Source organism: Sorex araneus, chromosome 2, assembly GCF_027595985.1.
Source record: "Sorex araneus isolate mSorAra2 chromosome 2, mSorAra2.pri, whole genome shotgun sequence".
In the NCBI taxonomy this organism is placed as follows: Eukaryota; Metazoa; Chordata; class Mammalia; order Eulipotyphla; family Soricidae; genus Sorex; species Sorex araneus.
The window spans coordinates 243,321,839-243,565,691 of record NC_073303.1 but is presented as its reverse complement, the minus strand read 5'-3'; the positions used below and the strand labels follow the sequence as shown (position 1 = coordinate 243,565,691).

Sequence of the window (243,853 nt, the reverse complement as noted above, 5' to 3'; positions counted from 1 at the left end):
TAGGAGTACTACTGTCACCGCGGTGCCCCCACATGGGGCTATGGTGTGTGTGTGTGGAGCGCCTGTGAGATAGTGCAGCAGCGAGAACGCTGGTCTTGCAGGCGAACTTACCTGGGCTCCATCCCTGGTATCCCATAGGTTACCCCGAGCCCTGCCAGGAGAGATTTCCGAGTGCAGAGTCAGAAGCTAGTCCTGAGCACCACAAAATCAAACAAAATTTGGCGCCCAAAATCAAACAAAATGAAAAAAAGAAAAGGAAAAGAAAGTACCATCGCGGCGGCCCCCTGTGGCAGATTCCTCAGGGTACCGATGGACCAATAAATAAAACCACCAATAGAATAAACGAGTTCATAACTCACTATTTATTCACCCAAGGCTCTAGCCTGGAACTCTGGGACCGCCCCCTCTTAACTACGCCGGTTCCCAGGAGGTCTTGGTCCTGCTTGGCCCATCCCTGGAATGACACACCCCGCCTTGTCCAAATGAACAAATCCAGGAGAGAGAAGAATGTAGTTCTGGAAGAGAGAAAGGGACTCCGATGAAGGGATTAAAAAAAAAAAGTTGTAGCTAAATGGGACATGGAAAATGGGGTTTTGATGTATGGGTAGGAGTTTGGCAACTTTTTTTTTTGGTTTTTGGGTCATACCCGGCGATGCACAAGGGTTATTCCTGGCTCTGCACTCAGGAATTACCCCTGGCGGTGCTCAGGGGACTATGCCCTACCCGCTGTGCTATCACTCCAGCCCCAGGAGTGTGGCAACTTTGCCAGTTACCAAAACTAAGTTCCCCGAGCCCTGGCAAGAGTGCTCCCTGAGCTGAGAGAGTCAGCAGTAAGTCCTGGAGCACCTCGAGGTGTGTGGCCCAAAGACCAAAGCGAAACTAAAGCGCCTCTTTCAGGCTGGAGAGAAAGCACAGAGGTTGAGGCGGCTGCCTTGCACGTGGCACACCCGGGTTTCATCCCCGGCACCCCGGAGGGTCACCCCCAGCACCACCGGGACTGATTGCTGAGTGCAGAGACAAGAGTGCAGTGCGCACCCGCTGCGTGTGGTCCAAAAGCAAACAAACAAAAGAAAAGATGGAGTGAGCTTGAGATGCTCGCCTGTCGGGGGCTTCCTCCAGCCAGGCTGCGAAACTGACCAGGAGGCAGTTTGCAAAGGCACCAACTATCCCAGCCAGCTGTCCCCGCAGCCTTCCTCTCCCCGCTCCCAGCCCGTGGCCCCAAGAAGGCCTTGGGGGCCAGCGCCACGGTAGAATAGTTCAGCCGGGAGGGCACTGGCGTGGCACGCAGCCTAGCGGGGGTTGGGTCCCCGGCACTCCAAAGGGTCCCCTGAGTCCCCCTCCCCATCCCCCACCCCTTACCCCAGTGACCCCTGAGCACCACTGGGTGTGGCCCAAAGAACAAAAAGAACAAAATAAAGCCCTCCATGGGGTCTTGTCCTGAGCGTGGCATGGTTGGTTCTGGGAGGGGGGGTCAGAGGGGGAGTCGGAAGGAAGGGGGAGGGGTCACAGCCCCTGTTCTGAGGCGTTTGAACGGAATCACCAGGAGCTAAAAAAAGGACGTTGCTGAAGAGGAACAATTTTGAGTGGTGAAAAGAATCAAAAGCAAACCGAGGTCCGTGACATCTGGAAAGCATTGCATGTTTAAACTCAGCGCCCAGACCCGTCTTGAGCGGCAGGCGGCCCCTCGGGGTGGGGGGGTGGGGGTGAGGCCCTCTCCTCAGATTGGGGGGTGAGGCGGTGCCAGCCGCAGAGCTCAAAGTATTCCTGCTTTTGCTTTTTTTTCCCAGACCCTCTCCAGAACCCAAGGGATGCAGAGGTGGACACCCCCAGATTCAGTTTATATTTTTTGGGGAATGTGGGGGTCTCACCCTGTGGTGCTCAGGGCTGACTCCTTGGCCCTGCACTCAGGGATCACTCCTGGCGGTGCTTGGGGGACCCTATGGGATGCTGGGGATGGAACCTGGGTTGGCTGCTTGCCAAACAAGCCCCCTCCCCGCTGTGCTATTGCCCTGGCCCCACTGGGGATTCTAAAGATTGTGGGACTAGGGAGATCGCTCCCGTGAGCTGAGGGCATGCGATGTATGCAATCAGTGCAGCTCAGGGTTTGATCCCCAGCACCAAGGGTATCCTGAGCATTGCGAGCTGTGTCCATACACAGAAAAAAAGAGAGAGAAAGAAAAATAAAGAATGTAAGAGAGAGGGGCTGGAGCGATAGCACAGCGGGTAGGGCATTTGCCTTACACGCGGCCGACCTGGGTTCGGTTCCCAGCATCCCATATGGTCCCCTGAGCACCTCCAGGGGTAATTCCTGAGTGCAGAGCCAGGAGTGACCCCTGTGCATCGCCAGGTGTGACCCCCAAAAAAAAAGAATGTAAGAGAGAGGAAGGAAGGAAGGAAGGAAGGAAGGAAGGAAGGAAGGAAGGAAGGAAGGAAGGAAGGAAGGAAGGAAGGGAGGAAGGGAGGGAGGGAGGGAGGGAAAGAGAAAGGAAGAAAGGGAGGAAGGAAAGAAGAGAGGAAGGAAAGAGGGAGGAGGGGGAGGAAGGAAGGAAGGAAGGAAGGAAGGAAGGAAGGAAGGAAGGAAGGAAGGAAGGAAGGAAGGAAGGGAGGGAGGGAGGGAGGGAGGGAGGGAGGGAGGGAAGGAGGGAGGGAAGGAGGGAGGGAGAGAGAGGGGCTGGAGTGATAGCCCAGCAGGTAGGGTGTTTGCCTTGCATGGGGCCAACCTGGGTTGGATTCCCAGCATCCCATATGGTCCCCCGAGCACTGCTAGGAGTAATTCCTGAGTGCAGAGCCAGGAGTAACCCCTGAGCACTGCTGGGTGTGACCCCAAAAGCGGAAAAAAAAAGAAAGGGAGAGAGAGGACAGAAAGAGAGTAAGAAAGGAAGGAAGGAAGGAAATTGTGGTTGTAGCCAATGAGGTTGTAATTGCTGCTGGATCAAGTGGAAAGTGTTTCAACTCATATAATATATAAGGTATTGTGTGTGTGTGTGTGTGTGTGTGTGTGTGTGTGTGTGTGTGTGTGTGTGTGTGTGTGTGTGGTGAGGGGAGCTGGCCTGCACCCAGTGATGCTCAGGGCTTACTCCTGGCTCTGCACTCAGGAGTCTCTCCTGGAAGTACTCAGGGGACCATACGGAGTATGGGGGATCGAACCTGGGTCAACACGTGCAAGACAAGCGCCCTCCCCACTGAGCTATCGCTCCAGCCCCATATACATTGAAAAACCCTATATATAAGATATATATCCTATGTTATATAAAATATTGATATGTATTAATGTTTAATATATTTAAATATAATATACAGAACTTTTTCCCCCTTTTTGACCATTCAACGGTCTTCTGGCTCCGTGTGGTGCCAGGATTGAACCCAGGGCTCCCACACTTGTGCTCCAAGCTTTTGAGGGTATTCTGGACTCGCCTAAGATGCACCCCGCCCACCCCAGACTGGCTCCCCGTAACTCCCCTGGCTTTGCACCCCATTTCCCTGAGCCCTCTGGCCCGAACACCCCTCCTTGAGATGGCCACCAGCGAAGCAGGGGCTGGGACACAGGCATCTCTCTGGATCGGGAGGTCCTCGGGGGGGCCAGGCCTTGTTGGAGACAGACACTGGGCCTCCCTCGTGCAGCAAAACCTTGGAGGTTTTGTTTCTTTGTTCCTTTCTTTTTGGGTCACACCCAGTGATGCTCAGGGATTACTCCTGGCAGTGCTCAGGGAGCCATTGGGATGCCAAGATTCGAACCCGGTCTGCCGTATGCAAAACAAACACCCTCCCCACTGTGCTATGCTCCAGCCCCCTGACCCTTGGTTTTATTGTTTTTTTTTATTTTTGCTTTTGCTTTTTGGGTCACACCCAGCGATGCTCAGGGGTCACTCCTGGCTCATGCACTCAGGAATTACTCCTGGCGGTGCTCAGGGGCCCCTATGGGATGCTGGGAATCAAACCTGGGTTGGCTGTGTGCAGGGCAAACGCCCTACCCGCTGTGCTATTGCTCCAGCCCCCTGACCCTTGGTTTTAAGAGCTGAATTCTTCAGGATGGGGGTTGGGGAGGGGGGAGGACATAGGGGCATGTTAGCTGAGATGCATCAACATTTTAGGAATTTGGGCCCTGCCCAGGATCTGGGGCTTCGCTGGTGGCCCTCTGCCCTTGACCCCTGACCTTGTGAGGCTTGGTCTGAGACAGCCCCAGGAGACAGCAGGGGCTGGGACACAGGCATCTCTCTGGAGCGGGAGGTCCTCGATGAGGCCTGTGGGATTAGAGCGGGGGTCACTGCCAGGGGTGGGTGGGGGCGGCGGGTTCTCCCCCTCAGCCCTGGCCTTGGGTGCAGAGTCTCTGTGAGGGGACACTGAGGCCCCCGAGAGGCTGCTGTGTCGCCTCCCCCGGGACTTTCCCAGCCCCGTGTGGATGCCCAGGACATCAGGACTGACTTTTTTTTTTTTTTTTGCTTTTTTGGGTCACACTCGGCAATGCACAGGGGTCATTCCTGGCTCATGCACTCAGGAATTACCCCTGGCAGTGCTCAGGGGACCATATGGGATGCTGGGATTCGAACCCGGGTCGGCCGCGTGCAAGGCAAACGCCCTACCCCGCTGTGCTATCACTCCAGCCCCAGGACTGACTCTTGAGGGGGCCCCCAAGGGCGGCTTGGGGGGATCTTGTGAGGGGTGACCTTCCAGGGAGCCTCTTCAGACCCCCTGAGCACCCTCGATGCAAGGCGGCCTGGTACCTGGCTGTGTCTTTATTGGCACCCCTCTTTTGCTGGGGGGGCACCCCTGGGGGGTGCTTGGAAGGGGGGTCCAGGCCTTGTTGGAGACGGACACTGGGCCGCCCTCGTGCAGATTCTCTGCTCCAGGGGCCGGAGCCATAGCACAGTGGGGGAGGGCGTTGGTCTTGCTATGGTGCCCTGCCCCCGGATTCCATCCCCCAACACCCCACTGGGTCCCCCAGCACTGCCGGAAGTGATTCCTGAGTCCAGAGTCAGGAGAAACCCCTGAGCATTGCTGGATGTGTCCAAAAATTTAAACAAAAAAAAATCTGTGCTTTGGCCCTTGATTTGTTTGTTTGGTTTTGGGGTCAGACCCACTGTGCTCAGGGCTGACCCTTGGCCCTGTGCTCAGGCATCGCTCCTGACGGGACTCGGGGGACCGTATGAGGTGCCAGAGATCAAACCCAGGCCGGCTGCATGCAAGGGGAAGTGCCTTACCTTCTGTCCTATGGCTCCAGCCCTGTTCTAGCCCTTTGAGCCACCTCACTGGCTCCCTCCCCTCTCTCTCCTCTCTCTCTTTTCTCCTCTCTCTCTCCTCTCTCACGCACGCACACATGTGCTCTTTTTCCCTAGCTCTCACTTCTCTCTCTCTCTCCCTTAAAGGGTTGTGGGGCTGGAGCAATAGCACAGCAGGTAGGGCATTTGCCTTGCATGCGGCCAACCCAGGTTCGAATCCCAGCATCCCATAGGGTCCCCTGAGCACCACCAGGAGTCATTCCTGAGTGTAGAGCCAGGAGTAACCCTGTGCATCGCCGGGTGTGACCCCCCCAAAAAAAAAGTAAAAAAAAAAAAGGTTTTTTTCAAGGGCCAGAGCAGTAGTGCACAGCAGGGAAAGCTCGAGAATTCGGCTTCACGTGACTACACCTGGTTTGATCCCCGGCTCCCATAGGATCCCTGAGCCCTGCCCGGAGTGATCTCTGAGCACAGAGCCAGGAGTCAGCGCTGAGCACCGCTAGGTCTGGCCCAGAAACAAAACAAAGTGCTTAGCTGGGCGTGTGGGGACGCGCTGGTGAGCCGTAGGTGAACTGCCAGCTGCAGTGACATCCAGACTGGCCAGCCGGGCCACTTTATTGGGGTCGGGGCTTGGGTCACACCCGGTGCTGCTCGGGGTCCCTCCAGACTTTGTGATCAACAGCAGCTCTTGGTAGCACTCTTGGTGGTGGCGCTTGGGGGACCATTTGGGGTGTTGGATTTTTTTTTTTTTTTTTGCTTTTTTTGGGTCACACCCAGCAATCCAGCAATGCACAGGGGTTACTCCTGGCTCATGCACTCAGGAATCACTCCTGGCGGTACTCAGGGGACCCTATGGGATGCTGGGAATCGAACCTGACAGGCCCGCGTGCAAGGCAAACGCCCTACCCGCTGTGCTATCGCTCCAGCAACGACTGTTGGATATTGAACTGGGAGGCAACTATTCATTCGTCCAAGCCCTGTTTATCTTGGGGTCACTCCTGGCAGTGCTCAGGGAACCCCCATGTGGTACTGTGGACTGAATCCAGGTCGGCACATGTAGTCACATGCAGGACTAATTCCCGGGCCTTCTATTTTATTTCTTTTGGGGACTTTCACCCTGGTGATGCTCTGGAATTACTCCTGGCTCTGTGCTCAGGAGTCATTCCTGGCAGGGGCTCAGGGGACCCTGTGGGATGTCAGGGATCGAACCCGGGTCAGTCACATGCGAGCAGATGCCATCCTCCCTGAACCAGCTCTCCAGCCCTTTGCTTTGTTTTGTTTTAGGGGCACACCCAGCAGTGCTCTGAGCTGACTCCTGCTCAGTGCTCAGGGATCCCTCCTAACAGGTTCAGGGGACCCTAGGGGGTGCTGGGGATTGGATCGGTCAGCTCTGTGCAAGGCCAGCGATCTCTCCATTGTACCATCTCTCCAGGCCTCATTTTTTGTTCGCTTTTGAGGCCCCCTCTGACTGCCCTGAGGGCTCACTCCTGGCAGTGCTCTGGGGATCCTGTGCAGACGCCGTGATCAGTCACATGCACCTCAAGTGCCTACTTCCCTTTTTTTTTTTTTTTTTTTTTGCTTTTTGGGTCACACCCAGCGATGCACATGGGTTACTCCTGGCTCATGCACTTAGGAACTACTCCTGGCGGTGCTCGGGGGACCCTATGGGATGCTGGGAATTGAACCCGTGTCGGCCGCGTGCAAGGCAAACGCCCTCCCCACTGTGCTATCGCTCCAGCCCCCTTCTTTGTATGCACTTGAGGACGCAGTCAGGCACAGGCAAAAGCAGGCCCTGTACGGAGGCACTAGTTCTTCTGGTGATTTCTGTCCCCTCCACCTCTGCTTCGTTGTTTTGCTTCGTGTTTTTGAGCCACACCCAGCTGTACTCAGGAATCATGTTTGCCCTGCACTCAGGGATCACTCCTGGCAGGCTAGAGGAGCCCTACAGGGTGTCAGGAATCAAAACCAGGTCGGCCCTGTGGACCTGCAAGGGCCCTCCCCACGCCGCTATTGCCCCAGCTCCTCCCCCTCCCCCAATTCTCCTTTTTTCTTTTTTTTCTCGTCCTGCACCTAGCAGTGCTCAGGGCTGAGTCCTGCTCTGTGCTCAGGGATCCCTCCTGGCTGGGGTCTGAGAACCACGGGGGATGCCAGGGACCACGTTCAGGGCAAATGCCCTCCACTGTATTATTGCTCTGCCCTCCCGCCCCGTCCCCTCTTCTCTCTTTCCACTGACAAGAGATCTGCAGGTGACACACAGTCATGGCAACAGCCCGCACTCAGGGCCCAGAGAGGGAGGCCAGAGAGCCGTGCACGCGGCTAACCTGCCCAGGCCCGCCAGGAGTGATCGTAGCAGAGCCAGGAGTCAGCCCAGAGCACGAACAGTGTGCACTTATTGAGCACCTACTGTGTACCCAGTCCCTGTGCTGTACCCTGTGTGCATCTGGGTTTTGGGAAAAACACGGTTGTGAAGTGGGTCTGTCTGCAGCCAGGAGATAAAGCCCCTGGGATTCGTAGGGAAGTCTGGAAGTTTCTCTCAACCTCAGGCCACAGTGGATATCCTGCATGCTGGGAACACGGTCTCCCGGGGCTGGAGCAATAGCACAGCGGATAGGGTGTTTGCCCTATATGCGGCCAACCTGGGTTCGATTCCCAGCATCCCATATGCTCCTCTGAGCACTGCCAGGGGTAATTCCTAAGTGCAGAGTCAGGAGTAACCCCTGTACATTGGCAGATGTGACCCAAAAAGCAAAAAAACAAACAAACAAACAAAAAAAACTCCACCACGGTCTCCCTTCTCTCTTCCCTAGGGGGACCCCTCTTTCCTAGTGTAGAAGTGGAGATAATTCCCCCCGCCCCCAGGTGGACAGGAAATGACACAGGCTCCAGCACTCTGCAAGTTCACTGCCACCAACACATCTGCAGCAGGGTGGGGGGGCGTGTCTCAGACAACGGCTGCACCTGGATCTTCAGACCTTTCAAATTTGAGGGAGGCAGGCCCGAGAGATAGGACAGGCCCTGCAAGACTGCCTTGCACGCAGCCGACCAGTTTTGATCCCTGGGACCATCAGGGGTGTATACCTCGGGCTCTGCGGGATGTGGTCCCCCAGCCCCAAAGATGACGGAGGGAACCTAGGGGCTGGCTCAGAAGGCTAGAGTGCATGCTTTGCAGGCAGGGGGCTGGGGTTCCACCTCTGGCAAGGCATGGTCCCCTGGCACTGCCAAAAAGGACCGCTCCCACCTTGGAGTCGCCCCTGAGCACCACTGGGTGTGGTTGGAAAACAACAAAAACCGTGGGGGTGGGAGGGAAGGAACTTGGGGTGTGGCGGTAAAGGTGAGGCATGCAAGGCCAGCATCTGGGCGGTCAGCTGAGGGGCATACCTGCAGCTCTGGGCACTCGTGGCTACTTAAGAGCCCGTGACTCAGCGGGCGTGGCTCTGCTGTCCGCTTCCTGGCCCCCTAGCGGCCCCAGTTGGACCGGACTGAATCTGCATCCAGGTCCAGACGGCAACCGCAAGCACCGCCCCGGCAGACTGCCCGGTTGGGGGCGGGGCTCCCCGCAGGGGGCGGGGCCCCACGAACGCAGTGCTAAGGCCAGTTCTAGGTGAGGAGTTTGCGGGAGGGGGGCATGGGGGAGGGCGCTGCGAGGTCCTGGGACCTCCGGGTCCCTGTGACGTCAAGAGCATCGCAATGGACCAGCCAAACTTTAGAGATGGTTCAAAGGGCTGGAGCGCAAACTTTGCAAGCGGGAGGCTGGGCTCCATCCCGGGCAACGCATGTTCCTCCATCCCCTCCGGAGAGACCCCCCCCTCCGCCAGCACAGAGTAGAAATAAATAGCTCCACCATGGGCCTCGTTCACCGGCACCTAGGGGAATGCGCTGCAGCAGTGAGGGCAGGACTGCGGTCGCCCGGGGTGCTCGACCCCCCTAAAGGTCACAAATAAGATTACAAGTTGGCCAATTTCAGGAACCCACGCCCCGCCCTCCCCTTACATTCGGGCTGGTTATTCAAGCGTCTGATGGGCTAGGAGCACATCTTGGACCGCTCGGATTACGTAGAGGGTCTTTGGATCACGCAGAAAATCCAGGAGGTTGGGGCCGGAGCGATAGTACGGGGTGTGTAAAGCGCTCGCCAGGGTCGACCCTCGGCAGCCCATGTGGTCCGCCAAGCCCCGCCAGGTGTGATCCCTGAGCGCAGAGCCAGGAATAATAAACTGCTTGGTGTGCCCTCCACACCCACACCGCAAAAAAAAAAAAATATCAAAGAATAAAAAGAAAATAAAAAACAAAACAGCACGCCGCCTACCATCCAGGAGCGACCTGGCCGCCTCGTGGGCGGGGCTCGCACGCAAATGAGATGTCGGGGCGGGGCGGGCGGGCGCGGTATCCCAGCGTTCCCCGCGGCCGGCGCGCGCAGGGGCCGCTCTGTCCGGCCGCGACTCGCTGGCGTCGGAGGCCGCGGCGGACGCGGAGGCGGAAGATGGCGGCGGCTCCGGCCGCGCGTCCGTAGGCGCTGCGGCGGCGGGGGCCGGGACGGCCCATGGCAGCGGGGCGGCGCCCTCGTGGACCCTCGGGCCGTTGAGGGGCGACGCCGGGCGGCATGTCGGAGCACGCGGCGCCCGGGGCCCCGGGGCCCGGGCCCAACGGCGGCGGCGGCGGCGGCGGGGCGGCCCCCGCGCGCGGGCCGCGCACCCCGAACCTGAACCCGAACCCGCTCATCAACGTGCGCGACCGGCTCTTCCACGCGCTCTTCTTCAAGATGGCTGTCACCTACTCGCGCCTCTTCCCGCCCGCCTTCCGCCGGCTCTTCGAGTTCTTCGTGTTGCTCAAGGTGACCCGACCCCCGACCCCTGATCCCTGACCCCGGCGCCGGGCCTCGCCCTGCTGCTCCCCCTCCCCTCGGACCTGACGCCCCCGTCGTCGCCGCCGCCCGGGGCGGCGAGCCCCTCCCATCCGCGGGGCAGCCCCAGCCAATGGGGAGCATCCGCCTTCTAGACCTGCGCCCCCCGCGCCCGGGCCCCGAGACCCCCCCGATGCCCCCGTGAAGACCCGAGGCTCGCAGCGCCCGTGGCCCCCGACACCCACTTGCCTGCGCTCGCCTGGCCCCGGGGTCCCCCCACTCCCTGGGATCTGGGTCCCTGGCTTTGCTCGGCTCCAAACTTAAGCTTGAGGGGTTCCCAGTCCGGGCAGACCACCCCTCTCCCTGCCCCGACTCCCCCGGACCCCAACCCCGAACTGCCCTGGCATCGAAGGCGGATTCCAGCCCCGGACACGCCCCTCCCCGGCCACCCACCGCGACCGGAAGCTCGGCGGCTCCCCCAGTTGGTGTCTCACTCCCGCCCCGCGCCCCCTCCCCGTGCCCCGGGGAACCTCGCTCTTGGCCGCCCCTGCCCCCGTCCCGGGCTCTCCTCCTAGGAGCCTTCCCCGGGCAGGTGACCTCGCCGAGGTCACTCCTCCGCGCAGCAGCTGCGAAGTCGGCTGCTGTGTCCAGTTTCACGGGGGGCCCTTCAGGGCTCGGTCTCTCCTGGCCCGGGGCCCAGGTTGGGGTGCTGAAGGGCTTCAGGGTAGCGGCGTAGCTCATGGCCTGGGGCCCGGGGAGCAGGTGTCTCTCCCTCCTGCCTGGGGAGCTGGGGGCAGGGCGGGGGTCACTGGTCACCCCGCTAAGTCAGGATGCAGGAGCCGGGAGGGGCAGAGTGGAAACAGAGCAGGGAGGGCGCCTTCCCTGCACGCCCCTTAACCGGGGTTCAACCCCCGGCACCCCGGAGGGTCCCCCGAGCACTGCCAGGGGTGATCCCTGAGTGCAGAGTCAGCCCTGACGGAGCACCGCCAGGTGTGGCTGAGAAACAAACAAAAGCCAGAGGTACTTGCCAGCCGTGGGGGCCGGAGCTTTGGGCGCTGGGCAGTGTGAGCTGGGCGGGAGTCCCTTGCCTCAGGTCTGCGTCTGGAGATTGTCGGGCCCCCCACCCCCACCAAGGTGCGCCGAGGGTGCATCAGGGCTGGGGTCTGGCGCTGTGGGGTGTCGGTCTCTGGGTGCTCAGAGCTGTCCTGCCGCTGGAGGGGTGTGCCCGGGCCAGGTGGCTCCCCACAGCCCATCCTCCCTGGAGAGCTGGTCTGACCACTTGGCTGGGCCACTCTCCTCTGTGGGCCTCCCTCCCAGGGGAGGCCCGAGTTTGCCTGCTGAGGGAGGCTGGCTGGGGTCAGAGGCTGCTTCGGGTTCCAGAAAACTCTGCTCTTAGCTTCCTGCCCGCCCCACTTCCGCTCCCGGCCGTGGACACTGAGCCCGCTGGCTTCCGCAGTTGCCTCTTCCTGCCACTCCCCCACCCGTGTGCCCTCTTCGGACCCTCTTGGACCCGGGGCCTGAGGCCACTGACCCCGGAGCCTCCTGTGACCTCTGGACCCTGGGGAGGGAGGCTTGTCTCCAGACTGGGGGCCCATGGGTGCCCTTGGGGTGAGCGGTGAGGGAGCACAGGGGTCTCCCAGGGTCTCCTTTGGGAGAGGCTCGCGGGGCAGATGGCAGGGCTGGGGCGTGGGGGGCTGGGTGGGCCCTGTGAGGTCCCCAGCCTGTCACCAGCCTCTGATGGTTGGGGGGGGCAGGGAGCGGCACCTCAGTGTGTTCCTGACAGGGAAGCAGGCCCACACACAGGGCTGTAGATGCGGGGAGAGCGTGCCCGCCTCGGGCCTGAGCTCTGTGCCCCGGTGCCCCTCCCTCACTTCCCTGCCCGCCCCGCCAGGCAGTGCCCTCTCACCTGGGCTGGGCGCCTGGCTAGCCTGGGCCTCCATGTCCTGTGTCTGTGTGCATGTGTGTGTGTATGTATGTGTATGCGTGTGTGTGCATGCGTGTGAGTATGAGTACATGCGTGTGAGTGTATATGTGTGTGAGTGTATGTGATGCACACCCTATGTGCATATGAGCATGAGTGCCTATTTGTGTGAGTGTGCATGTGTGTGTGCGGCGTGCCGGCAGATGCCTGCGTGCAGGGGGCATGCTGAGCCACCTGGCGTCAGGCCCCTCCCGCGTCAGCACTCTGGTGGCACACTGGGCAACTGACAGGGCGGCTGGTCCTGGGCCTGGCTCCCACTGGGCAGCGGGCCTTGTCATGACCCTCCCGGGCACTGATAGCCTCTGGGGGCTACAGTTCTGTCTGCTGAGGTCTCAACCCCACCCTCGTATCTCCCTCCCTGCCTACTTTGGGCTACAGACAGAGGAAATAGAGTTTCTGGAACCCAAGAGAAGATTGTGGAGTGCGTTTGCTTGCGTGCGTGCGTGCGTGCGTGTGTGTGTGTGTGTGTGTGTTGGGGGGGGGACACACCTGACTAGCTTCAGGCAAGGCTGGATCTAGGACTTCGGGACCCACTCTTTTTTTTTGTTTGTTTGTTTGGGTCACACCCGGCAATGCACAGGGGTTACTCCTGGCTCTGCACTCAGTAATTACCCCTGGCGGTGCTCAGGGGGACCATATGGGATGCTGGGAATCGAACATGGGTCGGCCACGTGCAAGGCAAATGCCCTCCCCACTGTGCTATCACTCCAGCCCCCGGGACCCACTCTTGACCTGAGACATTCGTCTGTTTCCTGCCCTGCATGTGTGCACTGCGCCCCTCCAAGATCCCACCTGTGGTTGGGACAAGATGCGAGTAGGCAGCTCGCTGTCCAGCCTTCGTTGGGCCCCCAGGAGCACCGTGTAGTCTTTAGCTTGTGTGGGTGGGCATCGCCCTACAGGAGGTGGTTGCGTTGGTGCGTGTAGCCTCAGGCTGCAGTGCAGGGTAGGGGGCTGTGGACTGGGGTTTGAGGCCCCCTGGCCAGCCCAAGCTGCCCGGTGCCCACCTTTCCCCCAGGTTGGGGCGAGATGACCCGTGGGCTGGCGGGGCTTGTGAGAAAGCTGGTGAGGAGGGGGCACAGTCACACTTGGTTTGGGGGGTGCCCACCGACACCCCTGTGAGCCCTTGCTCCGGACAGCCCTGTAGGAGTCTCAGCCACCCCCACTTCCTGGGGGCTCGGGGAGCTTTCGCTGGGGCCCAGGCACCGCCCTCCAGGCGCGGAGCTGTTTTTAGCTGCTGAGGTCAGGGTGCCCTGGCAGCCGAGCCTGGGGCCGGGGCCGGCCCTGACCGTTGGCTCCCTGCAGGCCCTGTTCGTGCTCTTCGTGCTGGCCTACATCCACATCGTCTTCTCGCGCTCGCCCGTCAACTGCCTGGAGCACGTGCGGGAGCAGTGGCCGCGGGAGGGCGTCCTGCGGGTGGAGGTGCGCCCCAACTCCAGCCGCGCGCCCGTCTTCCTGCAGTTCTGTGACGGCGCCACCCGCGCCAGCTTCCCCGGCCTGGCCGTGGAGCCGGGCCTGGAGCTGGAGGGCGACGAGGAGGAGCTCACGGTCGAGATGTTCGCCAACAGCTCCCTCAAGGTGTGCCCTGCTGCGGGCTGCGCTGGGGGCACCCCGGGCCGGGCGGGAGGGCGGGCGGGCGGTCAGCTGCTGACCCTGCCTCTGCTCCCCCTCAGCTGGAGCTGGACATCGAGCCCAAGGTGTTTCCGCCGCCCGGTGCGACGGAGGCCAATGACAGCCAGGACTTCTCTTTCACTGAGACGCCCAGCAAAGGTGTGTGCCCGCCCGGGGGGCACCTTGGCCGGGGAGGGCCCCCATCCCCACCCCGCTGACCCTGTGTGTGTGTGTGTCGTTCCCCCCCACCCCCGCAGTGTGGCCGCAGGACGAGTACATCGTGGAGTACTCCCTGGAGTACGGCTTCCTCCGCCTCTCACAGGCCACCCGGCAGCGCCTCAGCATCCCCGTCATGGTGGTCACACTGGGTGAGTCGGCAGCGCGCGGCGGGGGCTCCTGGTGGCGCATCACCAATGCGGGGTGCCCCCCCAGCCGCCCCCACCCCACCACTAGCCTCCTTGCAGACCCTACCCGGGACCAGTGCTTCGGGGATCGCTTCAGCCGCCTGCTGCTGGCCGAATTCCTGGGCTATGACGACATCCTCATGTCCAGCGTGAAGGGCCTGGCCGAGAATGAGGAGAGCAAGGGTGCGGGTTGGGCCCCGGGCCCCCGGGGCGGCCGGGCTGCGGGGCTGGGCACGCGGGCATTCATTCATTTATTCATCGCCTCCCTTCCCGCCCCCCAGGCTTCCTGCGCAATGTGGTGTCCGGCGAGCACTACCGCTTCGTGAGCATGTGGATGGCACGCACGTCCTACCTGGCCGCCTTTGTCATCATGGTCATCTTTGTGAGTGGGCGGGGCAGGGAGGAGGGGCTTGCGCACCCTGCGCCCTACCCCACCACTGCCCTGCCTTGCCCACCCGGAGCCCTGCACTGATGGGGGGATGGGGGGCCCGCCCCGCCCACTCACCCTGCTCTGCCTGGTCCCGCCCCCACAGTACCCTCTGGCCCCGCCCACCCGGGTCCCTGCCCCGCCCACTCGGTACCATCTGCCTGACGCCTCACCCCCAGTCCCCTCCTGCCCCGCCCCTCGGGAGCCCCGCCCCTGCCCCGCCCCCAGCGCCTTGCTTCCCGCCCCGCCCCCAGCGCCCCGCCTCACCCGGCTCCTTGCAGACCCTGAGCGTATCCATGCTGCTTCGCTACTCCCACCACCAGATCTTCGTCTTCATTGGTGAGTTTCTTCTCCGGCCCCCAAGGCGGGAGGGCAAAGGTCCGTTTTCCCCGGGGGGGGCCCCCCCAGATTTCCCTCCCCCCGTCCGCCCCACCCGGCCGCTTGGCATCGCCATCGGTCTGCCCGCCCGTCTGCTGCCCTCTGCCCGCAGTGGACCTGCTGCAGATGCTGGAGATGAACATGGCCATCGCCTTCCCCGCAGCGCCCCTGCTGACCGTCATCCTGGCCCTCGTTGGTGAGGACCCAGCCCGTCCGTCCCTCCTGCCCGGCTGGCCCCAGCCCGTCGCGCCCCCCAACCCCTGCCACTGTCCCCCACAGGGATGGAGGCCATCATGTCCGAGTTCTTCAATGACACCACCACAGCCTTCTACATCATCCTCATCGTGTGGCTGGCCGACCAGTATGATGCCATCTGCTGTCACACCAACACCAGCAAAAGACACTGGCTGCGGTGCGTGGGGGGTAACACATTGGCGCTCGGTGGGTTTCCGGGGGGCTGGGAGATGGCTCGTTGCTGGCCGGGTGGGCAGAGACCACACGAGGTCAGGGTGGAGGCCGGGCTCCATGCAGGACCGGCGCCCCAGTAGTGCTTGGGGCCCCGGGCTGCTGACCGCCACCTCCCGTGGCCCTGCAGCTTCTTCTACCTGTACCACTTCGCCTTCTACGCCTACCACTACCGCTTCAATGGCCAGTACAGCAGCCTCGCCCTGGTCACCTCCTGGCTCTTCATCCAGGTGAGGGGGCCCAGGGGTGGGGGCAGGGCGGTGGGGTCTGCCGGCCGCCGGGCTGATCCGGTGTTCCCCTGCCCGCAGCATTCCATGATCTACTTCTTCCACCACTACGAGCTGCCCGCCATCCTGCAGCAGCTGCGCATCCAGGAGATGCTGCTGCAGGCCCCGCCGCTGGGCCCCGGCCCGGCCACCGCCCTGCCCGACGACCTGAACAACAACAGCGGCGCCCCCGCCTCCGCCCCCGACCTCGGCCCGCCCCCTGCCCTGGGCTCCGGCTTGCAGGGTGCCGGTGGGGGGCCCGGGCCCGTGGCCGAGGCCCCGAGCTCCCTGGTGGCCGCGGCCGCCTCGGTGGCGGCAGCGGCCAGCGGTGATCTGGGCTGGATGGCAGAGACGGCCGCCATCATCACGGACGCCTCCTTCCTATCGGGCCTGAGCGCCTCCCTCCTGGACCGGCGGGGGACCAGCCCCCTGAGCGCTGGCGGAGGGTTCCCCCAGGCTCCACAGGACAGTGCTCCCCCGAGTGACTCCCCAGCACTTGACACACCTACCCCCACTGCTGGGGTGAGTGGACCCAGCCCAGCGGCCCTGGCCCCGGCAGACACCCCCTCGGAGATGGGGTCCTGAGACAGCCGACAGGGGCCCCGCCTCTGCCCCTGGCCCTTCAGCCGCCCTAGCCGGCTGCGTGTGTCCTGCGGGAGCCCGTAGATTTGGCAAATTACCTCTGGTTGGTTCTGGGGCCGTCAGGGAAACCAGGTGGGCTGGGGAAGGCGGCTTCTCCCCCACAAGGGGGGGTCCACCCACACCTGTTCCTGCTGCACTAGCAGTGGGCAAACCCCCTCTCCCCCAAGCTGGTGCAGAGAAAACCGGGTAAGCCTGGCAGGAGAGCCGGGTGTGGGGGGGGTCTCTGTGGAAGGTTCTGGAAGGGGCTGGTGGAAGTCGAGCGGGCTGCTTTAGTTGCAGAGTTGGCCAAGCCAGAGCACGTTGAACTGGGTCCAGGCCCCCTGAGCCGCCCGGCCAGCTCGGCTGGTGCTCCCTTCGCCGGCGCAGTGCCTTCTCCCCGCCCCGCCCCCCGAGTGTGTGTGCGCCAGGGCTGGGGTCCCCGGGCACAGGGACAGGGCCGGCGGCGGCGGCGGCGCAGGTCCCCCCAATCACTGGGTGAGGAGTCTGGAGGAGGAGCCCATTCCATTCTATTGAATTGCAGTGTACGATTGTGTTTGTATAGAGAATAAACTGTCCGTGGACAGCGCCCACCGCACCTCTGCTGCTTCCGCCCGGGGGTGGGGGTCACAGCGCAGCCTCGGGGGCGGCGCCACCCGCGCAGGCTCGCAGCAGCCGCGGGGGCCGGTCCCGGAGCTGAGCCAGGAGTTCCCCGCGCCGCACCAGGGCCTGGCGGAGCCGCTCGCGCGCGCCCTCAATGCGCTGCTGCAACTCCTGCAGCTCCCCGGGCCGGGGGGCACCGGCAGGGCGCTCGGAGCGGGGTCGCCCGTTGGAGCAGAGCCGCGCAGAGGAGCCCTCTGGCCGCCCCGCCTCTTGCTCCTCGGCCTCGGCCTCTGCGTCCTTGTCCTCCCCGGCACGGGCATCCGCTGTCTGCTCCAGCAGGAAGCGGACGCGCCGCTCCCGGACCACGGTCCTTCGCACCCTTGTCCAGCCCCGCGGGCCTGTGTTGACCGCTGCGGTGGTCCGGTGCTGTCCTTCGGAGTCCCTGTGGGCAGGCATGGGCGGGGTGATGTGCCCGGAGCATGGTCAGCCACACCCCAGTCCTTTGCATTCGACCCGCAGGGGACGATGGGGGTCAGAGGTGGGTCATGGGGTGACCGCTGGGGGGCAGGCCCAGACCCTTACCTGGATTCAGGCTCTTCCTGTATCTCGGATGGTTCTGGATTAAGAGCCCGGTGGATCCTCTAGAACCCAGACCTGCCGTTCAGGGCACCCCCAGCTCAGGCCAGAGGGTGGCCCTCCGACCTCCCGCGGCCGCGCACCCTCACCTGGCTGGTGTGAAGCCAGTACTGCGCCTTGTTGCCCCTGCGCATGCGTGGCAGCACCAGGCGGAAGAACACGTGTTCCCCCAACATGCTGAGCAGCGCGCTGCCCATTCCCAGGCACAGCAGCACGAAGAGCCCCGAGAAGTGGTAGATGCCCATCTGCAGGGTCTGCGGGGGGGACACGCGCGTCAGCCCTCCAGTTCTGCGACCGTGGGAAGGGTTTGGGGGGCGAGGGCTCTATGAGCGGACTGCCACAGTGCCTGCAGGGCGGGGTGGGTATGGGGACTGGGGCTTCAGAGGATGAAGAGGAGTGCACGGAAACACACTGGAAACCCCTGTGGGGATGGTTCAGGGCTCCACGTCCCCCCATGCGATACCCCGCGGCGTCCCCCCCCCCCCGCCCCACAGCTGTGTCCACCTCTGTCACGGCGATGGCCCTCTTGCCGCATGGCACCATCTTGTACCACTTGTCATGCAGCAGGTCAATGAAACCCGAGGACTTGTAGCGGCTGATGAACTTGGACAGGTTGGAGGTGAGGGGCGAATTCTGGGGGAGCCCGATGCCATAGCCTGGGTGGGGAAGCCAGGGCTCAGACTAGGGCGCCACACCAGGTCCACGGAGCCCCGGGTAAGTGGTTCCCCGAGGTCCCTACCCTCGATGGCAAACGGCTTGCCCACAGTCAGCAGTTTGCAGTCGGGATCGATGGACACCTCATAATCCAGCAGCGACTTGTCCATGATAAAGGCATTGAGTTTCGGGGGGTCACTCCTGCAAGTCGGAGATGGGGGTGGGGCCAGCGCCCCCTCCTCCAGTAAACCCTACCTGCTTGTCCCACACATGTTTATGACCTGTAGGCTGCGTTCCTGTTAATCACCAGCCTGTGCCTGCCGGTCCGCCCTAGTCCAGGCACAGGTCCTGCTTCCTTAGGTCCACCCTCCAGGTGGCCACACCCTTCAAAGAGGCCCTGCCCCATACGAGGCCCCGCCCACCTAAAAGCTCCGCCCATGATGCCCCACCCTCCAGTTAGACTGCCCACCGATAGCCAGCCGCCTACCAGCGGCCCCGCCCCCCAAGGCTCCACCCCCAGGAGGTCCGCCCACCAGGGCCTCGCCTTGCAAGTGGGCAGTGCCCATCTAAAGGCTCCGCCCCTCGCCGGTCCCGCCCCTCACGTGAGCATGGCCACGCCGTCGGGCGTGGTGGGCGCGCTGTGGCGCCGCATGTGGGCGTGCATGTCCGGGAAGCTCTTCTTGATGTAGGCCTCAGCGCTGCTCTCCCACACCGTGCCGAAGCGGAAGCCCTGAGACGGGTGGTGCAGCTGTGGGCAGACCTGACTCGGCATTAGTCCACCTCGTCTCATCCCCTCTTACCCCCCACTCCCGTCGATCACGGTCACGTGGACACCATCCAGCCTCGCCACCATCCCCCCGCCCCCCGGGAGCCCAGCGAACCCCCGCACCTCCCAGCGTACACATCTAGATCAGCTCCTCTGGGAGTGTCTCGGTCACTGAGTGCTGCCTTTCCCCTACCCCTACAGGGTCACAGATGTCCCCAAGTGTCCTCTGCCTGGTGGAAAGCCGTGTCACCCCACAGCCCGCATCACATGCACCACCCACCTCACCCTTCCGGGTTCCCTCCTGCTAGTGGCCAGTATGTGCCAGCTGAGGCCAGTCTGACTGAGCCCTACTCACAGGGCTGTACACCAGCCCACCGCAGCCTTACAACTCTGGCTCCCAACTCAGCCACCCAGAACGTTCCAGCATGGAGACCTTCTCAGCCTGTAAACTTGGAACCGCTCCCCAAATCTAGAATGTGGTGGGCGAGCAGGGTTCAGCCTGTACCTTTGGGAACAGCCCCTGAACAGCTCTGGGCATGGCTCCTGAACAAAAATTAGGGGCTGGAGCAGGGAGGGCATCTGCCTTGCACACAGCCAGCCAGGATTGCATCTCTGGGATCACTAGGGGTGATCCCTGAGTGCAGAACCAGGAGTAACTCTTGGGCATCGTTGGGTGTGGTACAAAACCAAAAATAATATTTTAATTTTTTAATGTAGGGGCTGGGGCAATAGTGCAGCAGGTAGGGTGTTTGCCTTGCACGCAGCCAACCGGGGTTCATTCCCTACGATCCCATAGGGTCCCCCGAGCACTGCCAGGAGTAATTCCTGAGTGCAGAACCAGGAGTAACCCCTGAGCATCGCTGGGTATGATCCAAAAAGAAAAAAAAAATTTTTTTAAATGTAGAGGTCAGAGACATAAGCCCTGAGCACTTGTGGCATTGGGTCTAAAAATTACCCTGAGAGGCCGGAGCGATAGCACAGCGGATAGAGCGTTTGCCTTGCACGCGGCCGACCCGGGTTCGATCCCCGGCATCCCATATGGTCCCCCAAGCATCGCCAGGAGTAATTCCTGAGTGCAAAGCCAGGAGTAACCCCTGAGCATCGCTGGGTGTGACCCAAAAAGCAAAAAAATATAAATAAAAATAATAAAAATTACCCTGAGGCTGGAGCGATAGCACAGCGGGTAGGGCGTTTGCCTTGCACATGGCTGACCTGGGTTCAATTCCCAGCACCCCTTATAGTCCTCCGAGCACCACCAGGAATAATTCATGAGTGCTTGAGCCAGGAGTAACCCCTGTGCATTGCTAGGTGTGACCCAAAAAGCAATAAATAAATATTACCTTGGGGTACATCTCTGCTCAGCCAACACCCTTTCAGGGCCCTCCTGGGAAAATTCTCTCTTAAAGGGGATGATTGGGACCTGCCCTGCCCCAGAGCTCTGTCCCCTATGCTCCTCTCCAGACACATTAGCAGCTTGTTCCGGGTCCCACCTGCACACAGGTCCTGCCCCAGGGCCTTTGCAAAGACTGTGCCACTCCCTTCCCAACTGCAGACACTCCTGCTCCCTCTGTGAATATCTCTGCCCTCTCCACCCTGCCTCCCTGAGCCTGCGCTCTTCTCACTGGCACTCATCTGCACCTGGACACCACGGGAACCCCTCCCCCTCCAGCGCTTCCCCCCCCAACCCCCCACCTTGGGGTCGTGGATCCCCGACAGCTCCTCGAAGGTCTTGTCCCCGACCATGACTGCGGCCAGGTTGGCCGTGTAGCTGGACAGCACCAGCAGGCAGAAGATGGCCCAGAGGTTCATGAGCAGGCGGCCAGTGGGGCACTTGGGCGTCTTGCTGGAGCCGGTGCGGCCGAAGAGGATGGAATAGCAGAGGTTGAGCGCGGACGAGTAGGAGAACACGGTGCCCCGGTTGCGGCCGCGCGGCGTCAGGCCATAGGGGCTGCGCCACTCGTAGAAGGTGAGGAAGAGCGCGGTGAGGTGCAGCGCGGCGAAGACCCCCAGCCACATGGACCAGTGCAGCGGCCACATGAAGGCGCCGATGGGCGAGGCGGTGTCGCGCGCGCGCACCAGGATGCCCAGGCTGGTGGAGAAGAAGGGGCTGGTGAAGTCCACCACCTGCGAGCGCGCTGAGTTGATGCTGAAGCTGGTGACGGCCATGTGCGCGCGGCCGGCTAGCAGCTCGCCCACCAGGCCGGTCCAGCGGCCGTCCAGCAGCGCGCCGTACTTGCCGTCGCCCACGATGTACAGCTCAAAGTCGAAGGGCGTGTCCTCGGCCAGGCGCTGCAGCAGGTCCATGCAGTAGCCGTAGCAGCAGCGGTGCAGCGCGCGCTCCCCGGAGCCGTTGGCCAGCGCGGCGAAGAGCGCGTCCAGCATCGCCCCGTCCGTGGGGCCCGGGTCCAGGCACAGCAGCCCCGCCGGGCACTCGCCGTCCTCGTCCGCCTCGCGCGTGAACACGAACGGATGCTCCACCAGCGTCACCACCCGCAGCTTGCGGCGCGCCCCGGCGCCGGGCGGCGGGACCGGGGGCCGCAGGGCCCCCCCTGGCTCCGCCTCCAGCCGCCCGTCGTGCCAGCGGCCCACCGTGACCCAGGCGGGGGCGCCCCGTGGATCCTGGCGCAGGCTCCACACCTGGAAACGCCGGGCCACGTGCACCTGGGAGGTGGCGGTCACCCACACGCCCCCGGTGCGGCCCTCGAAGGACGTGTTGGCCAGGAATCTGGAGTCAGCGGGAAGGACGCGTCAGGCTCTCAGACCCCACCTTCCCCTCACCTCTTTGGGTGTCACGCCCCCCCAAACCAGCCAGGAGGGTCCTTCTCTCCCTCCCTTCCTCCCTTCCTTCCTTCCTTCCTTCCTTCCTTCCTTCCTTCCTTCCTTCCTTCCTTCCTTCCTTCCTTCCTTCCTTCCTTCCTTCCTTCCTTCCTTCCTTCCTTCCTTCCTTCCTTCCTTCCTTCCTCCGTACCTCCCTCTCCTTCCTTCCTCTCTCCCTCCCTCCCCCGCCTCTGCTACTCTCTGCAGTGTCCAGGGCTTGCTCCTGGCCCTGCACTCAGCAGTCACTCCTCGCAGTGCTCCGGGGACCCTATGGGAAACTGCAGTTAGAACCCTGGTCAGTCGCATGCAAGGCAAGCCCTGCTGTACTAGCTCTCCAGCCACCAAGTTCTTAGTTCCTGGAGGTGGAAATTGGACCTCAGGCCAGAAGGGTAGGGTTGATGTTCCAGATTCACATGCCCAGCAGTGAGGGGGGGACCCCTGTATAGCCCCCCACTGAGACACCCAAGGCAGCAGGTGGGCTGGCTCCACTGCTTTCCCGCTGCAGATCCTGCCCTCAGCCCTGCTTCCTCATGTCGCCCCTGCAAAGCATCACAAAAGTCTAGAATTTGTTTTGTTTTGTTTTTGGCTTGGGGGCCACACCTGGAAGTCGTCAGGGATCACTCCTGCTGGGCTCGAGGGACCAAATGGGATGCCAGGATCTGACCTGGGTTGGCAGCATGCAAGGCAAAAGCCCAACTCCTCTGCATGATCTCTCTGGCCTCAAAGCTCTAAAGCTCTAGAATTCTTTTTTTTGTTTGTTTGTTTTTTGGGTCACACCCGGCCATGCTCAGGGGTTATTCCTGGCTCTGCACTCAGGAGTCACTCCTGGCGGTGCTCAGGGGACCCTGTGGGATGCCGAGGATCAAACCCAGATCAGCTGCATGCAAGGCAAACGCCGTCCCCGCTGTGCTATCGCTCTGGCGCCCCCCCCCACCTTAACTCCCGCAGCTCACCGTGCCAGCAAACGACCTGAGGACTCAGGCCCGGTGGGCGGCGGGTCGGTGCAGCCCATGGTGCCCGGGAGGAGGGCACGTTCTGGTTGGGTCTGTGCGGCGCGGCCCAGAGCCCTGGCCACCAGCTCCACCGCGTCGTAAATAGCCGCCTCCAGCAGGGGGCGCTCCACCTCTCCCAGAGCCAGCAGCCCGGCGGGCAGGCCCTCGGTGGGCAGCGCGTCCGCCGGCAGCGGCGTGCCCAGCAGCCAGTGGGAGCCGGGGGGCACGGCCCGCAGCACCTGCTGAGCTCGGAGGGCGTCGCAGCCCAGGAGCACGGCCGAGGGCACCTGTCCCAGCGGGGCCAGGCGTGCCTGCAGCTCCTCATCGTCCCCCACCTCCGGCCGGCTCAGGTCCACCACGAGCTTCGGTGCCCGGCCAGCCCTGCTCTTCCAGAGGGCCACCAGGCCCGCGGGGTCCCGCACACGGCAGAGCGCCAGGCCCACGTCCTCCCAGGTGTGTGCCCGGAGCACTGAAACCAGCACATCCAGCAATGTCTCCAAGGGGCTAGCCCAGTCCAGCTGCAGGTGAAATGGATTCTGGGGGGCAGAGAGCATGAACAGAGTGGGTCACCTCTTCCCATCTCACCAACATCAGCTTATCCCAGGCCTCCTTGCTGGCCTCACTCAATGGCCTTCCCCCAGCTGGACTTTCTCCTCAGAAGCCGCCAACTCCTACACATCCTTCCAAACCCCATTCATTTTGCCCCCTCCCCCCCCGAGCAGACAGCCCCACTCCTCCTAGGCAGGACACAGGCTTCTTCCCTGTACTCTCTTAGCCTCCTCCCTTCATCCCAGTCCTACTCTCTGCAGCCCACCTGTTGAGGAACCCCCCACCCCACCAAGAGAGACGTGGATCAAGGCTTCACAGCCTCCAGCTGGGTGGGGCACTTGTGCTAAATCAAGCTGGAGTGCTCCCTTTCTTTTTGAGGGGAGCCACAGCCGGCGGTGCTCAGGGTTTGCTCCTCCCTCTGCACTCAGGGATCACTCCCTGCGGGCTCAGCAGACCCTCTGGGGTTCCCCGTGCCAGTCACGTGCAAAGTAAACACCCTGTCTACTGTCCTGTCTCTCCAGTCCCAGCTGCGTCGTCGTTCTAAGCGTGCCAAGAACGCCTGGTGCGCTGGGTTGAATTTTGGGGTTCAGGCTGCAATCCCCAGCTGCGGCGGCAGAGGGCGCCGTAAGCTCGAATTTGGGTCTGGCATCTCTCCAATCCCCCCAAAGCAGGGCGCATGGGAAGGCGGCATGAGAAGAATCTGGGGTCCCTAAGACCCCAGAGTCTTTCCTCGCTGAGGAAGGTGGGAGGGACAGGGCTGGCGCTTGGACCACGACCCCCCAGCAGCTCCCTTGGAGGGGGCTGGACCCTGTCTGCTGCCCTGGAGTTGAGGAGCAGGACGGCTCCCCTGGTACTCTCGGGTCCCCCCACCCCCCAACCCCGAACCCTGTGTATCACCCTTGATTATTTTCCATTTTCATCCAGTATTCCAACTCCCGGGGTGAAATGAGAAATTCCCAAGGTGGGGGCGGGGCCGAGAAGGGCGCTGGGGACCGAGAGGGCTCCCCGTTTCGACGCGGGGATGGGCGGACGAGCCTTGGTGTCGGGAGGGAGTGGAAGTGGCGGGGGTCCCTCACGGAGACGCCCACGGGAGGGCGGGCCAGAGAGCGAGCAGGGAGGCTGGCCTCTGCCGGGGAGCCAGGAGGAGCGCGGGGAGCAAAAGCGGCCATGCAACAAGGTGGATGGATCTTGGAGCTCAAGCGACCGGGGACCCGGTGGAGGGGCCAGGGAAGGGGTCTGCACGGAAGCTCTGCGCCTCTGGGGGGGCTCCGGCTTCTGGAGTCTTGGAGGCGTCCCGCGGGGGTCCGGGACTCCAGTCCCTGCGCCCCTGGGGAGGGGTGACGGGAAAGCTCTCGCCTTAGCGTTCCGGGTCCCCCGCGGTACTCCGGGTGCCGGTGCTCTCCAGAAGTCCGGCTCCCGCGCGCCCCCGCAGCCCGGTCGGCCTCCGCGCCCTAGCCGGCGGCGGCGCCCCTCATCCGCAGCCCGGGTCCCCCGGCGTCCGCGCGTACCGGGGCGCCGAGGGGCGCGCGCGCCTCCCGCCGCAGCACGCTGAGCACGGGGGTCTCGGTGGCGGCCGCCAGGAAATGCAGCTGCAGCAGCTCGGGCCGCGCGTCGGGGAAGGCGAGCAGCGCCGCCACGCCCGGCTCGGCCAGCGCCCCGCACACGCCGCGGGCCAGCGACGCGGGGTCGCGGGCGGACGGCGAGGCGGCCACCAGCTCCAGGCTCAGGTTGTGCGGCAGCCGCGGCGGCGCCACGACGGCCCCGGCTAGGGCGGCACGGACGCGGGCGCGGGCGGCGGGCGCGCGGGGCAGCAGGGCGCCCAGGCGCACGGAGCCCCCCAGGCGCGCCAAGACGCCGCACGGCTGCGGGTGGCCCCCCGCGGGCCCCGGCGCCAGCGCCAGCGCCAGGCCGAGCCACAGCGTCCCCACAAACTCCATCTCCAAGTTGCGCGCTCGCGGCGCGGGGCGGAGTCGCGGGGAGGGGGTGGGGACCACGCCGAGGGGCGGGATCCCGAGAGGCCCGCCCCCTCCCGGTGCCCCACGGGGCCAGCACCCCCTTCCCTCCCTGGGGGTGGGGGAACGGGACTCACTCCCGAGGTCACCTCATCACTGTTGAGTCAGGAATCCAAGCTTTGTCGCAGGAAAGGGCAGAACCTCAGTCATCCCTGGACACTCCCTGTCCCCCCCTTGTCATGCCCCCAAGTCCTACATCCGGGAAAATGAAGCCAAGCAGGGTCGTAATTTTCTCCCTGTTCTCACAGAGGTGAGTCCCACTTCCAGGATCAGGCCCGGGTGGGGAAATCTTGCAGCAGAGAACTCCTATTCACTCTGCAGGACCCAGTACTACATGCCCTGGTTCCTCAACTTTCCAGAGTGAGGCAGAACCCTCACCCCAGGCGTCGGGCACCTTCTAAGCACACCCCAGATCCACATCACCACAAATGCACACACCTGCCGGCACGCGCATCCTCTACCTCCCTCCCTTGAACCCCACGGCTTCTTTGCTGCTGTTTATCCCTTCTCAGGGATGTCTCTGTGCTCCACTCTGGGAATCCCGCGCCCGGGCAGAGCAGACACCCTCGGGCTTGCTTGTAGCCTCAATAGCTGCGGAGTGGGAGTGAAATCTCTGGCTGTAGCTCCAGAACCTGCACAGCCCCACCGGGTCCTGGGCGCCTCCCCACGCTCGCGGTCCAGAGGGAACCCAGGAAACCAAGGCAGCCACCAACAGCGGCGAGGCGTGGGTGCGGGAGTCTGGGGAAGGAGTCTGTGCCCTCTGCAGAAACCAGGGCTGGGAGCGGGCCGGGCGCTGAGCCAGCCCTGGGAGGGGAGGGCGGACCACCGGGACTGGGAGACTCAGAGTGACAAGGGGGGGGTCATCCTAGGACAGGGGGTGGCCCTGATCATCCCAGGGTTCCCCACTCCGGTAAGGCACCAGCCCCAGAGTGCTTGGCCTCTTCCCACACCAGTCCCCCCCTCCCCCACGCTGAAAGTGGGTCCGTAAATACGGGCCAGTCCGGGGCAGGGACACTTGCCGCCCACACGCATCAGAGGCCCCCCCTGCCCAGCCTGCTTCATGCTGGTTCACTGGGGTGGTGGTGGTGGAAGACGGATGGGTAGAAGCTGCTGAACCCACATAATCCTGGATCAAATGAGGGTACCACGTGGGGCTGCCACCTGAAAAATTGCGGAGAGGCCGGGGAGGTCATGAGAACAGCCTGTGACTCAGTTTCCCCATCTGTCCAAGGGCGACCACCTCCAGACCAAACAAGTGCAAGAACCGTGTCATGTTCAATGGAAATAGTTCCAAGGACATGGCTCTGTGGTGTGACACCCCCCCCCAGCCCCGGGCACTGGACGCCCCCCCTCCAGCCCCTGCCCCCTGCAGGAGTCTCCTCCTGGGGACTCAGGTTGGGGCCAGCCAGAACGCCCATCCATCCGGGAGTGCGCTGTCACCCGCCTTGTCCGTGTCCTTTGAGGAGCTGCCAGCTCAGCCAGAGCCCAGACAGGTCTGCGTGGCGGTGACGCGGGTGCCCTTGATGGGAGGGAGGGGGACTCTGGGCGCCACCCCCATTTCTCAGCGTTCGGAGGTGCCTGGGGCTGGGTGGCACCTGCCCAGGGACAGACAGGGCAGGCGGGGGTCCCAAGGACATGCACTTAGGGGCGCAGCTCACCCTGGCCAGCCTGGGCACGCACGCTGCCCACCTGGGGGAGCACTGGATGGGCTGCGCAGACCCTGGTCTCGGGGCCTCGGGCTTTGTCTGCAGTCCCAGGCCAGGGTTGGACCTCCCCCAGTCACCAGAGGCCACTGGGACCCTGGAAGTCTGGGTGAGGGGTAACTGCCCCCCCACCCTACCCACCCCCTGCAGGGAGGCAGCCGCTAGACCAGTCTGGGCAGCCTCAGGGCCACCAGCCAGGCTGGCAGGACGTGACCAGGCACTGGCCAGTTGCCTCCCAGACTTCCGTCCCCCCCACCCCCCCCGCCCTCCAGTGAAGGGTGGGTGAAGGGAGAGCTATGCAGTTGCTGATGCAGACTCAGCGAGGGTGCCCTGAGGAGAGGAACCCTCCACCCCCACTCCGGCCAGCTGGCTCCCGCCACCCAGGGCTGCAGTCCTGGCCTCAGGACAGCTGGAGGGACTGGGGGGGGGTGTATGGGGGAGGTGTCTGCGGACTTATGGAGGCTGCAGGATCAAGGGGCCCCGGGAGCACCCCAACCCACACTGGGCAGTCTGCACCCTGCGGCCCCCACAGGAAGGGGGTGGCGAGCACCGGCAGGAAAGCATGAACTCAGTGCTGGCTCGGACTCTGGCTCAGGCCAGCCCCGCACCCACTAAATCACAGAGATTTTCTGGATCATTAAGCAGGACTGGCAGTCGGGGGCATAGTTCTGGAAGGTTCCGCCGACAGCCTTGGGCCCACGCGTCTGGGCTGGGTTCCAGGCACTGGCCAGCGGCCGCTTGTGTCCCCAGGGCAGGGTGAGCTCAGCGCGATGTGACCAGACCTAGGGAGCTGTCTTCCGGCACCTTCCCCAGCGCAACCCCCACCTCCTGCCCCTGGGGACCCTCGGCCGGCAGCTGAGGCTGCCTCCAGCGCCCACCGACCCCCCAAAGCGGCCTGGATTCCCGCAACAAAATGTAAAGACCCCGACATCCACCGCCCCACTCCCCTGTTGCCGCCCCCCGCCCATTGGGGGTCCGAGAAAGCCCCTCACACACAGGCCTCAGAGAGGGTTTTGAGTCTTTTGTTAGAAAAAAAAACAGCACCGACAGCAACCGGCAGCTACAAGGGCCGGGGTCGGGCAGGACGCCAGCACCGCTCGGTCCCCCAGGACGCCGCCGGCCGTGGCCCCCACGGGAGAAGAATACAAGTCCATCAGCACGGGGGCCGGCCGCGCCGCCAGAGGGCGCTCACTTGGCCGGCCGCGTGATCATGCGCGTGGAGAAGTCGAACAGGTCCCGGTTGATTTTGCGCAGATTCCGCACCTCGCCCTCCAGCTCCGTCATACGAATCCGCAGCTGGCCCTGGCCGCCCAGGATGCTCTGCGGAGAGGGTTGGGGGGGGGCGCTGGATGGGGGCTCTGCAGTAGGAAGGGGCCCCTAGCATACAGAAGCAGAGGTGCGAAAGGAACCCTCTGCCACGCCCCATCCTGGCCCTCCAACCAGGACGCAGGCCAGCTGCTGGCCCCGCCCACCACAGGAAGCCCCACCCACAAAGCAACAGTCCAATTAGGATGCTGCTCTACCTTCTGACCCTGCCCACCAGGAGGCAGGCCCACCCCTGAACCAACCCCCAACCAGGATGCCGCCTGACCACGCCCACCAAGGCAGGCCCCGCCCCCAGCCGCGCCCACCTGCTCCATGGTGCTGCACATGGTCGCCTGCAGCTTATCAGTGCGCTCCAGGTAGCTGGGTTCGGAGCCCTGAAACACAAGACGCTGTGGGTGACCTGGGAGGCCCACCTGCCCCTGCTCTTTGGTGAGTGCCAAGGGCAACACTGTCAGGGATATGCGTCCTGACGGGGAAGCTGGGGCTCATCATGAGGAGGTGGGGTGGGGGCTCCCCTCTGCCTGGGAGCCGAGGGCAGCTGGGGGGGGGTGGGGCAGGAGGAGACAGATCGGGCTGTACAGTGTAGCAAGCTGGTCCTGGAAGGGCCCTGGGCAGGTTCTGGAGAACAGGCTCGCGTTGTTTGGGGGTGGGGTGGGGGGGGGGTACCTGCTGGTGCAGGCCCAGACGCAGCGTGAGGCCGCCCTGCTGCTGCTCGTCCCCGTGCTCGGCGCCCAGTAGGTGCTTGTTGAAGTGAGGCAGCGGCAGGCTGGGCCGGAAGTCGGAGCTGAGCATGCTGGCGGGGGCCAGCACGATGCAGGCGTTGGTCACGGGCCCTGGGAGGTAGGAGCAGGGGTATGGGGGTCAGACTCCACCTGGAATCACCACGCCCCCCTCCCCCCAACCCTGGCACCTTTCAGGGTCATTGTGCGGGTGCACTGCTTGCTCTGCACGTCCCAGAGCCGCACCGTCTCATCGTGTGAGCCCGACAGGAGCACTGAGCCGTCTGCGGACACCGACAGGCACGTCACCTGATTCCTGGGGACAGCCGGCAGGTGAGCCCAACCTGGGTAGGGGGACCCGTCCCTGAGCCCACTAGCACCCCCCTCACACACCTGTGCCCTTTGAAGACTTTGCCGTCCTGGTCCGGGTGGAAGCTCTTCTCTCGCAAGCCGGGCTGCAGGCCGAGGGGCGAGGAGTGGGAAGGTGGTCTCAGTGAGGAGGGGGGCTGGAGGGGGGCAGGGAGGGTGAGGGGGCCAGTTGCTCACCCATGTGCACAGATCCACCTGGAAGATGGAGCTGTCGCTGCCGCCGCAGAACATGTGGTGCTCAGCCAGGTCCAAGGTCACGGCCATGATGGCCACATCGAAGAAGACCGAGAGGAGAAGGTCCCCCGAGGAAATCTCCCACAGCTGGGGGCACAGGGGTGCTGAGGACCGTGAGAGCCCGGGGTGGGGGGGATGAGGACACTGGGGGGGAGCTGAGGGCACAGGGTATGGGGTACCCTGAGACATGGCGGGGGGGGGGGCATTGAGGGACCTGGAAAGCTATTTCTTTTTCTTTTTTTCTTTCTGGGTCACACCCGGCGATGCACAGAGGTTACTCCTGGTTCATGCACTCGGCAATTACTCCTGGCGGTGCTCAGGACCACATGGGAAGCTGGGAATCGAACTCGAACTCGGATTGGCTGCATACAAGGCAAACGCCCTACCTGCTGTGCTATCACTCCAGCCCCAGTTTTCTTTTTTTTTTTTTTTAAATGATGGGGCGGGGCTCAAGGATGACTCCTGGCAGGGGTTCAGGGCACCCTATGGGGTGCTTGGCCACAAGCAAGGCCTCCCCCATAATCACACCAGGGAGAAGTTGTGTGGCTGGAGTGGAAGAGCGCCCCCTGCTGCCTCGCTCACCCAGCTTCAGTTTTCAGGGCTGGGCATGGAGGGGGGGGCAGGGGGAGATTTCCAGAGGATACCCCACCCTCCCTGCAGCCACCTTCAGGATGCTGGGCCTGGGGAGGGCCCGGGAGGGGACCATGAGGGGGCTCCGGCTACCTTCACCGTCTGGTCCAGCGAGGACGTTGCCACCCGTGCCAGGGGCCCCCCGCAGCCGCAGTGCAGGTCCGTGATGGGCAGGGTGTGGCGAGACCAGATGTGGCGGGGGACAGGGGTCCGGGAGGGTTCCACCTGCAGCACGCTGCAAGATGCACCCGGAACCCTCAGCCTGACGCCGCCCCCGTCCTCAGGGAACCCCGCCCCCGCCCCTCCGCCCCCGGGTCAGCCAGCGGCACCTGCACACGTCCCACACCAGGGCCAGGCAGTCCTTGCCCCCCGACACGAAGTGGCTGCTGTCCCCCGTGAACTTCAGGCAAGTCACGTCCTGGTAGTGGCGGCTCAGGATCACCAGCAGGTTCCCCGTGCAAACCTGTGGGGTGCGGGCGGGGGTGGCCGCACAGCCAGCACGGGGTTTGGGGGTTGGGGTCCTGGGGGTCCTTCCCTTTCCAGAGCTGGGGGAGAGCTCCCCCCCGTCAGTCAGCTGCTCTGGGGGCGCCACCCCAGGGGCAGGGCTGTGGCCTGGGGGAGCACTGGTGCTGTTGTGGGGTGCGCCGTGCCCCACAGGGCTCCGGTGTACCCCACCCCCCTGGGCATGGGGACGGGAGAGTCTTGACTGCTGGGCCAGGTCAGAGGGGGTCACTTGGGACCCTGGAGGCACTCAGGGTTCCAGGGCAGGGAGAGGCTGGGGAACCCCTGCTGAGCACCCCAGAGACCCCCGGGAGCACGGATTGGCTAATGCACCAGAGAGGCGACAGAGGCAGGGTGGGAAGTTCCCGGGGTGCCACCTGGATGTGCCCCCCTTCTCCCCACTCACACACCCCAGACCCGCCACTCTGTCTCGGGTTTTTTTGGTGGTTATTGTTCTTTTTTTTTTTTGGTTTGTTTTGGGGGGGGGGGGTCACATCAGGCAGCGTGCAGGGCTTCCTCCTGGCTCTGTGCTCAGGGGTCCCTCCTGGCAGGGCTGTGGGGAGGGACAACAGGGGGTGACAGGCAAGGGACCAGGGGCAGCTGCGTGCAAGGCCCGTGTCTTAACCGCACGTTCTCTCTGATCCCGTGGCCCCTTTCTTCACTTGGTGCCACACCAGTGGCCACTGAAGGTCTGCGGGAGCCCAGGCTGGACCGGAAGTCAAGGCTGTGGAGGGGGGGGTCCCTGCCCAGCCTCGAGACAGTCTGGGGCTTCAGCCTCAGAACCGCTCTGGCGCCCCCCTGTGGTGACTATTCCCAGGTTTTAGGATGTGGGGTCCTGGCTGTCCCCACCAAGGAGAGGGGACCCTGAGGCCATCCATATATCAAGGTGACCTTCACGGGGCGGGGAGAGGGGCGCAGGTGCTCCTTCTTAAGGCTGCTTCCTCCCCTCTGATCCCGAGACTGAACAGGAGGCAGCTTAAGGGCCTGAGAGCAGACTTTTTTAGTTTGGTTTTTAGGGGGCCCACACCTGGAGGTGCACTAGGGCTGACCCTTGGCTCTGTGCTCAGGGGTCACTCCGGGCAGAGCTTGGGGGACCAGTATGGGCTGCTGAGGGGCCGGAGTGATAGCACAGCGGGTAGGGCATTTGCCTTGCACGCGGCCGACCCGGGTTCGATCCCCAGCATCCCATATGGTCCCCCAAGCACTGCCAGGAGTAATTCCTGAGTGCAAAGCCAGGAGTAACCCCTGAGCATTGCTGAGTGTGACCCAAAAAGTAAAAAAAACAAAAAACAAAAACAAAACAGTATGGGCTGCTGAGGGTCGAACCCGGGTCGGCTGCGTGTAAGGCTACACCCTTCCTGCTGTCTCTGGGAGTCCAGCCTTGGATTTAAGCTTCAACATCACACAGCCCCCAGACAGCTACCGCAGCAACCCTCTGAGCCCCGCTGCGGGTGTAGCCCCCAAACCAGGCAGACCCCTACAGCGAGGTCCAGAAGTTAAAGGAGCCTGTGCCAGCTGACGGGGTGGTGGGAGGGCAAGGGGTGGGGGGAATGGGGCCGCCAGCCGCATTCCGTCCTGCCCTCTGGCCCCAGATCCCGCACTCAGCAAAAGGAGAGGTGAGTCCCGCATGTCCTAGCCCGTGGGGGCGCCAGGCTGCCTTCTCTTACCTCCCACAGGTAGATGCTCTCAGCTATGCCCGCCAAGACATACTGGCCGTTGGGGGATGTGGTCAGACTGGTGACAGGCCCCGGGCACATAATCTTCTGCTGGAGCTGGTCCTGGAGGGACAGGCACCCTGAGCTCCCAGCAGAACCAAGAGGCTGGGGTGCTGCAGGAAGAAGGTGGGGGAACTCCCAGGAGAGACGGGGGCTCTGGAACCACCCACGGCGCAAGCCTCGATTCTCAGGGCGTCAAGGGGGTCCAACAAAGGTACAGAGGGCCCAGGGGATGGCTGGGGCTGGTGCAGCCAGACAGCTGTGTTCTCCAATGCTCCCTCCCCTGCTCTCTAGCCTAAGCGGGGCTTCCAAATCTCCAAGTTAGGAAAACTTTCTGGATTCCTGCTGTGGATAACAAAATCGCGCCAAGCGATGCCAGGGGCACCAAGGGGGCTGCATGCCCGAAGGGGCTGGGGTAGAAATGCACGCGCCTCCCGAGCTTCCCTCCAAGACCACTTGGAACCCAAGCGCAACATTCTCGCTTCCTTTCAATCTGGCGCCCTATTACTGGTAACCCCCCCCACCCCCACGTTTCCCGCTCAACCTCCCCTGGCCTCGCTTTTCCAGCCTTTCCTACGCGCCCCGGGAGACACGCCCCCCTCGCCCCAGACCCCCCCCCCCCTCAACGCCTGCGCGCCGCATCCTAACGGCTTCCACCCGCCCAGGGCGCGCGCCCCCTTCTGGCGGCGAGCCCCTAGACCCACGCATGCGCAGGGCACAGTACCCGAGCGTGCCCCCACCCCCAGCATGGCCCATCCCCCCCCACCCCGGTTTCGGGCGCTCGTGGCCCCCACCACCCCCGGCTTCGGCCCCTCCATCCCGGCCCGGTCTGGGCGGCGGCCCGTCCTCGCGGAGCCCAGCCCGCGGGGGCAACGCCGCACCTTGCGCTGTAACTCCCAGGCGCTGATGTAGTTCTTGCCCAGCTGCGCCGCCAGCAGGTACTCGCCGTTGAGCAGCGCCAGGCCCCGGGGCCCCGCCTGGCCTCCGCGGTACGTGAGGAGGTTAGCGCCCGAGTGTAGCTCCCACACGACGCAGCTCCAGAGCGTGGCGGTCGAGTCCGTACACACGGCCACCTCCATGGGCGCCGCCATCTTGCCACCGCCTCCCCGGGCGCCGGTCGGATGACGTCATCGGAAGCGCGACACAGGCGGAGGGGGCGGGCCTCCCCTCGAGGCCACGCCCCCGTCCCGCGCGCGCACTTACCGCCGTCCCCGCGTGCTTCGCAGCAGCCGGGGCTCGCCAAGCCGCCGCCTGCATCCCTGGACCCCGCTGCTCAGTCCGGCGGAGAAGGCCGGAGCCGCAGAGGCTCGGCGTCTAAGAAGGAGACCGCCTCCCTGAAGGAGAAGGGCAGTGAGAAGTCTCGCCAGAAGACCCCGCGGTGCCTCAAGTGGCTGTCCTGTTGCTGCTGCATGCTTATCTCCGAATGCCTCGACTTCGTGGAGCCCATTTGCCTGTAGCCGAAAGACCCGATTCCGAGCGCCACCGTCCCGTCTGGAGGAAACGGATGCATGCACAGCCTCACCCCAGTACCCAGCATCCGTGTCTAGCACTGTACTAAATGCTCACTCGTGCAGCGACCGTAGCTCCCCGGATTTTTTTTATTTTTTAGGGGGGGTGAGGGGGCAGCGACATTCACCCGTTTTTATTTCAGCACTTGCTGAACAGCTACCGGGTCCCACGGTGCACGGGAGCGGCGCAGCTAGCAGAGGGTGGTGGATTCGTGGAGAGGTGTTGCCTCTAGCCGCGGCCACCCAGGGCCGCGGACCCTCCGGGGTCTCGGGCGGCTGGTTGTATTTGTTTGGGGGGCCACACCCAACGGTGCTCAGGGGGTTACTCCTGACTGTACTCGGGAATCAAGTGGGATGCTCGGGATGGAACCCGGGTCGACCGCGTGCAAGGCACCCCGCGATAGTACTGTCGCCCCAGGCTCGTTTTCGGCTGGATTCGGGGTGCATTCACTCGAGCCAGTGCACAGGAACGGACTAGGCTGCAGGCTCCAGGCTGGGGGGCGGTGGTTGAACCCGGATAGGAGGAGAAAGACGCACTCTGAGCGCCGTGCCGTACTGCCGCTAGGTGGCAGGAGTGAGCCGCACGACCGGGAAGGGGCTTCGGTCGGGCGAGAAGCAGTGGGTGGGGGGGTGACGAGGGAGGGTCTCATCCAGGACCCGCCTGGTTTGGGGATCCGGGGAGGGGCTTCCAGAGCAGGGGACTGACAGCTAGAAGATCCAGGTGAGCAGAGGTGCGTGCAAAGGTCCTGGACCAAACTGGAGGGGTGAGTCCTTGGGCAGTATCAGACCCCGGAGAGGCAGGATTTGGGAGTGATGGAGTCCTCCAGGGACCCTTACGTGGTGCTGGGGATCAATCCGGGATCAGTTGTAAGCGAGGCTTGCGCCACACCCAGGGCTTCCTCCTAGTTCGGTGTTCAGGGCTCACTCCTGGCAGGACTCTGGGAACCATATGTGGTGGTGGGAATCGAACCCGAACCCTGAGTAGCCACGTGTAGGACAAGCTCCTTACCATGTCTCAGGCCTGAGACATAGAGGGTTTGTTTTGCTTTTTTTCTATTTCTTTTTATTTTTTTTATGCTATTTGGGTCACACCCGGCGATGCACCGGGGTTACTCTTGGCTCTGCACTCAGGAATTACTCCTGGCGGTGCTCAGGGGACCCTGTGGGATGCTGGGAATCGAACCCGGGTCGGCCGCGTGCAAGGCAAACACCCTCCCCACTGTGCTATCGCTCCAGCCCCCAGTCAGTTTTATTTTGTTTTTTTTTTTAATTTTTTTTGCTTTTTGGGTCACACCCAGCGATGCTCAGGGGTTACTCCTGGCTTTGCACTCAGGAATTACTCCTGGCAGTGCTTGGGGGACCATATGGGATGCCAGGGATCGAACCCAGGTTGGCCGCGTGCAAGGCAAACGCCCTACCCGCTGTGCTATCACTCCAGCCCCCCAGTCAGTTTTATTTTATCCTAGTGGGGAGCAAAGAAGACTAAAGTGCTTTTGGTAAATAGAGTCTGAGCCTCCAGGAGAGAGCAGCTGGGGGAAACTGAGGTGGCTAGAGCCTAAGATGTCCAAAGGTGGGTTGGAACTAGAACCAGCTGTTCCTGACTTCCACCCAGAACTTGCTCAGTTCTGTTCGTTGTGGGGCCATACCCAGTGGTGCTCAGGGCCAACTCCGGGCTCTGTGCTCAGGGATGACTCCTGGTGGGCTCGGGGGAATCCTCGGGAGTGCTGGGGGTTGGACCTGGGTTGGCCACGTGCAGATCAAAGGCCCTCCCCACTTCAGCCCTTCAAGCCTCAAGAAAGTGAGTCAGGAATGTAAAGGCCCTTGAATTCTCTCACATATGGGTAGAACCTGCGCGGAGGGTCAAGGGTGGGCCTCTCCTGGGTGGCTCCGGGCTTGTATAAACTGTCTGTGGCTTGACACTCCCCCCTCCCCCTCCCCCTCCCCCCTCCCCCTTGGCCTTTGGTGCCCCGGGACTCTGGGCCTGCTCAGAATTCACCCGCAAAGCAAATACTCTGCTGTCATTGAGTCACTGAGCCACGTCCCCTCCCTCGGCCTCCCGCAGGCACTAATGACCCACCAGGCACATCAGCAGGCAGCTCTGGGCCTCAGTTTCCCCGCCTCTCCCCCTCCCCCTTCCCCCATCCCGCAGAGCTTGGACCAGGACTGTGCTTGTCAGAGGGCTGCCCTGGGTCTGTGCTGTCACAGGGAGGTCTGTTCTGGAAGTTTCCACTGTCCCCAGCTTCCAGGCCTGGCCAGGAGGGGCACACCCAGGTGGGTGCGAGTTGGGGGGGGTGGGGCCTGGGGGGCGGGCAGGGGGGCGGGGTCGGGGTTACGGGCCTCTTCCCCCCTCCTCCCTTCCCTCTGGGACTCTCGGCTGGCCTGGCAGCAGTGTGGGGTCAGAGGTCACCCCACCCCCAGCCCTTCCTGGAATGAGGACAGACCAGCTGTGTCTGTGGGGCCTGCAGGACAAAGCAACACTGCGGGGGCATCTGGGACCACCCAGTCCGCTGACCTTGCCTGTGTCCAGGGGGAAGGCCGCCGGGGGAGGCTGGGGCACAGGCCAGCACTGACCCCTGCCAAACAGACCTTTCCCTGTTAGCACCTGCCACCACCCCCCCTGGTGTGTCCCCACCCACAGTGCCACAGCCCAGTCCTGCCTGGTGCTCAGGGCTGGTTCCAGGCGCTGTGCTCAGGGCTGGCTCTGGGCGCTGTGCTCAGGGCTGGCTCCGGACTCTGTGCTCAGGGCTGGCTCCAGGCGCTGTGCTCAGAGCTGGCTCTGGACTCTGTGCTCAGGGCTGGCTCCGGGCGCTGTGCTCAGGGCTGACTCCTGGCGCTGTGCTCAGGGCTGGCTCCCGACTGTTTAGCCATCACTCCTGGCTCTGCGCTCAGGGATCACTCCTGGAGGAGTTGGGGAACCCTATCGGGTGCCAGGGATTGAACCCGGGTCAGCCACATGGCAGACAAGTCTACACATTGTACTATCTCTACACAGCCCTGTGGCCAGTGTCTTGGTGTTTTTTTTTTTTTGAAGTCACACCCCACAGTGCTCAGGGCGGACTTCTGGCTCTGTGCTCAAGGCCGGCTCCAGATTCTGTGCTCAAGGCTGACTCCTGGCTCTGTGCTCAGGGAATCACTCTTGGCAGCCTTGGGCGGGGGGGGGGGGGGGACCCTGTGGGATGCTGGGGATTGAATCCTGGTCACCTGCGTGCCAGGCCAGCACACTACCCGCCGCCCTATTGCTCCTTGGGGGGGGGGGTCTTACTGGCCTCTCCCATCCTCCAAATTTTGTCACCCCAAAACCCCCTCAGGCTTCCTGTGCCACGGAGTTGAGTGTTGGTCCACCCGACAGCAGGGCTGGCCCCCAGGGGTCAGCAGGGAGGTGGGGTCTGACTTGCCTGTGCCGGTCCACCCTGCCCCTACCTCATCTGATCTCAGGACCCAGCTCGCCCTCCCGCGGCCTCTGAAGCCCAGAAATGTCCAGACTGGCCCTGGCCACTTTGCCGGAAGGACTTTTTGGATTTTTTTTTCCCTCTTTTCAAATAATTTTTTCCCCCTTATCTGCCTGGGGGACGGGAGCACCCTGGGGGCTGACCTCTGGACCCTGCTTCCCAGTACTCCGGCGTGAGGAACAGGCTTCTTGCTGGCCTGGACACCCGGAGCTGGACAGGAGACGCCAGCCCAGGCCGGCTGCGAGGCCACGTCCAGACCTGCCCGGCCTGTGGGTCATGGGGCAGACCCGGGGCAGGGGCTGAACACGCCCTTGGGAGGGATGCAGGGCTGAGGATGCAGTTTGGAGGGGTTCGGGGCCATGCCCGACTCCTCACGGCAGGGAAGATGGGGCCTTGTGTCATGTGGGGGCCACACCCGGTGCTGCTGAGGGCCGACTCCTGGCCCTGCACTCAGGGATCACTCCTGGCAAGGTTCAGGGAAACTATGGGATGCGGGGAATCGAACCTTGGTCAGCCCCGCGCAACTCCCTGCTGTATTGTAGCTCCAGCCCTGGGGGCAAGCTTGGCACTCCTGGAGGTCTTGGTCTCAGACTGGAGACTGCCAGGTGGGCACAGGAGTCTGCTCCTAGAGCTGGCAGGGGCCAGAGAGAGATGGGTTTGAAGTGTGTCTCCTGCATGGCACCACTGAGGTCTGGAGAACGACGTGCAAAGGCCCAGGGGTCAGCCTGGGAACGAAGAATCACAGGGTGGTCCATGGGATGGAGACCCTGTCTGTATCCACCCCCTGTTCCTCAAAGGGGCTTTCCCATCAGACATGCCCACTCTTGGGGTCCCCCACCCTCCGCCATGTATAGCCAACCGGGGGCAGGCTGCCCGCTGGTCCTGATGCTGGCGTGAAAGGACCGCTCAGCCTCCCTAGTTCTGACAAATGTGTCTCCTGGTGGCGGGGGATTCTCCCCTAGCTGCAGGGACCTGGCCCCAGCAAGGTACTATACCCCCAACCGTCAGCACCCCCAGGCAAAATTGGGGGAGCAGCACCCCGAAAAGACACCGCAGAGCCAGTCTGTTAAAAGAGTGTTTTGTCTCGTTTTAATATCTCATCAGCTTTACAAGGTTACACAATTGTCTTAAATATTTCTGAAGTTTAAATACAATCTGCATAATAATGTTATTATAAAGTGTAAACTTTCAGTGTTCTTTAAATTTCAAAAAAAAAAAATCACACTTTTTTTTGTTTTTTTTTTTTTGGTCTTTTGTCCTTTTTTTGGTTGGTTGGTTTTTTTTTTTTTTCCCCTTTAATACCTGAATGTTCTGCCAAAAAAACAACAACGACAACAACAACAAAACCTGAACTGAAATCTGTGACCCGGCCCGGAGTTCCAGGCAGAGCCACCAGAGGTAGAATCTGTTTTATACCTTTATATTTAAAACAAGAAAAAAAAATGTTTTTTTTTTTTCTCCTTTGAACCTGAGAGCTGGGGGTGTGGTCCCTGTGCCCCTCTGACCAACCCCAGAGGAACTAAAATTTCACATGTCAAGAATGGAAGGCGGAGTTGAGAGAAAAATAAAACAATGACCACCAGAAAAATAGCAATAACAAAACCAGAAAAATGCAAAAATAAAAAAAAGCAAAAAGCAAGGAAATCAAGGAAAAAGTGGCCAAAAATGAAAGAGAAAAAAAAAAGCGAAAAAAAGAAGCTGCATAAACGCACTTACCCCCTACTAACCCAGACACCCCGCCCCCCCCTCCGCCCCCCGCCCCCCAATCCCCAGCAGGAAGGTCCTGCGGCCAGGTTAGAGGTCACAAGGAAAAGTGTAGAAGCACCATCACCCCCCACACACACACACACATCTCGAGTTAGGGGAGCGCCTCTCCAGAGTTGGGGGGACCCTCACCCTCACTGCACAGCTAAGCCCCCCCCCCTGCCCTTTCTGCAATGCAGGTCGGAGACCTGCCCCCTCTCCACCAGATGTGCACAAAGTGGGGTGCTGCGGGCCTGCTCCCCCGGGAGTCCCCCCTCCCTTAAATCCCCACTGACCAGCAGTGACCTGGCCATGAGGCCGGGGTGGAAAGGGACCTGGCTCTCACACGCCCACTCCCGGGGCGCCCCCACTCCTGCCCGCGACCCTCACTGTCCCCCTACAATCATCAGCGCTCAACAGCAGGCTCGCCCTGAGTTAGTCCCGGACACGCGCCCTGGACCCTGGGGGGGACAGGAGGGTGGGGGGAATGAGCACAGGACCCCGAGGGCTCCCAGGAGGCGAGGGGCCGGCCAGCCACGCGGGATTTGGCATCAAAAGTCACACCTGAGGTAGAAAGAAATTTGCAGCAGATCACCCCCCTCTCTGCGCCCCCCACAGCAGGGCAGGGTGGGGACAGTAGGGAGAAGGGGCGGGGGGGGGGGGACTGTGCCTGGGGGCAGCAAGCTCCCCCCCTGCTCACACAATGATTGTGCTGCTGCAGCGAGAAACGGGAAGGGGGGTAGTGAACCTTCTAGAAGGAAGATTAGAGACACCCCCCCCCTGGGCCCCCACCACCAGCCCTCCTAGAAGTGGGGGAGGGGCATCAAAAACCCTGAGATTATACCAAAGAAAGCGGGTTCCCTCCGCGACACAGGACTGAAGAGAAGGCAAACCTCCAGATTCCGGGGTGCAGCTCGCCCCCCTCCGGCCCCCCCCCCCCCGCGGTCTCCAAAGCAACTAGATGACGCCTGGGGTGAGGCCAGGCGGGCGCCCTTGCCCCTCTTGGCTTAGTTAGTGGGACTCCAGGGGCCCAATTAGATGCCAGGCTCCCCCCTAGGGGGCAAATGAGCTCCCCCGCACCCCCCCCACCGCGGCCGCCCCACCTCCCACCCCAGGAAAAAGGAAAACGCAGATGGTGAAAATCTAAACAAACAAAAAATCCGCCACGGGGGACAAGGGGGTAGCCCCACGTCCAGGGGGCTCCAGGATTCTGGCTGGGGCTTCAAGGAAGTCCCAGGTCCCCCGTTTCTGGCGGGAACAGCTGCCCTTACTGGGGTTCTGGTTCAGAAGGTCAGACCACCCCCAGCCTGGAGCAGGCGTGGTGGGGAAAGAGGGACAAAGGAAGGAAGAATAGAGGGGTTCAGGCGCGTGGCCCCAAAAACCTGGTCCTGAGCGGAGCCCGGCTGAACCCCATTCCCCACGCTTGATCCCGTCCCAAGCAGCCTTCTAGGGTAAGACAGAGCGGGAGGGGGGAGGGGAGGGTCAAATTCATCCCTGAGACGAAGCCTGGGGGCCACGTGGGTGTGGGATATTTTTCTAGCACTTTCTCCTTAAGACTTCCAGATTCTTGCCCCAGAAAGCCCCCCCTCGCCCCCCATGCAATGCAAGCAGGAGAATAAGTATCACAGAGGGCGGGGGGAGGGCTTCATTCACCATGCACCCCCCCACAGCCCCCCAGCACCTGAGTTTACCTCTGCTGGTGTCTCCCCAAGAATCCAGCACCCTGCCCGCCCGGCCACACGCCGCCCAGGGACCCACACGGGCCAGCAGGAGGACTCTGGGATCCCTTTTTTGTTTGTTATTTTTGTTTTCAAGTCATTTCCCTGGACGAACACAAATATATACCTGTATACTGATCTCCCTTGGTCAAGGTCTGATTTCTTCCCCCCCCAATAAAATAGAATATTTACAAAATGAGACCCCCACGCACGTTTTTTTTTTTCAAAGACAAAAACCTATGAAGTGTGCATATTAGCGCTATTTCTTTCCCACTAAAAAAACAAAAGAACAACAGTTCCCGGAAAGCCACAAAGAGGTGGGGGAGAGGGGAAAAAAAAATCACCAAGAAAAAAAAAAACAACTAAGGTGAGTGGCTCCGGGTTCCTTTTCTCAACTCAAGGAGCAGGGTGTGGTGAGTGCGAGTCATGAAGACACTATAGATCATTCCCCAAAAAAAAAATCCAAGGAAAAAAATAATGGAAAAAGCCACAAGGTTCAGGGCCAGCGTGAGGTAACCGACATGGGCGTGGCTTAGATCACGTGGTCTAACATCGCCCCGCCCCCGGAAGTGCCTGTTCCAGGCGCCGGGGGGCCTAGGGGGAATCCACCTGCCTCTCTCCCCTCTTCCTGGGCTGATCTCGCAGCCTCCCCCACTTTCTCTCTCTCTCTCTCTCTCTCTCTCTCTCTGAGTGTCCGAGGCCTGAGTAATTCAAGTGTTCCTTCGTTTCCCCCTGTTTTATTAAATTTTCTTTATATATATATTTATATATACGTATCTCTATTTTTCTTTTTTGTTTTTTTTGTTTTTTTGTTTTTGGCGTTAGCTGTGGGTCCTCTATGAATGTCGACCCTCCCCACCTGTGTCTCCTTCTTCCCGTTCTCCTGCAACCCTGCTGTCCCGTCCAGGGCGGGGGGCGAGGGGCCAGGAGGTGTAGGGTAAGGGAAGTGGCAGGTGGGGAGAGGTTCGGTTAAGGCAATGAATTGTTTGAGGTAGATGTGGGGGGCGCGCAGAGCCCCGCAGATCCCGCCTGGCTGCTGCTGCCGCCGCCGCCGCTGCTGTTGCTGCCACTGCTGCCGCCGCCGCTGCCGCCACCGCTGCCGCTGGACCCTCCCCGGCTGCTGCCTTTGCTGGGGGCTGTGGAGGGCGTGGGTGCTGACGGCTGAGCAAAAAGCACTCCTAATGCAAAGACAGGAGGTGAGATTTCTCCGGGGGGGGGGGGGGGGCGGTTTAAAACCCAGGGCGAGGACGCTGGAGCGGGCTTGCACGCGGCACACCCGGGTTCGATCCCTGAGCGCACAGACCCCGAGTGACGCCCGAGCATCACCGGGGTTGGCACAAACCCCAAAAGCAACAAACCATGTCAAGGGGCTGCTGAAGATACTGCAGGGGAGGAGGAAGGACGCTTGCTTGCCTGGCAAGTGGCTGGTCCCACTTCGAATCCCCGGCACCGCACAGGATAGACCGCTAGGGGTCACTATTGAGCACAGTGCCTGGCCTGAGCCCAGGCGGGTAAGGCTCAATCCCCACCAAAAAAAAAAAAAAAAAAAGTGATTTGGGGGCCGGGAGCTACTACATGGTAAGGTGCTAAAGAAATGCCCTGGGTGCTCGGGGCTGGAGCGACGGCAGAGCAGGGAGGGCGTCTGCCTTGCCTGGGCTCCATCCTCAGCTTCCCACAGGGTCCCCTGGGCACTGCCAGGAGTGATCACTCCGCACAGCCCAAATGGCCCCTGCCACGGTGGTGGGGGGTGCTGGCCTGGGCTCCATCCTCAGCCTCCTACAGGGTCCCCTGGGCACTGCCAGGAGTGATCACTTCGCACAGCCCAAATGGCCCCTGCCACGGTGGTGGGGGGTGGGGACGGGGCCGTGGAATCCAAGCCCAAGTCCTCTGATGGGAGGGGGGCTGGGGGAGGCATTGCTCAAAGTGCATGCGCGGTCGGGTTCTGTATTTCACCTCCAGCAGAGCACCCCGACTCTCTGAGCACCGCAGAGAATAAACTCTGGAGCGTGCAGAGTCGGGAATGGATCCTGAGCCCCCAGATGTGGGACCTCCCGAACCCCAAACAGGGAGAAACAGAACAAGTAACACAGAGACAGTGGTACTTAGGAGTCTGGGGTTTTTGTTTTGGGGGGCCACACTCAGAAGTGCTCAGGACTTTCTCCTGAATGCACGCAGGGATCCAGGGATGGGGAGAGGGAGGGGACGCGCAGGGAACCCTACAGGGCGCCAGGGATCGAATCTACATACAAGGCAAGAACCCACTGTTCTATCTCTCCTGCCCCCCCGAGTGGTTTTTTTTTTTGGGGGGGTGGAGAAACAATCCAAAAACGCGAAGCTCAGAGGCAACTCGTGGCTCTGTGCTCACAGGTTGCTCCTGGAAATTCTGGGGGCACCGTGGGGTACAGTCGGTCAAACGTGGATGGATGCACAGGCTGTGCCCACCTGTGTGAGTCCTGTCCCTGGCCCCCTAAATCTCCCAAGGGAAGTGAGGGGTCTTGCAGTGAGAGGCGGGGGTCCTACCTGTGTACATGACCCCGTTAATCTCCACTGACATGCTAATACTGTTGCTGCCATTGGGTCCGGTCACGCTCACGGCTGCATCCTGGCGGCTCTCGGAGGCTGCGGGAGAGAACCATCGTTGGCATCTGCCGGCACATGTGGGCCACCCCGAGTCCACTTCCGGCCGGGCATCCCCGCCCACTAGCGCCCACTTCCGGCCAGTCCACCCCGCCCACCCCACTTCCGGTCTGTGGGTGCCAGCCCCCAACTCCACCCCTAGAGGCCCGGATTGGAGAGGGCGACTGCTCGCAAACCGGTGATCGGTTTGGGGGATTTTTTTTTTTTTTTTTTAGCTTTTGGTTTGGGGCCCCTCGGGGCTCACGGAGGGTATCTGGCGAGCGCCCTCCCCGCTGTGCTGTCGCATGTAGGGGTTGGGGTCCGACCCCTGGCACCACATTGTCCCCCAGAGCACCACCAATAGGGAGCAAGCCCTGAGCACCGCCCGATGTGTCCCAAATGCGGGTGACGACGGATGAGTGATTACCAGCACCCCAATAATCTCACCTCACTTTTTTTCTTTAACCCCAGTGTGTTAAATTAAACCTGAGGCTCAGGCTGATGCGATTCTAGTGGAGAGGGTGACTGTCTTTTTTTTGCTTTTGCTTTTTGGGTCACACCTGGCAATGCACAGGGGTTACCTCCTGGCTTTGCACTCAGAAATTACTCCTGGTGGTGTTTAGGGTCCCCTGAACACCGCCAGGAGTAATTTTATGTTCAGGGGACCCTATGGGATGCTGGGAATCAAACCTGGGTCGGCTGCGTGCAAGGCAAACGCCCTACCTGCCGTGCTATTGCTCCAGCCCCAGAGGGCGACTGTCTTGCACACACTGGCTGAGCTTGGTTGGATCCCTGGCACTAGGAGGTAGGCCCCCCAACCCAGCCCCACCAGGAGTGTTCCTTGTGTTTTTTTTTTTTTTTTTTTGGCTTTTCGGGGTCACACGCGGTGATGCTCAGGGGTTACTTCTGCCTCTGCACTCAGTCAGGAATGACTCCTGGCGTTGCTCAGGGGATCCTCTCCGATGATGGAGATCGAACCAGGGACGGCCGTGTGCAAGGAAAACGTCCTCCCTGCTGTTCTACCTCTCCCGCTCGAGTGGACCTTGAGAAAGCATGGAGCCAGGAAGAAGGCCTGAGCATCCGGGGTCTGACCCTCAGCGCAGGACTCGAGATAAAGCGGAGTGGGTGGGAGGGCATGTAGATGAGCCCATCTAAATCACCTGCATCCCAGAGGGTCCTCCAAGCACCGCCAAAGAGTGATCCCTGAGCACAGAGACAGGTATGGTCCAAAACCTCATCTCCCTGTACAGAGAGACTAGCGGGCCAGCCTCCTAAAGAGCGCGCACAAGTCACAGAAAGGGAAGGGGGAGTGATAGGACAGCGGGGAGGGCACTTGTCTTGCGTGCAGCTGACCCGGGTTTGATCTCCGGCATCCCATAAGGTTCCCCTGAGCCCTGCCAGGAGTGACAGTCCTGAGTGCAGAGCCAGGAGGAACTCCTGAGCACTGCCGGGTGTGTGTGGCCCCCCAAAAAAAAGTGGGGAAGGGAACGCGGTGGATGCAAGCGATTTGCTAAGCTTGTAGGGAAAATAATTCATTTTCTGCTCCATCGAGTCGGGGTGAAGGAGAGACTGATTTTTTTCCCACCGCTGGGGTCTGGGAAGAGCAACTAAGTGTTGCTCGAGCTTCAGGGGAGGGCCAGAGAAATAGGACAGCAGGGAGGGCATGCAGTCATGCCGGGGTTCAACCCGGTTCGATCTCTGGCATCCCATAGAGAGCCCCCCCACCCCCCCTCATCACAAGAGAGAATATTGAGTGCGGGGCTGGAAGGAGTGTGCGGTTAAAGCATTTACTCTGGATGCAGCTGGCCCCAGTTCAAAATCCCGGCACCTGGTAGGGTCCTCCAAGCAAAGTGTGAGCCCCGAGCACAGCCAGGTGTGGCCCAAATACCCACATCCCAGAGTCAGGATCAGCAAGCCTGCCTATGTAATGAGTGTCGATTGGGCCCAGGTGTGGCCCCGAAAGTAAAAATAAAGACCTGGGATCTCACCCAAGCAAGATGAGTGGCCCACCCCCTACCGTTGGCTGAGCGACACACCTGGCCCCTCTCCTCTCCTTTATTTTGTGGGGAGGCCGTACCCTGCTATGCTCGGGGCTGACTCCTGGATCTGCACTCAGGGATGCCAGGGATCAAACCCGGGTCAGCGGCATGCAAGGCAAACACCCTCCCTACTGTGCCGTCGCCCCTGGGGTGGGGTGGGGGTGGGGCCCTCTTGTTGGTTTCTCAATGCTCTTTATATAGGGTGGCTCTAGGGTCTATCTTGCTGCTCGGCAGGGGTCCCCGCCCCACAGACGGCGCACCCCGGCTACCTTGGCTGTTGATACGGATGCTCATGGGCAGCTGGGCCGTCATGGCCAGGAAGTTCTGCTGCAGCGCCCTCTGCATAAGCCTTTGCTGCTCATCGCTCACCAGCGCCATCTTCTTCTCAGGGGGCTCCCCGGACTCCAGCTTCTCCCGAAGTTGCTCCAGGGCGGCTGCCTGCGCAGCCGCGGCCGCTTGCACGGCTGCTGCCTGGGCCGCCACCACCGGGTGGCTTGCCAGGGAGACAGGCAGACGGCCGGGGACAGTGATAGGGATGGCAGAGTCCTCCTCTGTGACGGGAGAGAGGCGGCATCAGAGAACAGCCACACAGGGAATCTGCCTCAGCTGTGGCCGACCCTGAGCCCCGCCAGGAGTCAGCCCTGGGCATTGCCGGGCGCGGCCCCCCAAACAAAAGGGTACCAGAGGCTCCACTGCTGCCCCTCACTTGGGTGGGCTGCATGCAAGGGGAGTGCCGCTCGCCTGTGCCCACCGCTGTGACTCAAAGCCCGGCTCACTGCACTGTGTGCTGTGACCCCAAATGGAGTCACATTACTATTATTACTTTTTGAGCAGGGGCATGTGGAGGGACTTCTAAGTGGTGCTCAGACAGGTCCGGGCCGGGGGGGGGAAGCATAATTCTCAGCCATATCACTGTCACTGTCGTCCCGTTGTTCATCAATTTGCTCGAGCGGGCACCAGTAACGTCTCCACTGTGAGACCTATATTGTTACTGTTTTTGGCATATCGGATATGCCACAGGGAGCTTGCCAGGCTCTGCCGTGCGGGCGGGATACTCTCAGTAGCTTGCCGGGCTCTCCAAGAGGGATGGAGGAGTCGAACCTGGGTCAGCCGCATGCAAGGCAAACGCCCAACCTGCTGTTCGCTCCCCCAACCTCAGCCATATGTGACCAATAGAACCGTGGTTTAGTACCGGGCCACATGTGCTGCACAGGCTCTTCTGGGCCCAGGGGAACCTGTAACCCCCCACACACCTTTACGATGTCTTCTTGGTGGGGGGAACCACGCCTGGAGGTGTTCAGGGCATCACCTGAACAATGGTGAGGCACGAACCTAGCTTCCTGCATGCAAAGCAACCCAGCCTGGTAAGCCCTTGACCTAGCTCCATACTTTTTTGGGGGTGGGGTGGTTGGGGTCCCACTGGGCGGCGCTCAGGGCTTACTCCTGGCTCGCGCTCTGGGATGACTCCTGGCAGTGCTCTGGGGACCCTATGGGATGCTGGGGATTGACCCCAGGTGGGCCCTGGTGCAAAGGCCAATGCCCTCCCCGCTGTTCACTCCCCCAACCTCAAGCCCCATCAATTTTTTGGGTTTTTTTTTTTGCTTTTTGGGTCACACCCGGCGATGCACAGGGGTTACTCCTGGCTCTGCACTCCGGAATTACCCCTGGCGGTGCTCAGGGGACCATGTGGGATGTTGGGAATTGAACCCGGGTCGGCCGCGTGCAAGGCAAACGCCCTACCCGCTGTGCTATCGCTCCAGCCCCTCAAGCGCCACCTTAAAAAAAAAGTCCTTTAAGGGGCTGGAGACCCATGTGAGGTCTGAGAGGCTGCCTGCCCCCCCCCCTACCCAGAGCGGCAGGCCTGGCTCTGGCAATCAATTAGTCGGGTCTGCCTCCGCGGAGGAGAGCGCGCTCGGCGCTCCACTGCTGATGTCTGCAGCTGCCAGCCTGCGGGCAGCGGGCCGGGTGAGTAACGTCTGCGTCTACCTGGCTCTGGAGCCTCGGTTTGTTCGTGCCTGGCCTTGCTGCAGAGCCAGAGGAAAAGATATTTACCGACCGACGGGGGCGATGAGCCAAAAGGAAGGTGGACGTGAAAGCCAGGCCTGCCCACGGTGGGCACCGGGGATGGGTTCGGGCTTTGGCTGCCACCTCCTGGCACAGGGCCGGGGAGGAAATTATTGGCCAGTCTGCTAGGAAAGGGGCTGGGGGCGCTGATGGGGGGTGCCGTGGACAGGGGACCCACCCGAGTGTGACTGGGGATGCCTGCTGGGGGGGGTGTAATTGAGGAGTGTGTGTGTGTGTGTGTGTGTGTGTGTGTGTGTGTCTGGGGATGCCTGCTGGGAGGGTGTAATTGAGGAGGGGTGTGTGTGTGTGTGTGTGTCTGGGGATGCCTGCTGGGGGGTGTAATTGAGGAGAGAGAGAGTGTGTGTGTGTGTGTGTGTGTCTGTCTGGGCTCAGCCTGCTGGGGGGTGTAATTGAGGAGGGGTGTGTGTGTGTGTTGTGTGTGTTTGTGTCTGGGCTCAGCCTGCTGGGGGGTGTAATTGAGGTGGTGTGTGTGTGTGTGTGTGTGTGTGTGTGCTGGGGGGTGTAATTGAGATGTGTGTGTGCATGTGTGTGTAGGGGTGTGTGTGTAGGGGTGTGTATATGTGTAAGGGTGGTGTGTGTGTGTGTGTGTGTGTGCACGTGCGTGCTCAGCTGGTGATCCATTGCTGCCCGGAATGCATGGATTGGTGATGTCTGCAGGGCGTCGCTCTGGGCATGGGGCAACTCCCTTTCCATGCCACTCTGGAGGGTCCTATCATTCTAGGTGCGGGGAGGGGCAGGCCGACCCCAGGGCCAGGCCGGGCGGGCGCCCCCTCCCTCACCTTTCTTGATCTTGGGGGCTGGGTTGATGGCGCTGCCGTTGGTGCTGGCGGTCAGGCCCAGGGCGGGCACGGGCAGCTTGGGCGAGGGCAGCACGTGTGCGCCCCCCGGCGAGTAGGCGAAGAGGGACCCCCCGAAGCTCTGGCGCCGGCCCTCGCGCCGGTTGCTGTCGATGGCCGCCTGCAGCTCGTTGGGGTTGCTCAGGCCGCGCTTCTCGCACTCGTAGGGGTACAGGTACTTCATGTACCTGCGGAGGGGACACGGGGCCAGGCCCCCAAAGCTCACGGTCACGCCCCCCCACCGGCCTGGACTCCGCCCCCGCGCGCCCTGGGACCCCCAACCCCCCAAAGCTCTGGGTGGCCACGCCCCCACCGCCACTTGGGTGAGGGCAGCACGTAGGACTTGGCTGCACCCCAGTGTTCCCCGACCCCCAAATCTGTGCCCACGCCCCCCAACACCAGCCCTGGCTCTTCCACAGCGCATTCCGGATTCCCCAAGCTCTCGTGGTCACGCCTCCCGCCCTGGCTCCTCCCGCAGTGCTCCCGGGTTTCTGAGCTCTTCTGCCCAAGTCTTGACCCCCACCCTGGCTCCTACCGCAGTGCTCCCCAGGTCCCGAGCTCTTGTGCCCACGCCCCCCACCCCCAGCTCCTCTACAGTGCTCCCGGGTTTCTGAGCTTTTGTGCCCACGCCCTCCGACTCCCGCCCTGACTCCTCTGCAGTGCTCCCTGGGCCCCAAGCTCTCGTGCCCACGCTCCCTGACCCCCGCCCTGGCTCCTCCCGCAGTGCTCCCCGGCCCCCAGCCCGCGGGACCCACACCCCCACTCACTGCGTGCGCAGGGTGAAGGCGGCGCTGGTGATGGACGTGGGCAGGTTGAGGCCCTTGGTGATCTCGCGCCACAGCTTCTTGTTGATCACCTCCACCAGGCCGCCCTTCTCCGTCACCAGCACGTACAGCATGAACAGGTCGAGCACCTGCTTGGCCATGATGGGGATCCGGTTCACGGGCGTCCCTGTGGGGAGGGCTGTGGCTGAGGGGGGCCGGTGGGCGGGTCCATACCCCAGCCCCCCACACCAGAGTGTCCTCGGGAGAGACCCCGCCCCCGCTGTCCACGAGAGGAGTGTCTGCCTCAGTTTCCCCATCAGTGTTCACTGCTCATCTCCTTTAAGGGGGGCAGCCTGGGGGCTGCAGGAGGAGGGAGGGGAGGGAGAGAACAGCGGGGAGGGCGTCTGCCTGTAGGGTCCCCCCCAACCCACCAGGAACGATTCGCTGAGCGCAGAGCAAGGGGGGCCCCAAAACAAAGAAAAATAAATTAGGGGCCAGAGTGATACTACAGCGGGGAGGGCGCTTGCCTTGCACCCAATCGACCCGGGACCGATCCCCACCCCAGCACCCTCTACAACCCCCCAAGCACCACCAGGAGTGATTCCTGAGCACAGAGCTAGGAGTAACCCTGAGCACCGCTGGGTGTGGCCCAAAAGGGAAAAAAAAAGTGAAATCCAAACCCTTAGGGTTATTTATTTTCTTTTTTGGGTCACACCCGGCGATGCTCAGGGGTTACTCCTGGCTCATGCACTCAGGAATTACTCCTGGCGGTGCTCGGGGGACCCTATGGGATGCTGGGAATCGAACCCGAGTCGGCCGCATGCAAGGCAAACGCCCTCCCCGCTGTGCTATCGCTCCAGCCCCTTTAGGGTTATTTTTTATAGGGGGGGGCTGCTCCTGGACTCTGTGCCGCCCAGAATCTGATCAGGGTCCCTGGCGGAAGCCCCCGCCCCCTCCGCAGTGGCATGCCAAGTGGACACCTGCAGCCCAGTTCTGGGGTGACCACCTGCCCCTTGGTAGGCCAGTGAGGGGAGGTCACACCAGCCCACCAGAGAGGTGCAGACGCCCCTGTCCCAGGCCCCTCGCGGCCCCTCCTGCCCCGAGAGCCCGGCCGTTGTCAGGCGGGCACAACCACCCAGAGCCCCCCCACCCCCACTGCCAGCCCCTCTCCCCACATTCCACAGGGCCCAGAGGCCCCGCCGGGCTGCCTGGCCTTGTCCGGGGTGGGGCCGGCCGGATGTTTATAGGAGCGGGGGCTGATAAGGAAGGGCAGGGAGGGCAGCTCAGAACCCGCCAGAGCGTGGGGGTACAGGTGGGACCCTTCATGCCCAGCCCCCTGAAAACTCAGACACAATCTGTTGGGGACATGTTGGCTGCCTCCCCACCCCCACCTGCAGGAGCCTGGGGGATGCAGGGGTGGCATGGGGAGGGGGGGGCGGGCAGTGCTATCCCACATTCTCAGCCCAGAAGCGTCCATCTACAAAGAGCAGGAGGTCTGAGTAAGGGCCATGCCACGGGCACCTCGGCGCTGGGTTTTGAGGGGTGTGTAGGAGTTTGCCGACTGTTGTCCACCAGGAGCTGCCAGATTTGAGGGGCCAGGCCTGGCCTACAGGGAGCAGCTCGGGAGGGGTCCTTCGGGCCCCATCTGTAAACAGGCCCCCCCCACCCCTGCCCACAGGTCAGTGGGGCCTGGCGCGGCTGGGCAGGGGTGCGGGGCCCTCAGACCTGTGTGGCCAGCGTGATAATGAGCAGAGGGTGGGAGGGTGGGAGGAGCTGCTGACCACAAGGGGCAGCGGCCCCAGGAGGCTGATAAGGCCAGGGGCCCCGAAGCCCGGGCCAGGGTCAGCACCTGCCAGCCCGGGGGCGGCAGGGCAGGGGTTAACGCGGCTGCCCTGCTCTCTGCAGACCCGTGTTTACAGAGCCTTCTGGCAGGGCGGGGCGACTCTGGACAAAGCCACTGGCCTCCCGGCTGGGCAGGACCTGAGCCCCCCCTCCCTGCTCCCCCCTTCCTGCCTTGGGGGCGGGGGGAGGCACAGCTCTGCCCCAGTCTCACTCTCCTTCCCCGAGTGGGGTCCCCCCGCCCAGCACAGCCCCCCAGGAGAGACCCGCGTGGGGCCTGAGCCCCCTCCCCACAACCGAGTGTCATCCAGGCTTGACACCCACCGCCTGCACCCTGGGCCTGCTGCCTCAGTTTCCCCACTCAGCCAGACCCGTCCCAACTCCTTGTGCCCAGTCTGTGTCTGGGGTTCCCGGATTCCCTGGACACCAAGTGTGGGTGGGTCAACGTGGACACGATCTGGGGTCCATCCCCCAGAGGGGGCAGCTGGGCCGGGAGGCCAACCCTGCCTGACCACCCCCTCCCTCCGAAAACCAGGTGGGACCCCCTCCCCGGGCCACCTCCAGTGGAGCCCTGCCCTCCTGGGACCCCCGTGGAAGGGAGGGGGAGGCACCTCTGAAGGCTTCTGATGGCTCCGGGCTGTCCCCCCCCTGCTCGGCGGACAGTGCTCACCTCTCTTCTGCATGAAGCTAAATAGGTCGTCCAGGAACTCCTTCCGCTTGGGGTCCCCGTCCAACTCGTAGAGCTGCGAGCAGGACAGGAGGTGAGTGGGGTACACGGGACCCCTCCTGACCCCCTGGAGGGTCTGGCTGGGGGACAGGCATGGGCGGAGGGCCCCCGGCCGGTGGCATGGGGGTGGTTGTACAACAAAGGGGGTGCTGACAACCCAGATTCTCGGCCCCCGCCCCAGAGAGTAGGAGTGGGAGGGCAGGGGGCCCCTCAGGGCTGCCTCACCCCCTCTCTTGCCTCCCTCTCCTCACCCACCCCCCGATTGTCCACATGGCGTACTTAGACCCCCCACTGCACCACGACCCCCATCTGCTCCCTAGGGTTTTTTTCTTTTTGGGGTCACACCCGGCGATGCACAGGGGTTACTCCTGGCTCTGCACTCAAGAATCACCCCTGGCGGTGCTCAGGGGACCATATGGGATGCTGGGAATCGAACCCAGGTCAGCCGTGTGCAAGGCAAATGCCCTACCTGCTGTGGTATTGCTCCAGCCCCTTCCTAGGGTTTTTAATTAAGAAAAAAAAAATTAAAAACGTGAGTTGTGGTTTCTGGCTTTTGTGTGTGTGTGTGTGTTTTGTGTCACACCTGGCGATGTACAGGGGTTACCCCTGGTGGTGCTCGGGGGACCATATGGGATGCTGGGAATTGAACCCTGGTCAGCCGCGTGCAAGGCAAGTGCCCTACCCGCTGTGCTATCGCTCCAGCCCCGTGGTTTTGGTTTTTAAAGCCGCAATGGGCAATGCTCAGGGGTCAGTTATGCCAGGCTGCAGTGAGGGATCATTCCTGGCGGGGCTCTGGGGACCCTTCAGGGGGCCGGGGACCGAGCAGGGGCCGGCCGTGTGCAAGGCAAGGGCCCTCCCCACTGTGTTGTCGCTCCAGTCCCCTTCCATTTGATTTCCGGTTTGGGGCCATGCCCCGCCCAGTTTGAGGGCCACTCCGGCTCCTGGCAGTGCCGAGGGACCGTGTGGCACTGGGGAAGGACCCGGGGCTCCCACACGCCATTCTGTGCCCTCAGCCCGCTGAGCGTAACCCCAGGCCCCACCCTCTGTCTGGTTTGGGCACCACATCTGGCAGTGCTCAGGGCTGACTCCTGGCAGTGCTGGGGGACCCTGTGGGATGCTGGGGGTGGAACCTGGGTCAGCTGCGTGCAAGGCCAGCGTCCTCCCCACTGTGCTGTTGCCCCGGCCCCAACCCTTGGGATCTTTCAAGTCTGTCACTTTGGGGACACACAACTCACCCTACATTCAGAGCCCCCCCACCATGGATCAGGACCCCCAGCAGGCATCCTGGGTTGCGGGTGTGTGGGGGTGGGGCATGTGCTCTGTCAGGGGTGAATGGGGCCAAGGGTCCCCTGTGCATGGTGACCATCTCCCCAGAACCAGAAGCGAGCTGGGCAGGATAATTAGAGAGCGTGTGTGTGTGCGTGTGTGTGTGTGTATGTGCACATGTGTTTGGGGGGGAGTGTGTGTGTTTTGGCCGGGTGCCGTCTGTGTGTGTTTTGGGGGGGCGCTGTGTGTGTGCGAGTGTGTTTGGGGGAGCTGTGTGTGTCTGTGTGGTGTGTGTCTGTGTCTATGTGTGTGTGTTTGGGGGGGCACCGTGTGTGTCTGTGTGGTGTGTGTCTGTGTGTCTGTGTGTGTGTTTTGGGGGGTTGCCGTGTGTGTCTGTGTGTGTTTTGGGGGCGCTGTGTGTGTCTCTGTGTGTGTTTTGGGGGGACACTGTGTCTGTGTATGTTTTGGGGGGCGCCGTGTGTGTCTGTGTGTGTGTCTATGTGGTGAGTGTGTCTGTGTGTATGTGTGTTTTGGGGACACTGTGTGTCTGTGTCTGTGTGGTGTGTGTGTGTCTCTGTGTGTTTGGGGCGGCGCCGTGTGTGTGTGTGTGTGTGTGTGTGTGTGTGTCTATGTGGTGTGTGTGTCTGTGTCTGTGTGTGTGTGTTTTGGGGGGGCGCCGTGGCAAACAGCAGACCTCAAAATTACCCCCTGAGAGAGAATGCAGCTCCCTTCTCTCAGGAACCCAGCAGCCGGAGGGAGGGGGTGTGGGGGGCCTTGAAACCACCAATTAGCTCTGCCTGGGCGGCCCAGATAGTGGGGGGGTCTGGGGGGGGCAGGGGGCAGGCAGCTACTCTGAGCAAGCCTGGCAGGGATCCCCTCAGCAGCTCCCTCCTGCGCCTCAGTTTCCCCACCTGTCCGCAGGAGAAGGCAGGGCGGGAGCCTGGGTGGTCGGGCTGCTCGGCCTCCCCCACCCGGCCTGGCGACAGAGCGGCCACATTCCTGCGCTGATTTATGGGGCTGGAGGCCAGGGCAGGCCCCGAGGGGCTGTGAGGCCCTCAGGTGGACAGGCCGGGGCAGATGGACCTTCCCAGGCCGCCTCTCCGCTCCCCCCACCCCCCGCATCTGCGTGCACCCTCCCCCCTCCTCAAGCCTTTGTGGCACCAGGTGTCTGCCTGCCACCACCTCCGGGGGGCCCGCCAGGGTTTCACATCAGGGTGCCCTCGTGAACCCCAATCTTCTCATACGGGGACAGGGTGTCTGTCTCCGGGGAGAGCAGACACGGGATGAAGGGCAGCCCCGGCCCCAACTCAAACAAGCCTCCTCTGGAAACAGCCTTTGGGCAGGAGGATGAGTTAACGTCACCAGCAATGCAGTGAGATTCCGGGAAGGAGGGAGAGACACAGGAAATTAGGGTGTGGGCAGAGCCCAGGTTCGGGGAAGTGGGACCCTGCCCCAGCCTCGATCCTGGGGTCCCCCCAAATAACCCCCCAGAGTGAACCCCACTGCAGCCCCCCATCTGCAGAGCTTTGTTACTGCCGCCCCTGGAATTTCAACAGAGGTCGGGGCCCCGCAGGCCCCTCGTGAGACCCCCGACATGGCTGGCAGGGGGCTTCTCCAGGCCGGGTCTCCCCCAAACAGGCACCCCCCCCCCAGATCTTCAGGTCAGATGTGACAGCTTCCCCTGGACCCGAGGTTTGGGGGGCCTGGACTGTGTCCACGCAGTGAAAGTAGCTGACGACCCCCCGGCCAAATGGTGAGGGGGGCATCACTTGGACAGGGTGCGAGAGGCGGCCATAAAGGGTGAATGGCCCCAGGGCCTCGGGGGGTGGCTTTCATGGCCGCGGCCGAGCACGCGGCTGGCAGTAAAGGCTGCCCCCGCTTTATGGGGCTCAGGCCTGAAGTTCCGGCCCCACCCCCCACCCCGTGGACTGGGCCCCCAGGACTGGAGACAAGGACGGGGTCCAGCCCTGCCCCCATGTGTCCCCCTCAGAGGGGCACCCCCTCCACCCCCCAGCACCCGGACCCCACGCGAGGGGCCCAGACCTCAGAACTGCCCTGCAGCTGAGGGTCCCACTCAGGTGCCCCCCAACCCCCGCCCCGACTCCCAGAGCCCAATTTCACGGCGCACAACCCCTGATGCCATAAGAACCCAAGACCCTCTTTTTTTCTTTTTTTTTTTTTTTGCTTTTTGGGTCACACCCGGCGATGCACAGGGGTTACTCCTGGCTCTGCACTCAAGAATTACCCCTGGCGGTGCTCAGGGAACCATATGGGATGCTGGGATTTGAACCCGGGTCGGGCGCGTGCAAGGCAAACGCCCTACCCGCTGTGCTATCTCTCCAGCCCCCCAAGACCCTCTTAAAGCCCCCCGCTGGCGCTGCTCCAGGCCTCAAGGGCTCTGCACCCCACTCCCCTGCCTGGCCCCCCACATCTCTCACAAGGGCCACACCCAGAGGTGCTGCCCCCCCACCCCATTCCCCGTCTCTGGCTGGTCAGGCCTGTGCTCGGCCCCTTGAGGCTATTTCACCCCCCCACCCCCACCCCCCGCCTCATTCCTCCTGGCTTTGCCCCCCAGGAATCTGCCTCGCCCCCACCCCAACACTGGCCAGCCAACTCTGATCCAAGTCTCCCAGACCTGTGCATTCAAGCAGGAGCTTAAACAATGCTCAGCTGGTGGCCCTGCGTCTGGAAAGACCCCAGAACCCCTGGTGGCCGGACCCCCCAGTCTGCAGTGACCAGGGCTCTGGTCTGGGCATCTGTCCGGGCCCAGGGAATAGAGAGAGGCGGACACCAGCAGCGCTGGGCGGTGAGGGGGGGGGGCCTCGATCTGCCTGGGCTGGGGGGGAGGGGCGGGGGGGCTGGCACCCCTCCCACTCACCCCCGAGACTGGGCTGGCACAGAGTCCAGCTCCAGCTCCCCAGAAGGGGGGGAAATGAGGCACCGTGGCTTCTAGACGCCACCCCCATAGGAGCCTGCTTGCAACTGACCTTCCTCCTCGGACCCAGGCCCTGGGTCCATCCTGCCAGACCTTGCTTTTTTTTTTTTTTTTTTTAAGTTTTGGTTTTCTGGTCACACCTAGTGGGACTCCTGGGGGTATCCGGGGAGATCCCTACAGGATGCCGGGGATCAAACCCAGGGCAGCCGTGTGCAAGGCAAACGCCCTCCCCGCTGTCCTGTCTCTCTGGCCTCAGGACTTACATTCTTAGGGGAGACCCCGTGCGCTCCATGGCCCCTTCTAGTCCCCTTCGCCCCCACTCTCTGTCACCTCTGGGGCAGGCAAGACCGGTCTGGGGAGGGGGGTTGTGCCCCCCCCCCCCGCCCCGGCTCTGGGATCATTCCCAGTGGAGCTTGGGGTTGCCGGAGATGGAAGTGGCTTGCAAGGCGGCCATCCTGCCACTCCCGGGAGAGGCCTGGGGACCCCCCCAACTCTGGGCTCAGCCTCGGTGGGGACAGGGAAGGACCTCCAGGCCCTGCAGAGTGAGCAGGAAGCAGATAAGGGCTCAGGTGTGGGGGAGGGGCGGAGGCCAGGGCAGATAAGCGTGCCCCCCCCCTTCTCCCCAGTGCTCGGTGGGCAAACAGGAAATTCTTGTTTGTGGCGAAATCACATTTTTACCCCCATCCCCGCCCACAGCTGCCCAGACAGCCCCCAGCTGTGTGGGTCAAGGGGAGGCCTCAGCTTGGGGGGGTGGGGGCTGGGGGGGTGGGACCCCACCAGGCTGGAACGACTGTCCGCAGTGGGAAAGCCCCACCGCCTGCCTGCCTCCCCCTCGGCCAGGGGCAAGGGGGCAGCCCGGGGCGGGCGGGAAGGCCACCCCACCCCTGCAGCCTCGCAGCTTCCCAGCACGCACCCCCCCCTTCCCTGAGGGCCGAGGGGCCCCTCGGTAAAGAAACCACCTCAGGGCCTCAGGGACCTTTGTCCCCCCAGCCCCACCAGCCCCCTCCACCACCCAGGCGGCTCCAAAGTCCACAGGGGCCCCTCCAGGGGACAGGTCACCAGTGGGGGGACCCCAGAGTGGGGGGGGTGCGTGCCCCCAGGACTGAGTGCCTAGGGTCAGAGGTCATGCTGGATCCCCACCACTGAGGGGGGGCTGTTTTCACGCTCCTGTGGTGTCCCCCACTTTACCTAGAAGGAAGCCTATGGGGACCCCCCCCCGATTTCCAACCCGCACCAAGGGGGCCCCCAGCACGGCCAGGAGCAGGGAGAACCGAGCTGAAGTCCCACCTGCCTGCAGCCAGAGACCCCCGAAACCAAACCCAGAAGCCCTGCCCCCTCCGTGTCCAGCAGCTCACAGCACAGCACCAGCGGCCCCTCCGTCTCATTCCAGAACATTCCATGGGGCCCTCCGGGCAGCAGGTTCCGATCAGCAGGCGCCCAGCCCCTCGAGCCAGGCCGTGACCCGGATAATCCTATCCCCGAACCCTAGACCGGGGGTGGGGGGGGTCTGACTCCTGCCCTGAGCATCCTGGGACATGGGACGGTAGGGGGGGGACCCACCACTAAAGGGTCTAACCTCCCCTCCCCCCAGCCCCTGGTTTTTGGACGGAAACGGGGTCACTCTGGGCAGAGAGGAGCCACAGCGCGCAAAGGGAAGGCGGTTTAGCTGCCCCAGGTGTGGGACAGACAGATGGACCCCCTGTGGGGCAGGCAGGCAGCAGCGTCTCCATGGAGATCAGCCCTCGGGGGCATGTCCCCCCCTCTCCTTTCCTGTGGGCGGACTGGGGGGGGGGAGCAGCTGCCTATCCCCCCAAAGCCCTCTCATCCTGGGCGAGTTTCTCCCTGTCTCACACAAACCCCCTCCCCACCCCGAGAGCAGCCAGGACGGCCAGGACCCCCGAGTCCACCAGGTGTGGGTGAAAGCGGGCACCCGCAGAGGCTGGGGCAGCCCCGGGCTGCCCCCCCAACCCCAGAGATGACTCAGCACTGCAAGCCGTTTGCAGGGCCCCAGGTGGGCCCCAAGCCTAGGCCCCCATTCACAGAAACGCCCACGGCTACTGGCTGCTCGGCCACAGCTGCCGAGCGGGCTGCCCGAGGCCCCTCCGGTCACGAGGAAACTGAGGCAGGCAGGCCTGCCCATGCGTTTCCTTATGTCCTCCCACAAGGCCACCTGAGCAGCGGGGAGACGGGCCTGGCCGCCCACACACAGCCTGTCTTCCAGGGTCACACCCGGCACAGCCGATGCGTGTCTGGGCCTAGAGTGACCCCTCACCACCACAAAATACGGAGTCAGGGGCCGGAGCGATTGCACAGCGTGTAGGGCATTTGCCTTGCACTCGGCCGACCCGGGTTCTAATCCCAGCATCCCATATGGTCCCCTGAGCACCGCCAGGAGTAATCCCTGAGTGAAGAGCCAGGAGTGACCCCTGTGCATAGCCAGGTGTGACCCAAAAAGCAAAAAAAAAAAAAAAAAAACCAAAATCCCATAGGGTCCCCCGAGCACCGCCAAGGGTAACTCCTGAGTGCAGAGCTAGGGGTAACCCCTGAGCATTGCTGAGTGTGATCCAGAAAGGAAAAACAAAAAAAACCTCAAAAAACCACGTGCTCAGGGACTGGAAAGACTGGACAGGGGCGGGGGGAGGGGGCGGGGGGATCTGACCTAGCCTCTCCCCTCACCCTGGTTTCTGGACAGAAACAGGGTCACTTTGGATGCAGTGGTGCCACAGCAGGGCAAAGTGAAGGCAGTTTGGCTGCCTCAGGACCCGTGGGACAGACAGAGGGACCCATACTGCAGGTGGCTGACCTGGGTTCGATCCCCGGCACCCCTGAGGGTCTCCCGAGCACTGCCAGGAGTGAGCCCCGAGCACTGCCGGGTGTGGCCCAGGAGGAAGAAATCCTTTGCATCTCTGAGCTGATGTCTCGGAACTCTGGGGGCACCCCCTTCGGTCTGGGGGGGCCCCCAGAGGCCTGCGTTTCCCATCAGAGCTCCAGAAGGGGCCGTGAGCCCGCAGCCGCTGCTAGGCGGCCACACCGGGCCCAGAAAATTGGGGAAGTGATTCTGGGCCCGGCAGAAACATCTGTCGAGGGCCCTGGCTGCTGTGTGGGGGCCCCCCCAGACACAGCACCCCACCACTACCCCACAGATATTAATAGAAAGCCCCAGAAACGCGTCACGGAGCTGACACGTGATGCTGGTGGGTCAAGGTGCGTCTCTCTCATTTTCCTTTGGTCCCAGCTGGGGAAACTGAGGCAGCCCTCAGGGAGGGCCTGGTGTAGAGCTATGTCCGGGGCAGGAGCAGCAGCCGAGAGGCCCTTCGAGGAAGCCAAGCTGACATGGAAGGGGGGTACCCAGGGCCACATGCAAACCCCACAACGGACGCAGACTCAGCCCCGCGCACATCCATTTCACAGAGGGCGCAACGGAGGCCAAGATCTCAACCCCCCACCCCAGCCGCAGGTGTTGGGGCATATCCAGGAGCACCTGGGCCTAGCGGGGGGTGCGGTCCAAAGCTCCGAGGCCCGGAAACTAAAACTCTAGAATCTGGGGCCGGAGTGATGCCCCAGCAGGGAGGGCGCGGGCCTTGCAGACGGCCATCCGGGATTCGAACCCCGGCATCCCATAGGGTCCCCCCCGAGCACAGCCAGGAGTCATTCCTGAGCACGGAGTCCAGAGTAACCCCTGAGCATCGCAGGATGGGATCCAAAAAAGCAAAACAGGGGCGCTGGAGTGATAACACAGCGGGGAGGGTGTTTTTGCCTTGCACGCGGCCGACCCGGGTTCGATTCCCAGCATCCCATAGGGTCCCAAGAGCACCGCCAGGAGTAATTCCTGAGTGCAGAGCCAGGAGTCAGCCTAGAGCACCAGCGGGTATGGCCCATAAAGTAAAACAAAAACAAACAGAAAATAAGTCTCCCCGACCACCCCCCCGCCCGGCCCCAGGCCCTGCTACTCAGATCCCCACTGTCCCCACTCTCTTAGGGGACTGGCAGATAGGCAGGAAGTGGGGGCTGCTCTTCTCTCCTACCCAGAGAAGAGGAGGAGGGGTTGGAGTCCGGAGATCCCCCAGCCAGGCACAGAAGCGGGAGCCCCCAACACCCCCCCAAGTACACACAGGAAGTTCCTGGTGGTCGTGGTCAGCTCCTCAGGGGGCCTCGGGGGGCCTCAGGGGTTCCACTCCCACATACACACCTCCCTGGTCTCAACAAACCCGGCAGTGCTCAGGGCCGTCTCCTGGCTCTGGGCTCAGGGATGACACCAGGAGGGACTGGGGGGGGGGACGACTCTGTGGGGTGTCGGGAATCGAACCCGGGTCGACCACGTGCTAGGCCAGCGCCCTCCCCGCTGGGCTATGGTTGGGGCCACCGCCAACCTCACAGGGAAACGGCGAAGGGCACTGAGACCGGGCAGGCAGGGGACACCGCCGGGGCGGGCACAGGACCCGACCGTCCCCACGGGGACACACGGGCCCACCGCACGGAGGCCACAGCACACGGCGGTGTCCCTGCGGGGGGCCGGCAGAGGCCAGGGAAGGCGCGGCGCTGTGGAGTCGGGACTCACTTTCCAGGAATTGTTGGCATGTGCCCCCGCCAAGGGGACCGGGCCGGGGCTGGCGGCCAGGCAGGGTGCCAGGCAGGCAGGGTGCCCGCGGGAGAGGCTGGGCACGCACGGGGTCAAGGTTCCCGGAGAACCGTGGCGGAGGCACTCAGGCACAGGAAGGGACAGGCCCCGGGCGCGAGTCAGACCCTGCTGGGGTTGGAGGGGGGGCCGCCCCCCCTCGAGGCAGAACCCCAGCCTGAGTCCCAGGGAAAGACTTCAAGGGCTTCGCCAAAGGGGGTTATTACTTTCATATTATTATTGTTATTATTATTATTAGCTTTTCGGGCCACACCCAGTGGGGCTCAGGGCTGACTCCGGGTTCTGAGCTCAGGGATCACCCCTGCCAGGGCTTGGGGGACTCTCCAGGGGGTGCCGGGGGTTTGAACCCGAGTCGGCCACATGCAAACGCTGTCCCCTCGGTATTATTACCTGTCCGGACCCCCGCGTTGTTTTTCTCCCCCTTTTGGATTTTGGTCCACACCTGGCGGTGCTCAAGGAGGGCTCCAAGCTGGGTGCTCTCTGTGGGGGCCTGCGTTTCCGGGAGGCCCGGAAACGAGCTTAACCCTCAAGTTACCCCTGCAGGCTTCTAGATTCGCCTCTATAACGAGGGGTGCAGGAACCTCAGCATCCCCATCTCTCCCCGGTGGGGGGGGGGGCTCAGGACGGATCTGAGCAGGGTGGAGACTTGGCGGGGGCAGGGTCCTCAAACACCCCCCCCCCCCCGCAGAGGGCACAAAGACAGAGCTCTGTTCCCTCCCCACCGCCCCAGCTGGAGACCTCCCAGCCGGAACCCCGGGGACCCCCCACACCCCAGCCTGCCCAGGGCCCAGCAGTCTGCCACCCCCCCACCCGGCCACACCCGCCCAGCCAGACGCAAACAGACACACCCGCTCCCAGCTCCCAGATAATGGCCAGACAGCCCTGCCGCCCGCCTCGGGCCCCACGCCACACCCAAGGGGGGCCGCCACTCCGCCCGCCAATGACAGATGTGGGCCCCGCAGTACCCAGACGGGGCCGGACGCTAGGTGCGCCTTCCCGCCCCGCCGGGCGCTGGGCCGGGCATGCGCATGCGCACGCGCGCAGGCAGGCACGTATGCACCGGAGTCGGCCGGGCGCGGCCGCGCGCTCACACACACACGCGCCGGCCCGCACACAATCAGACACACGTACGTGCACACATACACGTACACTGTACAAACGCACGTACACACAAATACACACACAAGCACACACACACATGCACAATTACACACTCAAATACATACAAGGAAACATACATGCACACATACAACCATACACACATATAACACACATGTACAAATATATACATTTACATTCACGCACACATTCATATTCATGCACATAAACACATACACACGTACCCTTATACACTGAAACATACTTTTTTTTTTTTTTTGCTTTTTGGGTCACACCCAGCAATGCTCAGGGGTTACTCCTGGCTTTGCACTCAGGAATTGCTCCTGGCAGTGCTTAGGGGACCATATGGGATGCCGGGGATCGAACCCAGTTCGGCCGCGTGCAAGGCAAACGCCCTACCCGCTGTGCTATCGCTCCGGCCCCTGAAACATACACATTTGTACATGCACAAGTATGTACATCAATACATACTTTCATTACATGCATGAGTCCATACATGCTCATGCAAACACACGCCTGCATCTACATGTATATTCACACGTGTGTATACACTCATTATGCACTTGAACACCCAAACACAAGTGCATGCACACACACACGTACATGCATATACCCCAAACCCAGCTCAGTCCCCCATTAGTGACACAGATGGCCCCAGAGTGACATCTGTGCCTCTATGGCACACCGTCCGGCCCTGGGTCAGGCACCCAGTGGAGTGCACAGAATACTTCCTCCCTCGAGACAGGCCCGAGTCTGTTGTCCAGGGTCGTGGGGCCCCTTCCACTGAGGCCCCTGGCCAGGAGCATTCCCTGTTTCTGCAGCTCGGGCTGCAGTCCTGTCTCTCACCCCGCCGACTCCATCTCCCCTCGGGAGCCCCTCATCTGCTCAGGGGCGGCCAGTCCCCGGGGCACAGCGTCCCCCTCTCCACAGCCACACCCCTTCCCCCACGCCGGGGGGTGAGTAGCCCACGGGCGGGGGCGGGGGTCCCCTCCTCTGAACCCGCTCGCTGGACAGGGGAACTTTTCCTTCTCCTCCTCTACTGCCTGTCTGACTCAGGGGTTACACCCAGGGCTGACTCCTGGCTCTGTGCTCAGGCGAGGCTCGGGAGACCCTCTGGGGTGCCGAGACTGAACCCGGGGCAGCTGCCTGCACGGCCGCGCCCTCCCCGCTGTGCTCTCTCCAGCCCCTACTGTTGTTTGTACTCAGCTTGGGGGCTACACCCCGGTGTTCAGGCTGTGGGCCTGGGGGTCGCTCTCGGCAGTGGCCAGGGGACCGGGCAGGGCTGACCCCAGGCTCGGCTGCGTGCTGTGCTCAGTCCCCACTCGTGCCCCGCCCAGACTGAGGGATCTTCGCCCTCATCTGGGTCCTCGTGTCTGAGGCCCCCCCCCCGCCTCCTCACTCCCCCCGCCCCTCTCCAGGGCCCGAGAGCCCCCCGCCCAGCCCTGACCCCGAGATGCCACGAGCCAGCCTCCTGTGCCTTCAATGGGCCCGTCACTCACCATTTAACCCCGTGACCCCCGATTGTCCTGCAGTCGCCGGGAGCAGGGTGAGCGCAGAAGGGGCGGTCTGCACCCCGCCCCCGCGCGTGCCCACCCCCCACCAGCACCCCAGCGCACGGGCCCGGCGGGGCAGCTGTGGTGGAAATAGGGGTCCAGGGGGTCACGAGGGGGGCCCAGAGGTAGGAGGCTTAGAGGCCCAGCGGGGAAACCGAGGTACAGAGTGAGCCCTGCCCTGTTGGGGTCCCCCACCCCACTCTAGCTCACGGGGTCACAGGAGAAGGGAAGGAACCCCAAGGGGGACCACGTGGCCCCAAGGCTCAGACAGCAACACAGTGCCTGACCCACGATCCGGAAGCAGAGGACGATGGTGATGGGGTCTGGATGGCCTCGGAGGGCAGGGGACATGGGGGGCACACACTGAACGGTCACATGCACACCAGAGCCCAGGAGCCCTCTCACATGCACACATACACACATAAACACACTAACACACATTAACACATACACACTAAAACTCATATATACACACTCATACGCATACACACTAACACATGAACTCATACACTGACACACACTGACACACCAACACATATACACATATGTACATACGCATATAAACACACTAACACGCATTAACACATACACACTAAAACCCATACATACACACACTCATATGCATACACACTAACACACATGAACTCATACACTGACACACTAACAAACACACATACACTAATGCACCAACACATATACGCATACGCCCTATCACACAGCCATACACACACCATACACACACACGCATGTGCCCTATTAACACACTCACAGCTGCACACATCACACACCACCAACACACAAGCAAACCCTCACCTACACCACGGCCACCTGTCACACGCACCCTCACCCACTCAGGCTCACCCACAGGGCGACACCCTGAGCCCAGGGCAGGATACTGGGGTGCAGCCCCCACGACAGCCGCCACCTGGAAACCCCCAAGGACGGGCGGGGGGTGGGGGGAGGCGGGGCAGCTTGCCACAGCGCCCAGGGCAGGCGGGGGACACACACGCAGGCACACGTGGGGCCCAGGACTGCCGCCTGCCCGCCCCCGCCGCCCACATCAGCAGCGGCCCGCCCGGCCCGCCGGCACCGCGCCCAGCAGCGGCCGCGCGTGTGTTATTAGAAAGCGTGGGGTGGGCCCGGCCGCTTGGCAGCGGCCACCGGGCTGGGGCGTGGGGCCAGGCCACGGCGGCGGTGACCCCACGGCGGTGACCGGGCGAGAGCTAGATAAGGTGCTTCCGCCTGAGTCAACGCGGTTCCCAGGGCTGGCACGGGTGGGGGCACGATGCCAGGGGCTGGCGGGCCGGCGGGCGCCCTCCCCGGGTAGGCTGGCCGCGTGCCAGCAGCCACAGAGACTTTGATGAGGCAGGAACAGCCCCGGCGGGGAGGAGGCCCCCGGGGGCTCCCCAGCACCCTGCCCCCAGACACACCGCCCAGGGCTCCCGGCCACCCCTCCCCCACCCGCCCCACAGCCCTGGCACCCCTCCCGCTGGACAAACATTCCGTCTCGGGCACACTGGACGCAGACCCAGAGCCTGACCTCCAGGCCTGTGGCGGGCTGGGCCCAGGGCCCGGGACACCCCACTGGCCTCCAGCCCTGCTTGGAACGCAGGCCTCAGTTCCAAACCCGACCCAGCTCCTCCAAGCTGACCGCTGAACCCGGCCCTCAGGGGGGCAGCTGGAGAACTCCTCCACACCCCACAAAACCTCAGCTCCCATGCCCCTCCCACTGCCCACCCAGCCTCTGTCAGCCTTTGGGGGAGGAAGGGTCTTTGTCTCTGGCTCTAGCTCACAGGAGTGGGGGGGTGGGGGGCTCCTCGGCATGACACAGGGCCCGTCCCCGCAGGGCCCCTGTGATCCTGGTACGCCAGGGGAAGCAGAGGCAGGCTCAGGGGTCAGCGCCATAGGACCATGAACACGGTCACGGCAAGACACAGTGACAAGCAGAGCCAAGTGCCCTGGGCTTCGGGGAAACGGACGGCTGAGGTCTCGTCCCTGAGTTCTCTCTCTCAGGAGCACCCGAGTGACACGATGACCAAACCTGGGCTCCGAGGGGCGCCGAGAGGTTCACAGGGCAGATTCAGGTTCGCTCCCCGGCGCCCGAGCCCTGCCGGAAGTGACCCCTAAGTGCAGAGATAGGAGTCAGCCTTGAGCACCGCCTGGTGTGGCTCCCCCAAAGCCCCCAGAAAGGCCGGACGCCCAAGCTGGACCCCCCAGCCACCTCACACAGCCCTGTCCGCTAGCCGGCAGCAATGTCCGGTGCGGACCTGGTGAACCCCAGAACCTCCAGGCCCCCATAACTGGACAGCGTGCCATCAGGAGTGCTCCCAGACCCCCTGAAACCACGTGTGAGGCCCCTCCCCCAATAAAACACCTCTGTGTCCTTAAGGATCTAAATGAGGGGGCCAGAGCGACAGTCCGCAGCGAGTAAGGTGTTTGCCCTGCGGGGAGCAGACCCGGGTTCGATCCCTGGCATCCCATAGGGTCCCCCAAAGCACCGCCAGGAATGATCCCTGAGCACAGAGCCAGGATCAACCCTGAGCATCGCCAGGTGGCATCCAAAAAGAAAAAGAAAAAAAAAAAGACTCTAAATGAGGAGACTGAGCAATAGGACAGTGGGGAACAGCGCTGGCCTCGCACACGGCCGCACAGGCTCGACCCTCGGTCCCCCACGGGGTGCCCCGCGCCCTACCAGGAGTCAGCCCTGAGCACTTCCGGGTGTGGCACCATAAAAGAAAACTTAGGGGGGCCGGAGCGATAGCACAGCGGGTAGGGCGTTTGCCTTGCACGCGGCTGACCCGGGTTCGATCCCCGGCATCCCATATGGTCCCACAAGCATCGCCAGGAGTAATTCCTGAGTGCAAAGCCAGGAGTAACCCCTGAGCATCGCTGGGTGTGACCAAAAAAAAAAAAAAAAAAAACAACTTAGGGGCCAGAGTGACAGCACAGCGGGGAGGGCGTTTGGCTTGCACGAGGCTGACCCGGGTTCGATCCCCAGCATCCCATGGTTTCCCAGCACCGCCAGGAGTGATTCCTGAGTGCAGGGCCAGGAGGAACACCGAGTGTGACCCAAAAAGCCAAAAAAAAAAAAAGGGAAAGAAAACCTAAAAAAACAGAAAAGCAAAAACTGTACCGGAGACGGGGGAGCGTGTGGTTTAGGGTCCGACAGGCACGTACGATAAGGCCCGAGGCCTCGGGAGGCGCCAGAGGCGGCCCCGCTGGGTGCTGGCCAGGCCCCATCTCGCAGGGACCCTGCAGCCCGGGGGACGAGGTGCCACCATCGCAGATCAGGGATCCAAGAACAGGGGTGTACCTCCCCAAATCCCAGACAGCAGCCCTCCGTGGGGACCAGGACTCCCCCAGGCCCTGGGCCCACTTCCTTTTTGGTTATCTGGGGCCACACCTGACGGTGCCCAGAACTATTCCTGTTATGTTCGGGGGAGCCACAAGAGTTCAAACCCGGGTCAGCCGCGTGCTAGGTGGGCCTGCAATCACAGCTGCAGGTACCACCCGGGATGGATCTCAACAAGGACGCTTGCCCTTCCCCATGCCTCAGTTTCCCCTCTGTGCTCAGGGGGGTCACTCCTGGTGGGGCTCAGGGGACCCTATGGAATGCCAGGGATCGAACATTCGTGTGGGTGACCCCCAGATGCTCAGGAAGAGAGTTCAGACCCCTCCCCACCCCCTGCCTCTGCAGGGAAGGAACCATCCAGAAGAGGCCCCTGCACGGACAGGAAGTGGGTGTCTGGGGCTGGGGGGAGGGAGCATTTGCTGCTGGTGGGGACGGATGGCGCTTCTGTGGCAGGGCCTGGAATGTTCTAGAACTAGAACAGATGTCTACTACGGTCGGCCTGCATTTGAACTCGGAAGCCCACGTGAGCACGCTAGAGGGAAAGCGATTCGGAGTCACGGAAACGTCAAGTCAGTAAGGCGACTCAGGGGCCGGTGCGACAGCCCAGCGGGAGGGGGGGCACTTGCCTTGCATGCCACTGACCTGGGTCCGATCCCCGGCACCCCCTAGGGTCCCCTGAGCTGCCACCAGGAGCAACTCCTGAGCGCTGAGCCTGGAGTAACCCCCGACCATCAGCAAGTGTGACCCCCAAAGCCAAAGATAAATACACAAAATGACGCGACTTGGCCAGGGCGACAGTCCAGGGGGAAAAGGCTTCTGGCCTGGCACACAGCCAACCTTAGTTCGACCCCCGGCCCCCCACAAGGCCCCCCGAGCACTAACAGGACTGACCCCTGAGCACAGAGCCAGGAGTGAGCCGCCCTGAGCACCAACAAAACCTTCCAACACTCCAACCCATGTCCGTCTCCAAGGAAACCCCTCGCCCCCCAGCCACCAGCTGTGTCTGAGACTTTAGAGGCGCAGGGGACCCCCGAGTCAGGTCCCCCAGGCCAAGCTTCCCCGGGTGGGCAGGCGGTGGCCACAGCTCTCCGAGCTTCTGGGGCGGAGATCACCTCCAGACCCTGCCGAGACCCAGAGGAAGAGGCGGCGCGGGTCCAAGTGGACCGCTGCCGGCCCAGCCGCCACGTGCCAGGAAGGGGTGGGGCCACCCCAAGTCAACACAGCTGGCTCCGCTCCGGCCCCCCTGCACACCAGCCCGACAGGCCAGGCCTGCCCCCGCCCCCATGTCCAGCAGCCCATCCCACCTTCACCCCGGGGGGTCAGCACAGCTGCCTGCCACAGGGCCTTTGCATGCATGCCCCCTTTTCCGGGGCCGAGCACCGTCTCCTCTGGGACGTGGCCAGCGCTCACATCACCAGCAGTCTGGCTAGATACTCCCACTGACCACCCAAGTGCTCACTGGTCCCACTTGGGGGTCCCAGCCTTCACTTCCCCCCATGGTGACCAGACCCCCAGGTGCCACCCAGACATTCCCCGTCAGACCCTGGGGGAGGCTGCAGAGTGGGGCCCTGAGGCTCCTGGGGGCTTGGGCCTCTCCCTATCCTCCTTCCGGCCTGGCGGCCCAAGGGTGACCTGAACCCCAGGAAACCCCACAGAGATGGGGGGGTACCAGGATACCTGGTCCCCGGCTGCTCCAGGCAAGATGCAGGGAAACTGAGGCAGAGCAGGCCCGTGGAACCTGCCTAGGGAGGTGGCCTCCAAGCTGGTCACCTGCCAATGCCAGCCAGGGGCCAAGCGGGAGGAGGGGAGTGGCCCCGCCCCGCCTGAGGCCTCGACTCGGCCTCCTGGCTGGCCCTGCGCGTGGCCACCCCTGGTCCCGTCCCTGGCACCCCACAGGGCCCCCTAAGCCCCACGCGGAGGGAGCCCTGAGCATGGCCAGGCGTGGCCCACCCCTCTCCCCCCTCCATCTGTGGCGGCGGGGACGGGCAGGAGTCTGGGTTCTGTGTCCCCCACAAGCCCAGACCTGGTCCTGGGCACCCCCCCCCAAGCCCGGCTGAGGGCCCCGTCCCCGCCGGCCGCTCCCGGAGGTCAGCAGGGCCCAGCTGGCCGCAGGCTGGAATGCGAGCCGGGGCCTGGGCCGGCTCTCCCCATCTGGTTCCCATCTGGCCGCCCCGCACCTCGGACTTCAAAGCCACCCCCTGCCTGGCCGTTTCCTCTGGCCCCAAAGAGCTGCTGCTTCCTCCCCGCCCCCCAGAACTCAGGAGGGCAGGGCCACCCCACCTCACACCTCCCCACACACCCCCCCACCCCCGCCGGGGCTCAGGGCTGGAGCCACCGCACAGCCAGGCGGGCAGGCGGGCACAGGCCATGCGGCAACACGGGTTGTGTCCCGAGCCCCGTCAGGGTCAGCGCAGCAGAGCTGGGAGTTACCCCCCGGGTATCCCTGGGTGCCGCCCCCCAAAAAAAACAAACAAAGAATCCGAACCAGGACCCCAGGCTGGGTCCGCCTAACCCCCCCCAACCCTCGTGAGACCCCCGCAGTACCCCCACGGGACAGCGCTCTGGCTTCCTGCGAGCCTGGGGGTCCCGAAGCGGGGTGGGGCAGCGGGGAGGGGAGGGGGTGCCCACCTGTTTGAACTGCTCCTCGTAGGTCCAGTCTCCGTGGTCGGGGGGCTGCAGCGGGGGGAACACGTGGGCGGCGCCCCCAGATGCGGCCGGCCCGGCCCCGGCCCGCTCCTGGCTGCCCAGCGCCCTCGGCCCGTCCCCGCCGCTGCGGAAGGTGGGGGGTGGCTGGGCCTTGCGGGGGAACAGGGCGGCAGGGCCTGGGGGGCCCAGCCCTTCCTCGTCGTCTTCCTCGTAGTCCTCTTCTTCATCCTCCTCCTCCTCCTCCAGCTCTTCCTCCTCCTCTTCCTCCCACTTGGGCTTTCTGTTGGGGGAGGGGGCCACCAGGGCGAGGGGTCACGGCTGCAGGAGTTCCCCCCCCCCGCTCCCCACAGCACCCCCCAGGTCATCTGCCGTCCCCCAGAGCAACAAGGGCCCCGGTTGGGTGGGGGTCCCCCGGCTGCACCCCACCCCACCGTCATCTGCCTTGGATAAAGCCAAAGGCCCCAGTGCCTAATTTTGTTTGTCTCGGGCCCACACCCTGCAGTGGCTCAGGCTGAGTCCTGGCTCTGGGCTCCGGGGTCACTACTCCTGGCGGGGCTGGGGTCCCTGTGGGGTGCCGGAGACGGAGCCCCGGTCTGCTTCCTGCAGGGCAGACGCCCTCCCCGCAGGGCGGTCGCCCGAGCTCCAGCCCCGTGGCCAGTTTTGCCCGTTCACGGGACAAACCCAAAGCTGGGGGGCGGGGGGGGGGGTAGGCTGGAGCGACAGCACAGCGGGGAAGGCGTTTGCCTTGCATGCGGCCGACCCGGGTTCCATTCCCTGCATCCCATAGGGTCCTACCGAGCACCGCCAGGAGTGATTCCTGAGTGCATGAGCCAGGAGTAACCCCTGTGCATCGCCGGGTGTGACCCAAAAAGCAAAATTAAAATAAAGTTGGGGGGAGCAGCCCGGGAGGGCGCCAGCCATGCACGGAGACCACCCGGGTTCCGTCCCTGGCACCCCAGAGGGTCCCTGCAGCCCCCTCAGCAGGGACAGAAAGTGAGGAGCCCAGAGTCGGGGTGAGCCAAGGGTCGGTCCATGGTTGGGGCACTGCCAACCACAACTAGAACATCTAGAATGTTCCAAAGGCCCCAGCGTGTGTCCAGGTTCCAGGGAAGCTGCATGTAGGGACCCCCCCCCAACACACACACCCCCGGCCGCCCCCCCAGCTGCACTCACAGCTCGTCCTCGGAGACCTCATTCTCCGAGCCCTCGTCCTGGTCCCCGTCGCCGGCACCCGGGCCCTCGCCGGCGTCCGCGCTGGGCGAAGTGGCCCCGGCCTCGCCGGCCTCCGCCTCCTCCTCCTCGGAGCTGCTGGCCCCGGCCGCGTGGCCTAGGCCGGCGGCGGCCGCCCGCATGGCGGCCAGCGCGGCCATCTGCGCGCGCTGCATCCGAGCACTGTCCGAATCCCGCTCGTCCTCCGTGGGCGCCCGGGCGCGGGGGGCCGGTGGGGGGGCCGCAGCAGCGGCGGCGGGGGGCTCGGGGGGCTGCCGGGCCTCCAGCTCCTGGCGTGCCCGCTGCTGCCGTTGCAGGAGCGTCTCCATCACCGCCTGCAGCTTCATGGCCCGGCGGGCCGGGCCGCCCCGGGCACCAGGGGCGGGCGGCCCCTGCGGGGACGGCGCCCGGCCGCACTGCAGCGTGGGGGCCGCGGGGGAGCCGGGGCAGTGCAGGGTGGCGAGGGGCGAGTGGGCAGCGGCCGCTGGGCTCAGGCGGAAGGCTGGTGGGGCATGCCAGCAGCGGGCAGCGTCTTCTTAGGCTGGACTCTGGGCATCCAGCTCGTTCACGTGTTTGCAGAAACCTGGGGTGGGGAGGGGGGGATGCCGGAGAGATGGTCAGAATGGGCTCTCTTAACCCCCTCCCCTCTAGAGACTCCTACCCACCCACCTCGGCCATCAGAGAAAAATCCCTCCACTCCAGGATGCAAACCTGGAGGCCTTCCTGGAGGCAGAGGGGCATGCTGACCCCCATCTGCCGGCCCAGGGAGCTGGGGAGCAGGGTCACCCCACCACTGACTCCCAGGGGTCTCGGGCGGGTCAGAGCCAGAGGCCCACACCCGTTCCACCAACCATCCCTCCCTGGATTATTGCTTCATAAGTGCAGGAAGTGGGATCGGAGCGGCCCGGGCCCAGGATAGGCCCACCAGCCAGCAGAACTCAGAACCTGGAGGGTTTCTGGGTTCCGCATCGGAGTTCCGGCTGCCGCTCCTTGTCTGGGTCAGGCAGTCCAGCTCGAAGCGGGGTCCCCAGGGGGCAGGTGCTACCGTCTCCCCGGGGCTCCCCCCACCCCGCCCGCAAGCTTCCCTTCTGCTCGGGGCTCCGAGTTGCCCTCTGCCGAGACAGGGCCACCACACGTGTCCCCTGTCACAGGCCAGCTAGCTGTGCTGGGACCCCTCCCGGGTGCCGGCCTTTATTATTCCCCCCTTTATTATTTTTTGGGGACCCCACCCCCACGCAGCAGTGCTCAGGGCTGAGCCAGGGATCACTCACTCCCGGCAGGGCCCAGGGACGCTATGTGGGATGCTGGGGACTGAACCCGGTCGGCTGCGTGCCAGGCAAGGGCCCTCTGGGCTGTCCTGTGGCCCGGGTCCCACTGGTCCCCCTCCTGGCAGACACCCCGAGTATCCCGGGATGGAGGGGTGCCCCCACAGCACCCCGCCCCCCACCATCAGTAGGGACACTGCTGCAGCTTCTCAGAAACGTCAGGACAAACATCCCAGCCCCGGGGGGGGGGGGCGGGGGGAGTGGGGGGAGAAGGGCTGTGGCCAGGATCACCCCAGAACTTGGCATTCCTGGCGGCCAGCCCCAGCCCCCCACCCATACAGGCCACACCCCCATCCGCCCGGCCGCCAATAAAACAGCCCGGGCAGAACCGGACAAGTCCTGTGGTGACACCCCACACATGGTCCAGCAGAGGGACACAGGGACGGGGGGCACCCCGATGCGGACAGTGGACCCTCACCAGTCAAGCTGTGGGGTGCTTCCTACAGGGGACTCAGTCCCCCAACCCCAGTGGAGGGCTGGTAGAGGTGCCTGAGGTCAGAGCCCCCTCCCCAATCACCAATCACGGGGTCCCCTATACCCAGGGCACCCCCCGCCCACAAACCTAGGGAAACCAGCAGAAGGGCCTTGGGGACAGTGGGGGGACGGTGGTGACAGCTGGGGACAAGGGGTCAAGTCCCCAAAGAGCCCCAGGAACTCCCACAAAGGACCCAAAGCACAGTCACCCCCTCCCCCCCAGTAGGGGGGCCCAGAGCTCGGAGGCAGTTCCCAACCCCCCACCCCAGGGACAGGCAGCCCCAAGAAGTGCTGAAGGGACATTTTTCACCCCTTGGTTGAAGCCCCGCGGCCCCTCCCCCACCTTTGACAACTTCAAAAGGCCCCCCCACGGAAATGCTCCGGGCAACGCCCCCCCTTTTGGGGGCAGAAGGAAGAGGCCAGAGGAAGCCACGCCCCCTGGACGTGTCTTCCCCCCCCCCATGCGCGCGCGCACCACACACACGCGCGCGCGCGCACACACACGCACAACTCCGGGGTTTAAAGACCCTTTCCCAGGCGCGTGGGGGAGGGGCTGCCGGGCTAGGCCACCAGGTCGGGGCTGCCGGAAGAGGCAGGTGGGAACCCCAGAGGTCCCCCCACCCCCATTAAACCGCACTGGCTGCTTCCACTCTCTCTAGCGCCCTCCCACCCCCAGGCCCTTTGTCCTGGCCCCTACCCCCACTTTATGACAGCGGGAAGGTGGGGGATCCAAGGGAGGGGGCAATGAAGGGGGCGCTGGGCGGTCGAGGGGAGCTGGCGGAGGGCTGGGGGGGGTTGTGTGCGGAGGGGCAGCAGCCACACCCTCTGCCCCCTCCCCGGAGGGAGCTCACCCGCTCTGCCGGGCCTTGCAAAACACAGTTATTTAAAGAGTTGTGCAAGCGCGCACGGGGCGGCGGTGGCGAAGGGGCCCCTCATTCCAGGGGGAGAGGGGAGGAGGGGCGCAGAAGGCTGGGGAGGGGGCGGCCCGGAGGAAATGAGCCAAGAAACTCTGAATAAATAAGATGAGAAAAGGAAAAGAGGAAAAAAAAAAAGAACCACCACCCCATTCCGGATTTCAAAGACTTCTTGGAAAGCGGCCGATTTGCATGGCGGGGGGGTGGTGCGGGGGGGCGGGGAACCCCTCGGGCCTGGGCGCCCGAAAACGGAAGCGCGTTGACCAACGCGCCCGGGGTCGGAGCGGAACGTTGGAATTGACAAATGGGGCCCGCGCCGCGCCGCTTCCTGGCGCTCGCTTTTGTGTCTGGGGGGCCCCTGAGAACCGGGGTGAGGCGGGGCGGGGGGCTTTCCCGGGGATCCCCGGCGGACAGCGGGAGCCCCACGCACCCCATCCCCCTCGCCCGCAGGAGGACCCCAGGGGGGCGATCCCGGGGTCCCCCCGCCCAGGGCACCCCTTTCTGCCCGAGCGCCGACGCTCGGTACGAATGAAATACAAACAGCGCCCGGGCCAGGGAGGGTCGCGGGGGACCAGCCGTCCCCACCCGGGGCTCCAACTCCTCCCGGAGCTCGGAGAAAACACCCCGATTCCGAGGGGAGCACAAACTCCAGCGAGGGGCCCGGCGCGCGCCCGGAGCCCGTTTCCTTCCGCCGGGTGAGCAGGAGGGTGGCGGGGGCGGGAGCGCGACCCCCGATCGTCCCCATGCCAGAGGCTGGCGGCCGGGAACGCAAGGGGCAAACCCGCCAACCAGAGCCCACCCTCCTTCCCGGCCCCCCAAAGTCCGGGGGTCTCCTCCTTGGCCCTGGATGCCCCCCCAACTTTGGAGACCCCCCCCAGCACTGGCTACCAGGGCGCAAGGGCCCCCCCCCCCACCAGCGGCGGTTTTTATAACGCCAGCCCCACCCCCGGGGGCCTCACCGCGCGCAGCGCGCTCGGGGGGCGCACGCCCCGCGCCGGGGTCCGGCCCTGCCCGCCGCGCGCCGCTGCCTCCCCCGGGCCGCCGCCGGGTTTGCGCGACGCGCCGACTCACCGAGCCTCCCGCCGAGGCCGCGTCTACACCCCCATCCGACCCGATTGGTAAAAGTCTCCCCGCCCCTCCCCTCCCCCGGCCCCGCGCGCTCGCCGCCCCGCAGACAAATCACCGGGTGACAAGTCGCTCTGGGATGCAAATACCTCGCCGGTGATTCAGCGCCGGGGCCCGGGACGCGGGGAGGGGTCTACGCCAGGCCCCCCCACTCCTCCTTCCCGGACGCCCCTGCGCCCCCCGCGCTCGGGGGCCCGACGCGCCACCCGGCCCGGGGGTGCTGGAGAGGTCGACGGAGCGCGCGCGGGGCGGGGGGCGGGAGGCTGGACACGGACGGCGCGGCCGGGAGCGGCCCCTTTAAAGGATAATAAATAATAAAAGAGAAGGGGGAAGAGCGCAGCGGGAAGCCACGCCCCCCCGAGCAGGGACCGTGGGCAAAGTGCGCGCCGCGGCCTCGGGCGCACAAGGGCGCGGAAGGCGGGGCGCGGAGCCGGGGGAGGGGGTTGGGCTTCCACACCCCACCCACACACCAGGTTGAAGGGGACCGAGTCGAGCCGGGGATTCAGGCCCTGGATGGCCCCCCAACTTTGGAGACCCACCCCCCTCCGTCTTACCGAGCACTGAGGCTGGGGCCCGCAGGACTGGGAGTTTCGCCCCTGCCCCTTAGGCGGGAGTCGCCGGGCCCTCCCCGGTGGAGCCTCGCTTTGCGCGTCGGTAAAGTGGGGATCGCCGAGCAGGGGCTGGACGGAGCGACCGAGACCGAGAGTGCGGGGCGGGACGGGGCGTGGCGCCGCGACCCGGACAGAGGCGGGGGTGGGTGGGGTGGGGGCGGGCGCGTGATCGCCGTGAGAGCCTGCAACCCTCGCCCCAGCCCACCCCCCACTGTCACCCCACTTATGGGGGCCAGCCCGGAGCGAGCCCCGAGGGGCGCTCGGCCACCCGGAGACCCAAGGCTGGGGAGTCCGGCGCGCCCCTGAACGGAGCCCCCACCCCCACCTCCGAGCTGGACGCTGGGGAGGTGGGCTCGGCCGGACCCCCAGACACTTACCAGATTTCAGTTAAAGTGGCACCTGGACGTCAGCAGCGATGCCCCCCCAAGCCCCCACTTCTCTAGGGGGTCCATGCGGTGGGACTCAGATCTTGGGGCGGCTGCAACCTCTTTGCGACTTTCTGCCCCGCCCTCAATTTCAGGGCGGTTCCCTCCTCTGGGGGAGTCCCAAACCCGGGGCAGGAGGGGTGCCTGTGCGGGGGGGGGGGGGAGGAGGTCCACGGCCTACCCCATTCTGAGACCTGCCCACCTCCTGGGCACCTCACCTCCAGCCGCAGGGGGTGGCGGGGGCTGCCTGTTGATGGCCCTAGGTGGCCCGGAGTCTCCACATGGGGGCAGTTCAACCTCACGGCCAGCTCCCTACCTGCCCGAGGGGGTCGCTTAGAGACCAAGTGAGGGGGCGGGTGTGGGGGAGGAACTGTAGAGGTCACTATGTATGCCTCAGTTTGGCCCTCTGTAAAACGGATCAGTGTTTATTCCTTCCCTCCTCCAGCCCTTTACTTTTTCTCTATTGTTTTGGAGGAGGGGGCTTCCAGCAATTCTCGGCAATTGGGTGGTGTTTTTTTTTTTTCTTTTTTCAGAGGGGATACTCCTGTTGGTGCCTAGAGATTAACCCTGGCATTGCTCAATGCCAGTGACCAATGGGGTTGCAGGACTGTCTATCCAGCCCGAGGCAGTGGTTCTATAAGAAAACCAGAGAAAGTGGTCCTAGGGGCCAGGGAGAAAGTGGTCCTAGGGGCTAGGGAGAAAGTGACCCTCGGGTGGGGGATGCCAGGAATTATCTGGTACCTTCAGGAGCCTTCTGGGCCGTGTGGAGGGCCAGAGTCGTGAGGGACACAGAACTGCAATAGAGCCTGTACTAGCCTCTGCCCCTAATACAGAACTTTCTTTTGTTTTGGAGTTTTTTTTGGTTTTGTTTTTTTGCTTTTATTTTGTTTTGGGGCCACAGCTAGCGATGCTCAGGGGTTACTCCTGGCTCTGCGTTCAGAGATCACTCCTGGTGATCGGGGGACCCTATGGGATGCCGGATGGGATGCTGGAGATCAAACACAGGTCGGTCACGTGCAAGGAAAGCGCCCTCCCCACAGTACTATCACTCTGGGGGGGTCTCATTTTTAGCCTGGAGGATGGAAGGCGGAGACTGTGTGACAACGGGTTAGCCTACCTCCCCGCTCTGGTCTCTGGTCTCTGCTTAGAGAAGACCCAGTTTTTTGTTTCTTTTTCTTTTCTTTTCTTTTTCTTCTTTTTCCATTTTTTCTTTTTGGGTCATACCCGGTGATGCACAGGGGTTACTCCTGACTCTGCACTCAGGAACCACTCCTGGTGGTGCTCGGGGACCCTATGGGATGCTGGGAGTCGAACCCGGGTCGGCCACGTGCAAGGCAAACGCCCTCCCCGCTGTGCTATCGCTCCAGCCCAAAGAAGACCCAGGTTTGAACTCCAGTACCACACGGTTCCCCGAGCAAAGAGCAAAAAACAGAACAAAATAAAAACCTGACAGGGGCTGGAGCGATAATACATCAGGGAGGCCCCTGGCTTCGCATGGGGCCAACCCAGGGCTCTATCCCTGGCATCCCGATGGTCATCCGAGCCCCGCCAGGAATAATTCCTGAGTGCAGAGCCAGGAGTAACCCCTGAGCATCAGCCACCTCCCCCCCCCAAAAAAAAGAGAGAGAGAGAGACTAAGAAATGTGCTAAAGGGACTCCAAGCCATCTTGGCTGGCCACTGCGAATTCAGACCTCTCCCCAGACCAACTCAATCTTTCTGCCCCTCTGGCCCAATGCTCCCTTACCCTCCAGCCTCAGGCAACCCCTCAGTCCCTCACGTCTGCAGTGATTTATCTCCCTGGAGGTGCCTCTGTTTTGAAACAGCTGTGTTTACTTACCTGCTGGGTCCCAGCCCTGAGGCAGGGCTTGGCCCCTAGTAGATTCTCAATAAAACATTCCTGTCCCCTCCCCCGTCTCCCTTTCCTGCCAGGTTTTCTGAAGCTGCGGGTGGGTGGGGAGTAAGGCTCAGGCCTTTGCTTCAGACCAAGATTTGATCCCGGGGCACCCTGAGCGTGAGCACAGAGCCCGGAGTTGCTCCAAATGTCGCAGGATGGGGTAGTATGTAGCAGGACAGGGTGCTTGTCCCTTGGGAAGCCCAAAAGCATCAACCTGTCCCTCGAGGCTCAGCGGTCAGTCATCGCTTGGCTCCAGTGAGCCACAACGGTGACAGTATCCTTAAGTTACTATCTTTCCTTTTCTTGTTGTTTGTTTTGTTTTCTTGGGCCACACCCAGGGGTACTCAGGGCTGATTCCAGGGGTACTCTGGGCTCAGGAATCACTCCTGGAGGTGAGCAGAGAACCTTCTAGGGTGCCCGGTATTGCACCTTCCTGCAGGCAAGAACCCTACCTGCTGTACTATCCCTCCGACTCCTATTATCTTTCATTTTATGAAGATGTGCAACTTATTTGGGAGGGGGTTGGTGGGAATATGGCCACACTTGGTGGTACGCAGGGACCATTCCTGGCTCTGCGCTCTGGTATCCCCCCAGGGGACTCTTATGTTGGTGCCAGGATTAAATCCAGGATATCCGAGTGCAAGACAAGTGTCTTACCAGTTGTAATATCAGGCACAGCCTCCAAATCAGAAACCTAATACCAAGTAACTCGAAGTTTTTATCTTTGATGCCCAGATTCAAACATAATTTTGAATGTTTGACATTGCAGGGGCCCGGAGAGCCGGAACGATAGTACAGCAGGTAGGATGCCTGCCCAGATTCAATCCCCAGCATCCCACATGGTCCCCCAAGCACCGCCAGGATAATTCCTGAGTGCACAGCCAGGAGTAACCCCTGAGCATTGGTGGGTGTGACCCCCAAAAAGCAAAAGAAATTTTAAAAAGAAGCGGCCCGGAGACAAAAGCGCTGAAGATCGCGCTTCTGGGTGGACCACTTAAAAGGTGAGAAACATTCCATTCCGCTAGGGATCTAGGCTGGGCTACCAAGGGGCCCGCTCTCTTGGGTGCTAGGGACCCATCTGGGTACTAAGGACCAGCCGTGGGGCGTGCGCGCCACCTGCTGTACAACTGTGGACCTGCACTAGGGGCGGAGCTGAGTAGGCCGAGGCACGTGGGGGGGGGGGCGCGGTCTCAGCGGGGCGCCACCAAAGCGGCTGTTCCAGCTGGAGGCCACTAGGTGGCGATGTCTCTCCTGAAACCTACATTTTTAGGTGTTAGTTCTGTTGCTTTTTTTTTTTTTTTTTGGGTCACACCTGGCGATGCACAGGGGTTACTCCTGGCTCATGCACTCAGGAATCACTCCTGGCGGTGCTCAGGGGACCATATGGGATGCTGGGAATCGAACCCGGGTCGACCGCGTGCAAGGCAAACGCCCTACCCGCTGTGCTATCACTCCAGTCCCCTTTCTGTTGATTTTTGTTTTTATTTTTTTTGGCTTTGGGGGCTACACCTGGCGGTGCTCCCTGGGTAAAATGCTTCCTGTTCTATTACTGTGGGTTCAATTGAACATGATTCCGGGGAGCCAGAGTGATAGTACAACAGGAAAGATCTTGCATGCTGCCGACTGGGGTTCGATCCGCAGCATCTCATATGATCCCTGAGTGCAGAACCAGAAATAACCCCCGGCATCTCTAGGTGTCTCACAAAAACAAAACCAAAATAGGAAACTATCTTTGAATATATGTACGGATATTCCTCATCTATCTGAAATTTGAAATCTTGTATTGATATTTCCCAGCTTCTTAGCAGGAATCACTTCCCGCGGGTCTCAAAGTACCCTATGGGGTGTCAGGGTTTGAATCTGGGTCGGTTGTATGCAAGTATAGTCCTACCCGCTATACTACCATACCAGTCCCTGCCTTTGGATATTTGTTATTCCCTTACACTGTTTCTTTTTTTGGGGGGAGGGAGCCACATCCCGCGGTTCTCAGGACTTACTTGAGGCTCTTTGCTCATTGGTGGCTCCTAGCGGGGGTTCAGGGGATTGAACCAGGATCTGCTGCATGCTGTGCTATTGCTCCACCCCAACAAGGGCCTTTGTGTCCTCCCTCCCCTCATCTCCACACACACATACTTAATCTCTTAACTCTTCACACACCCAGTGTGATTCCTTCCCCCCCAGTACTGTGTGTGGCCTGAGGTCACACTGGAGATAAGTCAGACAGATATTTGGCAGGTAGGTACTGCTGAAGATCAGAGCTGGGGTGCAGGTAAGCAGGAAGTGCCCAAGAGCAGGACCCAGCTGGGTCAAGCAGTGGAGTGGAGTGTGTCCAGGAGGACTTCCTGGAGAAGCAGGGCTTTCTTCCTGGTTCTGAGCTCAGGAATCACTCCTGGCAGTGCTTGGGGGGGGACCCTTGGGAACTCCAGGGATCGAATTTAGGTCAGCCATGTGTTTTTGTGTGTGTGTGCGTTTTTTTTTTTTTTGTTGTTTGTTTTTGGGTCACACCCGGCGATGCACAGGGGTTACTCCTGGCTCTTTACTCAGGAATTACCCCTGGCGGTGCTCAGGGGACCATATGGGATGCTGGGATTAGAACCCGGGTCGGTCGCGTGCAAGGCAAACGCCCTACCCGCTGTGCTATCGCTCCAGCCCTAGGTCAGCCCTGTGTAAGGCAAGTGCCCTCCCCACTGTACCATCATTCCAGTCCATCGCTATTATTATTGTTATTGTTGGGCTGGAGTGATAGCACAGTGGGTAGGGCATTTGCCTTGCACGCAGCCAACCTGGGTTCGATTCCTCCGCCCTTCTCGGAGAGCCCAGGAAGCTACCAAGAGTATCCCACCCGCACAGCAGAGCTGGCGAACTACCAATGGCATATTTGATATGCCAAAAACAGTAACAAGTCGCACAATGGAGATGTTATTGGCCCACTCGAGCAAACCAATGAGCAACCGGATGACAGTGATACAGTGATTGTTATTGTTATTTGTGTGTGAATCAAGATAGTTTTGTGTTTTGTTTTGGGACAAAACAAGATAGTTTTTATTGAACAAAACAAACTTAGGAGAGCTGAAGGGGCGAGAAAGGGGGAGAGAGGTGTTCAAGAGAACATGCGCCTCTCCAGCGTGGAAAATAAAAAAACCTAGGGTCACATTTTGATAGCTGTAAGAAAGGGTGGACCGGACCGTACAGTCCACCGCCAGGCAGCAAAAGACAACCATTTCTAGTGCCTGCTGGAATGTTCCAGAAAGCGCCAGACTCCACCACCCAATGTCAAGGGACAGGCAGGGTAAAAAAAATCCTTGAGAAGGAAAGCAAAAGACAGCACAACGGTGCAGGGGATCACATACAGTCACCCAAAGGGAGTGGGTTGAGGTGGTGGGTCTCCAATACTAGAGGGTCTCAATTTTCCTTCCCCTGGGAGCAGGCTCAGAGAGAGTCAGCAGGCTCCCTTTGCACACACAGCCCGCGGTGCCCCCTGCCCCGGGCTCCAGCGACGGGCAAACAGTGCATCTCCGCGCGAGGGGCTGCGGGGTCGGAGGAGCGAAGGCGCCGCGGGCCGCAGGGGCAGACGCGGCGCAGGGCCCGGCGGAAGTTGGCGCCCAGGAAGGCGTAGAGCAGCGGGTTGAGCGCCGAGTTGCTGTAGGACATGCAGTGCGCCCAGATCTTGAGGGCATAAGCCGCGTAGCTGCGTGGGTGCCAGGCGCCCGCGGGGCCCAGCGCCTGCATCATCAGGAACAGCTGGATCGGGCCCCAGCAGGCGGCGAAAAGCAGCACCACGGCCGCCACCAGCCGGGAGACCTTGGCGCGCACCACGCTGGCTCGCTCGGCCAGCAGCTGCCCCTGGGGGACGAAGTGGGGGGGGCTAGAAGCAGACGCTGAGAGCAGGCAGCGACCACCCCCCGCCTCCGATCCCCGTTTTGTGCAGCTGCACCCACAGCCTCCGCCCCCCCCCCACTTCCAGGCGCGCACCTGCAGGGCGCTGTCGCCGGGCGCGGGGCGCGCGGCGTCGCGGCCCAGGTGGCGCAGCATGGCCCCGTAGCAGACGCAGGACGCGGCCAGCGGCAGCAGGTAAAGCGCCAGCAGGTTGTAGACGGCAAAGGCGCGCTCCAGGGCGCGGCTGGGGAAGACCTCGCTGCAGTAGGTGGGCGGTCCGGAAGACAAACGGTGCAGGGCGAGCACCGGCGCAGACAGGGCCGCCGAGCCTGCCCCACACGCCGGGCTGAGAACCTCGGCCGGGGTCGGTCGAGGGGCGCAGGGCTGCGGGGTGCTGGGCTTTGCAGAGCCCTCCTGGGGCAGCGTGCCTTGAGCGCCCCCTAGGGGCCGTGCGCTCCAGGTCTGCGCCTTCGGTGGTCCTCAGTATCCTTTTTCTCAGATGCCGAAGCCCGAAGGTGTCCCCACGCGCCAAGGCAAGGATGACCCCTGTCCCCCACCAAAACAAACCAAAACAAACAAACAAACAAAAACCCCTGCGCAGTACTCACCCACCCAGATGCCGAGACTGACGGATAGAGCCAGGCGGGGCGTGCGGCGGTGCAGGGCACGCAGAGGAAACACGGTCACGTACCAGCGGTCCACGCTCATGGCGGTCAAGGTGGCACACGTGGCCTGCACGGAAACCTGGAAGGGGCGTGGGGCTCCCTGCGATGCCAGGGACCTGCCCTGTCCCTGCCCACCCTTCAGGGGTTCCCTCACTGCATCCACACCGGCAGGGTCTCCAGGGACCAAAATGAAGAGGCAGGTGTAGAGGACAATACCCGGAAATGGTTAAGGAGAGTGAGGAGTCCCAGGAAAAGAGAAACCATCCTCGGGTCACGGAGGGCGCAGGACAAGAGTCCCAGGATGCAGATCACTCGCCCTGTGACCATCTCCCCAAATCTCTCCCCGAACCTGATTCCCATTTATACCCCGACTTTGTTCTTGCCCTGCACCCCGCCAACACCGGGCACATTCCACTTGTCCCCAACCCGCACCCTTTCACCCAGGGTCCGCATGAAGCCTGACCTCTGCCTTTGGTGCAACTGACCCTGCCACATCAAGAGTCCACCCCCACATAGATCTTCCCGCGCAGATGCCATTCCCCTAGAGCGTGCCCACATCTAGGGCGGGCACCTGTCTGTCTGCACCCCAGCCAGGGTCCACTGCATCCTCTGCATGCCCTAACCCTGCCCTTGTCTTCGGCCCTCAGGGCTAGCTTAAGGCGTTTGGTCCCAGACCTCCCCCCTTATTGGCCCGGGACCCTCTTAGACCCGCCCATAGCCAAGACCCGCCCACAGCGCGCTAGGCCAGTCCCAGGAGCCCCAGGCTCTGCCTCTGCTCCCATACGCACTGCCCCTAAACCCTCCTCCTTGCTCAGCTGCAGACCCCGCCCATAAACATCCTCGAACCACACCCCCTTCTTTTCACCCTAAGATCCTGCCTTCTGGCGCTCAGACTTCGCCCTAGTCCAGTCCAGGCCTCCCTTTAGCTCAGTTCTCTCTAGTAATGCTGTCCCTGACACTGTCCCCAGCCCAGGCCCCTGCCCCAGCCCAGGCACCACCTTCCGAGCCCAGGCCCCGCCCCAGCCCAGGCTTCGACCCAGCCCAGCCTAGTCCCCGCCCCCTCACAGGCCCCACCTCCCCAGCTCAGTTTTCACCTTCCCAGACTAGGCCCCACCTTCCCAATCCAGGTTCTTTCCCAGCCCAGCATAGGCCCCGCCCCATCCCAGGCTCCGCCCCATCCCAGGCCCCACCTCCCCAGCCAGGCTCCTCCCTAGCCAAGCCCAGGCCTCGCCCCACCCCGCCCAGGCCCCGCCCACCCACCTGCTGGATGTAATTGACGAATTTGCACATGAAGTCGCCCAGCACCCAGGCGGGAAGCAGGTACAGCAGCGCCGTAAAGGGCACACAGCACAGTAGGAACATCACATCTGTGGCCGCCAGGTTGGCTGTGGGGGTGAGGAATGCGGGGGAGGGGGCGCTGGGCATGGGCACAGGTGCTCAGGGTTCTCAGCGGCCAAGACCCACCAGCCCCGGGGTCCTTCGCTCAGCCGAGTAGTCAGTAAGACGCACCCCGGAAACGTTGTTCCCCCTACATCACTGAGCAGGAAAGTTGGGGCTCCTGCTGGACTCTTCTTGTGCATTTCAGACATTCCTATCACGGGCATCATAGACCGTCAAAGACCTCCACCCCTTTGAGCCCCTTTTTTCTCACCTACACTTGTCCACCACCCAGAATAAAGCCCGCTGGGCCAGAGCAGTAGAACAGCGGGGAGAGCGCTTGCCTTGAACCCAGCCGACCTGGGTTCGATCCCCGGCATCCCATGAAGTCCCCAATGCACTGCCAGGAGTGATACCTGAGCACAGAGTCAGGAGTAAGCCCTAAGAACCGCCGGATGTGGCCCTCCCCCCACCAAAAAAGAAAAAAAAACAGCCCACGATGCGCTGGGTGGGACACGCTTATGCTCAAATATTGGAACTGAGCCTCTGTGGCAGAGGTCCCAGGGTCAGGGAGACTTCCTCCCCCCATTCTTCTTTCTTCATCAGACACCCTGTTGCTTTCACATCCATTGGACAGCTTCCTGGTGGGTAAGGGGGGGTCTCCATGCGTCTGCTCCCCAACTTCCCTTTGATGCTCTCCTGCCCTCGAGAAATGCTCCAATCAGAGTGAGCGAGCTCCAGCCTGAGGAAGGCCCAGGGAGAGACCCCGGCCGAGGAGGGGTCTTTGCCCCCACTCACCGATATAGAAGTTGGTGACCGTGCGCATCTGCTTCTGGCGGCAAATGACCAGAATGACCAGCGAATTCCCTGTCAATCCCACGAGCATCAGCGCTGCGAAGAACAGCGGCACCAGCCAGGCGTCCAGCGACCGCGGCGCGGGGCCCGCGCCCCCGGAGGCATTGGTAAGCGCCCCCCAGGACGCGTTCAGCCCAGACGTGGCCAGAGCACTCAAGACTTCCAGGCTCTCGTCCTCCCAGCTGCCCTCCAGGAGCCCCATGGTCCCTCTTCCTGGCGTGGTGTCCCCTCTGCTGGAGCTGTTGCACGGGCTTTGCATTTATACCCCTGGGCGCCCACCCCCGCCCCCCACCCTCCCTCCCCTGCGGCTCTGCAGCTCCGGTTCCAGCTTTATCCACTCTCCGCACCTCGGGAGCCACTTTTCAATCCTCCCTCCCCCCTGCGCGGTGGGGGGGGAGGCGGGGGTGTGTGTGGAGGGGGGGTGTTGGGGGTTGAGAGTAAGGAGGGGCTGTGGGCACAGCAGGGGGAGGGCAGGTGACCCTTAAGAAAGGCTATGGAGGGGCTGGAGCAATAGCACAGCGGGGAGGGCGTTTGTCTTGCAGGCAGCGGACCAGGTTCAATTCCCAGCATCCCATAGGGTCCCCTGAGCACTGCCAGGAGTAATTCCTGAGTGCAGAGCCAGGAGTGACCCCTGTGCATCGCTGGGTGTGACACACACCCCCCCCCAAAAAAAAGAAAGCTTAAGGAGAGGCTGGAGTGATAGCACAGCAGGTAGGGCGTTTGCCTTGCAAGCGGCCAACCTGAGTTCCCAGCATCCCATACGGTCCCCCTGAGCACTGCCAGGAGTAAAGACCTATGCATCGCTGGGTGTGACCCAAATCACTGTGTCACTGTCATCCCGTTGTTCATCGATTTACTCGAGCTGATGCCAGTAACATCTCCATTCATCTCAGCCCTGAGATTTTAGCAGCCTCTCCTTACTCATTTTTCCCAAGGATGGAGGCTCCTTTCAGGGTCAGGAGAATGAGACCTGTTATTGTTACTGTGTTTGGCATATCAAATACGTCACAGGCAGCTTTCCAGGCTCTTCCATGCAGGTGGGATACTCTCGGTAGCTTGCCGGGTTCTCTGAGAGGCATATATATATATATATATATATATATATATATATATATATATTTCCCTGACAGGTATATATATATATATATATATATATATATTTCCCTTTATGATGAGGTCCAGGAATATGTTCACTCATGCATGAGGCTTGGCCCAAGTGTGTGGAAAGTGGCCTGGTGTGTGGTGGCAGTGGGGTAGTGGAGGTCAGCTGCTAGGGCTGGGTCCCTTGGGGCAGGGAAGACTCTCACCCTCTTTTTGGCTGTGACGAAAGCAGAAGAAGAAGAGGAAGAAGAAGGAGAAGGAGAAGGAGAAGAAGAAGAAGAAGAAGAAGAAGAAGAAGAAGAAGAAGAAGAAGAAGAAGAAGAAGAAGAAGAAGAAGAAGAAGAAGAAGAAGAAGAAGAGAAAGAAGGAGGAGGAGAGGAGGAGGAGGGGGAGGAGGAGGGGAAGGAGGAGGAGAAGGAGGAGAAGGAGAAGGAGAAGGAGGAGGAGAAGGAAGAGAAGGAGAAAGGCTGTGGATGCTGCTGAAAGTCATCAGGGAATAGACAGACTATGGGATCGATAGTCCAGCCTGGAAAACGCTTGCCTTGCATGCGGTTCAGCTGGGTTTGACCCCTGGCTCCACAGCTCTGCCAGGAATAAGCCCAGAGCCCAGGGTAGGCCCTGAAAACACCGGGTGTGGCCCAAAAGAATCCAGGGGAACAACAGACACTGGGGCTAGAGCAATAGTACAAAGGGTAAGTCTCTGGGGCCAGAGCATAGCACAGCGGGAGGGCGTTTGCCTTGCACACGGCCAACCTGGGTTCAATCTTGGCATCCCAGATGGCCTGGGACCCAGGCACTCAGGAGTGATTCCTGAGTGCAGAGCCAGGAGTAATCCCCTGGCATCACTGGGTGTGACCCAAAAAGAAAAAAAAAACGAAGGGTAAGGCTCTTCTTGCCCTGCACACTGCAGATCCGGGTTCGATCCCTGACATTCCATACAGTCTCACTCATCACTGCCAGAAGTTACGCTGAGTGCAGATCCAGGAAGAATCCATGTTCCTCCCCCCTCCAAAAAAAAAGGGACAATGGGACTGGGGGAAGCAGGGTGAGAGCAGAGCAACCAGGACCAAAGGACAGAGGGAAGGGCTCCTCCGTAGAGGCAGTGACCTTGAAAGAACGGGATGGACACAGCGCTGGAGCATGAACTGTTTTGTTTTGTTTTGTTTTGTTTTTCTTTTTCTTTTTGGATCACAGCTGGTGATGCTCAGGGATTATTTATGGGTTTTTTTTTTTTTTTTTTGCTTTTTATGTCACACCCAGCGATGCAATGCACAGGGGTCACTCCTGGCTCTGTACTCAGGAATCACCCCTGGCAGTGCTCATGGGATGCTGGGACTCAACCTGGGTCAGCCGTGTGCAAGGCAAACGCCCTATCCGCTGTGCTATCAATCCAGCCCCTCAGGGATTATTTATTCATGGCTCTGAACTCAGAGTTTACTTCTGGCAGTGCTCAAGAGGACCATATAGGATGCTGGGGATACCCTTCCCGCAGTGCTCTGCCTCTGGCCCCATACATTTCCCCAAACACCAAGTGGGGCCAGAATGATAGGACAGCGGGGAGGGCACTGGCTTTGCAGGTGTCTGACTCGGGTTCGATTCCCGGCACTCCACAGTGCCTGAGCCTCGCCAGGAGTGAGCCCTGAGCGCAGAACCAGAAGTAAGTCTTGAGCACAGTTGGGTGTGGCCCCACAACTAATACATAAATAAACAAGCACCACGTAGTGCCTGTGGACCCAGACGGTACAGAGGTCAAGGGGCTTGTCTTGCATATTTATGACCCCAGTTCGAGCCGACACTGCATAAGGATTGTTAAGGCCCATCAGGAGTAACTCCTGAGCACAATTTGGACTAGCTCCTGAGCGCCTCTGGGTGTGTCCTAAGGAAAAATACATATGAAGCAGTGGGGTGGGGCTGGAGGGATAGCACAGCGGGTAGGGGATTGCCTTGCACACGGGTTTGATTCCCAGCATCCCATAGGGTCCCCTGAGCACCGCCAGGTTTAATTCCTGAGTGCATGAGCCAGGAGTAACCCCTGTGGTCATTGCTTCTTCTTCTTTTTTTTTTGTTTGGGGGCGATCCTTGGCGGTACTCAGGCTCTGTGCTCAGGGATCACTCTTAGCAGTGCTTGCAGTGCACAACCCTATCAGGTGCCACGGATCCAACCTGGGTCGGCCATGAGCACGGCAAGTGCCCTCCCGGCTGCCCTATCTCTCTGCCCCCTCATTGCTTCTTTTTTTTTTTTCTTTTTTGGGTCACACCTGGCGATGCAGGGCTGGAGTGATAACACAGTGGGTAGGGCGTTTGCCTTGCACGTGACCGACCCGGGTTCGAATCCCAGCATCCCATATGGTCCCCTGAGCACCACCAGGGGTGATTCCTGAGTGCAGAGCCAGGAGTAACCCCTGTGCATCGCCAGGTGTGACCCAAAAAGCAAAAAAAAAAAAAAAAAGAAGCAATGACCTTGACTTTTAGTGACCAGGTGGCCGGGGCTCCCAGAAAGGTGGCTGTGGCCAACAGAGGCCCGAGTGTCCCCAAACTCTGGTGACACGAAGCTTCAGAGCTGTGAGGAACTCGAGAGCTGGTGATTGGAGAATGCCAATCAGTTTTCAAATATTTCACCCTGCTGGGGCTTCGTTTGGGGTAAAGTGCTCTGGGGCACTTTCCTTGGTCTTGTTGTTTTTGAGTCACACCAAGTAGCAGCAGCAGGGCTGGGGGACCCTGTGGGATGCTGGGGACGGGACCTGGGTGGGCCACGTGCAAGGTCAGCGTCCTTCCTACTGGCCTATTACTCTGGTCTCTATTTTGAGGGGCCACAGGAAATTTTGCTTTTTTTGTGTTTTGTCCAGGGCAAAACAAAAACGCAGAGCCTGGGATCGAACCTGGCTTGGGTCAGACATGTGCGAGGCAAGAGCCTTACCCACTGCACCGTCTCTCTGGCCCTGGGAACACTCGTACGGATCCTGGCCCAGGAGTCAGGCCACGGGGTGCTGTGGTGCTGCCGCAGCCGTACTGAGGGCTGACTCCTGGCTCCGTGGTCAGGGATCACACCTCGAAGGGCTCAGGGGCCCCGAGGGAGTGAATCACGCCTGAGTCAGCCAGGTGCAAGGCCAGGCACTATACTATCTCTCTGGTCCACACCCAATTCCTTTGAGTTTTTTTTTTTTCTTTTTGGGTCACACCTGGTGATGCACAGGGGTTGCTCCTGGCTCTGCACCCAGGAATCACTCCTGGCGGTGCTCAGGGGACCATATGGGATGCTGGGAATTGAACCCGGGTCGGCCGTGTGCAAGGCAAACGCCCTACCCGCTGTGCTATTGCTCCAGCCCCTTCCTTTGAGTTTTTGTGTTTTGCTTTTTTGGGTCACACCCAGCCATGCTCAGGGGTTCCCCCTGGCTCTGCACTCAGGAATCACTCCTGGTGGCGCTTGGGGGACCCTGTGGGATGCCCGGGATCAAACCCGGATCAGCTGCCTGCAAGGCCAACGCCCTCCCTGCTGGACTATTGCCCCCGTCCTTGCTCGGGTCCTGTTTGCTTGCTTTGTGGCTGAATCATATCTCCAGGGGCCCCAGTTCCCTTTTTCTTGTAGACTGAGGGTGGTGTTTCCTCTCTCTACTGCTCGAGTTTTTTTTTTTTGTTTGTTTGTTTTGGGAACCACACCTGGCTCTGTGCTCAGGAATCACTCCTAGCAGTGCTCAGGGCACCTATGGAATGATGAGGATTGAACATCATGCATGCACGTGCCCTCCCCGCTCTGCTATGCTTGGGGCCCCACAGGGGGACAGCTGAGTGGGTCAGGCCAGCTTCTCTCCGTATGTCTCTCCACAAACCTCTCCGGCGATTCTTATGCCCCAGTCCCTTTGCAAATGCCCTCTGCTTGGAGCACTGGCTTTTTGCCAGCGCTGCCCACCCCCCCTCCCGGCCCAGATCCCTTCTCCCCACTTTCTAAGCGATAAAAGGACTTTCTAAGGACAGGAGGGCTGTCCTGTCTTGGTCACTGCTGAGATCCCTGAGAGTTCAGCATCAGGGGCCGACAGGCTGTGTCCTTCATTAAAGAAATGAAAATGAGGGGCCGGATAGCAGGGAGGACGTTGATCTTGCACGCGGCCAACCCGGGTTCGATCCCCGGCACCCCATCGGATCCCCACAAAAAAAAACCCAAAAATTAAAAAGCCAAGGAAGGGGGAGTTGACGCTGCCCTCGGCTACAGAGGGTAAACTGAGGCACGGACCTGGTTGGGGGAGCGCAGGGGCACATCCCTCCTCCTTCTGGCCAGACCCCTGTTCCCATCTCGGCTTTTCAGCCCTTCCCCAGCTACCTGTACAGAGAATGGGTTTGGGGAATCTCCCCCTAGGCAGCCTCAGTTTACCCGTGTGTCCTGCCCCTGCCCCCACGTTCACAGCGAGCCGAGCGCGGCGGAGCCCCCTTCCCGGCCCCCACCCCCACCACATATCCTCGCCTCGGTCTGTCCGAGCGTCCCGGCCCCTGAATGATGGGCACCGCGCGGTTCGCCCCCCGCAGCCTCAGTTTCCCCGCACGGCCGGCGCGCGGCGCGGGACGCGGCGGCCCCGCCCGGCCCGCAGGCCCCGCCCCGCCCCGCCCCCGGGCGCCCCGTCACTTCCTCCCCGGCCCGAGAAGGCCCTGCCGGGCGGCGGCGGCCACTCCGGCGGCGCCCGGGCCATGGTCGCGCTGGAGACGCCGGAGGGCTGCTCGCAGGAGGCGGCGCCGGCGGCGGGGGCCGCCGCGGGAGGGCGGCGGACGCTGTGAGCGCGGGCGGGGCGCGCCGGGCGGGGGGCGGGGGGTGGCCGTGCCCTGCACCCCCGCGATGCACCCCTGCCCTGCACCCCTGCGAGCGACCCCGGGCTCGCCCCGCCCCCTTGGCTAAGGGACACCCCCCCATACACACACACACTCCAGACCCCGGTAAGGTGGGCGGGGAGCTGAGGGGGGGGGCTTCTTCGTTGCCCCTTGCGGGGGGGCCGTGTTCAGCCGCCGGACCCAGGTATTTGCCGGGGCGGCAGGGGACCCCCCCTCCCTCGCTCGCTCGTTCCCGCTCGGGGACCCTGAAGTGTCGGGGTCCCGGTGTTGACCCCGGGGTGGGCAGGGGGTGTCCCTTGCCCCTTTACGCCCGCGGCCCCGCCGAGGCGGGGACCCCCAAACCGGGCTGCTGTGGTTCTTCTGACCCCAAACTGGGGGGGGGGTGTGGGTCGCCCCTGGCAGCTGCCTCGTGCGGGTGGGTGGTCGGACCCCCGCCCCCTCCCCCGGGTGTCCAGGGCCGCCTGGATTTCCCGCGGGTAAAGAGCCCGGGTGAAACGGGCGTTTCGCCACCCGGGCGAGGCGAATACCCCATATGGTAGGAACCCGAACTTACCCGGAACGGCCGGAACCACCGCCGCGCCCCCCACCCCCCACCCCGCCTGTGACCCCGCCTGGTGGTGGGTGGGTACAGCTTTGGTGCAGGCAGGACCTGGGAAGACTTTCCTCGTCCTCCTGCCTCAGTTTCCCTATCTGTGAAATGAGTAACTGCTCTTGGGGCAGGGGGCGGGGGTGGGGGGGAATGCCAGGGCTAGGATGGCCCAATCCTTCATTTTGGGCTTCTTGTCCTCTGAATAGCTGGATCGGAAGCAGTTTCGCCTGTCCCGGGTGTTGTGTTTTAGCGGCTGGAGAGATAGTTGGGGGGGGGCTTCTCTTGCTCATGCTGGTGCCTGTACCCCGCAAGGATCCAGGAGCTTGCCAAGGAGTGATGCCTGAGTGCAGAGCCAGGAGTGATCCCTGAGCACAGCCAGGTGTGCCCCCTCCCCCCCGAAAAAAAGAATACCCAAACAAACGAAAAAGGAAACCCAGAAACCAACCCTTTGCTTCCCTTTCTCGACTGGGGTAGAGACGGTCCTTGGGACTTGATCCTGGAACCCAGGAAGCGGCTTGAACCTCCCAGGGAGGGTATTTACTCGCCAGGAGGGTCCATTGGGGAAATACGGGGTGTGGGGACCCCCCCACCTCTCCTCACCTCGCCTGAGTCACTTCTGGTTTCTTTGTTTGTTTGGGGGCCGTACCTGGCGATGCTCAGGGCTGACTCCTGACACTGCACTCAGGGATCACTCCTGGGGGGCTCAGGGGGGCCCTAAGGGGTACTGGGCCTCGGACCCCAGTCGGCCGCCTAGGAGGCGAATGCCGCCGTCCCCTCTCGCCACCCGGAGCTGCTTCTGTTTTGACCCTTTTGGTTTCTGGCTGGGGAAGGGCGGGCCTCACCCCTCGCCGTGGTGGAGTGCCCCCCCTTACCTGCCCTGGCTTATTGTCCGTCCCCCCCCCCCGCCTTGGGTGCTGCTGTGAAGGACATGACCTCACGAGGCCAAGGGGGCCCCCCAGAGGACCCCCAGGCCCCATCGGGTTCTCAGTTTCCCCATATGTCAGGCAGAGCTTTTAGCCCAGGGCCACAATTGGGAACTGAATATAGGTAATAGCAGAACCTGTAGCCCAGGAGTGAGCCCCAGGTTATGGGGGTCACAGCTGCTGGGGACCCAGCACACACACACGCACACACATATACATACACATACACACGCACACACAGGTGTTTTGGGAGCCTAAACAAGAGTGGTGAGAAACAGGAAGAAAACGGGGTGATCTGGTTCCTGAGGAGGGCGGGGTGATGCCCGGCAGTGTTGGGAAGGGGAAGTGTGAGCAGAGACCCAGAGGAACAGGAAGGAGCCAGGTTGCTGGGGGGCAGATAGACTGTGCAAAGGCCCTGAGGCAGGGGTCAGAGAGACAGCCCCGTGGGTCAAGCACCCTTTGGAGTTCCCCCTGGCTCACGTCAGGGTCCCCTGAGCCCCTCCAGGAGTGACCCCTGAGTGCAGAGCCAAGAGTGAGCCACAGCACAGCTGGCGGTGGGCCTGGCAGCACCCCGCCCCACCTTACTCCCACCCCCAGTGCTTAAGGCAGCTGAATGCCTCAGGGGGGTGAGGGTCTGGCCCCTGTGTCTGCAGAGGGCAGGAAAGGTCAGCAGCAGTGTTTGGGTTCTTGTTTTTGTTTGGGGACGTCCCTCCTCTGTCCCTGCCCCGCCCCACCCTGTGTTTGGGCCTGTGCATCTCCTGTCGCCTGCTTCCCACCCGCCTTCCAGTCACGTGCCGGCCCACCTCTGTGTGTGTGTGTGTGTGGGGGAAACAGGGGGGTGGGGAGGGGGGCTGTCTGCTCTGCTGCTTTTTTTGTTTTGTTTTCTGGGTCACACCCAGCGATGCTCGAGGCTGACTCCCGGCTCTGTGCTCGGGAGAGCAGGGGTTTGGGAGGAGGGGGCCAGAGCTGGTGGCCTGGTGCCACCTGGGTCAGGTGCAAGGCCGACACCCTACCTGCTGTCCTATCTCTCTGGCCTCCAGCCTGAGATAGGACAAAAAAGATCAAGTCAAGTCACCTGCCTGCCCGAAGAATTCCTCCTCAGGAGGGTACCAGGACCCCCTGATCCAGTGCTCTGCGGTTTGGGTTTAGGGCCACCCCCTCCCGGACTCAGGACTTACTTCTGGCTCTGCATTCAGGGCTCACTCCTGGTGGGCTCGGAGAACCCTGTGGGATGCCGGGGATCAAACCCGGGTCAGCCAGACACACTCTGTCACTCTGGCCCATCAGTGCTCATTTGGCGCTGGACCCCAGCGTGGTGGCCGGCTCCCAGGGTGCCTGTGTGGCCTGCTCTGTGTTCCCACCTAGCAAAGGTCACCCGCCCCGGACCCTGGAGCGTCTTGGGGCTGTTGAGCGGGGGGGCTTGCAGACAGAGCTGGGCGGGACTGGCGGATCCTTTCCATTCAGGGGGTTTAGGCTCCCAGCCCTCCCTTACTCTCTAGGTGGAAAGGGGGAGCCCTGACTCCGGTTTTCTGGGGCGCCGTCCCCCCCTCCCCTCTGCCGTCCCCCCCTCTTCCTTGGCCGTCCCCCCCCTCCCCTCTGCCCCGGATGTGGCCTCTGTTATCAGTTGCCACCAGGCTGCCATCCTGAACTCGGTCCAACTGATGTGGATGCAGTGTCTCCGGGGTGACTCGGGAGGCTGCAGGGGTGGGGTGGGGTGGGGTGCTCACTTGATTGGCTCTTCCCTATCCCCACCTGCCCTCTTCTTGCTTGTGGGATCTGGGCCAACTGGGAAACATCTCCACGGTCAAGTGGTTTGTTTTTTTTTTTTTTCCTTTTTGGGTCACACCTGGTGATGCTCAGTGGTTACTCCTGGCTCATGCACTCAGGAATCACTCCTGGAGGTGCTCGCTCGGGGGACCCTATGGGATGCTGGGAATCCACCCGGGTCGGCCACGTGCAAGGCCAATGTCCTCCCCGCCCTGCTATTTCTCCAGCCTGTCCACGTTCAAGTGTGGGCAAAGTGAGGGCAAAGGGTTGAGCTCCCCGTCCCACGCTTGGCTGGGTGTGAACTGTGACCCCCCCCAGGCTCCACAGGGAGAGATTCACTCAGGGTGCGATGGTGGGGGACCCGGCACCAGTACCTCCCCTGTCTTGGGTCCTTTTGCCGATCACCAGGGCCCTGTGGGGGGGAGGGGGAGAGGGGGTCTGCCAGAGCTGCCTGGACTGGTCCACTGCATGGACTGGTCCACTGCATGGTTCCTGCCACTTAGGGTAATGTTGAACCCTTCTTTTTCTTTTTTTCCTTTTTGGATCACACCCAGCAATGCTCAGGGGTCATTTTTGGCTCTGCACTCAGGAATGACTCCTGGCGGTGCACGGGGGAGGGGGGGGAGATGGGACCCTATGGGATGCCTTCGGGGATTAGAACCTGGGTCAGCTGTGTGCAAGGCAAAAGCCCTAACCCCTGTCCTATCACTCTGGCCCCACCCACATTTGTTTTTGTTTTGGGGGCCACACCTGTCACCTGGCCCTGTGGCTCAAGGTTTACACTTGGCTCTGCCCTCAGGGGTCACTCCTGGCAGGGCTGGGGGACCCTGTGGGGTGCCGGGGATTGAACACTGTGCGGCTGCAAGAAAGGCTGGCGCCCTCCCTGCTGTGCTCTTGCTGTGACCCCAGAATATTTTGGGGGGGAGCCAGGGGTGCCCTCTGGCCTCTTGAAGCATCTTCCTGGCCCCTGGCCCCCACACTTGGCAGCACAGCACTCTCCTGGGGGGTGGCTGGGGGTTCCATTCCTGAACCCCGCCCCCCCTTTCTCCCTGCAGGAGACCAGCTGCCCGCCCCCCCCTGGTTCCAGCTAATCCCTTTCTACCATTATTTCCATTTGTAGGGAGGAAAGCAAATTAGCTCTGCGGGGGGCCAATTCAGCCTCTCCTGCAGAGCCTGGGAGTTGGGGGGGGACTGGCATACTATGGGGAGCTTAAGGGGACCCTCAGCAGGTGGGCTGGACATGGACTTGAGCTTCTGGTAGGGGTCAGGTGTGTGTGTGGGGGGGGGTTGGGGGACCAGGAAACTGCCGCCTAAGCGGGGTGGGAAGTGCCTGAGAAATTGAAGTCTCTTTTTTTTTTGCTTTTTGGGTCACACCTGGCGATGCACAGGGGTTACTCCTGGTTTTGCACTCAGGAATTACCCCTGGCGGTGCTCAGGGGACCCTATGGGATGCTGGGAATTGAACCCGGGTCGGCCGCGTGCAAGGCAAACGCCCTACCCGCTGTGCTATTGCTCCAGCCCCAGAGAAATTCAAGTCTCTTAACTGAGGCTCAAATGTGAGGTTCAAGGGGAGTCTTTGCACACCAGCCCACCAGGGTTCGATCCCCAGCATCCCATCTGGTCCACCAAGCACCACTAGGGGTGATTCTGAGTGCAGAGCCAGGAGTGACTCAAGAAGCCCCCCCCCCCCCCCCCCCCCCCCCCCCGCAAACAAGCAAACGAGCAAAACCACCAAAGGGGCGTCCCTTCAGCGGCTCACAGCTGCCCTTGGACAAACCTTCCCGTCCCTTCTCTGGCCTCCTGAAGCAGAGTGATGGGCTTGGGGCGGGGAGGGGGCTGGAGAGACAGAGTAGTAGAGTGGGGAAGGTGCTTACGCTACCGACCCGGATTCAATCCCTTATACCCCCATAGGGTGCCTTGAGTCCTTAAGCCCTGAACACCCCTGCCGGTTGTGGGCCCAAAACCTTGGAAAAAAAAAAAAAGAGCAATAGCACAGTGGGTAGGGCACTTACTTGCCTTGCACGCGGTGGACCCGGGTTTGATTCCCAGCATCCCATAGGGTCCCCTGAGCACCACCAGGAGTAATTCCTGAGTGCATGAACCAGAAGTAACCCCTGTGCATCGCCGGGTGTGACCCAAAATGCAAAAAAAAAAACAAAAAAAACCAGAATGAGTCCCCGGGGTACTGGGGAGCAAGCACCCCGCACAGCTGGGGCAAGCCAAGTCGCTAGTGGTTGGCTGAGGCTGGGGACCGAGTTGGCCGTGGCTCTGGGCTGCCCGGGTTCTCAGGACCGCTTACTCTCTTCTCTGCTGCCCGCAGGCCCCTTCCTGGCCGCCTGCCCTCCTTGGCCAGCCCCCAGGTGAAGAGACTCTCCGCCGCCAAGCGGAAGCAGCACTTCATCAACCAGGCGGTGCGCAACTCGGATCTGGTGCCCAAGGCCAAAGGGCGGAAGAGCCTCCAGCGGCTGGAGAACAGTGAGCGGGGAGCGGGCGCGCGCCCGGGCGCTGGGGGGCAGGTGGGCACCGGGGGCGTGTCTGTACAGGTCGTGTCCGCACTTGGCAGAAGCCTCTGCGTGGGCCCTGCACCGGGGTCGTGAGGGTTGGGGTTTTGATGGGTGGGAAGGAGTTCAATAAAAAACATGAGAGGGGGCTGGAGTGATAGCACAGCGGGTAGGGCATTTGCCTTGCACGCGGCTGACCCGGGTTCGATTCCCAGCGTCCCATAGGGTCCCCTGAGCACCGCCAGGAGTGATTCCTGAGTGCAGAGCCAGGAGTAACCCTTTTGCATCGCCGGGTGTGACCCAAAAGCAAAAAAAAAAAAAAAAAGAGAAAGTCACCAAAGTTAGGGAGACTGGAGAATTTGGGTTATTTTGTTTTTCTTTTTTTGGGGGGGGCCGTGGTGCTTTGAGCTTTCTGGGGAAGCCTAGGGGCTTGGGCGGAACTAGAGAGGCCCTGGGAGGTGGTCCCGGCGCCCCTTCGTGCTGACCTCCTCCCTGTGTCTGCCTGCCCGTCAGCTCAGTACCTCTTAACCCTGCTGGAGACAGAGGGGGGTGCCTCTGGCCCTGATGATGGGGACCTGGCCCCCACGGCCGCACCAGGCATCTTTGCGGAGGCTTGCAACAACGAGAACTACGTGGAGGTGAGTCCCCTCCCTCAGCAGCTGGGCAGTGACCGTGGGGGGGGTCCTCCACGTTCCCCCTACCCCTCGCAGGACCCTTGCCCTGCCCAGAACCTTCCAGCACCCCTGACAGGTCCCCGCCCTTCCCAGCACCCAACTTGAGTCCAACGGGCAGAGTCCAACAGTCCTGGATGGTTCCTACCAGCGCTGTTTCCAGGGACTGTTTCCATGCGCACTGGCCAAATGGGGAAACTGAGGCCAGAGGATTACCCCTCCCCCCCCTCTCCCACTCCATCCCTGTATCATCAGCCCAGGCTCCCTTTCCCCGGCTTCCTAGATCTGGAACGACTTCATGAACCGCTCCGGAGAGGAGCAGGAGCGAGTCCTGCGCTACCTGGAGGAGGAGAGCAAAAGCAAGGCGCGGAGGAGGGGACCCGGCCGAGGGGAGGATAGCCGGAGAGGTTGGTGGGGAGGATCCGGAAGTGGGGGCGGGACCTGGTGCTGCGAACTGAATGGCTATAGGGCAGAGCCAGGCATGGGGCGGGACTTTGCGTAGATGGGCGGAGCTGTGGGCGTGGTTATGCAAACGAAGGGGTCCTGATAGCCATAGCCGAGACCCATGGCCAGAGGGCAGGACTGCGTAGGTGACCCCTGCACACTCCCCTTCTCCCCGGTAGTTCACCCGGCCTTCACACCCAGCGAGTGCTTCCAGCGCATCAGCCGGCGTCTGCGAGCCATCCTGAAACGAAGCCGCATCCCCATGGTGAGTCCTTGCAGCAATTTGGCCTGTTTTGGAGTGGGTGGCCATTTTGTCCACGTCACATCTCTGTAATAGGGATTCAGGGCTGGAGGAGACCTTTTCCATGTCTAGGGTCAGGTACAAACCCAGGCTCCCCCGAGAACCCTGAGAAGTACGATGGCGGGACAGTGCGGGTGGGCACTGAGGGTTGTGTAGGAGTTTTCTGAGTGGCATGTTTAAGCAGCCGGCTAGAGAACCTCCAGTAGTGGGGCTAGAGGCTATGTTTGAGCCCCAACCTTTCAAACTGGAGATAGTGCTGGATGTGGGGGGCGAGGGGGTAGGGGATCTTGGCCTGCTTGAACAGTTTCTCCCGCCGGACAAGTCCCCTGACCCCGCGTCTCCTGCAGGACACTCTGGAGACCTGGGAGGCGCGGCTGCTGGCCTTCTTCTCCGTGTCCCCCCAGGCTGTCTACACGGCCATGCTGGACAACAGGTATCAGGGGAGGGCAGAGGCAGGGGTGGGCGGGGGCGCGGGGTGGGTGGGGCCCCAGGGGACTGGGGCACGGGCGCTCAGCACCCCTTCTCTGCAGCTTCGAGAGGCTCCTGCTCCACGCTGTGTGCCAGTACATGGATCTTATCTCAGCCAGTAAGTGACTGGTGGCCGCGGGCACCCCAGCGACTGCCCATGTGGGCCGTGCGGGCTCCAGGGAGTGTGGGTGCCGGGGAGGAGGCAGGAGGGTAGGAGGGTGTGCAGGAACACTGGGGATAGCGGGGACCTGAATGCCTGCTTCAGATGCACCCTGGATGACTCTGACGCCCCTCCATCCTCATGGCAGCGGTTGGGGGAGTCGGGGTGGGGGGTGGGGGCGGGGGGGGGCGGGGGAGAGAGCATGAAGGAACCAGGACTCTTCCCACATTGACTTGCAGCAACGCCTCCCCCCCTCAGAACCTGTGTTCCCCACTTCTGGGCTGAGGATGGCTCAGGACTCACGCCCCGCCCGCCCCCCAGATCTGGGAGTGGGAAGTGGGGGTGGGGGTGCCCTTGCCAGCTCCAGGCACCCTAGGGGTTCCCGGCTCCCTGCCTGTCTTTGCTTCCTGCAGGAGTTGCTGCTGGAACGGTTTCCATGGCAACCCGGGGTGACTCCTGCGGCGGTGCGGTGGGGTGGGGGGTTGTGGAAGATGAACCCCCCCTTCTCGCCTTTGTTTCCACAGACTCAGGAGAGAGGGATGGGTGGAGCTGTGGGCGACACCTAGAGAGGAAGGGGCTGTCAGGGAGAGACCCCAGAGGGGCATCCCACAGAGGGTTCAGGCATCGCGAATCCAGGTGTTGGGGCGAAAGGAGGTGACGCAGGGGCCAGAGAGAGCACAGCCGGGAGGGCGATCGCCTTGCGTGGGGTCGACTCCCAGCACTGCATGTGGTCCCCGGAGCCCCACCGTGAGTGACCGCCCCGAGCTCTGCTGGGCGAACCCATGACCTTACACAGGCCTGGACTGCGCGCCAGCCCCCTGCGGGCACTCTAGCCCCAAGGAAGCCGCTGGGCCAGGGTCCTCTTGCTTCTGGGTGGGGGCAGGGAAACCTGGTCCCGTCCTTTTTTTTTTTTTCTTTTTTAGCTTTTTGGGTCATACCCGGCGATGCACAGAGGTTACTCCTGGCTCTGCTCGGAGGCCCATGTGGGATGCTGGGAATTGACCCGGCCGCATGCAAGGCAAATGCCCTTCCCACTGTGCTATCACTCCAGCCTCCCCAGCCCCTTTGTGGTGACCACTTAGCCTTGGGTGGGCCTGGGCGAGGCCTGCATGGCTCTGGGGAGGAGGTGGTCTTAGGATCTGGGCAGGGCCCATGTAGACTGGGCGGGGCCTAATGGTCCTGGGGCGGGGCCATGTGGGCTGGGGCGGGACCTAATGGTCCCGGGGCCGGGCCTTGTCGTATGTGGCGGAGCTTGCTGGGACACCCATGGGGCTTGGGCCCTGGGGGCGTCCCAGTGGGCCAGATCCAGGCCTGAAAGCTCAGCCTGGCAGTGACCTCCCCCTGTCCCCTCTCTCAGGTGCGGATTTGGAGGGCAAGCGGCAGATGAAGGTGAGCAATCGGCACCTGGATTTCCTGCCGCCCGGGCTGCTCCTGTCCGCTTACCTGGAGCAGCGCAGCTGATGCCGGGCCCCACCCCGGGTCCCCCTGCCGCCCCGGCGCTGCCCCTCCTACAAGAGCTTCATGATTTTAAATTGATCCTTGGCAATCTGCTTTCCCCTTGGGGTCGGCTGCGTCTCACCCCGGCCCCTCCCGCCTGCCCAGAACCAGCCATACCCGGGACTTGTATTTGGGTGGGGAGACCCACCAGGTCCCTTCCCGGTTCCTTCCGTCCGTTCGCCCGGCCCCGTCCGAGCTGACTCCGGGAAGCAGTGAGCCTGGGATCTGATTCCTTTTAATTAATTCGGTGTGATTTGTTGTACATTTTTAAATTTTCCTTTGGGGAAGGAAAACCAAAAATTTGCCCTAGCTGATATGGGGGGGCTCAGGGAGGGGGAGAGCGCTGTGCTCCCCTCCCCCCTGCTTGACACCCCCCTCTCTCCAGCTTGGGGCTCTTCCTGGCGCCCCAGGAATGGTGTCTTGTGTGTGTGTGTGTGTGTGACCGCCTGCATTTTATCCTCTTTCACGGATTCTGTGTCCTTGGGGGGTCTCTGGGGGCTCCTCCTGCTCTATCCTTCTTCCCTTCCTTCAAACTGGGGCTCCGGGGCTTCCGACCAGAAGCCTCTGCCCTCGGACTGCATCGTTCTCCTTAGCTCTGCCCCCTTGGGTTGGGGGTGACCTCATCCAGGTCACTCTAGATGGTCACCCCACCCGTTTCACACAGGGCAGGGCAGAGCCAGTTCCCTTCCCCCACCCTCAGTGTGACGTGTGCGCCAATGCAAGAGAGTTCTAATAAATTTCTGGTGCTCTGGTCCTGGACTCTGGGCATTATCCTCGGGTTGGGGGACAGGCTGGGGTGCCCTCGGACACTTAGGGGGCGGGGCCAGCAGCAAGGGTTTATGTTGTGACTGCCCCTCGAGGTGAGACCCTCGACCTCCCCCCCTTCCCCTGGAGGTCCAAGCTTCCTGCAGTCTGCACCCACCATCTTGGTCAAATCTAGGAAGAGTCTGTCTTTTTTTTTTTTGCTTTTTGGGTCACACCTGGCGATGCACAGGGGTTACTCCTGGCTATGCACTCAGAAATTACCCCTGGCAGTGCTCAGGGGACCATATGGGATGCTGGGATTTGAACCTGGGTTGGCTGCGTGCAAGGCAAACGCCCTACTCGCTATCACTCCAGCCCCGAGTCTGTCTTTTTTTTTGCTTTTTGGGTCACACCCAATGATGCTCAGGGGATACTCCTGGCTCTGCACTCAGGAATTACTCCAGGTGATGCTTGGGGGACCATATAGGATGCCAGGGATTGCACCCGTGTCGGCTGTGTGCAAGGCAAACGCCCTGCGCGCTTTGGCCTGGTCCAAGCTTCCTGGAGGGTATGAACAAAGGATCCCACGCTGTGGTGCTCAGAGACACATGAATTTTTTTTTTTTTTTTGGTCACGCCTGGTGCGATGCTCAGGGGTTAGTACTCAGAAATTGGTACTCTTGGCAGTGCTCAGGGAATCCTATGGGAGGCCAGGGATTGGACCTGGGTTGGTCTGTCTTATCGCTCACGCCCCAAGACGCCAGGAGTTTATCGTTGTCGCCTAGTTGGATCCCAGATGTGCAAGCTCACGGCGCTGGCTCCCGCTCCTTCCTCTTGCATACTCAGTATGACTTGACTCTGTTGGTGGAGGCCCGCAATACAGCAGCCGTCAGGTCTCTGACCCTGGGTTGAGCCTGTGCAAGGCAAGTTCCTTCAGGTCGGGGGCACCCTGTAGGGTGCCAGGGATTCTACCGGAATCTGCCACGTGTGAAGGCAAGCACCTCCCCAGCTCAGGGGACCATGCTGTGCTGGATGAAAATGGGTGAAAACCAGGTTTGGACTGGAGCCATAGTGCAGGGGGGAGGGCGTTTTGCCTTGCCCGCAGCAGACCCAGGTTTGATCCCCAGCATCCCATAGGGTGCCCCAAGCCTTGTCAGGAGTGATCCCTGAGCATCACTGGGTGTGGCCCAACGGACCAAGCACTGTAGCACTGTCATCCCGTTGCTCATCAATTTGCTCCAGCGGGCACCAGTAATGTCTCCATTGTGAGACTTGTTATTTATTAATTAATTAATTTATTTATTTATTTTTGGCATGCTGAATACTCCATGGAGAGCTTTCCAGGCCCTGGCGTGCGGGCAGGATACTCTCGGTAGCTTGCCGGGCTCTCCGAGAGGCATGGAGGAATCAAACCCGGGTCAGCCACGTGCAAGGCAAACCTGCTGTGCTATCGCCCCAGTCCCCATAGACCAAGACAGAACAAAAACCAGGTTTCCTATGTGCAGATAGTGCCCCTGCCCCGGTATCTTCTCCCATCATTGGGAAACATATTGGGGCTCTTTCAGATCCGTCCCAGAGTCCCCTGCACCCCCACCACCAGCATCCCACCTGCATGTATTCCTGTGTGTCACTGGGTAGAGTGATCACACCATATGGGGAACAGCTGCTGTGAATGCCCCAGGTCCCTCAGGTCCTGGATTTCTCATGGCCCATGGGGGTTAAGCGGCCCCCCAGTACTCAGTGCTTGGCTGACCTGGGGGAATGGGGCCCCACGGGAAAGTTGTCATCTGGGTTTTCGACTGTTTGCTCATCACTTGGAAGGTGGGGGAGGGTACCAGCATCCCCAATGTCTCTGCTGTTGTACTTTCTGCTGGTTCTGACTGCCCACACGCCCACACGCCCTCCTCCCGTTTTTGTTTATTCTTTTTGGGTCACACCCGGCGATGCACAGGGGTTACTCCTGGCTCTGCGCTCAGGAATTACCCCTGGCAGTGCTCAGGGGACCATATGGGATGCTGGGAATTGAACCTGGGTCAGCCACGTACAAGGCAAAGGCCCTATCCACTGTGCTATTGCTCCAGCCCCCCGTTTTCGTTCTTTAGCCACATTCAGTGATGCCCAGGGCTTACTCCTGATTGCGCATAGGAGTAAGGATCACTTCCGGTCGGGTCAGGGGACCATATGGGATGCTAGCAATGGAACCCTAGTTGCCCGCGGCGTGCAAGGCAAGCGCCCTCCTTGCTGAATAGGGCTATCAACTCCAGCCATCCCCTTTAGCAGAGGACTGGGTGTGAGGCTCTACCACCCAGGATAGCGACCTCTGCTAATTACTGGGACTTTTCAGAGACGTATGTGTTCACACTTATTTATGCAATCATTTTTTTTCCTTTTTTTTGGGCCACACCTGGCGATGAACAGCGGTTACTCCTGGCTCTGCTCTCAGGATTGGCGGTGCTCAGGGGACCATATGGGATGCTGGGGATCAAACCCGGGTCGGCCGCGTGCAAGGCAAACGCCCTACCCGTTGTGCTATTACTCCAGCCCCTTATTTATGCAATCATTTAAGAGTTTTTTTCTGGGAGGTGGGGGTGCGTGTCGGGTGGGGTTTGGTTTTGGAGCCACACTTGTCCATGATTTGAGTTAGAATCCAGCTCAAAGAAAAGCCAAGCAGACCTGGAGAGATGGCACAGCGGAGTGGGTGCTTGCCTTGCACACTGATGACTGGATTCCATACCCTGCACCCCAGGAACCCCCTGAACATCGCCAGGAGTGATCCCCGAGGCAGAGCCAGGAATAACCTCTGAGCACCGCCAAGGATGGCCCAGAAACAAAATTGAAAGAAAACAAAGTTGCAAGTGGTGCCAGCCATTTAAAATTTGAGTTTTGGGGCCACACCGGGTGACACTCAGGGGTTATACTTCTGGCTTCGGAATGATGATTCCTGGCAGTGCTCAAAGGAACCATACAGAATACTGAGGATCAAACCGATCCGGGGTCACCGGCGTGCAAGATAAACGCCCCACCCGCTGCACTATTCGCCCGCAGCGCCGTCCCGTCTTCTAAGTGCCTGCTTCCAAGACCCGGTCATTTTATCCCAAGGGTCTGTTCCTTTTTCTTGGGGCCAAGATCTGCGGGGATGCGCTGTCCTCTATTTGCATCTACGTTTAAAAAAGATTCCAAAGGGATGCTAAATCTCGATTACCCACGCGGGTGTGCAGAGGTCCAAGAAGTTACCGAGTGTCCAGAAACGGCACCTTCAAGGCACAAGTAGGGGCCAGGAGCGGGTCCGGCTCCGCAGATAGGGTCATTACCGCGAAGGCGGGAGCGACCACGTATACATCTACGGTAGCTCCGTGCACCCTTCCTGCCAGCCTTGCGTGCGTGGAACCAGCTGTGGCAGAAACTGGGACCCGGTGCACGAGGCCGTTCAGTGTAAGAGCCACTGAGTTTTTTTTTTTTTTTTTTTTTTTTTTTTTTTTTTTTTTTTTTGCTTTTTGGGTCACACCTGGCGATGCACAGGGGTTACTCCTGGCTCTGCACTCAGGAATTACCCCTGGCCGTGCTCAGGGGACCATATGGGATGCTGGGATTTGAACCCGGGTCGGCCGCGTGCAAGGCAAACGCCCTACCCGCTGTGCTATCTCTCCAGCCCCGAGCCACTGAGTTTTTAAAAAAAAAGAAAAGAAAAGAAAAAATACCTTTCCACTGAGAGATGTAGTGTAGAACAAAATATGGAACGCTTCACGAATTTGCGTGTCATCCTTGCGCAGGGGCCATGCTAATCTTCTCTGTATCGTTCCAATTTTAGTATATGTGCTGCCGAAGCGAGCACGAACGTTGTATTGACCCCACATATATTTATAGTGTCGAAAGATAAACTTTGTACAGTGAGGGCGACTTTTCTAGTGCTTTGTGACATACGTTTTCCATGAAAAATATATATATACTAGTTAGATAAACCGCAATGACAAGTAGTTTTTGTGTTGGACTCTATAAAAAGTCATTGATCTAGTAAATATAACTGGAGAGGGCTTCTGGGAAGCCACCTTATAATCTTATGTAAATATATCCGGAAGCAGGGGCGGAGCCGGAGTCGCCAACGGCGTCTCTAGGAAGTGGTCGCGCTGCGCGCGCATCTCATTGGTTCAGGAGAAGATGGCGCCGCCGGAGCCGAGGCGCTAGCGGGAGTGCTATTGCGCATTCCGCCCAAGCTCGGTGCACGGGCCGGAGAGGTGACTGCGGGGCGGCGGGGTCCCAAGGTGTCGCGGAGGTTTCGGACGGCCCTGGGGAGCAAAGTCCGGAAAAGGCGGAGACTGAAGGGGGCGGGACTACTGGGGTCAAGGGGCGAACTAGGGAGCAAAGGGTGCTGGGTAGCGGCCCGAAGGCACTGGGCGGAGTCTGGGGGGGGTCTGGCGGAAACTGGGGGGTGAAGCAGGTCTGAGGTGGACTAGGGTCGGGGCGCTGTCGCCAGGGAAACGTGGGGCGGGCTTTGGGGCATGCTGTGGGCGGGGATCAGAGGGCATTTCCGGGTTACGTTGCGGACCGGGCTGGTAGGTAACCAAACTAGTGGGCCTTGTGGGCGGGGCGTGGTGCTTTGTGGGCGGGGTTTGGAGGGCATTTCCGGGTTGCGCTGTGGGCGGGTTGGTAGGTAACCGAGAGTGCTGTGCTTTGTGGGCGGGGGTGGAAATTACTCCTCGGCCACGTTGTGGGCGGGGCTTGAGATTTGGCGCAGGACCGGTGGGGCAGGGGCCAGGTGTGTGGGGCAGGGCCGAGGGATTGTGGGCATTCTTGAGGGGCGGCCTGAGGGTTTAGGCTCACGAAGCCAGTTGCGATCGGGGTCGTAAAGATTGCTGGGAAATGGGACTGGTGGGGTCCTGGGGGTGGGGTTTAAAGATCGCGCTAAGAGTTTGGGGATGGGGCCCCCGGGGCTCTCGACGTCTCAGACCTGTGTGGTGGGGAAACTTGGGGGTTGATGATAACCCTAATCTCATTGGGTTTTCTTGCTGGTGGAAGGAAATCCACTATAATAGGTGCGGGGCATGTGCCGTGGCGTTATTTGTTTTGGGTGCTCAAGGGACCCCATGCAATGCTAGGATGGAAAGAAACAGGCTGCGTGCTGGGCGTGCGCCTCCCTTGCCATCTCTAAGGCTTACCGTCACTGGGAGATGCTCAAACCTCCAGACCTCCACCCAGCCAGTCCTCCCTCTTCCCCTGCCAAATGCAGCCCTTGGTGCCCTGTCTTCCTGGCCTTCTTCCTATGGCTCCGGCTTCCACTCCCACCTCTTTCGTTACTCTCATCATTGCTCACCTGGCCCCCAGCTGTGCCCTTCAGCCGCGGGGGCGGGGGGGGGGGGGGCCGCTGTCGCCTGTTCTCCATTCTCTTCCCCACTTGTGGCGGAAACCCCCAACCTCTAGAACCTGGGCGTTCCCTCTTCCCTCCTCTGCCCCAACTCTCGTACACTCCCAGGCACTGGGTTCCCTCTGCCGTTTTTACTTGGGGGCTGGTGGGCCTGGGCCCCACCCAGTGGTACTGGGGGCTTACCCCTGACCCTGGGCTCAGGGATCATGCATGGCAGTGCTGCAGATGGAACCGCTCTGGGCCTTACCCCCTGTACCGCCTCAGGCTCCCAGGGTGCCTCTGAGCCTCTGCTTCTGCTTTCCCCTCCACCTTCAGTTTCCTTCCTCACTTGCATGGGCCGACCCGGGTTTGATTCTTGGCACCACATTTGATCCCCCGAGCCCTGCCAGGTGTGATCCTTGAGCGAAGAGCCAGGAGATAGCCCAGAGCCCTGCCAGGTGTGGCCCCAATACAAAGCAAAAATTCCCTTCCTCGAGGTGGAAGGGACGGGCAGGGGGGTGAGGGGCCCTTTGGTTCGTCACGGTCACCTGCCACCAGCAGGTTTTGTTTGGGTGATGCTGAGCCGCCCTCCCTGCCCTCAGGAGCCCAGACATCCTCAGGAGTCACCATGGACCTGGCTTATGTCTGCGAATGGGAGAAGTGGCCCAAGACCACCCACTGCCCATCCGTGCCCCTGGTCTGTGCCTGGTCCTGCCGGAACCTCATTGCCTTCACTACAGACCTCCGCAACGATGACCAGGGTGCGTTCACCCTTCCCCTGTGTGAGACGCCCCCCCCCCGCACCCGCAACACAACACCCACCAGGGCCTGTCCTGGTTTCTGCATCTACACTCGGGGTGCTGCTGAGGGCCCTTGTGGGCGGGGCAGGGTCTCCCTCCCTCAGCCCAGCCCGAGGCAGCCCCTATGGGCACTGACCCCTGGTACCCACAGACCTGACCCGCAGGATCCACATCCTGGACACGGAGCATCCCTGGGATGTGCACTCCATCCCCTCGGAGCACCGCGAGACCGTCACCTGTCTCGAGTGGGACCAGTCAGGTGAGGTGCCGCCTGCCAGAGGCCAGCGCTGTCCGGGACCCTGAGCCTTGGCCGTGGGGTCCCGTATGGCCCGGGGCAGTGCTCCCTTTCCTGGCACCGTTCTTGGCCGGGGCTCTATGGGTTTCCGCCTCCAGAGTCCTCTCTGGGGCAGCCTTTGCTCCGCCCTTCACGGGGCTGTCTCCCCCCAGCCCCCCAAGAGTGGCCAGTGACTCCCTCTGTCCCCGCAGGCTCCCGGCTCCTGTCAGCCGACGCTGATGGGCAGATTAAGTGCTGGAGCATGGCCGACCACCTCGCCAACAGCTGGGAGAGCTCCGCAGGCAGCCTGGTGGAGGGGGACCCCATCGTGGCCCTGTCCTGGCTGCACAATGGGGTGAAGCTGGCTCTGCACGTGGAGAAGGTGGGTGCTCTGCCCGGGGTGGGGGGGCTCAGCCACGGGGATGCGACCAACAGCCTCTGAACCCGGAACCTTGGGCCCCCTCACACCCGTGACCAGCCTGTCACCTTCTGTGTTTTTAGTGAGGACATTTAACTGATTGGACGCTGTCCCCCATCCCAGGGGTCCCCATGTAACTGATGGCCGCTGTCCCTCCGCTTAACTGCTCCCTGCTCTTCTCTAAACCAAGCGTGTCCCTGAAGTTCGCTGCTCTCCCACGGGACCCCTCTCCTCTCTGCATCCTCCCGGCTTGAGCCTGTCCAGTGACTTCCCCTCTTTTTCTTTCTTTCTTTTTTTTTTTTTTTGCTTTTTGGGTCACACGTGGCGATGCTCAAGGGTTACTCCTGGCAGTGCTCAGGGGACCGTCCCTATGGGATGCCGGGGATCGAACCTGGGTCAGCAGGGTGCAAGGCAGACGCCCTACCTGCTGTGCGATCGCTCCTGCCCCTGACTCCCCCTCTTTTCCCCTGCCCCCGCACCCCCTTCCTGCAGTCGGGCGCCTCCAGCTTCGGGGAGAAGTTCTCCCGCGTCAAGTTCTCGCCGTCGCTCACGCTGTTTGGCGGGAAGCCCATGGAGGGCTGGATTGCAGTGACGGTCAGCGGCCTGGTCACCGTGTCCCTGCTGAAGCCCAGCGGGCAGGTGCTGACGTCCACCGAGAGCCTGTGCCGGCTGCGGGGCCGCGTGGCCCTGGCCGACATCGCCTTCACGGGCGGCGGCAACATTGTGGTGGCCACAGCGGACGGCAGCAGCGCGTCACCCGTGCAGTTCTACAAGGTGTGTGTGAGCGTGGTCAGCGAGAAGTGCCGCATCGACACCGAGATCCTGCCCTCGCTCTTCATGCGCTGCACCACGGACCTCAACCGCAAGGACAAGTTCCCCGCCATCACCCACCTCAAGTTCCTGGCCCGGGACATGTCGGAGCAGGTCGGCCGCCCGGGACGCCCCCTCCCGGGTGGGGCCTTTCCTCCAGCCTCCCGGCCCCCAGCACAGCCTCTCCTCGGCTTTTTGTTTCATGGCGGGACCACACCCTGCAGTGCTCAGGGCTGACTCTTGGCTCTGTGCTCAGGGATCATTCCTGGCAGGGCTCGGGAGACCCTCTGGGATGCCAGGGGTCGAACCTGGGTCAGCCACCCCGTGCAAGGCCAGCGCCCTCCTCGCTGTGCTGTCGATCATTCCAGACCCTCTCCTCACCCCTCAGGAGGCTCTGAGGTCCCGGGATCCGGGTCAGTCCCCTCCCATGCACCCCTACTCTGTACCCCCCCACCCCGTGGCCCCAATCCTGGAGTATCGTGGGCATCAACAGAGCCCCAAATGTGTCAGGGTCTCCAGTCTCGGTATTTCTCAAATTGTCCCCCGCCCCACCCAAGCTTCTGCCGGTGATCCTCGCTGTGTCAGACAGTGAGGGGAGGGGCAGCAGGGACAGGGCTGAGTGCAGGCTTAGTGGACCAGAGCTTCTCAGAATTGTCCCAGGGGCTGGGATTATGGTACAGCAGGGAGGGCGCTTGCCTTGCATGCGGCTGACCGGTGTTCAATTGTGGTCCCCTGAACCCTGCCAGAAGCCCCAAGCCCAGAGCACTGCCAGGTGTCACCTCCCTCGCAAAAAAAGGAATTCTGTCTCTGGCACCATGTGGTCCCTGTAGCACCTCTGGGAGCGACCCTTAAAAGGCTTGGCGGGGTGCTGCGCGGGCTGAGCAGATGGGTGTCAGAGGAATAATTTGGCTGATCTTGCAGGCCCAGGGATGGAAGCAACTCCCATAGGGTGGGGCCCTGCTTCGCCCCGCCTCTCTCCCAGGATGGCCCACTTCTGTCCCGCCTTCACCGGGCGGCCCCGCCCCCGATGGCCCCACCCATAGCCACACCCCTCGGCGCCCCGCCTTCTCTGATGGCCCCGCCCCTCCCCTTTCCCGACTTTTCCCAGGTTCTCCTGTGCGCCTCCAGTCAGACCAGCAGCATCGTGGAGTGCTGGTCCCTGCGGAAGGAGGGGCTCCCGGTGAACAACATCTTCCAGCAGATCTCCCCTGTGGGTGAGTACCCCCGCCCTGGAATGCCTTCTGCCAGCAAGTATCCCCTGCTCCGGGAAGAGACTGGGGGATGCGGGGTAGGGGATCTCTGCCCTATCATCCAACCTCAAGCTTACTCGTAAGGGTCAGTGCAAAGGACCAGGGGCAGAGGGTGGAGCTAGAGCTGCTGGGGAGGGTGGGGGCAGCAGGGATGCCGGTTGTCCTCAAAGCCACAGAATCCTCTGGAAATCCTCGTGTAGGGCAAGGAGGCCAGGAGCCATGGGGCCAGGATGGTGGACTAAGACCAGAGAAGGGGGTGGAGCACGGGTTCCCCAAGGGCGGTGACGTGCTGGCGCCCCCTGCAGGCTCACCCAGGCCCTGCGTGCCTTGACTGTCCCGGCCCCCCTTTCCCGCCCCCTTCAGTTGGTGAGAAGCAGCCCATGATTCTCAAATGGCGGATCCTGTCGGCCACCAATGACCTGGAACGCGTGTCCGCCGTGGCGCTGCCCAAGCTGCCAATCTCGCTCACCAACACGGACCTGAAGGTGGCCAACGACACCCAGTTCTTCCCCGGCCTCGGTACGGCCGCCTCCTGTCCCGCCCAACACCCAGGGCTCTGCTCCTGGGGTTCCGCCAGCTCCCGGTCGCACCCTCCGAGGCCGGGACAAGTCAGGGACGTACCAGGACACCCACCCAGCAGGTGGATCAGCAGCAAAGCACCTGCCTGTGTGAGACCCCCAGCTCCATCCCCCAGCACCACGCATGGGAGAGTTGGGGGGGGAGGGTGAGGAGGGGGGAGTGGCCCACAGGCCAGAGCACAGGCTTTGCAGGCTGGAGGCCCTGGGTTTGATCCCCAGCGCTGTATGCGCCCCTGAGCACTCAGCCAGGAGTAGCCTCCAGGCAATACTGGATGTGGCCTCCAAAGACACAAAATGAGGGGCCGGGGAGATAGTACAGGGGCTAATGCCTTGCAATCCGGGTTGAATCGTGGTCCCCCCTTCCACCTCCACCCCTCCCCCACAGTGTGTGGTGTCCCCATCTCTGCCAGGAGGGATCCCCAAATCCCCAGTGGCTGAGCCAGATGGGTGTGGCCCAAACCAAAAGTTAGAGAGCAAAGCCAGCCTCACCCCCCCTCCCTTTCATTCTCTCCATACTGTGAGTCCCGCGCCAGGCCCTTCCCACCCAAACTTAGAACCCGCAGGCCTGTGGACAAGTGTGGGGATTTGGGGACCCTGCGGGAGGGACAGTGACTTCTGGAGCCCCTGACCTCGTGCACTGCTATCCTCCCCCCTGCTCTGTCTGGTTCCCGGGCGGGGCCTTTGCCCCTGCTCCCTGCTGCCCTCACCAGGGCACCCCCCCGCCGTGTCTCTGGTGGGCAGTTGTGCCTGGGACAGGGCCACCAGGGAGCTGCGAGCAGAGGGCGTGGGGGGGGGGGGACACCGCTCAGAGCTTTCAGACACCGACTGAGCTGCCCCGCGCCCCCAGGGCTGGCCCTGGCCTTCCACGACGGCAGCGTCCACATCGTGCACCGGCTCTCGCTACAGTCCATGGCCGTCTTCTACAGCTCGGCCGCCCCGCGCCCCATGGACGAGCCCGCCCTCAAGCGCCCGCGCACCACCGGGCCCGCGGTGCACTTCAAGGCCATGCAGCTCTCCTGGACCTCCCTGGCCCTCGTGGGCATTGACAATCATGGCAAGGTGGGTGGGTCCCCGTGTGCAAGCCCCGCCCTCCCGGCCGCTCCTGGCCCCGCCCTCGACACCTGGCCCTGCCCTCGGCACCTCCTGGCCCCATCCTCCCGGCTTCTCCCAACGCGGTCCTCCCGGCCCTGTCCTCCCAAGCCCTCCCTGCCCTGCCCTAAATGTACCCCGCTTGAGTCGTGAGGCTTCTTGAGTCCGTTTTCGGGAGCTCCACCACAGAGCCCACCCACAGACCGCCCCTTAGCAGGATTGAGAGTGAGTTGAAGACACCCCTACTCTCCTCGCCCCCCCGCTCCAGCTCAGTATGCTGCGGATCTCGCCTTCCATGGGCCACGCACTGGACGTGAGCCTGGCGCTGCGGCACCTGCTCTTCCTGCTGGAGTACTGCATGGTGACGGGCTATGATTGGTGGGACATCCTGTTGCACGTGCAGCCTGGTATGGTGCAGAGCCTAGTGGAGCGGCTGCACGAGGAGTACACGCGCCAGAACGCCGCACTACAGCAGGTGGGCTGGCCCTGCCCACCTTCACCCCCACACACCTTCCGCCCTACCTTTCCTGCCCACTGGGTGACACACCCGCTAATACCATAGGCAGTGCACTGCCCCTTCATCTACATAGACTTCCCCTCCCACCCTATTACTATAGGCAGTGCCCCGCCCCTTCATCTACATAGACTTCCCCGCCCACCCTATTACCATAGGCAGTGCCCCACCCCTTCACCTACATGGACTTCCCCTCCCACCCTATTATCATAGGCAGTGGCTCCGCCCCTTATCTACATCGACTTCCCGCCCACCCTATTTTATATTCCACCCACAATTTTCATAGACAAACAATTGTCCCGACCTCTCATTTGCATATACTTCCCTATCCACCCTATTACTATAGTAGTAGTAGCCTTTATCTACATAGACTTCCCCTACCCTGTTACTGCAGATAGCCACCCACCTTATCTACATAGATATACCTCACCCGCTGGCCTAGGAACCCATTCTTACCAAAAGTAACAGCCCCACCCCCTTCATCTACATATATCTGCCACGCCCACTGGGTGACACACCCACTCGACTACCATAAGTTGCAGGCCCATCCCTTTATCTACATAAGCTTGACCCGCCCACCCTTCATCCCCGGATGTGCCCCCCTCCCCTGCCTGCCCTCCCTCCTGAATGCTGGATGGACATGCCCAGCCAACAGGCTGTCCAGAAACCCCCATTCCCAGATATCCCTGCACTGCTCATTGGACCACCTGCCTTCCGTCTGAACCCTAGACATCCCACCCCCGTCACGGTGCCACCAAGACTATCCTGGGCCGTGAGACCCACTGACCCCGCTGAGGGGGCCAGGAAGAGGCTTAGGAATACAATCAGGGAGTCCCACCAACAGTGCCCCTAAGAAACCCCGGGGTGGGGGAGGGAAGGGGGGCACCCCAAGGGCTGCAGGAAGCACCAGGATGGTGCAGTCACCGTGGCACCTGCAGATGTGCGTATTAATGGGCACCACTGTGTGCAGGCACCACTATATTTACTCACCCCTTGCTACCAGATCCTACGCCCCCAGCTTTGTAGACTTAGAGGGTTCAGTTCACCCAGCTCTTCCGTGGCCTCCAACCCTCATCTCAGGGCCCCTCCCAAGTGACAGCCACAGCTATCCCCTGGCCCAGAGCAGCTGGCCCAGTACAAGGCGTATCCTCAGGGCCAGAGCCATAGTCCAGCAGGGACGGTACTTGATTTGCATGCGGCTGACCTGAGTTCGATCCCCGGCACCCCATAGAGTCCCCTGAACACCGGGCATGACCCCGGAGCACAGAGCCAGGAGTCACCCTCGCCAGGTGTGGCCCTCCCGCAAAAAGACAAAATCAAGGCACATCTTGAGCCGCGCTGTCCCCCCCTCCCCACTGTGGCCCAGGTCCTGTCCACCCGCATCCTGGCCATGAAGGCCTCCCTGTGCAAGCTGTCGCCCTGCACGGTGACGCGCGTGTGCGACTACCACGCCAAGCTCTTCCTCATCGCCATCAGCTCCACGCTCAAGTCGCTGCTGCGCCCGCATTTCCTCAACACGCCCGACAAGAGCCCCGGAGACCGCCTCACCGAGATCTGTTCCAAGATCACGGATGTCGGTGGGCCCCGCGGCGGGGGGCGGCGGGGGCAGGGTCAGGGCAAGGGAGAGGCTGAACTTCCGGGCCCCGCCACGTGCGTGCCTTGGAGGCGGTGCGGGCCGTTGGGCGGCCGGGCCACCCCCTGACCGAGGCTCTCTGCAGACATCGACAAGGTCATGATCAACCTGAAGACCGAGGAGTTCGTGCTGGACATGAACACGCTGCAGGCGCTGCAGCAGCTGCTGCAGTGGGTGGGCGACATCGTGCTCTACCTGCTGGCCAGCCTGCCCAATCAGGTGCGCACTCCGCCTTGGCCCCGCCCCCACGCGCCCCGCGGCTCACCCGCCAGCCCCAGCTCCTGGCCAGCCGCACGCGTGTCCCTGCAGGGTTCCCCACTGCGGCCCGGCCACAGCTTCCTGCGTGACGGCACCTCGCTGGGCATGTTGCGGGAGCTCATGGTTGTCATCCGCATCTGGGGGCTCCTGAAGCCCAGCTGCCTGCCTGTGTACACGGCCACCTCTGACACTCAGGACAGCATGTCCCTGCTCTTCCGCCTGCTCACCAAGCTCTGGATCTGCTGTAAGATACCCATCCATCCCCCTGCCAAAATATAAGTTCCCCCGATCCCCCCACCAGAATAGGAGCTCTGAGAACCACCAGCCAGCTCAGTCAGTCCTATTCCCTGTTCGGTGTAGGTGCTCACTGAGCACACGAGTAGGCTGGGGCTCACTCCTGGCTCCCCTTGGGAGGGACTGAGCCCGGGTTCGCCACATGCAAGGCAGGTGCCTCCTCAGCCCTCGTTTCTCTTCAGCCCGTCTCCCTCCCCGCTTCCTCTGCCGCAGGCCGTGACGAGGGCCCCAGCAGCGAGCCCGATGAAGCGCTGCTGGATGAGTGCTGCCTGCTGCCCAGCCAGCTGCTCATCCCCAGCCTGGACTGGCTGCCCGTCAGCGACGGCCTGGTCAGCCGCCTGCAGCCCAAGCAGCCCCTGCGGCTGCAGTTCGGCCGGGCGCCTGCTCTGCCCCGCGGTGCTGCCGCCCTGCACCTGGAAGGCCTGGTCAGGTGCGTGAGCTTCTGGAAGGTTCACCCTCCAGCCGAGGTCCCCCCAGTCCCTCGTCCCTCCAGGTCAGACAGGCTGTGTGGGATCACCTGAACCCTCCCCCGGCAGACAGGACACCCCAAAGTCAGGGACCCCCTCTATGCCCCCACCCCGGGCCGCCCTCCCAACCCACAATCAAGGCCGGGGCTCTGTTTGTTTCTGGGGGCCACACCTGGCAATGGTCAGGGCTGACTCCCAGCTCTGTGATCAGGGATCGCTCCTGGTGAGGCTCAGGGCACCTCCTGGGAGTGCCGGGGATCGAACCCGGGTCAGCTACGTGCAAGGCCAGTGCCCTCCCCACTTGTGCTGTCGCTCCGTGGGGCTGGGGCTTGACTGGTAGGCCGCGTGCTCGGAGCCCAGATTCCCTGTGGCCAGGCGTGGGGGACAGACCCACAGTCCCCTTCTCTCGGGCCCCAGGTGCCCCGACCAGCAAGACTCCCGCTGGTCTCAGGGGGAGGTTCCCCGTGTTTGGGGTTCCGGGAAGAGAGGGTGGCCTGGAAACTGCAGCCTGGCCTGGCTGTCGGACATTCCTTCCAAGCTCCCGGGGTGATCCTGGACTTCGGGGGGCCCACACAAGGGGGCCACACAAGGCATGGGCACAGTCCCTGCACAGACATACGGCGTGCTTATGGGCACAGCACGACACACACAGGAACAGACACGCACCCTCCTGTCGCACACTGGTGGGCAGAGCCCCCCACCCCGGGCAGACCCGCGACCCCCTCTGCTCCACAGGGCTCCGGGCCAGCCCAAGATCGACCACCTGCGGCGGCTGCACCTGGGGGCTCACCCCACAGAGGAGTGCAAGGCCTGCACCAGGTGTGTACCCCGACCTCGGCCGGGTCCCCAGGGGGCCTACGGTGGGACCACGGGTGGGGGACTCCCGGGAATGGAGGACCCCTCCCTCGGTGGGGGCACCTGGGGTCTCTGCGGGCACCGGGAGTGGCGTGCGGGGCCCCAGCCGCGTGCCCTGTCCCCGCAGGTGTGGCTGTGTGACTATGCTCCACTCGCCCAACAAGGCGACGGCGGTCAAGCAGTGGGAGCAGCGCTGGATCAAGAACTGCTTGTGTGGGGGGCTGTGGCGGCGCCTGCCCCTCAGCTGCCCCTGACCTGGGCGCTGGGCGTGGCTCCGCCCTCTGCAGCCCTGCCCACTCTTAGCCCCGCCCCACTCCTAGCCCTGGGCCCAGTGGGGTCTGGTATCCGCTCTCTATTTTATAATATTTTGATATTTTTGGTTGGAGGCCACACCTGACGCTGCCGAGAGCTGACTCCTGACTCTGTGCTCAGGGATCACTGTTGGGGCTCAGGGTTCCTTAGGGGGTGTTATGGATCGAACCCCAGTCAGCCAGGTGCGAGGCGGGCTCCCTCCCCACTGTGCTGTCTGCTCCGGCCCGTGTGAGTCCCAGCCCCACCCCAGGGCCCAATAAAGACCACGGTCCCCGTCATCCTGCGGTGTTCCTGCTGGAAGGTGGGACACGTCGGCACGGGGGAGGGGCTCCCCACATCCATCCCCCTCTCCCTTGCCGCACTGCCCCAGCCCTTCTGCCCCTGGGATCCCGCTTGGAGCCCCTCCCCACTTAGGTCCCCCACCCCTACCCCTGTGGCACCACCCACAGCGCCTGGCCATGATCCTTCTAGAAGGTTCCAGAGGGGCCATGAGGAGGGAGGCTGGAGCGAGGCCAGATCCTGCAGGATGAAACTGCTGCTAGTCAGGGAGGGGGGCAGCTGCAAGCCTGGGGGGCCGGAGGGGCCACAGCCAGCAATGCTCAGGGCTCCTGGTGGTGCTCAGGGGACCCTGTGGAGTGTCGGATATGAAACCCTGGTTGGCCCTGTGGCCTTTGGCCCAGTGTAGCGAGTCTCACTCCCCTGGCACAGGCCCTGAGTGCAGGCATGTAGGCATGAATGAGAGTCTGTGACCTCAGGGCTCACAGGCTGGTTTTCTGAGCCTCAGTTTCCCTCTCTGGTCTGCAGGACCCAAATCAACTGTGAGGAAACAGCGATGGGACAGCGGGGAGGGTGTTGGCTTTGCACGGGGTTAGACACGGGTTCATGATCTCGGGCATCCCATCAATTGGGCTCACTCAGGTTCTCTGTGGTCCTCCATCTGACCAGGCCCACGTCACCCCTGTGCTCACTTCACGATCGAGTTCTCCTGGAGAAGTGAGGACCAGCTGTGCAGGACATTAACTGGACCGGCCTGTGCCTCTCCCCGGAAGGACTAATGGCGCCACCTTGTGGCCGAGGCCTGCAACAGCCAAACCCTCAAATCAGGTTTTCACCAGCTGCCCCACTTCCCTCCCGAACACTGCCGGGGGATTGGGTTGGGGGGCTTCGCGCGCCCCGCCAGCGTTTGCTCAGCACAGTGACCCTGACGCAGGACCCAGATGCAGCTGCTAAGGGGCTTTATTGTCCGGGGCTTTATTGTCACTCCGTTGGCGTGACGGTGACGGTGGCAGTCTCGTTCAGCACGCTCTTGATCCAGTCCACGTAGGTGGACACACTCGTGAAGACACTGGGCTTCTTAGGGTTGCCGCAGACGCGCGCGCCCGAGGTGAGCACGCCCTCGGCCACGCCCCCGCACACCAGTGGACCTCCGGAGTCGCCCTGGGGAGGTGGGGCCGTGCGGATGGACCCATCAACCTCAAGGCTCCGCCCACCTCCAGTTTCCTCCGCGCATGTCCCGGCTGCCCTATTGGACACTGTCCTCCTGCTGACCTTTCCTACAGGCCCAACCCACTTTCTACCTGCCAATTTTTTTTTTCTTTTTGGGAGAGGATGCTCGGCGGAGCTCAGGGCTTACTCTTGGTTCTGTGCTCACGGGTCACTCCTTGGGTGTGGCTCAGGGACCATGTGTAGTGCTAAGGATCGAATAGGTCTGGACGCGTGCAAGACAAGCGCCTGACCTGTCTCACAGGATCCCTAGCTGCCGGTTGATTGCTTAATTGCTTGCTTTATTCTTTTGTGTTGGATTTTCAACTACACCCGGCGTGCTCAGGACTGACTCCTGGCTATGTGCTCAGGGATAACTCCTGGTGGGGCTCGGGGAACCTTACGGGGTGCCCAGGGTCGAAGTTGGGTCAGCTGCGTGCAAGGCCAGCTCCTACCTGCCATTTTCCCAGGCCCCGCCCTCCCGCCCAGCTCCGCGCACCTTGCAGCTGTCCCGGCGGCGGTCGCTCTCCACACACAGCATGTGCTCGGTGATGGTGCCGTCGTAGTAGCGGCGGTGGTTGCAGGTGTCGCGGTCCATCACCGGCAGCTTCAGGTACTGCAGGCGATCAGGAAGGCTGCCCGTGTGACGGATCACGCCCCAGCCGGCCACATCGCAAACGGTGCCGGCCTCTAAGATGCCGGCCTCCTGCTTCCAGGGCAGAGGCTGCACAGCGGGGCCCAGCTCGGCCTTTTCAGACAGCTGGTAGGGAGAGGAGGCCACCGTCAGGTCTAGGGGTGCAGGGAAGCCCGGAAAACGGGGCGGGGCTCGGAGGAGAGGGCGGAGCCAACAAGCCGCGAGAAGGACTGGGCGGGTCTGGGAGCTGGGGCGGGGTGTGCGGACCACGGTGATGAGACTCGGTGGGACGGTGGGACCGCAGACCTGCAGCAGGAGGAGGTCGTGATCGTTGGTGTCCTGATGGCTGCCCGGGTGAGGCACTGCGCGAAGAACATCGTACAGGCGCTTGGAAGGCTCCGGCTCCGACAGCGAGTGGGCGCCCAGAAGCACCTGCAACTGGGTCCTGGGAGCAGATGTGAGAGGGGCAGGATCCAGACTCGCCTAATCATGTAGGCCCCGTTTCTAACGCCCCCCCATTTCCACCCCACCCAACTTCCACCTAGCCCCTCCCCTAACATGGTCAGCCCCGCCCCAACAGTCGTCCGGCCCCGACCTAACTTAACCAGTCCCGGTCCGATTTTTTCCGGCTCCGCCTGACCCCGCCCCTAACACAGTAAGCCCCATCCCCAGCGAGTCAGCCCCACCCCTATTCCATCAGGCTCCGCCCCGATTTCCTCCAGTTCCGCCTGGCCACGCCCCAAACACCGTCAGCCCCGCCCCGATTTCTTCCGGCTCCACCTAGTCCCGCCCCTAGCACTACACCCCGCCCCAACATCATCAGCCCCGCCCCTAACCCCGCCAGCCCCGCCCCAAGCTCACTTGTTGTCCCAGCAGTGCGCCGCGCTCATCACCCACTGCTCGTTCATCAGGAAGCCGCCGCACTGGTGACTGCCATTCACCTGCACCGAGGCCATGTAGGGCCGCGCGTGCGCCTGCGCCTCGCTGCCGCCCAGGATGCGACCCCGGGGCTGCGCCGCTGGGGGAGGGAAGGGGGTGTGGTGAGGACTTGGCGCAAGGGCCAAGTCCCATCCGAACAGCCCTTCCAGAGAGGCGAACGGAGAGATGCCCACCCAGGTCGATCCCCAACACTGCATAGAGTCCCCTGAACCCGCCAGGAGTGATTTCCTGAGTGCAGAGCCAGGAGAAACCCCTGAGCACTGCCGGGTATGCCTCCCCCGTCCCGCCTCCCTAAAAATAATAATAAAGTAAATAATAATTGTTTTAAAAGCATCTCCTTTAAGAAACAAAAAGAAGGAGCTGGAGCGATAGCACACGCGGCTGACCCGGGTTCGATTCCCAGCATCCCATATGGTCCCCTGAGCACCGCCAGGGGTAATTCCTGAGCATATGAGCCAGGAGTAACCCCTGTGCATTGCTGGATGTGACCCAAAAAGCAAAAAAATAAAAATAAAAAAGAGGCAGAAAGCCTGGCTTTCAGATTCAGACTTTGAGAATTCCTGAGCTCTGGGTTTCCGTGCCCATCTATTGGGTGCAGTTCTGTTTGACAGAGAGGTCCGCCCCAAGGGGCTGTCATCTCTGGTCCAGGCCCACTCACCACATCCAAGTGCTCCTAGGAGGATCAGAGCCACCACGCCTGCCCAGCTGCGCGCCATGGTGCTACAGGCAACTAACTGACTCAGGCGGGCTGGGGGCGCTTTTATAAGGGTGGAGGGTGCCGGAGGACTTCCAGAGACTTCTGTTTGCCTCCCAGGAGACCGTCCAGCTGGAGAAAGGGGAAGAGATGCCTTAGCAGCTGCCCAGCTGGAGTAGGGAGAAGGCACGTGTCCCCGTGTTCAGCCACCCCAAAGGTGGGGGATGGGGTGATCCCAACCCTGCCCCACCTACAGATTTCGAATTAAGAGTCAGCAGACAGCAGGGGTCCAGAGCTGCCCCCACCCCACCCCCCTGCACCACAGATCCTCAGTCCCGAAGGATGCACTGTGCAAGGCTGGACGGAGCCCCTAGTCGCTAGCCACTGGTGTTTCTAGAACTTTCAGCTCCAAAGTTTCTCAACATTCCCGGAGGCCACTTTGTAAACAACCTACTTCTTCATTTTTTTTCTGTCCCTCCCTTCTGTTCCTTCCTCCTCCTACCGGGAGAAAGGGGAAAGTAGGTTGAGGGGAGGGGAGGGATGAGATCTAACACACTGGTCCTTGTGACCCCCAACTTTGGGACCTCACACCTCAGAGTTCTTAGAAATGGGCAGTGCGGAGAAGCAGCTGAAATGTTCGGTCCAAGTGATGCGAAACAAAGTCAAACTGGAGAGAGTTCAAAGGGAAGGGTTCAAGGGGAGGTTCACGGTTGGCCTTCTGGGGTGGCTTGATCCAGGTGTTCGAATAATGCTTCTCGCTTCTCCTGTTTTGGAGACTCCACCTGTGGTGCTCAGGCTTACTCCTGGCTCTGTGCTCGGGAACCATTCAGGGCAGTGCTCAGGGTGTTAGCACAAAAGCGGAGGTTCCAAGAGGAAAAAGGGGAGGGGGGAGAGGGGGAAGAGGGAGGGGCCTGGGGGCTTCCTTTCATCAGCTGCTGGTCCCACCCCCAGTCATTGCGCTAAGTATTCTGATTGGTTGCCCGTTGCATGGGCGGAGACTTAAAGTGACCTGGGTGGGGGGCTGGAGCAATAGCACAGCGGGTAGGGCTGTGCCTTGCACGAGGGGACCCGGGTTCGATTCCCAGCGTCCCATATGGTCCCCTGAGCACTGCCAGGGGTGATTCCTGAGTGCAGAGCCAGGAATAACCCCTGTGCATCGCCGGGTGTGACCCAAAAAGCAAAAAAATAAATAAATAAAGTGACCTAGCCCTGCACACTTTCGCTCTTGCTGTATCAAGGGATCTACCCACAGGGGATCAAACCAGGGTGACTCACATGCAAGACAAAGTGCCCTCAGCCCTGCACTGTCTCTGTAGTCCCTGCCTTCTCCTTGATAGCTTTTCTTATCACCGGGATCCTCTGTTTGACACCAGGGACTTCCGGGCACCATCCTGCAGGGAGGCCCTGGGTCCCCCTTATGCCTATTACTCAAAACTTCACCCTCCCTGGGGACGGAGCCATAGTCCAGCAGGTAGGGCGTTTGCCTTGCACGCAGCCAGTCAGGGTTCGATTCCCAGCATCCCATATGCTCCCCCGAGTGCATGAGCCAGGAGTAACCCTGAGCATCGCCGAGTGTGACCCAAAAAGAAAAAAAAAAAAAAAACCCACAGCCTCCCAAGGTGGGTTCTAATGAGCCTGATACAGGCAGTGGAGAGGGCGGTGGGGAGGGGATTGTGGCTGGCCACTGCAGGGCTGCTCTGTGTTTGGGGACAGTGGGGACAGGTGGGAGAACACTGCTGCCCTCATTCTCTGCCCTATTCTGCACCCATTTTCATATACACAGAGCAAAGCGCAAAGCGGGTGTGTTTTATTAGAAAACCTCAGGTTTTTTCCTGAGAGGCCGGGAGGCCAAATGATGTCATTTTTTGATGGTGGTTGTTGGAGTTTGGTCTGGCGATGCTCAGGGCTGACTCCTGGCTCTGCGCTCGGGGTTCGCTTCCGGGGGGTGCCGGGAACCAATGCCTGGGAACGGCCAGAAACCTATGCCTGGGAACCAATATGTCAGTGCAAACTGACCTGTAACTAAGGAACAGCCGCTTCTTGGGAAAGGTTGCAGAACAATGCCTAGGGAAACTGCCATGGGGGCCCACATCCATTTTCATTAAACATTTGCATTCTTGGGGCCGGAGCGATAGCACAGCGGGTAGGGCGTTTGCCTTGCACGAGGCGAACCTGGGTTCGATCCCCAGCATCCCATATGGTCCCCCAAGCACTGCCAGGAGTAACCCCTGAGCATTGCTGGGTGTGACCCAAAAAGAAAAAACAAAACAAAACGTTTGCATTCTTTGCTATTCTCCCATTCTGCCCACTTCCTCATATAATCAATTATAAAAGACTAGCTTAGGAGAAATAAAGTTGGAGCTTGCTCCCATTCTCGTGCCTGCCTGTGTCTGTCTCCTTTCACTTGCGCACCCTCTCCCGGCTACCCACGTTGACCTAGTTCCGAGGGACGGGACAGGATCTTATGCCACATCCCATAAATATATTTGTTGGAAGCACGAGCAATCGGGAGACTGTGATGATGCTCAAGAAGGCTACTGTCCTCATTGGTCTTGCCCACACGTGCATTCTGGTTCCTTGAAGACTAACCTGGAGCTGCTACTACCTGCCAGCGAAACTTGCACTCCAGGGAATTGCAACCCAGTTAAATATAAAATCCCTGACCCCAATAATCAGCTTTGGATAACCAGTGCCTTAGCGGGAATTCGAGTGGACGGATGGGGGACGGAGCCCTATGGGCTAATTAAGATACAGAAAAGATGGGTCCCAAGGCCTACCGCCTCCCCCACCAAGATTATCCTTGAGAGCTAATGTCTCTCAAACCTTCCACTCGCTTGTTCAGCAGCCAGATCCAACACATTCTTGGACCTTTACCCTTTTGCTTAAACTTTTGGAGTTCTCCTATCAGTTGCTCAATACTGCTTAGAGCGGGTTTGCTCAAGGGTGCTGGTTGTGTATGCGCCCCTCTTATGAGGTCCCCCTAGATGTTTCCATTTTGCTGATTAATGATACCTTTGATTCCTCTGAATTGAATCCAGGTGTGTGTAATCCCATCAACGGTCAACATCCAGAGACTTAAAAATAAGCTCTCAGAAGAGAGTGATGCAGAGTCTCTTGCCCGCACGCCTGGCTGTCTTCCCTGGGGCCCCTCAGAGGGGATGGGCTCCAGCTTCCCTCCCCACCCCAAGCAGAGCTCCCGGCGGCCGAAGACCACCGGAACCTAGCTGCAGCCATGCTGGAGGGCTTCTCTCTACACGTTCGGACAAGCCTCATACATGAAGGTACCGGCAGAAGAACCCAGGTGTGTGTAATCCCATCAACGGTCAACATCCAGAGACTTAAAACATCCAGACACTTAAAAGCAAGCTCCCAGAAGCAACATCCAGACACTTAAAAGCAAGCTCCCAGAAGCAACATCCAGACACTTAAAAGCAAGCTCCCGCTTGCGGCTGCGCGATATCTTTAGCCTACTTCTCCCTCTGGAGAAACTGGCAGTCTTCTGAGAGTTTCCTGCCCCCATGGGACAGCCTTGCAAGCTCCCCATGGTGTATTCATATGCAAAATCCAGTAAGGAGCTGGAGCTGGATCTCATTCCCCTGACCCTGAAGAGCCCCCAGTGCAACATCTTTAGGAGGGCCAAATCAAAATAGACCTCTAAGATCTCAGGGAAAGGACGAAATGAGATGTTACTGAGCCTGCCTGAGAAATCGGTGATTAACGGGATATTGTGTAATATTGTGTGATTGATTCCTCTGAGCTAGTTAAGCCCTGTCATGATAATAGACCTTTCTATTATTTTCCCCATTATGTGCTATCTACAGTTCCAGAGAATCTTACTTGCTTTAATAATTCTAATTCAGCCACTATTCCTACATGGAAACTTTCCCTTGATTGTCAAAGATTCCTGGAACCCCCAGTCATGGATGCTTCCCTCACGTATTGCCCCCCATTTAATGCCTCCTTTCTTTGCAATATAGGTATCCACCCCTTTTTGTATGGAAATTGGGCTGGAATTTGATTTGTGCTATTATTTTTGTTTTCCCACACCTTAGTATACTCCCAGCATCCAAATCCATCCCCATACTTCTGAAAGAACATACTCGTATCCCCCGGTCCCCTGCCTTTATCCCATTCATTGTTGGTCTGGGGGTAGCAGCTGGAGTAGCCACTGGTGCAGCAGGAATCACCACTGCTGTCTCCTTACATAATTCCTTGCAGAATCAGCTGATAGGGGACATCCAAGAGGTAACCCAAATTATTTTGACTGTTCAGGAGCAATTAAATTCTCTTGCCCAAGTTGTATTGCAGAATTGGCGAGGACTGGACCTCCTTACTGCTGAACAGGGCGGTCCCTGTGTTTTTCTGCAAGACGAATGCTGCTTCTGCGTCAACCAGAGCGGAGTGGTCCGAGATCGGATAAGACAGTTCCAAGAAGACCTTGAGAGGCGGAGAGACAACGACTCACCAACACCTCCCAGGGGTGGTGGGGGATGGGAGGAGTACTATCCTATGTGCTTCCCTTGCTTGGTTCCCTTTCTGGTTTTCTGATTGTATTATCCCTGGCTCCGTTTTTGTTTAATAGAATTATGGCCATCATAAAAAAGGCAGATTGACTCCCTGACATCAAAACCCATCCAAATTCATTATCATCGATGGGCTCTAGCTGATTGAGGGCTGGCGATGCCTGAAAGGACTCCTGCACCTGCCTTTTTACACCACCCTCGGGATTAACACCTGCTCCTTGTGCAACTACTGACATATTGGTTCTCAGGCATAGGTTTCTGGCCGTTCCCAGGCATTGGTTCCCGGCAGGGGGCTCCGGGGAACTCTCTCCCCATGAGAGGCCAGAGATGGAACTTAGATCGGCTCCATGTAAGGGCAGTGCCCTCCCTCCCTCTGGCTTATGGCTCTGGCGCCCCATGACTTTCTAATCCCCTCTCTAATCGCTCAGACCCCCCTGATTACGTAAGAGTTTCACAACATTCAGGAATGCCTGGGTGACATGTGAACAGAAGATTCCACAGAGTCCCCAGGACCAAAGGGGAGGAGTAGCTGCGGGGTTGGGGGCTTAAAACCACCGGATGGTGGGGAGGGGGTGCTTGCCTTGCATGAGCTGGACCTGGGTTCAATTCCCAGCATCCCATAGCGTCTCATGAACACTGTGAGGGGGAAGGCCTGAATGCAGAGCCAGCAGTCAGCTCTGAGCACTGTTGGGTATGGCTCCTCCTGAAAAAAAAAAAAAAAAAGGGCGATGGATCCCCTCCTGGGGGCTAGCCTCTCCCCTCCCCAGCTGAGAGTCACAGGATGTCGGAGTCTGTGCTTGTGTCTCCCGTGTGAAGGGCCCGGGGTGGGCTCACGGAAAGAAAAGGCAGAGACCAAGAAAAGAATCAGGCTGGAACAGGTTTATTTGAAGCTCTCCTGGGCAAGACTCAGTAATCTTCTAAAGAGGCCGGTGGATCTGCACCAACAAGCATACCAGGGTGGATTTCTAAGTCTGGGGTTCAGGGCGGGGCTCCAGGGCTTTGGAGCAGGTTTCAGGAATTTCAATGGAAATGAATAAGAAATCCCTGGGGCTGGAGCAACAGCACAGCCGGTAGGGTGTTTGCCTTTTCCACAGCCGACCCCGATTCCAAGACCCGGATTCAGCGACCCGGATTCGATAAGATTCCCAGCATCCCATAGCCCATAGGATCTCTCTCATATCACCAGCAGAAGTTCCTGAGTGCAGAGCCAGGAGTCACCCTGAGCACTGCCTGGTGTGACCCAAAAAGCCACACACACCTAGGGGCGTGGGGGGGGTTGGGGTGTGAGGGGGCGGGGTGGAGCTATACTGGGATTCTTGGTGGTGGAATATGAGCACTGGTGAAGGGATGGGTATTCGAGCATTGTATAACTGAGATTTAAACCTGAAAACTTTGTAACTTTCCACATGGTGACTCAATAAAAAATTTAAAAAAAAAAAGCCACACACACACACACACACACACACACACACACACAAACCTGGGCTGGTGGTTTTATGAGCCTCATTCACAGACACACCGGTGATTTCAAGGTGTCCTACTACCTGAGCCAATCCCCAGCCAGCACCCCAAGAAGGGTTCCCTCCAGGTCCTAAGGACGTGACTGAGTCACAGAGCCCCTTCCCTCAGGGGCTAGCAGTCTTCCACAAGTCTGGGCCTGGGGAAACATCAACACCTCTTACCGGAGACAGCAAAGACATTTCTTTTTTTTCTTTCCTTTTTTTTTGGGGGGGGGGAGGAGGAACACACCTGGCAGTGCTCAGGACTGATTCCTGGCTCTGCGCTTAGGAATCACTCCTGACAGTGCTCCTGAGACCCAATGCGGTGCCGGGGATCGCACTCCGGATCTGCCGTCCACAAAAGGCCAGTGCCCTCCGGGCTAGATTATCACTCTGGCCCTAAATGTGCGTTTTTTAGGCTCGTGTCCTGACTCTGCTGCCACCTGGTGGCCACAAGCGTGACTCGCAAAATGCTCCAGACTTTGAAAAACTACTAACTTTATTTTACTTTATTTTATTTTAGTTTGGCGGCCACTCCCGGCTGTGCTCAGGGATCACTCCAGGTAGTGTTTTGGGGGACCAAACCCCCGCCGGCCGCTATTGTACTCTAGCACAATAGTACCTACACTTCTCTCAGGGCTGGGCCTGGGGAAACATCTGATACCCCTTATCTGATCAGAAAACCGCAAAGACTTTTGTTTATTTTTGCTGGGGGCCAACACACCCGGCTGTGCTCAAGCTGACTCCTGGCTCTGCGTTTGGGAATCTCACCTGGCGGTGTTCAGGGGACCCCTCTAGGATGCCAGGATTCCTTCTGTACCTTCTATAGTACTACTTCGCCCCCATAGGACTTTCTAACCCCCTTCAGTTAGCCTCCCCGCAGCCCACAGGCACGCAGAAACCCTGGTCCAAAAGAGAGAAAGGTTGGGGCTGGAGCAATAGCACAGCCAGCCTTGCACGCGACCCACTTGGGTTCGATTCCCAGCATCCCATAGGATCCCCTGTGCACCGCCAGGAGTAATTCCTGAGTGCAGAGCCAGGAGTAACCCTGAGCATCGCCGGGTGTGACCCAAAAAGCAAAAAAAAAAAAAAAATAGTGGAAGGTTTTTTTTATTGGGTGAAGGCGCGGGGGAGGGGCAGGGAGGGGGCAGACTTGGAGCACGGGGGGCCGAGTCCCCCTTTCTAGGGGATCCTGCTCTCGGGGTCTCTGGGGTGGGCAGTGGGCAGGTCCCCGCGGCGGATCACGGAGTTGATCCAGTCGGCAAACTGGGCCACGGGGGCGAAGGCGTCGGGGTAGAAGCCGGAGCCGCAGCCGCCTCTGATGAAGGAGTCTATGCCCTGAACGAGCCCGTTGCACACCAGCGGCCCCCCGGAGTCCCCCTGCGGGGGGGAAGGCGCAACTCTGAGCTTGGGGGAGGGGAGCCCGGGGAAGGCCCCGCCCTCCACCCGGAACTAGAATCCTCCTGCGACAGCACAGCGGGGAGGGGGAGGGCGTTTGCCTTGCACGCGGGGGGGGGGGGGGAAGGACTGAGGTTCGATCCCCGGCACCCCATAGGGTCCCCCCCGCCCCCCCGAGCACCGCCAGGAGTGATCCCTGAGCGCAGAGCCAGGAGTGACCCCTGGGCATCGCCGGGTGTGGCCCAATCCCCCCGCCTCCCCTAAAATAAAACCCAGAATTCTCCGTGCAGGGCTGGGGGACCCGGGCTCGGGTACGTACGAAGCAGATGCCCGCCCTCCGGCGGGGCACCAGCGTGCACACGTTGCTTCGGCGGCACTGGGTCGTCACCACGGTCACATTGAGCTCCTGCAGGAGGCTGGGCGTGGGCTGGTTGGTGCCCAGGCGACCCCAGCCCATGGCCAGGCAGCGCGTCCCTTCCCGCGGGCCCTGGCCCTGGGCTGGCAGCCGGGCGACCTGCACGTTGCTGTTGAGGGTAGCCGACCCGTCGAGCTGCGGGGGGTGGGGTGGGGGGAATGGAGAGCGGAGGAGGGTCGGCCATCGGCCTCAGTTTCCCCACCAGGTTCCCTGTCACTGTGCTGCTGGGGGTCTTTTATAACAGGAAGCAACCCGCATGTACCGGTTATAAAAAGTTCCCGTGGAAGGGCTGGAGCTATAGCACAGCGGGGAGGGCGTTTGCCTTGCATGCGGCTGACCCAGGTTCGATCCCCAGCATCCCATAGGGTCCCCCGAGCACCGCCAGGAGTAATTCCTGAGTGCATGAGCCAGGAGTGATCCCTGTGCGTCGCCGGGTGTGACCCAAAAAAGCAAAAAAAAACAAAAACAGTGCAGCGGGTAGGGCTCTGGCCTTGGCATATGACCCATGGGGGTGTAATACCCGGCATCCCATAGTGTCCCCCCGAGCCCTGCTGGGAATGACCCCTGAGTGCAGAGTCACAAGTAACTCTTGAGCATCTTGAGCACCTCTGGGTCTAGCCCCCAAATAAATATTACATATAATATATGTATAATATAGACATGTATTTTATATAAATGTATTTATTTATATAATATGAACAATAACGTGTATTGTGCATATATTATATATAAATATTTATTTATATATTAAATATATGTATTTTACTTGTTTATTTATTTATTTATTTTGTTTTTTGTTTGGGTCACACCTGGCAATGCACAGGGGTTACTCCTGGCTCATGCACTCAGGAATTACTCCTGGCGGTGCTCAGGGGACCCTATGGGATGCTGGGAATCAAACCCGGGTCAGCCGCATGCAAGGCAAACGCCCTACCCGCTGTGCTATTGTTCCAGCCCCTATGTGTATATTTTATACACATATTATACATAAATATTTATTTATTTATTTATACCTTATAAACCCTCCTAAAACCTTCCCAGAGAATGGGCACCCCAGTTAGCGGCAATGGGAACAGGAAGGATTCTGGGGACTTATACCCAGTTTACACAGTTGGGGGGGGGCTGCCGTTAGGCCCCGGAGGCCTGGCCCCCACTCTGACTCCTCCCTCCTTCTCCCCAGTCACCTGGAGAATGACAATGTCGTTCTGCAAGTTGTTGGGGTCGTAGCCGTTCTCAAAGACCCTTCGCACCCGAAACGTCTGCCTCGTGGGCTCCCGCTGCGCCAGGTTGTGTGCCCCGAGCACCACCTGGACCAACTGGAAGTTCCTGGGGACGGGAGGGGAGGCGTGTGTGTGTGTGTGTGTGTTTGTGTGTGTGCATGTGTGTGTGCACGCGCGTGTGTGTGTACGTGTGTGTGTGCATGTGTGTGTGTGTGCACAGGTGATTTCCAGGACACACCAAAGCGTGACATCCCCAGACCCATGTCCGCACACCCCAGTGGGCTCAGCAGGGAAAGTGCCCCTCTTCATGGGGGCCCACAGCAGGGCACCTGTCCCCCCCCCCGTCCCCCGAGCCCCAGCTTACAAGCCATTCACACAGTGTGCGGCTGACATAACGAAGTTCGGGGCGATGAGGGTGGCGCCGCAGAAGTGGCCGCCGTTCCGCTGCAGGGACACCATGAAGGGCCATGCGTGGGGCTGAGCCGCACGACCCCCCACGATCTCCGAGGCCAGAGCAGGACCTGAGGGGGCAGAGGAGGTAGGCAGCGGGGGGGGGGGGTTGGGGGGACGCCTTGAACCAGCCAGACCTGAACTCCCTCCAGGACCCTGGGAGCTAAGGGGTCCTTGAACCGGCAGTTCCTGACCTCCCACAAGGAACCTGGGAGCTCAGGGCTCTCCACTGGGGTTGCCCAGATTTAAAAAACAAGAGAGATGCAAAGCAGCAGGAAGTATGTGTCCCCTCTCCACCGCCCCCCCACCCCTCACACTCCCCCAGAACTCCACCTCACTTTCCCGTGCCCCATTTCCCACTTTTAGACCCAGGCGTGGGGCTCCATTCAGAACCTCAGTCTCTTCTTCTAGAAATGGGACCATCAAGCCCCAGAGGATGAGGGGCCAGAGAGAGAGAGAGGAGAGGCCAGCGGAGAGGGAGGGACAGACACCCAGGACAGACAGTGAGACCAGGGTCCCACTCACCGGCCAGCACAGCCAGCAAGAGAGGCACGAGGGCTGGGCTCGGGGGTCGGCGGCTGCGGGTCATGGTCTGGTAGGGGGCTCCTGGGTCCCTGCCCCGTGCCCACCCAGCCTTCTTATAGCCCGGGACGTGGAGGCCGTTGGGGTTGCCCCACAGCAGGGATGGACTCCCCACTTCCCCTCTCCCGGAGAGGAGAGCAGGAAGGGGTGAGGGGTGAGGGGGAGAGGAGGATGCAGACAGGACATCTGGATCAGAGGGGAGCCGAGTAGCCACTTTCCCTATCCTCAGTGTCCCCCGGCCCTACCCAGCCCCTCATCCCACCTGACTAGGTGCCACACTGTTTCTTGCTAAAGAAGGAACAGGTGGACCAAGAGATAACACAGTGGGTGCGGTGTTTGCCTTGCACATGGCCAACCCCAGTTTGGTTTCCCAGTCCCCTGTGCCCTGCTAGGAGTGCGCCCTGAGCACAGAGCCAAGAATCATCTCTGAGCACTGGGCCAGGAGTCATCCCTGAGCACTGGGCCAGGGGTGAGCCCTGAGCACAGAGCCTCCGAGTCATGGCTGGGATGGGGCTCTGGTATTGCACAGGGGCAGGGTGGAAACTGAGGCCCAGAATTGCCCACCTGTAGCCTGGTGGAATGCGGGCCTGGGATGGAGCCCAGGTGACAGTAGCAGGTGGGCTGAGACCACCCCGAGCCAGAGGCTCCCCGCAGCCTTTGGTTGCTCTCATGACCAGCAGCTACCTCCCAGGCTGGCCCAGTGGGTCTCTGCTGGCCAGAAGCGTCTGGAAAACATACAATGAGCATGAACACACACACACTTAATGTACACACACATGCGTATGTACACATACCTTGCACACAGTTATCAAACATGCACTCATCCGTACAACATACAGTGTTCACACATACATACAACCACACACGTGCACACAATTACATACACAATCACACATGCACACATGTGCACACCCTTATGTACACATAGACACATGTGTTCATAATTGCACACATTTATGTACAGATACACACATGTGCACACTTCTATGCACACATACACATGCATGCACTTGCATGTGCACATGCCATCCGTATATGAACACATACACACGACATACACGTACACACGACATACACATGTTCCCACACCGCACTCACTTGCAAGCCCAAACATGCACAGACAGGCCACGTTATGCGCTTGCATAACCTTCGTGTACCCTCACCACACAAACAGGCACATGTGCGTGCACCCCCCTTTTCCCTGCCCCCTCCCTGCTCTCTGCACACACCTGAACACCCTTCGCACCAGGGGAAAGGACCCGCGCCCTCACCTCAGGCAGTTCCACTTTTGTCTGTTTGGTGTGACCCAAAAAGCAAGAAAAAAAAATTAATTGGGGCTGGAGCGATAGCACAGCAGATAGGGTGTTTGCCTTGCACACGGCCAACCAGGTTTGATTCCCATCATCCCATGCGGTCCCCTGAGCACCAGGAGTAACACCTGGCAGTGCTCAGGGGTCACTCCTGGCTCCGCACTCAGAAATCACTCCTGGCGGTGCTCAGGAGACCCTCTGGGATGATGGGGATCAAACTGATGAACCAACTGCAAAACAAACGCCCTCCCCACTGTCCTATCACTCCAGCCCTTGTTGAGTTTGTTTTTTTTTAATTAATTTTTTTTTTGTTTTTTTTTTGGGTCATACTCGGCGATGCTCAGGGGTCACTCCTGGCTCATGCACTCAGGAATCACTCCTGGTGGTGCTCGGGGGACCCTATGGGATGCTGGGAATGGAACCTGGGTCAGCCGCAGGCAAGGCAAACGCCCTCCCCGCTGTGCTATCGCTCTGGCCCCTCTTGAGGTTTTTAAAAATTGCAGCCCCATCTGGCAGTGCTCCAGGCCCACCGTGGCCACACCTGGCTGGGGGTCCCCCAGCTGCCACCCACACCCCAGGCTGGTTCCTCTTCCCGGCTCCTCCAGCACCAACGGCCACCAGGTCCAGGGTTAAGGCTGTTGCAAGAAGCAACGGACCAGGGAGGGAGGGGGAAGAGCCAACGGATCCAGGAACAGGATGGGGGGTGGAGGTGTCCCAGGGTGTCCCCCCCAGTGTGTGGCCACAGGCCAGGAAGTGCCCCCATCTCCAGCAGGACAACGGTGCAGTTCCCAGGGCTGGCTGGCCGGCAGAGGCCTTCCCAGGCCACCCCCATTCTCCTCGGAAGCACCCACAGATGGCAGTGGCCGGGGTGCACTGAGTAAGTGCCTGCTGTATGCACCCATTTCCAGGCTGGCCATAAGTAGGTTGTCAGGGTGGAGGAGGTGACACAGGGGCCCCTCAAGCCTCACGCATGCAGCACCCCTATATTCTGGGTTTCCACGGGCCCTCCAGACAAACTCACTCTGTTTTGTTTGTTTTGGGGCCACACCTGGCGGTGCTCAGGGCTGACTCCTGGCTCTGTGCTCAGGGATCACTCCTGGTGGGGGCTCAAGGGACCTTCTAGGATGCCGGGGATCCTGGTGTGCCCCATGCAAGGCGAGAGTCCTCCCCACTGTGCTATTGCTCTGGCCCCCTTTGTGCCCCCATGTCTGCTCCTGGCACGGCTCAAAGGGCACATGCCAAAAAGCAAAAAGTAAATAAAAAAAGGGACTAGAGCAATAGCACAGCGGGTAGGGCGTTTGCCCTGTACACGGACAACCTGGGTTCAAGTCCCAGCATCCCATCGGGTCCCCTGAGCACTGCCAGGAGTGCAGAGCCAGGAGTAACCCCTGTGCATCGCCAGGTGTGACCCAAAAAGAGAAAAAAAAAAGGCACACGCTCTGCTTGCAGGAGTCCCAGGGTTCGGGGACCATTGGGAGGAACGGCTGAGCATCCCTGAACAGAAACAAAAAAGAGTGACAGGCGTCCCATCCGCAGGGGGTCGGCCCAGGCGGGCTCCTTCTGCCCGGCTCCACACACTGTCGCCAGGTGGCGGCAAAGCAGATCCCTCCGGAAGACGCTGCTTCCTGCTGCCTTCTCCCAGGGCCACTCCTGGCCCCGCCCCTGTGCGCAGCCGCCCAGCTCACCTGCCGTGACGCCAGTCGGCCTCCACCTGCCCCCACCTTCTCTCCTCTGTGAGAAACACAGTCCTTGCTTTGCAAGCCAGGCACTTTTTAAAATCCTTCTATACTTTGATCGTGGGGCCACACTCTGCCGTGCTCTGGGGACGCTATGGGACGCTGGGGATTGAACCCCGGTCGTCTGCGTGCAAGGTAAATGCCTTACCCACTGGCTTCTTGCTTTTTACCCCAATATCCACTTTTTGCTTTTTGCTTTTTGGATCACACCCGGCGATGCACAGGGGTTCCTCCTGGCTTTGCAACTCAAAAATTACTCCCGGCGGTGCTGGGGGACCCTATGGGATGGTGGGAATCGAACCCGGGTCAGCCGCGGGCCAGGCAAACGCCTTACCCGCTATGCTATCGCTCCAGCGCCAAATTACCTTTATTTAATTTTTTTTATTTTTTTTATTTTTATTTTTTTTTTTTTTGCTTTTTGGGTCACACCTGGCGATGCACAGGGGTTACTCCTGGCTTTGCACTCAGGAACCACCCCTGGCGGTGCTCAGCGGACCATATGGGATGCTGGGAATCGAACCCGGGTCGGCCGCGTGCAAGGCAAACGCCCCACCCGCTGTGCTATCGCTCCAGCCCTATTTAATTTTTTTTAATTGAATCATCATGTGGAAAGTTACAAAGCTTTCAGGCTTAAGTCTCAGTTACATAATGCTCCAACACCCATCCCTTCACCAGTGCACATATTCCACCACCAAGAACCACAGTAAACCTCCCCCCCCCCGCGCCCCCCTAATTTTTTGTTTGTTTTTGGGTCACACCTGGCAGTGCTCGGGATGAATTCCTGGATCTGTTTCAGAGGCTCAGGGGGACCCTCTGGGATGCCGTGGATCGAACCTGGGTCAGCCATGCCTAAGGCAAATATCCTACTACTGGCTCTATGACTGCCCGGGCCCTGCAAAGCTCTCTATGCAGGAGGCCCCTAGTTCAGTCTCCAGTACAACATTGTCCCCAGCTGGGGCTGGAGCCATAGCACAGCGGGGAGGGCGTTTGCCTTGCATGCCACTGACCCGGGTTCAAGTCCTGGCATCCCAAATGGTCCCCCCAAGCACCGCCAGGAGTAATTCCTGAGTGCAGAGGCAGGAGCATCTATGCATAGCTGAGCGTGACTCAAAATAGCCAAACAGAACAAAACAAAAACCCCCAAACCAAAAACATTGTCTGGCACTGAGAGCAGCCCTGAGGAGAAAGCCAGAGGTTGTCCCTGGACATTGCCAGTTGTGACCCCCACCCCATTAAAGCACTGTAGCACTGTCGTCCCGTTGTTCATCCATTTGCTCAAGTGGGCACCAGTAACGTCTTCATTGTGAGACTTGTTGTTACTGGTTTTTTTTTTTTTTTTTTTGCTTTTTGGGTCACACCCGGCAATGCACAGGGGTCATTCCTGGCTCATGCACTCAGGAATTACCCCTGGCAGTGCTCGGGGGACCATATGGGATGCTGGGATTTGAACCCGGGTCGGTCGAGTGCAAGGCAAACGCCCTACCCGCTGTGCTATCACTCCAGCTTCTGTTGTTACTGTTTTTGACATATCAGATACCCCACAGGGAGCTTGCCAAGCTCTGTCATGTGGGTGGGATACTCTCAGTATCTTGCCGAGCTCTCCGAAAGGGATGGAGGAATCGAACCCGGGTTGGTGTGCAAGGCAAACGCCCTACCCACTGTGCTATCGCTCCAGTCCACCCCATTTAAAAAAAGAAAAAGAAAAAGAAACAAAATAGATAAATAGGGTTTGTGCTCATGAAAATTCCCTGAATAGGGAGATGCAAATCAAAACAACAGTGAGATACCATCTCACATCACAGAGACTGGCACACATTCGAAAGAACAAAAGCAACCAGTGCTGGCATGGATGTGGGGAAAAAGGGATGATCCTTCACTGTTGGTGGGAATGCCGACTGGTTCAGCCTTTCTGGAAAACAATATGGACAGTCCTTCAAAAACTAGAAATTGAGCTTCCATGTGACCTCACAATACCACTTATGGGAATATATCTCGAGGATGCAAAAGAGCACAGTAGAAATGACATCTGTACCTATATATTCATTGCAGCACTGTTCACAATAGCCAAAATATGGAAACAACCCGAGTGCCCTAAAACAGATGACTGGTTAAAGAAACTATGGTACATCTACACAATGGAATACTATGCGGCTGTTAGGAGAGATAAATTCATGAAATTTGCTTATAAATGGATAGAGATGGAGAGTATCATGCTAAGTGAAATGAGTCAGAAAGAGAGGGACAGACATAGAGGGACTGCACTCATTTGTGGAGTGTAGTGTAGCATCACATGAGGCTGACACCCAAGGACGGTAGATACAAGGGCCAGGAGGATTGGCCCATAGCTGGAAGCCTGCTTCATGAGCGAAGGGAAGAAGACAGATGGAATAGAGAAGGGATCGCTAAGAAAATGGTGGCTGGAGGAACCAGTTGGGATGGGAGATGCATGCCGAAAGTAGATAATGGACCAAACATGATGACCTCTCTGTGTCTGTGTTACAAGCCATAATGCTCAAAAGTAGAGAGAGAGTATGGGGAATATTGTCTGCCATGGAGGCATGGGGAGGGTGGGAAAGGGGGGGTACACCCGGGATATTGGTGGTGGGGAATGTGCACTGGTGGAGGGATGCGTGTTTGATCATTGTGTGATTGTAACCCAAACATGAAAGCTTGTAATTATCTCACGGTGATTCAATAAAATTTAAAAATAAATAAAATTAAATTAAATTAAAAAAAAAAGAAAATTCCCTGAATAGTGCTGGAGGCCCCATGACTTCTTGAGCTGTCTGTCCCTACCACCCTCTCGCCTCCCTCCATCCCAGCCTCACCTATGTCGCAGGTATTGCCACCTCCTCCTAGAAGCCTCCCCTGATAGCCTCTCTATCATAGAGTGCCCCGCTGATAAGATTACACAGCCTGGTTTCCCCGAGGCCAAAGAACCTGGATGGGGTTCTGTGGGCAGAATGCGGGAGCTCCACTTCTCAGGCAAGGAAACAGAGATATGGAAACGGGCTGCCCTGGGGTGGGTGCCTGGTGAGGACCCCACCCCTAGACAGGGTTTTGGCGGGGGACAGAGGTTGGACATCCTCTGCTTCCCCGCGTGGGAAGGACACACGGGAACCAGAAGCAGCTTCCATTTTTTTTAAAGTGTTTTATTGTTTTATTTTATACTTTTAATTTGGGGCCACCCCAGGCTGTGCTCAAGGAGGACTCCGGGCTCTGTGCTCAGGGATCCCTCCTGGCAGTGCTTGGAGACCCTTTGAAATGTGAGAGATCAAACTTGGATGGGCCGCGGGCCAGGTAAACGCCCTCCCCACTGGACTACAGTCTAGCCCAATTTTATTTTTTTAAGAGTTTCAACTTTTGGGGCTGGAGTGATAGCATAGCGGGTAGGGCGTTTTCCTTGCACGCGACCGACCCGGGTTCAAATCCCAGCATCCCATATGGTCCCCTGAGCACTGCCAGGAGTTAATTCCTGAGTGCAGAGCCAGGAGTAACCCCTGTGCAACGCCGGGTGTGATAAAAAAAAAAAATTCTTATGTTGTTGTTTTTGGAGCCACCCCTAGCAGTGCTCAGGAGTCACTCCTGGCAGTGCTCAGGGGAGCCTTTGGGGGTACCTGGGATCGAACCCGGGTCAGCTGCAAGCAAGGTCAGGGCGCGTCCCCGCTTTCCTGTCCCTCTACCCCCAGGCTTTCGAGTCGAGTCCAGCCCTTGGGTGCCCGGATGTGGAGGGCACGAACAAGGCTTTCTAGAGCGGCTTCGCTCAGCCTCGGTGCCCCCCTGTCGAGGTTTCGTGGGACCCCAGGGAGCCCGAGGTGCTGGCGGGCGAGTCGGAGCCGGCCCCTCCGCTGTCCAGCACAGAGCGGATCCAGGCCACGTAGAAGGACACGCGGGCGAAGAAGTCGGGGTACTGGTGGCTGGCGCACTGCCGGATGACGAAGGAGTCCACGGCCTGCAGGACCCCGTCGCAGATGAGGGGGCCTCCGGAGTCGCCCTGAGGAAGCAGGGGGGGGGTGGTGAGCTGAAGTCCCCTGCTGCCACCCTGGGGTGGGGGCCGGGGCTGGGGTGCGTGGGCCGCAGTAGTCTCGGGGAGGGGGGACGTGTCAGCTGTTCCGGATTTGCATTAAGATCTGCAGATGATGGGGCTGGAGCAATAGCACAGCGGGTAGGGCATTTGCCTTGCACGTGGTCGACCCGGGTTCAATTCCCAGCATCCCATGTGGTCCCCCAAGCACTGCCAGGAGTGATTCCTGAGTGCAGAGCCAGGAGTAACCCCTGAGCAATGCTGGATGTGACCCAAAAAAGCAAAAAAAAAAAAAAATCCTCAGATGATGGGGCGGGCAGGGAGCGGAGCATTAGGACCGGGAGAAGGGTCAGGGTTCGATCCCCAGCACCCCATAGGGACCCCCAAGTACCACCAGGAGTGATTCCTGAGTGCAGAGCCAGGGGGAACTCCTGAGCACCACGGGGTGTGGACCAAAAAAGACCTCCCTCCCAATTTTTTTTAATTAAAAAAGAAATTAAATGGGGGCTGGAGCAATAGTACAGTGGGCAGGGCATTTGCCCTGATTCAATCCCCGGTACCCCACGGGGTCCCCAGAGCACCGCCAGGAGGAATTGCTGAGCACAGAGCCAGGAGTCACCCCTGAGCACTGCCGGGAGTGACGAAAGACGAAAGACAAAAATTTAAGAAAGCTGGGGCTGGAGCCATAGCACAGCGGGGAGGGTGTTTGTGATCCAAAAAGAAAAAAAAATTAAGAAAGCCCTCTCCCAGCCCTTTGAGCCACCCCCCTGCCCCCTTAGCTCTGTGTCTTTTGTGGGAGGCCTGGAGGAGGGTGTGACCCACACCTGGTGGTGCTCAGGATCTATTCTAGGCTCTCTGCTCAGGAGTCATACTTTTTTTTTTTTCTTTTCCTTTTTTGGTCACACCTGGCAATGCACAGGGGTTACTCCTGGCTCTGCACTCAGGAATCACAAAAAAATCACCCCTGGGAGTGCTCAGAGGACCCTATGGGATGCTGGGAATTGAAACTGGGACGGCTGTGTGCAAGGCAAACACCCTACCCGCTGTGCTATCGCTGCAGCCCCTCAAGAATCATTCTTTTTGGGTCACACCGGCAATGCACAGGGGTTACTCCTGGCTCTGCACTCAGGAATTACTCCTGGCGGTGCTCAGGGACCATATGGGATGCCGGGGATCGAACCCGGGTCGGCCGTGTCAAGAATCATTCTTGACGATGCTTAGGGGCCGGAGATCAGAACCGGGGTTGCAGACCATGTAACCACAGGCAAGGGCCTTTCTAATTTAATTAATTATTGCTTTTTTCGGGACTACACCCTGCAGTTTTTTTTTTGGGGGGGTCACACCCAGCGATGCACAGGGGTCACTACTGGTTCATACCCTCAGGAATTACTCCTGGCGGTGCTCAGGGGACCCTATGGGATGCTGGGAATCGAACCCGGGTCAGCCACATGCAAGGCAAACACTCTCCCCGCTGTGCTATCGCTCCAGCCCCACCCCACAGTTCTGAGCCCCGGAACTGACCACGACCCGGAGTGCGCTCCGAATGCATGACTGGGTGTGCCCCCCAAAAAAATAAATAAAAGACGTGTGGAAGAGAAGAAAACAGGGCCACTCTGGAGAAGCGTTCGGTGCTCACGGACCTCTTGCCTTTGACCTGAGTCCCGGAGACCAAAGTGCCCACCAGGATGAGACCAGGCCAGCTTCCTTGGGGCCTGGGAGGGGGACTCTGGGGGAACAGACCCCACAGCCACAAAGCCGACAGGCACAATGGGAACATAAACTGGGTGGCAGGGGTGGGGGACAGAGGCACCGAGACCAACCCCCGCCTCTTAGGAGAGCCTCCACCTCCCTCCGTGCCCCGGGGTCCCCGTGCGGGAGAGGTGGGGACACTTACGAAGCAGATGCCCGCGGTGCGGCGAGGCACGAATGTGCAGACGTTGTGCTCCCGACACAGGAAGGTGACCACGGTGACGTTGAGCTCCTGCAGGACCCGGGGCTGCGGCGCCCGGGTGCCCAGACGGCCCCAGCCCATGGCCAGGCACTGGGTGCCATGGGGGACCACGTAGTTCTGCTGGGGGAGCTGGGCGACCCCTACTTGGGCACTGAGACTGGCCGGGTGGTCCAGCTGGGACAGAACACAGCCCAAGGGGAGGGCAGTGAGTGAGAGCCTGTCTGTTTCCGATCATAGATCACCTCCTCCAGGAAGCTTGCTGGGATGGACCCTCTGCTGCCCCTCCAAAGTTTATGCCCTGAGAGTCTGTTTTTGTTTTTCTTTTCTTTTTTTTTGGGTGTCATACCTGGAGCTACTCAGGGGTTACCCCTGGCTCTGCACTCAGGCATCTCTCCTGGGGGGACCCTGTGCTGTGGCAGGTCAGCTGCGTGCAAGGCAAATGCCTTCCCCATTGCACTATCTCTCTGGGCCTGCCCGGGTCAGTTGTGGGCTGTGTGATGGGCCAGGTCGACTGTCAACCAGACTGCTCTTATTAAACATATGCCATACAGCATATATTTAGTGCCGTATACAGTAGGTGCTCAATAAATACTCGCTGAAGGCCAGAACGATAGCACAGCAGGGAAGTGGTCTTGCCTTGAAGGTGGTCAGTCAGGGTTTGATCCCCGCACCCCATAGGGTTTCCCAAGCCCAGCAGGAGTGATTCCTGAGTGCAGAGCCAGACCAGGAGTAATCCCTGAGCATCGCTGAGGGCCACTCCAGCCTTTCCGCACACGAAGCTTGGGACCAGGCATCGCTTCCAGCCCCGCCCAGTCTTGACGCTAGCCTCGCCCTGCACCCTAACCCCGCCCCCAGCCCCCAGTCCCCAGGATACTAGCTCCTCCCCAGCAGCGATTTTTTTTTTCTTTTTGAGTCACATTCTGCATGCTCAGGGGTTACTCCTCCCTCTGCACTCTGGAATTACTCTGGCGGGGCTAGGAGGGACGCTATGGGATGCCTGAGATCAAACCCGGTCAGCCGCTCGCAAGGCAAACGCCCTCCCCATTGTCCTATCACTCCGGCCCCTTTTTCCTTCTTCTCTTTTTTAATATTTTTTTGTGTTTCACAATCCTGTTAATGTAGGGCTTCAGACATCCCATGTTACACACCCGCCTTCATCGTGTCCGCTTCCCTCCACTGCAATTTCGGTGTCCCCCTCCCCACGACCCCCTCTTCCCAGCCAGGGGTAAACCCAGTGTCCCCCTTGTCTATCTACCTCCCAACCTTTAGATATAGCCCAGCAGTGACCACCCGAGCAAATCAGCACCGCCCGAGCCATCCGCATCCCCGCCCTCAACTACCAACCCAACCCGTGCCCAGTCCCGCCTCCAGCATGCCCTCCAGTGATCCGGCACAGCTTTAGCACCAAATTCTCAACACCAGAACTCAATCTTCACCCCAACCGAGCTGTTTGACTCCAGGCTCCACCCAGTGCCCCGCCCACATCTCACAGATCCCGCCTCCATCATCACGTCCTCAGCCGCTATTGGCTTCAAATCCGCCCCGCCCCACCCACAGCCTCAGGCCTCGCCCCTGCTCACCATCCCAACCCAGTGCCCCGCCCACACCTCACAGATCCCGCCTCCATCATCACGTCCTCAGCCGCTATTGGCTTCAAATCCGCCCCGCCCCGCCCACAGCCTCAGGCCTCGCCCCCGCTCACCTCCCCAACCCAGTGCCCCGCCTACACCTCACAGATCCCGCCCCCGGCACGCGGCCCTCAGCCGCTGGTTGGCTCCAGCTCCCGCCCAGGCCCCGCCCTCAGCCCCAGGCTCCGCCCCCACCTGCACCAAGAGCACGTCGTTGAGATGCAACTCTGGGTCGTAGTCGTTTGCAAACGTGCGCACGATGCTGAATCTCTGCTGGGAGGCCTCGGGGCTCTGCAGGTCGTGGGCCCCGAGCACCACATTCACAGTGGTGATGTCCCTGTGAGGAGTCACGGCGCACAGCGCTGGGTCCCGGTGTCCGTGTTCCTCTCCCATGGCCTTCCTTGCATACTAGGGGACCCAGATCTGTCACCAAGGGGGGTTGGGGGTGAGGAGAGGTGGGGGATCTGGACCAGGAACCGCGACAGGAGGCTGAGTCTTGGTGCCGCGCGTCCTGAGGGCCTCCAGGGGACTCAGGTGAGGCGGGAAGGAGGTTGAGAGTTGGAGGGGCTCTCCCTGGCACCCAGCAGGGACGGACACCCCCACACACACCCCATGTTCTCTGCCCTGGCACGCGCCCTGGTAACGCACCTATTCAGCAGGCAGTGCGCGGCCGTCAGCACGAAGCGCGGGTGGATCAAGGTGCCTCCGCAGAAGTGGCTGCCCCTGGGGGAGCGAATCTGCAGGGATGCCATGTAGGGGTGCGAGTGAGGCTGCGCCTCGCGCCCGCCCACGATCTCCGCAGCCTGGACTGCACCTGCGAGCGGACACCGGGCTATGGGAGCCGTCCCAGCGCCCTCGGGGGACACCCCCTCTCCCCTAGCGCCTGTGCCCAGTCGCAGCTGCTGAGTGCGTCTCTGCCTGCCTGGAACCCCAAGGAGAAAGTGCGTTAGGAATTCCTGCAGGATTGGGGAGCTCTTGGGGAAGGTGCGTGACTCCTGATGGTGCCCAGGACCATTGGCCGGGGAAAGTCCAGGTCTGGAGGACTGTGACCCCCAGGACAGAGCGCTTGGGCGGTCACTCTCAGTACTGGTGGGGGCTCCTGGAAGGAGGTACGCAGATCTGAAGGTCAGGGCTGTTTGCAGGAAGAGGGCCCTGGAGCACCATAGAGCTTGGCGGTGGGAGGACTCACTCCTCAGCCTCGCTCCCTCTTGACTCCTCCAGGCTCAAGCCTTGAGTGCCTGCTGTATGCGGCTCCCAGCAGGCAGACACTGGCTGTCCTTAGCCCCCCCACCTTCTAGGAAGAAAGCCTGGTTTTTCACTCCTTTGTTTCTTTTGTTTGGGGGCCACCCCTGGCGGTGCTTAAGGCTGACTCCTGGCTCTGCGCTCAGGGATCCTCCTGGCAGGGCTGAGGGGACCCTACCGGTGCCGAGGATTGAACCCAGGTTGGCTACGTGGAAGGCAAGTATCCTGCCTGTGCTCTGCCTCAGTTTCCCCCTCTGTGCCATGCAGGCATTGGGTTGGCAGGGATGGATGGGTCCTGCACTCCAACCCTCTTGGCGCAGGCAGATACGTAGATGGACAGACACAGACAGACAGAGAGACAGGGAGTCCCTGCTCACCAGGTAGCACCACAGCCAGCAGGAGGGACATGAGGGCCAGGCTTGGGGGTTGACGGCTGCAGGTCATGGTCAGGTGAGGGGCTCCTAAGTCTCTAACCCCCCCATGTCCACCAGACCCTCTTATAACCCCGAGGCCCAGTGAGGCCGTTGGGGTTGCACCATAGTGAGGGACAGGCACTTCCTCCTCCCAGCCAGGGGGCTACAAAGACATTGAGGTATAGAACCCCCTTGTGGAGTCTCTGAACTTGGGGACACCCCCTCACTCACCCCATAGGCTCAGGGATTGGGCTGCCCCCAAAATAGGCTGGGGGTCTCCTTAGGAAGGGGGTCCCCTCAGAATGACACACACCAAGACAGGACCCCTCCCCTCATTGTCCCTGGGCTTCTGACCCCAGAAGGAAGCGGCTGTCCCCCTTTGTAGGAGGGGGACACAGATGTCTCAGCCCTCGGGGGGTGGGAGTTGGGAGGGGACAGGGGCTGCCAGCGTGAGGGCATTTGCCTTGAGCTTGAACGACCTGGGCTCAACCCACGGCTTCATCCACCAAAAAAAGGAGGGAGGCCCCCTCAGCATCCTGCCCCTGCGTCCCTGTGAGACAGCGAAGAATGGAAAACTCAGGGAGGCAAAACAGGAGGGGCTGGAGCAGATGGGAAAACTGAGGCCCCAGGGCCCATGGTGAGAGCTGAGATTCCCAGTTAGATCCCCTGAGAGATCCAAACCCCAAGGTTTCTGGGACAGCTGTGTCACCCTTCTTAGCATCCCCCTCAATGGCCGACCTGGCCTGAGCTTACTGGACCTTGGACTGCCTGGAGGTAGGTGGGGGACCTCCCCCCAAACTGGCATCGCGCCTTGCATCAAACATAGCAGTGGTCGGACACTCCTCAATGCCCTGCCCCCTCACCCCTCCGTGGTTCCTAATTCCTCAAAAATGTCTGAGATGGGGGTTGCTATTGCACAGCAGGTAGGGCGTTTGCCTTGCATGCGGCTAACCCGGGTTCGATTCCCAGGATCCCCTAGAGTCCCCTGAGCACCTCCAGGAGTCATTCCTGAGTGCATGAGCCAGGAGTGACCCCTGTGCATCGCCATGTGTGACCCCCAAAAAAAATGTCTGAGATGAGGGGCCGAGAGAGAGGACAGTGGGGAAGGCTGTGCCCATCCCTCTGGTGGGTTTCCAAAGGGTGTTATTGCCCGACCTTTGCCCTCAGAGTCCCTCAGGCTGGCAGAACTGGGTCCTCCTCACAGCGGGGTCCTGTGGGACGCTCACAGTCCCAACCCCCAGAGCCATTGGTCCGTTGCTCGTGGATCGATTTCATCACTCACAATTGAAGCCCGAAAGACCCCGTTTCCCCTGCACCAGCCGGGCCTGGCCAGCACCACGCCAGAGGCTCCCGGGGGCTCCCCAAACTCCCCTATCTTCTGTTACATTTTTTTTCTTTTTGAGTCACACCTGGCGATGCACAGGGGTGACTCCTGGCTCTGCACTCAGGAATTACTCCTGGCAGTGCTCAGGGGACCACATGGAATGCTGGGACTCGAACCCAGGTCGGCTCGGCCGCGTGCAAGGCAAACACCCTACCCGCTGTGCTATCGCTCTAGCCCCTTCTGTTACTTTTTTTTCTTTGGTTTTGGGGCTACGCCACCCGGCGGTGCTCAGGGCTGACTCCTGGCTCTGTGCTCAGGAATGAATTCCTGGCGGGCTTGAGGGTTCCAGTGGGATGCTGGAAATCAAACCCAGGCGGGCTGTGTGCGAAGCCAGCGCCCTCCCCGCGTGCTATGGCTCTGCCCACCCCACCCCCAGCACCCTTCCAGCCCCCACAGCGGGGGGGGGGGTGGCCCTTGGGTCCAGGACAGTTGGGGGCTTGGGGAAACCCAGGGTCCGGCAGGCAGGCTGGCTTTCGCAACCAGCCGGCTCCCAGGTTGCTGCCTACCCCCAAGTTGGGAAAGACGGGGCGCGGGGCGCGGGGGGGGGTGATGCAGATCCCGCAGATTTCCCCAGCCTGGTGTGATTTCAAAAGAGGTGGCAGGGACCACCCCCCCCACCCCCGCCAGTTTGGTGAGTGCTTCTTCTCTTCCCTCTGTTCAAACCGCTGCTGGGGGCGGGGCGGGGGCTCGCTTTGCGCATGTCCGATCTGGGGTGGATCCCTGGCACCCCGTAAGGGCCCCCCAGAGCCCTGCCAGGGGTCAACAACAACAACAACAACAAAGCAAATGCTTTACCCTCTGTCCTATGTCTCTGACCCCCCCAGAGATTACAAGATAGGGGCTGGAGTGATAGCACAGCAGGTAGGGCATTTGCCTTGCACGCAGCCGACCTGGGTTCGATCCCCAGCATCCCATAGGGTCCCCTGAGCACCGCCAGGAGTCATTCCTGAGTGCAGAGCTAGAGGTACCTCTGTGCATCGCCGGGTGTGACCCAAAAAGCAAAAAAAAAAAAAAAATACCACAGGTTTGACCGTCATGCCTTGCATGCAGTGAGCCTAGATTCAGCCCTGGCACCCCACAGGGCCCCCAGCACTGCCAGGTGCAGCTTTGGGGTCCCTGAGCTTGGCTAGGGGAACCCTGGAGCATCCCTGACACTCCAGGACCTGAGCAAGCCTCGGATTGGACCGTTGGGCCCTTTGGCTGAGAAGGGCAACAAGGGGGCACCTGGTTACCCTGAGCACTGCATGGGGGTTCCCAGTCCCCCCAAAAAAAGTTTCGAAGGATGAACCGATTCTGAATGAATCTACCACTCGTGACCACCCCTCTGTATTTGGGGGTGGGTGATGGTTGGGAGGTGCTGTCCTGGATACTACGGGGGGCCGAGAGCAGCCCCCAGCCCCAAACTGGAGGTTACTGAGACGAGGCAAGTCCCCAGGAGGCCGGACCCCAGCCCCCTCCTCACTGCGCCCCACCCGGGAAGCCCCTTTGAACACAGCCGCAGCAGGGCAAGAGGAGGGGCATCGCCGGTGCTGGGGGCTCCCTGGGCTGCCCCTACTGGCCCCGGGGTGGGGGGGCTGATTTTGTGTGTGCGAGGTTAGGACTTTGGCGGCATCTGGGGACACATTGACCAGTGCTCAGGGCTGACTCCTGGCTCTGTGCTCAGGGATCCCTCCTGGCAGGACTCAGGGGACGGGATGAGGTGCCAGGGATGGGACTATTGTCAGCTGTGTGCAAGGCAACTGCCATTACCCCTGTCCAGGGCTCTCAGCTCCCTTTTAGTTTTGGTTAGTTTGAAACTGACTGTTTCTTTGTTGTGAATTTGTCTCCAGCTTTTAAATTTTTCTTTCTTTTTCTTTCCTTTTAGTCTTTTTTTGTCACACCCAGTGATGGTCAGGAATGACTTCTGGCTCTGCGTGCAGGAACTACTCCTGGTGATGCTCAGGGGACCCCATGGGATGTCGGGGACTGAACCTGGGATTGAACCACATGCAAGGCAAACGCCCTCCCTGCTGTACTATTCTCTGGCTCCCGCTTTTAGATTTTTTTTTTCTTTTTGGGTCACACCTGGTGATGCCCAGGGGTTACTCCTGGCTCTGCACTCAGGAATTACTCCTAGCGGTGCTCTGGGGACCATATGGGATGCTGGGAATTGAACCTGGGTCAGCTGCATGCAAGGCAAACACCCTCCTTGCTGCTGTGCCCCCCTCCCTGCTTTTAGATTTTTCTAAAGATTTCTAAAAGATTATGTGGCTTTGTTTTGGAGCCACACCCAGCAGCACTCAGGGGTTCCTCCTGGCTCTGCACTCAGGGAATTACTCCTAGTCATGCTTGGAGGGTCCTAGAGAATGCCAGGGGTTGAGCCCAGATCAGTTGTGTGCAAGGCAAACGTCCTATTTGTTGCACTGTCTCTCCAGCCCAACTTCCTTACTGATCTTTGATGCTTTTTCTTTTCTTTACTTTTCTTTTTGTTTTTTTGCTGTTTGGGTCACACCCGGCAATGCACAGGGGTTACTCCTGGCTCTGCACTCAGGAATTACTCAGGGGATGCTAAGGGATGCTGGGAATTGAACCCGGGTTGGCTGCATGCAAAGCAAACGCCCTACCCGCTGTGCTATCGCTCCAGCCCCCTTTGATACTCTTTCTTTGTTCGTTTTTGGGTCACACCCAGCAATGCTTAGGGTTACTCCTTGGCACTCAGGGATCACTCCTGAAAGTGCTCAGGGCACCATATGGGATACCAGGGATCAAGCCCGGGTTGGCTGTGTGCAAGACAGCCCTCCCTGCTGTACTAACACTCTGGCCCCTGATGCTTTTTATATAGTTTTGTATTTATGTTTTATTTGTTTTATTTTTGTTTTGGGGCTACACCCAGCACTGCTCAGGAACTACTCCTGGTACAGTGCTCAGAGCTTACACTGACTGAATCTTGAGAGACCATGCGGGGCTGGGGATTGAATTCGGGCCTCCTGCGTGCAACCTGTGCTCCACGCTGTTTTATTTTATCATGCATAGATTGACATGAAACATACATCACTGTCATTTCACTGTTGTCCCGTTGTTCAGGCTTGATCCTTGAGCGCAGAGCCAGGGGGAAGCCCTGAGCACCACTCGGTATGGCCACAAACCAAAAAAACGAAACAAATCAGACACAGGGAGAGACAGAAAAATCGTATCTTTATTAATCATGGCAGCCAGCTGGAGGAAGTGTGTGGGCATAGCAGAGAAGGACACATTACAGTGGGCATGAGCTAGTGGGGTCTCGTGGGCCCTCACAGGGCTCTCTGGGGGGTGGGGTGATGAGTCCCTCTGACGGGGTGTTCAGCACAGAATCGATCCAGTTCCGGAAAAGTGCCACATTGGTGAAGAAGTCGGGGCCCCTTCCACAGGGCCCAAGGGAGAAGGAAGCGACGCCGTACGCCAGCCCATTGCAGACGAGAGGTGTGCCCCCATCACCCTGTTGGGGGCAGACTGGTCAGGACCCCCAGACTCAAACCCCCTCCCTCTCCCCACTCTGTCTAGACCCACACCTACCCCAGGCCATTTGCACCTGCTAAGTTGCCCCTTACCCTCTCCCCCACAAGCTGGCATTTCCCCCAGTCAACTTCTGCTTAAAGTTGAGGTGCCACAGTCATTTTTAGCAGCTCCCCAAGGACCACCCAGATCCATGCCCCCCTGCTAGTCTTCTAGCTATAGAGGTTGTCAAGAAAGAAACTTCTGATTTTCGCGTTAAAATCATTCAGGGGGATGGAGAGATAGAACAGCCGGGAAAGCACTTGACTTGCAAGTGGCTGATCCGGATTCAATCCCCAGCATCCCATAGGGTTCCCCCCTACACACACACACACACACACACACACACACACACACACACACACGCCCCAGCACTGCCAGGAGTGATTACTGAGCACAGAGCCAGAAGTAGCCTCTGAGCAATGCCTGGTGTGACCCCTTCCCCCAAAAAAAATACTAGAATAAAAATAAACATCTATTCAGGGGTTAGAGAGATAGTCCAGCAGGGAGGACCCCTGCCTTGCACGCAGCGGACCCAGGTCCAGGTTCCACCCCCAGCCATCCCACAGGGTCCCCTGAGCACCGTCAGGAGTGACCCCTGAGTGCAGAGTCAGGAGTCACCCCGAGCCGGAGGTGACCCCCCCCAAACAAAAATTCATCAGATTAAATAATTACTCATTCCTAAGTGCAATTCTCATTCCGCCCGGGAGGCAGTACCTGGCAGACGCCCCCCCGACGTCTGAACACTCCCGTGCACACGTTGCCCGGGCGGCACTGGTCCTCGGAGGTGACGGTGACGTTGATGGCCCTGGGGAAGCGGGAGGGGGGCCCCCCGGAGCGCTGGTTGCCCCAGCCCGCCACGCGGCAGCGGGTGCCCGCTTCCAGGGACGCGTTCTGTGCCGGCAGCGGCAGCAGCGCCACCTCGCGGCTGAGGTTGGCCTCGCGGTCCAGCTGGGGAGGGAAACGGAGTCAGAAACTGCACCCCGGTGCGTGCATCTGGGTTCCAACAGGCCGGGCTTATTCTTATCACTATCATTATTAGCTTTTAAAACTTTTGGGCCGGAGCGATAGTACAGTAGAGCCGCTAGGGCGTTTGCCTTGCGTGCGGCCGACCCCGGTTCGATCCCCGGCATCCCATAGGGTCCCCCCAGCACCGCCAGGAGTGATTTCCAGAGTGCAGAGCCAAGAGTAACCCCTGAGCATCGCCGGGTGTGACCCAAAAAGAAAAGAATAACCTTGCTATTTATTTATCATTATTATTTATTATTAGCGATGCTCAGGGGTTACCCCTGGCTCTGAACTCAGGAATTACTCCTGGCAGTGCTCGGGGGACCCTATGGGATGCTGAGAATCGAACCTGGGTCAGCTGCGCGCAAGGCAAACGCCCTCCCGGGTGAACTATTGCTCGGGCACCCACCCCCGGTTCCAGTTGGCCTGGGAATCCCACATCCCCCTCCTACTGCCATCTGTGTCCCCCCAAGGTGGGGCCCAAAGGACAGAATCTGCAGGTCGAAGGGCGAGTACAAAGGGGAGAGGAGTGCTTCCCTCACACGGGGGAGGCAGACCCCGGATTCATCCCCAGCACCACCCTCCCCCGAGTCCCGCCAGGAGTGATCCCTGAGCACTGCCAGAGGTGGCCGCCAAAATGAATTCCCCCAAAGAAAAGGAAGCTAAAATGGGGCCCCTGGTGACTGTGTAACCAGCAGAAAGACTTAATTAGACACCCCCACACCCCCAGCCCCCCCCAGGGTCCCTAAGGAGGTGGAGTAAAGGGCAGCTGGTCATTCTGCCCAGGGAGGGAGGGAGGGAGCCACCGGGAGCCCCACTCACTTCCCAGCTAGAGGGGCCCCAGCTCCCAGGGTCCCTCCTGAGCCCCATAGCCCCTCGGGACTTCCAGAGACCCCAGCCCCCATTCCTGAGCCCCCTAGCCACCCCAAGCCTTCCTGAGCACCAGGCCCCCAACACCTCCCAAGTCCCCAGACTCCATCTCTGAGCTCCCTACCTGAGCCCTCCAGCCGGGGACCGCCCAGTCCCCCAGTCCGACCTTATGACCCCCATCCTCCCTCCACCCCCGGCCCCTCAGCTCTCCCCCAGCCCGGCCCCCGCCAGTTCCTGTGTCCCCCCGTCTGCCCCCCATGCACTCCAGCCTCCTATTCCCTAGGACCACAGCCCTCCCACCTGCAGCAGCAATAGGTCGTTCAGGTTCTCCTGCGGGTCGTAGCCGTTCTCGTGGATCCTGCTGATGGAGAAGGTCTGCCGTGAGCGCTCCCGCTTCCGGAGGTCGTAGGCTCCCAGCACCACCGTGGCCACTCCCGGGTTCCTGGGGACAGGGCCAGGCGCAGAAAGACTCCTCAGTTCCCGGGGACCTCAGCTCCCCAGCCCAGGCCTGGCCCCCCTGCTCCGGGGCTCCACTTCCACTTCCCGGTGCCGCCCTGCACCTCTCAGAGTCTCCTTTGACCAGGCCCCAGCCCCCTTGCTCACCCCAACACCCTCCTCATCCCTGCACCCTGCTCACTCCTGCACCCTGTTCACCCCTGCAACCTGCTCACCCCTCCTCACCCCTGCACCCTGCTCACTCCTGCACCTTCCTCACCCCTCCTCACTCCTGCACCCTGCTCACTCCTGCACCTCCTCACCCCTGCACCCTGCTCACCCCTGTACCCTCTTCGCCCCTCCTCACCTCTGCACCTTGTTCACCCTTGCACCCTCTTCACCCTCATCCCTGCACCTTGCTCTCCCCACCTCATCCTACACCCTACTCATCCCTGTACCTTCCTTCCCCCCCTCACCCCTGCCCATCCCCAGCACTTTTCTCACCCTCCCCGCTGCTCCCCTGGAGTCCCCCTCACTTGTTGCCAAAGCAGCTGGCTGCCGTGAGCACGAACTGGGCATGCACCAGGGCCCCCCCACAGAAGTGCTGCCCCTGGTCCTGGAGGGAGACCAGGAAGGGGATCTCTCTGCGGGCCACCTTCCTGCCGCCCACGATGTTGGAGCAGGAGGCTGAACCTGGGGACCAAGCGGCGGGAGGTTATCTCCGGTCAGCTGGACAGGGAGACAGAGAAAGGGGTGTGGCCCCCCAAAGACCCACAATGATAGCAAAATAAGAACAAGCATCCATAAAGTACAATCCTCATTCCAGCCCCACACCCAACTCCAAAGGGGAAAGAAGAGAGCCCCCAACTTCCAGCTACCTGAGGGTCTCCTCACCCCAGGCCCCCTGTGCCAGACCCCCCGCCCCCGTCCTGGGCCAGGCTCTCACCCCTGCTGCAGGCGGAGAACATGGCCAAGCCGGTCAGCAGGCTCAGGAGTCTGAGGGCAGCCATGGCGGGAGGGGGATGGGCTCCCTGCACAGCGCCCTTATAGCCGCCTGCACCCCTCCAGGCGGGGGCCAGCCCCACGCCACCCGCCCCCAGATGGGAAGTTGCCCAAGGCAGCCTCCAACCACCAACTGCTCTCCCGCCGGGAGCCTCCAACTGCTGTTTTGTGCCCCAGTTACCCCCCTTGCCCCCCTCCCATGCTAAGCCCGTAAAACAGGCCTCACCTTGGAGTGTGGGCAGGGGCTGGACAGCAGTGGCAGATGTGAGGGTGACAGCGTGGCCTCAGTTTCCCTGTCCAGTATGCCCTGTGCGCCCCCAAATCCACAGAGCCTGGAAACTAAACCTCCAGACAGCGGGACAGTTTGTTTGGCTTTGGGGGCCACACCCAGCAGCATTCTGGGCTCAGAGATCACTCCTGGGGGGCTCGGGGACCATGTGGGGTGCTGAGGATCAAGCCTGAGTCAGCCACGTGCAAGGCCAAAGCACCTTCCCTGCTGTCCTATCTCTCCGGCCTCACGACAATTTTTTGTTTATGATCCACACCCGGTGATGCCCAGCAGTTACCCCTGGCTCTGCACTCGGGAATTACTCCTGGTGGTGCTTCGGGGGCCCAGTGGGATGCTGGGAATCGAACCCGGGTCAGCTGCATGCAAGAGCAAGGCAACTGGACTATCTCCCTGGCCCCCATCACAACTGTCACTGTCACTGTCATCTTGTTGCTCATCGATTTGCTTGAGCGGGCACCAGTAACGGCTCCATTGTGAGACTTGTTTGTTACTGTTTTGGGCATATCGAATACGCCACGGGGAGCTTGCCAGGCTCTGCCGTGCGGGCAAGACACCTTATTTTATTTTATTTTTGAGCCACACCCTATGATGCTCAGGAGTGGCTACTGGCTCTGTGCTCAGAAATCACCCCTGGAGCACTTGGGGGATCCTAAGGGATGCTGGGAATCGGACCCGGGTCGGCTGCGTGCAAGGCAAATGTCCTACCCGCTGTGCTATCACTCCAGCCCGGGGGCTTACTTTCAAGGTGACGTCCCTCCTTGACGTCCCTCCTCAACCTTGGAACACAGGATGGTAGGCTTGGGGATCGGGGGCGGTGGTCTCTCTCTGGGGTGCTTCTCTCCTCCAAGGTGGCTTGGGGAGGAAGGGGAACCAGGGGTTCTCTACTCACTCCCGGCCCCCCCTGGCCCCCCACTCCAATCAGCACATGTTCCCCTGTGTGCCCCCACCCCGACCTTTTGCTGCTGCTTCTGCAAACTGCTACCCCAGTTGGCTTCTTTCTGTCCCCCACCTGCCCACTCTGTCTTGTCACCCACCTCTGTTCCTAGGGACCATCCCAAGACACCCCCAAATCCACCACTCCTTCCCCTTTCCAGTTTCTAGTGGGCCGACTCTGGGCCCCCACCACCCCTGCTTCGGTTTCCCTATGAATGCCAGGGGCGGGGGTGAGTGGCAGGGTGAGAGTTGACCATGAGCACCCCCAAAACTCTCCTGCTTGTACTCATCCCTCCATGGTGGGACCTGAGCAGCCCGAGTTAGCAAGTGGGACCCCCAGACTTCCCCCTGCCCAGGGCTGTGTCTGTCCCCCCCCACCCTGCCTGAGAATCGAGTCACTTCCCCTCCGTTTCCCCGATTTCCGTGTGGATGTTACCTTTCGACACCAAAATGCTTAACGGCTGAGCATGCAGGTTTCACCCACAATGGACACCCCCCCAGGGCATCCCCTTCCACCCCACCTAACGCCACACACCGGGCCAAGTGGAGGAGACAAGAGAGAAACTGGGGTCGTAGGTCAAACTTCGCTTTGTTTTATTTTTATTTATTTATTTTTTTGGATTTCTCTCTTTCTTTTTTTTTTGCTTTTTGGGTCACACTCGGCAATGCACAGGGGTTACTCCTGGCTCTGCACTCAGGAATCACCCCTGGCGGTGCTCGGGGGACCATATGGGATGCTGGGAATCGAACCCGGGTCGGCCGCGTGCAAGGCAAACGCCCTACCCGCTGTGCTATCGCTCCAGTCCCAGCTTTGTTTTATTTTTAACTTTTGGGTCTCACTCGGCGATGCTCAGGGCTCACTCTGGCTCTGCACTCAGGGATCACTCCCAGCGGGGCTCCGGAGACCCTATGGGGCGCCAGGGGTCGAGCCCAGGTTGGCTGCATGCAAGGCCAATGCCCTCCGTGGTGTACTATTGCTCCTGCCCCTGTTCTTGTTTTGTTTTGTTTGTTTATTTGTTTGGGGTCACACACAGTGATGCTCAGGGGTTCCTCCTGGCTCTGCGTTCAGGAATTATTCCTGTTCGGGCTGAGGGCTCCATATAGGATGCCGGGGATCCAACCGGTGTTGGCTGTGTGCAAGGCAAGCCCACTTTGGCCCTAGTTTTTACTTTTTAATTTACTTTTAAAATGTTTAAATTTTTTTAAATTTTATTGGGCTGGAGCGATAGCACAGCGGGCATGGCACCGCGTTCAATTCCCAGCATCCCATATGGTCTCCAAGCACTACCAGGAGTAATTCCTGAGTACAGAGCTAGGAGTAACCCCTGAGCATCGCCGGCTGTGACCCAAAGAGAAAAATAAAATAAAATAAAATAAAAATAGCACCGCACTGTCGTCCCATTGTTCATTGATTTGCTTGATCGGGCACCATTATGAGACTTGTTACTGTTTTTGGCATATTGAATACGCCACGGGGAGCTTGCCAGGCTCTGTCATGAGGGCAGGCTACTCTTGGTAGCTTGCCAGGCTCTCCAAGAGGGATGGAGGAATCAAACCCTGGTCGGCTGCATGCAAGGCAAACACCCTACCTGCTGTGCTATCGGGCATTTGCCTTGCACGCGGCCGACCCAAGTTCGATTCCCAGCATCTCGTATGGTCCCCTGAGCACTGCCAAGAGTAATTCCTGAGTGCAGAGCCAGGAGCAACCGCTGTGCACCACCAGGTGTAACCTAAAAAGCAAAAAAAAGAAAAGAAAAAAAGATCCTTGAATGATGGAGTTTCTCATGAATGAAATAAAATAAATAAATAAAATTAATTTTTTTTTTTTTTTTTTTTTTGCTTTTTGGGTCACACCCAGCGATGCTCAGGGGTTACTCCTGGCTTTGCACTCAGGAATTACTCCTGGCGGTGCTTGGGGGACCATATGGGATGCCGGGGATCGAACCCAGGTCGGCCGCGTGCAAGGCAAACGCCCTACCCGCTGTGCTATCGCTCCGGCCCCAATAAAATTAAATTTTTAATTTTAAATTTTAAACAGAGGTGCTTACTTCGGGCTCTGTGCTCACTCCTGGTGGGCTGGGGGAGGTCACGTGAGGTGCCGGGGATGGAACCCAGGCCAGCTGCCTGCAAGGCAAGTGTCTTCCCTGCTGTACTTTCGCTCCAGCCCCTGTTTTCTTCTGCTTTTCAGCTTGGGGGCCACACGTGGCTGTGCTCAGAGCTGACTCCTGTCTCTGTGCTCAGGGGTCACTCCTGGAGGGACTGGGGGGGACCCTGTGCAGTGCTGGGGACTGAACTTGGCTCAGACACATTTAGGCAAGCATCTCCCTTACCCGTCCCAACAATCTCTCAGACCCCTCTAGAAAATCTTTGACACAGAAGGGGCCCAGCCCGGGAGCAAGGACAGAAGCCAGGCTCACGCTGGCGGGGTTCACTCAGCTCCCCCAGACCAGAACCTGGGGCTCAGGCTGGGCCCGGGTCCAGAAAGGGGCAGGGGTGGGGGCTGGAGCGATAGCACAGCGGGTAGGGCATTTGCCTTGCTCGGCCAACCCGGCCAACCCGTGTTTGACTCCCAGCATCCCATGTGGTCCCTTGAGCACCTCCAGGAGTAATTCCTGAGTGCATGAGCCAGGAGTAACCCCTGTGCATTGCCGGGTGTGACCCAAAAAGAAAAAAAATCCAGAAAGGGGCGGGGAGAAGTTCCTGGGACTCAGTTTCCCCATCTGTCCACTCAGCGCTCTGGTACTGCCTGGCAGTCAAGTCTCACGGGACTCCTCCCCCACCTCAATCCAGGGGTGCATCTCCCACCCCCCTTGGGCCCTGGAGATCGGGGAGCCGAGAGTGACCTGAGCTGGTGGAACGGAGCCAGGTGCAGATGCGGGAGGTGGGGCCGTGGCGGGGGGCCCGGGGGAGAGCAGGGAGTGGGCGTCGGAGGGCGGATGCAGAAGATCAAGAGGGCCCAGAAGAGGTGGCGCCAAGGCAGGGTGGGGAGCAGGGGCGCAAGGGGGGGCGTGCAGGGTGCCACGGTGGTGAAGTGTGGGTGCGCGGGGGGGGGGTGGGGACGGAGGTGGGGGCCGAGGGCCCCTGCAGACGGGGTGCCGGGCAGAGTCGGGGCCCGCGGGGCCGGGCGCCCCCACATCCTTTTGTCTCGCCTGGAGACGGCTCGGGGCCCCCCGGGGAACGCGCCATGGAAACGCACGCGGGAGCGCAGGGCCGGGCCGGGCCGGGGGCCACGCGGCCGCCGCGGAGACCCCCCCCGCCCGCCGGCAGAGACAAAGGAGCCCCGCGCCCCGGCGGCGCGGCGGGGTCCGGGGGGCGGCGGCCCGCGGGGAGGGGGCGTCTTTGTGCGGCGCGGCCCCGCCCCCCGCCAGCTCCGCCCTCCGCGCCGCCGCGCCAGGTGCGGGGGCCCCCGCGGCCGGACCCCACCCGCGCCGGGCCCGGGACCCCCCGCCCGCCCCGCCGCGCCCCCCGCCCGCACGCCGTGACGCGGGCGTTGGGCCGGAGCCCCCCCAAGCCAGGTCGGCCCCGCCCTCCCGGCTGAGCCCCCCGCGGCCCCGCCGCTGCCCCGGCGCTGGGTGCCCGGAAGCCGGACCGCGCCGCGGGGCCGCAGTGCGCGGGGGACACCCCGCGCCCCGCGCCCCGGGCCTCAGTTTCCCCGCGCCCGCCCGCCCCACCTCTGCAGGTCCCCCCCGGGGCGCGCTCTGCGCCCCCCTTTCTCGCGCGCCGCTTTGTCTCGGGAAACCTCGGCCGCCCGCGCCCGCGGCACCATGATCGCCGCCACCAAGGAGAAGAATAAACACCCCAAGGACAGCATGACGCTCCTGCCCTGCTTCTACTTCGTGGAGGTGAGTGGGGGGTGCCTGTCGGCCCGCCGGGGGTCCCCCGCGCGGAGGGACAGGAGCGCACGGCGCCGGGGCGCCTGGCTAGGTGTATCGGGGCGGTGCTGGAGGTGGTGGCGGCGGGTCAAAGGCGTCGGGCTTTGCAGGGCCAATAGGAGTTCCAGGGGCCGCGAAGGGTGGCCGGGTGGGTGGTCTGGGGTGCAGGCCCCTGGGTGCTGGGGTCCTGCACTGTGGGGAGGCTCTGAGGCTGTGGGTTCAAATCCCCACTGTGGTGGTGGTCAGCTCCTGCTACAGCTCTAATGCTTGGAACAGGTCCAGCCAGTGGCCCCCCCAGCTTCAGAAGGTTTTTTTTTTCTTTTTGGGGTGGGGTGAGGTGGGCTTGGTTTTTTTGAGGTTTGGGGGAGGGCCACACCCGGAGCGGTGCTCAGGGCTGACTCCTGGCTCTGCGCTCAGGAATCACTCCTGGCGGTGCTCAGGGGACCCGCTGGGGTGCCGGGAACCGGGCCGGCCGCGTGCAAGGCGGGGGCCCTCTCCTCTCCTCCCTGCTGCCTCTCCCGGCTCCCTGGAGGGTTTTTGAAATGAAAGAGAATAAAAACAGGCACCCGGAGAAGCCGACATCCCCAGCCTTGGACAGCGGGACTCGCTGTGGCCCCTGGACCCTCAGGCACACCCTCCCCTTTTTGGGGGGGTTAGCCACTGCTGGCGGTGCTCAAGGACTACCCCCTGCTCAGTGCTCAGGGGCTGGGCCTCGGTCACTCCAGGGCGGTGCTGTGACTCAAACCTGGGGCTCCTGCGGACGCACACCCCCCCAACACACACACACACACACACACACACACACACACACTCACACACACTTAACATGCTGTTCCAGCCATAGCAGTGAGGGGCCCCCAGACCCCAGCCCTCTCCATCCACGCGGGGGTCCTTCGGGGGCTGCCTGTCAAGGGCGTGCAGAAATGGTGCCACCTGCACCCACCCCCCCAGCATCCCCCACGCCCCTCCTCCACCCTGGCCCCCCTCCCTCTCCCCCCCTCCCTGTCTCCTCCTGACCCATCAGCTTTGCTCTGCGGAAAATCTGTTTCTTTCCCATATTTCCATCACAATAGGCTGGACCCGGCTCAGGGCTGGGGGGTGGGGGTGGGGGCTGCGGGGACGAGCTGTCGCCCTCCCTGGGGTCCCCCTGCCCACCCCCCTGTTCTAGAAACTTCCCCACTCTTTCCGCTCCGTCAGAGAGGGGGGTGGTGCCGGTTTCTCCCTCACCCCTTCTCTCGACCCACCCTGCCCCACCCCGCCCCCACCCACTCCTGCTCTTGGATTTTTTCCCAACCATCTTGCCTGGGTGCCCCCCCCGCAGGGATGCTCTCTTTTCTCTTTGGGGTGCTCCGCTATGCTGCGGGGGGGGGGGCCTTCCTCATGGCCTTTGTACCCAACCTCGGGCATTTTCTCTCCAGCCCCGCCCCTGCCCTGAGAGAACCCTCCTCACCCCTTCCTCTCCCGGAGGCAGGGAGGGGGTGCTTCAGGATATGAGCCCAGATGGGCAGTGCCCTCCCCGCCGCACCCTCCCCATCTCAGGGGTGCTCCCTGAGATAACCAGGAGCCCCATGGGGTGCCGGGGATCAAACCCCGGTCAGCTATGTGCAAGGCCATCGCCGTCCCCTCTGGCTCAGGCCAAAGGAGAGTTTTATTTTATTTTATTTTATTTTATTTTATTTTAGGGCTTCACCCAGCAATGTTCAGGGCGGATTCCTGGTTCTGCACTCAGGGATCACTCCTGTCAGGGCTCAGGGACGCTATGGTCCTTAGGCGGGGATTGAACCCGGGGATTGACCACATGCAAATCACGGGCCCTCTCCCCTGTCCTCAGGCTCCAGCCCCACAATGGAGCCTTGGGCCTGTGTCACTGACCCTGGGCAGGTCCACGGTCTGTGTTCCCCCGAGGGCGGGGGCGGGGGGGTCCCAGGATCAGCAATGTGAGGGCTCTGGCCAGAGACAGGCAAAACTGGACCCCCTAGTTCAGTCCTTGACTCGGAGGGTCCCACTGCATATGTGTATGTGGTTTCGGGGTGACCCCCAGCAGTGCTCGGGGCTGGCTCTGGCTCTGTGCTCAGGGCTCACTCCTGGCAGGACCCAGGGGACCCGATGGGATGTCAGGGGTCAAACCCAGGCCGGCCTCGTGCCAGGCCAGCATCCGTCCCGCTGGCCTTTCGCTCTGTGGCCCATCAGTTATTTCTTCGGTGTTGGGGGGGCCACTGCCAGCACGTGCGTGGGGCTTGTTCCTGGCGTGCTGGGGGGGACCCCGTGCTGCTGGAGATGAAACCTGGGCCTCCAGCCCTGCCCGATTATGATATTAGTCAGGGGGGTGTGAACCCCACAAGGATCTCCCAGAAAGGAGCCAGTCCTCTGTGTCTGTCCTTGAGGGGTTCCTGTTGCATCTTGGGGGGACAGGGAGTGAGGAGGAGGAGGAAGAGGAGGAGAGGGTGGCATGGAGGGCAGAGACAGAAGAAGGGGGGAAGGGGGAAGGAAGACGGGGCGGGAAGGGGGAGGGCTGAGGGCACAGGCAGAGCAGGGCTAGCCCGGGAGTCCGAGGATGGGGCTTGAGAGGGCAGAAGGACTGGGCTGGAGCGATAGCACAGCGGGGAGGGCATTTGCCTTGCACGCAACAAACCCGGGTTCGATCCCCGGCATCCCATAGGGTCCCCTGAGCACCGCCAGGAGTCATTCCTGAGTGCAGAGCCAGGAGTAACCCCTGAGCATCACCGGGTGTGACCCAAAAAGCAAAAAAAAGAAAAGAAAAGATTTCAAGCCTGGGGACTGGCTGAGGTGTGGGTGGGGGGCGTCCATGAGGCGGGATTCTGCCATTCCCACTACCCCAAGGCCCCAGGGTCTGCCCTCACCCCGTGCAGAGCCAGTTAGCTCCGAGCACCACTGGGTGTCACCCCAAAGCTACACAGGGTGGCCTTGGTGGCCACCAGCAGAGATGGTCTCCCACCAGCAAAGATCATTCCCCCCCAGCAGAGACTGTCCCTACCAGCAGAGATGGTCCCCACCAGCAGAGATTATTCCCCCCCTCACTCCCCCCCAGCAGAGACTGTCCCCACCAGCAGATGCCCCCCCCACCCCCGCAGCAAAGACCATCCCCCACCAGCAGAGACGGTCAGACTCTCTTTGTTGTGTTTTGGGGCCAGACCCAGCAGTGCTCAGGGCTGACTCCTGGCTCTGTGCTCAGGGCTGGTCAGCCACATTGCAAGGCCAGCATCCTGCCCGCTGTCCGAAGTCGCCAGCCCCCAGTGGGATGCCTTTGGACCCAACCTCAGGCATTTTCCCAGGGAGCTCCAGCCCTGCCCCTGCCCGGGGAGAGCCCCCTCACCCCTTCTGCCCCAGGAGGCCCTCTGGGAGGTGGGGAGCAGGTGCCTCAAGCCATGAGCCCACACTGGGCAGTGCCCTCCCCTGGGCAATGGAGAGGGGCGCTCCTGGTTCAAACTGGTTCAGCTGCAGGCAAGGCAAGTGGCTTCCCCTCTGTCCTGCAGCTCCGGCCCTGGGAACAAACTGCAGGAGTAAGCCCTGAGCATCGTGGGCGTGGCCCGCAAACAAACAAAAGAACATTCACTTATAATAATAATAATAATAATGATTATTATTATTATTTTGGTTTTTTGGGTCACACCCGGCCATTCTCAGCCGTTACTCCTGTCTTTGCATTCAGGAATCACTCCTGATGGTGCTCAGGGGACCATTTGGGATGCCGGGGGTAGAACCAGCGTTGACCGAGTGCAAGGCAAACACCCTCCCTGCTGGACTCTCTCACGTGGGTCCCTCATTCATTCATTTAGCACCTGCCATGGCCAGATGCCCTCCTTGGGTAATAAATTGATACAGAAACTGGGGTCCAGGGGCTGGAGCAATAGCACAGTGGGGAGGGCGTTTGCCTTGCATGCAACAAACCCGGGTTCGATTCCCAGCATCCCATATGGTCCCCTGAGCAGCACCAGGGGTAATTCCTGAGTGCAGAGCCAGGAGTAACCCCTGTGCATCGCTGGGTTGACCCAAAAAGCAAAAAAAAAAAAAAAAAAAAAGAGAAAGAAACTTGGGTCCAGAGAAAATACAAAATATGCAAAGGGCAAGAGATGGCGGCGGGGGGGGGGGCCTGGAGGGCTCTGGAGGGATCTAGGGGGCAGAGGGATGACTAGGGGGCTCTCAATCTCTGGGAGAAGAGACCAGAGGGAGGAAGGTGTGTGCTGCTGTGCTGCTTCTGCTCTTTCTGGGGGATTCAGGTTGGAAGGACGGCTGGAGGGAAAACATATGGATGAGGTGGGTCGGTGGGTCAGTGGGTGGATGGGCTTGGTGACAGCTGGATGGGGAGTGGGTGGATGGACAGTGGATGGATAGGTGCATGGATTGACGGAAAATGGATGGATGGGGTAGGTGGTGAATGGGTAGACAGGAGGGTGGGCTGGAGGATGAGAGGAGGGGGGCTGAGTGGGTAGTGGAGGGACAATACGTGGATGGCCGATGGATGGGCTAGATTGGCTGGCTGACTGGGTAGGTGGATGGATGGATGGATGGATGGATGGTGGGTGGATGCATGGGTGGGTGGGTGGTGAGTAGTGGATGGAAGGAGGGCTGAAAGTATGGGTGGATAGGTTGGTGGGTTAACGAAGGGGCAGGGAGTGGTGGCTAGCTGGCTGGAAGGGTGAATGAGTAGATGGAGTGATGGGTGGGAGGAAAGAAGGGGTGGCTGGAAGGGACTGGAGTGATAGCACAGCGGGTAGGGTGTTTGCCTTGCACGCGGCCAACCCGGGTTCCATTCCCAGCATCCCATATGGTCCCCCAAGCACCACCAGCCAGTGGTAATTCCTGAGTGCATGAGCCAGGAGTGACCCCTGTGCACTGCCGCCGGGTGTGACCCAAAATGAAAAAAAAAAAGGGGGGCTGGCTGGAAAAGACGGATAGGTAAGTCGGGATGGGTGAATCCCTGGGTATAGGAAAGGGCACGACTGGCTAGATGTAGGCGTGTTACACAAATGTGTAGTGACTCCCTGATGGACAAACTGCCTAATGGGTGACCGGCTGAATGGGGGGGAGGAGGAGGAGGAGGAGGAGGAGGAGGAGGAGGAAGAGGAGGGGGAGGAAGAGGAGGACGGAGGGAACCCGGAGAGAGGGGCTTGAACCCCTGGGGCAGACGGAGCAGGAGTCTGGGCACGGCCACGGTCTCCCCACAGCTGCCCATCGTGGCCTCCTCCATCGTGTCCCTGTATTTCCTGGAGCTGACTGACCTCTTCAAGCCGGCGAAGGTGGGTTTCCAGTGCTATGACCGCACGCTGTCCATGCCCTACGTGGAGACCAGCGAGGAGCTCATCCCTCTGCTCATGCTTCTCAGCTTGGCCTTCGCCGCACCTGCAGCCTCGGTGAGGACCCGGGTGCTGGAGGGGCCGCTGGGGAGTGGGGGGTGGGGGGGCTCCCGGGCCTGCGGGCTGGGAACCCGGCTGAGCTCCTGGTCCGTGTACCCCAGATCATGGTGGGGGAAGGCATGCTCTACTGCCTTCAGTCCCGGCTGTGGGGACGCAGCGGAGGGCCCGGTGGGACTGAGGGGACCATCAACGCAGGAGGCTGCAACTTCAACTCTTTCCTGCGACGCACCGTGCGCTTTGTGGGTGAGTGGCCCGAGATGTCCCCACGCCTCCCGACCCTGTCCCAGATAACATTCCAGATCCACTGCTTCTAAGTTGCCCGAGCCTCATGTCGCCCCGCCCTATAACTGTGACCCCGCCCCTTCAAAGTCAGTGTGGCTCCGCCCATAGCTCTGCCCCCGCCCATCCAGCTAGATGTGCCATGCCTCTCCCGGCTTGGCCACGCCCCTTCTGATCAGCCATAGCCCCGCCCATAGCAGTGGCCCAACCCCTTGTCATTTGGTGTGGCCCCGCCCCTCGTAGCAGATTATAGTGCCACCCCTCTGGCCAGCTGTGACCTCGCCTCCTAGCAGTGACCCCGCCCCCTAACTATGACCCCACCCCTTCTCAGCAGTGGGCACGCCCATAACCATAGCCCCGCCCTTGGGCTAGATGTGACCCCCCCTCCTTGGCATGTTGTGGTCCCTTCTGATAGGCTGCGGCCACGCCCCCGTGCCTGTGGCCACGCCCCCACCGTCTGCCCTCGCCCTGTCCACAGGCGTGCATGTGTTCGGTCTGTGCGCCACCGCCCTGGTGACGGATGTCATCCAGCTGGCCACGGGTTACCACGCGCCCTTCTTCCTGACTGTGTGCAAACCCAACTACACGCTCCTGGGCACGTCCTGTGAGGCCAACCCCTACATCACGCAGGACATCTGCTCTGGCCACGATACCCACGCCATCCTGTCCGCCCGGTGAGTGGCCCCTCATGGTGCTTGTCCCCCAGAGTCTCTGGGGAAACTGAGGCCCGGACAGGTGGCCGGGGCGGGTCCTGATTCAACTCCTCTTACAGGAAGACCTTCCCGTCCCAGCACGCCACGCTGTCCGCCTTCGCTGCTGTCTATGTATCGGTGAGTTCCCGCCCCTCCTCCAGCTTGGGGGTCCCCTGCTCCCCTGACCCCCACCGGCTGTCCCCCACAGATGTACTTCAACTCGGTCATCTCGGACACCACCAAACTGCTCAAGCCCATCCTGGTGTTCGCCTTTGCCATCGCCGCCGGCGTCTGTGGCCTCACGCAGATCACCCAGTACCGGAGTCACCCGGTCGACGTCTACGCCGGCTTCCTCATAGGGGCAGGCATCGCCGCCTACCTGGTGAGGGGGTGAGGGGGCGCCCCCTGGCGCAGTGTTGGAGGCTGGAGCCGGGAGGCAGACTGGCCCCAAGGAAGCCAGAGGGGGGAGGCAGGCCCCAAGGAGGCCAGAGGGGGGAGGCAGGCCCCAAGGTGGTTAGAGGGGGGAGGCATGCCCCAAAGAGGCCAGAAGAAGGAGGCATGCCCCAAGGTGGTCAGAGGGGGGAGGCATGCCCCAAAGAGGCCAGAGGGGGGAGGCATGCCTCAAGGAGGCAGAGGGGGGAGGCAGGCCCCAAGGAGGTCAGAGGGGGAGGCATGCCCCAAGGTGGTCAGAGGGGGGAGGCATGCCTCAAGGAAGCCAGAGGGGGGAGGCAGATCCCAAGGAGGCCAGAGTGGGAGGCAGGCCCCAAGGAGGCCAGAGGGGGGAGGCAGGCCCCAAGGAGTCAGAGGGGGGAGGCATGCCCCAAGGTGGTCAGAGCAGGAGGCATGCCCCAAAGAGGGCAGAGGGGCAAGGCATGCCCCAAGGTGGTCAGAGGGGGGAGGCATGCCCCAAAGAGGCCAGAGGGGGAGGCAGGCCCCAAGGAGGCCAGAGGGGGAGGAGGCATGCCCCAAGGTGGTCAGAGGGGAGAGGCATGCCCCAAAGAGGTCAGAGGGGGGAGGCAGGCCCCCAGGTGGTCAGAGGGAGGAAGCAGGCCCCAAAGAGGGCAGAGGGGCAAGGCATGCCCCAAGGAGGCCAGAGGGGGGAGGCAGGCCCCCAGGAGGTCAGAGGGGGAGGCACGCCCCAAGGGGAAGTGAGGGGCGGAAGCTGACTCTGGTGTCCTGTTTTGGACTCAGTCCGGCGAGCTTAGATCTATCTACTAAGGGCTGCTGCTGGGGCAGAACTTGCTCCACTGCAGGGGGGAGAGTGACGAACTCCCCCCCTCAACCCCCTAACCCCACCAGGCCTGGCCCTGGGGACCCCCGGCCACCTTCTCCTCCGAGGCAGGGAACCAAATCCTGAGACTAATGCCCCCACCCTCACACCCAGCCCTGTGTTCCCCCGCCCCCCACTCCCAGGCCTGCCACGCGGTGGGGAACTTCCAGGCGCCCCCCCCAGAGAAGCCCGCGGCCGCAGCGCCCAGCAAGGACGCATTGCGGGCGCTGACCCAGCGTGGCCACGACTCCGTGTACCAGCAGAACAAGTCCGTGAGCACCGACGAGCTGGGGCCCCCCGGGCGGCTGGAGGGCGTGCCCCGGCCTGTGGCCCGCGAGAAGACGTCCCTGGGCAGCCTGAAGCGGGCCAGCGTGGACGTGGACCTGCTGGCGCCCCGCAGCCCCATGGGCAAGGAGAACATGGTGACCTTCAGCCACACGCTGCCCCGCGTCAGCACGCCCTCCCTGGATGACCCCGCGCGCCGCCACATGACCATCCACGTGCCGCTGGACGCCTCCCGCTCCAAGCAGCTCATCAGCGAGTGGAAGCAGAAGTCGCTGGACGGCCGCGGGCTGGGGCTCCCGGACGAGGCCAGCCCGGGACACCTGCGGGCCCCCGCAGAGCCCATGGCAGAGGAGGAGGAGGAGGAGGAGGAGGAGGAAGAGGAGGAGGAGGAGGAGGAAGAGGAGGAGGAGGAGGAGGCGGAGGAAGGAGGGCCGGCGCCCCCCTCTCTCTATCCCACCGTGCAGGCCCGGCCAGGCCTGGGGCCCAGGGTCATCCTCCCGCCGCGCCCCGGGCCGCAGCCGCTCACGCACATCCCTGAGGAGGGGGTGCAGGCGGGGGCCGGCTTGTCCCCCAAGAGCAGCGCGGCCGTGCGGGCCAAGTGGCTGCTGATGGCCGAGAAGGGCGGCGCGGCGGCCGCCGTGTCCGCGCCCGCGCAGCCCCGGGTGGCCAACCCGCCGCGGCTACTGCAGGTCATCGCCATGTCCAAGGGGCCAGGGCCCGGCGGGCAGGGCCCCAAGGTGGCCGAGACGGCGTCGTCGTCCAGCGCCAGCTCCGACTCGTCGCAGTACCGGTCGCCGTCGGACCGCGACTCGGCCAGCATCGTGACCATCGACGCGCACGCCCCGCACCACCCCGTGGTGCACCTGTCGGCGGGCAACGGGCCCTGGGAGTGGAAGGCGGCGGGCGGCGGGGGCCCCGGGGAGCCGGAGGGCGTCTACGAGCTGGGGGACCTGGCACGGAGCTTCCGCGGGGTGCCCAAGCCGCTGGGCGTGTCCCCCGGCTCGTCCATGAGCGACGTCGACCAGGAGGAGCCACGCTTCGGGGCCGTGGCCACCGTGAACCTGGCCACGGGCGAGGGGCTGCCCCCGCTGGGTGCTGTGGACGGGGTGCTGGGGCCTGCCAGCCGCGAGTCCACGCTGCGGCGCAAAGCGGGGAGCCTGGGGGCTGGCGACTCCGCCGGGGAAACCGAGGCAGAGAGTTACTTCCGCAAAATGCAGGCGGCCCGCAGGTTCAAGGACTGAGCCCGCTGCGGGGCGGGGCGGGAGAAAGGGGGCAGCATGAGGCACAGTGGGCCGGGGGTTCCCACTGTTCAATAAAGGGTCCACAGCATCTCACTGCCCTGCCTGTTTGCTTCTTGGGGAGCCACATCCGGGGCCTATGCCCGACTCTGCGCTCATTAACCACTGCGGGGGGGGGGGGGGGGTGGCAGGGACGTTGGAGACGAAGCCCAGCTCAGCCCTAACAGCCCGCCCCACTGCCCGGTCCCTCTGTCCCCCCAGACCCCTCTTGCCCTCCACCTGGCCGGCCCGGGCCAGGAATGAATCAGACAGAGGCGGCAGTGACGACCAGCGGGGCGGTGGTGCAGGACAGAAGTTTATTCAAAGTCGAGTACAGGCCAGCGGGGCCGCGCGCTGGCTACACTGGGCAGAAGAAAGAGCCTGCAGGGAGGCAGTCGTTATAAAATCGCTTTTAATTCGGTTCTCTCCTCATTACAAGCTGTTGGAGGACGCCAAGGCCCGCGCAAGCTCCACGTACAATACTGAGCCTGTAATCGCTGGTATCAAAATATACATCTGTGTCACCGTAAAAAACCGAGTTTGCTGCCCCTTCGTCTTACAACAGGTATAAAAAATTATAAATATTTACACCCTTGTTAAGGCCCCACGATATGGAACATCGGGAGGCCCAGGCCCCGGGGGAGGGGGCCGGTCAGCATGGGAAGCGTCTCGTGGGCCCCCACAGCACAGGAAATCACATGGTTTTTGGGGGGCGGGAGACATTAAGACTTGGGCCCTTGGTCCCACCTTCCCCAGAAGGGGCCCCCCAGCACTAGAGGCAGACAAATTTTTTTTAAAAAAAAAAGAAAGAAAAAAAGGAGAAAGTAAAGAAACCCAACAAAACTTTGGTCCAAAATTTGCAGGAAAGATCCCCTGAGGCTGAAAGCGTGGCCGGGCATAGGCCCGGCGTCCTCAGAGTGGACAGTACAGAGGCCAGGAGCAGAGGCACTGCTTGGCATTGCTACAAAAGTTCCTTAAATGATTCTTTTGCATATAAATGAAGGGGGGGTCAGGCACAGGTGAGGCGCAGCCAGCAGAGATTACCGCAGCCAGCAGAGATTACCGTGAGAACCAAGCTGGAGAAAGGGGTGAGCCCCGGGGCTCCTGGGCAGGGAGGGGACAATCAGACACTTGATTAACGGATGGGGGTGTCGGCCTCCCCGCTGGCCTGGCCAGGCACATGATCCCAGGCAGGGGGCGCTGCCCCCCCCCTCGGCAGCCCCCCGCCCCGAGCTACCGCAGGAGGGACCTGCCACAGCAGCGGGTTTTAAGGCACGAGGAAGCCGAGTGGGGTTGGGGGGACGCCCACCCCCCCAGGCTCCAGAAGGCACCGGGCGAGGGGGTGGGCCGGGGGTGCGGGGGGAGCTGTCCGCTGCCAGCACCCCGCTTCCCCCGCCCCAGGTGAGCAAGGCAAATTAGATTTAATTTTTTCAAAAACAGGTAAACTGATTTCTCTTTAAAAAAATAAAATCTCTGGTCTTTTTAAGGTCACTTCAGCTGCTTTTTAAAGTGGCTTCTCTGGAATGCGGGCGGGCGCTTAGATGGTGGACTTGGAGAAGGACACCCGAAGGTGGTGGTTCTCGCCCAGGTCGTGGTTGTGCAGGTCCATCAGGGCCTGGATTGCCTCCTCCACGGAGCCCATCTGGATCAGCGCCATCTTGCGGTCCTTCCTGCAGGGGCCGAGGGGACAGGAGGGGGTGTGAGTCGGGGTGTGGGAAGGGGGCTGGGGGGCTCAGGGGCAAGCCTGTGCGGCCCGCACTCACTGGAAGAACTTGAAGCCCTTGACCATGCCACCGTTGCTGGAGAAGAGATGCTTCAGGTCCTCCTCAGACACGGAGGGCCTGGGGGAGAGGGGCGGGGTCAGTGGGGGTGGGGGTGGGGGTCCCTAGGGCACTGGAGGAGGACGGGGGGCCCCCCCTCGCACGTACGGAATGTTGGAGAGGTGCAGCGTGGCCGAGGGTGGGAAGATGTTCTGGAAGTTCTTGGAGCCGGGCTTCTTGAAGCGGTGCAGCGGCGAGTTGCCGTAGTCCTTGGTCAGGCCCTGGTCCTCCTGGCCCTCTCGGGGCAGCTGCACGTTCTGGTGCTTGGACAGGGTGATGCGCACGGGCTTCCCGTGCACCTTGTGCCCGTTGAGGTGGCTCATGGCTGTGCGGAAGAGGGTACGTCAGGGGGCTGTGGCCGGCCTGACTCGGCACTCCCCCCCACCCCGACCCCCCCAGCTCCCGGCCCGGCCTTACCCAGCTGGGCCTGGCTGCCGTCGGCCATTTGCACCAGCGCGTTCTCCTTCTTGTTGAACAGCACCTTCACCCTCTGCACGTCGCCGTAGACGCCTTGGGGAGCAGGACCCGAGCTGAGGCCACAGCCGTGTCCGTCCGCCCGCCTGCCCGCCCGGCCCCTCCCAGGCCCGCACCCGCACGCGCCTGGCTCCTCCCGCGGTGCGCTCGCTCCCTCTGCCCCTGGCACCTGCGGCTAAGTCACAGGGGCGGCCATTAAGCGGGAGCGCGGCCCCGCTGTGGGGCGTCCCTCCGTCCACAGAGCGCAGGACAGGGGGGCCACCGAAAGTGGCCCTGACATGCTACCAAACACGCGTTAACTCCGAAAGGCATGCAGTAAACCATGCGTGTCTACGGACTCCGGACACACTCGCAAACCGAAAGGCAAGTCAGGGGCCGAGGCAGGAGGCCGGAAGTGCAAAACTCAACATGGGAGCATCTTAGGGCGCCAATAACCGCAATTACATGAAAACAAGGTAAATAAAAGGGTGAATGATAACATACCGAAAAGAATAAAGAGGCTTTGGGGTGTGACTCTCTTTAGAGGACAGCAGAGCAAGGCAGCGGAGGGACAGGGAAAGGGAGAGGTCAGAGGCGAGTTGCCAATGGTCCACCAGGAGGAAGGCGGCCCCAGGCGTGCAGTGTTGCCGACGATGAAGTTGTCAGGATGTTAATATTCAAGGGCGGGTTGGTTTCCGGAGAGCAGGGTTTGAGGGGGATTGGTTTTTTTTTTTTTTTGGTTTGTTTTTATTTATTTATTTATGGTTTTGTTTCAAGCAACAACAGGAAGCGGAAGTACCGTGCAGTCAGTTGGCAAAGAAATTCCGGATCAGGGCAAGAAAAAAAAATTGGGAAAGGGGAAGGGGAGAAAAGAAAAGTAGCAAAAAACATAGGTCAGTAAATACATAAGGAAACACGCAGTGTTCCACCAACACATTACAGCCGCGGCCGCGGCCACACAGGCAGAAGCACCTCCTCAGCGAGCAGGAGACAACAGGCCCCCCGCCCGGCCCGGCCCCCATTGTCTCCTACTGACTGCAGACACCCGCACGCACAGCCCTGCTGCTCGCCGCCGGCCCCCCACTCCCGGCCCACCTGGCCACTCCGCCGCTCCAGCCACGCGCTCACTCTCCTTGGGCACAAGCGGCCACAGATGCACCACCAGCCCCGCCACAGAAGGGCCTGGGGGCGGGGGCGGGACCCCAGACCCAGCTCCTCCGGCTCCCAATTTGTCAGTGCCAAGAGCGACGGCGACGCTAAAGGTCACAGCCGGGAGGTGCGAACCCAGGACATCGAGGATAGGAGCCGAGTGTGCGGGAGGCGCGGGAGCTGCCCCTGTGCGCGAACCCCAGACGTCGGGCGGCCGCAGCCGGGAGGGCAGGGCACCTACCTCGGGGTTCAGGTTGCTGACCAGCAGGACCGAGTTCCCTGCCCCGGCCAGGCCCGGGATGGCGATCCTGCCCGCGGCCGCCGCGGCTGCCGCCGCCGAGGGGATGGCCAGCGGGGCCAGGGCCCCGTGCACGTTCGGGACGGAGAGACCTGAGGAGAGACGGGGCCGGGGTGAGCCGTGCGGGCCCGCGCTGCCCCCTCCCAGACATGCAGGGGCCCCTGTGGCCCGGCCTCAGCCTCGCCTCTCCTCAAAGCACAGCCCGGGGCGGGGGCCGCCTACATGCGCCTACATGCGCCGGGCCCGGCCGTGCGTGCATGCAGGTGCGGTCACCATGCGGCCACACGCCGGCGGGGGTGGGCGGGGGTGGGCGGGGGCCCGGCCCCAGGAGGGGAGCTGCCCGGGCCCCCGCTTACCAGGCAGGCACTCAAGCCACCTACTAGGGGCGCGTCCCTCCGGCCACTGCGCGCTGTCCTCGCCTGCCCGGGTGCTTAAAGGGAACCAGACACTGCGGGGTCAGCGGGCGTGGGCCCTGGCCTCCCTGCCCTGTCCAGGCCTCCGGGGCCGCAAGCAGAGCTGGGGGCGGAGTGGGCATGCACGTGGCCATGTGCGAGTACCTGCGGCTTGAGGGATGGCAAAGGTGGGAGGGAAACCAGCTCCTGCATACGGAGAGGCGGACATTATGCCCGGCGCACCTGGAAACAGACAGACACTCAGCGCCGGGCCCTGACCTGTCTCCCTGCGGGGCCGTGCGGGCGCGGGCGGGCAGCACTCACCGAAGGCGGCGGCCACGGTGTGGTCCAGCGAGGGCTGCGTGTCCCCGGAGGGCAGGTCGGGCCGCGTGTAGTCCCGGCTCTTGTCATTGTTGTACTTGACGTTGAGGCTGGTCAGCTTGGACACGTCGATGCGGAGCGTGCAGCAGGCGTTGTAGATGTTCTGGCCGTCCAGGGACTGCAGGGGCAGGACAGCAGCGGGTGAGGCCGGAAAGGCGGGTCGAGGCATGTGGGGACGGGGAGGGGGCGGCGGGGGACGTCGCTCACCAGCTTGGCGTGCTGGGCGCTCACGGGGTCTGCGTACTGCAGCAGCGCCTGGAACTGGTTGTTCTTGGTGAAGGTGATGATCTTCAGGACGGTGCCGAACTTGGAGAAGATCTGGGGGGCGGGAGGCAGGAGCTCAGCCCTCAGCCCTGGGGTGCTGGGGTGGGCAGGGGGGGGAGGGCAGGGCGGGGGCAGGCTCACCTGGTGAAGCACATCCAGGGTCACGGGGTAGAAGAGGTTCTCCACGATGATGCGCAGCACGGGGCTCTGGCCGGCCATGGCCATACCCGCGTCCACGGCCGCGGCCGAGGCAGCCAGGGCCAGGTTGCCCGACTGGACCGAGTTCACGGCCTGCAGGGCGGCCTGAGCCCGCTGTGGAGGGAGGGCAGGGCGGTGAGCGGTCGCCGGGCCGACCCGCGCCCCGCGCCCCTCGCCCTGAGCCCGGGCCCCCACGCACCGCCTGGTTGGGGGAGCTGTCGGTCTTGAGCTCCTTGTGGTTGGAGAACTGGATGTAGATGGGCTGGCCGCGCAGCACAGGCGTCACCGACGTGTAGTAGTTCACCATGGTGTTGGCCGCCTCCTCCGTGTTCATCTCGATGAAGGCCTGGGGGCCAAGGGGCAGCGGTCAGCCGTGGTCGCCGGTCAGGTCAGCCCCGCCCCCCCCTCCCCGGGCCACTCTGCACACCTGGTTCTTGCCCTTGAGCATCAGGAGGTTGGTGACCTTCCCGAAGGGCAGCCCCAGGGAGATGACCTCGCCCTCCGTGACGTCGCTGGGCAGCTTGCGGATGTGGATGACACGCGACGGCACCCCAGCGCTCCGGTTGTCCCCCTTGAACTTCTTGCTGTCGTTCCCATTGGCTGCAAAGCGGGGGGATGTGTGTGGCAGGGCCCCTCCTGGCAGGCTGGGCCCCGCCGCACCCCACCCGGTGCCGGTACCTGCGGAGGCCGAGCTGCCGCTCATGGTGAACGGCCCGTTACTGACGCAGGTGGAGAAGAGCTCGTCAGATCCCCGCTGCAAGAGAGGGCAAGGCCTCAGAGGGTAGCCAGGGGGTACCCTGCGGGCTGGAGGGGACACAGCGGCCACCCCAACAAGGACAAAGCCCTGGCCACACTACGAGGCCACTAGGCCCCAGGGGTCTCCTCCCAGCACCCTCGGAAACCAGACCTGCAGCAGGGCCCAGGCCGGAGGCCCTCCTGGGGCTCCCGGCTGGTCAGTGAAATGCAGCCCAGAAGTGTCTGGGGGGCATGGGAGCAGCACCCCTACTGCAAAACTAGGACGAGGGCCAGGACTGTGGTGACTATGGTGGGCAGCCGGCAAGGCTGACCCCTCAAGGGCACCTAATCTCAGTGCTCCTGGCCAGCCAACCCCCTCGGGCCACTTCCTGGTCAAGGACTGAGCACAGCCCTTGACCAAACTGCCTTTGGGAGGGAGAAGCAGAGTGGGGGGCCAAACAGGATGCCCCTCTGTGGCTTGCTTGGCCCCAGCTCTGCCATCAGGCTCGGGGCTCCCCACCTCCTGGCTCCGCACACCCCCAGCACCAGGATGCCCGGGCAGGCAGTGACCAGCGGCTCAGAGGACAGGGAGGGCAGCTCTGGAAGGGGCTGCCCCACGCCCCCGCAGGTGTCCCGGAACCTGCCTTTCCCGGGCTGTCAGGGCGCCGCCCGAGTCCCCCTCCCTCTGGCCCCACCGAACAAACAGGTTTTATCCGCCGGCAGATCTGCGGCCGTGGAGACAAGAATCCACTTGGGAAAACCGAAACCCAGCCAGGACGGCCACGCTGACCTGGCCGTCTGGGAGCAGCTGGCAGGCGGTGGGGGAAACTTGGGCCCCTCGAGGGAGGGGGTGACTCGGGGTGCCAGCGGGGCCCCAGACAGAGCCCAGGGCCGCCCCTGTCCCAGGCCGCATTCCTGGAGAGCAGAAGGCGGGTCCCACACCAACCCCCCCACCCCGCTTCCCCCCCAGAGCCTACCTTGGTCCCGACTGTTATATCTGGGACAATGCTGTAAGGAGAGAAGAGGTGGGGTCAGCCCAACATGGGCAGTGGGGGGACAAGCCGCCCCCCCATTTCCCCTTGAAAGGGGGCAGCCCGGCCCCACCCTTCCTTCCGGACTCCCCTTTGGAAGCCCTGGGGAACCCTGGAGATTGGCAGCTGGGGTTCAAGGGCTGCCCGCCTGAGACTAGGAAAGCAGGCCAGTGCGGGCTGGGGGTGGGAGGGCCGGTTCAGAGGGTGCCTCCCGGGGATGCGATCAGGCAGGGGAATGGAGCCGCCTGGGATTATTCATCAACCCAGTCCAGGGCGGCCTGGCCTTTCTTCCCCTCCTGAGCATACGAAGCAGGGGATGGGGGGGTGCACTACTGAGGACACAGCCACCTGCACCCAGGACCCGCGCCCCGCGGCGGCCCAGCACCAGTGACGCCGGGACCCGGGAAGGGAGCGGAGTTGGCAGTGCCTGCCCGGGGCGCGCCGGCGAAGAGCCCGTCTACACAGCCCGCTGCACCCGGGGCGCGCGCCCCGGAGCCGGAAGAATGAGAAGTATGCGCCGGGCTGGGGGGCAGGAAAGGGCGCGCCCTCGGAAACGGCCCCTGCACCCCCAGCGCCTGGCCGCCGGCTCGCGCGGCGCCTAGGGGGGGCTGCCAGGCCCCCGGAAAAGGGCTGCAGGGGGGAGCCGCGCGCCCGCTGCGGCCCACGCCTTCCTGCGCCAAGCGCGCCGGGGGGACACCCCCCACCCCCAGGGCCGAGGGGCGGCCCGCGTGGACGGAAACCCGGGTGGCCATCACACCGCGGCCACTTCTCTGGACTTTTAACTCGGACCGAAACCTGCAATTGAGCCCGGGCGCGGAAGCACGTGACCCCCAAGCCTGGGCTGAGCCCGAGCCCGGGGGAGCCGGGGAAGGGGGGCGAACCCTGCGGGTGTCCCTGCAGGGCCTCGGAAAAACTGGGGCTCCGCGTGCGAGCCCCCCGCCCCCCGAGCCTGATTCCCCTCTCCAAGGCGGCCAAGAGTAGATCGGCCCGCGGACACCGTTGCAAACAAAGTAAAAGAATTCCGACTCTTTCCCCCCCCTTTCAGAGAGGGGCTGAGTATTTAATCAAGTCGTGGGGGGCGGGGCGGGGACGGGCTGGCCCCGCGGCGAGCGACCAAGCGATACAAAGTAGCCGGCGCCGGCCGCAGTCCCTCGCCAGGCGGGGGAGGCCGCCCCGGCCCCCGCGGGCCCGCCCCGCGCGCGAACAAAGCAGCCTCGGGGTCCGGCCCGGCCTTTGTGGGGCGCGCGGGGGCGGCGCGGGCGCGGCCGGGCGGGCGGGGCGGCCCCGGGCAGAGTCCGCGCGGCGGGAAAGGCCGCGCACGCGCACGGGGCCCGGCGCCGGGGCGCTGCTGCGCACGCGCGCGGGGCCCCCGCGGGGCGCGTGGGGCGCCGGAAGGGCCACGCGGGACACGCCGCGAACGCGGGCGGCGGGGAGGCGGGAAAAGAGGAACGCACGGGGCGGCCGGGGCCCGCACGCGGAGAGGCCGGAAGCGGCGGGCGGCGGCCACGGTCGGGCCCGGCGGCTACCCGCGGGCCGGGGGAGGGGATCGGGGCGCGGCGGCCCAGCGCGGGGCGGGGGGCGGAGCGGCGCCCCCACCACCGGCACCACCGCCCGGAGGCCGAGACAGCGGCGCGGGGAAGCGGCGGGAGCGCCGGCAAGGCGGCGGGAAGCGCGGAAAGGCGCGACTCACCCGTCCATTGCACACAGAGGAGACCCGCGGGGGACGGAGTGGAGGCGCCGGAATAGCAGGAACCGACCCAACGGCTCCGAGTTATAGACTCACAAAATGGCGGAGACGCCCGACCACGTCCCCCGCGCGCTCTGTCCATTGGCTCCCGTCTCCGGGAGGGGCGGGGCTATCACCCCGGACCCCCTTCAGTGCCTTCCAATGGCTAGGAGGCCACTTAGGGGGCGGGGCCGAAGAGAATGGCACATGACTATTGGGGAAGGCGGCCGTCCGTCAGAACTCCAGGCGGAAACGATCCGAGGAGCCAGGGGAGGCGAGGCCGTTTGCCGCCCCGTGACAGCCCCTGAGCCAATGAGCGAGCTGCTCTCCTGCGTGGGCTTGCGGGCGGCGCCATCTTGAGAATGGGTACGTGGCGAGTCAGGCGGCAGGAAGCGTGCTTTTCTCCCCCCTCGCCGCCATCTTGCTAGTGGGCAGAGCCCGTCGTCTCGGGCGTGAGGGCAAAAGGAGGTGTGCCACCATCTTGGAGTTGGGCAAGAGACCTGCGCGGTCCCATCTTGCTTGTGGGCGCGTGGCCGTAAAGCGTGCTTCTGCCAGCAGAGCGATTTCTGCCGGGGCCACCCGCGAGTGGAGCTGAAGGCCGCCGAGCTCAGCGCACGCTCGCTTGGGTCGCCTTGTTCTGTCATCTCCGAGGTTGAGGGCGCGTCGCGATCAGGGCCAACCAGGCCCCCGAGCTGCAAAGTTTTGGAAAAACTGGAAACTTGGGTCTGCCGAACAGACGAGCAGCCCACCCTGCGTTTGGAGAAACTGAGGTTCCGGGGCTGCAGAATGGAGGCTCCCTGCCCTTTCTTTGGGGGAAACTCAGGCTCGGAAATGCAGGACGAGTGCCACCTGCCCCGGCACCCCGGGGAAACCGAGGCCCGAGCTACCCCATAGCAGGATTCCCACCCCTTCTTGGGTCCCCTTGTCCCCAGAGTGGAGCAGGGCTGTGCAGCGGTGGCCGTCCGCCGTGCAAGGGGACCACCAGGAGCGAGGCGAGCTTGCGGGGAGCCGTTGGCATCCTCCAGGAGAAATGCCCACCAGAACGGGCGAGGTCCCCACGCCGGGAGGACGCGTTTAATAAATAGAGGAAACGCGCTGACCATTGTTGGCCCTGCATCCCTGCCAGAAGTGGGTTGTAACTGAGCCCAAGCCCTACCCGGGTGGTGGTGGGGGGTGGGGTGGGAACAGCAGCTCAACGTTTCCCAGACATCAGCCATGCCCTGCATCACCTCTGCTTTTGGTTTCCGGGCCCGCTATGGTTGGCTTAGGAACCGGGCGCTGGCTCTGGGCATGGGCCCAGGGGGGAGCATTAAGGTTCCTAAAAAGTGCTCCTCCTCCCGACCCCAAACCCAGTCTGCCCTCTGGCCGGCCCTCCCTGGGGCCTCGGGCCATCAGAAGCCCCACAGTCGCTAATCAGGAATGTCCCGGTGGATTTAGCAGAATCCCCAACACACTCCCAAGGATTTCTGCCGTCCCCTGGGTACGGCCTGGGCAGCTGCTCGACTTGGCCGCTTAGGAGCAGGCCTGGCCGCCCTGCCCCCGCAAGGCAGTGGCGAGACAGACCAGAGAACTCCCTCCCACCGGCCCCACACCCTCCAACCCTGAGCCAGTGAAGGATCCTGGGTGCAAAGGTGAAGTCGGGCCCTGTGGGTGGTGTGTGAGGAGCTCAGGCGAGCCCCGGCCTCCTTCCCTCCTTATCAGGCTGGTCAAAATAACACCAGGCGGGTGGGGGGGGGCTTGCACACTAGCCGGCCTGGGTTGGATCTGCATCCCCATGGTTTGATCATCCGCCAGGAGTGATCCCTGAGCACAGAGCCAGGAGTCAACCCTGAGCGCTGAGTGCGGGACCCCAAACTAAAAGCACAAACCAGAAAAAAAAAAAAAAAAAAAAGCACAGGGGCTGGAGCGATAGCACAGCGGGGAGGGCATTTGCCTTGCATGCGGCCGACCCGGGTTCGATCCCCAGCATCCCATATGGTCCCCCGAGCACCGCCAGGAGTAGTTCCTGAGTGCATGAGCCAGGAGTAACCCCTGTGCATCGCCGGGTGTGACCCAAAAAGCAAAAAAAAAAAAAAAAGCACAAAGCCAGAGAGATAGTGTAGGCGTGAGGGGCTTGCCCTGCCTTCCCACCCTGGCTATTGGCATCCTGGTCCATCCGTCCCACCAGCCAGGCACAAGACAGGACAAGTGTGAGCTGGGAGTGCAGGTGCCGCATACTGGAGCCCTAGGATCCGGCCCTGCAACCACGCGATACTCCTCAGCACCCCCAAAGTCACCCCCCACCCAAGACAGCACAGATGCAACTTCTGAAATCCACGAGTCACTGGTCGGTGGAGCTGTCTTCTCACAGGCCCTGGGGGACCATCTTTCCCACCTCTACCCCTTCTGGGAGGGTCTAGGTGGCTGTGACTCGGAATCAAAGCCCTCTCCTCTTCCCTATAGGCCAGGCCTCACCTCCTCTGGATGCCTTTGCGTTATTTGGGGGTGGGAGGGCTGAGGGCTGGAGGTTGGGAGAACCAGGAGAGCCGGAGTGCAGTGGGGGAGGAGCTGGCCTTGCACGTGGCCGACCCGAGTTCGATCCCCAGCACCACCACATACGATCCCCTGAGCACCGCCGGGAGTGACTCCTGAGCACCACCAGTGTGGCCCAGAAACCGAAAAGAGAGAACAGGAGGAGAGGGAGGGAGGAAGGCAGGCAGGAAGGCTTGCTCGGAGCTGCAGAGTTTGAAAAGAACCGCCAGGAGCACGTGGACAGAGGCCGGGAGAAGAATGATGGTCACCCCCACCCCACCCCGACCCCGATCCAGCACTGCCAAGTGTGATCCCTGAGCACCGCCAGGGGTGGCCTGACAATCTCCCCCTCCAAAAAAAAATCAACTGAGGGGGCCGGAGCAATAGCACAGTGGGTAGGGCGTTCGCCTTGCACGCGGCCGACCTGGGTTCGATCCCCGGCATCCCATATGGTCCCCCAAGCACCGCCAGGAGTAATTCCTGAGTGCAAAGCCAGGAGTAATCCCTGAGAATCGCTGGGTGTGACCCAAAAAGAAAAAAAAAAAAAATCAACTGAACAATTTTAAAATTAAAAAAAAAGAAGGGGGAGGCTGGAGCGATAGCACAGCGGGTAGGAAGTTTGCCTTGCACGCGGCCGACCTGGATTCGATTCCCAGCACCCCATAGGGTTCCCTGAGCACCGCCAGGAGTAACCCTTGAGCATCACCAGGTGTGACCCAAAAAGCAAAAAAAAAAATTTTTTTTTCAAAATAAAAATTATTTTCAGAGGCCAGAGCAATAAGACAGCGGGAAGGGTGTTGGCTTTACACACAGCTGACCCGGGTTCAATCCTTGGAACCCCAGAGGGCCCTGAGAGCCAGCCTAAAGGGATCCTGAGCACAGAGCCAGGAGTCAGCCCTGAGCACTGCCAGGCGTGACCCAAAACACAAATTTTAAAAATGAGCTGCTCCCCTAAGGTGAATGGGGGGGCTGGGAGCACCCCAGGATACGGGATCATTGGATCATTGTACCTGCGTCCCCTCACACCAGCCATCTGAGCTGGGCCGGGAGGGTGGTATAAAGAAGGATCTGGGAGGCTGCCGGCCAGATTCCCCCCAACCCACCAGCCTTCCCAAGGTCTCAAGAACATGTCCGGGAGCCCCCCCTCGGATCATCAGGGGCTCATGTTGGCAGGGCCCAGGCCTGGCGGCAGGTAGGGAGGGGGGAGGGGGGAGGGAGTGGCCTGAGTGGCCAGGGCTCTTTGTCTTCCCCCCTGGCCCGGCTGCCAGCTGCTCCCTCATTAATGATTGAAGGTGAGCGAGAGCACAAGCCCTGGAATCAAAACCCAGAAAAGGATCCTGGGCTGTTGGCAGCGGAGCAAAGGAGGTGGAGGGGAGAGGACGGAGGCTGTGCCCGGCCCCACCCTGCCAGGAAGAAGCCGGGAGGGAGGGCACCTGCCTCCGCGGACCGGCCTCAAGCGGAAGCAGAAAAAGTAAAAAGGGCTCGAGAAATAAAAAGTACAACCTTGCACACAGGGCCGACGCGGGTTCGATCCCTGAGTGCAGAGCCAAGAGTGACACCTGAGCACGGCCAGGTCCCTGCAAGTTGGAGAGATCCCAGGTTATATCCTCGCGTGTCTTTTTTTTTTTGGGGGGGGTCACACCTGGTGATGCACAGGGGTTACTCCTGGCTCTGCACTCAAGAATCACCCCTGGTGGTGCTCAGGGGACCCTATGGGATGCTGGGAATCGAACCCAGGTCGGCCGAGTGCAAGGCAAACTTCCTACCCGCTGTGCTACGGTACGGCTCCAGCCCCTCCTGTGTCTTCTTATCTAGGTTCGCCACCACCAGCAGCTCCCTGCAGCCTTTCCCGCTCCCCCCCTTCTCTTTGCCCCTCAAGCCGGGAGCAGCATAAACCCACCCGCCCTCCCCGCCCCCAGGAGCCCCCCCAGCTCCCTGCCACACGACCCCACCCCCCTCCTCCCTTGCCAATTCCTGCTGAACTCTTTTTTTTTGTTTGTTTTGGTTTTGGGGCCACACCTCGAGATGCTCAGGGCTGACTCCCGGCTCTGCACGCAGGGATCACACCCGGCAGTGCTTGGTAGGGGGGGGCTTGGGGCTGCCGGGGATGGAGCCCGGGTCTGCCACCTGCAAGGCAAGCACCCACCCCACGGTCAAATCACTTAGGAGTCAGCCCTGAGCACATCCAAGTGTGGCTAAAGAAAAAAAAAAAAAAGAAAGAAATATTCTAGAATGGATTGCAGAGGTGCTGGTCGGAATTTGAGGACCTCTGACTGAAATGCTGGGAGTGAATATTCATAAAAACTGTTTTTGGGGGGCCGCACCTGGCAATGTTCAGGGTTTATTTACTCCTGACTCTGCACGCAGGGATCACTCCCAGCGGGGCCCAGGGGGCCCTATGAGATGCTGGAGATCAAACCCGGGTCAGTCGTGTGCAAGGTGAGTGCCCTCCCCCCATGCTATCTCTACCCATTGGGAATGTTCTTAAACATCATTCCACTGGGCTTGGAGTGAGAGTAGACTCGAGTTCTATCCCCGGCATCCCATAGGGGTCCTCCAGCATCTCCAAACGTCATTCCTAAACCCAGAGGAGTAACCCCTGAGCATCGCCCAGTGTGGCCCCAAAACCAAAATAATAATAATAATAATAACTGTCATCCAGTTGCTCATCGATTTGTTTGAGCGGGCACCAGTAATGTCTCTCATTGAGAGACTTATTGCTACTGTTTTTAGCATATCCAGTATGCACGGGTAACTTGCCAGGCTCTGCAGCGTGGGCTCGATACTCTCGTAGCTTGCCGGGCTCTCCCAGGGGGGCGGAGGAATCAAACTCAGGTCAGCCACATGAAAGGCAAAAGCCCAACTGCTCCAGCCCAATAATAATAATAATAATAAAAAGGGAATTTCAGGACTGGAGCCATAGAACAATGCAGAAGGTGTTTACCTTGTATGGTGCAGGGGTGGGGGGGTGTTGATTGTCAGCACCCCATGGGGTCCCCCGACACGCCCCACCAGGAGTGATCTGTGAGCACAGAGCCAAGAGTAATCCCTGAGGGGCTGGAGCGATAGCACAGCGGGTAGGACGTTTGCCTTGCATGCGGCTGACCTGGGTTCGATTCCCAGCATCCCATAGGGTCCCCTGAGCACCACCAGGAGTAATTCCTGAGTGCAGAGCCAGGAGTAACCCCTGTGCATCACCGGGTGTGACCCAAAAAGCAAAAAAATAAGAGTAAGTCCAAGCATCACCAAGTAAGGCTCAAAAGAAAAAAAAAAGTCATTCACTGCAACTTTTTACAGCTGCTCAGGGCAGGAGGGAGGGACCCTGGGCTGGCTGGGGTACTAGACCGACCGTGCCCCCCTGGGAACAGGCCTCTGCACGTGCCGATAAGCTCAGCACTTCCCGCAGCCCAGGGGGTGCTCCTGTGTTTACCCTGAAACAGTTCACAGAGCCCAGCCCCGATCTCTATGGCAGCTCTGCTGTGGCCACAGCCGAACGCTGGACAGAGCCCAGGGCTGGCCCCCTCCAGGGACGGGGCGGGCAGGTGGGGCCAGCTCTCACTCAGGCTGGGGGCGCTCACGGGGCCAGGGTCCAAACTCGGGATTCCCTCATGCGAAGCTGTGCTCAGCACTGGGAACCTTCTCCCTGACCTCTTGTGCGTTTCCCTTGGACCCGGACCCCCATCGGGTCCCCTACCTGGTAGGCGGGGCCCAGGGCTTCCCACATCTCTGAGGTGGCCACTCTGTCCGTTGGCCGAGGCTGTTGGCAACCGAATGTGGTGCCAAGCCACAGCACAGTGCACCCCGGGGCTGGAAGCCACACGGGGTGGTGCTCAGGGGTCACGCCTGGTCTGGAGGGATAGTCCAGCGGGGAGGACACTAGCCTTGCACCCAGCTGACCTGGGTGAGATAGCCGGCATCCCATGGGGTCCCCGGAGCACCACCAGAAGTAATTCCTGCAGAGACAGGCATGACCCAAAAAGTAAAAAAAAAAATAATAATAATAATGGCCCCATGGTGTTGGGGTGGAGGAGAGGGTGGCTGGTGCAATAGGACAGTGGGTAGAGTGTTTGCTTTGCACACGGCTGACCCGGGTTCGATTCCCAGCATCCCCTAGGGTCCCCCGAGCACCGCCAGGGGTCATTCCTGAGTGCAGATCCAGGAGTAACCCCTGTGCATTCCCGGGTGTGACCCAAAGAGCAAAAAAAAAAAAAAAATTGTTCAGGGAACACGCCTGGCTGAAGGCTGCAGGCGAATCACGGGTCCCTGCCGAAACAAGGCCCAGACACGGCCTGCAGACCGCCTCGCTGCACGGCTTCTCCCCCTCAGTGTGGACACCACCTTCTCCTCTTCCCTGTGTGCCTGTCTGGTCCCAGCTGTCCTGGCTTCGGCGGGGCAGGAGGGATTCCGGAGCACAGAGCCCGGAGGGACGAAGTCCTGAAAGTCCTGAGCGTCACCAGGTGTGACTCCAAAACAAAACAAAAAAATGTAGAGGCTGGAGCAATCGGCCAGCGGCAAGGGCGCTTACCTTGCATGCAGCCAACCTGGGTTTCACCCCCCTGGACCCCCACAGGGCCCCCCCAAGCCCCGCCAGGAGTAATTTCTGAGGCCAGGGCCAGCCCTGAGCATTGTCAGGTTGGACCCCTCCAAAAAAAAATTTTAAAAACCTCTAGCACTGGGGCTGGAGCAATAGCACAGCAATAGCACAGAGGAGAGGGTGGCTGGTGCAATAGGACAGTGGGTAGAGTGTTTGCTTTGCACACGGCTGACCCGGGTTCGATTCCCAGCATCCCCTAGGGTCCCCCGAGCACCACCAGGAGTAATTCCTGAGTGCAGAGCCAGGAGTAACCCCTGTGCATCCCCGGGTGTGACCCCAAAAAGCAAATAAATAAATAAATAAATAAATAAATAAATAAATAAATAAATAACCTCTAGCACTGCAGTATCCACTGACCCTCAGCACCACCAACTACAAGCCAGGGACCCCCACCCAGGACAGCAGGGAGGGCACTGCCTCACACTCTCTAGATCCGGGTTTAGATCCGGGTTCGATCCCCCGGATCCTGTACGATCCCTCATGCACCACCAGGAGTGATGATCCCTGAGCACAGAGCCAGGAGTCAGCCCTGAGCACCTCCGAGAGTATTTCCCGCCCCCCCGCCACAAAAAACAGAAGGGCGTGGACGGTCACCACGCAGGGCCCAGTGTGATGAAGAGGCGCCCGTGGGGGGCTTTCTGCAGACGTCCCCAAACATTGGCCTGCGAATGTCTAAGCAGCATCTCCGGGCTCTGACCCAGGGGCCGGGCCGCTGTGTTTGGGGCTGTGTCTACGTGGTGATGGCCCCCCAGGAGCCTGTCTGGGCAGGCCAGCGGGACATGCCCGGGCCCCTGGCGTTGCGTGGAGACTGCAGCGCCAGCCGGCGTCCTGGCCATGCAAAATTGATGGGCAGGAAGATGTTCCGATAGCAGGAGCAACGTGAGCTGTGTCAAGCGAGAGGGCACCATCTGTCACCCGCTGCGCGCCCGTCGCTGGGTCATGCATGCGGACAAAAGCTCCAGGGAGGATGGGATGAACAGGGCCGGGGGGTCTGAGGCAATCCCCCCCACCCCCAAACCCCCATGCCCTGAGGACGGACGGGAACTCCTGCATTCAGCCAGGCTGGCCCCCTGTCAACCTCCAAGGTGACCATGGCCAGTCTAGACTCAGAAAAGTTGTTTTGGTTGGTTGCTGTTTTCATGCGGGGGGCCTCGTCCGGCAGTGCTCAGAGCTGGCTCCTGGCTGGGCTCAGGGGACCCTGTAGGATGCTGGAGCTCGAACCCTGGTCTGTCATGTGCAAGGCCAGCACCCTCTCTGCTATCCTAATCATCTCAAAGAAAAGTCTTGGGGACTGGAGTGATAGTACAGCAGCCTTGCACCTGCGGCTGACCCAGGTTCGATCCCCAGCATCCCATATGGTCCCCTGAGCACTACCAGGGGTAATTCCTGAGTGCAGAGCCAGGAGTAACCCCTGTGCATCGCCAGGTGTGACTTAAAAAGCAAAACAAACAAACACCCCAAACAAACAAAAAGCTCTTTGCCCTACCTGATTTTCTTGTTTTGTTTTTTTTCTTTTTTGGGGGGAGGGGGTTCATGACTCGGACCATTCCTGGCAATCCTCAGGCTGACCCCTGGTTCTGAGCTCAGGGGTGGTGGGGCTGGGGGGGTGGGGAGCCCAGTGGGGTGCCAAGGCTGGAACTGGGGTCGACCATGTGCAAGGCCAGCAACTTAACACCTGCAGCATGTCTCCAAGCCCTGCCTGATTTTCTATTCTTTTCTTTTGAAAGGGTGACACCCGGTGATGCTCAGGGCTGACTCCTGGCTCAGCTCTAAGGAATCACTTCCCATGGGCCTCAGGACCCTATCGGGTGCCAGCGATCGAACCCTGGTCAGTCACATGCCCCTTGGTTTCTTGTTTTTTTTTGTTTTTTTTTTCCATTTTGGATCATAGCCTGTGATGCTCAGGGGTTCCTCCTGGCTCTGCACTCAGGAACTCAGGAATTACTCCTGGTGTTGCCCCGAGGGACCATATGGGATGCTGGGGACCGAACCCGGGTCGACCGCCTGTGCAAGGCTGTTGTACTATCACTGGTACCCCAACACGGACGAGCCAAGCAGCTGTGCTCAAGGTGACCTTGGGGGCAGGTCTGGGTTCATACTGCCTTGGGAGTTCCCCTAATGTGTGGAGGGGTCAGGGAAGCCACCCCTGGGCAGTGAGGTCCCCAGACAGTAACACCCCTGTCTCGTCAACCTCATTCAGATACTGGAAGGGTTCTCGGTCATGGGGGTCTCATTGCCCACAAGACTGAGGTCCCCGGAGCGAGGAAGGATCCAGGTAAGCACTAACAGGCCCCCTCAGGGCTCAGAACAGGTGACATGTGAGACTCGGCCGGGCCACGTCACCGCATCAATACTTGATGACTAACTGGGCACAGCAGAGGTTCAGGTGACCCCAGAGCACGGCTGGACTTGTCTCCTGAGGTTACCCCTCCCCACAAGACCCCAGGAAGAGCGGGGAGGGGGCGCTGCTGATTGCCATGGGGGAGCAAGGGGACCAGCTAACACCTTCTGTAGTTTTGGGTTTTTTTTTTTTTCCATGGGGAGACACATCTCGTGGTGCTCAGGGCTCTCTCCTGGCCCTGCACTCAGGGACCCTAAGGCTCAAAAAGAAAAAAATAAAAAGATTCTTGTTCCTTTTGTTTGGGCTGGAGCAATAGCACATGGGGGTAGGGCATTTGCTTTGCAAGCGGCCAACCCGGGTTCGATTCCTAGCATCCCATAGGGTCCCCCGGGAGTAATTCCTGAGTGCATGATCCAGGAGTAACCCCTGTGCATCGCTGGGTGTGACCCAAAAAGAAAAAAATAAAAAAGATTCAGGGACCCTAAGGCTTCCTGGGCATTGAGCCCGGTCAGCTGCGAGCAAGGCAAAAACCCTCCCTGCTGTCCTGTCTCCCCAGCCCCCACCCCCTCCCCCGCTGTTTTCTTTTATCTTTTCAGTTGTGTTATGTGGCCCCAGGGCGCTTAGGGAGGGCACTTGCCTTGCATGCGGCCCACCTGGTTCTGTCCCCTGGGAGTGACTGCTGAGCGCAGAACCCCCGGCCACTGTCGGGTGGGGCACAACCGGGCATTGCCCAGTGCTCAGGGGCCCGGCTCGGGTCTCTGTCCCTACAATGCTCAGGGGGACCCCTCAGCTTTGGCCTCCCTGGGGCTCCTTCCAAGCGGGGGCTGGGGGAAGGGTTGAAGCAGCACTTCTGGGTGGCCCCAGGGTGGGTGGGAGGGAGGATGATTCAGCTCAGGGCAAAAGGCCAAACGGCCAGCACCCTGGTCTCCCCAACCCCCCAAGGATGCCCAAGGCCAGCGGCTGCAGCTGATGCAGAGCCGTGGGCGGGGCTGGCGCATGCGCATTCCCGCGCGGCGGGCGTGAGAACCCTGGAAATTGGGGGCCTTTGCTCCAAGGGTGAACACGGAGCCAGCGGCGGGCACCTGGGAGGCCATCCAGAGATCCCACTGTCTGTCTGTCTGTCTGTGCACACCCTGCAGGAGCACACGGGCAGGGAGGGAGGGCGGGGCTGGCCTTGCACGTGGGCGGTTGAAACAGGTTCGATCCCCACAGGGTCCCCCCCACCCCCCGCAGCACCAACAGGAATGATACCCAGACGCAGAGGCAGAAGTCAGGCCTGAGCAGCGCCAGGACCCTACGGGGTGGTGCCGGGATCGAACCCGGGTCAGCTGCGTGCAAGGCAAACGCCCTGCCCCAGTGCCATCTCCCAGGTTCCCTCTTGCCATGGGTCCGCTTCTTTTTGTTGCTGTTTGGGTTTGTTTGTTTGTTTGTTTGTTTTTGCTTTTGGGTCACACCCGGCGATGCACGGGGGTCACTCCTGGCTCTGCACTCAGGAATTACCTCTGGCGGTGCTCAGGATGCTGGGATTTGAACCCGGGTTGGCCGCGTGCAAGGCAAACGCCCTACCCGCTGTGCTATCGCTCCAGCGCCCTTGTTGCTGTGTTTTGGGCCACACGTGGGGATGCTCAGGGCAGACTCCTGGCTCTGCGCTCAGGGATTACTCTGGGCTGTGCTCAGGGGGGACCCTATGGAGCGAGTAGGGGTGGGAGGGCGTGCGGGAGATCGACCCCCCCCAGTGGGCCTTATGAATGGCCAACGGCCTCCCCGCTGCCTTGTCGCTGCTGCCCCTCTGGGCCAGTCCCTGTGCAGACCGGGGCAGGAGGGGTGGGGTGGGAGGGTCCCAACTGTCTGGGAGGGTGGGGCGGGGGGTGGAGCTCCAGCCTCACCTAGGTGGGGTCTGAGTTAGGTCCCCAGCACCGCAAAAGCAAACAGGAAACCAGACCCCAACAGAGCGCTCACTGGAGACGTCCGCGCGCTAGTGGTGGAGTCTATGCCCAGGGGTCGGGACCATGAGAATATTTTCCAGATTACTAAATACCCTTGGAATGGCACACGCGGCGCAGGCGGAAGGCGGGACGGTCTCCTGCCCGGCCCAAGGCCACGCTCGGGTGACTGTGCTTGGCTTGTGGGTTTTCTTATTTTTCATTTTATGTATTTATTTTGTTGACTTGATTTTGTTGTTGTTGTTGTAGTCGTCTTTTTTTGTTTGCTTGTTTTTGTTTTTGTGCTAGGGCCACATCAGGCTGGGCTCAGGGGACCCTTGTGGGGGTGGGGGGGACGGGACCCCAGGTCGGTGGTGTGCAGGCAGTCCCAGCTGCTGTGCTGTCACTCAGGCTCCTCCCTGTTCATTGTTATTTGCTGCATTACGAAAACTCAGCTTCTATCTTGCAGGCTGCAAGGACGTTTGAAAATCAGGCTAGAGGGGCTGGAGCCGGTTGTACAGCGGGGAGGGCGTTTGCCTTGCACGCGGCCGGCCCGGGTTCGATTCCCAGCATCCCATAGGGTCCCCTGAGCACCGCCAGGAGTCATTCCTGAGTGCAGAGCCAGGAGTCAGCCCTGAGCATCTCCAGGTGTGAGCCAAAAACGAAACTGAAAACACAGCTGAGGGGCCGGGAGAGACACAGGCCTGGGAGGCACTGCAGCCTGGCCTGGTTGTGGCCCAGCCTGGTTCGTTAACAGCACTGAGGGGGTGACTCCCGAGCACTGAGCCAAGGGAGCCCTCCAGCCCCACCCCCTACTGCATCCCACCAGATGTGGTGCCCTGAGTATCCACTAAAGAAATAATCAACCAGGCTGGAGTGATAGCACAGTGGGGAGGGCGTTTGCCTTGCACGCAGCCGACCCAGGTTCGATTCCCAGCATCCCATAGGGTCCCCTGAGCACTGCCAGGGGTAATTCCTGAGTGCAGAGCCAGGAGTGACCCCTGTCATCGCCAGGTGTGACCCAAAAAGCACAAAAAAAAGAAAGAAAGAAAGAAAGAAAGAAAGAAAGAAAGAAAGAAAGAAAGAAAGAAAGAAAGAAAGAATCAACCAATTCCCCAGCTGTGGTCCTGGAGGAACATTCTAGAACACGAGTCCCAGTAACTGCCTCATTCTTGCATTCTTGGTCACTTCCTTCTTGACAGAGATAAAACAGGCCCCAACAACAGCAACCACCCCCCCCTCAAAAAAATAAAACAAAAAAAGACCACCCTCTCCAAACGTACCAAGATGCTCGCATTTATCGGCTCAGCAGGACTTCTGGAATGTTCTGGTGTCATTTCCGGATATTGTACAGGATTCCGGCGGTGGCGGAGGCGGGGTCAGCAGGGGTGGGGGGGGCGGACGGCGGCAGAGGGAACAGGGGGCCCCACACACAGCCTGGCTGGGTTTTAAACCCCAGGTTCGGGTAGTTTCTGCTGAGAAATTTCTTTCTCTAGAAGCTTCCTGGGCCGGGTGGGGAGGGGAGGGGAGGTGAAGCTGAGACTTCGCAAGAATGCAAACCACAAGGGCTTCCCAGCCGACCCCCCAGATCCCCCTTCCTGCCAAATTCCTGAGGATCCCAGCTCCAGCTCGGGAGAAGGCAGGCGGCGGGCAGGCCCGGGGTCTGGTCAGGGCCAAGATTGTTTTTCCAGGCGACTTCGTCATTCCCTTTGTTCCTGGGAGGGTGGGGAGCGTGGGGAGGGAGGGTCTCTGCGAGCCCAGACCCTGGTGGACTGGGGGGCAGGCGCACAACACGCCACATTCCTCCCCGCCCCTCCTCCCCCTCCCCCTGCTCCTGTCACCCCCCCCCCCTTCTGGTTCCCTGTTTGTTTGTTTGACCCACTCAGATGTTTAGCCAGGAATTTTCTTCCTCTGGGGCTCCGAGAGGCTGGCCAGTCTCCGAACATTCCAGCACCCTCCGGGAGAGCCCCCAGAGACGCCCCTGTGGGGATAGAATCGGAGGGGCCCGTGTGGACCCCCCCTGACCCCCCCTGACCCCCCAGACCCTTCCCCTGCGCCCCCCACCCCCGCCCCCAACAAAACCTCCCAGTGAGCCTGGAGCAAGGAGCCCCCTCACACCAGCCTGGCGGGTGGGGGAAGGAAACTGTAGCTAACCCCAAGCAGGATGCTGTCAAACCAGGCTGGGGGGAAACTGAGGCAGGATCTCCCCTTCCTCAAACTACACACCCCACTCACCCCGTCGTCCCATGTCCACGCTTCCTTTGTCAGTTTTTCCTCTTTTTTGGGGGGGAGAGGGCTCACCCGGCAGTGACTCGGAGCTCTTTGCTCAGGCATCCCTCCTGGGGGGGCTCAGGGCTGGTGGGGGGGAGCCGTGTACGAGGTTCTGCCTCTCCAGCCTCGTTGGGGTGGGTCCCATGCTTGGGACCTGGGGTCTGGCTCAGGGTCCGAGGACCCTGAGGTGGGTGGGCCTGCTTAGCACCCCCTTCCCGGCCCCCCCCATTCTGCTCCTCAGCCCAGCTAGGCTGACGGGGGCGGGGGGCACGCTGGGGTGCAGATACTCCGAGCCCGCTTCGTTGCTGAGAAATGGAGACGCAGGCTGCGACAGGGAAAATAAAGAAGTGGGGAGTCAAGTTTTCTAGAACTAAGTCCTCCGCTGAGCACAGCTGTTAGCCATGCTGTCCCGAGACAGCTTCTGCTGCCTTCCAGAACATTCCATCTCCCAAAAGGGGCTCCGAGAGGTAATACAGGGCGGGCTGCGTGCTTTGCCTTGCCTGCAGCCAGGCCTGGCTCGACGCGGCCAGGATTGACCCCAGAGCACAGAACTAGGAGCAGCCCCTGAGCACTGCCGAGCGTGGCTCCCAAACCAAAATAAGCAAGTGGAGGGGCTGGAGCAATAGCACAGCGGATAGGGCGTTTGCCTTGCACGCGGCCGACCCGGGTTTGATTCCCAGCATCCCATATGGTCCCCTGAGCACTGCCAGGAGTAATTCCTGAGTGCAGAGCCAGGAATAACCCCTGTGCATCGCCGGGTGTGATCCAAAAAGCAATAAATAAATAAATAAATAAAAATAAGCAAGTGGATAGGATAGCGGTGAAGGAAATCAAGGAAAGAGCATAACCGAAGGCGGCTGTTGCTGATTTGGTAGGACTCGGGCTTTTGGGGTGCTGGGGAAGAATGGGGGTGTTGGCTGCGTGCGAGGCAAGCGTCTTGCCTGCCACCCTGTCTCTCTAGTTCCTTGCTTGTTTGTCTTTGTTTGGGGGCTACATCTGGCGGTGCTCAGGGCTGACTCCTAGCCCTGCAGTCAGGAATGACTCCTGGCGGTGCTTGGGGGACCCTGTGGGATTCCGGGGATCAAACCCCAGTCAGCCGCATATGGGGTCAATGCCCCCGCCTGCTCCCCAAGCCCTGTACTATTGCTCTGACCTTCTGGTCCCTATTTTTAAATCTTTTCATTTTTTTTCTTTTTGGTGTCACACCCGGCGATGCACAAGGGGTCACTCCTGGATCATGCACTCAGGAATTACTCCTGGCGGTGCTCAGGGGACCCTATGGAATGCTGGGAATCAAACCCAGGTCGGCTCCATGCAAGGCAAATGTCCTCCCCGCTGTGCTATCACTCCAGCTCTGGTCCCTATTTTTAAATTTTTGAAAAATATACTTTATTTATTTCATTTGGGGCCACAGCCTATGGTGCTCAGGAGTGGCGTCTGGGGCTGAGGGGACCTTCCTTGGGTGCTCGTGACGCTGGGAGTGGAACTTGGTTCAGCTCCCTGTTGGGTGTTTTACTAGATGCTAAAACGCAGTGACTCGAATGAATGACACTCCAAAGTCTCTGGAGAGAGGCAGGAGCGATAGCACAGCAGGTAGGGCGTTTGCCTGGCCTGTGGTTGACCCAGGTTCCATTCCCAGCATCCCAGAGGGTCCCCTGAGCACCACCGGGAGTAATTCCTGAGTGCATGAGCCAGGAGTAACCCCTGTGCATCGCCGGGTGTGACCCCCCCTAAAAAAAAAGTCTCTGGAGAGCCAGAGTGGTAGGACAGCAGGGAGGGCACTTGCCTAGCCGGGGGGCCACCCGGGTTTGATCCCCAGCATCCCATAGGGTACTCCCAGCCCTGCCAGGAGTGACCCCTGAGTGCAGAGCCAGGATCAGCACCGCCCTCTGAGCCCTGAGCACCATCAGCTGACAGCCCCAAACAAACAAAAGTCTCTGGAATACCCCCCTCCCCTTCTGCCCTGCCCCTAGCCAGCTCACTTGCTTCTTGTCTGGGGTGGGTGGAGCTGGCTCTGAACACTTTTTTTTTCTTTTTTGGTTCTGGGGCCACACCCGGCAGTGCTCAGGGCCGACTCCTGGCTCTGCGCTCAGGAATCATTCCCAGTGGGACTCTGGGGACCGTATGGGGTGTCAGGGTTCGAACCCGGGTTCACCTTAGGCAAGGCCAGCGCCCTCCCCGCTGTGCTATAGCTCTGGGGGGTGGGTCCCCCTTCTGAATAGTTCTGCTCCTGGGGATCCCACCCTGGGGTGTCTGGGTGTCCGGGGAACATGTTGATGGGGGGAAGGGTGCGGGAGGGGGTCACGTCTCCAGGTTGGGGGGCCATGCCTGCTGATCCCTCCGGGAAGCCTCTGTCCCCACGTGTGACTCGGGGGTGCTGCTCACTGCTGCGGTGGTCGCCCCCAGCGGGCAGGACATCTGGGGGCGGGGGGGAGGGAGCGTCTGTGGTCAGCAGGGCGGGCACTGGCCTCAGGCCGCCGGGAGGGTGTGTGTGTGTGTGCGGGACTTGAGAAACCTGGGCGAGTCTGGGCAGTACCCGGGTGACTGTGGTGCCCGGCGCTGCAGGGGCCGGAAAAACCTGCTGGGGATGTTCAGAGCCCCACTTTCGGGCCGGGGAGCCCACCTGCGCCTGTATTTTCCCAGCTGGTGTCTGAGCGATGGAGATAAGGGGGGGGCGCGGGAGGGGGAGGGGGAGAGGCAGCTGGATTCCATCCTGGGTATCCCGTAGGGTCCCCCAAGCACCGCCAGGAGTGACCCCGGAGCACAGAGGCAGGAGTCAGCCCTGAGCATCACCGGGTGTGGCCCCCCTACCCAAAAAAGAGGGTGGGGAAAGGAGAAGGGGTGTGGGGGAGGGGAGGGGTTTGGGTAACCCGAGTTCAATCTCCAGCATCCCATAGGGTCCCCTGAACACTTCCCGGAGTGATCCCTGAGGGTAGAGCCAGGAGTCAGCCCTGAGCATTGCTGGGTGTGGCCCCACCCTCCCCCCCAAAGAAGGGAGGAGAAGGGAGGGATGTGGGGGGAAGGCCCTAGGGAAGAGGAGGGGAAGGTATTGGGAGACGTAGCCAGGGCTGACCCAGTTCAACCCCCACATCCTATAGGGTCCCCTGAGCACTGTCAGGAGTCACACCAGAGCACAGAGTCCGGAACATCCCCAAAGCACTGCTGGTGTGGACCAAAGATACCTGCCCCCCCCCAAAAAAAGGGGAGAGGGACCAGGGCAATAATAGCACAGCGGGAAGGACGCTTGCCTTGCATACCGCTGACTCGGGTTCAATCCCCGGCATCCCATAGGGTCCCCCAAGCACTGCCAGGAGTGATCCCCGAGCCCAAAACCAGGAATCTGCTGTGAGCACGGCCAGATGGGACCCCTAAATCCAAAGTGCCCCCACCACAAAGTCGGGCAAGATCATTCCCACTGAGCATCAACCTGGTCTCAGCCACGGGATGCGGGGCTCGAAGGTTTGAGGCCGTTCAGGATCCAGCTACCGGGAATGACCTGGTCATGCTGGTGGCCTCCAGGGTCACCCCCAGTGGTGCTGGGGGGACTCTGTATGGGCGGGGGGCTGCATGTGGAGTCTGAACCCCTGGACCCACCTCTCTGACCCTCGCTCTCGACCTTTGCATTTTTCTTTGGTTTTGTTTTGGGGCCCACACCTGGCGGTGGGTGCTCAGGGCTGACTCCTGTCTCTGTGCTCAGGAATCACTCCTGGTGGGGCTCAGGGGACTCTATGGGGTGCCGGGGATGGAAGTTGAGCTTCCCCGTGGCAAGGTGAGCACCTTCTCTGCTGTCCTCTTTCTGGCCCCCTCAGCAGCTATTTCTGGGAGTGCTGGGGGCCCCCCTGTGTGGTGCTGGGGGTTCAAATCAGAGTCAGCATCTGCAAGGCGAGAGCCCCAGGCCTTGGCCGTCTCTCTGGCCCTGTCGTTTGCCTTCGGACTCTCTTCCCCGGTCTATCTGGACAAGCTAAACGGTTTACAATAAAATACTAAATATTTTCCTTAGAAATACATTCTGGCGGGGCGGGGGGTTGGGGCGTGAGTCATCAGGCTGCTCACTGCGGCTTTTCCAGGCAGAGGCGGGCAGGATGATTCAGGCTTCATTCACAGAAAGGAGGGCTGGAGGGACCGGGCAGCAGCGGGGAGGGCCCTTGCCTTGCACATGGCCGACCCGGGTTCGATTCCCAGCACCTCACAGGGTCTCCTGAGCACCATCAGGAGAGATCCCTGAGTTCAGAGCCAGGAGTCAGCCCTGAGCACCGCTGGGTGTGACCCTCTTCCCCAATGCAAAAGTGATCAGAAGCCCCCCCCACGCGCCCCCTCCCCCCACCCGCCAAGAGCGATAGCACAGCAGGGAGGGCGTTTGTCTTGCACACGGCTGACCCAGATTCAATCGATTCAATCCCCGCATCGCATAGGGTCCCCCAAGCACTGACAGCAGAAGTAATTCCTAAGTGCAGACCCAGCAGTAATCCCTGAGCATCGCTGGGTGTGACCCAAAACAGAAACAAACAAACAAACAAAAAAGCCATCAGAAGGTCTTGGGGGTTGGAGCGTCTGGACATCAGGGGAGGGGGGAGGGCGCTTGCCTTGCACCTGGCCAGCCTGGGCCACTTCCGGCATCCTAGAGGGTCTCCGAGAGCACTGCCAGGAGTGACGCTGAGCGCTGCTGGGTGTGCCCGCCTTCTAAAAAAAAAAAAAAGGAGGTGTGAGGGTGTCATGGCTGAGAAGGACCCAAGGCCCATTTACTGCATTCAGGCCCCGCCCCCTCCAGGCCAGATCAGCCCTCAGGCTGCCCCCCTGAGCCCCAGAATCCTCCTGGGAACCTCGAGTGGTTTTTCTTCTTTTTTCAAAAATTTCTGACTGCGGGGCTGGAGAGATAGCACAGCGGGTAGGGCGTTTGCCTTGCACGTGGCTGACCCGGGTTCGAATCCCAGCATCCCATATGGTCCCCTGAGCACCACCAGGGGTGATTCTTGAGTGCATGAGCCAGGAGTGACCCCTGTGCATTGCCGGGTGTGACCCAAAAAGCAAAAAAAAAAAAAAAATTCTGACTGGGGGCCCGAGCGACTGCTGCCCAGGGCTTACTCCGAGCTCTGTGCTCAGTGCTCAGGAGACCCTATGGCAGGTCGGGGTTGCAGCCTGGGTCAGCCATGTGCTAGGCAAACGCCCTCCCCACCGGACTCTTCGCTCTGGCCAATCACCAGCTGTACTGAGCGTCTGGTTGGTGATGGGGGTTGAGTGAGGATTTGGGTGGGGGGGTGTGCAGGGGAGAGGCCATTTGGGTTGAGAGATCCAGGCGGTCGGGACAATCCTTGCAAAGGTCCTAGGGCAGGAGCAGGGCTGTGGTACAGCAGTGGAGGTCGTGGGGGGTCTAAGGGGGGGGTCTCGGGCTCTCTGGCCCAAGGATATTCCCCCGCACTCCCCCACCCAGCGAACGTGTACGGGGTGAGCGCAGAGCTGGAGGCTGGCTGGGGCTCGGGGGCGCCCTCTGGTGGTGGCTCTGTGAGCTGGCTTCGCGTGGGGCGCGAAGGGGGAGGGGGAGGAGGGGAAATTGGGGGAGGGCTGGGGAAGGAAGGAGGATCGGCCCAGGGCATGCAGCCAACAAATTCTGCCTCGAAAGGTACAATAGTTGGTACTGGAGCGGAAGGACAACAGGAGGGGCACTTGCTTTGCACACAGTGACCCAGGTTCAGTCCCAGGTTTGATCCTCAGCATCCCGTCGGGTCCCCGGAGCAGAGCCAGGAGTGATTCCTGAGTATCTCTGGGTGTGCCCCCCCAAAAAAAAAACAAAAGAAGTTTCAATACCACCCTGACTTAAGAAAGATTTTCCTGACACCGAACAAAGGTGAACTGCTGGGAAGTTCTGTGGATGTCACCAACTGGGCGGGAGGACAGAGGGAAGAAGGAAGACAAGGAGGAGGGAAGAAGGGAGGACGGAGGAAGGGAGGAGGGAGGGAGGGAGGAGCACTCTAGCCACTATACTATCTCTCTGCTCCCCATTTCCAGGCCTTTCCAAGCCCAGATAGTGGGGCTGGAGCTCAGCTGTGTCCCTTGAACTCAGCTGACTCGGGTTCGATCCCAAGCACCCTCATAGGGTCCCCCGAGCACCGCCAGAAGTGATCCCTGAGCACAGAGGCAGGAGTCAGCCCTGAGTACCACCAGGTGTAGCCCAAACACAAACAAACAGACAAAAAAACACTCCCTAGGTCAGTGCACCGGGTCTCCCGCATCCCTCCTTGCTGGGCCCCCCCAGCCCAGGGGCGTGGGGTGGGCTGGGGCAGCAGAACTGGGTCCTAGGGCCTCTGCAGGCTGCAGGAAGGGGATTCTGTGGGTGTGGGGGTCGGTGGAGGGGGACCAGCAGGGAGCCACCCCCTTGCCATTGTTGGTGCTTTGTCGCCCTCTGGTGGCCGCATGCAGTTGCTCCCTACAAGCTCAACCAGGAAATGATCCCCAAGTCTGGCCATGGGGGGCCGGGGGTCCCAGGATCCAACACTGTGTGTGTGTGTGTGTGTGTGTGTGACAAGTGCCCAGCAACCCCCCTAAAGCTGCCACTAGCTCCCCCAGCCCTAAGCTGTCCCCCCCACTCCTAAAAGGCATGCGCGGAGCCAGCAGCCAGAGGCACCCGCCCGAGAGACCTGGGGACTCAGTAGGATGCCAGCCTGGGGGGCTCAACAGTGACAGGGACCCTATTTAAAGGCTGGAACCAGCCACGCCTGAAGCTGAATCGACTTCAAACACTTCAGTTGGGTAAACTCATGGTCTCCGGGTTTGGTCAAAGCCATTTTTTTTTTTTTTTGCTTTTTGGGTCACACCCGGCGATGCACAGGGGTTACTCCTGGCTCTGCACTCAGGAATTACCCCTGGCGGTGCTCAGGGGACCATATGGGATGCTGGGATTTGAACCCGAGTTGGCCACGTGCAAGGCAAACGCCCTACCCGCTGTGCTATCGCTCCAGTCCCGCCAATTTGGTTTTTTGTTTGTTTGCTCTCAATGGAACGAACATCTCTGAATGCAGCAGCTATGTGTACCTGGGTTGAGAACTCAATATAAGGAACGACTTGGTGCCAGAACTGCGCAGGATGAAGAGAGCAGTGTGGAACGCCTTCAAGAGCGTCAAAGAAGTGGTTAAGAGGACGAAGAACCTCCAACTTTCGGGCACATCTTTTCGATTCCACTGTTCTTCCTGCACTAACATACGCCTCAGAGACCTGGGCCCTACGCAAATAGGATGAGAACGCTATTCGGGTATCCCAAAGAGGAATTGAGAGAGCTATGCTTGGAGTATCACGTCTCACTCAAGTGAGAGAAGGAATCCGGAGTTCCGACCTCCGTCGACGGTCAAGAATCAGGGATGCTGTCTCGTTTGCCAAGGCATCAAAAATCAGATGGGCTGGACATGTAATGTGATTCAGAGACGACCACTGGACTACCTGGATTCCACGGGATGTCAAAAGACCGCATGGCCACCTACCAACTAGATGGTCAGACTTCTTCGTCAAAACCCTGAACGAATGGTTTGAGGCTCTTCCTGTTCCTGGAGCGAGCAGGTATCATTAGGCTACACTAGCACGTGACAGGGACAAATGGAGATGTTACTGGCGCCCGCTGGAGCATATCGAAGATCAATGGGATGACAAATGACACAAGAGATACAAGTGCTTTTCTTTGGGGACTTGTGGTGCTCAGGGGTTACTCCCAGCTCTGCATTCAGGAATCACTTCCTGATGGGGCTTGGGGGACCTTGTGGGATGCTGGGGGTCGAACCTGTGCCGGCCACGTGCAAGGCAAGTGTCTTACCTGCTGTACTTCACTCCAACCCTCTTTGGTTTGGGGCTTATTTTATTTTATTTTATTTTATTTTACTTTTTTGCTTTCTGGGTCACACCCAGCAACGCACAGGGATTACTCCTGGCTCTGCACTCAGGAATTCCTCCTGGCGGTGCTCGGGGGACCATAGGGGATGCTTGGTTTATTTTATTTTAATAAACAAACGGCTCAGGGCTTGGGGCCTGGAGCGACAGCACAGCAGGTAGGGCTTTTGTCTTGCACGCGTCCAACCCAGGTTCAATTCCCAGCATCTCATAGGGTCCCCCAGCACTGCCAGGAGTAATTCCTGAGTGCAAAAGGCAGGGGTAACCCCTGAGCATTGCCGGGTGTGACCCAAAAAGCAAAGCAAAACAAACAAACAAACAAAAAAAGGCTCAGGGCTGACTCCTGACTCCTGGCCCTGCATTCAGGGATTACTCCTGGCAGGGCTCGTGGGGACCGGATGTGACCAGGGCTCTCTGGAAAGGCGACAAGCTGGCCGTGGGCAATGTGGAGAGTCAGTCCTGAACCCGGTACCGAGTGCACCCCCGGCAGAGGTCACGGGCTCCCCTGAAGAGCTGGGACATTGAGGCACCTGTGGCCCCCATCAGGGCCCTTTCCTGGACAGCTGGAGCTGCGGACTGGAGGGCCGGGGGTCTCCCGAGGAGGCAGCACCTCCAGAAGCTAGAGAGGGTCCTCGAGGCCCCCAACCCTGGTGACCCTGGGCTGCTGTGACACTGTGACAGGCATTACATGTGGAGCAATGTTCCCATGCTCCACAAAGGGGGAGTGCGCGCCCAAGGCCCCGAAACTGCCTTCCTGAGAGGGGGGACCCCCATACGCTTCCAGGGACTGAGTCCCAATTACCACTGGCAAGAGATCAAACTTGACCCTGGAGGGTGCCCTACTGCCCCCACCCCCAGCCTCCTCCCTCAGTCTGTCTCTTCAGGCCCCACCCTCAATCCCCAGCCATGCCACAACTATTTCCGGCCACCGCTTCCTGGGCCTGGCATGACCCTTTTTCCAGAAAGTTCTAAAAATAGTTGCTGTGGTCTCCCCTGCCCCCGACAGCTCTGGGGACAACGCCCAGCCATCGTCAGTGTGTGAGGGGCACAGTTGTCACCAGCTGTGCCCGGGGGGGGGGGGTGCAGGGAAAGCAGCCGGGCCCCGAGGCCAGCATGGAGGGGCTGCACAGCGACTTCACAGGCACAGCGGCCCTGGCAAACCGAGGCAGTGGGCAGAGATTGCGCCCCACCCCCCTAAGCTGTAGTTCCAGGGCATGACCCCCCCAGTGCCAGGACACAAGACAGCCAGCTACACAGCGGGCGTTTAATAAATGTAGTTGGAACGGTGGAGGTGCTTGGGGCAGGGGGCTGCTGGGGTCGGGTCCACAGGCCTGGGTGTCCTGGGGGACAGGGTCAGCATCCTGGAGCAGTGGCTGCCTCCCAGAAAGTGCCAGCCAGAGGTGGGAGGCTCAGGCTGAGCATGGGGTGAAGCAACAGAACTAGCCCCCCTTCCTCGAGCCCCACACCAACCTCTGGGCCCCCCAAAGGCTGAAGCTAGCAGGGAGCAGCACGGAGACATTGAGAAACCCCAGGTTGTGGTGGGGGGTTAGGGTGGGGGGGGACATTCCACATAGATTGGGAGGGGGGGTTGGGGGCGTCACACCCGGAGATGCTCGGGGCTGACTCCTGGCTTTGCACTCAGGACTCACTCCTGGTGGTGCTTGGGAGACCCCATGGGATGCCAGGGATCGGATCTGAGTCGGCCGCGTGCCAGGCAAACGCCCTCGCCGCTGTTCTAAGGCTCCGGCCCCGGATCGAAGCTGCTTACAGATCCAAATGGGTCCCCCAGCAGACCTGCTGTACCCCTGGTACCCCCAGCTTTCAGAGACGCCCTCTGGCAGCTGGGATGTGGAACAGGGGTGGGCAGTGACCGGGCGAGAGGGGAGCTGGTTTCTTTCCTTCTTGGGCCTTGAGTTGCATTTGGCAGTCTCAGAGGCAGAAAAAAACGTCCAGCAGATTCTGCCTCGTCGGCAACAAGAGCGTGGACCCAGAAAGCAGAATCATTTCTTGCCAGGAAAAGCCAAGAACAGAAATCGCCGGGGCGTGGCCATGGGGGCGTGACCAAAGCAGGCGTGGCAAGGCGGGGGCGGGGCCAGGCGATCACGGGGTCAGGATAGGGCGTGGTCATGGGGCGGAGAAGAGGGGCGTGGCTGTCAAGGCGGGGCCAGGGTTGGTAGGCGTGGTCATATAACAGTGGGGGCGTGGTCAGTGTGGAGCAAGGCGCGGGCTGACTCTGGTTCCGTGGCTCTGCTTTTGGTGGGCTGCAGAGCTCACATCGCGGGGCGCATTTGCTGGCAGTCGGTCCTTGGCAGTTCCCACAGGGCCTGGCGGCCTCAGTCCTCATCCTCACTGAAGTAGATGCCGGCTTCCCAGCGCTGTGCCATCAAGCTCTTGTGACGGGGGACCCGTGTGGACTCCAGAATCTGCAGGAGAGGGGCCACGGAGTCCCCATCAACATCCTGGAACCCTCCTCCCAGCACAGACGGAAGACTCAGAGCAGAGGGCGTCTGCGGTGGCGATGGAGGCCAGGCAGAAACATACCCTCCTCTCTTTCACACCGCCTGCTCCTTGTCATACAACCCAGACAGGCTGAGCTGAACTCTGCCGAAAGGAGGTGTTTGGTTCTATCTGGCCTTTTATTGTTTGGCATGCCCAGCAGTGCTCAGGGCTGACTCCTGACTCTGTGCTTAGGGTTCACTCCTGGAGGGACTCAAGGGACCCTGTAGGGCGAAGGGATTGAACCCAGGTCTGCTGTGTGCAAGGCAAGTGCTCTCCTCTCTGTACTGTGCTTCTGGCCCTGTCTGGCCTTTGGGACTCAGGTCCAGGAGGACCCCAGCTGGGCTCCTCAAATCAAATTCACAGAGGTCCCCTTGCTCGACTACCGGTTTCTGAAGCCCCCCCAAGTCACGGGGCAAAGGGGTACAGGCTCAGTCCCCCGCCCTCCGCCTTGCACACTCACCTCTGAGTTGACATAGTCCGAGGGATTGAGGCCCGCATACTGTGGGAACAGAACACGTATCAAGAAGGGGGTACAGTTCCAGACCACCAGCCCACCATGGGCTCAATGCGGGGCACACTTGGTCACTACTGGGGCGCAAAGACAACCCCATCTTGTTTTAGTTTGGCACCACATCCGGTGGTGCTGGGGATCACTCCTCGTGGGTCCGGGGGACCCTAGAGGGTGCTGAGGATGGACCCCAGGTCAGCCGCCCACTAGGCGTGTGCGCTCCCCTTTGTACTCTTTGCTGTGGTCCCGGCTGGATTCTTTCTACCTTCCTCTTCCTCAAAGCTCTTGCTGTGCTGTGCTGTTCCCTCATGCTGTTCCCCCTGTCAACAATTTCCATTTTCTTCCCCTCACAGGCCCTGCCTGCACTTAGAAATTGTTCCTGGCAGTGTTTGGAGACCCTGTGGGGTGCCAAGGATCGAGCCTGGGTCAGCTGTGTGCAGGGCAGCTGCTCTCCCTGCTATACTATGGCTCCGCCCCTCTGCTGCCAGCTCTGGGGTCGGAGGTCATGCCTGGCAGTGCTTGGGAGACCCTAAGGTGCTGGGGATGGAACCCTGGGCTGTGGCATGCAAAGCTCCAGCTCATCGTTTTTTTGTTTTGTTTTGTTTTGTTTCTGGCATTTTTTTGGGTTTTTTGGGCCACATCCAACAGTGCTCAGGGCTTATTCCTAGTTCTTCATTCAGGATGACTCCTTGCTCTGTGCTCAGGGATTACTCCTGGCAGTGCTCAAGGGACCCTACAGGATGCAGGGGATCGAACTCAGCTTGGCTGCAAGCATGGCCAGTACTCTACTCACTGTGCTATCTCTATGGCCCTTCATCTCTATTTTATTTTATTATTATTATTATTATTTTTTGCTCTTTTGGGTCACACCTGGTGATGCTCAGGGGTTCCTCCTGGCTCTGCACTCAGGAGTTACTCCCAGTGGTGCTCAGGGGACTATATATATATATATATATATATATATATATATATATATATATATAACCACTCTGGGCCCTCATCTCTATTTTATATCACTCTCCCCGTCCTCCTAATAGAATTCTTCCTTAGGGGGAGATGACCTCACCGTGGGGAGCCTGCTCACCGGACTCCGAGAAGCTCTCCCTCCATCTCCCCGAGGAGAAACTGAGGCACCGTGACTCCAGAGCAGTGGACCATATCCACCACTGGCGTTCAGGTCAGGCCAAATCTGCATCTCTTCTGTTATTTTTGTGTGTGTGTTTGTTATTTTTTGCTTTTTGGGTCACACCTGGCGATGCACAGGGGTCACTCCTGGCTCTGCACTCAGGAACCACCCCTGGCGGGGTGCTCAGGGGACCCTATGGGATGCTGGGAATCGAACCCAGGTCGGCCGCGTGCAAGGCAAGTGCCCTACCGGCTGTGCTATGGCTCCAGCCCCTCTTCTAGGGTCTCTGGACTCCACCAGGGGGCGCTAGCGGGGCTGTGGACTCACCCAGTGATCGTTGCTCCTTTGCCCCATGGACTCAGCCGCCGGGGCCTCCGCTGTCCACACCAGGCCCGAGTGGAGGCGGATGGGGGAGAAGGTCAGGGGCTCGGAGACCGAGTAACTGCCTGTGATACCTGTGAGAGTCGGGGGGGGGGAACATCATGGGGGATCGCTGGGGACTTTTATTTTGTGAGGGAATTGTGCCCGGTGGTTCTCAGGGTTTCCTCCTGGCTCTGCACTCAGGATCAGTCCCTGCGGGGCCCTATGGGGTACCGGGGATCGAACCCAGGTCGATCACATGCCGGGCAATCTGCCCTTCCCGCTGACCAATATTCCGTCGTTCTGGGGACTTATTTTTTCTTTTTGGGGGGTCACACCCAGCGATGCTCAGGTGTTCCTCCTGGCTTTGCACTCAGGAATTACCCCTGGTGGTGCTCAGGAGACTATATATGGGATGCCGGGGATCGAACCAGGGTTGGCCAGGTGCAAGGCACTGTACTATCACTCCAGCCCCCCTGTCCTGGGGACTTTTGAGAGTAGCAAGTGGGTTAGATAGTACCGAGGAAGTTTGGGCTCAGGCTGAGAGCGGGACCTTGGTCAGCTTTCATGTGGCGGCCCCAAAGCAGGACAGCCAGCTCCCAAATCCAGGTGCTGCTGCTGTTGTTACTGTTTGTGGGCCAACCTGACAGTGCTCAGGAGTTACTCCTGGCTTTGTGTTGTGTTTGGGGTGGTGGCAGGAATTGAACCAGAGTACTCTCACTCTCTCTCTCTCTCTCTCTCTCTCTCTCTCTCCCTCTCTCCCCCAGCGGTGCTCAGGGCTGACTCGAGGCTCCGCATTCAGGAATCACTCCTGGCAGAGCTAGCTCATGGAACCTTATGAGCCGGGTTGGGGTGCCGGGGATCAAACCCCGGTTGACCGCATGCCACCTAAAGCCTCCTCCCCGCTGTGCTATGCTCAGCCTCCCCACTCCTTTCATTTCTCTCTCTCTCTCTCTCTCTCTCTCTCTCTCTCTCTCTCTCTCTCTCTCTCTCTCTCTCTCTCTCTCTCTCTCTCTTTTGTCACATCTGGCGATGCACAGGGGTCACTCCTGGCTCTGCACTCAGGAATTACTCCTGGCGGTGCTCAGGGGACCATATGGGATGCTGGGAACTGAACCCAGGTCGGCTGCATGCGAGGCAAACGCCCTACCCGCTGTGCTGTTGCTCCAGACCCTCTTTTTCTCTTTTTGCTTCTCGCGCCGGCGGTGCCCAGGGCTGACTCCTGGCTCTGTGCTCGGGGAATCACTCCTGGCAGTGCTCAGAACCCACACCCCCATCCCCGACATCCCCCGGACCCTAGGTCGGCAGCGACCGGATTGGAATCTAGGCAAAGCGCCTTTGGGCTCTCCCGCCCCGTCCAGCCCGCTTCTTACCGGACGCCCGGGAGGAGCTCCTGGAGTCGGGGTCACTGTCCCCGAAGTCGGGGCTGGGCGAGAAGACCTCGGGATACAGGGCGCTGCGCCGCTCCTCCTCCAGCTCCCGCTCCCTCCGCAGCACGTTCTCCACTTCCCTCTCCAGTAGCTCGGACGACTGGGACCGCTGCAGCTTCCAGGCTGGGGCGGCGTCCCGGGGGGCGGCGTCCCGGGGGGTCTCCTTGCGAGGGGCCACCGCCGGGACCCCGAAGCGCAGGGGCCGCAGGAGGAAATACTTCTTTTTCACCACCGCCCCATCGGTGGTTCGACGGGGTCCCCGAGATCCCTGCCCGCTGCCTTCCTCCTTGGGGGGGCCCCAGGACTTCCTAGAAGATTCCAGGGCCGGCCCCCAGGAGCCCGGCGCAGGGCCCTTGGAGGCCTGGGCGGGGCCGGCTCTGCCCGCGCCCGAGAAGGAGGAGGAGGAGGAGGAGGAGGAGGCCGGGGGCCCCGGGAACCTGGGCGGGGAGCTGGGGCTCAGGAAGGGTTGGTAGGCGTCGGGGGAGATCCGCTGCACTTTCCTGGTCCCGGGGCCGCGTTCCGGGGGCGCGTCCAGGAGCGAGTCTGAGCTGCGGGCTCTCCGCAGCAGCGCGGGCGAGGGGCTCTGCGGGGGCGAGTCGGGCGTCAGGGCGCGGCCCAGCTGCTGCTCGCGGTGCTCGGCCTCGCGCTGCGTCTCCTGCGCCATGTCCCACTGCACGTAGAGGGACGCGCGGCGGCGCTCGGGGCGCGCGTCGGGGCGCACGTCGGGGAGCGCCAGCAGCGCCGGCCGCGCGGGGATCTGCACCAGCTCCTGGTGGCTCGTGGAGCGCTGCATCCCCCTCTGCTCGCGCAGGTCCGCCTCGCGCTCCAGGGCCAGCCGGATCTCCCTCTCGATGGGGGTCTCGGCGGGCGCCGGCTTCTCCTGGGGCGTCGGGGACGCCTCCCGGGCCCGGGGAGTTGCCGCCCCGTCTGACCAAGGCGCGCGCGCTCTCTTCTCTTCCGTGGGCGTGGGCGTTTTCCTGGGCGGCTGGGCGGGGGCCACCACCTTGGCTTCGGCCTCCGGAGGCCGGTTCCAGGCCTTGGGGGTCTGGCTCACGCGCGGGGCCGCCCCCTTGGACTGGGGCGCCGGTGGGATCCCCGAGTTGGCACGTTCCAGATTGAGAAATTGTTCCCGCGCCGCCCAGAAGTCGATTTGCTCCGTGTCCACCGCGCTGTCCTCCAGGGCTGTGGGTTTGGCGTTTCTGGGCTCTCCGGAGCCTGGAGCCCGGTACCCCGGGGATGTGCTCCTTCTCAGCATCCCCTGGTCCTGGGGTTTTGCCGCCCAGAGCTCCCCGTCTTCCAGGTGACGACGAGTCCCGCCAGTTGAGACACCCCAGAAATGAGCCTTCACCTCTTCCTCCTTGTCCTCTTCGTCTTCCTTCCAGGGGCGTTGCGGGGCCCACTGGCCTTCGCGGGTGACCCAACGGCGGTAGGTGGTCCCCGACCCGGCCATGTCCAGCTCAGTCCTGGCCACCCTGGGCCCCGCCTGCCATTCATTCTCCTCCCAGGGGCCGCCCTCCCGCCCGACGCCCACCAACTCGTATGTGTAGCTGGTGTCGCCGTCCAGGGCCAGGCCCGAGATGCGGGCGAGGTAGGGAGAGTTGAACAGGGGCTTGCGGGTCACGCGATCCATCTTCTGGGGTGAGGCCACGCGGGGTTTGCTATGGGAGGAGAGAGCAGAACCCGGAGTCACTGGCCAGCGAGCGTGATGGTACAGTGGGGAAGGAAGGCAGAGGGAGGGGCTGGCCTTGCACACAGCCTACCCGGTTAGATCTCGGGCACCCCATAGGTCTCTGAGCCCTGCCAGGAGTGATTCCCCTGGCAGGGAGCCAGAAGTCAGTCTGCATGTGGTATGTGCACACACGCATGCACACGCGTGCCTGCATGTACATAGCACATATGCACACACGTGTGCATGCTGAGCACCGCTGGGTGAGGTCCTAAAAACAAAATTGGGGCTGGTTGGGGCCAGAGTGACAGTACAGCAGGGAGGGCACTTGCTGTGTTTTATCTCTGGCATCCCATAGGGCCCCTCAGAGGCTGGAGAGATAGCACAGCGGGGAGGGCATTTGCCTTGCACGTGGCCGACCTGGATTCGATTCCCACCATCCCATAGGGTCCCCTGAGCACCACTAGGGGTAATTTCTGAGTGCAGAGCCAGGAGTGACCCCTGTGCATCGCCAGGTGTGACCCAAAAAGCAAAAAAAAAAAAAGCCAGGAGTGATCCCTGAGTATAGGGCCAGGAGTAACCCCTGAGCACTGGTGGGTGTGGCTCAAAAATTTAAAAAAATGGGGCTGGAGCAATAACACAGTGGGTAGTGGGTAGGGTGTTTGCCTTGCACGTGGCTGACCCAGGTTCTATTCCCAGCATCCCATAGGGTCCCCCAAGCACCGCCAGGAGTAGTTCCTGAGTGCAGAGCCAGGAGTAACCCCTGTGCATCGCCGGGTGTAACCCATAGAGCAAAAAAATAAAAATTTTTAAAAAAGCCAAAATGGAGGCTAGAGGGATTGTATACCAGGGAGGGCTCTTGCCTTGCACATAGCTGACTAGGGTTCAATCCCCAGCATTCCAAGGGGTCCCCTGAAGTCCACCAGGAGAAATCCCTGAGTGCAGAGCCAGGAGTAACCCCTGAACATTGCTGGGTGTGGTCTCCAAACAAAACCAACAGGAAAATAATAGACCTGGGGCAGTGCCCAGTTCTCTGCGGGCAAACTTCCGCCCCAGCGTCCTCTACCCGGGGATCAGGGGTGGACCTGGGCCCCTGTCTGGCGGATGAAATAAAATTGTCGGAGGCCCCAGGAGCTAGTTCAGGGTTTAAGGTGCTGAACTTACAAGTGGCTGACCCAGGTTCCATTCCCCAGCACCCCTTGCAGTCCCCCAAACACTACTGGGAATGAACCCTGAGCACAGAACCAGGAGTCAGCCCTGAGCACCATGGGGTATGACCCCCACACACACATACCCAAAAAGAAGAAAAAAATGTTAACTCATGGGACATCGCAATTCATTGGAAAACTGGGGCTTCCTCTATTCATACCCCAGCAGGCTGGGGGTAGGTGGGTGGGTGGGTGGGATGAAGTCTGTTGGGGGCCATAAGTGACTCCCCTATGGACCCAACCTGCTCCAGAGCAATGCTTCCCACCCCCCACCCCCATCTCGTCCTGATCGTGTCACCGAGCACCTAGACCCAGCCAATCCTGATCTACACACACACACACACACACACACACACACACACACACACACACACACACACACGCACACGCACACGCACGCACGCACACACCCTAATTACTCAGCAATTCACTTCAGGTGTATCTGATACAGAAGGGGCCCTACCCCCCCTCACCTCAGCCCCCCTTCCTGCCCCCACTCCACCCAGCCTGCTGTGTCCAGCTCCCACGCCAATCTTTCTCTCTCTTTTTTTTTTTTTCCTTTTTGGGTCACACCTGGCGATGCACAGAGGTTCCTGCTGGCTCTGCACTCAGGAATTACCCCTGGCGGTGCTCAGGGGACCCTATGGGATGCTGGAATTCGAACCCAGGTCAGCTGCGTGCAAGGCAAACTCCCTACCCGCTGTGCTATCGCTCCAGCCCCCATGCCAATCTCTAGTGTCCACACCAGGACACACTTTCTTCGACTCTCCCGGACACAGGTGCGTGACTGTGCTCCCCTTGGGAAAAGTTCCCGAGAAGTTTCCCTCCAGACTTCCCCTCCCTGAGGGATGGGGGGAGGGGAACAGGGATGAGAGGGCGGTGCCTTCTAAGCCTGTTCCCCGAAGCCCCCACCCCCAGCGCCATAAAGTCAGGTGCCAATGCTACTCTCCAATAGAATGCCTTGATCCTTGGCCTGTGTGCTCCCTCCCCAGTGTTCAGCTTCTTGCCGAGCCAGCCTGGGTTCGATCCCTGATCTCCAGTTCATCACCTGCTCCCGTATCTCCAGGGCCCCTGGCATCTCCTGGCCCCTGGCCTGGGGCACTCAAGGCTGCCTCCAGCCTCCCACATTTCACTGAGGTCCTCCCCCTCCTCTTCTGGTGCCAGAGACCCTTATTTCTTCATCTCCTTAAACTGCAACCCACAGGTCACCTCCTCCAGGTAGTGCCCCCAGACTGCCCCTGCCTTTTTTTTTTTTTTTTGCCCCTGCTTTTGAACCTGGCCCCTGACCGCCTCCCCCCCCTCAGGGCCTGTTCTGAAAAATCTCTCTTGGCACTTGTGCACTCGGGAGAAAGGTTCTGAGAAGGAGGACTGTGGGCCAGAGAGACAGCAGCTCGGTGAGCGGGAGCCCGTGCTCGGCAGACGAGAGGCCCTGGGTTTGATCCTTGTCACAGTCCCAAAGCACCATCTGGCTCAAGCATCGAGCCATCAGCACCCGGTAGGTACCACCTCTGGGTCAAGTATTCTAAGAGACTCCTGGGTTCCTCCCTCCTCCCACCGAAAGATAGAAGAAGCAGGGCAGGAGCAACAGGACAGCGGGGAGGGCGCTTGACCAGCATGCAGCTGAACGGGGTTCAATCCGAGATACCCCATAGGGTCCCCCTAGCACCGCCAGGAGTGATCCCCGAGTGCAGAGCCAGGAGCCAGCCTCAAGGGGTAGGGCCCCAAAACCAAAGAAAAAAAAAATAAAACATAAAATAAATAGAAAGGAACCAGGAGAAGGGCTGGAGCGATAGCACAGTGGGGAGGGCGTTTGCCTTGCAACCAGCCGACCTGGGTTTGATCCCCGGCTCCCTGCACACCGCCAGGAGTGATTCCTGAGTGCAGAGCCAGGAGTAAGCCCTGAGTACCACTAGGTATGGTGCAAAAGGCAAAACGAAAAAGAGAAAGAAAGAAAGAGAGAAAGAAAGAAAGAAAGAGAGAAAGAAAGAAAGAAAGAAAGAAAGAAAGAAAGAAAGAAAGAAAGAAAGAAAGAAAGAAAGAAAGAAAGAAAGAAAGAAAGAAAGAAAGAGAAAGAAGGAAAGAAAGGAAGGAAGGAAGGAAGAAAAAGAAAGAACCAGGACTGGAGCAATAGCACAGTGGGGAGGGCGTTTGCCTTGCATGTAGCCAACCCAGGTTCAATTCCCAGCATCCCATAGGGTCCCCTGAGCACCGCCAGGGGTGGTTCCTGAGTGCAGAGCCAGGAGTGACCCCTGTGCATTACTGGGTGTGACCCAAAAAGAAAAAAAAACAAGAACCAGGATATTAGGAGCAAAAATCCAGACGATCTGGGTGATAAGTTCCAGCTATATCATCCTCCCGATACTTACTGGAAGGGAGATTGTCTTCATGCAGGCCAGAGGGTGCAGTGAGAGGGACCTATGATTTTTCTCTTTTTTTTGGGGGGGGATGGCATTAGACCACCTGGCAGTGCTCAGAGGTCTCTCCTCTGGTGGTGCTCAGGGGCCCCTATGGGATACTGGAGATCAAACAGGGAATTCGTCACATGCAAGACAAATGTCTTTTTCTTTTTGTTTAGTTTTTTTGCCATACCTGCAGTGCTCAGGGCTGACTCCTGGCTCTGTGCTCAGGGCTCACTCCTGGTGAGCTCAGGGGACCCTCTGGGGTGCCGGGGATGGAACCTATGTCAGCCGCATGTACGGCAAACACCCTCCCTGCTGCCCCACTGCTCCGGCCCCAGCCCTCCCACCCTTGATCTTCCGGACCTGGGGTGTAGACGTCGGGCTCTGCTTAACCCACCCTCGGCCCAGCACGGGCCCCTTTGTTCCCGTGCCCAGGGACGCGTCTGTGTTTGCCAAGTGAGTGGCTGGGAATTTCTGAGCTGGCATCTCCTCCCGGAAAAAGTGCTCAGGCCGAGCAGGTGCTGGCCCAGCGGAGGGCGCGGCTGGGGCAGGGCCTGAGTGAGTCAGAGACCCACAGGGCACGCTCCGGGGTAACGGTGGCCTTGCCCTGTCTCCGGCCTGCTCAGTGTCTCCGTCTTGGGGGTGGAGTGACAGGTCAGTGGGGAGGGTGTTTGCCTTGCATGCGGCCAACCCGGGTTGGATCCTGGCATCCCACAGGGTCTCCCGAGCACCGCCAGGAGTGATCCTAAGTGCAGAGGAGCCATAGCACAGTGGGTAGGGTGTTTGCCTTGCACGTGGCTGACCCGGATTCGATTCCCAGCATCCCATAGGGTCCGCCGAGCACCACCAGGGGTAATTCCTGAGTGCATGAGCCAGCAGTAACCCCTGTGCATCACCGGGTGTGACCCAAAAAGCAAATATAATAATAATAATCAGTTTTAAAAAAATCCTAAGTGCAGAGCCAGGAGTCAGCCCTGAGTACAGAGCCAGAAGCCAGCCCCAAGCACCACCAGATGTGACCCTAAAACCAAAAGAAAATAAAAATAAAATAATCGCATGCCCGAGTCTAAGGACTCTTGGTTGAACCTGTTTACAGCCCAGGGAACTGAGACCCGGAGAGGGTGAGCCACTTACCCGGCGGCACACAGCAAGGGGCTAAGCCCAGGTCCTCACTGGGCAGCTGCCTCCTCCAGGAAGCAGCCCTGTGCTGGGGTTTCACCAGCCTCACCCTCTCCCGCTATCAAGCCGAAACTGGGTTTATGGTCCCTGCAGCCACACACCTGTTGCCCCCACACCCCATCATCCAGCCCTGAGGGCAAAGGCCTGAGTCAATTGGAGGCCAAGGTCACCGCAGGGGCCAGGGTCAGCCGCAAAAATCACTTTCACTTTCTGGGGGGGGGAAGGGAAGGCTGAGTAAACAGAATTAGCAAGATCTGAGATCTGATGCCCGCCCCGAGGCTATAGGAAAATCAGGAACAATGCTCTGGGGGCTGGAGAGATAGCTCAGCTGGGAGGCGCTGGCAGACCAGGGTTCGATCCCCGGCATCCCATAGGGTCCCCAAGTACCACCAGGATTGATTCCTGAGTGCAGAGCCAGGAGTCAGCCCTGAGCACCGCCGGGTATGGCCCCAAAAACAAAGAAAAAGAAGAGAAGAGAAAAATAATCATTCTATGGGGCTGGAGTGATAGCACAGCGGGTAGGGCGTTTGCCTTGCACGAGGCCTATTCTCAGCATCCCATATGGTCCCCTGAGCACCGCCAGGGGTAATTCCTGAGTGCAGAGCCAGGAGTGAACCCTGTGCATTGCCGGGTGTGACCCCCCCCAAAAAAAAGAAAAAAAAAAGAAAAATAATCATTATAGGGGTGTGGCTGGGTTGGGGAGGGGAAGGCTCAAAAGGCTGGAGCATCGGCTTGGCGTGCTGGATGGAACCCTGGGTTTGAGCCCCAGCACTGCAGCAGGAATAAGCAGCCCCCAGCACCGTCAGGTGTGACTCCCCCAAAACAATATAAAAAAAAAAAGGAAATATCTAAGCACTGTGTGGTGGAGGCTGGGAAGATAGCCCAGTGGGTAAGGCGCTTGCCTTGCACAGCTTACCTGGGTTCAATCCCTGGTGACCCCTATGGTCCTCTGAGCACTGTCAGGAGTGATCCCTGAGCACAGAGCCAGGAGTCAGCCCTGAGTACCGTGGGTGTGGACCCAGCCCCTCCACACACACACACACACACACACCAAATACCCTTGTGTCTCGGTGACTCTGGCTCCGGGTGCTACACTCTACGTGGTCTTCTGTATCTATTCCAGTGTCCCCACCCTTCCCCAGCTGAACCCCAATCCCTGAAGCGCCCCCCCAGGCTGACCCCCCAGGCTGACCCTGATAAGTGACTGACCCTGGTAAGTGTCTCCTGGAAGTTTGCAAATTCTCAGCCCATGTGGGGCTCAGGGTGAAGCCTCCCGCTATTGGGGTACCAACGGGCACTCAGGGTTCGAGAAGCCCAGGTTGGAAATGGATGCTCCCGGGAAAGGTTCTGGTGGAGGCCTCGGAGAGGGACCCCCCTCCCCCAGAACTGTTCTGAGGGGCCGGAGTCATAGGATGGCGGGGAGGGCACTTGCCCTGCACGCGGCTAACCCGGGTTTGATCCCCGGCAGCATCGAGGGTCCCCCCGCCCCCCGAGAGCCCTCTAGGAATGAGCCCTGAGTGCAGAGTCAGGAGCCAGCCCTGAGCACCGCCGGGAGCGGCCCCCAAACCCAGAAAACAAATGGAACCATTTTGGAGGGGGCACAGCCAGTGGGGCGGCCTGAAGCCCTGGCAGGAAGTGGGGTGGGTTGGGGGGGTCTCCCTGGCAGAACCCCAGGGGCCCGCAGGCGGACAGAGATGACCCTGTACCTGGGCAGGTGTGTCCTGAGCAGCCTCCCGCCACAAGCCAGAGCCCCACCTTGCCTGCAATCCCCCATGTCCGCATCGCTCAGCACCCCCGAGCCCCAAAAGCCCCAGACCCCCAGGCCCCCAGGCCCCCAGACCCCCAGACCCCCAGGCCCCAGCCTCACCAGCTCCGGCAGCCTCCTTGGAGCTCAGCTCTGCCGGCCTCCGGGACTGGGCACCGCCCTGGCCTCCCTCCGGGTTGCCAGGGGAGGGTCCCGCCCCAGGAAGCAGGTGGCCCCTTCCTGGGCCCCACCTGGGCTCAGAAAACAAAGTCCACAGGCGGAGGGAGAAAGACGATCCCGCGGGCAGTGCCGGGCACTGGGCGGGCGCCGGCGCCCCTCGGCCCCAGGGAGCCTCACTCACCCCCGCACCCCCCCCAGTGGAACGCCCCCTCCTCCTCAGCCCTGCTCAGAGCAGGGGTCGGCGGGGCGACCACGGGTTTAGGTTTCTTTGGATGGTAGTTTTAGTTCAGGGGCCACACCCAGCGGTGCTCAGGGCTGACTCCCGGATCTGTACTCAGGGATCGCTCCTGGCGGGGCTCGGGAGACCCTCTGGGGTGCTGGAGCTGGAACCCCCGGCCCTCCCCGCGGGGCTCCATCTCCAGCCCAGGTCCATGTTTCTAGTGGGGTTCTCAGTCCCGTCAGGGGGCTCCTTGGGGAAGGGCCAGTCTGGGGGTTCATCGGGTCCTGGGTTCAGCTGAGTTTTTTCTTTCCCCCTCTGAGAGTGGGGGAATGTCCTGTAGTATCTCCCGCAGGCCTGCAGGGACCACCCCCCGCCGAGGCCATGCCCACCCTGTCCTGTGGACCCCAGTGAGGGGATGGGGTGCCCAGAGAGAGAATAGACTGGGGAGGGCGTTATCCTGCATTCGGCTGACCCCAGTTCCGTCCCCAGCACCCCATAAGGCTCCCCCCGCAAAAGAACCTCACCGGAAGTGATCCTTGAACCCAGAGCCAGGAATCAGTCCTGAGCACCCCAAAGAAAGCAAATCAAGATTGGGGGGTTCTCCCAGATCTTGGGGTGACAGGAGAGGGTGGTGTCTGCTCTTCATGCTTCTTCCCTGTATCCAGCAGAGCTTGGGGTATCCGTGAGGCCCCTCAGATCCTGGGGGGGGGCGGCCGCATTGCCCACAGCCAGGGTGGGCCGGGTGCAGAAACTGAGTGGGGGGCCGCCTTCTCTGCTCAGGGGTGCACGGCAGCAGGTGGGGACCCTACAGCCCCCCGGGGCATGTTCACAGGGGAAGGGGGATGGAGCCAGGCCACTGCTCCCCTCCAATTATGGCCGCACCCCCGCCCCACCCGCAACCCCCTCTGTCCAAGACTCCAAGAACGGGCCGGGCCGTTGACAAAGTTTATTTCTCTCCGGGGAGGGAGGAGCCGGGATGCGGGCGGGGCACATGTCAAAGCGGAGGGACAGGACTTCAGCGGGGCTCACAGCTGGAGGACTCGGGGGGGTGCTGTGGGGGTGTCCAGGCCACCCCCGCTCCTCATGGACACGTCCTCACCCCCTCACCACCCAGGGGGGCAGCAGCAGAGGTGGGGAGCGGGGCGCCCCTGCTGGCCAGGCGGCCCCCACCCCGCCGACCGGAGGCCAGGAAAAGAGCAACCTGGCCTTGGGGGGGCCGGCAGGAAGCCTGAGGGCTCATGGGGGGTGCAGTGCCCCCCACCGCAGGGAGAGGTGGGAGTGACCCCCCCCACCCCGCCGAGCCCTCCCCTGCCTCTGTAGAGGGAACCAGCTTCTGTAGGGCTGGGCCGCCCGTTGTGGGGGGGGGGTCTCCAGCTCCAAAGTGGGGGTGACTTCCCTGCCCCAGGCTGAGCACCCACCCATGCAGCCCAGAAACTCCCCGCAGGGGCGTGGGGGGGTCCCCATCTAGGCGTAGCTTGGGGAAGAGGCCAGGGCAGCCTCCCCAGGGGTCCCCCAAATTAGCACCAGGAGGAAAGAACGCCCAGTGGGGGGTTGTTGGAGCTCAGGACGACGACGAGAAGCTTGGGGGGTCCTGCTCTCGGAGGGGGACCCAGGGGTGCAGCTCAGATGCCTGACCAGCCCCAAAGAGACATTAGGTCAAGGGGTCGAGGGCAGCTGGAGTGGGGGGGGGGCACGGAGCCTGGGGGCTCCCCACTCTCTGGCCGCATCGTCCCCCGAGGCTGAGCCCTGGGGTAAAAGGGGCCCCCAAATCCCAGCCCTTGTGTTCAGCCACATGGGGGAACCCCCACCAGGCTACCCTGCTCCCCCCACCCCTGCCTGCTTGATATTCCAGTGGCAGCATTCTGGGTTTCCGGGGCACCCCCAGCACCCCGGACCTCCCCGGTCCCCTTCCAGGGGCGGCCCCCACGGGGACCTCATTGGAGGTGGCAGGAAGGCACAGGCAGGACCCCGACAGGGGCGTGGGGGGCTGACGTGGGGTGGCAGGGAGGCTCCATCCCACCAGCAGAGACCCCCGTGAACCGCATCTGAAAAGCTGCCAAGGATATTATGGGGGTGAGAGGGTCGGGGCCGGGGGTCTGGGGTGGGGGTCGGGGTGTCCTCGACTCGGGGTAAACAAACAACCGTGTCCCTGTCTCTCTCGGGCGGGTGTAGACGCCCAGCCCGGGGTGGTGGCGGAGGAGGGGGATGTGTCGGGGTGTCGGACCCGGGCGGGGGGGTTCCCCTGTCCCTCTCTTTCCAGCGCTCCCCAATCCCCCCCCAAACCCTCAGGAGCAGGGGACAGCGCGGCGGCGGGTCCCGCGGCGGCGGGCGGGGTGGGCAGGCGCCGAGCTGGTGGGATCTGTGGACGGATCGGAGGGCGGGGTTCGGGGGTCCGGGCACCTCACATCACCGAACAGCACTTGCAGCGCTGCTTCTTCATGTCCAGGTCCTGGGCGTCGCCCCCGCCGCCCGCCGGCCCCTCCGGCGCCTCCTCCCGGGAGCCCGCGGGGGCGGGGGCGGCGGCGGCGGCGGCGGGGGGCTCGGGGGCGGCGCTGCCGTTGGGGGGCGCCGCAGGCTCCTTGGCGTCGTCGATGACCACCAGCTCGGCCGTGATGGTGTCCTGCAGGCCCAGGACCTTCTTGGTCTCCACCTCGTCGTCCACGTTCTGGTAGCCCATGAAGATCATGGTGACGGGCGGCTCGTGGCCCGCGCCCGCCGTGGCCTCCCCGGGCTGCGCCCGCACGCCCGTGATCTCGCGCCGCGCCGGGGGGCTCCGCGCCCCCCGCGCGTCCGCCTCGCCCAGCGTCACCTCGTCCGCCTTGTGGATCAGATCGTCCACCTCGGAGGAGCTGAGCGGCTGGATCCCGTTCTCCGTGGTGCCGTCCACAGCGTGGACCACTGGGGGGGGGGGAGGGCGGACACAAGAGATGGGGTGGGTGGGTGGGCAGGCGGGAGCCGCGTGGGGCCGCCCTCCTGCTTATTATTATTATTATTATTATTATTATTATTGCTTTTTGGGTCACACCCGGCGATGCACCGGGGTCACTCCTGGCTCATGCACTCAGGAATCACTCCTGGCGGTGCTCGGGGGACCCTATGGGATGCTGGGAATCGAACCCGGGTCCCCCATGTGCAAGGCAAACGCCCTCCCCGCTGTGCTATCGCTCCAGCTCCTACCCTCCTGCTTTAAATCAAACCCTAAAAACCCAGGAACTGGAGCTGGAGCAAGAGCACAGCAGGTAAGGGCATTTGCCTTGCACACAGCCGACCCAGGTTCGATTCCCAACATCCCATAGGGTCCCCCCCCACCCCGCCCCCAGCACCACCAGGAGTCATTTCTGAGTGCATGAACCAGGAGTGACTCCTGTGCATCGCCGGGTCTGACCCAAAAAGAAAGAAAGAAAGAAAAAAAAAACCACCAGGAACTTAAAGCACCTTGGGATCTTTTGCGGGGTTATTTTGAAGTTACTATTATTACTGTTTGTTATTATTATTTTGGGATCACCCCCCAGCTGTGCTCAGAAATTACTCCTGGCTGGGCTCTGGAACGCTTTGGGATGCCAGGGTCTAACCTGGGTTGGCCGCGTGCAAGGCAAACCCCTTCCCTTCCAGACTATCACTCCAGGTCCTTGAATTATTTATTTATTTATTTATGTTTTTGTGCCACGCCTGGCCAGGCTCACGGCTTCTTCCTGGCTCAGGAATCATTCATTCCTTGGGGTGCTCGGAGGACCCTATGGGATGTTGAGGATTGAACTCAGGTCACCGTGTGCAAGGCAAGTAGCCTATTCTCTAAACTATGCCTCCGGCCAGTATTTAAAAATAATTTTGGTTGGAGGGGGCCCTCACCCAGCAGTGCTCAGGGGTTACTCCTGGCTCTGTGCTCAGGGATCACTACTGATGGGGTTCGGGAGACCCTGTGAGATCTGGGGGTCAAATCCCCGTCGGCTGTATATGAGGCAAGAGCCCTTCCCACAGTACTATCTCCCGCCCCCGCTCTAGGAAGCATTTCTACATTCCTCAACAGAGTGCCCTTCCTACTGTGCAAAGTAGATCTGGTTCTGGGGCTGGAGCAATAGCACAGCGGGTAGGGTGTTTGCTTTGCACTCGGCCAACCCGGGTTCTATTCCCAGCATCCCTGAGCACCGCCAGGAGTAAATCCTGAGTGCAGAGTCAGGAGTAACCCCTGTGCATTGTTGGGTGCGACCCAAAAAGCAAAAAAAAAAAAATAGATCTGGTTCTGTTTGGGGGGCACGGCCAGCAGTGCTCAGGGGTGACCATGTGGTGCTGGGGATAAAACTGAGGGTTTCTGGGACTGGAGCAATAGCACAGCAGGGAGGGTGCTGGCCTTGCACGCAGCCAAATTAGGTTCAATCTCCGGCATCCTATAGGGTCCCCTGATCCTGAGGAGTGATTCTGAGCACAGAGGCAGAAGTAAGCCCTGAACACTGCTGAGTGTGCCCCCCATACACAAACAAAATAAAATAAAATAAAAAGAATCCAGGGTTCCCATATGCAGAGTATATGCTAACCCCTCTGAGCCTCTAAAAGGGTATTTTTCTCTTTTTTTGGGGGGGTGTTTGGGGCCACAGCTGGCTATGTTCATGGCTTACTCCTGGCTCTGTGCTCAGGGATCACTCCTGGTGGGTGGGATCACACCATATGAGGTGTCGGTGATCAAACCCTCGGTCGGTTGTGTGCAAAGTTAGCTCCTTAACCCCTGTACAATCTCTCTGGCCCCTGAGTTTTGTTTGGTTTTGGAGTCACACCCGGCGTGGCTCCAATGTGGTGCAGGAGACTGAACCAGGGTTAGTGGCATGCAAACCAAGTGCTATCTTGCTGCCTGTGTTTTGTGCCTTGGGGCCCCACCCCACAGTGCTCCTGGTTCTGTGTCTGAGAGTCACTCCTGGAGGTGTCAGGGACCAGGCGGTGCCTGGAACAGAACCAGGATGATAAAATGGTGTTTTTACATCCCAGCGAGTAAGGGACCCCTGAGCATTCAAGGGCTGGAGCGATAGTACAGCGGGTAAGGCTGGTCTTGCATGTGGCTGACCTGGGTTTGATCCCCGGCACCCCGTAGGGTCCCCCAAGCCCTCCCAGGAATGATCCCTGAGCACAGAGTCAGGAATAAGCCCTGAGCACCGCCAGGTGTGACCCCCCCCCCCCCCCCCCCGCCCCAAACCCAAACTTATCCATCTCTGCCCTGCAGGATCTAATAATTGCTTCCTGCAAATGCTCAGACTTAGAAATCCCCTGGAGCATGCCGGGGCGGGGGCGGGGGCTGGGGCTCCAATTCTGCACCGCCAATGATTTTGTTCCAGGTACTTTTTGCATTTCCCTGCGCTGTCAGTTCCCCGTTCTCCACGGAGAGGCTGTCAGCAGTGGGCCGCCAGCAGGGCCCTGGGGAGCCGCCTCCATCCCGGCCAAAGGTCGGGCCCGCTGCCGGGCAGGCGGCCAGGAGGAAAGTGGTTTCCGCGCTCAGGTTCTCCAAAGCCCGGGACGGGATGTTTGGGGTGGGGAGGGGGGGGCGCAGCAGGGCTGGAGATGGGGGTGCGTAACTCCACTCCACCCCCCTGCCCCGGGCCACACTGAAAGGAGCCAAGTTCTTTCTCCCTGGCTCTGCCCCAGGACTGGAATTCGGGAACCTGAATCCTTCGTTGCCATAACAATCGGCTTCCCTGTTGCTTAGCAACCGGGGGTGGGGCGGATCCGGGTGGGCGGGGCCAGGAGGACAATCTCGTCCAGGACCACCCCACTTTACACAGAAACATACACACCCCCGGGCGAGGTCCTGATTCTGATCCCGGATTCCTTGGGTGGGGTGGTCTATTTTCCCCCCAAACTGTGGCAGGATTGGATGGAACCCTCAAAGATATTTTGGGGGTTTCTTGTTTTCTGCTGCCCCTTGGAACGCCCTCCCCCAGCTCCCCCAGACTGGCTAGACCCCAAGAAATCAGCGGCGTTGTTTATACCGATTGGGCAGGGGAGAGACAGCTAGCTCTGGAAGAGACACCCCTCACACCCCATTTCTGCACCCTGTGAGTCTGCAGATGTTTTCCCAGCGGGGGGTCCCGCACGCCCTCATCCTGGGTGCCAGCTCCCCCGAGGAATGAAAATCCACCCACACAATCTTGGGAGTGTCCTACATCTCCAAACGGGGCCAGCTGAGAAGTTGGCTGGAACCCTATATTCCGTCACACCCAGGGCGTCCAGGGTGTGGGGGTCAGGGGACAGGGCTGGGCCACTAACCATGATCTTTTTTTGAGTTTTGTCTTGTTTGGGGGTCGCACCTGGTGACGCTCAGGGCTGACTCCTGGCTCTGCATTCAGGGATCACTCCTGGTGGGGTTCAGGGGATTCTAAGGGGTACTGGGGGTCAGCCGTGTGCAAAGCCAGCGCCTTAACCACTGCTCCAGGCTGGGAAGGCACCTGACTCGGGTCCTTTTATCATTATTAGTTTTTAGGCCCAACTGAAGGTGATCACGGATTACTCCTTACAGGCCTGGGGGACCCTATGGGATGCCCGGGTCGGCCACATGCAAAGCAAACGTCCTCCCCACTGTCCTATGGCTCTGCCTCCCAACTCAAGAGGTCCGTCTTCCACCGCCATCGCCCGTCCCCAAGGGCTTATCACAATTCACTGAGAGAACTTTCTGGAATGATCTGTAAGGTCCAGAGAGAAGGGCTAAGCGGCCCCCAAACCCATCCCTGGCCACTGTGGACTCCGACCCGTGCTGTCATCATGGACTTGCATGACCAAGCACCCCGGGGTGGGGGAGGGGCAGGAGGCGAAAGGGCCCCGGGCTGCGGGCAGGGCTGACAGAGCAAGTTAGGGGTGGGGGGAACCCCTACCTTTTGTTTCGTCCTCATACACCTTGACGCCCTGGGGGCATGGCTCCTGGGGGAGCAAAGTCGTACTGGACAGCACCCGGGTTTCCCCGGTCACTCTGTCTTTCTCCACCGTGATTTCCACCGAGTACATGGCTGGCACGACAGGAAGATGTTACCGGGGTCCCTGTCCAGGGGGGGGGTGGGTTGCGCCGGGCGGCAGCCATGCCAGGTGTGTAGGGGGACAGCAGAGCAGAGCCAAGCAGGCAGCGAGGGGGGTCCCGAGTGCAGGGGCTGCAGGCGACGCCCCTCCCTCCAATTCTGGCATCCCCCCCAGTCACCCCGGTCCCGCTGTGGACAGCTATTTTTTTGGGGGTGGGGTGGGGCTGAGGGGCCACACTGGCAGTGCTCAGGGCTGACTCCTTGCTCTGCGCTCAGGAATTAACTCCTGGTGTTGCTCGGAGGACCCCCATGGGGGTACCACAGTTCGAACCCAGGTCAGCTGCCTGCAAGGCCAGCACCCTCCCTTCTGTGCTATTATTGCTCAGGCCCCAAGGACCAGGAGGGCGTGTTCTTACTTTTCCTTCTCGCGGGCCCCCCTGCACCACCCCCATCCTCAGCTACTTCCCACGAAGAGGGGAAGCGAGACAGAGGGGGTCTCTTCCCCGCCAGGGGCTGCCCCCAAGACCCCGCCCTGACGCCCGGGATCCCTCTGAGGGTCCCGGGGTGCTCCCAGAGGACTCTATCCGGCCGTGTCTGACCCTTCGCACGTTCCACGGGTTTGCTCTTCACATGCGGGGAACCCCCACCCGCACCGGTGGTCCCAGAGCCGGGCGGCCTCTGCGCCCCCACCCCGCTGCGCCACTCCCCGCCCAGCGCGGGACTGTTCCCCTCAAGGTCGCCAGGGGGCGCGCACGAACCCGGAGTCCTAGTCCCCGCTCTGCCCCCAGAAGCCCTTTGGCAGGGGATCCTGTCTTCTGGCGACCCCCTGGTCCCCGGCACAGGAGGAAGCCCCCCAACTCTGCATGCTGCGTCCGGCTGCGTGCCTTGCGGGGGCTCTTTTGTATTAGGCTTCAGGGCACGCCCTGGAGGAACTTGCCCCCTTCATCCTCTGTGGCTTCCGGAGCTTGGGGTCTCCCGCCCCCCACCCCAGGCTGCACCCCAGCAGCCTCCCCAGCCCTTTAATGAACGAGGGAACGAATGACAGCTGCGGGGACGCGGGGTCAGGGGAAGCACGTACCCCCACTTTTCTCACCTCCACTGTATCTCTCCTTGGCTGGAAAGTCACATCCTGCCCCCCACCCCCGCCAATTCCCCGGGAAACAGCCCCCCCAGGGCCTTCACTTCCTCTGGTGTTTCCTGCCCCTGCCCCCACTCACACCGAGAAAGCCTGTGTCTGTCCCCCCCCAAGCAGCTTATCCTGATGATGACAGGCCCACCCCCCTGATTTTTGGTGGCTCCCCCTTATACACACAGAGGTAAGTAATTCGGGGTGCCGGCTGTCGGAGAGGGTGCATGACATGAAGTTCCCTCCCCCTGCTTCCTAGAAGCACAAAAGCCCCCAGACCCGACTTGGTTACCCCCAGGCACGGGGCGCTCACTCCCCCGCGCCCGGGAGGAGGCGGGGCACGTGCGGCAGGTGCGCGGGGCGGGAGGCGGGTGTGCGCCCCGCGGGGTCGCCGGGAGCGAGCGCGGATGAGATGAGGGCGGCGGAAGCCGAGGGGTGCCCGGGTTAGCCCCCCCAAAGCCCATGCGTGGCGCCCTTCTTCACTGGGAAGCCGGGCAGAGCCGCGAGCCCCAAGCGTGCCCAGAGCCACGCCCCCTCCCGACCCCACCCCCCCACCCCGACCCCCGCGGCGGGACCCGGTGGTGGGGGCGGGTGGGCTGGAACCACCCACCTGCCTTCATCCGGCTGGAACCTTCGCCCGTCCGCAAGGGGGTGTTGGAGACCCGCTTCTCTGCGGGGCGGGGGAGGGGAGAGAGATGGTCACGCAGACCCCAAGGCCTCCCCGGATCCCCCAGGCCCCCTCAGACCCCCAGATCTTCCCAGATACCTGAACCCCATCCCCAAGCCCCCCAGGACCCCAGATCTTTCTAGATACTGGACCCCCCCAGCCCCAAGTCCCCCAGAGCCCCAGAAATTTCTAGATACTGGACCCCCCCAGCCCCAAGTGCCCCAGAACTTTCTAGATACTGGACCCCCACTCTGCCACCCCCACGGTGATTGGACAGCGGGACCCCGCCCTGAGTACACGCTGCCGAGCTCCCTCCCCTCCCCCCAGCCCTTGGGTCGGCTCCCCCTCACCCCCCATTTATTTCCTGGGCTCCCCCCAGCACCCCCCCCCGCCCCGTGGTGAGAGGCTCGCGCGGATTTCTGAAACTATTAATTTTTCATTCCGCAGCGAGGCCAGGAGACTCTCCTGGTGAATAATTAACACCAGACAAATGAGTCCAGTCGTGGAGCCACGCTCAGATGTGGGAATAGACACGGGAGGCGTGAGGCCAGGGCACTGGGCACGGGGCCCACGGCGGCTGCCCAGGTGACGGACGCCTGCAGATGTGCTGAGAGACCAATGTGGTTGGGGGGAGGGGGACATAGCATGGAGCCCAAACTTTCTGTTGTTGTTGTTTGGGTCACACCTGGCAATGCACAGGGGTTACTCCTGGCTCATGCACTCAGGAATGACTCCTGGCAGTGCTCGGGGGACCCTATGGGATGCTGGGAATCGAACCTGGGTCCCCCACGTACAAGCAAACGTCCTCCCCGCTGTGCTATCGCTCCAGCCCCAGGATCCAAACTTTTTTGGTTTGGTTTGGGTTTGGGGGCACACCCAGCGATGCTCAAGATTTATTCCTGGCGCTCCGGGCTCACTCCTGGTGGGGCTCAGGGGCTCCTATGGGGTGCCGGGGGGGAGATCAAACTTTACGGACACGGTTCCAGGGGTTCCAGTCCTAGGGGTGCCCCGAATTACCTGGGTCACCCTGTCAGGTACCAGACAGGGGCAGGGACAGGGATGGGCGGGTCGAACCCAGTGGAGCTGGGAATCAAGCCCAGGTTGGTTCTGGCATTGGCGAGGCAAACGCCCTCAGCATCGCTCCGTCTCCTGCCCCCCCCTCCCCTCCCCCTCCCCTTTTAGCTTCACACCCACCAGTGCTGGAGCCAACTCCTGCCTCAGTGCTCACTCCTGGTGGTTATCGGGGACTCTGAGGGGCAGGGGTGGAACTTGGGCCTCTTTTCCAGCCCCCCCTCGTTCCACCCCTACTCCTGATTTTGCTACTCCTGACTCCGTCCTTAGTCTTTGTCATGTATGAGAGCCCCTCTTGATTTTGTCTGACTTCTCAGGAAGATGTGACTCGGACCCTCACACCCCCCCCACCCCCCCGCAAACAGCCACTCAGTGTCTGCAGACAAGGGGCCAGGGACGGCTGGCCAGGCACCCCCGCATGCCCTGAGTCCTGGGGTCTGGCTGCGGCCTGGGACAGACACGTGCAGCTGAGCCCCCACACACACACACACACACACACACACACACACACACACACACACACACACACACACACACACACACACACACACACACTGCTGGGAAGCTCAGCTCAAGGAGGAGGTGAGGGGCCAGGCGGCCACCAAGCCGGGACGCAGCCTGCCACCCCCGGCCCTGCCACCAGAGGGCGCCCACTCCGGCCCACCTACCTTTGGGCGTGCCAGCGGGAGTCTGCAAGAAATAAAACGGACAGTTAGGGGTGCCTGGGGCCCCTCCAAGAACCCAGCCCCCTCCCTGTGGACCAGGGTCCCCCTCCACTGACCTGGGACCCCCTTCATGATCAGAGCCCACCCCGCCTCACGGAGCCAGGACACAGCCCCCCCCAGGGGGAAAACCTCTCCCAGATTTCATCTGGGCCCATGCTGGCTCAACCCCCGGGCCGGCTGAAGGTGGCTTGCTCACCCCCACCCAACTGGGGCTTCTCAGGTCAGAGCCTGGAGAGAGAACTCCTACTCAACCTTCAAAACCCACTTCTTCCTCCAGGAAGCCTCCCTGGACTCAATGCTGCACGGCCCTCCCTCCCCCGCCCTACCAGCCCTCAGTACAATAAAGCGAAGGAGACTGTTCCATGGTGCTTTGGACACCAGGGTACACTCGCAGAGCCCCCAGAACCCTCTGCCCACCAGGGAGGGCCCCGCCAGCCTCTCAGCTTCACCCCGATTCTGCTTCTGCTCAACTCTTGGGGGAGCCCCTTCCCGTCCATGGGGATGCAGGTACACCCCGGAACCGCCGGGGTCCAAGGAAAGGAAGAATAAACAGGAGACTGAGGCCGCCCTGCGCGGAGGGCGCTGGCACTGGCGCGCTGCACGCGGCCGACCCAGCTTCCCAGGTTTGATCCCTGGCACCCCATGGGGTTCCCTGCCACGCTGTGACTGCCACCCTGCATGGGCTTCTGTTCTTTTTGTTTGGGGGCCACACCTGGCGATGCTCAGGGCTCACTCCCAGCTGGGCTCAGGGGACCCTATGGAAAGTTGGGGATTGAACCCGGGTCTGCTGTGTGCATGGCAAACGCCCTCCCTCCCCGTAGTGCTCTTTCTCTCCCTCCATATCTGTCTTCCCTTTTCTCTAATTTTTTTGGGGGGTGTCACACCTGGCGATGCACAGGGGTTACTCCTGGCTCTGCACTCAGGAATTACTCCTGGCGGTGCTCGGGGGACCCTATGGGATGCTGGGAATTGAACCCGGGTCGGCCGTGTGCAAGGCAAACGCCCTACCCGCTGTGCTCTCACTCCAGCCCCTTTTTCAGGTTTTTTTTTTTTTGGGGGGGTGAGCTTTCTCAAAGTGCTGGCGGCCAACAGGGATACATTCAGAGTGCTCAGGGCAAGTATGCAGTGTCAGGGCTGGAACCCCGAGCCCCACGCATGCCCGGAGCATGCCCACCTTGGTGGTTGGGGGGGGGGCTTCTAGAGAGATGCAGTGGGGATTGCCACCCCCTGCCCCAATTTATTTTTTTTTGGGGGGGGTCCACATCGGGTGATGCTCAGGGGTTACTCCTGGCTCATGCACTCAGGAATTACTCCTGGCGGTGCTCGGGGGACCCTATGGGATGCTGGGAATCGAACCCGGGCCAGCCGCATGCAAGGCAAACGCCCTCCCTGCTGTGCTATCGCTCCAGCACCCCCCCCCCCCCGCCCCAACTCTCACTTTGCTGGCCCCCCCACCCCGCCAGGGCACCTCGCCCCTCCCTACCTGCTGAGAATTCACCATCTTCTCTGTCTCCTTGGCAGGGCTGGGGGCGGCCCGGGCAGGGCTGGGGGCGGCCGTATTCTCCTTGGGGGCGGCAGCCGGGGCCACGTCCCCGTTCTCCAGCACCTCAATCTCCTTCTCCAGCCTGCGGGGTGGGGGGGCACGGCAGGGACCCCTTTGACTGGGGGCCTCGATTCTGGGCGCGTGGAGCCCCAGGACAATGGGACTCCGCTCTCTCCCACCCCGGCCCGGGCACTGGCGTGGGTGGGCAGGAGCGGGTGAGGCCAGGCAGGGCCGAGCCAGGGCGGGGGTGGGGGTGGGGTGGGGGTGGCTCTGGGGCGCCTCTGGGCCGGGCCACAGCCTGGCCGCCACGCCGCCTCGTTTTTTTGTTTTTTTTTTCCCCCACTCACTTTTGTTTATTTTCACAGGCAGCGTTTATCTCTCCGGGGAAATTGGAAAACCCGTGTCACTTTCCGAGTCTCAAAGATCAAGGCACAAAATAAGCACCGGGAGAACAGCATGGGCTATGAAACCCACAGGCCACCGCTGCCCTCTGCCACCCACAGAGGGCGGCAGGCAGCTGAACTGTCAGCATGAGGCAGGGGGGTGGGGGGGCGCTTCTGGTGCTCCCGGGTATGTAGGGTAGGGGGGAGGGGGCGTGATAGATAGAGATAGATAGAGAGGGGGGCTGACAAAGGGAGCCCAGGTCAGCAGGCTGGACATAGGTGGGGTATCCTGGCTTCCCTAGCTCAGCCTGGAGGGCTTCCTGGAGGTGGTGTCCAGGTAGGAGCACTGTGGACTCCTGGGTCAGCTGATGAGGAGTGGGAAGACAGACCAGACTCCTAGAACCACTGGAATGTGTGTCAGACACACAGCAGGGCGACCCCCACCTCTGTCTGAGCCTGGGCACCCACGGCCTCTCCATTTATTTTTATTGCTATTTGGGTTTTTTTTTTTTTTGAGCCAAACCTGGCAGTGCTCAGGGATGACTTCTGGCTCTGTGCTCAGGGATCACTCCTGGCGGGCTCAGGGCACTATATGGGGTATCCGGGATCAAACCCTGATCGGCTGGGCTCAAGGTCAGGCCCATCTCCACTCTCTGCCCATCTAAGCGGGGCATCTGAGCGGGGCATCTGCGCTTCCCCTGCAGGGCCGGGCACCTTGGCATCCAGCGGGGTGACAGGGGCCCCTGCTGCAGGGTCCCCACTCAGGGGCGCCTCACAGAATCAGCCTGTCACTACTTTCCTGCAGGGACGCTGGCCTCCTGCCTGGCCGGAAACCCGGACCTTTTGTCCTGGGGTTGAGGGTGGGGACAGTCACTCTCTGGAACTGCCCCAGTGCCCCCCCCCCAGTTTCCTGCCGTCCAGCTGCCTGTACCCTTGTGTCTTCCATTAGAATATCTCACCCGTTGGCCCGGTGCCAGGAAGCAGCCAGGAGTGGGTGTGGAGTGTGTGTATGGGGAGGGGTCAGGACAGCTGCTAGGGCCCCACCCCTCCCACACCTCCTCTGCAATTGTGGGGGGAGGAATTGGGGACCTCCCTTGGGCCCCTCCTGGCTTCCCTGGCTCAGACTGGAGGGCTTCCTGGAGGTGGTGTCAGATGCTCACATCATCCAAGCTACCCTCGGCAGCGTCCCCCTCCTTCTGTCTTCTGTCCCCTCCCTGCCCCTGTGACCTGGGACTCAGATCCAGTCCCCACCTGACACACTCTTCCTTCCTTTCTTCTCTTTCTTTCTTTCTTTCTTTCTTTCTTTCTTTCTTTCTTTCTTTCTTTCTTTCTTTCTTTCTTTCTTTCTTTCTTTCTTTTCTTTCCTTCCTTCCTTCCTTCCTTCCTTCCTTCCTTTCTTTCTTTCTTTCTTTCTTTCTTTCTTGCTTGCTTGCTTTTTGGGTCACACCTGGCAATGCACAGGGGTCACTCCTGGCTCTACACTCAGGAATTACCCCTAGCGGTGCTCAGGGGACCATATGGGATGCTGGGAATCGAACCCGGGTCAGCTGCGTGCAAGGCAAATGCCCTACCTGCTGTGCTATTGCTCCAGCCCTCTTTCTTTCTTTCCTTCCTTCCTTCCTTTCTTTCTTTCTTTCTTTCTTTCTTTCTTTCTTTCTTTCTTTCTTTCTTTCTTTCTTTCTTTCTTTCTTTCTTTCTCTCTCTCTCTCCTTCTCTCTCTTTCTCCCTTTCTTTTGCTTTTGTTTGTTTCTTTTGGGTCCACACCCAGTGGTGCTCAGGCTATGGGGTCAGAGGTCATTCCTGGTGGGGCTCTGGGGGCCATAGGTGGATTCGGGGCTGGAACCCTGGTTGGCCGCAGGAAAGACAGACGTTTCCTCCCCACTGTGCCGGCTCTCTGGCCCCTCCTTTTACTTGTTTCGGGGAGAGGGCCACACTTGGCGGTGCTCGGGGCTGACTCCTGGCTCTGTGCTCAGGAAGCCTCCTGGTGGGGTTCAGGGGGCCACATGCGGTGCCAGGGGATCGAACCTGGGGCCGCTGCATGCAAGGCAAGTGCCCTGCCGGCTGTCCTTGCGCTCCGGCCCCGCTCCCCGCGTCCGACCACCCACCTGCAGATGGAACCTTCCAGCAGCCGCGCCTTCTGCTCGTCCTCCTGCATCTGTTTGCGCATGTCCGAGTCCCCATCCGTGGCGGACGGCGGGGTCCCCTCCAGAAGCCAGCGCTCCCGCAGCGCCTTGGACTGGACAGAGACAGGGGGGCCCGGTGGGCGCGGCGGAAGGGCAAGGTGGGAGAGGGGGAGGGTTGGGGGTCCAGGGCTAGACTGCGTTGGGTTTTCCCCCCTGAAAGACCCTTTTGTTTTATTACTTTTTATTTTTTTGCAGGGTGCACAGCCCGCTGTGCTCAGGGCTGACTCCTGGTTCTGTGCTCAGGGCTGATTCCTGGCTCTGTGCTCAGGGCTGACTCCTAGGGGGCTCTGGGGAGCCCTTGGGGTGTCTGGGGCGTCAGGGCTTGAACCCAGGCTGGCCGGGTGCAAGGCAAGCACCCTCCTCTCCGTATTATGCTCCAGCCTCCAGTCTGTGGGTTTTACTCTGGCTAACCCCCTTTCGTCTTGTTTTTTGAGTTTGGGGGCCACACTGGCAGTGCTTGCGGGGTGGGAGGTTGCCCCCCACTCCATGCCCAGAGGCTACTCTGGCTACTCCCTGCGGGGAATTACAAAACCTCTTTTATTTTTTTTGCTATTTAGGTCACACCCGGCGATGCTCAGGGGTTACTCCTGGCTCTGCACTCAGGAATTACTCCTGGCGGTGCTCAGGGGACCCTATGAGATGCTTGGAATCGAACCCGGGTCAGCCGCGTGCAAGGCAAACGTGCTATTGCTCCAGCCCCACTAAGACTCTTTTTTTTAAATCTCTGGGGTGGGGGAGTCTTGGACCACCGTTCGGAGCTAGTCCTGGCTCTTTGCTCAGGAGTGACCCCTTGTGGTGCTCAGGGGAACATACACGGTGCTGGGGAATCCAACCAAGGTTGGTCACGGACGGTCCAGTCCCCGCCCCCCACCTGCAGTCCTTATTTTTCGGGGGAGGGGAGGGTGTTGGGCCACATCCGGCTGTATTCAGGGCTGACTCCTGGCTCGGCGCTCACTCCTGGCGGTGCTCGGAGGACCCCCTGGGATGCCGGGGAATCAAACCCGAGTTCACGGGCTCGCAAGGCGCGCGCCCTCCCTCGCTGCACTACGGCCCCGGCCTCCCTGGCGCGGTGGATTTGGAATGAAATTGCTGGTCTCGGCGCCCTCAGACTCATCTGCCGGGTGCTCAGCTTCAGTGGCGCCTCCCCGGCCCGGCCCGAGTCCCGGCCCGAGTCCCGGCCCGAATCCCGGCCCGCCGCGCGCCCAGCCGGGTCCGGCCCCGCTCTGACCTTCAGATGCTGCAGCCGCCGCCGGTCCTCGTCCAGCTGCCGCCGCTTGTTCTCGATCTCCGCCTGCCGCTTCCGCTTCTCCTGGGGGAAGACAAGAGCTTGGAGTCCGCCACCTGCCCCCCAGGGTGGTCCAAGAGAACCCCGCTTTTCTGTTTCCTCCTTCCCTCCCTCCCTCCATCCCTCTCTTCCTTCTGTCCATCCTTCCTTTCTCCTTCCTTCCGTCTGTTTGTCCTTCCTTCCTTCCTTCCTTCCTTCCTTCCTTCCTTCCTTCCTTCCTTCCTTCCTTCCTTCCTTCCTTCCTTCCTTCCGTTTGTTCAGCCTTCCTTTCTTCCTTCCTTCCTTTCTCCTTCCTTCCTTTCTCCTTCCTTCCTTCTTTCCTTCCTTCCTTCCTTCCTTCCTTCTTTCCTTCCTTCCTTCCTTCCTTCCTTCCTTCCTTCCTTCCTTCCTTCCTTGCTTCCTTCCTTCCGTTAGGACCCACTTAGCTGGAGAACTGCCATGACAGGCTTAGTGGCCTTCTGAGTGACCTAGGCTTCTTCTAGGAACAATAAAAGCAGAAAAACCAGATGCTTTTTTCAAAGATTTCATCCTCGGAATGTCTCCGGAATGTAACTGTTAGGGAGTGGGCTGGATGTCTCGGGCCAAAAAAAATACAGAAGAAGTCTAAGAACTCGCTGAATTTAGTGCTCTAGGTCCCTGTTGAAGCCCGATGCGTCGGGCGGACACTTGGACCCCAGCTAGCTGGAGCAATAAACCTCACTACGTGATTTGCGATTTGTGAGCAATAGCAAAGCGGGTAGGGCGTTTGCCTTGCACGCAGCCGACCTGGGTTTGATTCCTCTGTCCCTCTCGGAGAGCCCAGCAAGCTACCGAGAGTATTCTGCCCGCAAGGCAGAGCCTGGCAAGCTCCCCGTGGCATATTCGATATGCCAAAAACAGTAACAAGTCTCACAATGGAGACGTTACTGGTGCCCACTCAAGCAAATCAATGAGCAACGGGATGACAGTGACAGTGACATGACTTGCATTATCGGCTCTGTTCTCTGTCCTTGAGAGGTGGTCAACTCTGGATTCTAAATCCATCCTTCCTTCCTTCCTTCCTTCCTTCCTTCCTTCCTTCCTTCCTTCCTTCCTTCCTTCCTTCCCTCCCTTCATTTTTGGGTCACACCTAGCAGAGCTCAGGGCTTCCTCTTGGCTCTGTGCTCAGGGATCACTTCTGGGAGTGCTCAGGGGGCCATGCGGGGTGCCGGGGACCGAACTTTGGTTGGCGGCACGCAGGGCAAGTGCCCTCCCTGCTGTACTATCACTCCAGCCCCCGTTTCCTGTTCTTGATTAATTTTTTGGAGTGGGGGGGCTACACCCGGCAACAATCAGGGCTCACTCTTGGCTCTGTGCTCAGGGATCACTCCTGGTGGATCCACCAGGGTGGTCCTGGAGGGACCTCTGGGATGCCAGAAATCAAACTGGGTCAGCCACGTGCCAGGCAAGCGCTCTCCCCGCTGTACTATCACTCTGGTCCCTGTCTTTTTTTTTTAATTTCCTTTTTCTGTTCGATATTGGGGATCTACCCCAGGGCCTTGCACATGAGGCAGACACGCTGCTTCTGTTATTGGTGCTCAGAGGACCCTCCATCTCCAGCCCGGCCAGAGCCCAAACTTGCCCTAGCGTTACCCCCAAGTGCCCTGACCTGCCCCCTGCCTTTTTTTTTTCTTTTTGGGTCACACAGCGATGCACAGGGGCTACTCCTGGCTCTGCACTCAGGAATTACTCCTGGCAGTGCTCAGGGGACCCTATGGGATACTGGGGATCGAACCCAGGTCGTCCACGTGCAAGGCAAATGCCCTCCCCGTTGTGCTATCGTTCCAGCCCCGCCCCCTGCCTCTTCTAAGCTACTCCCCCACCTGCCCACCCGGCCCCTATCAGCTCCCCTGCCTGCAGCCCGTCCAACAGAACATCCTGGATCCGACCCCTCCCCAGGGGCTTCTGGGCTGAGAGCAGCCGAGTCAGGGACCAGACCGCGTCCCTACACGCCAGTCTCGGTTTTCCTGCTGGCACTGAGTGTCAAGGGGCGCAGCCTGCCCAACGGGCAATGGGGTGGGGGGCTTCCACATTTTCCAGGGTGGGGAGACCCCCCCCCCGCCACCAGGACGCATTTGGATTTCCTGGGAATGAATTGGCTCCTTGACACAGGAGCTGGGGCTCAGGGGTGTGGGGGGACCCCAGATCTTGGGAGGGGGGGATGACTCACCGCAATGGCCTGCAGCCGTTCCTGCTGTGACGTGGTTTCTGCCACCAGGACCCTGTGGGGTGGAGGACGGGCCAGGTCAGGGCTCAGGGCGGGACCCCCAGACATCCTGCAGCCCGCCCTGAGTTCCATCCCCGACACCACAGGAAGTGATCGTCAAACTCGGAGGGGACAGGAGCCCCCAGCCCACCCAATAAAGAAAAGGCACCTGAGTTAGCCAGTCCCTGGGTCCCCTCCTCCCCCTTCGCTCCCCCTTCTCCATAGCTTTGGTTTCTCCTTCAGTCACCCCAGAAAACTTCCTGTCAAAGCTGGCACAGGGGACCAGAGTGATAGCACAGCGGTGAGGGGGCTGGCTGTGTAGGCGGCCGACCCGGGTTCGATCTCCAGCATCCTCTTAGGTCTCCCGAGTACTGCCAGGAATGATCCCTGAGCACTGAGACAGGAGTCAGTCCCAAACACCACTGGGTGCGGTCCAAAGAGTGAAAAACAAAAAAAATCAGGGACCGAAGTGATAGCACAGCAGGTAGGGCATTGCACGTGGCTGACCCGGGTTCGATCCACAGCATCCCATATGGTCTCCCCAAGCACCGCCAGGAGTAATTCCTGAGTGCATGAGCCAGGAGTAACCCCTGTGCATCGCTGGGTATGACCCAAAAAGAAAAAAAAAATCACAAAGACCCCAGGGAGAGGGAGTCTCAGGGCAAGGCTTTCTAGAGACCCAGGAAGTGTGTGCTGCGGAGAAGGGCACTGGGGCTGGGTTGTGAGGGGTGCATAGGAGTTTGTGAGGAGGAACCATGGCGTGAAGATCACTTGAGGGAGAGGCGTGTGTGTGTGTGTGTGTGTGTGTGTGTGTGTGTGTGTGTATGTCTGTGTGTGTGTGTAGCAATTCCTGCTCCAAACTGAATGTGGATTTATTTGGTCTGCACCCTCCTCCCCCCACCGTCCCCCACCCTGCTCCCCGAGCTCCCACTCTCTCACCCTGAGCTAGGCCCCACTTCCCAGCCGTAAAGTTTTAGGGTCTTGCCTCCCCTAGAGCCCATGCATGAACCACTCGGACCATGGCTCTGAGCCCCACATTGGAACTTTCAAGCTGGGCAGGATGGAATGTTCTAGAAGGAACAGCCTTGTTCGCTGTTGAGGCCTTCCCATGTGGCATCTCTGACCTCCCCCCAGCCCCAACCCTCATTTCCTCCTCCCAGCACCCCATTCACTGCTTCCCATCCCTCCCCCCGGAACCCCAATCTCAGCGCCTCTCCCCACCAGGAAGTCAAACAAAGAGAGGAGCTTTGGAATCCTGGGGCCATGAACCCCAAATTACTCCTCATGAAGTGCTCATGAAGGATCTCAGATTTCCCCAGCCTGGGGTAGGGGGGCAGAAACCAGGGAGGGAAAGAAGGACCTTTGATCAAGGTGGGGGGACCCCAAATCCCCAATGATATCACATTGCTCTAGGGATCTGGATGGAGGTTTTATTTCTTGTTTGTTTATTTTTTGTTTTGCTTTTTTGGGTCACACCCAGCAATGCACAGGGGTCACTCCGGCTCATGCACTCAGGAATCACTCCTGGTGGTGCTCAGGGGACCATATGGGATGCTGGTATTTGAACCCGGGTCGGCCACGTGCAAGGCAAACGCCCACCCCGCTATGCTATGGCTCCAGCCCCTGGATGGAGGTTTTGCAGGTATCCAGGGAGGGGGTGCCTGGGCAGAAGCCGCTCTCCCCCTTTTCTCCCCCGGGGCTGAAATTTCAGCTCTGCTGCTTGCCCCCCCCCCCCGCACCCCCAAGCCTGGCGCCCATACCTGGAGCCACCATGTCCCTCCCATCACCCTCCGCTCTCCTGGTCTCAGTTTCCCCATCTCCAGAGTCAGGGAAAGCTCCCCCAGTTCGAAACGCTCCTTTCAGGCACACACATGCAGCGGCCTCCCCCTGCTGTGGTTTGGGGGGGGGACAAAGGGGCCCCAAGTGGCGCCCAGCTCCCAGCTTCCCCCCTGACCCAGATCTGCGTTGCCCATCTGGGTCCAACTGCCCGTTGGGTCCAGTTTCCTGGCTTCGGTGGAGGCCATAAGGTCATCTGGCTCTCATGGTCCAGCCAGGTGACCCCCGCCCCACTCCGCCCTTCCTGGCAGGGCAGCACCTGCCCTTTCTTTTTTCTTTTTTTTTTTTTTTTTGCTTTTTGGGTCACACCCAGCGATGCGCAGGGGTTACTCCTGGCTCATGCACTCAGGAATGACTCGCTCGGGGGACCCTATGGGATGCTGGGACTCGAACCCGGGTCGGTCCGCCTTACCCGCTGTGCTATCGCTCCAGCCCCACCCGCCCTTTCTGTGGCATTCCCACTCAGCGAGTGGAGCTCAGGAAAGGCTCGATCTAATCTCAGAGCCGGAAGTCCCTCCTGGGAGGGAAAATCACGGGCAGGCTGGGGTCTGTGCCCCACCCGGCGTGGACGGTTCAAGCAGTTAACACTCCCAACCCCCATGCCCCCCCATCTCCTTCTGGCATCTCACCTGCTTAGTTTTAGTCTTGAGGGTTCACACCGTGTAGTGCTCGTGAGCTATTCCCACTGGTACTCGGAGCACTGTGCAGCGCCAGGGACTGAACCCAGGCCTCTGCGAGCCTGCGACCAGCCCTCTGAACTGTCCCCAGCCCACTTTCTTTTCTTTTGCTTTGTTTTGGGGCCATGCCCGGCGGTACTCAGGGCTGGGGTTACTCCTGAAGGACACCAGGGGTCGAACCTGTGTTGGCCACATGCAAGGCAATCCCCACTGTTCTCTCTCTCTCTCTCTCTCTCTCTCTCTCTCTCTCTCTCTCTCTCTCTCTCTCTCTCTCTCTCTCTCTCTCTCTCTCTCTCTCTCTCTCTCTCTCTCTCTCTCTCTCTCTCTCTCTCTCTCTCGGGCCCCCATGGGCCTACCCCTTTCCCGGAGTGCTCAAAATGTGTAAACGTGGGGCTGGAGCCATAGCACAGTGGGGAGGGCGTTTGCCTTGCACGCGGCTGACCCGGGTTCTATTCCCAGCATCCCATAGGGTCCCCTGAGCACCACCAGGGGTAATTCCTGAGTGCAAAGCCAGGAGTAACCCCTGTGCATCAACGGGTGTGACCCAAAAACCAAAATAAAACCAAAAAAAAACAAAAAAACGTGTACATGTGTGTGTGTGCGTGTGTGCGTGTGTGTGTGTGTGTGTGCGCGTGTGTGTGTGTGTGTGTGTGTGTGTGTGTGTGTATCTAGGGTGCCCAGCCAGCAAGGAGGCTGATCTGAGTAGGGGATAGATAGAACCAAAGTCACTAATACAGGGGCGGTACGCGGGCTGGGGCGGGGGAGGGGGGTGGCCGCTCAGACCGGACACAGACAGGCTAGGACAAGGTGCCCAGTGTCCCAGCCGCCTGGCCCGGGACTGGGGAGGGTCAGGAGGGCAGCCTGGAGAGGCCCAAGGGCGGGGGGAGGAAAGCTTCCCTCCCCGAGCCTCCAAACGCCTGGCTCGGCTCCGAGGGGCGCAGCCTGGGCCCCCTCCGCGCCCCTCCTGGGCCTGGGGGCGCCGCTGCCTCGGGTGATGGATGGCGCGGCCCGCGGGAGGCGGTCGCCCTGGCAACCGCGCCGTCGCCCTGGCAACACGGAGGCCCCGGCACGCGGGGGCGGGGCCGGCGCCGAGCATCTCCCGCCCCCAGCCCGGCGCTGGGGGCAGGTGGGGAGTGGGGGGAGGGCCTGGGCCAGGGGCTGCCTATGGCCGCTGGGATGCGCAGAGGGGTCACCCCAGTCCCTGCTGGGATGCTGCGTGGGGGGCTGTCTCCTGGTCCTAGATTCCAGGGGAGCCTGGCCTGGGAGGGGCTGCGCGCCGGGAAGGGTCTGGACCTGCTTCTGGAGCAAAAAAGAACCTTCAGTGCAAAAAATGAAACGAAGTACAACACCCGGAGAACCTCAAACCCAGAAAAATAACACCTGGGCCGGAGTGGCAGGGCAGCGGGGAGAGTGGACAGGGCACGCCCGGCACGCCCAAGCACCCCAGCACCCCACGGGGTCCCCAGAACCCTCCAAGAGTGATCCCCTGAACAGAGCCAGGAGTCAGCCCTGAGCATTGCAGGGTGTGGCCCAAAAGCAAAAACCAAATCAATAAAAGTAACCCCTCTTCCCCCCCTTACATGAAAGGAAGTGGAGGTTAGGGAGAAGCTGGACTCATCCTAGCCGGGAAACTGAGTCACATGGCAAAGAACAAAACTGGTGCTGAAGTGATAGTCCAGCGAGGGGGGCACTTGCTTTGCACACAGCCAACCTAGGTTGGATCCCCGGCATCCCATAGGGTCCCCCAAGCTTGCCAAACATGATCCTGGAGCACAGAGACAGGAGTAACCCTTGAGCACCTCTGGGTGTGACCCAAGAAGCAAACAACAACAAAACGGTTGGTTTTTTTTTTGTTTGTTTGTTTTTTTACTTTTTGGGTCACACTCGGTGATGCACAGGGGTTACTCCTGGCTCTGCACTCAGGAATCACTCCTGGCGGTGCTCAGGGGACCATATGGGATGCTGAGAGTCGAACCAGATTGGCCGCGTGCAAGGCAAATGCCCTACCCGCTGTGCTATGGCTCCAGCCCCAAATATTTTTTAATTAATAAATAAAATCTGAAACTGGACCCACAGTGTGGGTGGGGGTCTTCCCTGGGATCTGACGGGGCTCCCTGGGGTCTGGGGATCTGGCAGAGTTCATGGGTGGGTGGGGGTTCATGGATTGCTGGGGAGTCCACACAGGATCCCAGATCACAAAATAATCTTTTTTTTGTGTGTGTGTGGGGGGCGGGTCACACCCAGCGATGCTCAGGGGTTATTCCTGACTCTGCACTCAGAAATTCCTCCTGAGAGGTGCCAGAGGACTATATTGGGATGCTGGGACTCGAACCCGGGTCGGCTGTGGTCAAGGCAAACGCCCTCCCTGCTGTGCTGTTGCTCCGGCCCCACAACAGAATCTTTCTTGGGGAGGGGAGGGGCCATATCCTGGCCGTGCTCAGGGCTGACTCCTGGCCCTGTGACCAGGGATCCCTCTGGGCGAGATTCAGGGGGCCCTATGGGGTTCCGGGTCGGCCGGGGGCAAGGCAAACGCCCTTCCTGCTGCACAATCGCTCTGGCCCTGCACAAAAGAATCTTACTTGCTGGAAACAAAAATGAGCTGAATTTGCGCGCGCGCGCGCGCGTGTGTGTGTGTGTGTGGGGGGAGAGCGGGGGCTCCATGTGGGGGGAGGACTAGAACCCGACCCCTCCCCCACGCAAACCTGTATGCAGCTCTCTGAGAGGTCGCTCCAGCCCCCAAACTGAGTTTGTGGGGGGGTTCGTTTGTGTCTTGGGTCACACCCAGCAGTGCTCAGGGCTGACTCCTACTTCTGTGCTCAGGGCTGACTCCCTGATGCTGGGGAATCCAACCCGGGTGGGCAGATGCAAGACCAGCGCCCTCCCCACTCTGTCCTATCGCTCCTGTCCCATGTTTGTTTGCTTCATTTTATTGGGGGGAGGGGAAGGAGAACACCCGGGAGTGCTCAGAGTTGACTCCCGACTCCGTGCTCAGGGCGCACTGCTGGCGGGGCTTAGAGGGGCTGACCCCTGTACTAGCATCTCCCCCGGGGGTGCTGGGTTTGTTCAAAGGGCTCGAGGCCGCTATGCAGCCCCAGCCCGGTTCCAGGCGTCTCAGAGCGTCCCTGGCCTGGCCTGGCGCGAGGATCTGCAGGGTGCGAGAGGAGCAGATTCCCGGCTGGCGCTGCGCCGTGGGCGGCCGGGCCCGGGCGAGGGCGGCGGCTGCGAGCGCGTGAGATAATCCGGGTTCCAGCAGATGAGCTAATGAGAGGCGCCAACCCAAGGCGGGGTGCGTGCGCTCCGCGGAGGTTCAGATTTGCGGGGCGTTGATTGGATTTTTTTTTTTCTTTTGAAAGCACAGAGAGGTTATGCAACGGCCCCAAGGTCACCCAGCGGGCAGAACAGCAGCGTCCCCGTCTGCCCTGCCAGAGCCCAGCCTGGCCGGGCAGCCCCAGATGGAATGAAGGGGGGGTGGGGTGGCCGGGGTGGGGGGGAGGGGGGGTCCTGGCCCAGGGAGGCACGGAGCCCAGTGCCAGAACATTCCTGCGTTAATTGAAAGGAAGCAGCTGACGGTGACCTTGGGGGTGGGGGAGGGGACGATCACGTGGGGCTGGGAGGTGCCGCCTCCCCTTTCCCTTTGGGTCTGGGTGGAGTAGAGGGAGGGTCCCCTTTGCCCCTCCCCACCGCCCCCCAGTCAACTCAGATTTTTTTTTTTTTTTGGCTCTTTGGGTGACACTCAGCAGTTCCTCCTAACTCTGCGCTCAGGAAATCTTCCCTGGCGGGGCCCGGGGGAGCCTAGGGGATGCGGGAGATCGAACTCTGGGCAGCCGCGTGCAGGGCCAATGCCCTCCCTGCGGCCCTCGGCGCCCCTGCCCAGCTTGTCTTGTCTTTTGGACCACACCCCACTGTACTCTGGGCTCAGTGCTCGTGAATGTGAATAAGCTCCCGGTGGGGGCGATCTCAGGTGAGCTGTGTGCAAAGCCAGCACCTCCCCCTCCATCTTCTCCTTCTGGCCCTAAACGCAGCATTTCAACCCCACTGTGATTTGCCCCTCAGCCTTCATCAGCTACTATTCCACACACACACACACACACACACACTGTGCCCCGCTTCTTTCCCTCCACACCTCCTCCTGGGAGCCCTCCAGGGTCTCACCAGGAAGGAATTCTCCCAGCCCTGTCAACTATCAGCACAAGGGGAGGAGGCTGCTGCCCCCCTGCCCCACCCACAATCTTCCTTACCCCACCCCCGCGCCACCACTGTCCCAGGCCAGAGGAGCAGAAGCACGAGACACGCAGGCTTTCCAGAAGACTGGAGTCCCAGCGACACCAATCACAACTTGGTGGGAAGGTCACCGTGGGCCATGGGCCCAAGAACCAGCTGAGGTTGCAGATTAACCTGCAGGAGGCAGGGAGGAGTCGGACCCTGCCCCAGGCCGGGTCCACAGGAGGATGGGGCAGCGGCGGAAAACAGAGGGGCCCCGGCCCCCCCATTCCTGACAGAGGTTGGAATCCGCTCAAATACAGCCCCCCCAGCCCTCAGCCCTGCCCCTGCTCCTCCCCGAACATTCCAGGCACAGGACAGCAGGGCGGGCGCTCGCGTCACCCACAGCCACACCAGGCTCGATCCCCGGCACCCCAGGGTGTCCCCCCAGCCTCGCCGGAGTGAGCCCCGAGAGTGCAGAGCCAGGAGTCAGCCCTGAGCATTGCCGACTGTGGCCCCCAGAGCAGCAACAGCGAAAAAACTATTCCAGTACAGCAGGGAAGGCGCTTGCCTTGCATGCGGCCAACCCGGGTTCGATCCCCGGCACCGCATCGAGTCCACTGAGCACTGCTGGGACTGAGCCCTGAGCACAGAGTTAGGAGTCAGCCCTGAGCATGGCCGGTGGGGGCCCCCAAATAACAACAGTAGCAACAAAATTCCAGGCACGGAAGAGCCTTCGCCTCACGGTGCCTGGGCCCACGTGCCCTCGCCAACCCCCATGCCCCACGCCCCGCCCAGCTCCCCGCTGTCTCCCCCTACCAGCCCCCCTAATTGCCTCTTTTGAGCCTGGCAGGTGTGCAAGACGCCCCCATCACAGCAGGTATGGGATGATTATTTTTTTCTTAACTACTGAGAATCAGGGACGCTGCCTCGTTTGCCAAGGCGTCGAAAGTCAGATGGGCCAGACACGTAATGCGATTGATTCAGAGGCGACCGCTGGACTAGACCGGTTACCCACGGGATTCCATGGGACATCAAAAGGACCCCTGAGCCGCCCACCTACGAGATGGTCAGACGTCTTCGTCAAGACCCGGAACGAACGGTTTGAGGCTCTTCGTGTTCCTGGAGCGAGCAGATGCCATTGGGCTACACTAGTACGAGACAGGGACGGATGGAGACGTTACTGGCGCCCGCTCAAGCAACTCGATGAGCAGCGGGATGACAAGTGATACAAGTGAACCTTGGAGGCTACACCTCCTGGCAGTGCTCAGGGCTGACTCCTGGCTCTGTGCTCAGAGAATCACTTCTGGCAGGGTTTGGCAGATCTTAGGGGTGCTGGGGATTGAACCTGGGTCCACCACGTGCAAGGCTAGCATCCTTTTATTTTTTTCTTTTTGGGTCACAACCAGAGATGCACAGGGGCTACTCCTGGCTCTGCACTCAAGAATGACTCTTGGCGGTGCTCAGGGGACCCTATGGGATGCCGGGAATCGAACCCGGTTTGTTGTGTGCAAGGCAAACGCCCTACCCACTGCGCTATCACTCCGGCCCCCAAGGCGAATGTCTTAAGCCCTGGGTTCTAACGTCAGCGTGGGGAGGGCAGGGTCAGAGAGCTGAGGTCCACAGGTTGGGGGCCCGGGTTTGATCCAGGCGCTGCCCTGAGCATCCCTAGGCGTGTTTCAGCCCAGCGCAGAGCTGGGAGGAGCCCCCCACCCCCACCCCAGCACCACTGGGTGGGGCAAAAAGACCCACCCACAAAGGGACCCAACGGTGGGCGGGAGTACTAACCCGGCCAGGGACAGTCCAGCTTGCACAAGGCCCACCCACGCTTGATCCCCAGCATCACATCATAAGGTCCCCCGAGCACTGCCAGGAGTGATCTCTGAGTACTGCCAGATCCGGCTCTAATTGAAAAACAACTAAGTCATTTTCTTTTCTTCTTAGTTTTGGAGCCACATCTGGCGATGCTCAGAGATTGCTCCTGGCTCTGCACTCAGGAATCATTCCTGGCAGTGCTCGGGGGACCCAATGAAGTGGCGGGGATTAAACCCAGTCAGCCGTGTGCCAGGCCAACGCACTCCCCCCAACTATCACTCCGGCCCCAAAGCAGATTTTTTTTTTTTTGCTTTTTGGGTCACACCCGGCAATGCACAGGGGTTACTCCTGGCTCTGCACTCAGGAATCACTCCTGGCGGTGCTCGGGGGACCCTATGGGATGCTGGGAATCGAACCCGGGTCGGCCGCGTGCAGGGCAAACGCCCTACCCACTGTGCTACCACTCCAGCCCCTCCAAGGCAAATTTTTTAAAGGAGGGCACTCCCTGGAGCAATAGTACATCAGGTAGGGTGTTTGCCTTGCACACGGAGGACCAGGGTTCGATCCCCAGCTTCCCATAGGGTCCCCGAGCACTGTCAGGAGTAATTCCTGAGTGCAGAGCCAGGAGTAACCCTTGAGTATTGCCGGATGTGACCCAAAAAGTAAAAAAAAAAAAAGTCCTTCCCAAAACGCTCACTGATGCCCTCATGACCTTCCCTAAAGTGCTCACTGATGCCCCATGACCCCCCCCCAGAAGGGTGCATCTTGACGTGCTTAGGGGCTGCTCCTCGTTTGGTGCTTGGAGGTGACCCCAGGTGTTTCTGGCGGGGGTGGGGACCACACATGGGGTGCGGGGGATGGAACTCTGGGCCTCCCACATGCAAAACTAGGCTCCGCCCTCTGGGCTGCCTCCCTGCCTCGGCCCATAGTCTTTTGTTTGTTTGTTCCTTTGGGATTTTGGAACCGCACCCACAGTGCTCAGGACTCACTCCTGGCTCTGTGCTCAGGGATGACCCGCGGCGGATTCAGGGCACCATGTGCCCTGAATTCAGGGTGCCAGGATTGAACCCACGTCAGCACCTGCCCCACCGTGCTATCTCTCGGACCCCGTCCACTCCCTTGTTTTAAACGGGGGTGGGGGTCATACCCAGCAGTGCTCAGGGGTTACTCCTGGCTCTGTGCTCAGGAATCGATCCTGGCAGTGTTCGGGGGTCCCGATGGGGTGCTGGGGAGCCAAACTCGCACCCACCCTCCCTGCTGTGCTGTGGCTGGGGCCCCAGGTCCGCGCCCTTTTTGGAAAAACAAAATCGCTGTCAGATTTCACAGGGATCCAAGGCCAGGCCAAGCCTGGAAGGAGGAGACGGAGTGACTGAACCCTGACCCCGTCGGAAGCGACTGTCCCGGTCACAAGAAAAATCCCGGAGCGTCCCACTCAGGACAGCCTCCCCGCCTGGGCTCTGAGCACTGGACAGTCGGACGGAGAACCAGACCCTGAAGGACCCCCTGATGGCAAAGCCCAGAATGGGGCCCCTCCACAGACAGGAAGTGGGTTCCCTCCGGGTGCTGGTGGGGGCGGGGAGGGGGGGGAGGGGGGAATGCTGATGGGGACTGGCTTCCTTGGAGGGGGATAGGATGGGATGGAATGTTCTAGAATGAGGTGGAGCTGCTGGCCGGACAACTCAGAAAGGTCCTGGCGTTGCGGAGCAGCCGGAGAGAGCGTTGGACGGACTGTGGTCCTCTCCTGGTTCTTGTCTTGGTGCTAGGCCTGGAACCCTGAGCCGGGAGTAACCCTCAAGCACGGTGGCATGTGCACTCAACACCCCCCACCCCAAACAAGATCCTAAAGGTGTCCTGGGAAGGGCTGTGTTTGGGGGAGCAGTCACACCTGGTGGTACTGGGGGCTGCTCCTGGTACAATGTTGGGGGGCCCCCACAGTCTCGGGGTGCCTCCTGCTTGCAGAGACTATGCTTGGGTGCATCGAACCATGTCCCCGGCCCAGGGTACCGAGGTAGAGTATTTATATACAAATCACAGGACCGGCACGACTTGAGGCCAGAGCGAGAGAACCATGGGGAGGGTCTTGGCTTTGCACATGGCCAAGCCGGGCTCGATCCCCGCCGCCACCCCAGAGGGTCCCCCGGGCCCCCCAGGAGTGATCCCTGAGCACAGAGTCAGGAATCAACCCTGAGCATCACCAGGTGTGGCCCCAAAACCAAAAAAGAGAAGGACCCCTGGGAGCATGACCCACCCTAACCTCCCCACAGCAGGGCAGGGGGTGCTTCCTGCGCACCCCAAGATGCCTCCAGTCCTGTCAGCAGGCCTTCTGGAGGAAGGATAAAATGATAAATAAATAAATAAATAAATAAAACCAGGGTCCCAGGCCGCAGAGCTTGGAAGGCAGAGAAGGCGTTTGCCTTGCACACGGCCAACCTGGGCTCGATCCCCAACACCCCAGACACCCCAGAGGGTTTTCGGAGCAGAGCCAGGAGTGACCCCTGAGCATCGTCAGGGGTGGCCCCCAAAAACAAACAAGGGCTGGAGAGATGGTATAGCCAGAAGGTGCTTGCCTGGCACTCAGCAGACCCAGGCTCGAGGCAGACCCAGGTTTGAGGCAGACCCAGGTTCGATCCTCGGCATCCCGTAGGTTCCCCCAAGCACCACCAGGAATTAAGTACTGAGCACTACCGAGAGTGGTCAAAAAAAAAAAATATATATATATATACATATATATAATGAAGGTATTTGGGCTGGAGTGATAGCACAGCGGGTAGGGCGTTTGCCTTGCACGCAGCTGACCAGGGTTCGATTCCTCCGTCCCTCTTGGAGAGCCCAGCAAGCTACCGAGAGTATCCTGCCCGCATGGCAGAGCCTGGCAAGCTCCCCGTGGCGTATTGGATATGCCAAAAACAGTCACAAGTCTCACGATGGAGACGTTGCTGGTGCCCACTTGAGCTAATCGATGAGCAACGGGGTGGCAGTGACAGTGGTGTTTAGGCGTGTCCGGGGCTGAAGAGTTTGGGGTACACAGGTGCCCCTGAGAAACTGTTTGTGCCATGAGCGCTAGGTCCCGCCTTCTCAGGCCGCCTGTCCTGGTTCCTGTACCAGCCTGCTCCCCAGGGAGCCACAGCCCCGGCTGGTGCTGGGAGCAGATCTCGTCCCCGAGACTGAAACACCAGAAGCCACAAGCACCAACATCAGAGTCAAATAAAGTTTGATGAAAGGCCTCAGGGAGGGCCAGAGTGAGAGCACAGAGGGGAGGGCGCTGGTCTTGCATGCAGCCGACCCAGGTTCGATCCCCGGCACCCCACAAGGACCCCCTGAGCACCAGCAGGAGTGATTCCTCATAGCAAGGTGAGGGCTTTTATCCCGGGGAGCACATGCTCTCTGCCCAAAGCCCCCTCATTCTGCCCCCAACTTCCCTGCCCCCCCCGGGCCCTGGGAGCATAAACTGCTGTGTGGTAGAAATCCCTAAATTCTCAAATGAATGAAATGGTGTCCACAGCTTTATTTAAATTCAACATATCGGGGCTGGAGCGATAGCACAGCGGGTAGGGTGTTTGCCTTGCACGCGGTCGACCCAGGTTCGATTCCCAGCATCCCATAGGTTCCCTTGAGCACTGCCAGGAGTAATTCCTGAGTTCATGAGCCAGGAGTAACCCCTGAGCGTCACTGGGTGTGACCCAAAAAGCCAAATAAATAAATAAATAAATAAATTCGATTTTTTTTTTTTTAATTTGGAGCCTATACCCAAGGGCTGGAGTGATAGCACAGCGGTTAGGCTTTTGCCTTTCTCACGATTCCTCTGCCCCTTTCGGAGCCCAACAAGATACTGAGAGTGTGGAGCCCGCACGGCAGAGCCTGGCAAACTACCCGTGCGTATTGGATATGCCAAAAACAGTAACAATAAGTCTCACGATGAGAGACGTTACTGGTGCCCGCTCGAACAAATCGATGAACAATGGGATGACAGTGACAGTGACCAAAGCAGTGCTCAGGGCTGACTCCTGGCTCCGGGCTTGGGGTCCTGGCGGGGATTGAACCTGGGGTGGCACAAGCAAGGCAAGCACCTCACCTGCTCTACTGTTTCTCCCACTCCCCCCTGATTATTTTTGTTCTTGTAGTTGATTTGGGGCCACGCCAGCAATATTCAGGGGCGACTCCTGGCTCAGTGCTCAGAGGAGCCACCTCCCTGAAAAGTCTGTGTTCAACTCTTTCAATGCTCTCCCCAGTCCCAGGCTAACACTTCTTCTTATTGTTGTTGCGTTTGGGGGCCACATACGGCTATGTTCCTGGCTGACTCCTGGCTCTGTGCTCAGGGATCACTCCTGGTGGTGCTCAGGGGGCCCCTGTGGGGTGCCGGGCATCGAAGCCAGGCCAGCTGCATGCCAGGTAAGGGCCCTATCCATTGTCCTACTGCTCTGATCTCACACCGCCCACCCAGCGATGCCCTGGGCTGGCTCCTGGCTCTGTGCTCAGGGATCACTCCTGGCAGGCTCCGGGAGCCCCGATGGGAAGCTGGGGATCAAACCTGGGCCAGCCGTGTGCAAGGCCAGCGCCTCTCCGGCCTCTAAATTAAATTCTCGGTGGATAGCGGGTTTATACTATACCCGGCCGGGCTGGGGCTGCTTCCAGCTGTACTAGAAAAGGGGGGGCCGTGGATGGCTTCCCAGCGATGCTGTGAAACGGGGACCCTGTGGTGCTAAGGATCAAACCCCAACCTCCTACATAAAAAAAACTCAAGTCACTCTCGGGGCCACCACCCCTGGCAGTGCTCAGGGCTGACTCCTGGCTCAGTGCTCTGAGATCACTCCTGGGGGTATTATGGGACCATGTTGGGTGCCGGGGATTAAACCAGGACCAGCAGGCATTTTACCTGCAGTATTATCTCTCTGGCCCCTCTTTTATTATTATTATTATTATTATTATTATTATTATATATTTTTTCTTTTTGGGTCACACCTGGCGATGCACAGGGGTTCCTCCTGGCTCTGCACTCAGGAATGACTCCTGGCAGTGCTCAGGGGGCCCTATGGGATGCTGGAATTGAACCTGGGTCGGCCACGTGCAAGGCAAACGCCCTCCCACTGTGCTATTGCTCCAGCCCCCTCTTTTATTATTATTTTTTTTTGGGGGGAGCATGCTCAGGGATGACTCTGCCTCCGTGCTCTGGGATCACTCTTGGCATGTGGCGGGGGGGGGGGGGAAGGAGTTGCTGTGAGGTGCTGGGGATCGAACCTGGGTCAGCCACATCATACAAGGCAAGTGCCCTCCCCACTGCACGAGCGCTCCAGCCCCTCTTTTCTTTATTTTTCCCCTTTTTTCTCGTCCCCAAACTTTCAGCATCTCCACACACATAACCAATCCCAGCGGCGTGGGCGGCCAAACCCACGGCCAGGGCACCAGGCGACAGTCACCCACCGGCGAGCCTGGCGCCCTCTGCACCTCCACCTCGCATGGTGACAGTGGTCCGAGGTCCTGTGGGGGTCTCTCTACCGGGCACCCTAACACCAACCATTTTATTTGTCTTCTCCTGGCTGTGCTGGCCAGAAAACACCAGCTCCTGCCGTCCCATCTCGGTGCTACCAAAAGTCAGTGAGGGACCCCCCCCACGACACACACCCACCCATAGGGTCTCTGATGTCTGGGTTGTCGAATTCTTTATGCTGGGGGTGTCCCACTCAGCGATGCTCAGGGGGTCCACACTCAGAAATCACTCCTGGCTCTGGGGACCACACTGGGGTGCCAGGGGTTGAACCCGGGTCTGCCGCCGCGTGCAAGGCGAGCGCCCTCCCAGCTGTCCTATAGCTCTGGGGCCCTGGTTTGTAGGACCTGGGCCTCATATACCTCCCCCTCCTCCTCCTCCACCCAGGGGGGCACCCTCCCAGGGCCACACCCTGCCCGACTCCCCTTGGGCCCGGAGCTGAGCAGATAAACAAGTGGAAGGGTGGGAGGGGGGGTGGAGAGCGCAGACAAGTCCCGGCTCCCCGGAGCCCCTGGTCCTGCTCCCGTGGGGTGGGGTGGGGTGGGGTGGGGGGGCGCGGGCAGGGGGCCGCCCCGGGGAAAGGCGCTGGGTCTTTTGTCTGGGTTTCAAAAGCAGACAACTCAGGGGTGTCGCCGGGGGAGGGTGTGGCTGGTCTCGGCGGAAACACCCACAAACGCAGCGCAGAGCAGGGGCGGCCGGCAGGGCGGAGGGGTGGGGGTTGGGGCGGCTAGAGCCCGGAGTCTGGCCTGGGCCGGAGCGAGCAAGGCAGCAGCCCCTGAGCCGCCCCCAGGGGGCGGCAGCGCGAGGGAGACCCCCCCAGACTCCCCCTTCTCAACCCTCCACTCGCGACCACTCCCGGGGCCCCACCTGTGGCAGTGGGGGCGCGGGGGGCCACCCGCACCCCAGCACTTAAGGGAATGACCCAGACGCACTTATTTTGCACCTGCTGTGTACAAAAGTGCGGGCCCGGCGGCGCTCCAACACCCCAACACCCCACCACCACCCACACACATTCAGGCACCCCCTCGGACCCCGCGCCAGTAGTCCCTAAGACATCGGGGAGGGTCGCGATCTTTGGTGGGGGGGAGACACTAAGCATGGGAGGCGCGCGGCCCTGCGCCCCCAGTTTTTGCACGGTCTTCGGGTCCCCAGCGGAGACGCACGCTGTCTCCATGCAGCGCAGGAACACGGGTCTGGGGGTCGCGCCCCGGGGCCCGGCGGAGCGTGGGGGGCGCCCCTGGTGCAGGGGGCCCGGCGGCAGGAGGACCGGGGCGAGCGGCGAGCCGGCCCGAGCGCGCGTCGCCAGGGCGCCGGCGGGCTGGGCTGGGCTGGGGGCGCCCCTGCAGCCCCGGAGCTCTGCGGAGAGGGGTCGCTCCATCACTCTGAAACATCCGATTTGGGGGTGGGGGCGCCCACAGGTGGCCAGGAGCCACGGCACGCTCGGGTGGGCGCGCACAGGGCGCGGGCGGAGACGCGGCCTCCCTACTCCGGCTCCTCAGCGCGCCCCCCCCTCCCAACCTCCACCTCTTCCTCCAGGTTTTCGGGGGTCCGCTATGGGCGAGCTCCCGGGTGCAGTCCTGGGGTCCCCGCAGCCCCTCGCCCGCTCCCTCTGCACGCGGGGGCCGCGGTCCCCGCAGGGGCGGTGGAGGTGGCGGCGGGGGGTGGGGGTGCGCGGCTCACCCCACCCTGGGCGCACCCCTACTTCTCCGCCCGGGCCCGAGCGCGCCTACTCACTCCATCTCCCCGCCGAGGTCCGGGTGGGTCGCAGATGCGGGGCGCGGGGCGCGTGGGTGGGGGTCTGGGGGGGGCCCCGGCGGGGCCTGGGCGTTGGGGGCCACCTAAGGCCTGGCGGCCCGGGCTGCTCTGCGCGGGGGCGCCGGCACCGGCTCGGGCATCGCCCCGCGCGCGGCTGTTTATTGTCCGGGCGGCGGCGGCGCGGGGGGTGGGCTGGGCGCGCGCGTCGCCGCCGCCACCGCGCGAGTCCCGCCGCGTCCCCGCCCGCTCCCCTCCCACCGCCCTGCGCCTCCCGCCGGCCGCGGGGCGCCCCCTGCCGGCCGCCGGCGCCACCGCAGGGCCCCTCCGCATCCGGGCGCCCCCGCCAGGGCTCCCCCAACTCCCTCAGATGCGCCAGGTCACCGCATGTGTCGCGTCCGCGCTTTCCTGGGACCCTGACGGTCCCCTCCTTGCAGCCCGGAGCAGGGGCTGCGGGTGCGAGGGATCCTAAACTGGGGAAGCTCAGGACGGGGAAGGGGGCGCAGGTATGCGAGGGGATCGCGGGTGCTCCTGCAAGATAAAAACCAAAGACCTGGGTGGGCCGGAGCGGATAGTCCAGCGCGGAGGGCGTTTGAACGTGAGCTCGGCGGGACCCGGGTTCGATCCCCGGCATCCTATAGGGTCACTCAGGAATGACCGCCAGGAGTCATTCCTGAGAGCAGAGCCAGGAGGAACCCCTGTGCATCACCGGGTGTGACCCAAAGAAGACAAACAAAAGCCAAGGCCGGGTGCGGTGGGGTGCGGTGGGGTGCGGTGGGGGTGCACCCAGAGAAACTGGTCCAAACAGGAGTAACAACAGCTCAGCACTGGCCTCCTGCGTGCCTGTCAGCCCCCACGCCTGGGTGGCCACCGGGTCACAGCTGACTCTCCAGCAGTGGCAGGAGGTGGGAGGGGGACAGGCCAGTGAGGACACAGGCTTTGAAATCCTGAGGTCATTTTGGAGCCAGCGGAAGGTGGAGGCAGGAGCAGCAGAGAGGCCAAAGGCTTCGCTCATCAAGTTTCTCCAGGGCAGCGGGGAGGGTGCTTCTTGCCTCACCCGCAGCTGACCTGAGTTTGATCCCCGGCATCCCATACGGTCACCTGAGCACCACCAGGAGCGATCTGATTACTGACAGGGTCTCACCCCTTTGCCCCCCCGAAAAATCCACTATAAACTTCCTCCAGGCCAAATGGGAAGTGGATTAAAGGGGCACAGAAGCTTGGAGGTCAGGAACAGGCTAAAAGGCACCCCCCCAAGAGAGAGGCACTGGGGGCTGGGCCAGGGTGAGAAGCAAATAAATGCAGGCTGGCTGGGTTTCCCCCTTTTTCTACAGCTGCTGGATAAATGGGGGGGAGGGGACAGGTGTGGGTCCTCAGTCTCCAAGTTAGAAGGACACACTGCTGGGGCTGGAGCGATAGCGCAGTAGGGAGGGCATTTGCCTTGCACACGGCCAACCCGGGTTTGATTCCCAGAATCCCTTATGGTCCCCTGAGGACCACCAGGGGTAATTCCTGAGTGCAGAGCCAGGAGTAACCCCTGTGCATCGCTGGGTGTGACCCAAAAAGCAAAAAAAAAAAAAAAGAATGTTCAGCGGGGATGGCAGGCAGAGACAGGAAGCGAGATGGCAGGGTGGACCCAGATTGGGTCCCTCCTTCCCCTTTGATCCCTGTTTGATCCCTGTCTGTCTGGAATCCCTGGTCCTGCATTGCCCTCACACAGCTGGGTTCTTTAAGAAAATACTGGGGGCGGAACCGGAGGTGGTGCAGAGCACTGAGTACTTGGAGCATTGCAGCGGGAGGCCTGGGTCCCACCCCCTGCATCCCTTGGTCCCCCAAGCACCGAGCTGGGAGTAGCTCACTACAGAATATAGCACTACAGAATATAGGGCCCTCCAAACAAAAAATAATAGGGGGGCTGCAGCGAT

The 243,853-nt window shown here is 61.0% G+C and overlaps 14 protein-coding genes and 1 non-coding gene across 34 annotated transcripts; 4 read left to right on the top strand and 11 right to left on the bottom strand.

Moving 5' to 3' along the window:
- Positions 1-9,649: 9,649 nt before the first annotated feature.
- On the top strand, positions 9,650-16,786 carry TMEM259 (transmembrane protein 259). 6 transcript variants are annotated; one of them, XM_055128519.1, is made up of 11 exons: positions 9,650-10,041; positions 13,334-13,606; positions 13,702-13,798; positions 13,897-14,007; positions 14,104-14,226; positions 14,325-14,425; positions 14,752-14,809; positions 15,012-15,044; positions 15,128-15,260; positions 15,444-15,543; positions 15,622-16,786. In XM_055128519.1, exons 1-11 carry the CDS (start codon positions 9,811-9,813, stop codon positions 16,162-16,164), a joined length of 1,803 nt encoding a protein of 600 aa, XP_054984494.1. In that variant the 5' UTR covers positions 9,650-9,810; the 3' UTR covers positions 16,165-16,786. The 6 variants fall into 6 exon arrangements, with proteins under 6 accessions (XP_054984494.1, XP_054984492.1, XP_054984493.1 ...); XM_055128517.1 differs by having other exon boundaries at positions 14,964-15,044; XM_055128518.1 differs by having other exon boundaries at positions 14,725-14,809.
- A 27-nt stretch (positions 16,787-16,813) lies between these two features.
- Positions 16,814-23,311, bottom strand: GRIN3B (glutamate ionotropic receptor NMDA type subunit 3B). 2 transcript variants are annotated; one of them, XM_055128513.1, is made up of 8 exons: positions 22,627-23,311; positions 20,549-21,581; positions 18,693-18,838; positions 18,176-18,291; positions 17,941-18,092; positions 17,526-17,690; positions 17,383-17,441; positions 16,814-17,242 (listed from the first exon to the last, which is right to left on the bottom strand). In XM_055128513.1, the coding sequence occupies exons 1-8, from the start codon at positions 23,217-23,219 to the stop codon at positions 16,825-16,827; spliced, it is 2,682 nt and encodes an 893-aa protein (XP_054984488.1). In that variant the 5' UTR covers positions 23,220-23,311; the 3' UTR covers positions 16,814-16,824. The 2 variants fall into 2 exon arrangements, with proteins under 2 accessions (XP_054984488.1, XP_054984489.1); XM_055128514.1 differs by lacking the exon at positions 17,383-17,441 and having other exon boundaries at positions 16,819-17,242.
- A 4,624-nt stretch (positions 23,312-27,935) lies between these two features.
- Positions 27,936-33,551, bottom strand: WDR18 (WD repeat domain 18). The gene is made up of 10 exons (XM_004614795.3): positions 33,305-33,551; positions 32,376-32,486; positions 30,537-30,670; positions 30,301-30,442; positions 29,521-29,664; positions 29,368-29,429; positions 29,166-29,290; positions 28,922-29,088; positions 28,561-28,629; positions 27,936-28,249 (listed from the first exon to the last, which is right to left on the bottom strand). Exons 1-10 carry the CDS (start codon positions 33,512-33,514, stop codon positions 28,118-28,120), a joined length of 1,296 nt encoding a protein of 431 aa, XP_004614852.1. The 5' UTR covers positions 33,515-33,551; the 3' UTR covers positions 27,936-28,117.
- A 6,667-nt stretch (positions 33,552-40,218) lies between these two features.
- Positions 40,219-74,576, bottom strand: ARID3A (AT-rich interaction domain 3A). 4 transcript variants are annotated; one of them, XM_055128981.1, is made up of 9 exons: positions 74,360-74,576; positions 70,428-71,046; positions 69,237-69,534; positions 51,691-51,763; positions 49,185-49,368; positions 48,361-48,605; positions 45,766-46,047; positions 43,362-43,460; positions 40,219-42,019 (listed from the first exon to the last, which is right to left on the bottom strand). In XM_055128981.1, the coding sequence occupies exons 2-9, from the start codon at positions 70,808-70,810 to the stop codon at positions 41,811-41,813; spliced, it is 1,773 nt and encodes a 590-aa protein (XP_054984956.1). In that variant the 5' UTR covers positions 70,811-71,046; positions 74,360-74,576; the 3' UTR covers positions 40,219-41,810. The 4 variants fall into 4 exon arrangements, with proteins under 4 accessions (XP_054984956.1, XP_054984954.1, XP_054984955.1 ...); XM_055128979.1 differs by having other exon boundaries at positions 74,391-74,576; XM_055128980.1 differs by lacking the exon at positions 74,360-74,576 and adding an exon at positions 74,248-74,335.
- A 5,689-nt stretch (positions 74,577-80,265) lies between these two features.
- KISS1R (KISS1 receptor) lies at positions 80,266-84,207 on the bottom strand. Its single transcript, XM_004614915.2, has 5 exons — positions 83,949-84,207; positions 83,034-83,158; positions 81,717-81,852; positions 81,205-81,437; positions 80,266-81,075 (listed from the first exon to the last, which is right to left on the bottom strand). The coding sequence occupies exons 1-5, from the start codon at positions 84,205-84,207 to the stop codon at positions 80,662-80,664; spliced, it is 1,167 nt and encodes a 388-aa protein (XP_004614972.1). The 3' UTR covers positions 80,266-80,661.
- A 5,506-nt stretch (positions 84,208-89,713) lies between these two features.
- On the top strand, positions 89,714-100,001 carry R3HDM4 (R3H domain containing 4). Its single transcript, XM_055129389.1, has 8 exons — positions 89,714-89,866; positions 95,521-95,675; positions 96,215-96,339; positions 96,656-96,779; positions 96,996-97,081; positions 97,465-97,550; positions 97,648-97,703; positions 99,103-100,001. The coding sequence occupies exons 1-8, from the start codon at positions 89,784-89,786 to the stop codon at positions 99,204-99,206; spliced, it is 819 nt and encodes a 272-aa protein (XP_054985364.1). The 5' UTR covers positions 89,714-89,783; the 3' UTR covers positions 99,207-100,001.
- Positions 100,002-103,710: 3,709 nt separating this feature from the next.
- Positions 103,711-103,817, bottom strand: LOC129402774 (U6 spliceosomal RNA). The gene has a single exon (XR_008628818.1). It is a non-coding gene; the product is annotated as a U6 spliceosomal RNA (small nuclear RNA).
- Positions 103,818-104,073: 256 nt separating this feature from the next.
- On the top strand, positions 104,074-115,153 carry MED16 (mediator complex subunit 16). 4 transcript variants are annotated; one of them, XM_055126931.1, is made up of 15 exons: positions 104,074-104,217; positions 105,926-106,084; positions 106,275-106,382; positions 106,610-106,779; positions 107,308-107,739; positions 108,734-108,839; positions 109,239-109,394; positions 110,301-110,512; positions 110,811-111,017; positions 112,423-112,633; positions 112,775-112,908; positions 112,999-113,191; positions 113,455-113,671; positions 114,444-114,527; positions 114,691-115,153. In XM_055126931.1, the coding sequence occupies exons 2-15, from the start codon at positions 105,952-105,954 to the stop codon at positions 114,815-114,817; spliced, it is 2,490 nt and encodes an 829-aa protein (XP_054982906.1). In that variant the 5' UTR covers positions 104,074-104,217; positions 105,926-105,951; the 3' UTR covers positions 114,818-115,153. The 4 variants fall into 4 exon arrangements, with proteins under 4 accessions (XP_054982906.1, XP_004614970.1, XP_054982903.1 ...); XM_004614913.3 differs by lacking the exon at positions 104,074-104,217 and adding an exon at positions 104,418-104,535; XM_055126928.1 differs by lacking the exon at positions 104,074-104,217 and adding an exon at positions 104,634-104,738.
- A 940-nt stretch (positions 115,154-116,093) lies between these two features.
- On the bottom strand, positions 116,094-119,481 carry CFD (complement factor D). Of its 4 annotated transcripts, XM_055126935.1 has the most exons (5): positions 118,589-119,481; positions 117,853-118,009; positions 117,298-117,436; positions 116,857-117,117; positions 116,094-116,312 (listed from the first exon to the last, which is right to left on the bottom strand). In XM_055126935.1, exons 1-5 carry the CDS (start codon positions 118,644-118,646, stop codon positions 116,133-116,135), a joined length of 795 nt encoding a protein of 264 aa, XP_054982910.1. In that variant the 5' UTR covers positions 118,647-119,481; the 3' UTR covers positions 116,094-116,132. The 4 variants fall into 4 exon arrangements, with proteins under 4 accessions (XP_054982910.1, XP_054982909.1, XP_054982908.1 ...); XM_055126934.1 differs by having other exon boundaries at positions 116,857-117,436; positions 118,589-119,478; XM_055126933.1 differs by lacking the exon at positions 118,589-119,481 and having other exon boundaries at positions 117,853-118,406.
- Positions 119,482-125,798: 6,317 nt separating this feature from the next.
- ELANE (elastase, neutrophil expressed) lies at positions 125,799-128,721 on the bottom strand. Its single transcript, XM_055128733.1, has 5 exons — positions 128,655-128,721; positions 128,044-128,200; positions 127,644-127,785; positions 126,364-126,594; positions 125,799-126,026 (listed from the first exon to the last, which is right to left on the bottom strand). Exons 1-5 carry the CDS (start codon positions 128,716-128,718, stop codon positions 125,829-125,831), a joined length of 792 nt encoding a protein of 263 aa, XP_054984708.1. The 5' UTR covers positions 128,719-128,721; the 3' UTR covers positions 125,799-125,828.
- Positions 128,722-135,520: 6,799 nt separating this feature from the next.
- Positions 135,521-141,046, bottom strand: PRTN3 (proteinase 3). The gene is made up of 5 exons (XM_004614911.2): positions 140,980-141,046; positions 140,009-140,174; positions 139,556-139,697; positions 137,676-137,906; positions 135,521-135,751 (listed from the first exon to the last, which is right to left on the bottom strand). Exons 1-5 carry the CDS (start codon positions 141,044-141,046, stop codon positions 135,521-135,523), a joined length of 837 nt encoding a protein of 278 aa, XP_004614968.2.
- A 4,577-nt stretch (positions 141,047-145,623) lies between these two features.
- Positions 145,624-149,222, bottom strand: AZU1 (azurocidin 1). The gene is made up of 5 exons (XM_004614910.2): positions 149,169-149,222; positions 148,759-148,915; positions 148,088-148,229; positions 146,627-146,860; positions 145,624-145,853 (listed from the first exon to the last, which is right to left on the bottom strand). Exons 1-5 carry the CDS (start codon positions 149,188-149,190, stop codon positions 145,632-145,634), a joined length of 777 nt encoding a protein of 258 aa, XP_004614967.2. The 5' UTR covers positions 149,191-149,222; the 3' UTR covers positions 145,624-145,631.
- Positions 149,223-153,366: 4,144 nt separating this feature from the next.
- Positions 153,367-163,553, top strand: PLPPR3 (phospholipid phosphatase related 3). The gene is made up of 8 exons (XM_004614909.3): positions 153,367-153,411; positions 154,126-154,288; positions 159,505-159,690; positions 159,795-159,936; positions 160,451-160,646; positions 160,745-160,802; positions 160,873-161,046; positions 162,078-163,553. The coding sequence occupies exons 1-8, from the start codon at positions 153,383-153,385 to the stop codon at positions 163,458-163,460; spliced, it is 2,331 nt and encodes a 776-aa protein (XP_004614966.3). The 5' UTR covers positions 153,367-153,382; the 3' UTR covers positions 163,461-163,553.
- A 225-nt stretch (positions 163,554-163,778) lies between these two features.
- On the bottom strand, positions 163,779-172,031 carry PTBP1 (polypyrimidine tract binding protein 1). 2 transcript variants are annotated; one of them, XM_004614791.2, is made up of 15 exons: positions 171,908-172,031; positions 170,164-170,194; positions 169,130-169,205; positions 168,879-169,051; positions 168,651-168,797; positions 168,395-168,565; positions 168,197-168,307; positions 167,933-168,107; positions 167,774-167,851; positions 167,160-167,308; positions 166,274-166,307; positions 165,734-165,826; positions 165,425-165,641; positions 165,260-165,337; positions 163,779-165,166 (listed from the first exon to the last, which is right to left on the bottom strand). In XM_004614791.2, exons 1-15 carry the CDS (start codon positions 171,913-171,915, stop codon positions 165,034-165,036), a joined length of 1,674 nt encoding a protein of 557 aa, XP_004614848.1. In that variant the 5' UTR covers positions 171,916-172,031; the 3' UTR covers positions 163,779-165,033. The 2 variants fall into 2 exon arrangements, with proteins under 2 accessions (XP_004614848.1, XP_004614851.1); XM_004614794.2 differs by lacking the exon at positions 167,774-167,851.
- A 22,702-nt stretch (positions 172,032-194,733) lies between these two features.
- On the bottom strand, positions 194,734-242,159 carry PALM (paralemmin). Of its 4 annotated transcripts, XM_055124898.1 has the most exons (9): positions 241,911-242,159; positions 226,131-226,182; positions 223,886-223,966; positions 222,580-222,710; positions 220,032-220,173; positions 218,492-218,513; positions 216,696-216,755; positions 214,822-214,953; positions 208,902-210,868 (listed from the first exon to the last, which is right to left on the bottom strand). In XM_055124898.1, exons 1-9 carry the CDS (start codon positions 241,913-241,915, stop codon positions 210,372-210,374), a joined length of 1,122 nt encoding a protein of 373 aa, XP_054980873.1. In that variant the 5' UTR covers positions 241,916-242,159; the 3' UTR covers positions 208,902-210,371. The 4 variants fall into 4 exon arrangements, with proteins under 4 accessions (XP_054980872.1, XP_054980873.1, XP_054980874.1 ...); XM_055124899.1 differs by lacking the exon at positions 216,696-216,755; XM_055124900.1 differs by lacking the exons at positions 214,822-214,953; positions 216,696-216,755 and having other exon boundaries at positions 241,911-242,155.
- Positions 242,160-243,853: the final 1,694 nt, after the last annotated feature.

Excerpts from the sequence above, each read along its gene's own strand:
- TMEM259 (XM_055128515.1), top strand. The coding sequence starts at position 9,811 with ATGTCGGAGCACGCGGCGCCCGGGGCCCCGGGGCCCGGGCCCAACGGC. Across the intron at positions 13,799-13,896 it reads CACTGAGACGCCCAGCAAAG|TGTGGCCGCAGGACGAGTAC; the intron begins GTGTGTGCCCGC and ends CCACCCCCGCAG. Across the intron at positions 14,810-14,960 it reads CCAGATCTTCGTCTTCATTG|TGGACCTGCTGCAGATGCTG; the intron begins GTGAGTTTCTTC and ends CTCTGCCCGCAG.
- GRIN3B (XM_055128513.1), bottom strand. The coding sequence starts at position 23,219 with ATGCTCTCTGCCCCCCAGAATCCATTTCACCTGCAGCTGGACTGGGCT. Across the intron at positions 18,093-18,175 it reads CAAGCCGTTTGCCATCGAGG|GCTATGGCATCGGGCTCCCC; the intron begins GTAGGGACCTCG and ends TTCCCCACCCAG. Across the intron at positions 17,442-17,525 it reads ACTGGCTTCACACCAGCCAG|AGGATCCACCGGGCTCTTAA; the intron begins GTGAGGGTGCGC and ends TCTGGGTTCTAG.
- WDR18 (XM_004614795.3), bottom strand. The coding sequence starts at position 33,514 with ATGGCGGCGCCCATGGAGGTGGCCGTGTGTACGGACTCGACCGCCACG. Across the intron at positions 30,443-30,536 it reads CTGGTGTGGGACGTGTGCAG|CGTGCTGCAGGTGGAACCCT; the intron begins GTGCCGCTGGCT and ends TGCATCTTGCAG. Across the intron at positions 29,291-29,367 it reads AAAGTCTTCAAAGGGCACAG|GAATCAGGTGACGTGCCTGT; the intron begins GTGTGTGAGGGG and ends GGCTGTCCCCAG.
- ARID3A (XM_055128981.1), bottom strand. The coding sequence starts at position 70,810 with ATGAAGCTGCAGGCGGTGATGGAGACGCTCCTGCAACGGCAGCAGCGG. Across the intron at positions 69,535-70,427 it reads GAGGTCTCCGAGGACGAGCT|AAAGCCCAAGTGGGAGGAAG; the intron begins GTGAGTGCAGCT and ends CTCCCCCAACAG. Across the intron at positions 51,764-69,236 it reads ACGAGGAGCAGTTCAAACAG|CTCTACGAGTTGGACGGGGA; the intron begins GTGGGCACCCCC and ends TCCTGCTCGCAG.
- KISS1R (XM_004614915.2), bottom strand. The coding sequence starts at position 84,207 with ATGGGGCTCCTGGAGGGCAGCTGGGAGGACGAGAGCCTGGAAGTCTTG. Across the intron at positions 81,438-81,716 it reads CAGTCTCGGCATCTGGGTGG|GCTCGGCGGCCCTGTCTGCG; the intron begins GTGAGTACTGCG and ends CGTGTGGGGCAG. Across the intron at positions 81,076-81,204 it reads CCGGCGACAGCGCCCTGCAG|GGGCAGCTGCTGGCCGAGCG; the intron begins GTGCGCGCCTGG and ends TTCGTCCCCCAG.
- R3HDM4 (XM_055129389.1), top strand. The coding sequence starts at position 89,784 with ATGGTCGCGCTGGAGACGCCGGAGGGCTGCTCGCAGGAGGCGGCGCCG. Across the intron at positions 97,082-97,464 it reads AACGAAGCCGCATCCCCATG|GACACTCTGGAGACCTGGGA; the intron begins GTGAGTCCTTGC and ends CGTCTCCTGCAG. Across the intron at positions 97,704-99,102 it reads CATGGATCTTATCTCAGCCA|GTGCGGATTTGGAGGGCAAG; the intron begins GTAAGTGACTGG and ends CCCCTCTCTCAG.
- MED16 (XM_055126931.1), top strand. The coding sequence starts at position 105,952 with ATGGACCTGGCTTATGTCTGCGAATGGGAGAAGTGGCCCAAGACCACC. Across the intron at positions 110,513-110,810 it reads GCATTGACAATCATGGCAAG|CTCAGTATGCTGCGGATCTC; the intron begins GTGGGTGGGTCC and ends CCCCCGCTCCAG. Across the intron at positions 112,634-112,774 it reads TTCCAAGATCACGGATGTCG|ACATCGACAAGGTCATGATC; the intron begins GTGGGCCCCGCG and ends GGCTCTCTGCAG.
- CFD (XM_055126932.1), bottom strand. The coding sequence starts at position 118,406 with ATGCACAGGGGTTACTCCTGGCTCATATGCTCAGGAATTACCCCTGGC. Across the intron at positions 117,437-117,852 it reads GCGCACTGCTGGGACAACAA|GACCCAGTTGCAGGTGCTTC; the intron begins GTGAGCTTGGGG and ends ATCTGCTCCCAG. Across the intron at positions 116,313-116,856 it reads GCCGCCGGGACAGCTGCAAG|GGCGACTCCGGAGGTCCACT; the intron begins GTGCGCGGAGCT and ends CCACCTCCCCAG.
- ELANE (XM_055128733.1), bottom strand. The coding sequence starts at position 128,718 with ATGACCCGCAGCCGCCGACCCCCGAGCCCAGCCCTCGTGCCTCTCTTG. Across the intron at positions 127,786-128,043 it reads GCACACTGTGTGAATGGCTT|GAACTTCCAGTTGGTCCAGG; the intron begins GTAAGCTGGGGC and ends TCCCGTCCCCAG. Across the intron at positions 126,595-127,643 it reads ACGACATTGTCATTCTCCAG|CTCGACGGGTCGGCTACCCT; the intron begins GTGACTGGGGAG and ends CACCCCCCGCAG.
- PRTN3 (XM_004614911.2), bottom strand. The coding sequence starts at position 141,046 with ATGACCTGCAGCCGTCAACCCCCAAGCCTGGCCCTCATGTCCCTCCTG. Across the intron at positions 139,698-140,008 it reads GCGCACTGCCTGCTGAATAG|GGACATCACCACTGTGAATG; the intron begins GTGCGTTACCAG and ends GACTCCTCACAG. Across the intron at positions 137,907-139,555 it reads ACGACGTGCTCTTGGTGCAG|CTGGACCACCCGGCCAGTCT; the intron begins GTGGGGGCGGAG and ends GTTCTGTCCCAG.
- AZU1 (XM_004614910.2), bottom strand. The coding sequence starts at position 149,190 with ATGTTCTCCGCCTGCAGCAGGG. Across the intron at positions 148,230-148,758 it reads GCCAGCTGCTTTGGCAACAA|GAACCCGGGAGTGGCCACGG; the intron begins GTGAGGGGGACT and ends CCCTGTCCCCAG. Across the intron at positions 146,861-148,087 it reads ACGACCTATTGCTGCTGCAG|CTGGACCGCGAGGCCAACCT; the intron begins GTGGGAGGGCTG and ends TTCCCTCCCCAG.
- PLPPR3 (XM_004614909.3), top strand. The coding sequence starts at position 153,383 with ATGCAGAAGATCAAGAGGGCCCAGAAGAG. Across the intron at positions 154,289-159,504 it reads CCTGCTTCTACTTCGTGGAG|CTGCCCATCGTGGCCTCCTC; the intron begins GTGAGTGGGGGG and ends GTCTCCCCACAG. Across the intron at positions 161,047-162,077 it reads CAGGCATCGCCGCCTACCTG|GCCTGCCACGCGGTGGGGAA; the intron begins GTGAGGGGGTGA and ends CCCCACTCCCAG.
- PTBP1 (XM_004614791.2), bottom strand. Across the intron at positions 169,206-170,163 it reads ATATAACAGTCGGGACCAAG|CGGGGATCTGACGAGCTCTT; the intron begins GTAGGCTCTGGG and ends CCTCTCTTGCAG. Across the intron at positions 168,108-168,196 it reads GCGCCCAGCACGCCAAGCTG|TCCCTGGACGGCCAGAACAT; the intron begins GTGAGCGACGTC and ends CTGCCCCTGCAG.
- PALM (XM_055124897.1), bottom strand. The coding sequence starts at position 201,004 with ATGGATCGCGTGACCCGCAAGCCCCTGTTCAACTCTCCCTACCTCGCC. Across the intron at positions 198,040-199,317 it reads GAGCTCCTCCCGGGCGTCCG|GTATCACAGGCAGTTACTCG; the intron begins GTAAGAAGCGGG and ends CGACTCTCACAG. Across the intron at positions 196,450-197,911 it reads AAAGGAGCAACGATCACTGG|TATGCGGGCCTCAATCCCTC; the intron begins GTGAGTCCACAG and ends CTGTTCCCACAG.